The 240,340-nt window shown below is 34.9% G+C and overlaps 13 protein-coding genes across 28 annotated transcripts; 7 read left to right on the forward strand and 6 right to left on the reverse strand.

Annotated features, from left to right (window-relative positions):
- Positions 1-4,977: 4,977 nt before the first annotated feature.
- LOC106133591 (activating signal cointegrator 1 complex subunit 1) lies at positions 4,978-9,266 on the reverse strand. 3 transcript variants are annotated; one of them, XM_013333375.2, is made up of 8 exons: positions 9,214-9,266; positions 8,849-8,957; positions 8,655-8,757; positions 8,252-8,384; positions 7,416-7,544; positions 6,477-6,640; positions 5,718-5,890; positions 4,978-5,355 (listed from the first exon to the last, which is right to left on the reverse strand). In XM_013333375.2, the coding sequence occupies exons 2-8, from the start codon at positions 8,955-8,957 to the stop codon at positions 5,075-5,077; spliced, it is 1,092 nt and encodes a 363-aa protein (XP_013188829.2). In that variant the 5' UTR covers positions 9,214-9,266; the 3' UTR covers positions 4,978-5,074. The 3 variants fall into 3 exon arrangements, with proteins under 3 accessions (XP_013188829.2, XP_013188828.2, XP_013188830.2); XM_013333374.2 differs by having other exon boundaries at positions 9,114-9,220; XM_013333376.2 differs by lacking the exon at positions 9,214-9,266 and adding an exon at positions 9,114-9,129 and having other exon boundaries at positions 8,655-8,773.
- Positions 9,267-12,130: 2,864 nt separating this feature from the next.
- Positions 12,131-21,191, forward strand: LOC106133590 (uncharacterized). Of its 2 annotated transcripts, XM_013333373.2 has the most exons (3): positions 12,138-12,369; positions 16,365-16,529; positions 16,994-21,191. In XM_013333373.2, exon 3 carries the CDS (start codon positions 17,005-17,007, stop codon positions 18,244-18,246), a length of 1,242 nt encoding a protein of 413 aa, XP_013188827.1. In that variant the 5' UTR covers positions 12,138-12,369; positions 16,365-16,529; positions 16,994-17,004; the 3' UTR covers positions 18,247-21,191. The 2 variants fall into 2 exon arrangements, with proteins under 2 accessions (XP_013188826.1, XP_013188827.1); XM_013333372.2 differs by lacking the exon at positions 16,365-16,529 and having other exon boundaries at positions 12,131-12,369.
- LOC106133589 (eukaryotic initiation factor 4A) lies at positions 20,516-24,872 on the reverse strand. 2 transcript variants are annotated; one of them, XR_001228569.2, is made up of 8 exons: positions 24,653-24,872; positions 23,843-24,218; positions 23,541-23,755; positions 22,845-22,992; positions 22,162-22,293; positions 21,546-21,769; positions 21,192-21,396; positions 20,516-20,735 (listed from the first exon to the last, which is right to left on the reverse strand). XR_001228569.2 is itself a non-coding variant. In XM_013333370.2 (7 exons), exons 1-7 carry the CDS (start codon positions 24,673-24,675, stop codon positions 21,252-21,254), a joined length of 1,263 nt encoding a protein of 420 aa, XP_013188824.1. In that variant the 5' UTR covers positions 24,676-24,872; the 3' UTR covers positions 20,845-21,251. The 2 variants fall into 2 exon arrangements, 1 of the variants encoding a protein (XP_013188824.1); XM_013333370.2 differs by lacking the exon at positions 20,516-20,735 and having other exon boundaries at positions 20,845-21,396.
- A 934-nt stretch (positions 24,873-25,806) lies between these two features.
- LOC106133588 (profilin) lies at positions 25,807-31,823 on the forward strand. The gene is made up of 4 exons (XM_013333369.2): positions 25,807-26,036; positions 30,069-30,240; positions 30,577-30,676; positions 30,811-31,823. The coding sequence occupies exons 1-3, from the start codon at positions 25,926-25,928 to the stop codon at positions 30,672-30,674; spliced, it is 381 nt and encodes a 126-aa protein (XP_013188823.1). The 5' UTR covers positions 25,807-25,925; the 3' UTR covers positions 30,675-30,676; positions 30,811-31,823.
- On the reverse strand, positions 30,866-144,248 carry LOC106133546 (uncharacterized). 5 transcript variants are annotated; one of them, XM_060946867.1, is made up of 16 exons: positions 143,934-144,248; positions 115,676-115,693; positions 93,358-93,418; positions 83,271-83,329; positions 81,856-81,916; positions 62,941-63,156; positions 62,279-62,407; positions 61,947-62,064; positions 61,017-61,715; positions 59,367-60,931; positions 58,564-58,706; positions 57,352-57,555; positions 54,692-54,815; positions 53,112-53,296; positions 43,797-43,868; positions 30,866-32,980 (listed from the first exon to the last, which is right to left on the reverse strand). In XM_060946867.1, exons 5-16 carry the CDS (start codon positions 81,900-81,902, stop codon positions 32,892-32,894), a joined length of 3,591 nt encoding a protein of 1,196 aa, XP_060802850.1. In that variant the 5' UTR covers positions 81,903-81,916; positions 83,271-83,329; positions 93,358-93,418; positions 115,676-115,693; positions 143,934-144,248; the 3' UTR covers positions 30,866-32,891. The 5 variants fall into 5 exon arrangements, with proteins under 5 accessions (XP_060802850.1, XP_060802844.1, XP_060802846.1 ...); XM_060946861.1 differs by having other exon boundaries at positions 143,701-144,248; XM_060946863.1 differs by lacking the exon at positions 115,676-115,693 and having other exon boundaries at positions 143,701-144,248.
- Positions 101,363-109,842, forward strand: LOC106143579 (uncharacterized). 3 transcript variants are annotated; one of them, XM_060946880.1, is made up of 15 exons: positions 101,363-102,402; positions 103,257-103,320; positions 103,715-103,798; positions 104,215-104,271; positions 104,727-104,795; positions 105,167-105,199; positions 105,336-105,392; positions 106,238-106,300; positions 106,552-106,623; positions 106,848-107,054; positions 107,309-107,365; positions 107,487-107,525; positions 108,111-108,176; positions 108,285-108,433; positions 109,453-109,842. In XM_060946880.1, exons 1-15 carry the CDS (start codon positions 102,340-102,342, stop codon positions 109,522-109,524), a joined length of 1,152 nt encoding a protein of 383 aa, XP_060802863.1. In that variant the 5' UTR covers positions 101,363-102,339; the 3' UTR covers positions 109,525-109,842. The 3 variants fall into 3 exon arrangements, with proteins under 3 accessions (XP_060802863.1, XP_060802866.1, XP_060802869.1); XM_060946883.1 differs by lacking the exon at positions 106,238-106,300; XM_060946886.1 differs by lacking the exons at positions 105,167-105,199; positions 106,238-106,300.
- A 43,185-nt stretch (positions 144,249-187,433) lies between the features above and the next one.
- On the forward strand, positions 187,434-204,736 carry LOC106129018 (uncharacterized). 2 transcript variants are annotated; one of them, XR_009657116.1, is made up of 15 exons: positions 187,434-187,585; positions 187,971-188,010; positions 188,086-188,285; positions 190,316-190,374; positions 190,584-190,770; positions 191,120-191,292; positions 191,566-191,875; positions 192,332-192,428; positions 192,731-192,848; positions 193,254-196,926; positions 199,092-199,314; positions 199,772-199,909; positions 200,801-200,992; positions 201,784-202,017; positions 202,157-204,736. XR_009657116.1 is itself a non-coding variant. In XM_060947317.1 (14 exons), exons 3-14 carry the CDS (start codon positions 188,091-188,093, stop codon positions 201,936-201,938), a joined length of 5,520 nt encoding a protein of 1,839 aa, XP_060803300.1. In that variant the 5' UTR covers positions 187,434-187,585; positions 187,971-188,010; positions 188,086-188,090; the 3' UTR covers positions 201,939-204,736. The 2 variants fall into 2 exon arrangements, 1 of the variants encoding a protein (XP_060803300.1); XM_060947317.1 differs by having other exon boundaries at positions 201,784-204,736.
- Positions 204,737-206,300: 1,564 nt separating this feature from the next.
- On the reverse strand, positions 206,301-214,726 carry LOC106143632 (protein Mo25). 3 transcript variants are annotated; one of them, XM_013345761.2, is made up of 7 exons: positions 214,625-214,726; positions 214,206-214,390; positions 213,734-213,850; positions 213,148-213,290; positions 212,040-212,208; positions 208,887-209,156; positions 206,301-208,477 (listed from the first exon to the last, which is right to left on the reverse strand). In XM_013345761.2, exons 2-7 carry the CDS (start codon positions 214,332-214,334, stop codon positions 208,298-208,300), a joined length of 1,008 nt encoding a protein of 335 aa, XP_013201215.1. In that variant the 5' UTR covers positions 214,335-214,390; positions 214,625-214,726; the 3' UTR covers positions 206,301-208,297. The 3 variants fall into 3 exon arrangements, with proteins under 3 accessions (XP_013201215.1, XP_060803318.1, XP_060803315.1); XM_060947335.1 differs by having other exon boundaries at positions 214,581-214,679; XM_060947332.1 differs by having other exon boundaries at positions 214,527-214,658.
- Positions 214,727-215,408: 682 nt separating this feature from the next.
- Positions 215,409-219,604, forward strand: LOC106129057 (lysine--tRNA ligase). Of its 2 annotated transcripts, none has more exons than XM_013327497.2 (8): positions 215,409-215,579; positions 215,778-216,153; positions 216,363-216,614; positions 216,720-217,112; positions 217,190-217,372; positions 218,018-218,178; positions 218,679-218,919; positions 219,426-219,604. In XM_013327497.2, exons 1-8 carry the CDS (start codon positions 215,545-215,547, stop codon positions 219,525-219,527), a joined length of 1,743 nt encoding a protein of 580 aa, XP_013182951.1. In that variant the 5' UTR covers positions 215,409-215,544; the 3' UTR covers positions 219,528-219,604. The 2 variants fall into 2 exon arrangements, with proteins under 2 accessions (XP_013182951.1, XP_013182950.1); XM_013327496.2 differs by having other exon boundaries at positions 215,576-215,707.
- On the reverse strand, positions 219,298-222,697 carry LOC106129027 (deubiquitinase OTUD6B). Its single transcript, XM_060950479.1, has one exon. It carries the CDS (start codon positions 222,391-222,393, stop codon positions 221,515-221,517), a length of 879 nt encoding a protein of 292 aa, XP_060806462.1. The 5' UTR covers positions 222,394-222,697; the 3' UTR covers positions 219,298-221,514.
- Positions 222,698-223,750: 1,053 nt separating this feature from the next.
- Positions 223,751-227,252, forward strand: LOC106129028 (platelet-activating factor acetylhydrolase IB subunit beta homolog). Its single transcript, XM_013327461.2, has 4 exons — positions 223,751-224,042; positions 224,177-224,383; positions 224,666-224,788; positions 225,188-227,252. Exons 1-4 carry the CDS (start codon positions 223,977-223,979, stop codon positions 225,467-225,469), a joined length of 678 nt encoding a protein of 225 aa, XP_013182915.1. The 5' UTR covers positions 223,751-223,976; the 3' UTR covers positions 225,470-227,252.
- On the reverse strand, positions 226,818-229,610 carry LOC106129029 (NADH dehydrogenase (ubiquinone) complex I, assembly factor 6). Of its 2 annotated transcripts, none has more exons than XM_013327462.2 (5): positions 229,380-229,610; positions 228,957-229,194; positions 228,190-228,422; positions 227,497-227,659; positions 226,818-226,997 (listed from the first exon to the last, which is right to left on the reverse strand). In XM_013327462.2, the coding sequence occupies exons 1-5, from the start codon at positions 229,499-229,501 to the stop codon at positions 226,818-226,820; spliced, it is 936 nt and encodes a 311-aa protein (XP_013182916.1). In that variant the 5' UTR covers positions 229,502-229,610. The 2 variants fall into 2 exon arrangements, with proteins under 2 accessions (XP_013182916.1, XP_060806395.1); XM_060950412.1 differs by having other exon boundaries at positions 228,957-229,198; positions 229,380-229,518.
- Positions 229,611-236,419: 6,809 nt separating this feature from the next.
- On the forward strand, positions 236,420-239,952 carry LOC106143580 (tyrosine aminotransferase-like). The gene is made up of 5 exons (XM_013345709.2): positions 236,420-236,567; positions 238,017-238,345; positions 238,543-239,016; positions 239,115-239,297; positions 239,794-239,952. Exons 1-5 carry the CDS (start codon positions 236,420-236,422, stop codon positions 239,950-239,952), a joined length of 1,293 nt encoding a protein of 430 aa, XP_013201163.2.
- Positions 239,953-240,340: the final 388 nt, after the last annotated feature.

Genomic DNA, 240,340 nt, shown 5'->3' on the forward strand with positions numbered 1-240,340 from the left:
GCTTACAATGTGAAAGCAACGCCAACGCGCTTTATGTTTGGTTCAATAACTATAACGAACATTTAATTTTACATACTAGTACTTTTATCAACAGTCAATCAAAAAAATAATTCTCTATCCGTTTCAGTCAAAATACTAAATGTACAGACAAAATATTTTTACCGTTTTATTATATGTAGTATTTTGATTTTCAGTTTTTTAAATAAAATACTCAAACAACACAAAAAATAATAATTTAATAAAAAAAATATCTTGTTTTTGTTGGGGCTCGAACTTGGACCGCCAACTTCACAGTCTCACGCGCCAGCCCCTCTATCCATTTCAGTCAAAAATACTAAATGTACAGACAAAATATTTTTACTGTTTTATTATATGTGTAGATTATGTATTTCCGTTGCCGCTACAGTAACAAATACTAAAAATTTACAAATAAAAAATTATATTACGTGGTGTTCTCAAACGTATTTTTTGCTCAATATTAATAAAGATAACAGGTAGACCTTAAAAATTTTCACAAATATTTTTTAATCGTTTATTACCTTTCAATATAAAGAATTAAACAACAATAAAGTAATTATTAAAGGTATATCCCATACAACAAACGTCTTTGTCTATCGCAGCTTTATCTAATAAATTTCTCTGGTCTGGTATTAGGAGTGGACATGCAACGCAGTATGTACTATTGACCGCGTTGTATTTCTGCCGATTTGCGCTATGGCGTTGTTATTAAGAAATTGCATGGCATTTCTTCAAATTTTAAGCAAATTTTTGGTCGATTTCAATAAACAGAAACTAAATATAGAGAATGAATAATTATGTAAGTAACTAACACGATGATAGTAAGTACCTACGGAATTTTTCGAGTGCGATTTCGGCTAGCACTTGGCTGGTTTTTTTTTTAAACTGAGAGGTATTTATTTTATTAGAATTGTGGCTCTGAAGTCTTCATTCTAACGATGACTCTACCTAGCATCAAAAGTTTGCCTCGTCAAAGTATTAGTCATCGTCCATTAATGAGCTGTCTTTTGAAATTTGGAATGTTTCCCTACGTACATAGGCAGCGATCGATAACGGAGCGCGTCGTCCATACATCATCCAACCCCGACAGAAACTCCTTGTAGATATTAATTTGTAACTTTAACCTGAACCCTAGTTTCAGATATGACAATTTATATAGAGGCTACTCTTCGTTTTGAAATTAAACATGAAACCGATCTATATAATAAATTAGTTTTACTACTTTATTACCTAATTAACTATACTTCTCTTTCAATAGAAAATATTTCATCATATATGTATTATTTCACTACGAATTATGGATAAATATAATATTTACGGGACAAATAAAACATATTGAATTACCCTAGAAGTAAAGTAAGTTGGAGACTTGCGTACTATACTATACAGATACTAACCCGGGACCTACCGTGGCACCGAACACGCTCTACCGCTGCGCCACAGAGCCCGTAAATGGATATTTTATAGATATTCTGATTTCCTAAGCTCCACCTGCGTTAAAAGAAAAATATAATTTACTAGATAGCGCGCGGCTTCGCTGCCGTGGGAAATTCCAGAAAAAAAATTATGTTGTGAAAATCAGTCCAGTGGTTTAATACAAATCTTTTCTCTTTATAGAGTGGTTCTCCTCCGTTTATTAAAAGAATATTGATTTTATTGAATTACGCTACGATTTATCATTTTCTTATTAAGTTTTCTAAAACTTAATTATAGCAAATCTGTATTGTTCTATTTTTTTAATCGCCCCGGTACTTTTTTATGTATGGGATGTGAAGCACATTTTTTATTTAATAAAAAAATTTGAAACAAATACTTGACAAACATAATCGAAATGATTATTTTTTGTGATAAGAGATGCAACTCTCTTTAATTTTTCTTTAAGTTTAAGTTACAATCGTTATTGTTAGGTTTTTTGTCTTAACTATTTATTTTTAACTGTAGGCAATTAAGTTTTTATGAACTACCAACACGTACGCATGATCATTTATCATTGTAGATACCTAGAACATAATAATATCTTGAAGAACTTATCATTTAAATAAATATACCAGACAGTAAATGGGAAAGAAAACTGCGTCCCTTCCCCATTTCGTATGGGGAAGTTTACCGATTTATTTCAACATTTCAGTCCCCGCCACCCAGTTTAGTTACCCCTCTCCAATTCAAGTTGCCACCACAATTATAATTTGGAGTTCTAATTGAGTCGCCTTCCATTTGTACACAGGAAACACACGCTTTACTTATTACATTGAAATTGTTTCTTGTATCTAAGAAATGTTCTTGTATCTATATTCTTCATGTTTATGTGAATTTATAATAGTAAAATTCGTTCAGTTGTTGTGAACCTTCATACATTTCAATTTTTCATACATATATACATATATTTACATACATCAAAATTTTCATATAAGTTTGCACTCATAATTCAGAACTCAACCAGATTTACGATCAATTGTAGCTCGTCACTTAAACAAAAGTACAATAATATTTCTCGGCTAAATTAATTACATAGGTTGACATTAAAACATACTGATATTAAATAAAAATGAAGAAAAACTTACAAGACAGGTTCAATCCTCAACACAAACTTCGATACGTTTCCACTTAATTTTCGTAATCTATACGGATGTCGTAGTGCTACGAGACTACGGCAGGCTACGAAAGGCGCAAGGCGGGCACATGGTGTAGGCAATGCGCCTCTACTGCCGCGGCTCCCCTCCCGGGTCCGCTGCCAGCCAACTCGCCCGACAGCGAGCGATAAGCGATAAAGATCTTTCTAGTGATTTTATTTTATGGAGCAAAAAGGACGATTTTGTTGAAGCCAAATGTTTGCGCGAATGCCTTTTCTCTACTTTCCTTTCGCGGATTTGAAATTTAAGATGAAAGAAGTACAATTCTTCTCGATTATTTTTTTGTTTTATTAGTTAGGTTCTCTTACTCCAATTGTTTGTAATTAAGTTAATATACTGCTAATTTTATTTAAATCAAAATATAGTTTAAAATACTTCAGCGCAAAGCTTCCGGGTAAACTACGTTAAGAGTTGACCCGTCCGGTACGTGAACGTAAAGGTTCCTAGAACTGCTAACCCGGGAAAGAGCGACGTATAATTGACCATGCGAGAAACAACTGACACTGAGATCTACTCCAGCACCACGAAAAGTCTGTCCTTAAGCCTTACCGTTACGCAAAAAATATAATCCTTATAGCATGTCATTCAGTATTTGGCGCGATGGCTTGTTAGCGTATTTCATTTCATGTACCTATAAGTTTGGTGTTTCTATACCGATTTCGATGATTCTTTTTTATCGAATACTTAGGTAGTTATTATTATTAGAAAACTCAAGTAACTTCTCCCGTTTTCCCAACATTTCCTTTCACTGCTCTGCTCCTACCTACTGATTGTAGCGTAATGAAAAGTATACCTACTATAACCTGCTCAGGAGTATGAAAAATAACTGTACCAAGTTTCGTTAAAATCCGTCAAGTAGTTTTTGTTTCTATTAAGAACATACAGACAGACAGACAAAAATTTTACTGATTGCATTTTTGGCATCAGTATCGATCACTAATCACCCCCTGATAGTTATTTTGAATATATAGGTATTCCATGTACTACCTATGTACTACCCCGCAAGGGATATAGACGTGACCATATGTATGTATGTGTATGTATTCCATGTACAGAATTGACCTCTCTGCAGATTTATTATAAGTATAGATGATAGTCCTGTGTTGGTTTATACTCGTAGATACCAAATACTACGGCGCGTCTTTAGAAGAGGTATATTTTGTGAGAGACCGCGTGGTAGTATTTAAGTAGTACTACTACTGCGATATTCAAAGTCTAAAGAGACTCCGCGATTTTCTAATTCATTAAGTATCTCCCAGTGGCTTTCAGATAAGAGATAAAAGGCATTCAAAAGCAAATAAGCTTTCATCGGGGTAACGTACTAACTTTTCAAATACCTACATTCTGCTATGTTGGGAGGGGGGGGGGGGGGGGCTGAATAACTGTTATTGTTTATCGACTATCTTTAAATTGTTTTACATTACAAAATTTTAAATAACATCACATCCTAGTATCTTAATGTTTTTCTGTTTGGTCAGCTGGTAGACTGGTAGAGAATGCCATTAAGTTCACCTTCACCTTTTATTCTTTTTTTTGTGCAATAAAATATTATTATTGAAAATAAAAGCTTTTATAAATAAATTTTATCGAAATCAGACCAACGGTTCGAAAGTTATGGCGTTTAAAACGTAAGTAAATATGTACAATATTTTCGCCCGAAGTTGATTGGTAGACTCACTCGCTCGTTCATTTACGTGCCAATCTATACTAATATTATAAAGCTGAAGAGTTTGTTTGTTTATTTGTTTGAACGCGCTAATCTCAGGAACTTCTGGTTCGAATTCAAATCTTTTTTTTGCGTTGAATAGACCATTTATTGAGGAAGGCTTTAGGCTATATAACATCACGCTGCAACTATAAGGAGCAAAGAAATTATGGAAAATATGAAAAAAAATCGGGGAAAATAATTCATCCTTGAGGGCTTCAATGATACCCAAAATAACTTTGCCACGCGGACGAAGTCGCGGGCACAGCTAGTAACAGATAAAACAGCATTATGTACTAAGATCCTTAATTTTTAAGATCGACATCGCGAAACTGAAAAGAATCGAACAAATCCCTAAAACTAATTGGAAACCTTTACATTTATTTATGCTTTTTTACTAATCGAAATTCGTAAACTATTGCATTAAATAACTTAGGCATATTGTTTCTTCCATATTGTAGAGAAGTGACTTTTGGTGTAGTGACAAGTATATTTTTGAGCTTACTGGTTAAAGCACACTAACGAAATCACTGATTATTTAGAATTATATGTATGTACACAAAATAAATACCAAGTTTTCTAGTTACGTAGCTTCGATGTATGATTTAAAAAAAACGCGTTAAAGATCTTAAAACATAGTTTTATTTTAAGATGTTTACCTTTTTGAACAAACTTTATATTCTTCATCAAAAACGCAAAACTTAAATAAACAATCCTTAGCCTATTTAAGAGAAATAACGCATGTAGGTTGATAGTACCCATTGGGCCCCATAGTGTGCCTCTGAGAAAGATGTATGTCTGTCAGTTCTGTAACTCCAAAATCGTAATCCGCAAACTTGTTAAGGATCTCAGAGCCGTCGAAGGTCGTCCTTGTCTTTCTGTAATTCCGAGAGTCTTCTGTTTCATCTGCCACCGCTTCAGAGGAACCTCCTCTATACTTTGAATTTATTAATGTGACATGCAGTTTAACGTTATCACGATCAAATTCTTTCTTCATGAATTCTAAAACAAAGAAAATGTCTTATTTTTTGCTATTGTCTTGGCTCTATCTACCCTCTATCTTTTTCTCAATATACTAATTTATTATATTATTAGAATTCAGAGAAAATATTTATTATCCTCCTACCGATAACACGGTTGCATCCTCATCTCTCTGGAGATGAGCCTGGGATGTGCGTGTAACTACAATCCTGGATAAGGTAAATCAGGTTTTTACAAGAAGCGACTTTGTCAGACATTTGTAGGAAAATCTAAGCCTAAAAAAAATGTGTTATGTGACTTTAGTTCGTGTGGACATATTTGCATGTGAATATTCACGGGAGCGAAACTTCAGATAACAGATAGTTACTAAAAGGAAAGAATACCTGCTTTGTAAAAATATTGTACGAGAGAGTCTGTTAGCCTTTGAAGTAAACCGACAGGTGCTTCCTCTTCTTGTACAGTGCAATATAACACGTCGATTTCTTTTGGATCATCGTTCATGTAAGACAAACCTTTAAGTCTTATTTTCAAAGGCAAATAATCACGTATGATTGGCCTGAAACGAAAAATAATCAATTTCTCATATTTCATATCATTATACAAATTTTTAATTTATGTAGTTTGTTTTCTTATCAGTTAATACAAATGTGAACTGTCATATCCAGACTAGAAACAATTTATGAAAGTAGTATGTATTGACGCTATGCTATCCCCTCCACCACACTTGGCACTATAAACCAAATCATGGAATGCGTGCGCTGCTCTCACATTTTTTTTCTCTACAGCACGCATTCACGGAGTCAACTCCTTAACAAAAACCCCTGATATATCAGTATCCGAAAAACTTATTGAACTAAAAACACACTGCGAGTGACTAACTCTTTTGGTGTGCTGTGGCCAGGAAATTTAGGTTCCCTAATTTATGCTCACGGAATTGCATACCAACTAACTGGAAGGAAAATTCACTTTTGCAATATGTAGAGAGGAAAAATTACTTTAAAATTCTTCAGACAAACAAAGTTGTGTCGAAAATATGAATGTCCTTCTAAACATGGCAATCACAAAGTGACGGACTTTTCGACTGAATTGTACATATACAATCGCGTTCATAATATCTATATAAATTTAAAAAAAACACATGCATCACAATTTTATCCTTTGCTTCGGTGAAGAGTTTTGAGGCATGGACCCTCTCCTCATTGTCCATGAGACACATCACTCCAACGGTGATGTGCAGTTTATGTGCTTTAATAAACAATGATTCTTCAATCCCCCTACACATCGAACAGCTTTTTAGAACTGCTTCCTGAAATGACATAGAATTTAATAATTTTTATAGAGAGTGATTTTAAAAAGAGTAACAAAACCAAAAATTTTGGGAATTTTTGTGTTTGTCTAGTACGTTATAGCTTCGAAACTACTCAACCGATTTGGACGCAGTTTTCACGGGTAAACTGCATATAATAATGGAGCGTTGTTGAAACTTAGTCGAAATCGGTTAAGAAATAAAGAAGTTATGGTCAATTAAAAATTTACTTTAAGAACTATTACAAAGCAAGCAGAGTTGAATATGGTTTAAAGATATTTAATTTTGCTTAAGCTAACTAGTTGATTTTATCATCATAATATTAATAAAGAACCCTCTTATAAAGTCCCACCACTAAAGTTAATTTATTACTTAAACAATTTAGTCCTAACTAATAATAACAGTGTTCCCAAAGGTTTATACTCACAGAACATTATTTAAGGAATACCATAGTCTAGCCCCGATTGCTAATTAATATACAGGATAAGTATGATTACATGAGGATTATATAAATCAAAATGATTGGGCCCAGTCTAAATTAAAAGGATAAATTTTAAAAAAAGACTCTCTTGAATCTTTATTTGATCAGTCACACATACTGATAAACTTTTATGCGATTATCAGATTTCAATTCTATCATTAAGCCAAACAGATGAATGTGGCCTATAAGTCTTTTCAAGACTGTTGGCTCTTTCTACCCTGCAAGGGATATAGACGTGATTATATGTACGAATGTAACTAGAGAAAAGATGAAGTATGTGTGTGTGTAGTCAACCTTGAATTGCTCAAAATTCTTCATAACTGCAGGCCCATTGACTGGAATAGATATGAAATGTGTTGCCCGCTGTTTCATTCTAGATGACATCACAATCATATTTATTCTTCTTCTTGCAGCCTTTACATTCTGAAATATGAAACAATGGCTGGAACTACAAAATAAGAAGTTGGTAATATTATTATTGAATAGAGATAAGTTTATTGGTGTATTTAGCCCGACTCCTCCCAAAGAAAAACCCAGGGTATACCATGTATGTATAGCCTACATGCATGGTATATCCTATACCCTTTGTATGCAAATTCAAAAATTTAATCATTATTATAGGACACTTCATATCAGTTAATAATTGTCATCTTATGGTTTTACAACATTGGTTGATGTCAAATAAATTACTTTAAACTAAGTTTACTGCCACACCACAATCCAGAAGTCTAAAAGTGAGGCACTAACAATGTCCAGCTACAATGTTGAGTGGCCATATTAATTATAACTTTTTATAAAATTTTAATTGATTTCTACATTACATTTTTATATTAAGAGGCTGCATTACTCAATGGTTATGGTATGGTTGGTATATAAAGCAAAAATGCTTTACTTCTTTATTCTACTGGTCAAAGCTTCAACTTTTAGGCTACTTTAGTAACCATATCATCAGTAAAGACAAGATAACATAGTGGAACTAAGAAAATACATATTTTTTTATATCAACACTGACAATAAAGCACAAAATATGATAACATTAAGTTTAACAAATGTGGTAGCTATATAGAAGTGCAATACAAACAAAACAGGAAAGGATAACTAAAAACTTTACAATATGTAAAAGAACTAACTGCAATACTAGATCCAAAGATTGTAATATCTCCATTCTGGCTCTGCCTTGGTATTTTTATATCTGTTTTTGTTTCTTTTTCTATCCTGCTCCTCATAGAGCCTTTTTTTCCAATTATCGAGCCTATGTAATGCCTGAAATCATTAATTTCAAATAAATAATATCATTAACATTTATTTTATGTCTTCATTTTGTAGGTTTATTGATGTGCCGTGTGATTCCTGGCACCAATACAAAAAAGAATAAGACCACTCCATCTCTTTCCCATGGATGTCGTAAAAAGTGACTAAGGGATAAGCTTACAAACTTGGGATTATTTTTTTAGGCGAACTCTGTTGGCTCTGTCTACCCCACAAGGGTTATAGACGTGACCATATGTATGTTTATTGATATGACGAACATACTTCGAAACATGTAACCTTGTAGTATATCTATCATTGTCAATCTTAACAACCTCGAAGCCATCATCTTCTTCATCTTCCTCAGGCAAATAAACAACAGGCATATCTGAAAATAAATCTGCCTTTTAAAAAACCAAAGAGATCAAAATAACAATATAAAGTTGAAAGAACAAAGTTCCATAAGATTTTATCAGTACCATTTTCATACAAATCGTGTTCCTGAAAAGCAGTCACTTCTGTTGTTGGGTCATTCACTCTGTAGCACCTTCCTTCAATCCATATTAGTTCAGGTTTAAGTATATCCATCTGTAGAGACCAGCGTTTAAGAAGTGACTAGCGGATGTTCTATCTATAAATGCACTTACGCAAGATCACAAACAAACCTAATCTCTGTTAAAAACGGTAGCCAAAAAATAATAATTGTTAATGTAAAAAATTTAATCACAATCTAACATTACTTACATTATTTAAAAATTTATTACTATTTTTTAAATAGGCGTTAACTACTTGTCTGTCATTTTTAATTTATTTCTGATTAATAACATTGACATTTATCACTTACATTTTTGTTTCATGGTCTTGGATCCATGGCCATGGAGCCGCTTGCATGTTGAACCACAGCCAAGTTGATCTATGACTGGGTACAGGTAATATGTGTTAAAATACATAATTATACATTTTCAATATGCTGATGTGCTTTTCCGGATCGGTAGATTAGAAATCTTTCCATATATTTGCTTCGATCCCTGTGTATTGTTTTATGTTATCTATTGTTTTATACATACATACAGACATTCATTTTTAGGGATATAGACGTGACCATATGTATGTATGTATACATACATACATATAATCACGTCTATATCCTTTGTGGGGTAGACAGAGCCAACAGTCTTGAAAAGACTGATGGGCCACGTACAGCTGTTTGGCTTTAAAATAGAATTGAGATTCAAATAGTGACAGGTCGCTAGCCCATTTCCTAAAAGAAGAATCTCAAATTTATTAGCCTATCCCTTAGTCGTTTTTTACGACATCCATAGAAAAAAGATGGATTGGTCCTATTCTTTTTTCTATTGGTGCCGGTAACCTCACGGGCACACTGTAGCGCATCAGGAATGTTTGCTAACGCACACATAGATTGTTTTCACGCTAAAATGCGCAAGCGTGCGGCATCCCTGGTGCGCAGGGTGCGGGATAGCCCTTATGCTGTGCTGAAAACGATAGCAGGTAGATGGGACTGTCCATACATTCAGCACTGCTGTGACAGACATGTACCCTGTCCACCGTTTCAAAGGAACTTGTGAGCGTATTTGTTTATTTGTACCTATTTGACATTTGTAAATGTAATTAATGAAATTTGATAATAATTGATGTTTGACGTATTACGAGTATAATGAATTAATTTATTTTGACTAAATGAAATTTTTATGCTAGTGAATTAATTTGATTTAAAATGGAGTACATTACTTGATTGATTTTAATGTGAATATGGATGATTTTGTATTTTCTCTTGTATCAGTAGCCTGAAATAAATGGATTTAATTAATTAACTGGGTAGATAGAGTAGAAATAAGTAGTGCCCTTGTACTGAATTTCTCTTTATTTTAAAGTTTTATTCTTATTTTCCTTGATGTACATAAATATATAAATAAATAAATACAAAATAGAGCCAACAGTCTTGAAAAAACTGAAAGTATTTTTTTTCTATTATGAAAGCTCGAACTCCTCTCATCAATACATATAATAAAACAGTAAAAATATTTTGTCTGTATATTTAGAATTTTTGACTGAAATGGATAGAGGAACACTTATAATGAACAATAGAAAGCAAAAATATTTTTTTTGAATTTCTTGTCTGTCTGTCTGTATGTATGATCACGATTATTTCCGAAAGTACTGAACCGATTTACTTCAAACATTCACCAATTGCTTTGTTTTAACTCAGAAGAACATTTAAATTTGTTTCATCAAAATCGGTTTACAAAAAAAAAGTTATCGACATTTGAATGAACTCAAGGCATGAGTTTGCCTCCAAATAAGTTACGAAATTTAAAATTCAAAGTCATTTATCATTATACGACAGCATAATACCTACAACATATAAATATAAGTGAAAATCAGTTTGATAATATTCTGGTTTTGCCTCACATAACATGCGTAATTCTCACGTAAAAAGATTTTTGGTTCATTAGTCAACTTTAGTACGGTGTGGTTCCCGGCACCAATACAAAAAAGAATAGGACCACTCCATTCTCTTTCCCATGGATGTCGTAAAAGGCGACTAAGGGATAGGTTTACAAACTTGGGATTCTTTTTAGGCGATGGGCGAGCAACCTATCCAAATAGCTGAACGTGGCCATTCAGTCTTTTCAAGCCTGTTGGCTATGTCTTCCCCGCAAGGGATATAGACGTCACCATATGTATGTATGTAGTCCACTTTAATTTCGACAGCACCGCAACGGCCTCGATGGTCCAGTGGTTGGTGCGTGAGACTTTGAAGTTGGCGGTCCAAGTTCGAGCCCGAACATAAACAAGATATTTTTTTTATTAAAAATATATATTTTTTGTGTTGTTTGAGTATTTTATTTATAAAAACTGAAAATCAAAATACCACATATAATAAAACGTTAAAAATATTTTGTCTGTACATTTAATATTTTGACTGAAAGAATTTTTTTTTACATTTTTTGTCTGTCTGTCTGTATCTGACTGTATGATCAAGATTCAACTCGAAATTTACGCGGACGACGTCGCGGGCAACAGCTAGTCTAGACCATTTATCACGCTGCAACTATTAGGAGCGAAGAAATAATGGAAAATGTGAAAATACGGGGTAAATTATTCATCCTTGAGGACTTCAATGATGCCCAAAATAACTATTCCACGCGGACGGAGTCGCGGGCACAGCTAGTTGTGAGGATATTGTCAATAATAATTATATAACCTTTTCAACGATTCTTTTACCGCGTAGGTGTAGGTGTAGGAGCTTCATTGACGTAGGTAGGTATTCATAATAATATTATTGTATTCACGTGGTTAGTATACTTCAGTTGTAGTTGTTTAATTTGGAAAATAAAGTTTTATTCTATTTTATTTTAATATTCTTTCTACTGACTTTTAGTCCCGGTTGCATCCTCATCACTTATGAAAGGAGCCCGTGGTATAACTTTGACCATGGATCCTGGATTGAGCGAGTCAGGATTTTACACGAAGCGACTCTCAGCGGGCACCTTTGCAGATGAACCTAACCCGTATTGGATCGATCATGGTTACACATCCAGTTGCCTTATGGTGCAGGTTTCCTTACAATGTTTTCCCTCGCCGTATAGGTACCTACGTACTATAGTCGTTTAAATTTTTCATTCAATTTTATGACACCAATGTGAGAATTTGACTGTTGTTAACGATGCGTGCGTCGTAGGTAAGTTGATACCAACCCATTTAATTTTAAGTAAATAATACAGGCATATACGTAAGCGATAGCTTATCTCGTGACCATTAAAACCATCAGTCTACCCAAATAAATGTCAGCTCCGCGTGCATTGAAAAGATTTCTGATTACTTGTAATATTTTATTGTCATATACCTAACTAAGAATATTATGGTAAAAAGTGTATCGAATATTTAGTGACAATGAGTAAACCTTCGTTTCAACGGTCCGCCAGCACCTACTATAATACAAATTATCAATATACAGTAGTACAAAACAAGGAAAATGGTGAGTTGTAGAATTTATGATTCATCTAGTAATATCTTGTAGAAGTGGATTTGGCACAGAGGACTTTTTTGCGGGAACCTAAACGTCATGTTGTTTGTGCGGTAGTGGTGCTTTAATATTTTTTTCCAAAATATGTGTTTGATTGACTATTATTCGTTCGTCGCGAACTTACCTACACCTTAAACGTAACACTTCAAAATTGCGTTTAAGTACATGCCTGTCTCAAAAACGACTGAATTGTTTTTTTTTTGCCCTACGAACTTTAAAATTCTATTGACAAGTCCTACATACCTTTTTAGAAGTATCTGGTAGAATATTCTTTAATATTCAGACATGATATAAAAATATATACTTAGTGAAACTATAACTTAAGCAACTTCCTATGCGTGCAGTTTGAAATAACATTATATTTGGACTCAAAAAATCTTTGCTCCATCATTTGATGAAACAGAAATAATTATCAGATTTAGATTATTTCCGGAATCTTACCTATTTTCACATCGATACTAATATTTCAAATACCAGACCTATATGCATACTAATTTACTTTTTTTATTATAATCTATATATATAAAACTCTTCCGTTACTGAGTGACTGACTGACAGACAACGCACAGTCGAAACTACTGGTCGTAGACAGCTGAAATTTGGAATGTAGGTTCCTTGGGATATGTAGGGGAGCACTAAGAAAGGATTTTTGGAAATTCAACCCCCAAGGGGGGGGAAAAGGGGTAAAAACGTTTCTATGAAAAATCTTATTCCTTGGGTTTATAAACTTGAAACTTGGCATGAACACGTACATAGGCAAGTAAATATGTTTGACATTATAAGTTTTTTCAAACTACCCTCCAATCGTGATTTAGGGGGTGCGATTGGGTGACTGATTTATTAACGCACAGCCGAAACCGCTCGGTATAGGAGTCTGAGATTTTGAACAGAGGTTCCTTTAGTAACATAAGTGAGCACTAAGAAGGGATTTTTGAAATGTCAACCCCCAAGGGGGGGAAACGGGATAAACTGAGCCGGGGCTGCGGGAAAGTTCTAACGAGATACCGTGGCCCCGGAACGCAAAGGGCAACTGAAGGAACGAGGTGGGTTTTAGTCAGTAAAAGTCTGACACTCCCTTCCGTTCCACCCAGAGCGGGAGAGGTCATTTGATGATTTCCCATCCTTAAAAAAAAAGACTTTGTATGACAACTTTCAGTCGTCTCTTTAACATACATAATAACATACATAATTATGTACATACATGCATAACATTAAGAACATCACGCTTTTAAATCCCTACTTTGTGTTAACACTACCCATACAAACAGCTACGAAATTTGTCCGCATCCATTTTCACCTAAATTCTTAACGTTAATGAGATTTACTTTTTATTATCAGGTCAACCTAAACGCCTCACATGTACGTATAACTTCGTAAGAATTTTCTTTCAACTCCTAACCGTTGAGGAGTTGTACCTTCCATCATCATTTCATTCACATGGGATGATGACTATCAGACGCAAATACTTAAACAGATCTATGAAATTGTCAAAAACGTAATTGCCTGTAAATTTGAGGTTTGCCCTTGATTTCCCTGGAATACCATCATCAGATCCTGACTAGGTAACAACGGGACCAACTTGAAAGTATACTCTACCGAACAAAAAAAGAATCACGTAAATCGGTCCATAAATCTCGGCGTAATCGGTATGCATAAATAAAACACCCGAATTTTATTTTCTATTAACTATCACGAGTTGTCTCGATGCTCGATAGATGGCGTTGGCATCGAGATAGATCGCGCTATGGTTTTGTTACCGTCATTTAGCTAGGTAGCGTAAAATATTTTAATTTATCGTGTAATTTTAGCAGCGCCCCTAGCGGACATACGCGAAACTTCATATTACACACTACAAATATTTTGATTTGAAATTATTATTCGTTTGATTCATTAACTTTTAACTTGACTTATTTAACTTATTTTACTCTCTATTTGAATAAAATAAATATTTATATAATTTACTTAAAACATAATATTAAGATCATTAAAAAACGCTATATATAACCGAATTACACGTGGGCGAAGCCGCGGGCGGAAAGCTAGTTATTTATAAATAATAAAATACCTAAAGATTTGTTTCTTTTTTTTGCTTATCCTTCGGGACCAAAAAAGTTTACCGGGATAAAATGTACCTATCTAAGATGTTACCCTTGGGGTGACAAGTTTACGCCACAACTCACAACAACCTATCACGCGACGCTATCAGTCAAAAACAGCGAATAGTCTAAATCGGATTGGAGCATAAAAACAACCACCGACACAACATTTTACAACATAAAACTGGTGGAAGATCATCCCTTCGGTGGCAGTTGATCCAGCCCGAATGATCGCTCCCGCTACAAACCCGGTATGGAAGGTACTTACCTTCGACTAAACCAAATTTTATACCTACCTAAATATCTGTTTTTTAATATCGAAGCGTCGGTGTTCGAATCGTAAGGTGCCGGTTAAAGTGTGATGCACAGAAAGGCACAGGTTCAAATCCCACCTCGGCCTTGTACCTACCTACCGATTTTTTTTCAAAGTTATGTAAGTACATTCATTTGAACAGTAACTAACCGATGCTCTTACGGTGAGGGAAATATCGTCAGGAAACGGAGGTCAGGAGGGAGTCGCTTCGTGTAAAAACCTGACTTATCCAATCCAGGATCCATGGTCAAAGGCATCCATCGGGCTCCTCTCCAGAGAGGTGAGGATTTAACCGGGACTAAAGGCAAAAGGAAGAAGATCTTTTTTTGATTATCCTTCGGAAACATGATAGTTTACCGAGAATTGGATTGTCGTTGAGTTAAATATACAGAAAAAAATGATTGATGATTTTAAGGGACAGCTGGAAAATGAAGTGGTTACAAAATAATGAAATGCCCACCTACTTCGTTTAATCCAGTCGGTCCGACCGAGGTCGCAGGTCGTACATCGTAGGTACACCGTGTGACATGGGCGTCACCATAAAAAAACATGGTATTCTTTTTTACAAAAGTACAATGAACCATAAAGCAACACTCTTTGACAATACTTGACATTTCTTTTTAAAATGAAATTGACATTTATTATTACAGTGATATAACAAATATTACAAATAAAAGACCTAGGTGAGCACGTAAAAAGATCAATATGCGATGATTGTAACTCTAAATATCGATGTTGAAAACATCGATTTTTTTTTTTGCAAACGTCATCTAGGTCACCTGTACAAAATCACACCTTTTTTCACTAAAACATTAATAAATTGGAGTTAACTAAAGAACAATGTAAATTCCACAATTTTTTTTGTCAATTGAATGTAAAAATAATAACTGCAAAGTTTTCATACATTTAGCATAAAGGTTGAGATCCGCGCAAATTACACACAATACACATACATTATATGCCTTTACCGAATGGATATGTAAAGTTACTCAAACACTGTACCGTGGGTTTAGTACGGATGTTTACCTGAGTATTCTGATCAAGAAGGTTTGGTAAGTAAGAATGCGTGTTCTTGGTTCGACGTGTAAATGCTGTAGTTATATCTTTATTTTGTCTGCTTAGCCTATTTATATTTTGGCTGAACAATAAAAGAGAAAATGGTTACAGGCAATAAAAATAGGTAAGAACATTAAAGGTTACATTTTTGAAAAGAAGTCCTCTAGAAAATAAGGGTAGGTAAAATATTAAACGTTAATTGCTGAAAAGATGTTCTCTGAGGTGGTCTATGGTAGGGCAAGGTTTTATCTGACCCAGGTATAAAATAAACGTGAGGATTGTTGGCACGGGAAAGCAACAAAAGCCATAGTCCGATGGTAGCCACAACGCCTTACGGGTAAAATAATTTTTCAAATCGGTTCTGTCGTTTATCGTTCATGGATGAGCATCGGAAATCGATTATTATCCAGCATCCCTATCTATTCTTCTCAAATGTCAGCTTGTCACTTGTATTTTTATTTTTTATCTCTTTTATTTCCCAGAGGAAAGAAAACAATCATAGAACCAATGTACATATTTCTTTGTTTATTTTCCGGGGTTTATGTACTGATAACAAAACATGTCTCGTGATAAAGATCAATTTCCAAGTGTATCGTAGTATAAAACATAGATTATACAACCTTGTTATGGAACCTTGAATAAACTATGTAAGTTACGAAATTATGTTTAATATATACCTACTCAATCCCTGTTTAGTACAAATAAAATAAAGCTAAAAAGTTTCGTCAATTTTGTTATTTATTTCAAAAATATATAAATTATTATTTAGATGATACATGGGACACCGTGTGGTTCCTGGCACTTTTGAATACACAAGTACATGGATGTCGTAAAAGGCGACTAAGGAAAAACCCTAATAATAAACTTGGGATTCTTTTTGTAGGCGATGAGCTAGCAACCTGTCCTATTTGAATCTCAATTTCATCATTAAGCTGCACAGCTGAAGGTGACCCTTCAGTCTTCAAGATTGTTGTCTCTTTGCAACCCGCAAGGGATATAGATGTGATTATATGTATGTATGTATGACTAATGGTACAAGAAAACTGAGGGTCATCACACCCTATTTAGATTTTCCTTGGTATTACCTTAAACATTTGTTTTATGTTTACAGATGGAACTAAAATGCATGGGTCTCGTAGAGTCATCACATTCTGTTTATTAACAGCAGTTCTGCCAACAATACTCATAGTACTGCCATTATATCTCAGAAACATGAGGTATGCTGATGTTTTGTACAGAATATCTGATTCTGATGTTATTCAGATTCACAAAGGCCAATCCTCTATATTCTGTGAAAAGCATACATTGAGAATGAACTCTACATTTAATGCATTTCAAATGAAAGGCAGGCCTGACCTTTCAGAAAGCAGAAAGCACATAACATTGAAAAAATCAATGACCCTTCCAGATGATACTTTGGAATATTGGGGTTTTTATCTTTTTAGAGGTGCCACTGTAGAACTTAAAGCATGTTCTCGATATGAAGGTGCAAAGATATTAGTGGTAAAAGGTGACAAAAAACTTAATACTTGTGGAATTTTAGAAGGTGACAAATATAAGAAGTCCCAACCTGTTGTTGGAAGCCAGGGAAATGTTTTGGTGACTTTAGAAGATCCAAAAGGAAATAAAAATAAATTACAGGTGTTTCAGAATATAAATGAAAACATAGAGTGGTTAGAAAATCATGACTACAATGACAATAACACAAACAATGAAAACGAAATATTTTCTTTTGAAAAAAAATCTAGTGATGAGACTAGACGATTACACATGAAGTTAAGAGAAAAAAGAAATGCCAAACTGCATAATCCAAACACAGTATTGGACACAGGGGTACATCATGGAGGTAATGCTTTTAATGGAACAACAAATACTCTGCCAGACAGTGTATCCAGCTTTGAAAATACTTTGCATGAGTGTTATCGAAACAACATACTTATGAGCAATTCAAAAAATGCCTTCCCGTACTCAATACAGTGCAATAGCACTAATTATTTACAAAAAACTACTACCCTCAAAGTAAAACATGATGTTTTGCTTGATGGATATTACTATTATATTTTTTATAGTGACAATGATTTTGTTTTGAATGATATTCATTCAATATTTGATATTTATAAACCTACATTCCAATATGTTAATATGTCTGAATCAAAAGTTTGTATAAACAAAACAGAATGTGAGTTTGATATAGAGTTCTTTAGTGATGAATTAGTTATTGTTGAAGTGCCTACAGAAGATGGCCTAACTTTTGAAGATGATAATTCTTCTATTTTAGTATCTGTGTGTCACCCTAGGGTGTCAGTATATATATTTTTCCCCATTTCAGTTATCTTGATGATTTTACTTTTTGCATTTTTATGATACTTATTGAAAGTAATATTCCAATATTTTATAATCAAAATGAACATTACCAGAAGTGTGATATTAATTTATTAATGTTAATTTAAGTAGGTAACAATAACAATCCATTTAATTAAGTATAAAAATTATTAGGTATAAGTATTGTTGGTAATAAATTACAAATATTAAAAATGTCTATTGAAACATTTAACTACCAATTTTTCTGCCCCATTAGGGATTAAGGCGGTATTATATGTTTGTATGTCAATATAAACCTATTGTACAATTTAGGAGATTGTCAAGACAGATAAGGAAGTTGGAATGGTTGTGTTGCCATTTCAGTACTTAATTATTTACTACTTAATGCCTTTGCTGTGCATCAAACCATTGCTTGCACGGAACAATATTACTAGTGCGGAGATTGCATGTTTCGTGGAAGCACTCTTCTGAGGTCAACCTCAAAAGAGTCTGCTTCGGAAGCCTAGGTAAGATTTGAACCAGTGCCTCACTTACTGTTCGCATATTTAACTGACACTATCCATTCGAACACCGTCGCGGACACTTAGCCGCGGTCAATAGTACCTACCTACCTACTTAAAATAACTCAGAGTGCGCAAATTAACAATACACATTCATAAATGCCTTTACCGAATGGATATGTAAAGTTACTCAAACAATGTACCGTGGGTTTAGTACGGATGTTTACCTGAGTATTCTGATATAGAAGGTTCGGTAAATAAGAATGCGTTTTCTTGGTTCGACGTGTAAATGCTGTAGTTATATCTTTATTTTATCTGCTTAGCCTATTTATATTTTGGCTGAACAATAAAAGAAAAAATGGTTACAGGCAATAAAAATAGGTAAGAACATTTTTGAAAAGATGTCCTCTAGACAATAAGGGTAGGTAAAACATTAAACGTTAATTGCTGAACAGATGTTCTCTGAGGTGGTCTAAGGTAGGGCAAGGTTTTGTCTGACCCAGGTATAAAATAAACTGAGGATTGTTGGCATGGGAAAGCAACAAAAGCCATGGTCCGATGGTAGCCACAACGCCTTACGGTTAAAATAATTTTTCAAATCGGTTCTGTCGTTTTTGAGTTTATTCTTTACAAACATACAATTTTCTTATTATTAATAGTGTGGACTAGCTAGCGAGCTTCTTTCCTGTTGGAATTTTCAGAGAAATAAAGCAGTCATGTATGTAATTGCTAAAGGCATAGTCGGAAGAAGGTAGTAACAAGTTGGAAAAAGATCCGCGTTCCCAGATTTGCGATAAACGCTTTAACTAATAACCAGTTCTGAAGGCTAGTTGGTGGACTTGGGTGTTTTTCGGAATAGTCACATATCCATAGTTGAATAAAAGCAACAACATATGTAATACATCGGTTCGGTAGTATTGAAGCTCAAGCACTATCGATAGTATCGGTACTATTGCTGCTGACTATTGCAATAACTATAAAAAAAATCAAAATTTTTATTCATCATTATAGGAAAGAAAGAAAGAAAAATCTTTATTTTTTTAGGATACTTCATATCGCTTAATAATTGTCAAAACGTATGGTTTAACAACATTGGTTGACGTCAAATCAATAATGAAAGCAATACTATCGAGGGAAGTTCACTATCGATTGGCTAAAACTCCACCCAGGTACTGATGATATTAAATGAGCAAAAATGCAAATGTTCCAAATAGCTGTTTTGGAAGAAATTGACAACCTATGTACCTACAATTATACATATATAGCCATACGCTACTATAATGCGCACGGCGCAATTTAACTACAAAATAAACAATCAGTTTAGGGACAAATCAAAACGATTGTATTGTAACTAGGTAAAGTAGGAAGAACCAACCTATTATTAGATACCTACTAATAAAATAAAAGTTGGTGCTTATTTGTTTTTAGAACTTATGTTTGCTGTCTTTTTGTATGTTTGTACTTGCATCATGCGAAAACTACATATATTACTACTACCTACTATTGTTCAGATTTGAATGCTTTAAGGCTTTGTCCAACTGGGATATAAAAATTTATCTACCTAAGAATTAAATATTGAATTGTAAATGAAATTTTACGGCAAAGAAGGCGTGGGCAACAGGCAAATAAATAAAATTAACAAGCTGAGATCATTTTTAGTTATTTATCAAATGTATGGTTTCGGTACATTATTCTTTCGATACAAGTTTCCTTGGGAATAATAGATTTTATGTATGAGTTACGTAGGTATGTTATGCCTGCCTACTTGTAAAATAGGAACCTTAATTACCAAACTTCGTAAAAGTCACTAATATTTCGAACAAAATTTATTCCAAAAATATAATTAATCCGAAATGAACATAAAAACCATGTAGAAAACAAATTTAAAAAGTAAAATGCAAAAGCAAATTGGGAATTCAGGATACAATAAGGACCTGTCAAAAGAAAGTAATAAATGATTGAGGAAATTTTGATTTATTATTTCCACATAGTTGTGTCCAAAGTGCGTTTCAACAGGCTCAGGTAGAACTTCTGTAAACAAAATTTATAATCAAATTCAATACAAAGATTCAATGAAATTAAGGTTCCGATCGGGAATGGAGTGCTACAATTCCATGTATATCAATAACAATACAATTAATATTATTTCATTATATTTATTTAGTGTATTACAAAAACAGTTACCATATTATGTACAACTGGAGTGTTACAATACATTTGTTTCCTTCTAGAACTTTTGTGATTGAAATAGCCTCTCCAGTACCCGATGAGACCCCTCTGCAGGCGGCAGAGGAGCCTGCGCGGAACGGGGGCCATCCGGCCGAGCCGGTCTTACTAACTATGTATATTAAACTTATATTGATACGTCTATTATATAATGTATTCATTAATTAAACTAAAACGAAATATATCCGTCCAAATAAAATTAGTTCCAATAAAAAAAAATCGGCACAGCGGTAATTAGGAGATCTCTCCTAATACACACACCTTATAAATATCGCAATAGATAGAATGCAGGACACATATAAACCGGGAAGCGTAGGCTCCTCAGATGAGGTTAGCCACATCGCTGGGCATTTCCGTAATAGTTGTATGGTAGAACTCCTCAATATCTTTCAACGCTCGTTTATCAGCTTCAGTAACAAAGTTGATGGCGATTCCCTTACGGCCGAAACGACCGCCTCTTCCGATTCTGTAAACATACACATAATTAAAATCTTCGAAATTATATGACTGATTATATTTGTTATGGTATAATTTTCTAAACAAATTTTGTTTATTGAAGAAATATTCAACAAAAAAAATTAATGAATGTTAATGTGAATGAACAAAAATACTGACCTATGAATGTAATTCTCGCGGTTAGTTGGCAAATCATAGTTGATGACGCACGAGACTTGCTGTACGTCAATACCACGCGCTAGCAAGTCGGTGGTGATGAGGACGCGAGAAGATCCAGTACGGAATTGTCTCATGATCACTTCACGCTCACGTTGATCCATGTCACCGTGCATAGCAGACACAGTGAAATCACGCTCATGCATTGACTCAGTGAGCCAGTCCACCTAGAAAGAACAACATTATTTAGCATCCACAAAAGCTGAATTGTTAATACAACACATTTACTTAGGGCATTTATTCTTAAGTCTGTGTGCTATTATTTTGAAAAACTACCTCAAAACAAAATGGAGGATTAAATAAGCCGTGATGTACATGTAGCCAAAGTAGATTTAACCTATGCTATGATGTTATTATACCATCAGTTACACAGTAATTATCCAGATTTAATCTTAATATTGACCATTAGGACTACATTAGATAATTCAAACAATAACTCATTAATTATCTAATGAGACTAATTATGTAAAGCCTGTTTTGTAATTAGGTTAAATATTTGAGGCATTATTATTATCAGTATAAATTATCTATAAAAAAAATTATAAATGTTAAGACTTACCTTGCGGCGGGTGTTGCAAAAAATGACAGCTTGGGCAATTGACAAGGTATCATATAAATCGCAGAGGGTCTCAAGTTTCCACTCTTCCATTTCAATGGCGATAAAGAACTGCTTAATACCTTCCAGGGTAAGCTGTAATTAAAACAAATAATACAATAAATTACACACAAATAAAAGTTAGCATTTTATTCACAAAATTTTATTGCATAGGAACTTGATATCCCTACTTGTGTAGTAGAGTTGAGTAGCCTACAAATATATATGGAATATAATTATATATTCCATTATCATCAAGTTTGAAGATAATCATTACTAATGTTTTCTAGCATACCAAACATTATATGCCTCAATATTTTTAAATTAAATGTATTAAATAAATATATCAGGACTAATTACACATATTGAGTAATCCTTGAAGTCATTTCAAGATACTATCTAAACAATACCATATTTTAAAATAAATATTTATATAGATAAACATCAGAGACCCAGGCCAATAGAAAAGTTTTTCATTATGCCCTGTCCGGGCTTCGAACCCCAAGACCTCCAGTGTCACAAAATAAAAAATAAAATAAAATGCTTCTCTGCAAAATTTGCATCAAGAATACGTAAAAAGAAAGTATTCGATTAACCATTGAATGCCTCATAAATTATATGAGGATTAATTAAATTATGTCATCTACCTCTTCTTTCTGCACAAGAATGCGGACAGGATCCCTCATGAAGCAACGTGAAACTTCCAGTACATCATCGGGCATAGTAGCAGAGAGCAATATGACTTGAACATCTGCAGACAGCATCTTGAATACATCGTGAATTTGATCTTTGAAACTGTAAAATAATGTAAAAAATTATATTAAAATAATGTTTTACGACAAAAATAATAGTAAAACACCACATGGTAAAAGCTTGAGCATTGATGGTCTAATCTCAAATCAGGAAGTTGTCAAGTAAAAATGCTTGTTGCCCATAAAGGCACCCGTTACAAATACCACCCTGACCATGAACCAATGACCATTCTCAAAGTTATGTACATAAGTTTGATTAGAATGCTCTTATGGTGAGGGAAATCATTGAGGAAACCTGCACCTTCAGGAAATTGGATGAGTAATGTGTAACCATATGATCCAATACAGATTAAGTTTCTCTGCAAAGGGCGTCATACAGGAGTTGCTTCATATAAAAACCTGACTCATCCATTCTAAGATCCATGCTTAAGGGCTTATACCCAAGGCTCCTTTTAAGAGTCGTGAAGATGCAACCAGGGCTATAGCCATGTTGATGAAGACCACATGGTAAAAATAAATATAACCTTGAGACTTATCAATAAACAATACAAAGTAACAGTAAAATAAATAGACTAACAAACAGAAACTCACCCTCTGGACAACATTTCATCAGCTTCATCAAGCACAAAGAGCTTAATTGTATTAGCACGGAGTGCACGACGAGTAATCATGTCGTATACACGACCTGGAGTACCAACCACCACATGCACACCACTTTCCAGTTGACGAATGTCTTCACGGACATTAGTTCCACCAATACAAGCATGGCATTTAGCATTTAAATGGTCACCAAGTGCAATCACCACCTAAAAAAAAAAACAGAATCATTAGCAACAATGACAAACATGTGATAGATGACAATTAAAAAATTCATTGAACAAATAATAACTTACTTTTTGAATCTGTTGGGCCAACTCCCTGGTTGGGGCCAAAATCAATGCTTGGCATTCGCGAATGCTAGTGTCAATTTGTTGCAAAATAGAAATGGAGAAAGTAGCTGTCTTGCCAGTTCCAGACTGGGCTTGAGCTATGACATCACGTCCTTGGATACACGGCATAATAGCACGCTGCTGAATAGCCGATGGCTTTTCGAAACCATAAGCGTAAATTCCTCTCAGCAACTCTTCTTTTAAATTCATGTCATCGAAGCTTTCCACGACTTGATGCCAATTTGTATCGAGTGCTCCTTGGGGATCCATACCTGGAGGGCCATCATAATTTCCTTGATCTTTAGGCCCATTTTTGGAATCCTCCGGCCAATCTTCGGCTCTGTAAATAATAACCTTATTATTACCAAAATTATTTGCAAGTCATACATCAATAGCACATAATTGCAAGAAAAATAAAAATCATTAATTTAGTTTCGCTTCTGTCAAAATGGCAAAGTAAACAATTACAATATTGGGAAAGCAACATATTTTTATAATAAAAACCATGGAAAAAGGACCTCATTATCTAAAAGGCAAATTAATTGAAGTTCTTAAAAAGACTGCATTTAAAAAACACGTGCACTATGCCGAACTTATAAAATTTTGCCAGCGCCATGTTGGCAATCGGCGACTTACGAAAATGAAGTAATTACAACGTTTGTATGACTAATTGAGAGGTTTAACATAAACTGATTGTATTATCTTCTACTCAAGCCAATATTCTACATAAATTTAGTCAACCAAAGGATTAAATAACACAGAAAATAAGCTTACCTTCTTTCTGGTGAATAAGACATGTTCCAATCGCGGTAGCTGAACGGAAAAGAACTAGCAAGGTCAAGTTAAGCTAAAGAGAAGCTTTTTTTATATCAATTCAAAATAAGTATGATATTCAGTGACAAATGCTAAAATTATAAGTGTTTATTCATTTAATTATTTTTAAAATGATTATTTTATGAGTAAAGCTGCTGTGTTCACTGTAAGGCGCGTAACAAAATAATAAGGAATAAGTCACCGGATACGGGTATTATTATTAAGTTGGCTATGATAAGTTGCGTTCAATCAAAACTTTCATTTATGAATGAAGGCTTTTACTCATTTCTGCGACATGTCTCTGCAACTGTTTGTTACAACCAGTGAGCGACTGATCGTCAACGTTGCCAGCTATTACTAATGACAAAGCGCTAAATCGGAATTAAAATAAATAAATGTATGGGACAAATTACATAGATTGAGTAAACTTTGATGTAAGTTCGAAACTTGTGTAACGAGATACTAACTCAATAATACTTGGGTGTTAGATGACAAAAATAAGCGCTAAAGATTTTTAGGAGTAACTTGACATGCAAAGAATGTCGTCATGTTTGAACAAAATTTATAGTTATTTTAGAGTCTTTATAATATTATTAAAAGTTTTACTCCTGGGACAATGCGATCTGGCCCCATATTTGTACAATTTTTTAAAATGACTATGCTTCTTTCATTAGATATTTATAAAGCTTTTATATAAGTGCAAAATGAAATAAGTGTAACTAATAGTTCAGTGAAAATCTCTTTATAAAAAAGTGGACCCCTGTATTACCCTCAAAGAAGGGTGTAGGGAGAAATATTTATATAGTAATTTTTAAGTTGCTTCAAGCCAAATACCCAAAGCGAAACCGGCATTCAAATCAGAGCAGTACCGTAAAAAACGTTATGCGAGTACAAACAGACAGATCCTGGTGTTTTGTCCTCAACGTAAAGAAAGTAAGCAAAACACTGGCGTTTGTTCAGACTGGTCTGTGCTGGTCAAGGTGCTAGTCGTACGATCACTGGTCGCCGGTCGCCTGTCAGGTGGAAAAGACGCTTTAGTTATCTATTGTCTATATTCTCGTTTCCGTACGTTTGGTTGGTAATTCTGCACTTCCTGCGTGTTTTGTCTATGACACAATAGCTGCCATTTTGATTTTGAAACGGCAGTGCTTTTTGTTCGTGTGGAGCGTTAGCTCGTTGTGAAGAGTAAATTGTGATTTAGCAAAGTAGTTTTATTTTTAATCGAACTATCAAAATGAGCTGGCAAGATTATGTAGATAAACAGTTAATGGCCTCCAGATGTGTAACAAAAGCTGCAATTGCCGGTCACGATGGCAATGTCTGGGCAAAGTCGGAAGGCTTCGAAGTAAGTTTCAAGACCCGTAGGGTCTTCGTGATTAGTGCATTGCATAAAAATTTTTTGGTGCGTACTTGTGCTAATAAGTGTATTAAAATGTGCTGAAAGTGCTTATAATGTAAAAGGATGACGAATCTATCCGGCAAGTTTGACAAGATGGCGACATGTGGCAGAAGGCTAGCATCAAAATCATATTAGAATGTGTGTATGAAGTCACCAGCCAGAGGATGGCTATACATTTAGTAAAGGGAACAGTTTATTTACGATTTATATTAGATTATATATAACCATGATTATCACTTCACGTTATGCCTCTATAAAATGAATCTACCGGCCGGTGTTATTCGTTCAGTAGGTAGGCTATGTAATCCTAAAATTTACCACTCACTGCACGTTGTATGAATTTGTTTCTCCTGTGCTATATAACAACATATTATGTACAACATACATATGTTTAACGATTTTAAATATTATGAATACATATCTTTATCCCTAACATGTAAAATTTCTCAGAATTTTAATAACTAATATACCCACTAAGTATAAGAACCAGCAGGCTAAAGAAAAATTCACAAACATTGCGAATGCAAAAACCTATTGCAAAAGAAATAAAATAGGAAAAAAATGTACTAAGTATAACTAAATTGAACAACCTAGTTGAGTCAGTTAAATTATGAGTAATAATTACACCAGTTAAATTTGAAGAATAAAGTAGTAAATTAACTTTTGTAAGTTACAAAATTGAAATTCCAGATTCAATTAATTTGTAAAGGTATATCTTTTGTTTCATGTTTTACAATATTTTTTTATCCTGTTTCCTTGCAAATTGTCTCTGATTTGGATATTTAACAGTAGGTTTATTATATTATAGCAGTTTGTGCACCAATGTTCTTGATTTGGCCACTTCATAAACATTACTAAGAGAATATCAAGTGCTCAAAAGTACAAATGTTTTAAAATTATATCCTATCTTTAGGTACCTACCAATAATCCACACTTATAATAAAAGATTTGTATTTTTATATGTTTAAAATAATTATAAATGCAACTGCTGAAACAATTTTGATGAAATTTGGTACACACAGAACTTACTTTACTACGTTTTTTGGATATTGCTGTGGAAGCAAAATCCCACATGAAAGCTAGTACATATATGAGGAAATTTCAAATAAAATTTTGCTTGTAATGCCAGTTTGTAAAGGGTCAACAGCAGATTTTTTTTATTGATTTTCAATATCAAGTGTCTTCCTTGATATTGAAATGACATGTAGAGACAGCTATATTGGTAGCATAATTATTCATAGTATAGTAGGTCAAATTTTAGGGAGGAGTAAGACTAGAGATAATATTTTTATTTCCTGCCTTTTTTTTTTAGTAATTTGTCTCCTATTAATTTATTAAAGGCGGAGACTTGTGTTAACTTGAATTTGCAAGAGTAGTGATTAAACCATTATAGTGGCCTAATTAAAAAGTGTTATGCACAAAGAGGCTGAAATGCACAGGTTGAAATCCTAGCTCAGCCATTTAACAATGTTTTTATGGTGAAGGAAAACATCATAGGGAAACCTGCACATTCAGGAAGTAGAAGTGTTACATTAACCAGGATTATAGTCAAAATTGGTTTACCTTTATTTTAGTAGGTATCCAAAGAAATGAATGTATGTAGTTCAGAAACCTAAGTTGTTAAGAAACCATACATTGTAGGTTAACTTTATCAAATCTATTCAGTATCCTTAAAGAGTTGATTGTTCTGTTTTTTAATTAAAACAAAAATATTTTCTGGTTACCTTCAGTTATAAGTAGGTATCAATCAATTAAATATTGAAATTAGGTAGGTATATTCTTCCTTCCCATGATTTTTAAATCTTTGTATGCAACAGTAATTCAAAGTGTCTTATTTTTATTATGCTCTTGTGTCATTGGATTGGAAATCTTTCACACAGGCTGCAAATCTTAATTTATGCTGTTACTTTTTTATAAAGTTTATTTTGGTATTCTTTAAAATTTGGCCAAATTTCCTAATTCATCTTTTTCAGTTTATATTTAATATAAGTATTGTTGAATGTCTTAGATGTTGTACATGCTTCTGGTTGTTTTACTTGGGAGTCTCCAGTATAAAGGTATATTTATTACTGTTGCTAGCAGGGTTACACACTACAACTGGTTTAAAAAAATTTTAAGCCATTAGTCTGACATTTAGCATCCAGTTGCTTTCACGTGGCCCAGATTTGCTGCTTCTCTGCTATCTGCTTCACAGATAAATTCATAACATATATAGTAGAACAGGTAGATATGTTTGTCTTTTTTTTTTTTACAAAATTGTAAATATCTCTAAAATTACTTGAGTAATTTTAATGCCCCACAAACTAAAACAAATCTATTGACAGGTCCTACATATGTTTTAAGTTTTCAAAATCAGACCAATGGTTCGAAATTTATTGCGTCACAATCATACATCATACAAAAAAAAAATATTTTCACCCCAAGTTCAAAATCCCCAAGCTATAGCGTAATATATTATTACAGAGCTGTCAAATCATAGCCATACGGCTATGGTTTATACAGTAAGAAAACATGCAATCATCACTAATCAAGGGGTATGTAGTATTGCCTGCAATACTACTAACACTACATATAGGTAAACTCCTATATTACACACATTTGGACAGGAACATTCATATTTATGATCACTCAGTATGTTACGGTAGAGTGGTCTTAGCAAGTCTTATGACCATGGTGCAATCAATCGAACAGATTAGTTAAAACTAGAGTATTGGTAATCTTCATAAATCCCAAACAATATTAAAAAAAGAACTTGTGTCTTTGCGGATTAGTAGATACTCGTTATTTTCGCAACATACATACATAAGCGTCACCTACAAAAAACCTGTCTTCTTTTGTAGGTGGCGCAAAATTTGCTCGGCGAAGCTGTGAGTAAAAGCTAGTCTAAAATAAATCTTCCTAAATTATTAGCTATTTGTAATATTTCTTAAATTGACGCTTTTTATAAGTGCCGAAACATTTTACTTGCAACACAATGCAAATACTGAAATTAGAAGGAAAACTATGACACGTAAAAGTTTCGAGTAAACGAGTTGCCAGAACGTCCCCAATTGGATCAAAGTACGTTCGTCTAGACCTTCCCATTCCAACATTCCCATTCACACTCCTTTTGTCAACTCCATGAAAAATATCCATAACGTATTTTAATCTATACTAATATAATAAAGCTGAAGAGTTTGTTTGTTTGTTTGAACGCGTTAATCTCAGGAACTACTGGTTCGAATTGAATTGAATTGTGTTGAATAGACCATTAATCGAGGAAGGCTTTAGGCTATATAATATCACACTGCAACTATTAGGAGCGAAGAAATAATGGAAAATATGAAAAATAAAAACGGGGAAAATTATTCATCCTTGAATGATGCCCAAATTAACTATTCCACGCGGACGAAGTCGCGGGCACAGCTAGTTTTTAATAAAACATATAAAAATAAAAAATAACACATTTGTTTAATAAAAAAAAAATAGACGTTTATAAAATGTCTATCTATACTGAAGTTTTAAAAACGATCCTGACGTCCTGGCAAAGGGTCAGGTCAAGGGTACCCGAAACGGCCGAGTTTGTATGATGAGAGTTATGAATGTGGATGAAGCGAAGGAAGTATCGTGGCAAGTGGAAAGATGTAGTCTCTGCCTATCCCTCCGGGAAAAAGGCGTGGTTTTATGTATCCAAATAATATTATAAATACGAAACTTTGTAAGGATGTGTGTTTCTCTTTTCCGTAAGTAAGGTTTAAATTAATAGAGTAAGGGAAAGGTAGACCATGCTCCAAACAAGTGCTTACATATTTCTTTAAGAACCTAAAAATCAATACTTACACATAGAGTTAATAAAGTTTAACTCTTGTAGGCGATGCCTTAGTCGTCTTTTACGACATCCATGGTAAAGATATGGAGTGGTTCTATTCTAAAGTGCCGGAAACCACACACAGATTGTGATACTTACTCTAAGCTTTATTTTAATTTCTTTGTTAACAGATATCAAAAGATGAAGTAGCAAAAATAGTAGCTGGTTTCGAGAATGAATCGCTCCTAACGAGCGGTGGCGTGACGATAGCGGGTTCGCGGTACATCTACCTCAGTGGCTCAGATCGCATCGTGCGCGCGAAACTCGGCAAGGTCGGCGTTCACTGCATGAAGACACAGCAAGGTAAGTTTTACACAATTGGAAATAATAGTTAAAATGTTTTTACCGTTCAGACGAATCACGCTTAACACAGATATTAACAAATGTGGTACCTACATCACTTCTACTTAGTACCCATGACTTTAAAACTAATAAGTCACAAAAATCTTGCCCATGCAAAAATGGGAATACTATTTTTATTCCTTCCAATCTTTACGAGATTGTTAGCTCTGTCCCCGTAAGGGATTAAATTGTGATTATATATATGTAAGAAAGATAAGATAATTAATTATTCAGAAGTTATTTTTTTATAATTTCTTACAATGATCTGTGAAGTTAAAGAATAATATTTTGTTTCAGCCGTTGTAATCGCATTGTATCAAGAACCCATCCAACCCCAGCAAGCTGCGTCTGTAGTCGAGAAGTTAGGAGACTATTTAGTTAACTGTGGTTATTAGAGGTGAGCTTTCTTTACAAACTTAAAGAAATAAAATGATAATAATCGCTTAATTGATTGATAAAATTGATCGGCCCTGTTTAGGGACTTATTCATTTTAATCAGTCTGAGACAAAAATTATCTTTCTTGTCCACAGATCGAAGCGCGCCGTGATCTAAGAATACTATAAGATAATATTTTTTCCACAGGGAAATAAGTAACTGCATTTTGTATATTCTATAAATCGATAAGGACCGGTCGTTTGATTTGATATTTGATGAATTATGGCGTCAAGATGCGTTTAGTATCAGTTTGCAAAAGCGATTACTTTGCGGATTCTGGACTATTTTTATACGCTCACCGTTTCCACAGAGTAATTGATACTGTAAACTATGAAAATTGTATTTTTTAAATTGCTTGTCGACCAGTAAAGCATAATTCAGCTTTGCAAGCAGGTCTCAAAGCATGATGTATAGAGATTTTTTAGGTTTTCTTTTCAAGCATCCTAACACTTGCTGAATAACAGATAATTTTAAGAATAAGTTGTCGTCGAATCCTATTCTCGAAAATCGTCTACCACAACGCTAAGACAACATGCCCGTGTATAGATGCCTGACAAGAAAGTATAATAACCGCGTAATGAAATTACTGTAACAATATTATTACAACACTATATATTATATATATATATATATTATCTTATTTACAAATAAGCATTTGTGTAAGGGCTTGTTACGAATGAAAGACACTGTAACCCAAGTATTACATTTAATTGAAAATCTCTAGTCCCCACTGGAACCATCGTGTGAATAATATTCAATACGTCAATGTGGCAAGGGCGCGGTGCAGGGCACTGCGGCCTCGGCGCCTGCCGCGGGCATGGCCACGGCCCTAGTGCACCCGCCGTTGCGTATTCTGCTATGCTTTCTCTTTTATGTTGTGTCGCATTTAAAATATCGTGTAGTAAATAAACATTTGCATTCTGTTATTTATAACTCTTAGCTGCAGTAATTAGAAGCGCTCAATTACCCTGTATCCTCAAACAAGGCTTGCAGTAAACGAAGGGTGCATATTGTTTATATTTTGATATTACTACTATAGCTTTGTACATTGTTTCTGATAAGCGATGGGAACTGTGTCTATCTAATAATAAAATGATTTGTATTATAAGGACTTGTTTTTCTGTTCCGTTCCTTTTATACTTATAGGCTGGGCCGCTAGTTGGCGGTAAATAAAAGATTTCAATTTGTTATTGCTATTGAACATAATTTATTTTCTTTTGACAAAATCTACAATAGTAAGAATTAAGTACACTCGAATATAAGGATTGGTATAAAATGTTAAAACTTGTAGCAATAGCCTATCAAGTTGGTTCTTTAAACTACGACATATGAGGGCGAAATTCCATAATACCTAATTCTATGCCGTATTAAAAAATAATTTTAAAATAGTTACATAATTATTGCAATTTCATGAAAGGTACTATGTTTTTGGTACATACTATATCCCCGAAAACTTGATACAATAATAATTAGGAAGATATACTTATGGATGTGTCCGATTGCTACGTGGTTATCTACATTTTCTACACTCTATTTTCAAAAAGGAAGGGTTACTGTTGTAATACACATATCTTAAATAAATTATGCACTGATATAATTAATCATTGATTAGATAAAATAACAATACTTACTATACAATCGATTTAACTTAAACATACGACTTCCACAAAATTTATAATTATACATGGGTACATAAATTTCCTGGATTATGCAAGCAATACTGGAAGTATGCAGGCGTTTAATTATTCTTGGCAGTTTCGTCATTACCCACCCATATTCAATACTTACTGTCATTTATAAATCGAAAAATTGGTAGTTTGCATACTTCGTACATTCGTGTCGTTAAAGTTGTGGAAGTTTATACACATGTGGATTTCATTTGCCCCAATGTTAATAGAAGTATTACAAATCTTTAACCTCTGAGCTGCCGAACCCCCGCGATCCGATTTACACACGCATCTGCCGTGGGAAATTAATTGGAGCGAGAAAGGAGTATTTCCAAACTTATGCATTTAATACTCAAAATAAAAACGTGGCCGGTCGGGCGAGCACGGATCAGAGCTTAGCAGTGAGGCCAGTGCACTGACCAGTGCTTAAGCAGCTCAAAAGTTAATCTCAACTCGAGATACTTGACTGAATGTCACACCGTCGAGTCAAAAGCATTTTGTTTATTTAATCAAGGATGTTCCAACGAATAGTGACGAGATTTTTTCCACAGGCTTCTGAAGAATCCTTTGCGTTGCTTCTGTCCGGGATGCTCCTCGCCTGTTAACAAAATTGAAAAGAATTAAAATATTGTACACTTTCACGATCCTTGTTTCGGCTACTAGCATGGGAAATATAGATAATTTGGTCTTTTCGTGTAACTACTACTCAGAAAATTAAGGTTTACAAACACGTATTACGGCTATTAAAAATTCTATGGCATTGCAAAAATATATACTTATTCTATAAATAATTATTTCTAATTCTATGTTACCTACTGAAAATCATTTGAGCCGGTAAAACTTTCATATTTTCCAGGGGCTAGGAAGGTGTTATGGCCCCCGTAAAGTACGATCGCGTTCATATCTGCAGTCATAGTTTTAAAATTCTTACGGGTTAAAATAGCGTGCACTGTGGTTCCACTAGATACACACACACATGCATATTTAAAAAGGATAAATATTCCATCAAATGAATACGGTCTTTAATACCAATGATTACTAAGTAAAACAGTTTATTATTCTATGACATATAACATAACAAAACAGAAAGAGACGGTAATCAACGATGGCCGAACTGGGCCCGATAATTGTCGATCGAGATATCGTCGTCTCTCATTATTTGCATAAGATTTGCCTATAGAGGGAAGCCTGCGACTGCCAGACTTATGTCATTTCAATAAAGTTGAAAGTTTGTCTGCACAGGACCCTAACATAGGTAGTGGTTCCTTTGAAAGTTATTGGGGAGCAATTTTATTACTTCGTGTGTGCAAGTGAGATCTAAGATATATTAGATAATCTCGCTTGCTCACACTCGCTTGTTCTAGTTACTAGCGGATTCCGAAGTTATTCAAGGAATTTTTGTCTATTTAAAAAAAAATATTGTTACTGACAATTTTTAATGTTTCAAGGTGCCATTTGAACTAAGTAACTGACTGACTAACTAACTAACTGATATCTAAGAATTACAATACCCGTGTCTTCAAACACGGAAATCAGCAAGAAATATTTATTAAACAAGAGGGAGCAAAATAAAACATTCAATAATTAAAATTAGTAAATTTTATTGAAACAGTTTTCCTATAGTTTTGTTTACATATTGATGATTATAATAAAGGTATACATACAGCATATTACACTAATTTACTTCTCATTTACTTATCTCCTGTTATTAAGGTTACAGCTTAATTATTCGTTTTCATAAAGAAAAGATATTGAAGCTGTCCTTAAAATACTATCTAAGTAGTAGTTTTAATATAAATTGGCAGAACCTTTCACGCACTATATGGACTCGATGCACAGGGTAGTTGTCTTGCACAAATGATATTGTTGGCATATCATCAATCGGATAAATACACCGCACAGTTGGTAACATGGTTTCTTGCAGCACTTGCACATGATGAGCAGCTGTAGCGCGTCCTGCTATCCACACCTGTTCTCCAGGTCCAGCAGCACTCATCCAGCCCCACATATTTACAGATATGCGTCCAGAGTTCATATTAGGCACAATATTTTTTTCTTCATACCGAGTTGCATTTCTTCGCCATAAATGAAGCCTACCATGTTGCGATGACGTAAACGAACTTTTCGTCCGTAAATATCGCTTTGTTCCAGTCAAAATCCAAATACTGCCGAGCAAATTCTAAATGTTTTTGCTTATTTATTTTGGATAAATACGGCTTTCTTGCTGGCTGTCTGTGGAATAGTCCCTCACGGTGCAAACTCGACGAACAGTAACCACTGATGTGTCGAACTGTTCCGCAAATATTCTGGTCGGTATGAAGCCATTATTTTAGTACTGTTCCACCATGGATCTTCGCTGTGTGGCGTGTCGCTGTGTTGATAAGCGGACGACGGCCGCTGCGCGGTCGATTTTTTACACTACCCTCTTCTTGATGGCGCGTTACCCAACGGTTGACCGCTTGTTGTTTATTGTGTTATTTGTGTGAATGTGTGAGTGACAGCGGTGACTGCAAGCTATAAAGTTTTGCGAACTATGACTGCAATTATGAACGCGACCGTACATTACCGAATATCCGTCTTTTAAAATAAAATTGTGTTGACCTCATTTAGACAATAGTATGTGATTGCGATTAGGAAATGTAAAAATTAAACGCGAAATTTTTTTTCATGTGTAGGTATTATATAGTTACAAACGAGTACATATGTATAATGACGAATAGGTAGTAGGTTCTGTCAAATGTATCTAATGTCCGCATGGGGACCGGATATCTTTACATACCTAGTTTGCTCCTCGGGGATTAATAACCCAGATAATGAAAAAGAGACGATGAAAAGGAAGATCTGTATTTTCGGGATATTATGAATATACTTTAATCAACGAAGCAGCCGGGCACGGTATGGGTGATAACCGTTACTTGTTATCTGGTTAGTTAGACGGAAAACGCAATTCTTTTGCACAGTTGTTGCTCAGCGAAACCTAATTAGATCTGCAATTTTTTTTATTTAGCCGTTGTATAGACACGAATTAATTTGAAGCTCATAAGACCGTGAATGATTTCTCAGACTAATCCGCTAGCCATTTGCGAATTTTGATTGTGCTTCTTTTTGTTGATGTAACGTTCGTATTAATGTGTTGAAATTTTCTTTTTCCGATACCTTCTATTTCTATGGTGAAGTAAGACCGCGCAGTCACTAGGGCATCCCAGAATAAACGGTAAATTGGTATTTTCCAGCACGCGTCCCAAATGCCAAACACGCTTCTTAAAATAGTAATGATGCCGTTTCTACGATACCTAATTCCACTGGTCAACTTGTTTAACTACTTACTTAATCATATACTAATACATTATTGGTCAATTTATTATTTATTATATAAAAATAATAAGTTTAGAAGGTTGGAAGAATCTATTTTTATATGCAGTGGTGGTCTATTCGCATTCAAGTTCAATGGCTAGACTCCTAATTTAGGATATCGATGGACTCCCGGATTGATTGTAACGCCCACACGGTATGACGATTTTTTACACATGCATTCTAGTTCTTACTCGCAGATCCACCGCCTCGCCGTGATCTATTTACATAAAAACAATATATACCTCTTGGAGGCTTCGATCTATCTGAGTTATTAAATCAGTTTGTATCTGTTATTAAATAAATGAAGGTATCTAATGGTTTGAGACATGAGCTGGACACAAGAGCATGATGCGCCATGATATCGCATATATGTCGCAGGTAAATGAAGTAACCAGGGATTTCGCGAAATCCCTAGAGATATCACGAAATCACGGCATATGATGAATATTCTTATTTACAACGCCTTCTTACTAAAATAGTCAGTGAAATGTCGTTTCACTAAATTAAATCTAGTGAAATGTCAGAAAAACGGATACCTCCGAGTAAAAATCGTCCAATGTATCTCTCTCCCTCTCTCTACCCAAACGGACACAAGTGGGAGCGGAAGGAAGCCGTCATGGAAGCGGCCGCCGCGTCACGAATATGAGCGAGGTCAGCTCAAGCTCCGGGCAACAAAGCGGTAGGCGATGGCTCCGTGTGGTTTTAGTGGGTTCAAGCCTCACATAACCCGTCCGGCTTCCCGTACCCGGCCGAGTAAACGAAGGTCTTTCCACACGTAAAAAAATAGGTTAGGTTAATAATTATGTAAGTACTTTTAAAAGGACTTAGCACGAACCTTTTTCATTCTTTATTTCACTAGATTTAGATGAGTGAAATGGTATATCACTAGATTGAAATATTATTTTGTCATATCACTAATATTTTTTTAGTAAGAAGATGTATTAAATAGGACTATATACCATCTTCCGTGATTTCGTGGTATACCTAGGAATTTCGTGAAATCTCTGATATCCTCATTTCTCTGCGACAGATACACAATCCCTTTTACACCAAGGGGTCATCAATCGGGCAGATACGCGCCGTCGGAATATTAATGAAATTTGATCCGGTTTTTTAACGACACATAGCGACAGTCACGTTGGTAGATTTTTGTTTAATTCAACCCGCAACAGTACGGTTAATAATCAAAATAAATAAATAAGCACTGCTATATCAAACCTATTGATATAGCATCAAAATAAGTTCACGGGACTTGTTAATTTTTCACATAACTCAAGCTCTGACATTTCAATTTCAAGTTGCGTGCTCCCAGATGCACCCGTCTCGTTGCTCCGAAGTCTGGGTTCCGCTTTCCGATATTTTTCCACCTTGTCTGTTGTTCACCATCTTGTTGATCGGACAATGTTGTTTCGCTGATGACTATCAAATCAAAAAAGTACTTTCCACCAATATGTAGAATGGAACATCAGGATGAACATGGACTATTCAGCAAACTAATAAGGATTATAATGATAATTTATACTTGGAGTTACGATAGTGTTTTTTTTATGTATCACCGGTTACACGCCTATCTATTTTGGAACCAACCATGCCATTGTGAGTTATGAATTTTTGATACTTTTATAAATAATTAAAAAAAGATTTCCGGTTGTTAAATGAACTTTCGGTACAATAGCAATCATTCAAAATTACAAAATTACACTTCCATATACTCGTAGAACTGTGTAATTGTAATTTTGAGTGAATCCTGTTCTATCAAAATATAGGCAGGCATTAGTGTAACTAAAAACTCAAAAGTCATCTTTCTATGAAAGATGATTCACAAAGTAATTGAAAGCCATCGTTCGGGTTGGTTTCTGAATCTGAGAAACGATGGTGACAATGGATATTTAAAATAATCGGGTCACGAAGATCGAGTTGGGGAAGTGTGAAGGACTAATGTAAGATCCTGGGGCGAGAGTATGCGGGGGGTGAACGTCCAGGGGTCGTCGACACTGCGGTGAAGGGCAGCGAGGTCGGTGCGTTCGCTTTCGTCGGCGCGCGGCGGCGTCGGCGGCGGCCCGACGTATTGATCCAGCCTCCCGCTCTCCCGATGCCGCCCGCCCGAGCCGCCCGGTCTTCTCTCAAGCTTCCGAATTTTGCTAGCGTTTGCTCTACGCAATTTTATCGAAGGTAAGGATCATTGATCGAGATAAAAATTAAGCACGTACGTTTGATATTTATAAGTGATAATAAATAAGGGGCAAATTACACAGATTGAGTTAACCTTAAGTACGTGAGTAAGCTTTTCACATTAATTTTTATTAAATTTCAGTCACTAATATATTTAGCGTCGTCATGAGATTAGGTCGGCTAAGGCCCATGGCCGACGCGTGGCCCCCATGCCCAGCATGTTAACGTTATATTTGGAAACGATTTCTCCAACTACAATAATGAAATTTTCAACAACATAAAACTTCAAAGGTGCCATAAAGACATAACACACAGTTTCATTACAAAGTTACTTTTTAATAAAGCTATGTCCACACGAGAAAATTTCACTCGGAATAAATTTACTAAGATTTAAAGGTTTTTACTTATTGCAATTCACACATAATAGTAAGTAACTCTACCCTAGCTGCGCGGGTCGCCGCATTGACCACCGGCGCCGGCTCTCGTGACCGAAACATGATCAGTCCCAATCTTTAAAAATATTTGTCATTCAAAGAAAACATTAAATCCGTCTCTTTTTACCCAGCTATTTATATCATTGAAATTCCTTAAATCTAGCACTCGGCCATTTTATTTGGTCGTTTAGAAATGTAGTTATATTAGAAGTAGGTATACTCAATTTTGTTTCGATGTTTGTTGTTTGAGCATTATAAGTACATCTATATATTTTATTGAAGCTATTTATATTTTTCTCTTTTTATAAGAGGTCAAATAGTAGAACCCAGGTAATGAAATCAAATCACAACTTGTCATTTAAATTAGATATTATAATTCTCTACAGTCTCTTGGTCAACGGCCGTGTCCGATAAGAGGGGTCATGAACTTTTATATATACTGTGTAATAATTTATCATTATTTATTTATACTCCATATTTTCTTTCCAATACGGTAGGCTAGGAACATGGCTATCTATGTATAAGTATAGTTTATAGAGAACTGGCCGACTTGATAAACCACCTTTCTGTCATCTTAGCATTTTTGGCTCTGAAGCACGTGCTCAACCAAAATACAGACTTCGCAGAATCTCTCTAGCCTTAATAAAATTAAATCGTTTATTTAAGTATCCTATATTATGAAAATCAATTTATATTAATTTTATATTAATAATTAAATCATAGCCATTTAATACAGTTTCAAATAGAACTTTAATCTCATATCACATTAATTTGTTAGTCATTATTTTTTTAAGGTACCTCTGGTATAAAGTGTCCCTAGAGTATATAAGGTACATACCTACTTAGTTTAGACTAGCGGCCGCTAATTTATAAACGTATACGAATCATTTTTACTGATGTAGGTACTAAATAGTTTTCTTAGCTAATTTGATAACTAGATTATTAATTAGCTGGTATTTACCGTATAAAGATAATTTGGGTCCAGTTTCAGTGCACTAATTAGCAACAGTAGCGAACGTTGTAGTGCAGCATAATAAACGTTCACTTATTTAAGACCAAATTTCAAAAATATATTTTAAATGCAGTATTATTTTTTAAGACAATTACCAGTAGAAAAACCCACTATACTAATTTCCTGAATCAAATTGATTAATGTTTAACAAGATGACACATTACTCTCGCAGGTCACAACATACGTAGGATGTAGGATGAAGAGCAAATGACTACTTTCTTAACGGAATACTGAATACTGGCGCGGCTAGAGATCCGCTCGCAACAGTCTAGTGGCACACATACAATATATTGAGTTGGGATTAGTAAAGTGTGAATGTAATTGATTGTTAGGTATTTTTTATGCAATCGATTTTAGCAGATAAAAAAAGCAAGTAACTTATAATACAATATAATAAACCTGCTTAATCATTGTAAATACTATTATACATATTCGAAAGAACCTGTAAAGTAACGTACAGCTAAAGTTCATTGGTTGGGAACATTGCCGATGGAAAATTAAAAATAAGGGCTAAAGTTAGACCTAAATAAATTATATCCGTCATTCATGTTTATTTGCATATTGTTTTTTTGGGGAGGATCACACACGAATGTTCGCAACATATGGCAAGTGCAAAAAGTCTTCACACCAAATGTGCGCGGTCAGTCGCCATTACAGTATGAATTATTAATTGTAGACGAACGGTAGGTATAGTTCAACGACCTAACACTTCTAATAGAAATAGCAAGCCAAAATTTAACACTTTAATTTGATTTAATTCCAATCCCATCTAATATTATATGTAAATGCAAAAGTAAGTTTATTTGTTTGTTTTCACTTCACGGGTTATGTACTGAATTAATCTTTTTGAATATATTTATTTTTCATCGCGTAATTATCAAAAAGTAAAATAACAGTCAAATTTGGTTCCCTCCGTCCTAAAAATATGGGCTCGTTTTAGATAATTGTGAAAGTAAATTCAAAGTTGGCATACCCAATTACGAAACCCTACAAAGTCCGACATGCACCTGACGTAGGTTTTTATTGATATTGTCCACTGACATCTGTGATATCTCACTAGATACGTACAGTGATAAACGTGATATGCGTGTGAGTGTATTGTAGGGAAAAGTATGTACCTATCATATTAATAGTTTATGCTGAGAAGTTAACTCTGGACCAGGGCCAAATGGTGCAAACGACGGGAATGTTTACAAGCAGCTGGACGCTCGGAATAAACAGGTCACCGGGAAGGTGGGTGGAAGGCCACTGAAAATGGTCCACGCATTTTTCGTCACCCAACGTTTCGAAATCACTTTATTTTTTGTTTTATTATAGGCGTGATAAACCGGTAATGTGATATCAAAATTTTCAACACTCCATTGAACGCCCGCGTCCTAGCGAAAGGTCAGGTCAATACTACCTACCCAAAAGGAGCCGAGCTTGAGTGAGGAAAGTTATGTGGATAATTTTGAAAGAGATATCCAGGTATAGTGGCAAGTGGAAAAATATAAGCCTACTATTAAAGATTTTTAGAAATTTGCCTGCCTGTATGTTCAAATAAAAAATAAAAACTATTGTAAAACATAGGTAAGTAGTACAGATCTGTTACATGTCTTTATAGTATCACTATGTTTTATCCTGGAGAGGATGTATACTTACAATAGTTAATTATCACTCGCAAAATATCGTTTACATTTGTTTGATCATGCATTAAAAAAAACAAATAGAAAGGAAATTATAAATTGTCACATTAGGTATATTGTAAATTGTCATAAAAAAAATCATTTATCGTATAATAGCATTTTTATAATAAAAATAGTTTTAATGTCTTCTTAAAGTTAAAAAAATTTTGATCCTTAAAGCTCTCTGGTAATTTATTACATACATATAACAGGGGCCATACCATGTTTGCACTTGCATAACGCGGAATCTTGCTTGAATGCGGTTTCCTCTGATGTGTTAGGCTTACTCGTAGTTCACCTTAAAAACCTCGTATATAAAACATTCATCTTATCCCTGTACTGGGGGTCGGCTTTCAGAGAGATATTACGCCGAACGAAGTCTTGGGCTACAGCTAGTAAAAGACTTGAGTAGACCGCGCTAATGCGACATGCAAACGGCATGTCTGATATGATATTCAATAGCGTTTGTATGCTAAGCTTATTCAAACTAGGTAGATTGCCGACATTAAGTATAGAAGTACAGTTAATAATGTTTTAATTAAGATATTATATAACTAAGCAATTATAATATGATGTGGGGTGGAACTTACAAAATTATGTTACACTAGCTTCGACCCTGTGGGAATTTCTAGAAAAAAGTATGTTACTTTTAAGTATCTATTCTATCTCTGTACCAAATTTCATCAAAATCGGTTCAGTAGTTTTTGAGTTTATTCGTTACAAACATACAAAAACCCATATAATACAAATAAGAGTTTATTCGTTACAAACACAAAAAACCCATAAAATCCTATTATATTACAAAAATTATCTTTATTATTAAGTGTGGATTCCATGCAGCGAATCAGATTCCCAATTTTATTATTAGAATATGTTTAGAATACACATCATCACGCCCATATCCATTGAGGGGATTAAACTCATCATCATCATCAATATTTATAATACAATAATCATGTGCATACTTTGCCACATCTCAGGGATGGAAATTATGACGAATCAGTTCTGTTTCAGCATTATTATATTACCTAATGTAACGGAATAATGCTTCCTCCAATGAGATGTCTACAGCACAAAGTTTAATAGTTAAAAAATAATTTGAGATATTAAAACTGCTAACCTCAAATCTGTTTATATTCGCAACGGTATTCGAAAGCGTAAAATTTGCATGTCGAATAGATATTTAATTGCGTAGGCACAATGGAAACTACTAAGATTTCTTTTACTAACCTGGGGCCTATTCAGGAACTCTCTTTGTCTTTAAGGTTCACCGCAAAATAGGAGAGCGAGAAGGAATGTAGAAAAATGTTTTATCAGGGTTTGTCAGCAATCGGCACCCTGGTTAATCTTTATGATATTTTTCTTTCATTACTTTAAAACCGCCGAGTTTTAGAAATATAACGATATCAAGTATTTTAGGCCTTTGTGTTTTCTGTTATCAATATACCTATCTATCGTATGCACTTGGTCTATTCGACATTTTAGCGCATTTACTTAGAAGACAGCTTCCAGCATTTAAAAAAAAATGTTACTGATTACGTAATTTTAGAACGTTTTCGATATGTTTGGAAGTATACAATTTATTTAAATGTTTTTCAAGTGCTATCACTTCACACACATCAACAATAACCAAGTCTCTATAGACTTGGTTATTGTTTGGAGCATATAGATTTTCCAGGCTGTTTGGCCCGGAGACAGTGTGACAAGGTCGAGTTCGATCCCCGGTCAGATCATGATGAGAATGATGAACTTTTTATATTGGCCTATGTGTTGGACGTTAATAAAAGTCTCGTATTTACCTATATTACGATTCTTCGGTGCATTGACGACTACCTACGTTCATCATTTTATAACGTTAAATAAACTACTGGTCAAGAGAAAATATAATGCTAATATAGTTATCAACTAAGTATATGGTCGCCAGTAAGCAACAACGTTGGAACCAAACTTCGTTAGATAATGACTGTAGTGAAATCTCTCCTCTTTTATCTTTTGGCATATATTCGTATCTCTATATTTCCACCTATTCTGGGGTCTAACTGCGCTTTTGTGTTGGAAGATGAAGGAGGAAAACAAGAGATCATTCTTCGTACGTGAACATAATATATAATGTGTCGTCATATTAAAGACTGATCTTTAATGTAATGTTAACCGTCTTGTTATATCAGTTCATTGTTTTGCTTTATATCATCGAATGGTTATTATTATTGTTATTGCAGTGAAATGATTGACATTGACAGAACATCGTTAATCAAACAACCGGATAAATTAATGTTCAAATTGAAAGTCTTGTTCATAAACGAGTATGTAAGTTTAGTATCTACTCGTATCTACTTTTGTTTCTAACAGACGTTTGAGTTCTTTTGTTTTCTACATATGAAATTATATCTACAATGAGCACAAAATATAGAAACGCACGGTTGGATTGAATGGGATTTTAGTCAAATATACACGAAGGGGTCCAATTTCCGCAAAAATGCGGAAGGGTGGGGTGTCCTCCCGAGTTGCTGTCGCCCCTGCAGAGAGGGGCTGGCGGTGCGGGCGGGGGTTAAGGGAGTATAAAGGGTGGCTGCTGCGCTTGCGCGATCGGCTCCGCAGCCCCCAGGGATGTGGCATGTGCGTACCCCACCCCGCGCTGCCAACCCCGAACTCCTTACACCCTCGCAATTCAAAAGCTTCGACTATTAAGCACTCATTCAATACCTAATACGCAATCATCGTCATTGATTCTGGTAACTGTGGATTGAGTGAAGAATAATGAAAAAGCTAGGTACTGACCGTTGGCAGAGCGAGCCGCTGGAGAAGTGGCCTCCTTGCTTCGGGCGTTTTCTTTCTCCTTCCCATTGTTCCCTGTAACAAAAATATGCTCTGTATTCCTTTGTTTAAACGTAAACCAGTGGGCAAATAGCGTTATGGTTACTAGTTTCAATTCCAGAATTTCGAAACTAATAAGAACATTTCTTTGCCTGTCCGCTTCTAAAAGTACCTACTTAGATATCTCAATGTGTTATGCTAATCTAAATTTAATAATAACTACCTATAACCGATTTTGTTTAGGTAGTTACATTTAATATAAATAACATTTTCCTGTTTTGCATTAAGTTATTGGAAGGGAATGTCGTACATATTACAATTGAAATAACATTTTGTTTTAGTGCTATTTGTTAGAAATTGAGAGAAAAATAATTTTATCAATGAATATTTTCGATAGTGTGGTGTGTATTATGTTGTTCACATTGTCCTTAACTCATGATAACAATGCTGATAGTCGTAGTTCCATATCAGTTTTTGCCGGAATTCCCTATTTTAATTTCACATTTAGTTGCAATTCCAACTTGTGCCTAATCCTAAATTGGATCTTTTTCTGATTGGACTGGGTCTTGGATGTTTATCTATATTTATAATAAAATGTGGCATCGTTGAGTTAGTACCTCGTACGTAACATAAATCTCGAACTTAGGTATTTCGAATCTAACTCAAACAGTGTAATTTGTTCAGTTTCTGTTAGTTTATTTAACTGCGTTTATATTAATTATATTTAGGTATACTTTTACATAAAATAAATCATGGAAAGAGAGCTTCCTCTATTGAGGCTGTGATCTGTATCTGTTTATCTTGTAGACTATAAATACATCAGGTTTGTGACAGAGGGTATCAACTATTGAGCCGGAATCACAAGGCACAGATAGTCAGAAGTGGATCGCGTTTCGTCGACACGGAACATTCCCGGTACGATCCTTTTTGCGTCGTCGGCTGCTCGACCGGTTCGCTGCGAGCGTTCACCTGCGCCGCGCCACGTCATCCAATTGTATGTAAAGCTCTCCAATTTCTATTCAACATATCCTTAAATGTAAACCGAGAGTAATACGAACTAAATGGTTCTAAAGATTTTAAATGTAGTCAAGAATGGACGCGCTGTTAGAGTAAACGCGAGAACAGCGCAGTTCACCCATGATTTGGCTCGTATAACCGGAAGGTTGGTAGAGCCATGGTTGGTGGTGGGATATCTATCTTTTAATTTACCGAACCACAATTTCAGTAAATCCGTTTTCATCACTCCAAATATTTAGATCAATTTTAAACAACTTCAAGTGTTCTTGCCAGTATATAGCTGCCATTATCTTCGATGCTAGTCGAACCACGTTCGCCGCATCATTGATAAACCATATTTATCGATATTATCATAAAAATATAATTCTTATCTTGCTGGCAGTGCATTAATTTAGAGAAAAAGATGTGTTTTAAATCGATTGCATTTTAGATAGTACATAATCGATTTCGATAGTGTTCAAAGACTTCGATGTCCCAAATCGCAACAAATTGTCACTATGGTCACGGAAACTTATTAGATTATGGTACTACTGTGCCTAATTTGTGTTTCGATACCACACGAATATACAAAATGTCTTAATAACGAGATGATAATGAAATATTACCTATATAAGACCTGATAATTCACTATTACTACATAGTATACAGCAAAGTCTGACCTAAAGAAGCTATTATTTAGGTAAGTACATTTACCTCATATATGTATACAGATTCAATCTAAATCGGGTTTGTAATCACGAAGAACAAATGTGGAATAGCCGATATGGGTCCAGGAAAGGGCGCACAGGACATTACTGAGATAACAAACTCGTCGGACAGGAAAACCATATCTAACTGGAATGCTAATGGCCAAATGATAGAAATGTAAGTACGTATGAATATTTTTTGAGTTTACATAGTTTAGTTAATTATGTGCACTAAAAGGTACAATGGACGGGTTTCATGCACTGGCTTATGCAGTCATAGTCATAAGATATGAGTATAATAAGATCGTTTTCAGTATATTTGTGTATAATATGAGCACTTTATTTCTCTAGATCGATTAAAGACAGATGGATAGGGCTGGGGCTCAATTTTTGTATCAGATTCTTGTTTAAAAGTCTTGTAAGTAATTAATATATTAAATGCTGCGTGGGGTAAGTAGAAAGTACGGTTTGACTTAGTAGGTAGGATTCAATTATTAAAAAATAATTTTAAAAAGGTATTATGGACTTTGATAATTTATAACAAAAAACACTAAACAACCCGGCAAAAATATAAGATGATGTTTTGTCTCGTATATATTTATTCATAGTGATATTTACAACAACTTTATATAAAACAGGAAAGTTAAATAAGTTAAGTAGCAACTTGGTGTATTGGAGGAAAACATAACTTTATTTCAATTCTTTGCCGTTAATTAAATTACACTGGGTTTTATATTTTTATGTTCTATTCATTACTTGTGAATTTTTAATAATTTTACCGGTCTAGTAACTTTTTAAATATTTTTAACCGTTAAGTTTCTAGACAACTGCAAAAATGCACTTACTGTAACGTAGAAATTTAGTTTAGGCATACTTATACTTAGTATTAACCTATGCGTCTTAGATGAGCAATTAAAATTTTGGTCTTTTTTTAGGAACACTACCTACATGCATATTTGTGACATTGACAGAGTAGCTTATTTTAGTTAGGCATTGGAATAGAAGGTATTAGGCGGTCCTTTTTTTAATTTATTTACTTACCTAGGAAAATAAAGTGTAAACTAAGTATACCTTGAATGATTAACCAAATAGCGATATAAAAATCATATTGGTAAACAACATGCACCTATTCTAAGTTTTATATAGTAGGTTTTATAAAACCAAGTTCATTTATGCGAAATTTGCAATGTGACTCAAAATGGATATCATAGTCGACGTGTGTATGAACAGGTGGCAAGCTATGTAGGTGACGGTCGAATACTTGGCGAAACATTGAATGTGCACGATATGGTTTTTAGTTGCCATATGCGTTTTTACAAATGATTGAGTAAAAAAGAATATTCAAGTAATATTATTATAAGAAACGAACTAAAAACTAGGCAACGACAGAGTTATAGGTATAGTTAGTGATTAGGATAATAGTTACTAACGACTAATGCGTATTACCCTGCATGAAGTTTCATTAGTTAATTTGTTAGCGCCTATCAATTAATTCAATTTAATTGGGTGTTCTGACGATCGATTTTTTTTTGCGCTAGTCGCAACTGTTATAACTAAAATGCAAATGTGTAGAATTGCATGAGAGTCGTGATACCATTCACAATCAGTCATGAAGATACTAATAGATATACGTTTCATTATAAAAGGAGTGTGTCTTGTCACAAAAGAGCAATCCTGCCATAAGTCGAGCGTGGCGCCTCGCCATATTGGATTACCGCGAGGCCACTGAGCTGTGATACTAAAGGATACCTTTAAGGTTAAACGTCGTGGACTTAAGCACGATCGCTGTAAGAAGATTATTAGTAAACGATATTTAAATAAATCGAACAAACAACATTCGAAAATGTTGAAACAAACAGAAACGAGTAATCTACTAATGACGATATCGCCAATGTGCATGACTCATCGTTATACATTAAAATAAGCACGTCCCAACACCCAGTTGTTTGTCTTTATTTTTTATTTAAAACATTACTTTTTTGTTCGGTTGTACTGCACACCATATGCTAGACGGTGGATGGTCGTATACAAAGTCATATCCATAAATGGTTTATGAAGCTTTAGGCTTTACATCATCATATCGGACGACTGCAGAACGCTGTATAAAGTTATTTGTAGTGTGTATTATATAAATATTACCAATGATTATCGTGATATCTAACTATTTGCGTACCTACATAATAGAAGGTGACAATAAATAAACCAACAATCGATTTTTGTACTGTAAGGTTTGTACCTTGTATTGTAAGGTCATTAAGTAATAATAATTTGATAAAGTTATCTAAATTAATTTATTTTAAGATTACAATTTGTTTTCCGGCTAAATTAAGGTTTCAAATGCCGTTTGTGTCAAATCGTATTGTATGATGAAATGTTTAATAACTCCTGTGTATACTGATATTTTACGTTATTTGTAAAAGAATTAGTACAATAGGTACCTACATGTTGATAAATCATTAAAGCTTGCAAGCACGTGGGTCTCGAAGGTTAAGGCAAAATATGGCGAGGGCGTCGGGCAATTGAAATTCAACAGATCTTTTAATGTGGCTTCAAAAGAACATACTTGTTACTTACAGTCAGCGACAGAAGTTGAACGATTCAACAACATATATAATGATAGTAACGCAAAATTAAAAGTATTCACATGTGCGCCAGTAACTTTTTGGTCGACTGTACTGTGAGTATATATAAATGACGTAAGCATTAATTCGTTAGCGATTACTCATCGTCTAATGTTAGATAGTCATGGAATTCTCTAGGTTCTAATTATTAAAATACCTCACGTAATTTAAACAAGTACATAAAAGAACTTTTTCATTTTTATACTGCTCTTATTGCTGGTAATTGATCAAATAATATTTCATGACTTCAGCCTGAGGTAAGATAAGGTCAATGCATTTATATCAAGTTCCATTAGCTGTCTACGGCAAAGTTATAGATACATTAATAATAGGGAAAACACACTTGGATATCGAATCATTACTATAATTAATAGGTTTTTACCAAGTCAAGTAATGGTTTTAAGGCTAGAGAACACGGAATTTTATAAAGAGAAATCGGTAAAATTATTCAAATTTCTGTTCTGGATTTTTGTAATATTATTAGTAAACTAGATTTGATAACATCTGTAAGACAAGGAAGTATTAATAACTAGGTAGATATAATTGGAACGCCATTATAGTATGTCCTTCTAGGAATAAATTTATCATGTGTATGACGTAGACCGGATATAAGATTAGCTAGAAGACGGATATGCCGCCATTTGCATTCACAGCCAGACCTGAACTTGGCGACAACCCGATGGGAGTTGGGAACTACTTGACGCCATCACTTGACTAACGAATCCAAGGATTATGAGAGATCAAGTCTAGTCTAGTCTTAAATAGTCTTAATGTAGACTTGTTTAAACAATATATCTACAAATATTTTTTTTTGTTTTAATACTCTATAAATGCGAATTGTTTTGATTCTCCTTTCTGATGCAAAAATATTTTGTTGCACGTTAGTAAAATTCCTATTTCAGGATACTTTCACAGCTTGATAAGGATAATCAAGATGTAAACTTTGTCGATTATACCAAATTATCGATGCTATATCGTACTGGCTCGCTTCGATAAGTTATCGTGTTATTACTATTTGCCAGATAGATATTACGTACAGTACCTATGTACATACATTGGATAAACTGCAATGCAAGATGATATTGAAATATGTCGACACGAATGACGTTGAGTTGAGACTGTCATATCATTTTTTACATAAGTACAACATCCCAATTTCATAAGTATTTTTAAGAACGAATGAAATCTGGCAAATGTCCAAAATACATTCAGTGCAACGGAAATATATCAGGATTTTTTAAACAACTAATTGTTTACCTGGTGTGAGGGCGGTGGATATTATAAACCATACGATCATCGAAGTAAAATAGTAAGAAAAATAGTTTCATTTGTAAGTAGGGCGACGTCGGCGACTCCGTTCTGGGTAGCGGGCACGGTCTTGGCCTCAAATCCTGACCGGTTGCCATCTTTGGCTGCGACCGGTTTTACCAGGCCATTCTTTGTAGCTAACCGTTTATTTGCCGACACTATCTGCACCAAAGTTTAATATTGTATGGATACTATATGATGACGTGGTCAATCATCATGTACATGTGTCTATCTAGATAGTAATATTATTATTTGAGCAAATTTGTTAATTTTTATTAACACAACACCAAACGTTATAAAAAACTTTGTAAGTATCAATTTATATCACTATTTAAATAAAATCTATTATTTAAGAACTCCTTGATCTATGATTTTTGATTGAAAAAACTAGCATTTGTTTCGAATGGTTTGGAAAGTCAAAAAGTTTCTGTATGTTTTTGTTGCTTGTAATAAGTATTCGTCTTTTGGCCATACCTAGTTAAAAATGTTTGTGATAATTACAATAAATATAGATTTTGATAAAGCTTTTTTGATAAAAAGGAAAGAAAATAAGGAAGTGACTCGGGAATTTATCAGGAGTCAATATCGCCTACGTCTTTAAAATTTCTCTAGGCATGGGTGTACGACTTTGTTGGTTAGGGTTGCCAAATTACGAGTTGTAGGTAATACTTGGTAAAGACGATGACGAAGATGTAAGCAATTTTATTTAATTTCATATTTTTAATTACTTTTTTGATGAATAACAATAGGCTATTTGACAAAGTTCTAAAAACTATCTTAGGGTATTTATTTGTTTATAAGGAGCCCTACAAAAATACTTTTCTGCCTTTATTACAGCTATTTTATTAAAAAATCGAAAAAGAAAATGCAATATTTAAATATGCCGCCAAAACGCGACTTTTAGCAATATGGCGGCCATGGCATGCAGTGACGTAAATTTCGTGTAAATATCATATGGTGTTTCGAAAAGTTTTGATTTTCTCTTGTTTTATTTAACTTGTGCCACGTCATATGTGTGAAAATTATTAAAATGAGTTCCTATAAATGTTGTGCAGTGCCTCAATGCACTAATACAACAAAAAAATCTCCTACGAAACTGTTTTTTTCTATGCCGATGGATTTGAATATTCGCAAGAAGTGGTTTCAGATCATGATCTAAGATCAGTGGTTACCAAGATATACTTACATTGATGTTTTCACATTCCTCAGTTCGGCAGCATAGAAATCTGGATTGTCTGGATTGAAGAAGACAATCCAGATTTCTTCTTCCAACCATTATTGTGTCCACTTTTGGTAGGTTTCGACTGTCAGCTTTCGCGGAATTGGTTTCCATTAATAAATACCTATGTTATCTGAGTAATCCTGAGCGATCAACTTACTAATAAAATCTTGAAAAATAATAGAAAACACTAAGGAACGGTACGATCCACAGTCTGTTTATGGATAATTGATGTCATAATAGAAATAGCTAATCACGTTCGTTTTTAGTCACGTGACAGCTGCATATAAAAACCTAATTTTCTGAGACGGATTTTGTTTAAATAATGCAATATTTTTATCTCGCGTTATTACAAATCGCTCCAAAAAAATAATATTAAGACTGATGACATAAAAGAAATGTATATTTTTAATACAGTCAAATAGCCTATTCACATATGATTGTCGTATGGGATAGAAATCAGAAACTTGTTTTTCTTGCATAACGCTTTTATCTTTCTGTACAGTTTGTTCCTGTGGTTTAAATCTCTCCTAAGTAATAACTTATTAATTTCGCATTTTACCTAAGTATGGCCCGGCATAATCGACAAGTTTTCTACTTTATCCTTATCTTCTTTTCGTTTCGGAGGAGTACGGAGACAAACATTGTGACACGAGAATTTTATATATAAACGGCTTTACCGATTTTAACCAAATTTTACATGCATATTCAGTAGGTCTGAGAATCGGCTAAAATCTATTTTTCATACCCCTAAGTGTTAAGGGTTGTCCACCCTTAACATTTTTTTTATAATTCTATACAATTTTTTTTATTATGTCGCATTAAAAAAACATTCAACCCTAAATTTATACCCTTCTATCACCAACCCCTATTTTTTAATAATGAAAATCAGTCGACTCAAAATTTACGCAGACGAAGTCGCGGGCAACAGCTAGTCTTGCTATAAAATAATCCTGCAATGAGAATTTTCTACTAACGTGCAACAGTATATTCGTTCGAAAAGAGGTGTTAATTCGCCTTTCTAAAGTTATTTGAACATTTTTATTTAGAGAAAGAAACAGAAAATTTATAGATAGGAAAAATTATAAAACAACAGTTAAACAAGTCTCCATTATGCTAATTTCTATAATTTCATTATCTACCACGCAAAAGTCTCGACATAAATCTGCCGACAACCCTAACAGCACGGTGAGTCACACCGATGACAGTGGTCGTACAGGGCGACTGAATCACTCTGTGGAATCACTGCACCCGGCCGACGCCGATACTTACCATATTATGCACATACTGATGTCGCAGGTAACAGAATCGACTATTGTATGCTCTACACTATTGTGCATCCAACTTTTTAGGTCCCCTGAGCGATTGTTAACGCCTTATTGTTACTACTACCTTTGGATTGGCTATTTACATTAGAATTCTTGTCGTTAGTATTACATGCTCCTTATGGTATACTATTCGGTGTAAGTATTGGGTAATATTTGAATAAGTATTCAATTGTAACATGTATTTTCAGTATTTATAAATTTTGTAATAATAATATTACACACTTTTATCCCGATTTATAAAAAAACAAAATTTTCTGAAATTCAACTACATTTGAGACTACTAACGCCATCTGCCGAACGTTATAGAAATTCCACAGCACATCAAGGAAAATGGAAAAAGAATATTACTTAATTTATTTTATGGCATTGCGATTCATTAGGATCCAAAATACCATAAGGATTTTACGTAAAGACTTATATTAAAATAATATGAATGTGGCCTATTCTTTTGTATGGAATTCTTCTTTGAAACAGTGTTAAGCTAACAATCTGTCACTACATGAATCTCAATTTTATCAAGCCATCCAGTAAGACGTGGCCTTCGAGTCTTTTACGAGACTGTTGGCTATACTTACCCTGTAAGGGATATACCTACTTGATATATAAATGTATGTATATATATATATTTTTTTTTTTAATGTAGAATACAGTTACTTGTCTATAATTATTTGATTAAATTCAATGCCATTTTTTTACCTATCACCAGTATGATTAATTATTGATATCTGCATACACGTATTCACTGGGAAAGGTTTCTATTGATATAAGTAGCACCCTAATATTTAAAGACCTTAAGCCTCTCTGTTGTTTGTGGATGGCATTATTCATGTCAGACACTGCCTTATTCCTTTGTATCATCTACTGTTCTTATCAACAGAAATTTAACTAAATTTAACACGTTGCCTTCATAACTGACTGAAAGATAACTTCCAGTCAAAACTACTGTGCAAGAAGCGTTCTTACAGATTAAACATATACAACATATACAGACTTTCTTAGGGAAAGAATAAATTAAATTGTAATTTTACGCGAGCAAAGCTGCGGGCAAAAGATAGTTTCTTCATAAGTAAAATATGTATTTATCTACATGTTGATCTTACCTTTCCGTATTAGTAAGCTTGTGACTCTGCGGAGCGCCTCTCTTGGTGACTTCTGGAAGAACTTAGGCGTTAAGTTTGGTGGCAGTGTGAGAGGTTTGCGGGCTCCAGGGGTCTCCCACGACTGGGGGTGTTCTGCTGCAGTCTTTGAGGCTGTTAGGCGGTCTAGGTGCTCGATTGATGCAGGCCTGCCGTGACCAAAGTGAAGCAAAGTTAGTTTGGTTATACTCAATTATTACAAGGGCATGAGTTATCTTAATAAGTGTAATTCAGATTACTGTGAGGTCTCAGGTAACTGGAATTATAACAGTATCCCCATATTATTTACTTATGCATTGTTAATGATACATCAATTAGATTGACGATATTTTTGGTAATTCAGTGGTGATAACTGGATAAAATATTTTCTCAAATTGTGGCCTCTAAATATTTCAGAACTTTGTTATGGCCTCAATGAACACAAAAAAGAAAAAATGATTTTAAAACAAGAAATTGGTAAATGTGGCTAAAATGTTACGAATAATTTCAAGAATATTTAAATTATTATCTTTCATTGTGTTAAGGAAGACGCATAAAAATTGTTTTAGGTCAGAGTACACTTATACGCTTTAACCTTGAACGTAAATAATAAGATTACATTCAGACAAAGATGATTTTTTATCAGATTGTCGGTGGGCAAGGCAAGCGGTTAAGATACGCGACAAATTGAACTGGTTCAAATCCTACCGCGGCCATTTACCGTTTAGGCTTTCATGTTTGATTCCTAACCCGAACTGGTTAACTTCTACGTATTATCTGAACATGATTCTATTTTGAAGAAAAAAAGTGAATCTCAAAAAAAATAAGAAATGAGCAACTTTCACAAGTAATCTCATAAGTCATAGTAATAAATAAAGAATGACCTACCTATTTACCTGATTATAAGTTATAAGTATTGTTATCTCTGTTATCAGTTTATACTGCAGATATCTATTTCGGGTGATTAATGAGGGAAGCGATACGAGCAGATAATGCAAGGAGGCATTACGAGTATACTTACCTACAGAACTGAAAAATATCCAAACGAGACAGACCATCTGCGATAAAGTAGGTCTCATTCATCAAATTTTACAGAAACTACAGGAATAGAAAAATAATTATCATTGCGTATTACTTTTTTGTGTAGATATAGCTCCACAGCAATTAAAGAACATATTTATATTAGTATTCTACTTTTAAATTAGTCAACCAGTAAAAACTTGGTTATATTTTATTCAACTAAAAAGTATTATTTATACTCATCATCATCCTTTTGGCTTAACTCAAAGGATTATGCTTGAAGGTGCACCCTAGGCTCCTCTCCAGAGAAATGAATATGTAAGAGGCCGACGTCACGGAAGAGAAGAAATAGGTATTCTTTAAACATCACCAGTCAAAATTCCGCAGCATTAAAATCTATCGCTTCCCTTTTGTTTTTTTGACGTTGGCGTCTGGCGTTGCGTGTGCCATGCTACGGGGGCAGAACCCGCCGATTTATCTTTCTAAGGTGACATATATTGGTTAATTCATAAGAAAAAGTACTTCTATATCAAAACCGTTCTTACCGATGCCTCTGCCGTGGATACCAGCCCCTTGGCGGTCCTCCAAGACGCAGCAGATCAGCCCCGGTACACACGCCAGTGCCCATGACAGATCCTCGACCGTAGCCACCCAGAGTCGCACTGCTGCCTGCTTGCAGGAGAGAAATATCGTAGTATTTTAGGTATAGGTAGCTATTATCTGTATATGAAATGTGACTGTACAGGTTTTTAACAATACTTTTAATATTTGTTATATCATTGAAAGTAAATAATATTTATTTTGCAAAGAATATCGCAATGCCACTCTAGGAAAAGGATAATAAACTTCAGATTCTTCAGTGTGATAAGCTAGCAACCAGTATACTTATCTGAATCTCAATTTCATCAATGTATTGAGATGTATAAGGATGTTTCAAAATAAAGGTATAATAATAGTAATAAATATATACGGGACAAATTACACAGATTGAGTTAGCCTCGATGTAAGTTCGAGACTTGTGTTAAATGTTTTTTTTTTCATTTCGCTCTTCATCTTAATATTAGGTCCTTACATGTGAAATTGGCGTTTTCTTATACTGACCACTTTAATCCCAAATTTCTCCCCTTTGTTTGGGAATTCCAATTAAAATGTATACAGCGATTTACACATGTATTTGTGTTTCGTTAACCGTCATTAATTTTTTTCTTTTGATTTTTCTCTTTCTGTCACTCAGTTTACAAAATGGAAAAATTGAAATATCGCGTTATTTACGAGTTCCACCGTAGCACCAGTGCTGCGGAAAGGGCTCGAAGGGTTATTGATTTGTATAACGGTCATGTTGCAAAAAAAGTGTGTTTTGGGTTCCAACGTTTTCGCTGCAGAACAAGCACCTTGGACGGCCGGAGACCCTAGTTGATAATGAAGAATTGAAAGCTATTTTGGAACCGTAACCATCGCAAACCACGTTCGACTTAGCTTCAGGCTTCGGTGTTAGTGATAAAACTATTTTAATCCACTTGAAGCAAATTGGGAAGATTAAGAAACTTGAAAGGCGGGTACCTCACGAATACCTCACGAAAGCAAACCGGCAAACGCGTGCGTGTCGACTGCTGCGTTACATTACTTAGCCGGAACAATAATGAAGAGTTTTTAAATCAAATCATTACCTGTGATGAAAAGTGGATTACTTCGATAATCGGAAGAATAATCGGAAGCGCTCATCGCAATCCTGCTCCAAGCGAAAATTGACCCAAAAAAGGTTACTTGTAAGCTTTTGGTGGACTAGTGCCGGTGTCGTGCATTACAGTTTTCTCGAATCTGGCCAGACGATTACGACAGACGTCTATTGTACCTAAGCAATTGCAAACTATGATTGAAAAGCTAGCTGCTAAACAACCGAGGCTGGTCAATCGCTTCACCTTACTGCTGCTTCACGACAACGCCAGACCACTCACTGCACAACAACAGCTACCAAATTAGAGGAGCTTCAACTGGAATGTCTCAGGCATCCACCGTACTACCGGAGCATGCTCCAACAGATTACCATTTTTTGAAATTTGGATAATTTCTTCCAAGGGAAAAGTTCAACTCCGACAGGGCAGTCCAAACCGCCTTCAAGATTTTATTTTATTCCCGTCCTTCGATCAGGTATAAAGGAACTAGAAACACAATCTACAACAAGAAATTGTCCTCACCAAATGACCGCCCAATCCAGATAAAATATTTGCAAAATAAACAAAGGTAACATCACTCATCCCTTGTTCTACGTAGCAGCGCGTGTCATAATAATTTATTGCTTTATCTTGTGTTTAAAACCAAAGGTAATATGTAACAAAATAAATAGGTTTTATGTTCAAACTACTTACAAATTACAAGTAGATAAGGTTTAAATTTGATTAAACTCTTTGAGTCTTTGAGACTTTTTTCGTAATAGGTACTTGAAGTGATATACAAATGTCTAAGTACGTACTTACTGCAGTTCGGACACTATTTTCTTCCATTTTGTATGGATCTGTGTATCTAGTTTTTTTTTTTATAATTGATCGAAGTTCCCGTCCGAATGTTTTTTTTAGTAAAGGGATTAATGAAATACCTATGTGATGACAAAAGTGCATAAATGATAATGGTTCTTATTTTGATTAAATTAAATATATATAGATACCTATTATATTAAAAAATATTCGACATTTTGTTCCTCCTATACCAAACGCCAACTTCATATGTAAGGACCTAATATTATTACCTACTAGCGACCCGCCCCGGCTTCGCACGGGTGCAAAATTATAAATGTTATTATACATAAAAACCTTCCTCTTGAGTCACTCTACCTGTTACAAAAAACCGCATCAAAATCCGTTGCGTAATTTTAAAGATTTAAGCATACAGACAAATAGACTAAAATAGCGACTTTGTTTTATACTATGTAGTGATATGTAGCTGCCGTGTGTGAAGTATTTCATATATGTTAATTTTCAAACACTTGTCTGTAATGTTTGAAAAATACTATACCAAACGCCAATTTCATATGTAATAATATTATTACGTATATGTAGCTGCCGTGTGTGAAGTATTTTATGTATGTTAATTTTCAAACATTTGTCTGTAATGTTTGAAAATTAACACACCAATCTTGAATAATTAATTAACTGCGAATCTTGCTCTCGAAATAATTTTACAGTTTGATATTTTTTGTAGATAAACTGACCTATTGACTGTATTGAATTCATAGTGTTATTCCGCGGGGGTCCCGTGGAGTTTCTGGGTGGGGTCCTCGGGACGTCACAGCCGCGAGCGAACACTGGGGTCTCGGGCAGGCTGGCAGAAGTCTGTAGAGGCCCACGTCCAGCTGCCACGGCGTCCCTGCTTTGGCGCTGAAGAGTGCGTCGGCGGGCACCACTCGCCCCTATATCTGTAAGACCATTACAACATCACATCTAAAATATTATTTTGTTACATTCTGTGAATGAAAATGATTTTTTTTTAATTTATTTATCATATCACTTATAGTAATCCTACACATGATATAATGCTGAGCGGAGAATCATTTGGTTCATTTTTGATAATTTTATTTAATTTTAATTTGTTATGATTTTTAACTTTCGCGTTGAATTGCTATCAAAATATAAACCTGTATTATTTTATAAATAGTATATGAAAATGAAAATGTGCCGTGTGGTTTCCACATCAATAAAAAAAGAATAAGACAACTCCGTCTCATTCCCATGGATGTCGTAGAAGGCGACTAAGGGATAAACTTGAGATTCTTCTTTTAGGCGATGGGCTAGCAACCTGTCATTTTTTGAATCTCAATTCTATAAATAAGCCAAATAGCTGAACGTGGTAAATATGTATGTACCTATACATCACAAGCTTCCATTATCGCCCTTTGTTTAGAAGGAAAATATGAAAGGAGATAACATATTCGGATGATTAGATTATGTCAAAAGTAATTCAATGACATAATCGGAGAGTTATGGTCAAGATGGAAAAATCATATCTTATGCTCATAGCTATAGATACCGTTATTTCACGTATCTTTGTAAAAAAAAACAACGTGTCAAACCAAAATAAAGCGAACAGTATCAATGATAATCTCTTGTATACCTAGACCAACATTTTCGGTGCCTACATTTTCGATCAGCTAATATCGAATGGGACAGTCTTGAAGAGTTCCATTGGAAATCACTTGAAACGCTAAGTACGTTCACTCTTCGGGTTATAAATAAGATCTATGTCTACTTCCAATTTTTTTTCAATCAAGTACATTCATTTCAATCAGTAACTTTTTATCCTTAGGTTCATGGTAAAATAGGCTATAGATGAATTTTGTTGCTCTCTTTATCGCCTTTTACGACATCCATGGAGAAGTTGTTTTACACGTCCAATTTACAAATTTAAATTCGTATTATTTAAGTACCTGTAGGCAAAGTTCTTCTGTCTGTAGAACCAGTTTTGAAATTGCTGTTCCTTCTGTTCTTATTAAAACTGGTTTCCATGGATCTCGTCTTGAGACTGTTTGTTGTGTCGCGGTGCGGCGGCACTGCGGGGGGTTCCGAAGGCCTGAGAAGAAATCAGCAAATGTAGTGACATCAACGCTTGTATATATATAAACGTATATGTTTTCTGTATGGTAAGTGTATAAGTAAAATAAAGACAACATCTTCCAAGAATTATTGCACAATTTTTTGTATTGATAAACTAACCGTGCCGTGTGGTTCCCGGCACCAATACAAAAAAGAATAGGACCACTCCATCTCTTTCCCATGGATGTCGTAAAAGGCGACTAAGGGATAGGCTTACAAACTTGAGATTCTTTTTTTAGGCGATAGGCTAGCAACTTGTCACTATTCGAATCTCAATTCTATCTTAAAGCCAAATAGCTGAACGTGGCCTATCAGTCCGCTCAGGACTGTTGGCTCTGTCTACCCCGCAGAGGATATAGACGTGATTATATGTATGTATGTATGTATAAACTAACATGCAAGACTTATACATACATAAAATCACGTCTATATCCCAAGCGGGGTAGACAGAGCCATCCATGGAGTCTTGAAAAGACTGATAGGCCACGCTCAGCTGTTTGGCTTAGTGGTAGAATTGAGGCTTATATAAAAAGTTAAATTACATCCATGGTATAAAACGTTGTATTTTGTTTAACAATATTATTATTGCTGAACATTAATTCCGCTAATTAATATAATTGATTGCATTGAACATTACCTTCTTCTTATTTCCATTGTAGGCGTCGGTAATGTGTCAGCTTTTTTCGGATGTCTCTTTTCTGTCGGCTGCATTATTTCTGTATATTCATCTTCAACTTCTTGTACAGGAGAAGGTGGTAGTGGAGGGAATTTAGGTGATTCTGGGGTCTGCGGCAGGGGGCCCATATCGTGCCCTAAATTCGGAGACGGAGGTAACGGGTTATGTCGGTATGAATGCTCCACAATCTGGACATTCAAAGGGAAATCACCACCACTCGATACAGCAGAATCTGAAGAAGATGGCTGTCTCATTAAACTAACTGGCACGTCCTTGGCACTCGTCGACTTATGCATACTGTTTGATCGTCTGCCTGAAGATCGATCCCTACGATCTATCGACCTGTTCTGTATTTCATTGTGACTCGATGACTTCTGTATATCATGTCTTTTTTGTCTCTCTCTAGAACTATAACGGAAATTGTTTTCTAATATATCTTTAGATACATCATCACAGTATTCATCCTTATGAATATTCCAGTCTTTAGGTATGTACGGTGTAAAATGTTTTTGGTCCCGACCTTGACTTAGTATAGCGCTAATATTGTTTTCGATTTTTCGTAATGGCGAAGTTTCACCGCTAGACTCAGGCTCAGCACTTTCCTGGTCTTCCTCCTCCTCGACCGTGGTGATAAGAGCCTGGCGGCTGGTGTTGTTACTCTCAGCATCAACCCCGAGACTCGGTAGTGACACCACTCTTACCATATTCGGTGGCATCGTTGTCAATTCGTTTACGGTTTCATTACATTCCGATTGCGTGGTTTCCTCGATTTTGCCTTCTTTTATCAATGATTGGATATTGTCAAATGTCGACGAATATTTTTTGAAATCAGTAAATCTATTCTGCGGTGATAATTTATTTTGAATCACGTTAGTTTTCGACGAATGAGTACTCTTATCATTAGGTATTTTTCTACTTTTAGGACTATGACCAAAATATTCTTGCGTTATGTATCTATCGGGGCCATTATTGAGATCTAAACTAAGTCTCGATTTAGGTGAGGTCAATTCTTTGCTCAGTCTAGAATTTGGGGTACAGAGATCTATGCTATATCTAGAATTGGGTGTATTGAGCTCTCGACTTAACCTTGAATTTAAATCTACACTGTAACGGGATTGTGGTAAGCTTAAATCTGAACTAGGTCTAGAATTATAGGACCCGACGGAGCCAGAGCCACTGATAGATATGCTCGAACCATCAATTGATTTGTCGGTGTCCAAACTTCTATTCAAACTATGACTATGTATAAGATTGCTTGTGGTTATTGATTTGTGTCCATTTTTGTTGAAGCTCGGGAGCTGTTTTCGACTTTTGCCCTTGCGTATGACGTATGTACCAGAGGCGAGATCTTGGCTTCTACTATCATTATCCCCGTCAGTAATAGGAGATGCAAGAGGTTCACACTGAGTAAGTGGCGGCGGCGGCGGCCAGTATTCATCGCCCCAGTCGTCTTCTACCCGTTGCGGTATTGAACTTGTACTCGAATGTGAGTGGTCACCAGATTTTCTTCTTCTTCTTCCAATCACCTGAAATAGCAACATGTTTATGAGTATCATTAATCAGGTTTTTAACCTTATTAAACTGGATTCATATAATATCACTTCATATTACCTTAGTGCTTCCAGGGGTTAACAGAGGATCATCACCATCGAGTGACACTTCCCAAGCTATGGAATTGCGCTTCGAAGGCGTAGTAACTGCGGGCGGCGGCGGCGGGAACGCTTCTTCTAGCGAATCATCCGAAAAGTGCTCGTCGTCGTTGCTTCTACTCGAACCTCTCATCTTGCCTCCCTCCGTCACATCCTCCGAGGATCCTCTACACACTTCTCTATGCCTTTCCATAGAACCGGCGAGAGTACGGGGAGGTATTTTTGTTTTGGGTGACAGCATTTCACCATCGGACCTATTGTCACGTTTCGCATTTTTCTTGTCTGAGCTCCTTGAATTCGAGGGTGATAATTTCGGTATGTTATATGTAGGTGAATGTAGTTGCTTAGTGTATTGTTTATTTGGACCTGGATAGATTGTAACTGGGTGTTCATTGTATGGCTTGTCGTTGAATTCACTCGAGAATCCCATGAAGGGAAAGACTGGGGCATTTTCGAGACTGGGTGATTTTTTCTGATTAGTTGGGGCTGCATTGTGTCGTGGAGGTAGCCAGGTGGGGAGTCCGTCGGGTGGTGGTGGCCTGGCTCCGTGCTGTAGAGATGCAAAACGGAAAGATTGTGCCGGTGGTTGTTGTAGATGGAAACCATTCGTTGTGTCGTTGTCTTTTTCCCATCCGTATGGACGTTGGTGTTTTGTTTTTGGCTGAAATAGAATAATTTTAACCGGTAGTAAAAAGTACAAAAAAAAAGTTTATGAAAGATTACATCAGAAGCATGGTTAGGGCCAAACAAAACTTCTAACTAACTAAAGATTTTATAATGAGGCTTTGAAAAAAAGTTGCAATAGTCTTGAAAAAACTAATTGTAAAGAAAGTAACTGATCTTTCAATTGAATGAGTAGTTAATAGAAAACTAGGATTTTAAAAATACTTACAAAAGTGGTTTGGGTGGCAGTTGTTATTCCATTGATACTGATTATAGAATCTAATTTTTCTTCCGCCTCACGATGTTCAATTGAAGAGGTTCGTTTTGCTGAATTTGCTGGTGAAACCCTGAAATGATTACAAAAATAAGGGTATTTTAATAAAACGATTTAGTTATACAATGTTCTTATTGCTTAGGTTGGATACAATTAATTCAAGTGTAAATATATTTGAATTATATCTAGGATCGCACGATCGCACCACGGCCTTCTCTCCAGAGAGGTTAGTGTGTAAGCAAAATTAACGCCAAGTGGAAGATGAAAAGTGTAAAAGGCATACTTACTTCGGTAACAATTTCGAGATTATTCTCTGGGCCTCCTCAGGCGGAGGCGGTGAATGCGGTGACGGCGGATCAGGCGGGGAAGGCTCCTCGCGCTCCTCTGTCGGTCGGAAACCCAACGCGAACTTGGTCCTGAAATTGAAATGTGATTAGGTACTTTATCATTATTGAGATCAAATATAAGTAATAAAAAATATAAGTTCATATTCTTTTGTCTAAAAAGTTTCGAACTGCCAGAGCCTTGTGTAGATCCTCATTTAGTTAATCAGTGTTTTCGAACAGAGATAGGCCAAAAATATCGTACATTGGGCCAGCCTTGAATGCTAAGCACCAAACTGTCATAAACGTTCTGCAAACTGAAAATAGCATACAACGTGTTTCTGATTCTTCCGGTGCAAGCAATTCTTCAAGCAGAGCGTGGCAGCCTTGATGGTTCAGACTTGTCTTTTAGGAGATAAATCGTGTCTGGTGGGCGAGTTTGAATTTCTTTTTGAAAATACTAGATATATACCGTCTGACGTCCATGTTCATGTAGCCATCAGCTTCGGAGGTTTGAGGAGTGACTGCGTATCGCCACGCGCCACGTGACCGCGAGTCGCCCTCGTTATACTCGCGCAAGACTTGGTCCAGTAGTTCTATCAACGCTGATATTTTACTCAAATTACCTTCTGCCGTTCATGCTCATGTAGCCATCGTCTTCAGAGGTGTGTCCAGCGAGTGGCGAGTCGTCGTCGGTAGCGGGCGTGGCGGGCGTGGCTGGCGTGGCCGGGGTGGCCGGGGTGATCGGCGCGCGCGCCTCCAGCGACCGCGGCTCGCCCTCGTCGTACTCGCTTAGCACTTGGTCCAGGAGCTCCAGGGAGCGCTGTACGTCGTCGCACCCACTGAAATTGAAGTTTTACATAATGTGAGATATAAAGAGAAAATAACACTTTAGCAGTTTTATTAGAACTTATTCTGATTTAAACCATAAATTAGGACTTTATAAACTGTAATGAGTTTAAAAAACAAAAGTGACGATCTTTTATTTGTTTAAAGTAGGTAAAGAAATTGACTACTTTTATCAACAAATAGTACACGTGAATAATCGTTAGGCAGCATTGGTTGGCGAACCTAATTTTGAATACTACAATTTCCTCGGCAGTTTTCTAGTTGGGTTGTTATACTAAATAAGTGTAACAAGTAGCGCCGAGCGAGACGAGGTCGTAGCAGTCAATTCCCCGAGATAATGGTAAATTGAACTCATTTCCTTCATGAGCACCATTCGCTCGCTCGACAGAACGCTTCCTCTCGCTGCGCCAATAGAACCGAGTTAGACAATATACAAAGTATATATAGTTATACAAATCGTGACACATGAACATGATCAGCCAACTTATCTTCATTATGTGGAAGTGATATGGCATAGGCAGTACCCATTTCAGTTACTTTTATAGTCTACTATTCTTCTAATATTATTAATGCGAAAGTTTGTAAGAAGATTTGGACGTGAAAATGGGTGGATGGTTTGTTCCTTAAACTCTTCTGGACGAATTTTGTTGAATTTTAATGGGTAGAATATAATCTGGAATAACATAATAAGTACTTTTCATCCCAAAATTCCCACGGCGGCGAAGGTTGGGGGTGCAGCTAGTTGCACAGAAAAGCTTCCACAGAATTGGCAATCTTATTTTGGACTGAAAAGACTTTAATGCAAAAGGTGAGGTGATATTTCTTGCATTGCATATATCAGGAGTTCGGAAAATACTTATAAGCTACGCTGACGGGGCGTACTCTAAGAGAATATTCATTATGTTTAAAGGCACCGTGTTCCTAGTGCAGCAAAGTGGTTCTAGTGGCAAGCACAAAGCAACCCTTTTCAAAGAAGAGGTGCTCCGCTCTTGCGCCATCTCGATAAGCTTTCCCTGAGTGCCGCCGCCGCCTCTATATTTGCTCAATATACTGTAACACTTTCAATATAATTCATGAAATGCTTAAAAATACTTTAATGCTTTGCGGAATATTTTTCCATTTGTATTTGTGAGAACGCAAATGAATAAATGTTTAACTGTGTTTTTAAATAATTATTTTGTTTCTTCATCCAGTGGATTAAGTCATACTGGAACACTCATGAGTTACCTATATACATATATATATACACGGTACCAACGGATTACCATTACTGCAAAAGAATTATAAGATATTTATTGGGCAATCAGGTTATTCAAGGTAGAAATGATGTAGAGGATGCATAATGCCATGAGCTATAATAATGCATGAACAAAATAGGGTGCTACGACATTGACATATGTATGTGGATTCATTATAAATGATTGATAAAATTTAAAAAAAATCTCAATAATTAAAAGTGGTAGCTGCAAGCCGTTATCTTGAACGGGCTTGTCTTTTCGGGAGATCTCTGACCTCGATCGAGAGGTTCATTAATGTTCACCTCCGTAATAATCTCGAGTACGATCCTATAGGTACGTACGTACCTTCCGACAGCCCCTCTACTTTTACCGATTTAATCTGATTCACTCGGAATTTCTTGAGAATTCAGATATTGAAAATTGATGAATTTCAATCGTGTGATCAAAATGCTCGATAAAAATTGTAACTAAATTATTTGCTCAAAATTTCATGGAAGTGTAAGTTTGTAAGTGTTAAATGTTCCACCTGCAATGACGAACAATTACTTCCGCTCAGTATAAAGGAGCTCACCAATGGTAGATGGTGGGGTAGGCAGGCTTAGGGCTGCGTAGACATATATATATGGCGTATCGCATTGTATCGCCGCCGCCACAAAGCAGAGCACTCAGCACGAGTACCGCCATGCCAGCGCGTGCCATCCTTTGTTTTATTTCACCCATAGTCTTTCCATTCGGAACTTTTAAGGGAGATTACAAATTGCATTTCTCCATTTAACTGGCAGTGACTTTCGATCATTAGTTACATGTACCGAATTAGTTTAGCCGTTCATTAAAGTAGCGTTCTTGTAGGAATTGATTGATTAAAAGATCATGGTGTTTGAGTGTGGGAAATTTTCGGTTATTTTTATTAGACCGTTGACTTCTTTTTAAATAAGAGTGGTTAGAAATAAAATGTGTAAATAATTTAATTTGAAAATAATGATACATACTATCATTACTCCTATAACTAATTAATATAATTAAGATAATTATATCTTGATAATGATAATATTATTCTTACTTACGATGATTCTTTTTTTCGAGGCATGATTAAATAAAGTAGTAGCAACAAAAGTTACAGACGAAAATACTTTTATTGACTCCCATACAAAATAAAAACAGTACCCAGTCAATGAATGTCTAGCACGTCACTACAGCCTCTTAGGCCTACATCTTGATACGGCGGGGCAGGTACTATTTATGCGGAAATGAGTGCAGCGAGGTGGAAGTGTAAAGCGCCCCCGGCACACCCCCGGCCGTCGACCCCGGAGAATGCCTTCGTCTGCCGCACCAAACAGAAAGGCGTCCCCTTAACAGCAATACGTCAATACGGAAAAATCGTAGATCAATCACGCGCCCGTACAAGTGTAGATTTGTTGTTACGCTTGTACATATTGCAAGTCATGGTTTAAACGAAATACACAGATATATACATAATATATTTTTCTAAACTAAACATAGGTATGTTTGGTTTGGAAAAACATAATGCGATGTGCTATTTTGAAAAAATCCTTTACTTTACAAATTCATTCATCTGTAGGTCACATCGTTTTTAGCACTGACGGGGTAGACAGAATTGAGTTAAGTATATAAGTACTTAACGTTTTGTAAACTTTTTTTGGTAAGTACATAGATTACATAAAAAATGTGATAGGTTGTGTAACCCATTTCCAAAGTAGAAATTCAAATTAATAAGTTGTCAATAATAATTATACTTTTAGTCTGTTTAAACTATGCCTAAAGAAGGTCTAGTAAGGATGGTGTTCATTCAAAAAAGGCAGTTTATCTCAATGTTGAAAAAAAGTTTCATTGATACTAATAAAATCTATAAAGTAACGAAATAATAACCTGTGAAGCTATATTAATTTCCGTTCAATTTCCAGCTATGATCGAGTGTAAACATTCGGGAAGAAAATTATGTAAGATTTAATCAGAATTTAAGTCGGGCGATAAGTTGCGAAGTACCGAATAATTCGTAGTTTGTGGTAGTTTCCAGTTTGAGCTCGTAATTCAACTAGTTTTAAAAGTGCACCGAACTTGGCCAATTAGTTGTTGTTGAGAGTTCCTATGTTGTTAATGTTCAGTCCTGCCTCTCATGGGATTTGTTCGAAATTAGAATTGAATTCTAGCTGAGGTGACGCACACATGTTTAATTGGACAACAAAATTTAATGGAATGAAGTCTTTTATTATTTGATTTAAAAAAGGTTCGGATATGCTACCCAGCAGAAAGGTTATATTATCTGTGTGTAGACAGGAAATAAGTAATTAGTGAGTAAATCATTTATCTGTTCCATTCGCCTTGATCCCTGCATGTACTTCTTTCGCTTCATCACATTCATAACCCTCTTTACGCAAGCTCGTCGCTTCTCTTTATGCAAGGGTACTCTTGACTAGACCTTCGCCAGGACGTCCCCGTTTTAATCATGGTATGTTCGGTTCAAATAAATGAAAATTAATTTTATGGTCGTCTCGAAAAGACCTGGAGAGTGTGGGAGACACCTAGTGTAGAATGCAGAGGTGGGAAGAGTTTCAGTTCAGGTATTTAGCTGGCTGGCGAATGAGAATTGTGATCACGAAATGGAGATTAGAATTTGTATTAAGATAGCTTGGGGAGAGACTTGAGCCTTGACTAACTTGATAACTCAGCCATCCCGATTACTTCCTTAAATATGCCATAAAAAGTTTAGGTATCCGTAATTATTTTAAGAACAGCCTAGTACTTACCTATTGCTATATTAATTTCCTTCTTTAATAGGCGAAAACTGTAAAATAATGAAAATATGTAAACCGAACTACATTGTTTACGTGTATTTTGGTGAGTATCAAGCGGGGTGTTTTTTTTCTTTATTCTATCTTTTAAAATAATACAGCTAAACCTGGCCTTTCAGTCTTTCCAATTTTGTTAGATTTGTCTTCCTTTTGGATGGAGATGTGATTATATGTACGTATACAGGTAGAAGAATTTCCAGTTTTATTAATCAGGAAAGGCGTTTACTGTCATCGCATCAAAGCTGTTTCAAATATTTTATATTCCACGTCCGTTCCCGTAACTACGGTACACGTCACACTAGAATTTACAGGATCATCCCTTAAACGGTTAACAAAGTCGACAACTTCGCTAACGACTTCGTCAAGAGAATGATGATAATGTCATAGTTAGAACATTAGGATGATTTAAAGTTGATAAAAGTTTGTGGTGACATCAAATTGAATACATTTAATGACTTGCTGATGCTTGTTAGTTGTTCAGTAAAATATACCTAATAAATAGACTGATAGCTTATGTTTAAAAAAACGCCAACATTTTATAAGATTTGATAGATAATAAACTTATACTTATATAATAAGTTGAGATAGTTTATCTACCAAGTCAACGTCGGTTCTAAAGCGTACTTAGACCTAGACTTAGTTGGCGCTTTACTCCACCTGAACTTCAACTCTACTTAGTCTTTGTGATTCCCAAATATTTTGAATCTACACGTGGGTCAAACCCAGAATACGGCAACATTACTTGAGTACTTGCAATTGTAGCTTATTAAATCATCTCCGAGTTATCATTCGATATTTATGAAAGTAACTCGTCTCGCCGGTTTTTATTTGAGTGCGCCACTTTCAATGTCTATGAAAAGACAAAAACGGGCGATAAATCTGGAAATTTGAACAAGTGAGAGTAGTCAGAACCGCACATTTTATCAAATGCTTTCTAAACGCTATGAAGGGGTCGTCGCGGAGTAAAATCCGACATGTCCTATGTGGCGCGCCGTCTCGGAAGGAAACGGCGAGGACATGCCAATAAGCGCCCCGCTGTAACAACACCTCGCAAACAACCCCCGGAAGCAATACCACTCCTCACCACACGCTTTAAGGTTGACATTCCAAATAAGCTTTTACTATTATCGGCTGCACCAACTTAAAGCAATTTTGTGAGTCAATATTGAACTTACAGTTCTTGCGGGACGATGTGTTCCGCTAAAATAAAATCAACTGTAGACCACACTCTGACACTCTCGTGTAAGTCGGTGCGACTTTTTGCATAAAAAGGAAACGTAGCGCGGTGTTTCCTGTCGTGATTAAAAAATATATAGTAAGTTTTTTGTGTATTAGGTTTTTTCTGTTGAACAGTTTTTTTTAAATTACTCTAAGCAATTTACTTGATACAAGCAAAATAATGGATATCTTGTTAACGTTATTTATATTTAAAAAGGTTATAGGTCAATTTTTCATACAAATCACAGTATGAAAATGTCAAGTTAATTTAATTCATCTATATTAAGTAATACATACCAAAGATTTGCTGTTGCCTGTAGGAGTTTGTGATTGGAGGTGTTAATTGGAAAATTAACTTAGGTCCCGCTTGATCGTAGCGAGCAGTGACGGAGATTTTCATTAAGACATTAGGGCGGCCAGGCATCCTCTCAAATTGGTGCTTCAAGGCATTAGTTGTACGATACATACGTATAGTACGTACCAGCATTTAATCAAGGCAAAATTTTGAAATAATCTTACACGTAAATTTTATATACCTACTGATCTAAGAATCTTATTATTTATATACGGATTTAAAAACGTTCGAAAAAATTAAGCATTGTTATACAAAATTAAAATTAGTCTCGAATAAATTTTGTGAAAAAATTTTGGGTGTTGTAAATGCTCTTGCCATTTTACAGACGTGGTTATATTTCAACATTTTCCGTTAATAGCATTCAGCGGAGTCAGGGGAGAGTTTAATTTTCGCTCTAAATCATTTGTGGGCAGTCATCGGCAGTGTGTGTGCGCTTTGCGTGCCTCAATCAGTTGGGGTGGCTTTGTTTTTGTAGCGAAATATATCTACATATTTCAATAACCAACAGACCGCTTTTTATTGTCGCTCTGATTTTTATATTAATTTTTTTTCTACAGTAGTCTTTGCAGATTTAGCAAGCTTGAAAAAGCTTGCTGAATATTATTCAAATTGCAAATCTTTCTATAAACTTTACCTTGTAGTTCGTCTATTGTTCTGATTCATTGATTGAACATTACTGCCTCAATGATGTAACATTTAATTTTTAGATTTTTCTTTAACATTTAATTTTTAGATTTGATTGCCTTCATAAGGCCGTCTAGGCGGTTACAGTCTCCTCCAGTCTCATATCGATTGAACTGTAGCCAGGCGACGGCGCGCCAATGAAAACTATGCTTTTTGTCACACACAACTTTTGCCACAACTTGTTCCCTTGTATCAAAATTCAGCTCTTCTTGGTTATATAACTATGTCGAACCGTTTACAAATGCCGTATTGCGACACATGAAAACTTGTGTAAAGTGCATGCTGCAAATGAGCCAATATAAAAGACGTACTCATTTTTAAAAATTGAAATCTAATCTCGATATAATTCAAACGAAACAATTTTGTGCTTAAACAATAAATAACGAGCAAATACTTACAAAACGATTTACAAACATGGGGTGAGTCTGGTAAGAGAATAATCGTTAATAACATTGAGGGTTACCAAACCAGCATCCTTTAATACCCGAACCCTTCGCCGTCACCAAGCATGCGCGATCTTGTAATATCATGAAATCGTAGCAGCAACATATCTATAAAACCTTAACCAGGTAGGGTAAATGAAAATTCAATAATCAAGGTCAGGTTTTTTACGAGAATTCGAGAGTTGTGGGCCATGCGATTATTAATTAAAAAAGTCTGGGAATTTATATATTTGTTCAGCCGGTAATACCTTTCGGCTAAGGCAGTTAAACATTTAAAATTCATTTAGGTGTGCATTTTTCCTTTGTAAATATTTTGGTAGTATACAGAAGGTAGATAAAATAATTCCCGCGATTTAATAAATAACAAGGCGGCGCCCTCTTTCCGGCTGTCGCGAGGAGGGCACAGGCCGCGCAGCTTCTGTTTGGATATGAGGAGGGATTCTTCTGCCTCTCGATTCGGCATAAACAATGTCGCAGCTTGCAATGTACCGACAGTAATCGGAGACACACCGGATGCACCAGCATTACCCCCGTGATTTATATGTCTGGCGGACACTGTATTGCGTTAATTCCACAAACAATACTGGGGGGATCCTGAGCGGAAAATACACTTTTTTCATAGCTTCTCTCACATTAAGCATAAACAAAAGATATCCCTTAATATCATAAATATTCAAATTAGATATCATGGGGTAACATATCAAAAGAGATTATTTTGATGAGATAATTTGAATATGAATAGGTGGCTATGGGTATGGAAGCATTATAAAAATTGGACCAGAAAGCTTAAGTAGCGACAGCGGGACTGGCAGAAACTCTGTGGGTCTGTAAGCTTATAATAGATTTTGGAAGATCTGTTTTAACATTTAGAAATTCGTGTCCTTAAAAACTATATTTCAGAATTAATATCAGTATAAAAGAAAAAGGATCGCTGACAAAGATATAATTTTAAAAATCAATATAAACACGGTCCTTTACCTAGCCGCCCCAACAAATTGTCCCAACCCTATCGCTGTGCACTCGAACCGGCCGGCTCGCCGCTATTTGAAAAGCTGGGAATAAAATTTGATCCCACACCCCAACCCCATGGTTGTACTTATCTGCAGTTAATTATCTGTGTGTAAAGGGGAGAATCCGAAGACGTGCGACGCAAATTGCAATTCCACCCCGGGCCAACTTGAGATTTACAGGGAATAAATAAAACGGTGAGGGTTCGTGTAATTAGTTTCTGTAGTTTATTGGTAATAATTTGACCGATCTTTTTATTAGATTCATATCGAAAACACAATGAAAATGTTTCAATTATATTCAGAAAAACGGGCAATTAAACCATTCTTAAGGAGCAGTAAACGTTAATGTTTTGTGGATCGTTAAGGTGAGTGATGACGGCGGCGAAGACGAATTAAGAAGTTTACAGAAATGACACTTTACAAAGTTTGTCCAACATACGAGTATCTGATAAGGTCGTAAATGTGGTAATTCAGATTTCAATGAGTTAGAACTCATTTAAACAACATTGTTACAAAACATTTAAACTTTTAATGCGTAAACTAATGTCCCTATCCATTCTCATTGCCATTGATTAATTTAACGCTACCTAACTAGACAAATAATTTCACTAGTACGAACACAGTCTCCGTTTTTCTTTTACTTTATGTTAACGGTAGCCAAAAAAATACCACCCTCCGCCTACATTTGTCCCAAGGGCGTAATTACCGGCATCAAACGGATAAATTAGATTAATCACACTTGCTTTGACGGCCAGGTGCTAATGGAAACTCGCGTTACGACCTGTAAAACGTTAAGTGTTGACGTGCTTCGCTCTTATCGTTAAAATTGAATACGACGAAGTCACCGCCACTCTGTTTGGAGTTTAAAGTTACCTAAATTTCACATATTATTTTCCCTGAACTGCCCAGATTTAGGACAATTCATCGAAAAAGAAATCGCGGTTCAATAACTTGTTTGCAAACCATTTAATAAAAATTTCGATGAAGATCAGCCGTTGTAATTGGCTATGAGCTTTTTCCAAAAAGATAAATTCGAAAACTGATATGTTAAAATAAAGCATAACTGGTTAATAACTGTATCACCTGACGAGTATAACAATTATACAAAACAGCGTTTGAGTGGCACGCCAGTAAATTGTCGTCGTCACCGCCCCTGTAATTAGCCATGAGTCTGAGTGTGTCGCGCCGCCGTCGCTGTTTGCTTACATCCTGTGCTGCCTTCGAGGACTGTAGGTAGCTCTTTATCAACATTTGAATAAATAATTAGCCCTTTGGGTAACTTCATATAGTTTAAATTAAATATTCGTATTGAGACCCGCAAAATGCGGCCGTGAGGTGATTCATAAAAAACAGTTCTCCGCGCTTAGTATTCTACGTTCCAGAATACATTTTACACATTAATTTGTTTTAATACCATGTTAACATTATACATAAAATAAGTTATTAACAAATTAATCATTTACTTGCATATCAAACAACACGTATAAACTTGGTTGCGTGTGAAAATATTTTGATTTTGCTGTAAAAAGTTATGAGAAGATAAATGTGTTGATAGCTTCTCTTGTGTCATGCATGCGACTATATTTTATGAGCAACTCCGCAATATATTCGTATGGCGAACGTTTCAAGAAAAAACTCAATGAGAGTATTATGCAGGATATAGAGGAAAACTTAGCGAGCGGGTTGCGTACGGCTTATGTAGCCTGCAGCGTCGGTAGCTTGTTCTACACGCATAGCATACAATGTGCTTACAAATATCACAATATCATACTTAGTCTGGGAACGGCTACGCAGGAGAGCTTACTTGAGTGCCTGCTCGTTAGTGAGAGAGCTTTAAATTACGCCACAACAGTGCGAGATATAGAGGGCACAGAATTAAAAAATCCTTTTTTTAAGGGATTCCACTCCAACTAATATATCAAGTATTTTTACGGCATGCGGAGAGCTTGGAGGCTGTGAGTGTTATCGGGAACGAACTGTGATGGACTCACGGGAACTTTATGATACATTACCTGAAAATATAGGAGTTATACATTCCCTACGCTTTTTAATTTGCGGTTACAGCACTATCAAGTAGCATAGCAGCAACAATAATGTTTCAATTACGTGAGCGAGACTTATGAGCTGCTGGAAAATTGCGTGTTTTCGTAAGAACGTATGAGTAGCAACCGTAAACACTATTTATGTCACTGTTAATTTTGGTTTAAACAAGTAGTTCTTAAACAATAGGTACAAGATAAATCTTTTTTATAAAAAATATATTTTAAAATAGATTCTTAACTTAATTACTATCTGAAGTGACATGCTAAATTTAGACTCTACACATGAAAATAAACTAAGCGATAAGGCCTTCTATGTTCTATGTTTACTATTTAAATATTGTTCTTTTTTGAACTACGAAGTATTTACATGGAAACATTTAATAGCGAGTTATTTGATTTTTTAAGTATGTAAACTGGGTCACCTAATACTGCTGCTGGCTGATAAAATATTTATAAAACAGTCAGTGTATTCCGCACTTCCCGTCATAATAACATCAATATTATGTTAGAACTCTCGAGTACTTTCCCTCGTCTGCGGTTCCTGGGGGTCCGAAGTCAAAGTGTGGGGGCGCGGGGGGCAGGGACCTTCACTTTCATCCAGCCCGGTGCGGGCACAGACAACGACCGTCCGACCTTTCCGTGCAGCATAACTTTCCCGATCGATTCCACAAAAAAGAAAACAAAAGGTGAAGGGACGCATCCGTCTGACGTTATTTTGAGTGTTCCCGAGTTTATAATTATTTGCGGGGAATAAACCTTTTAGGACCGTAACTTAGTTGTTTTTTTGTTTACTTTGTTAGTTTGATGTGTAATTATTATTGTGCACCTCTTGAGATGCGTTAAAATGCCTTTGTTCTTGGTTTTTCTGCTACGATCCTATAAATCATGGGTTTAATTTTATATTTAAAAGAGGGAAGTCCAGTTATAATTTTAAACTTTACATATAATATGTATATGTTTATAGATATTGGTGTATAATTTAAGTTTAAAAATACAGTTTTGATACCGAATATCTACATTGTTAATTTATGCAAATACAGGATTTGGTAATCTCATTCAAATTAGGCTTGTATGGATATACACGAGTAAAACAATAGGCCGGACTAGTATCGTTCGCGTATCATGTGTTACGAGCCGGGTTTTCAAAGGTTCATGCTGGTATAATAACATCTGGTCAGCGAAAAGCCGACATCAGTCCATTATGGAAATTGACAGGTGTGGAGGTGGGGGCTAGACTATGCGCATATTTACCGCAATTTTATAGATTTCCCCGCCGTCATGGGTGATGTATCTTGTTAAAGTAGTGTTTTGCAAAATTATTTATTAAACAAATCGAATTTTATTCACACCAATTATTCTTTATAACTTCGCAAGTATTGAAGTATTTCAGCAGGTAACAGATTTTTCAATATTTAAGATTAGATACGCCTTTTGTGCGAAAGTAAATATCATAAATAAAAATCGACCTATGATCACTGCTTACATCATTGAAGAAACATGTACGCTACTTAATATTCGCATAATATTTTATTCATTGTGTAGTGTGATGATCGTGGTTTTATGTATGGGTTGTTTGGTTTCTTGCTCAGCATGCTGAAAAATATGCGCTGCCGTCGTATATAAAAAAGGAAAATTTTACACTTCCGATAAGACTGAATGAATTCCGATGAAAATGCAAAAGCATCCGAGCCAAGTGAGGAGACGTCCTAAACAAATTGACCAGTCCTTTGCCTTTGTCGAATATTGAGGTTATTTTATTGCTCTTTTCTTCAAAAAGTTAATAATTATATTGTCAGTTTTCTCGGTACGTAATTTCGTAGATGTCTTTTTAAAGTTTTTACCACCATCACCTCTTTATAAGCAAGATACCGCTAGGGATTTTCACTGATAGACAAATGATAATAAAAACTAAAATGCTTCGTTTATAAGAAGCATACGTAAAAAGAATAGTCTGCACTAAAATATTCAAACAATATAAAGTGAAAACGCAATGAAAAAGCTGGCAATTGATGACGGATATTACCATTGCATTGGATGCCCGTGTATAATCTGTGAGATTGAAATTGAAATGTCCGAACACCGATGATCCACAGTGATTACATCTTTACATGGTTGGATTCCAAATATAATGCAGTATTACCAATTATAACGAAAGCTTTCAGGCAATTACTATATTCAGAAAAAAAAAAACTATTTACTATTTATAGAAATTACTTTAGAGTAATATTATTAATACCTAAAATTCTAAGCTACAACTAAACCTAATTGTCATAGTTGCTTTTTAATTGATTTACTTGAATTGGTTAAAACATCTAAATGGTTACTCGACTACTAAACAAGTAAAACTCCTATCAAACGGTTAGCCGACAACTGGAATGAGCTGTGGTCACGTTTTGGTTACCCATTGTTCATACGTAATGATATATCTTTAGCGTAAGTTATCCAATAAGATGGGAGGATCTTGACCACGTCTCACTGGTCTATAAGTGAGAAATGGATACTGAGATAGAATTATAAAGAGTGAAAATACGAGTACGTGTTCGGCTATTCTAAAGCGCACGCTAAGATTTTCCAAAATTACCAGCAGGTGAAACTGTGTAAATAATTTATTTATTAACTATAAAAAAACACACACAGTTCAAATTCATAACCTGTAATTATAAAATTTCAAGCAACATCGTTTCGCTAGATATGTATTTCGAAACGGCCTTTATACTTTTACATGCTATTATTTTTTTTAAGCATCCCGGCACCAATAAAAAAGAATAGGACCACTCCTTCTCTTTCCCATGGATGTTGTAAAAGGCGACTAAAGGATAGGCTATAAACTTGGGATTTTTCTTTTAGGTGATGGGCTAGCAGCTTCACTATTGGAATCTCAATTCAATCATCAAGCCAAAAAGCTGAACGTGGCCTTACACCCTTTTCAAGACTGTTGACTCTGTCTACCTCGCAAGGGTTATAGACGTGACTGTATGTATGTATTCCTATGTATATTATTTATAGCTAGTTGTTGTAGATTGATACGAGTAGATCACGATTTTAAGCAAAATAAAATTTTGTATATGAAAATTACCAGAACAATGTTTTACCCTACATTCCAGTTTCAAATGGGAAATACTTATTCAAAGAAATATTTCAAATTAAGCTGTAACCAATAACCTAATTTCTGCGATGTTCTTGTACTTGTTTACTCTGTACTGAAACCCTGGATTTCCTATTGTCAATTTTTGGAAGAGTGATTCAAGGAATGAAATTATTTGAGCCAATAGCGCACCAAAATAAACCGCTGTGATAATAAAAATCAACATAATAATTCCTGAAAGGGATTGCATTTTCCCCCAGTGATAGCTAATTTTCTGTTTTTCTCCTCGGACGATATGAAAACCTAAGCAAATGCCTGTCCTATTTACTTTTATTGTGCCATTGTGGATGTGGACGTGTGTTAGTATTCCGGCCATTTAATACGTATTACGGTCACGACGACATGCTGAGCGACCCTGTTCTTCTTACATAAAGTATCCATTTATAAAATGAATTTTTATATAGTGTCATACAAAAGGAAGTGGTGAGAGAAAGCAAAATTATGAACCCTATAGTCTATTGAATGTGTTAGGTACACATGGTACATAAAACATGACTTTCCTGAAATTAAGACAAAAATATAGTTTCCTTTGAGTAGATAACTTAGCCTGCCTTTCTATTGATTTATGAAGGTAGAGAATACCAAGGGCTGCGGTAGCGGCTTGCTGCTCTCATAATTGCTGAGTCAGAGCAGCATTTCCTGTCGTGCTTGTAACACGTAGGTAAATGAGATTTCGGCCGCCATGGAAACTCAGTTTCGCAACCTATTGTGAAAAAGGATTTTTACTTTTATTATCTTTTGGTATTACGGTGACGGATACATTTCTTAGGTAAAATAAATAAGAGCACCACTACGTAGCTTTATTCTAACGTTTGATTCTAGATAGTAAAGGACGTCCTTAATTTTGCAGTTAAAACTATATTAAGCGTTATACCTTTTATTACACTTTCAGAAAATGCGTAGAAAATCACAATTTACCTATGCGCAATGTAATAAACAATCGTCATCTTCGTTATTAATTTCTGTTACCTATATATTATTCATTTTACAATCGAATACACATTCGTTCGTAACAAAGGTGTAATTCAAATGTTAATTACCCTAATTTCATTTAAGTGGAAAGTGAAGTAAACGTTAGTAATTAAGCGTTAAATTATGTACTGTATTACTGGCCACGTTTTGTGGTAGAACGGAAAAGCAGCAGATTTCACCCGTAGCTCCGTGTTAATGGGAGTAAACACTGAAAATAATTATGCAGCAGACGGCTTAGTGCATGAATGCAAAGCAAATAAAATTATACTACAGGTTGTCGTCGGTTTTGTTGAATCATTCAGTAACGTCTGCCGCAGAGACCGGATCAACGTGCTGATATTGAAGGCATTATTTACGAGTATTTCCAGTAGTCACATCAGATCCGTTATGTTAACTGAAATGTGGAAGCATTTATAGAAAATTATGTTTCTTTAAAATATAATCGAGTGTCGATTAGTAGAACATAGCTGTGGAACTACTTATTTTTATAACAATACCAATATCCTAACAATAAACAAATTGAAGCTATAAGTCTAACCACCTACTAAATGATTCTACCCAAATAATATACTTTAGGTACGCCTACAAGCTGCTTTATCGACTTATTTATAGTTTATCGAGTGGGTTGCAGTACAAATCCACCCGATACATCCAGCTATCAAAACCCCATCGCCTCACCTCTGAACTTTCAATTTCAAGAGCTCCACCACAACAATAACCAGCCCACATTGAATAGAACATTACAGAAGGTGTTGGATAAAAGCGCTTTTTCACTGGTGTTCAAAGTACCGCGTTTGCTTTGGCATATAGATATTGTACTGTACAGTAATCGGATACATGATATGATAAAAACAACGCATGATTTTCCGAGAGCCCTCGTATAGTGTAGGGTGCTCGTGGCTAGAGCGGTGGCTTTGATCGGCTGCGGTAATGGCCTGGCGGACCACATTCGCGGAAACTTTTACGGGACACTGACCCACTTCTAAACGACCGGCAATGGTTAATGTGGCTTTTCTTTAAGAATCGTCACATCAGTAGAATCGCAAGGGTTCGAAATAACGATCATTAGGTAAAAATAGATTTTATGGACAAGAGACGAAGTATGTTATCGTAACGGTCTTTTTGGGGTTAGTTACGGATCTCATTTATTTAACCAACCGAAATTAAAGTTTGTTTTTGATAAAATTATGTGTTTTATATTACATATAAAGCAAAACGTAGGTATATATTTTATACATCACAAAAATGATAAAAATGTAATACTGCAAAGCTTTTTTGCAAAAATGTATGTTATGTTGTATTTTAACATGGTTGCTAACAGTAAAACATTCATTGGAATGTTTATTGTTGAATTTAATAGCATGTGCATGTATTCATATATTGCAAAAATATTCCGCATTGACCTATAATCGGGGTCACGCGAACCTTGCGAGTCGGAGAGGCCAATCAAAGTTATGAGCAATTTCTTTACCGTGTAAAAGCAAGATACTGATTTACGACGAAAACACTCGACTGTGATAATACGACGTTGGTTTTATTCTAAGTAGAATGTACAAAACGGTAAAAATAAATAAATATGTACATAACTAATAATAATTGGTGCCGTGTGGCTGCCAGGCCATTAAAAAAAATATAGGAAGTGGTCCTATATTACGTTACCTACCTACACTACCTACATCTCGTTCTCATGGATGTTGTAAAAAGCAACCAAGGGATAGGCTTATAAACTTGGGATTATTCTTTTAGACGATGGGCTAAAAATCTGTCACTATTTGAATCTCAATTCTATCATTAAGTTAAACAGCTGTATGTGGTCTATCAGTCTTTTCAAGACTGTTGGCTCTGCCTACGCCGCAAAGGATATTGACGTGATTATATGTATGTACATACATAACTTATTTGAGGTTATGTTATCTTGATTTTTCTGGGAAAAATATATCTAATTATCTGATGAAAAATATTTGGCTATATTAAGTTTTATAAAACATAATTCTTGCTACAACGTAGTGAAGTTCCTTATATATTTCAAGAGTTAATATTATCATAAGTTACGTAAAGGAAAAGGCCTTTGGCGTGACGGATCACCGGCGGATATGAAATCAAATAACGTGTTCCCGCTGGACGGCTCTACATACACCCGTGGGTCGCAATACGTTACAAGGCGTTCCCACAAAAAACAACTCCGAAACATTTCCATTTTCTCGTGGGAGATCAAGTGTAAAGATCAATTATTTATATAACACAAAGAGAACATACTCAAATCATGTTTTTTTTTTTAAATATGTTAAATGGAACACTGTGTTTGTGCGTTCTTTATGCGGCGATTGGCTACCAACTTGCCACTATTTAAATTTCAATTTCATTCCATCGTACTACTAAACGTGGCCTTTTGGTCTTCAAGAATGCTGGCTCTGTCTCTCCCGTAATGGGTAAAGACGATATGTATGTATGTGTGTGTTTTTCATTTGTTTTCTTTTCGCGCTTGACTAATCGCCATGAAATTTCACACACATATAGTGCTTAAGTGGGATTTGCGAGTGTAACAATATGCGCGAGCAAGACCATAGTAAATATATAAGTTATTTTAATGAAAGTTCAAATCCGAGCGAAATGTATTTAGCATTTGTTTACTTACTTTTTGAATTACTCATGCAATAATTACCAATGAATTTTCAGGCGTACTGAGATGGTATGCAATGAACAAATAAAGTTTAGTGGGGTATATGAGAAGTTGCCGCTAACAATTTAAAGTTTGCCTGGGCGGTTAAGTGCAAGGCGAGGTGAGAAAATGCAGAGGACTAACAATAAGGCCAGTCGGGCGCTAAAGTATGGAGGGAACAGAAAGCTAGCTCTAGATGTAGGTAATCTAAATAAAACCACATAAACTACTCTAAACACTTAAGACTTTTAAAATGAATAATAGATCTTATTTAAATTTCAATGCAATTGCGACAGATTGAAAACAAAACTGTGGAGTAAAATCTGCCACAATGCTAAGCGTTTGTAAAAAAAGTTCTCCAGTGTCTACACTGGACACTTCTTCACGTGCCGGAAAGCGCAGCGTAGCACGGCATCCTAACTGCTAATATGATGATAACGATGATGTTGAAATTTGAATTTTTATGTACAAAATAATATATATAATAAGATATACGTAAGTATATCAGTATAATTAGGGCAAGATCCGTGTGCGTATTTGTTGTAAGTGCCCCGTAATATATATAATTTGTCTTGCCTTGGTCATGTTACTGCTGTCCAGGCTATATGCTCGAAGGCACAAGCACTCCGTCAATGATAAAGTTTCCTGAAACTAAAGGTAACTTTCTCGCCGTCGGTCCACACTTCGCTCATGAAAACATAATGCAAGATATAGTCACACTCATTCCATACCAAGGCTCCAAGTTTGTTTACATAACACAATTATGGAATTCGAATATGTTACGCGTCAGATCTTAACGAGGGAAAGGACCCAGCCGCCGACGGCTGAATAATATTTCAGTTATTAAATAAAACATGTGATATGGATAAAGGGAATTGGCAGGTTGACAATACTAAAATCCCTAATGAATGCGAACCACACCAAAGGAAGGCGGCATTCCAATTCCGCCGGGACTTGTCTGTGAAGTTCGACGTGGAACGACAAGACGTATAGAGCTACACCGCGCCGCTCAGACAGGATGCATTGCTAACAAACTTGCTCTATTTAATACTGCTCACTCGAAATGCTTTTAAACCCCAAGATACCCATTACGCTCCCTTGTTAAAAGTTTGCCAAAATTAAAAACTTTTTTAAGAGAGTTGCTTAATGTTTACAAAACCATTTCATGACCCATTGTGTTGCATAAATAATAAGCAAGAATTCGTCAGTAGGCGAGAAAAAGCCATGACGGCAGGACTGGTATTAAAATTATGAAAATAAGTAATTGTGGTATCAGAGCTGCACCTGACGCCCGCTCGCTCCGCCGCCCTTTCCGCCGCGCCCTCGCGAGTACCGCGCGATAAGGGCAATCGTGCGCGGCGCTACTAAGCGGCAATCTATATTTATGTGGCTCTATTTATGGCGAATACAAAATAAACTACAATAGAGACACGTGTCGCTTCAAGTTTTAAATTAACATGGGTTCACCTAGCAGTACTTTTATTGCGTGAATTTTTTGTATAATATATGACATTCTTAAGCAATTATTAAGGACATAAGGAGTAAAGACTTTTTCTTGAAATATGTCAACCAAAGAGGCTTGAATTTACTTTACATGTTAGTAATGCGTCAATTAAGTTAAGTGCTGAATCATGTATCTGTGAGTAAGTGGGACGTAGGCTGACATTTCGCAAAATACACTCTATTATTATAACGTGTGTCTTTCTACGAGATATATGTTATTTTCGTGTTAGCGACGACGGAACAATGTTGTTTTCTAAAGAACAATGTGTAACGAGTAACAAATCATATAATATGGTAGATATGATAATATATAAGATACATTTTTATGGATGGTCCTCTGAGATCTTTGTGATTCAAGATTCAAGATCTTGTGCTCTAGAAATAGTTATAATTCTCCAACAATAAAAATAGTACAAAGTTTGGGAGATTTTCAATACATTAAAGAATATTTCATAAATATAGGAATACTTAGTCAATTGAAAACTATGAACTTTCAACCAACTTCAAGAAAGGAAATTGCCTCAATTTATAGCGAGAACAACACTTAACTATAGTAGTAAAATAAATTTGTAGTAGCGGACGATGATAATAACGAGTTGATGCTAGTACTCACTCTGCTCCATTTTTTCCTCCCCTATGCAGCATGCCCGCGCGTGCCATCTCACGCCCTAGACCTGAAAAAGAGCAGACCATCCATTAATGTCTGGACATTCACGAGCTTTCCACATCTTTGCGTCGGCTAAATACGGTTGAGGACGGTCCTTATTTATTTATAAGATGGATGATACACGAAATTATGTTGTCAGACTCATTTGCTGTTTTGATTCACGAAAACTAATATTACCTACTAAGCCACTTTACCAATTTTTCAAACGTTGGTAGCTATAATAACAAAGTAAAAAATCTCAATTGTTTTCGCGGTAACTAAGAAAAACCTCTGTACGCTTTATCTGTTTAACCAATCTTCTTGAAAGTTTGGAGAAGGAGATTCCGCGGGATTTGCAAGAAACCTGCATTCTTTTGTAGATGGTGCTAAATCCGCGTGGGCGAAGCTGCGGTTAAAAGCTAGTATACTATATTGGTCATAATTAAACTTTTTGGTAGAAAAAATCTCTCCAAAAACAGTATTCGAAAGATTTAATACAAGATAATAAATTTATTCTAAAATAAAACAATCTTTAGAAGCACTCAACATTTCTATCCAAAATAAAGGAGGTGATTCAACAATTTAATCAGCAATCTATTCGCAAAGAGCTTGATAGATGGCCAGTTGAGAACATTTCAGCGTGGAAGCGTTGTAGCGTTTAAATTGCGACATCTCCTGCGATAGATAGACAATGAGCCACGATGGAAATTTAAGAGCACCTACTTTGAAGCTATTTGTCTCTCTAAAGAGGATAATATGAAATTCTTCTTAAGCATGTTAGTAGGTACTATTATCTTCTCGCAATCATGATATGCCGCAATACCCAGCCCCAGAAGCATAAGTTATGGTGGAAATTGTATTGACGAGCATAAAGCTTGCATGTTAATCACTAATGACTAACATTAACAAGATAGAATGGAGTTTTAAGTGGATTACAAGCAATATTAGTGACGGGCTTTCATTTGCTATGTAGTATCGTGTGAAGAGCTGGTGATAATTTGGCCACACACGCGATCTTGCCATTAACCTTTTATTATTAAAGGCACTTGCAGAAGTGTCGAAGACAAATCAAATGTATATTCGGACAATACCGTTTATATTTTGACCTATTTGGATTCCTTAAAATTTAAATTTTGTCTTTAAGTTACTCCTAATAATTGTATGTTCTTTTAATACAAGAATTCTAATATTGGATTGTCAGCGATTCAGAGAAACATTCATTCATGCAAAAAATACTAAAATAAAATATTTTTATTTTTTGTTTACGATGATCCGTAGCAGACGTTGAATGTTTTTTTTTTTTACAAAAATAAATGGTTTATTATTAAGATAGCTAAATGTAGTCTAATATAATATGTAAGTACATAATTTAAGTAACTCACCTATTCATTCGGTCGGGTGGTCGGTATTGTTGTTTGTTAGATTGGATCATTCCAGAAACCTGAAACAAAAAAAACACCAGCATGAAAATATCCGAAATTTTCAGTTTCATTATTTGGTAATGAACTTCGCCCGCGAGAGGAAAAGTCAATGCTGAAAATATTATTTTTGGAAATTAATGTTACATTTTAATTATGCTCTGCTATTCATGCAACAACAAGAACTGATATTTAAAATTAAATTACAATAATGAGCTCTTGTCGTATTGAGGCGATTTAACTATCTTGGTTTAAAAAATAATGTGATAGAAAAGGGGTAAATAAATATACTTCTATTTTATGGAATCGGAAAAACATAAAATTATTTACTGTGGGTAAAAATAACCTTTATAGGTACACATCCATTTGTCCTTTTTATTACACATATTTTGTTCAGTTGCCATAAATATACAAAAAGCGTTCTTATTGGAAGACGAGTGATCTAGTTTCGCATTAATTTGTGTCCCAGTAGCACGGATACGGATGACCCACATGGAAAACGATCTGTTTGCAAATCATTTGAATGAGTAATTCTGCAACTCTGTATAATCGAATTGGTTTATCGGCACTGGATCGGTCGGACAATGGGACAGTCGCTTTAAAGTCCTGGTTTGAGTTCCCTTGAGTTGCCAGAATATACATAAAAGCTCGTTTACGATCGGTCAGAATTGCGGCTTTTCACGCCACACCTGTGGCTGTAATAAAGCTCTTTATGACCGGCAAAATGTGAGACAGGCAGGGGGCTCTGAACGGTTAAACCGTTCAGAATATAAATCATTTACAGGAGAGTTTATCACAATCTTGCTAAACAGGATAATCCCATTTATTTTATACTAAATTTTGTATGTAAATAATAATTAACTGTAAGTGTACAGTGACAATTACATGAGACACAAATATTTTTACTACTACTTATTTTTGAATAGGCTTGACATCTTTACGTCAACGCAGACATACACGTTTTGGAAGACACTAGGTTGCTATTTGCACCTGTTGTGTGGTTCTTGTAACCGAGTTAAATATATTTGGGTGGGCGGAATATTCCGAGATACTATATGACTGTGGAAACAAACAATGAAGAATTGCTGAATAGGTAATGTTTGACTAAAAACGTGAAAATTATTTTTTAGGAGAGTATTATTCGTTTTCAATTTCGGATACACAGTAGGCTTCGATACAGAGAGAGTTATGAAGGAGAGCAAGAATGTGGATAATTTACGGTAGTAGTCGGAACAAAGCATCTCCGGCACGCGACCTACATCTTGTATCCCATTCGGGATAAATTCAATATAAACTTAGTATGAAGAACCATCTCGGTCAATATATTGGTAGCGGCTATAAAGTTAAGAAACTGCAAGATTATTTTTTAAGACGTAATTTTTTGAGTAAGTGTCAAAAAAATCTCACATTTTTTACCAGTGCAGATACACATGTTTTAAAATAAATTGGAAAAATAACGTGACTTATAAAAAAAACTGAGATTTGTGCTAATCGTGTGTAATTTTTTTTTACGGCTTATAACTGGCACAAGAATAATTACCATCAATGATACCTTGTTGGCGCTATTCATCTCATTAAACAATAGCGACGTCCGTGCGCCTGCACCGCTCTACACACAGTCCACAACAATAGGCGATAAAATAAAAGACAATGGATTCAATATTCAGGAAAATCCAAGGATTCTGTCATTACATTTACTTTCATCTTAGAGAGGTCAGCAGTCCAGAACAATACGTAAAATAAACAATTCTGGAATACAATGCAGGTTTGCAGGTACTACCCGCGGCAGTTCGTGCTATTGCCAATGTGTAGTGTCCCAGTTAGCACCCGACAATGGATAGAGAGCTATTAGAGTCGTCCATGTGTGTTAACCCGTTTAACTCCTGTTGCTCCTTTTTAAACGAGCTTTGTATGAACTAAAAACAAGACAAAAGTGCATTTGGGTCAGCAGTAGGTTTTAAAGGTATAGAATTAATTGAGATGTAGCATTGTTGGAGAGGCGGCGTAATGAGGCAATACTTCATTTATTTTACTCTGCAATTTGCAACTTATTATAATTTGTTAAAAGATATTGAATTAAATAATATAACAGAAGAAGGAGATTCATGAATTTATTAAAATACAGCATAAAAGCAAGCAGCGGCGAGAAACAAAAAGCGCGCAAGTAACGCCGCAGACAAAAGCTAATAGTTTATAATATGAGAATAATAGTAAAAAGCAATAATTATAATATTAACATTTTTTAAGACGAATTCAAATATTTTCGGAACCCTATATTTGCTAGTTTCGAATGAAATTGCGATCTAGTAAACAAATAAGGGATCTTCGATCGCATTGGTTTAAGGATTTGGCTTTCAAGTATGTGATTGCGCTATAAACACTGGTTTAGCAAAGTAGGTCAAGGATTCTATTTTCTTTATCATTTAACGTTACCGATGTTATATTTTTTCTGTTCGATACAAAATTCGAACAAAGGTGATAAAACATACAAATTCATGACAGCTGAATAATAAAAAGAGAGGCCGTTTGTTGAAAGTAATAATTTTAACAGGTGCGTTGTTTATTTCATTGTGCCGATAAAACGTACTGAAAAACAAAAGTAGCGGTATTGGAAATCATTCATCTTTATAATATAATTTCAATGTATTCTACCCAACTAGAAATTTGTGTTGCTGCTTACATTGGTGCTGTGTTGGTTCCCGGCACCAAAACAAAAATGGTTAGGACCACTCCATCTCTTTCCCACGGATGTCGTAAAAGACGACTAAGAAGTATACTTATAAACTTGGGATTCTTTTTTAAGCGATGGGCTAGCAACCTGTCGTTATTTGAATCTCAATTCTATCAATAAGCCCAACAACTGAACATAGCCTATCAGTATTTTCAAGACTCTTGGCTCTGTCTATATAGACGTGACTGTATGTATACATATAAGTAGACATTTTGAAAGTATTCCAGTTTACACAGTGATCTTCTAAGAGTTACTTTTTAATTAAGAGCTTCTTTTGAACCCTAAAATATACTGAACTCGTAACAAAAACAAAACGAGGAATTTCTTCGAACAATAATAAGCTGAAAAAGGCTAATATCCGCATCGTCATTGTGGAAGGCTTACGAACGCTCGGTGTAGAGTCAATTAAATACAATAATGAACCGGGATTCATTTATTATGACATTCACTTGGTTTCTTTCGAACTTAGCCTGTGATTCGAGTAACGTTGTAACTTAATTGACACTCTGAGGGTTAAATTGGAACCAAAAATAAAGGTTTGTTTATATATATATATATATTTTATACACTTAAATCTAGGTACGTAAAATTGTTATAACGTCTACCTTAATAATCTAATCATATTTTACGAAGCAAAGATAAATTAACGTTTCTTTTTAAATATGTTGAGTCTGAAAACTACAATGTTAACTAAATATTGATCAGCATCGGCAAATTTATTCTTTAGGTATAGAAGATTCTCAACTGTCAGAATCTAAAAGCCTGTTTACTCAAAAAAATTCTTTAGTATAAAATCTGTAAAAGGTTTTCCAATTTTTATATTCGAGAGACTGCTTGAGACTAAAAACACATTTTGGGAATACATTCATATAGTCAAGTCTATATTCCTTTCGGGGTAGACAGAGCCAACAGTCTTAAAAAGATTGAAAGGCAACGTTCAACTGTATGCATTTTAATGATGGAATTTAAATTTAAATAGTGACGGTTTGCTAGCCTCCCGCCTACAATTAGAATTCCAGTTTATTGGGCTTTCCCTTAGTTGCCTTTTACGTTTGGGTAAGAGGTGGAGTGGCTCTATCTAGAACCTTGCTAGATACCGCTCTTTATTGAAGTGGCTAGTACTACCTGCAAAATTTTCGCTCGGTAAATACTAAGTTAACAATTTTAAGCGTACCAACTAGTCTTATGGCATAATTTTATTAGCATCTAGTTTGCATTTCGAGGCTTAATCGAATCGTTTAATTTTCTCTGAACGGGATAGAAATATGAACGTGCAAGTAGTTGATAGAGATGGAAGTTAGCTAAATGTTGTTTGAGTTAATCCTACATAGAGTTTACATCGATCGGCGAACCGTGAACCGAACGAAGTTAAAATGGCATCTTCCGAAACTATAACAATCAGCATTTCAAAGTTTGGAATCGAATTGATTGAGAATTTCCAAAATATCGTTGTATGAATCGATATGTAAAAGGTAATGTTTGAAAATGGTTAATACATTCGGGCTTAAAGTGGCCCACAGATTTATAATTCGGAGGATAGGTCCAACATTAATAGTTTGTAATATTTCCAAATCTTTGAAATCTATGAATTATTAAATTTTAGGAGAAGCTTACTAAGTACAATTCATAGGTTCAGTGTTCAAAGTAAAACATATTAATAAAGAATAAGCTTATTTGTATTTTGTCACCCCAACCGTTGGAAACAAAAAAAAAAATAACAAAGAACTGAAATCAGAAAAACAAGCAATTAATAGATAATAGTTTCACAAACATATGAGAACACATAACACTCTAGTTCAAATGAGTCCTGCAGTAATTTTAGATTTGTATGTTGATTCGCGAATCACGATAAACATTTTGAGAGCGAGCTTTCGGCTATAAAAGTGACGGAGGCATCATGGAATGGGACAGTAAAAGTTTTTATGGCGCCGTCAGTGAGGCGCTGCGCTGGGAGTTGGCTCTTTGACACGAAATGCAAGGCGTCTACTGTCTGACGACAATTGCTCAGCTATCTCATTATATTGCATTTGTAATTAACAATGTAATTGCTTCATATTTTCTCTTCCCCAGGTGTTATGTGTAAACAATATATTTAGTATATATTGTTACAAACGTAGTTAAATAAAAATAATTGTATTATTTAGTTAGAAGCTTATGTTATGGGTAACTAGCTCAATAATAATTATTTTCAAATAGACCCGAAAGCCAATCCGAAGAGTTCGTTTCCCATCAAAGCCTGAGCGAAGATTGAACGCGGGACCTCTCGACTCAAATCCAAGTACTTACTTACGCTAAATCAATAACTATGTTAAAGGATAACAAATGATAATAAGAAACCATAAATTGACGAGGGTTTACTGTTCCTAACCCTCTGTCGTGGTTCAATGTTTCCAAATTGATGAATGCGTCAATAACTACAAAATTTGCGAACAAATAACATCTCCGAGTTTATCTAGGTACAAAAACTATTTTAAAAATTTCTTTAGGATTTTATAATAAAACCACTTGAATGCTACACGAAATCAACTGTCATTTATTTTTGTTCTTTTTTTTTTAACAAACGAAGTATGTGCACAGAGTATACACTATTTAAACTAATGAATTAGTATAGATGGCAGCACAAGCAATTACACAATAGGTATATTGTTTCTGATATTAATTTTATCAACACCGCCACTATATCTAAACAATATAAACAATAATAATAGTTAAACAATCTGAATGCCTAATTTATTTAAAAACTTATAATGTTTTATCGAGCACAAAGCTTTTGTAAGCAGATCAGCAGGCATCTCAGCTGTTGACAAGTATTTTAAATTTACAATCTTCTTAGATACACATTCTCTACAAAAATGATACCTTATGTCTATGTGCTTTGTCCGTTTATGAAATACAGGATTAAACGCTAACTTTTGAGCACTTTGATTATCATTATAGAGATCAATACTATATATTATTTTTGTTATCTCAAATTGTAAATTCTTTAAATAAATGGCTTCTTTGCAAGCTTCAGTCATAGCCATGTATTCGGCCTCACTACTAGATAATGCTATAGTTTTAACGGTCTGGCAAACCCGCCAACAGTAATGATCCTGTCCACAGATCATTTATCTCGAATCCAGTCCCACTTAGTTTCTGCGCTGTATCAATAATTTGAGTAACGTAGGATGTCATCGAACTGCAGTTTTCTAGGCGTATAGAAATTAAATTCCGTAGTAGACTAATTCGTCGCGTAAAACCACTATCATCAAATAATTGTTTGAGTTTTTCCCAAAGTTCTTTCGATGATTTTACTGTCTTTATATGGACGTATAAGGTCGGGTCAATAGTCATAATTAACTTTGCTTTTGTCTTTTCGTCGTCTGCCACTTCTATTTTTTTATCTGTCACTGGAATAACACAATGTTTCATGCCTTCCAAGACTAAAAAATTTTCGGCTGCGAAACACCATTCACTATAATTTTCTCGTCCACGCAATTTCGGCACATTGACAATATAATTTGCCGCTGCCATTGTCCACACAGTACACCACACACCGGTCAGTCACTATGCAAAAATGTTCACAAATTACTGTTCGAATTGTTACGTAGCAGATTATTACGCTTAGTAAACTGTTTATAACATTTGTAAATGTCCAAAATTCTTGTTATAAACTACTAAATACTGCGAAATATTAGCGAAAACGATTGCCCATAACCTATAATAAAACCACTTGAATGCTACACGAAATCAACTGTCATTTATTTTTGTTCTTTTTTTTTTAACAAACGAAGTATGTGCACAGAGTATACACTATTTAAACTAATGAATTAGTATAGATGGCAGCACAAGCAATTACACAATAGGTATATTGTTTCTGATATTAATTTTATCAACAGATTTTGACAAATATAAGTGAAATAAATATTTTTTTCTATAATTACGGATGAAATTACTAGCGTTCCACTTCCACTTGCAGCTTCCTTGGGTTCGCCTGTGACCACGATTTAGAAGTGGGAAGGTTAAGAAATTACTGCAACTGGTATCTTACATCAGGGATCATTCATATTCGACTTATTCACTAATGCGTATACGTAAACAAATATTCACTTATATCACTAATGCGTATACGTAAACAAACTAAGATTGGTTATGCCACCATTGTTGTTATTGATTTTTTTTAATATTATCATTTTTATGTGCTATATTAATCTTCTTGTGATGGAAGAGCAAAATTATTTCAGGTGCTTAAGTAAACATTGGCATTGTGGAACGAGAGCAGACATCAAAAGGCGTATATCAAAGACGAGTGTTGCCATGTACGGTGAACTAGACTCCCCTCTAGTGCGAGGGCGCCGGCTAGCTCAAATTTTACATGTGATTCCACTTACATGCAGGAGCCAAAAGTGCACCTTGTTTTGAAATTGTATGAAAATGTTGATGTTGAAAAAAAAACAACGCGAAAGATGATTTGTTTATGTGCATTTCATAAAATAAAATTGTTTGTATGCGTATTTTTGTAAAAATAATATCGTTAAAAAAATATTAAAAAATTAAACGTAATTATTACACGTAACAACGTATAATTTATAGGTAGTGCTTAATTAAGAAAGAGAAAATTTATTGATTCCATTTAATAAAGCTATAAAATGTAACTGCCTACTCCCAGGCTATATTTATTATTAACGGGCAAAAATTATTGGACGTCTTAAATAAGGAGTCGTGTTGAATAAATAAGAGGACATGAGAGCTCCTCAGGGGTGAAAAATGTAGAACTTGAGTAATTCAATGTGAATAATAAATGTAGAATTTTCACGTCAGAGATGACGAAGCGCGGGTTCCAGTATTGATTAAATAATAATTTACTTCTTAAGAACATAAGCAATGAGTAAATTCAGTTTAATTCGACAAATCCTAGTGTATATTTTGATAGTACGATTACTATATAGTAGATGTTAAAATTTTTGGATGATTATTTTCAGTTCAGAAGTAAAAAAAAAAATACATATATCACAGGAACTTTCATTATGAGAACTTGTAAGAAGATAGGTATGTACTTTAATTCCAAACTCACTTCTAAGGTTTTCTATGCTAGCATTCAAAATTTCATTGGACTTCATAGCACGTTCTGTAGGTAATTGTGGACATCTTCGCTTTAAGCGTAGTTGGATCTCAATTGATCCAAAATATTGAAATGTAATTTATTAAACAAGTTCGATTCCTGAACTTGTTTAATAAATTACATTTCAATAAGGCAAATCGATTAATCAAAGAAATAAAATCGATCCTGGAGACAACTGGTGCTTTTCCTATAAATTATTAGTTATAAAATTTGAATGTACAAATATTTAAAATTGCTATTGTAAAAAAAAGTAATACCTACTTTCCGTAAAAAGCCATTGGTGATAGTATCAGCCGGTCAGAAGCTAACGAAAGCTCCAAGTGCCGATCTCGTATTTCCAATTCGTAAGCAAAGACTTTCGTTTTGTGGTGAAAGCTTTAAATAAATCGCGTTGGGAAACAATGCGTGCATTGTTCACTAAATTGCCGGCGCTTACGAAAATCAGTTGCCGTTGGAAGATAAAAAAGATTGTATCGTACAGTTTCAGACACATGCGAGATACCACAGTCCACCTACGATCGCGACCTACGAAAAACATGTACGAGTACATGAGTATGAATGTGAATTCTAACGAAATGTATACAAATTATTTCAAAATTCCTACCGAATTCTGAAGACTTTAAAACAGGTTACACCTATTTAGAAAATAATGTTATATTATTAGAATAATTAGGTATTATGCCTCCTATCGAAACAATCATTATTTGTGTAACACTAATTCTACTCAATACAATTTAATTAAGGTGAAACATACAATCAATTAATTAACCAACTCGATATTACACAAACCGTGTCAACATCGATTCGGCATCAAACAGGCAATTCATAAAATATGGCTAGGCGTGCAAATTTAGTAGGCATTGTTAACATATTGATTGAACAATAGGTCGCTATACAAACTGCTGCATGACCTAGATATTGGTACTAGTGACCTGTCATGAAAGGGGGTAATGTAATCTGGCAGCTTAGCAGGAGCTGGCTGATAAACGCGCCGAGGCAGAATTCGCTCTAAGCTTGTCTCGACGTTTGTTAACATTATTATATAACAAAGGATAGAAACGTCAAATTAAATTATTTTATATTTAATCAATTTTAATCTCTGAAAAAATTGGAAAGTAATTGAAGTAGGGTTCGCCGTTTGTTACGAGTGTTTGTTATTTGACTGTCATCTAGTATCCAGGATCACAGAATACCTACAGAAGTTGGTGTCAACTGTTCTTTTTTTAGTATTTTATTTTGTGAAAGTAACACATGAGTACGTGGTATAATTTTTCATAGGTTATGCAAACCGCAAGAATATTAAAAATGTAATCTTAACATTTTCCACACAATTTTAAAAAGACCGTATTATCTCACTAGAACAAACATATAACTGAATAAGAAAGCTTGTGACAAAAAATACCACTAGTACACGGCTGCGTGAAAAGAATCATAAATTTGTTTTTATTTTCCACCACTCTGTAATGTGAATTATTTCATGTCTTATTGGAAAAAGTATTCGAGACTGTGTATTTTCACTCTCTGTTCAAAACTTTGCTAATCAGACTTTATTATCCAGCACATTGCGCGAATTACATCTAATATTGTTTGACTTGACCAGGCTGTTCACAAACATTATGTCAGTGAACCAAATTAAATTGTATTTATTAATTTAGACAAGTAATTGTATAAGATCCAATATTATGTACTCGTATGTACCTACCTACATATGTGCTTTTAATGTAATGAAATGTTACCTACCTATACGATTGAGATATTTTATGTAAGTATCAGTGTTTATCAACAAACAACAATAAGGGTTAAGTTCCCCTGACCAGGTTGCGGAGGTCAGATGGGGGTCGTTTCGTGTGGAAACCATTCACAAATTAGGATCTTGCTAATCAATGACGCACCTTAGGCTCCTTTTCTAAGAGGTGAGTATTGAAGTGTTATAGTCCCGCTTAAACACACACCTCTCAGGAGAGGAGCCTAGGGTGCGTCACGTAATCACAGTTTTTCACATAATCAAATATAATATATATTGAGTCTGCACTGACGTTTTGGAAGCGGCAGTAAACTTAGTCTTAACCAAAGTTTCGAAATCAAGAGATATGACAATTATTAAGTGATATCAAGTGTCCCATAATAATAAATAAAATTTTTGAATTTGAGTTCATTAAACTAATGTCAAGATTGGTCAAGGAAAAAATGAAAGTTACTGTAAGTAGTATGTAAGTTACCTGGATAAGATCTGTAGATTATGTTTTAAGTTCTGCGCTCTATTGAGCCAATACCCATAATCTGGAACAAGTGAAAATAAATTAACTTCAGTCTCATCTTTGATTCGCAACACACTATAAGTATATTTATTAAGAGATAAATTAACAGAGACCGTATTTACTTAGATGTCGAAATCGTTTAATCTTAATAGCTTTTCAATAGTCCCAGTCCAGTTTATTTCTCAAAGTAGTGATAACATTTTGATACTGCAATTTATTGTCTACATAAAAGCAAACTAAAAGTAATAAAGTGAAACGCTGGCAAGTGTTTAGGGTTAATCTCCCTTTATAATTTGACGAGGGTTCCTCTGCCCAGTTTTAATTTTATACGGTGCTGAACTTTCACAGTTTACAGTCGCCAGAGCTGACGGTCTACTAATAATCATCGATACTATCTGATGAACATATTGTATTTCCCTTAGGCATTTCATGCGGCGTCAAATGTTCACATACTGCAAATAAAGCTTCCGGTAAATTATTTATACTTATTTGAGGATGTCACTATAAATAATAAAAGGAAAGTATTAAAATAAAATATTTAAACAAAGTTAATTTTATATATAAAAGTACTGTAAATTATTTTGTAACGTGAAAATATACGAACGAAAATTATCATCGAATTGCAAAATGTCCGATCTATCCGAGCGCGAATAAGGTGCTCAATATGTCAGTCAGCCTCGTATCTCCCTCAAGCAGCTTTTTCAGCAGCCAATAAAGCATAAAATTCTTCATAGTAAACACTGACCCAATTTGCAACGTTCCAAGGCTTTCCATAGTAACGGACTTCGGAAAAGGCCAATTTTGAGGGATCAGCGATCAACATAAACAAACGACAATGTTTACGATTCTGACGCCGGAAAAAGCAAAGCGAAGGTGCAATGACAGGCCTATATTGAGTGTACAGGAATAAAATTAGCATTTCACAGACGTGTGACAAAATGCCAACATTTCTACTTAATGAACGCGGAACATCGTCATTAAACGCCTTACGTGGATGTAAACGGAGCTCTGGAAGGGGGTCGTTGCCTAAATTTAGCAATTAAGGAGTGCACTCCAGGTGTATCGATTGGGTTGGATGGTGAGACGTAAGCGAATTTACTTTGCGTCTAGTCCTTAATTGATGTCTATTGAAAAAGAACAGAACAGAACTTATTGTGTGATTATGTTAGGCATAAATGACTAGAATAGTATAATCAGAATAGAACAAGTTTTGGCATAAAAGTTATTTTACAAGTCCACTGCATTATCCTAACTGAGCGTGCCTAACGGGACGAGGCATTTCGAGTCCATAAAAAGTAATAGCGGTTTGTTTTGTCGTCCGTAGTGGCAGGATTAGAGCGTTCTCTTCGAGTGTTGTTAGGTATTTTAATTTAATTATAATATTCTACATGTATTTTTAATCTTTTTCAGCACGGTGTAATCTCGAATTTATTTTCTTATGTTAATTTTAAAGCTCGTTAAAATTAGGATAGAGAATAAGTTTTCTATTATATTATTGTTATACAATATGAAAATCACTGGAAAATTCGGATTTAGGTAATGAATGAGAAGCAAGTAAGCTTAATATTTGAAGTCTATGTATACCGAAATTGTAACTCTCTATTAGCAAATTTAACCAACCGTAAAGAAGTTTCAGCTTGTTGGCTGAGGTATTGACTATTTCTACTAATATCATTTTAAGACATTTAAATTATTTAACGGTAAAATTTAGATATGCCGTGTGGCAGATGGCAAAACCACTTCATCACTTCTATCGTTTTCACTGTGCGCTATACTTTTAGCTATAGTAGCGATAACAAGTAACGTAAACACTATATTTAGACTAGAAATTTATTCCTTCCTGTGACAGTTGAAGTCGCTCTGCTTGCGCTTCGGGCATTCGGCACTCAGGAAAGCCCCATGTGACACCTGCTTTTATCAAATATGCGCGCTACACTGCCTTTCCCTTTATTCGTTTTCATTGTAACATATTTTCGCAGCTTGTGTAAAAAAATTATGTATTTTATTTGTGTTTGCTATACTTACTTCATTTCGCAGCTTTGCATCCATGGCTATATTACCACACCAATAAATTCTTTATTCATTACTAGCGACCCTTCCCGACTTTGCACGGATAACATATACAGATACAAACCTTCCTCAAAAACCCCTCAAACTTTTCAAACAGCAACTAAATCCATCAACAATTTTCGTGATTAAATTCATAAGAATACAGACAAAGAAATACTTTATAATATGTAATGATGAGGAAGAATTAAGGGAGAACGAACAGTTTCAGAACTCTGTAAGCAGTAAGCAACTGTAGATACACGATCTATTTCCCAGAACGTAGAGAATGTAATTTATGATTTTTCTGATACTTTCTTGCTATTTAGACAAATAAATATAAAATGCATCGCACATTCGGCCAGCAGTGCATATAGGCCAATATACAATAGGCTGATAAAGCGGGGCCGTAGGTATCAAATATGTACTGACTCTGAGCCAGGATTACCCGTCTTTTGGCTCTCAGCCAAGGGCTTCTTCAATGAGGATTCTCGAATACTGCGGGGTAAAAATTCCCATGAAAATTTATTACTACTATCGTAATGTCACGAAAACAGATAACTTATGGAGTTTATTAGTGTATCGATATACATTAAGCATACATACGATCCCCATTTAGGATTTTAGCAACGTTGGAATAATCTTAGTTTTTTCATTGATGTAGCATGTTTTTATTAATATAGATATAGATAAATGGTAATTTGCTTGCGGTAACGCCCATGTTTTTTGAAATATAAATGCAACGTTTGATAAGGGTATTTAAGATTCATCAAAAATCGTTTGCTTCCTTACATGAATATGGTTAATAGACAGGTTTGAACTTTCTTTTCCTTTACATACGTGTGTATAAGTGTATTTAATGTGTGTGCCACATAATAATATCAGGGTGTAGGCAAAGATAATAGTCAAAGAACTTATCGAACACGTTAGTGTTCTATTTCTAACACAGCTTATAAGAAGAATCTCAAGTTTCGAAGCATTTCTTTGTCTTTAAAACTGACAGATACATTGATATGTACATGAGAACCTATACTCCTTATGGTGGTTTCAAACGAAGCCCCTAACATTGCCTTGAGTGCTAAGCTAAAAGGGGGCCGGGCATTGCTTTTGCAATATATATCGATATCTGCAGGGCCCTTGAGGGTGTTGCGATCTCAGCTTCAGTTGGGGTCTCAAGCCTCCTTCATGGCACTGGTACTGATTGTAATCCGCTTTGTCAGAATCCAGTTAAGGAGGAAGCGTTTAAGAGCTGTTCAACTTTGGAACAAGTGTCAGAAACAATGCTTTTCCAGTGTCATTAATGTATAAAAAATCTGAATTACTGGTTGTGAAATGTGTTTTTATTCGTCATCGAAAGTTTCGATCGTTGTATCGATTGCAGAAAGTAGATTATGTATTTACAGCACAGAATGATGCGGATTATGCAACTCATTCAATTTGCACTCAATTCGATGAGTTGAAATTAACATGACACCAGAAAAATATTATGATATCACGTTGTAATTAAATAAACGTTCCATAGTGTGACTTTAAAGTATTTGTATTTGTGGCGAGAATATAAGTGTCTTGTTAATTAAATTTACATACTAATGCAAAATGTGTAATTTGTAAATGTATATGCTGTCATGCCCACGCATTTTTGAAGGACATATTTAATGTTACTATCTACATTAAGGATAGTTTATAGGTACTTTTTTCATAAATGGTCATTGATTTCATCGAATCTGAATGACTCGAAATATAGAAACTTATTTTTGAATTTATAAATCATTTATTTCATTGCCCAATTTAAGTTAATATGTTAAGTGTATTTAATTTTAAAAAATATCTTCTTTCGGTAGCAGTATAATTAAATTATTCGAAATTCACATATGTGAAAAAGTGTGGAACGAGAACTGAGTTTTAATGTTGAAAAGAGAATGTAATGTGAATACGAGGATTATAAGTATTATGGTTATAAAGGGTTTTGTTGACACATTTAATTCAATACTGTCAACTGTAATCGAATTTCACTTCACACCATGATACTTAATCGGAATCTTTCACAGAAAGGAACCACCTATAAAAGATTATTTTTAGTTTAGATTCCTTAAAGATAATTTTACTAACGTAACGAATGCCTTATTACGGTAATGAGGTAAATGAAAAGTATTCTTAGCCAGAGGGACAAAGGATTATGACAGATTTCTAGTTTATTTTTTAAAAACTCGCTATTAAATCGCAAAATAACAATAAGCTTAGCATTAAAAGTTGATTAATTTACGTGATATAATAGAGGGAATACTTGTGTGGTGCATACAGCGTATGTTGTGACGTCAAAACATCCGGACGCAGCTGTCGCTACCAGCGTGCCGCCTGGGAACCAAGGGTCATGGAAAGACTGTTGCCAAGCAAAAACGTGTAGCTATGAGAATATGATCCAACCTTCTGTACTTACTAGACGTTGACACATATTGTATTTGAGGAATCAATATTCCTCAATTATTTCCAGATCTTGCACTTACATTTACTATCACGTACAAGTCTAAGTAATTTAGGATGATATTCTACATATACGCAGTACGTGAATGAATGAATAAATAAATGAATTATTATTATTAAATTGACTTATGTATTTTGGTTTTCACATTTCAAATTTCAAGAATTTCTTATCTTAAAAATAGGAAATGTGTATTGTTTATTTATTACAAAAAAAATATTTTCTATGTTAGTAAAAATATGAGTCGCGCTTGTCAGCAAGGTTTATAGCAAACTACCAAATGGATTTGGATGATACTTTTTTTACAGTATTCAAGGGAGTTTGTAATACATATGCCAAAGTAACCTTCCTATATGTAACACTTCTTATGTAAGGTTTTTATTTACACACTAGCAAAGCCTAGGTCAGGAGCTTAACATAATATGGAAATTCTCAACAATGCCGTCTAGGTTACGCGGTGACACTCGTTAAGCCACTGTTAGCCACTTGGCAGACAAGACGCTTGTGGATTTCAATTCCCTTTGTGAAAGCAGGCCGAGATGTCCTGATATCGTTTAGAGATAAGAGCTCTCGCGACAACCGATATCTCAACTACGCTTCAAGAAAACTAGGATTTACCCTTTTACATAAAATATTACTTTTTAAAATACGATTTGATGAAAGTATTAATATATAAATTTTATCTAAATTGATTTCGTTGCCACCGTATAGCTATTTTTAGGTATCATTATTATTTTTGGTTAAATGGGTAATATTGCAAATAAAAAAATAAGTGTATATAGTATTTTACGCAGTATTCAAAAACAGTGATTAGATTTTATAACATTGGAAAATAAATGCAATCGCCTATGTGTGTACATTATTGTGCTACACTATTATAACTGGTTTGTTTGTCACTGCGTAATGATACATTTCTGTGGTGTTTGATGGTTCATTGTTTTTGGGGTAAGTGCTCTGCGATTACACAAATCGATGTTCATGTATTTTGGAGTGAAAGGTAGTTAACTTTTACTTTAAGAATCTCTCACTCAAAATGAAAATTTGGTGACTCAGCATCTTAGTCGATCGATATCCAGACAGACCTTGTTTTGGATGTAATTTTTACCTACATCTACATAAACTTTATATTGGAATTAGATATTGGAAATATTTCTTTGATAATGAACGTTTAATAAGAGAAGAATATTCACAGCAATCATAAAGCTAAATACTTAGGCGTAACAACATGACATCATTTACTTCAAGGTTGATACTTGTCGAAGTATACCTATCTATTTTAAATAATACGTATAAACATTACATAAGCCTTTCATTATTGAACTAGACAAATGCGAAAATCTATCAATAAAAGTAAACGAGGGATATTTCATGCGCTGCCTGCTGCAGATCGTATTTCTACCCGGCTGATAGCACGCCAATCTACTTTGGATATACTTAAGGTGCTCTTCCAACGTTGTTGTATCATCACAGATCCCTTTCCGCTGGATGCGGCTGCGGGTACCCTAAAAACGCGCCGCAGCATTATTATCTAGATGGATTCGTCGGTCGATCAGTCTGTTTAAAACTACTAAAATGTTAGGTATTCGGTAGAGTAGTCGGAGTACAAGTCTAGCGTATTCGTCGAGTCTAGACGGTGTGCAGTGGATCCTATCGCCTGCCGTAAAATTATGTGACGGTGGGGCAACCACCGCTCTAGGATATCCGTTCTTCCGGATAGATTCGATCTTCATTCACTTGTTTAATTTATTACAAACTTGTCGATGTATCCGACATGCGCGAAGTAACACTCCGTATAGCAAACGGTTACATGGGGCTCGTATTGTTGTATGCCACTCTCGTGTTCTGTTCTTCATTCTATTGTATTTGGAAGCAATAATGCACGCAAATACAAAACTCCTCATCGCTCGAGCGACTTCATAACTTAGTTTTGTAAATTCTTCCATATTAATTCTTGTTAAATAATAACAAACGCAACTCTTACATCGGCTTTATTATTACTTAACGAAGAATAAGATAAAGTTTTATTAATTTCTCTTATTTGAATAGAACACAGAAGTGGTCGTTTCATGGGTGATAAATATTTTTTATCATGGTAGGGGGAAAAATGAAAATCTCAGTAAAACATTAGCGCACCTACAACCTGAGCCCCGGTGTACTCTACTTCTGAATTATGTAATTCATATCATCAAAAAATAAATAAACGTCTGTATAATCTTTAAAGTTACTAATATAGGCTTGAAATCATCCATCCATCTTTGATGAGATGAACATAAAAAAGATAACACGGTAAAGTCGTTGAATGTCCTTTTCAGAGAAAAGTTCTTTAATATTGCATACATATTTCCTTGTTATTATGATTTAGTCGCACATTATTGCGTATTACCCGCAAACGACGCGAGGAAGACGATGTTACTTTTAGTGGATCACACAACAACACATAAAATATCTCATTATGTTTGCTGGAGAAAAATCTGATGAATCGATTTTTTATTCAACGATTTCAGTATAAACACATATTAGTTTAATGTCGTAGCCGGGGGGTTACAGCTAGCCAGGACAAACGAGAGCATAAAGATGACGTTAAAGGGTATAGAGACGTACAAGCAGCTTGGCTTGTCGCAAAGCATGTAGACTTGTGTAGCTTGCGCAAGCAATTTGATGCGCTCGTCAAGCAGCTTGATCCAGCACAGCAAGGTGGAACAGCAAGGTGTTGCAAAAATATAAAATCACATCAACCGCGGAGCAAGCACGTAAATGCCTGACTAACAGGCTTGGGGTTGGCATCAATTTTAAACGGTCAATATGCTTGGCGAAAGCAAAAATCAACGTACTTGCCACCAAGCTGCTTGTCCGTCTCCTTTTAAGTTTTATCCTAGATACCAGGGAATGTGTCAGAAATTGATACTCCCATACAAGTTTCACTCGTGTTTACCTTAACTGATAGCCGTATTGTGTGGGCACAATGAAGATGACAGATAATCTCCGGTTGAAAAATTCATAGCGATGCAATAAAGGAATCTAGATCAACCGACAAGGCGCTCTTTACGAAACTCGTTAGTAATTTGTGAGGTGTTAGCATCTTTCTCGTGGTGAGAGTCGTGCTAAATGGCGAAACCGAGCTCAACAATGGAACAAACGTCGCTACCGTGGCAGCGCCGGCGCATATCTATCGCAGGTCATCACGCTGCAACCTTTCACCAGTATCGTAAAATAATAAGATCATGAATATTTCTGGTACCGTTTGAATTTGATTTAAATTGATTGAAGGTGCTTTTTCAAATCGCCGCACTTTTGATGAAGATTTTGACAATATCTTTCAGGTTAAAGTTACAATTTCGTGGTCTTAGGGACAATGCGATAAAAGTAATACCAACTAGTAAAATATAATTTCAAATTAGTACGTATCCTCTATCTAGTTGCTGCACACTAATTCCTTATTGTATCTTGATCGTGCTCATATCGTGAGATAGTCCTCCTTCTGTCTCTACTCCTGCTGAACGAACTAGGAATATTCATCTATGCTCTTTATTCTACACTTGAGTTAAAAATCTATCCTATTCGAGCGATTTATTTTTGGCGTTACGGTTAATTTTTACATTTGATACCCTATAAATAATAAACATACCTACATACATATAATTGTGTCTATATCCCTTGCGGGGTAAACAGGGCCAACAGTCTTAAAAAGACTGGTAGGCCACGTTTAGCTGTTTGACAAGTTGCTAGTCTGTCGCCTAAAAGAAGAATCCCAAGATTGTTAGCCTATCCTTTAGTCGCCTTTATATGTACGATATCCATGGGGATGAGATGGAATGGTCCTATTCTTTTTTTTATTGAAAAACGGCCTAATTTTTTATATTCCCATTTTATATTTATTTGAATGTAGGCAATGAAATGCAACCACATGCATGCGGTGCAAACCCTTGAGTCACGTTCTCTCCATTCAAGAGTATGGACAACACAGAAAACCAACTTCTTACTACAGTGCGTGTTTCTTTTTGTTGCATTAAAATACTTATACCAATATAGGCGAACCCGGCTATCCTCCGGAGGGGTGTGGTACTTACACTAGGAGAAAGTAAAAAAAGTAAACCTATATTATATACTTCATCTTGTCTCAGTTCGTCCATCGCATATTTGGCCGTGCATTGAATGTGTATTGTGCCTTCGGAAAGAAAGACGTGAAATTACAGAATATGAAATAAATGACACTACTTACCTACGATATGAAGATATCACGGATATTTATACATACTATTAATATAAATATTTTTATTTTTGTATGTAACGAATAAACAAAACCTTCCAGAGTAATAAAATCTACTTTTTTCACGGGATCAAAAATTTATATTTTTGTATGGATCTGCAAGTATTTTGGAGAGCGACAAATCAACCCCAAGACCAATAGACGGGCGGTTATGTTTGTCCAATCATTTTACAGAATATATAAGAATTTATCTTTTCGCTCACATGATGTCTGGGTATGTATATGAACGCCGGAATTGAAGGATAATAGAAAGAACCACGCCAAGATATCAGATAGTCAATTTGGTTGTAGATTTGTTTCCTCATTACTTTGTGTGTGACAAACCTGAATCGCAATCGTTCGGCCTTATTGAGCTCGAAGTTGATAAATTACACGCTCGCTGCATTTTGATTAACGTAAGTAATTATTTTCCCGTGATTGTAGCCCATGGCAAGTCAAAGATATGTATAGGATGCAGAATGTTATTGTTTTCTTTTTAACGGTGATTACATTGGAATTAGTAAGTATTGTTTTGATTATAATTTAGATGCGCACTAACATAACTCGAAAAATATTTTGGCTGACAGTGCACTAAACGTAACTAGCGCATATTATTCATTCCTTTAATTTGTAACGTCAATAACCTGCACAGGAGTAACAGAGCCAATCAATTCTATCGAAAAGAATATTTCCAGATTTATAGGACCCAAACAAATCGTCAAATACATAAAAGATACATTTTAAATTATAATAGGGCCAACTGATGAAAAGAGCGTTCTTGAATGCGGACACACATGAAATATCACTAGGGTTTTTAAATTAAGGATCAGAATACCGGAGACTATCATAGAGTCTAAAAAACCGGCCAAGTGCGAATCGGACACGCGCTCGTACCATCATCACGCTTTTTACTTGGATTTTGTTTTAAAGCGGCAATGGAAATACATAATTTGTGAACATTTCATCTTACTAGCTATCACAGTTGAGTAGTATGAGATACAGCCTGGTGATAGACAAACGGACAGGTCCGGTTTTAACGTTCTAGGTACGAAACCCTAAAAATAATGTACGTGTTTATTCCATACACAGATCTTTGCTAGTCCACGGGTGAAACATGTAAGCAAGTCTCAAGCAATAACAAGAAATAATACCAGTAAGTTTGAAAACCGTTTTCAGTACACACATTTGACTTATCATTATTAGATTCAATGACCAATTATATTTTTGTATAAAACTTTTATTTATTCAATATTGGATTATATTCGGATCAGCATAGCGTTACCAGTAGTATATTTAGTCAAATGGTTACAAAAGTTTTCAGCAACATATTACGTCAAAAATCAAAACAATAAATTACCAATAACAAGCTTTAACAAGAAATAACGAAACTTTCATAAGGGCGCACGAAACGCAGGTCAGAAGTAGTCCAGAAGAAAAGTGGGCCCATCCCAAGTTGTAATACAAGAAATTCTATTGTTAAAGCTCTAAGTGTACTGACTTAATGAACCATGAGTGAGAAATGTTACTAATATGATATTATTTTTTAGAAAATGCAAAAACTGGTCATAAAAAGATTGTAAGAAATGACTATAATTTTGAAGACGATGGAAGCGTGAATAAAAATACTGATGGTGAGATGTCATAATTTTTTTAAGTGAATACGAAATAAACAAATAGTACTTTTAATTTAATCTTAATTTTAAAAATTCCAACGTTTCTTTGGTTAGCTGGAAATTAGATCGATGAAATATTTTCTACAATTATTACATACGAAATTCGTCACCCCTACCTTAATTAATAAACAACCCAAACTAATAAAAGCGTAGTAAAAAGGTAATTTAACTTTTTTCAGAGAAGTATCTCGAGAGGCCTTTAGCTGTTGGTAATGCATAAAATATTTTTATTTATAGTACGCTCGTTTTCCTTTAGTTTTTATTTTATTTTTATGTATTAAATATTGATATTTCGGTAACTATTATAAATATAAAAGTACCTTGAAAAGGCAGTTACGCATTCTAATCACTCATTTTCAATTTGTACCAAATAGGTGATACCTTTACTGCTAGAGAGCTGCTCCCCGTTGCCCAGAAACTATTTGAGAAAGGTTAGTATTTATTGAGACTGAATCCTAATAATTCTTTTAACGGTATATTAGCTTATTAGTTGTGAGGACTTGAGTCAAATAAATAGAAATTTTCTTCTATTAATCTCTACACAAAAGCTTGCATAATAAGAAACTTACATGGTCATAGAAATTAGAATACCGTGTAGTATTCCGATAACTATGTTTATGGCAAATTTTACATTGCTGGTAATTATATAACTAGTTTTTGATGTATTCTAATTCAGTGTAAAATAAAGAATTATTCGTTCAATAATATATTGTACTCTTGGCTTCTAGTGGAAAATCCAGGAGGTGAGAATATTTCGCACTGGCTATTTTTTTTTAAAAATGATAATATAATATTTATAATCAAAATCTTATTTATCTTATTGTTAATGTTATAATAATTGACTCGAATAACCGACTCTCGACTAATGACAGACTCGAATTTTCAGAAGGAAAAGGAATCGTTTCTTCATCGAAGCGTCCTCAAGATCTAGCGGATAAATTATTTCAAGGCTTTTGTGAGTTCCGTTTATTTATTTTTTGAGTGATAAGGATTTTGACGCTAAAAGTAATGTTTATGTATTAGCCACTGCGCCTGTGGCAACTACTAATAATTATCTTTTCCAGACCTTTTTAGATTGCCATTCCTACATTGCTACATTTAAATTCTTTAGAGACTATAGTGTGTTTTAGTATTTATTGATATAAAAAACAAAGTAGAAATTTTCACATTATCTAAATTAAAATCGTATATGTAAACGGCATTGAACTAAAAAAAATTTATTGCTGTTAGGTACTCTTCTATAATCGCCCCCTAGAAGATTTTTGGAAGAAAATTTAATGGACAGACAATAAATATTTACTGTGTTATTATATGTATTGATTACAGTTATGACTTCAAGCCGAATAGTAAGATTAAAAGGTAAAAGATGAAAAGGTTCAAGGGTGTTTTACGTGAAATGTAGATGATATAATAAATTAATTTCCAAGTGTTTAATTTTTTTAAGTAGATATTACTTCACAGTTAATAGAAACGATTGAAAATCTTTCGATTTCAGACGAAGATATAAAAGGACTTGATGCGCTGCAGCGCTTAGCCCTTGTTGGAGATCCAGGTAAATGCAAAATCCTTAAGTACCTATAGAATAAGACCCCTGTACTGATCGATGTACCAATAAATGAAGTAGTGGTTAGAAGTCCAGGGTCCAGTAATTACAAAGAAATCTAAATAAGCAGTGATAAAAAATATAAATAAGAAAGTTTGAATACCAAGGCACTTATGATAGCAATCCCTTGATAAACAGACGAGCTCCTTTCATGAGTGGTCGGCGTGGTGTAAAATGTAGGAAATTTGTCGAGTTCTTAGATTGTTGGTTAAGGTCAGAGTAATTTGGCTGACTACAAACCTTATTTTAAAACAAAAAAACAAAACACACATTTAGACTAAAGTAAAATAAACTGCTCCACGCAGATTTAAAGAAATTTTTTATCAGTGCAACTCTCACGGTCTGTATTTAAAATTGAGAGTAAACATTTTTTGAGCCTAAATTTTATGCACAATTTAACCTGTTACATACAATTGTTTATAATTAATCAGAAATGTACTAATAAAAAATATACCTAATTAAATAATTTAAACTAATATTAATTATTTTATAATAATAAAAAAAAACTATTCTAAATTACAAGCTAAAAACATTATTGTTTAAATTTTGACCCCTAGGAAGGGTTCCCATCACGCAGGCAGCTTTCTTGCGCAGCGTATTGCTATTGCAATACAGCGCGGGAATGCTGCCTGCGTGATGGGTACCCTTCCTAGGGGTCAAAATTTAAACAATAATGTTTTTAACCTGTTACATGTCTTTGTTTGACTTCTATTGTTGGACATTATATAATTTAATAACTACATGCCTTTATGTTTACATTAATGCATTTCTTTTATTTTTATTTAAATAAATAGCAATACGAACTAATTTCGCCAAGCAGACATCACATAAACATAAAAAAGTTATAAATCTTAATGGTAAGAGTGCTAAATTGTTATAATTAATTGGTTGTTTAAACATAACATATAATTTTATATTGTTTTATTTTAATTATAAAGATTGCATAAAATAATAATGTATCTTCTATTAGGACAAAGAGTAAAAATCGATTCTAAAGAAGGGAATAAATCTCGTTTTAAAGGTAAATTAGTTTTATACAAATACATAACATAATGTCCATTTAATCATATAGTTTGACCATGCTAATTTAATTCCACATTTTTTTTAGTATTAATCAAAAGGATACGAAACAAAGCTATTAAAAAGAAGGAACCAAAGAAAGCTAAAGCAAAACGTCGAGGTATGACAGTAACTAATGGACATTTGAGTACAATCAATACGAAAATACATATATTTAATGATCGGCTTAATTTGTAAAATAGTACGATTTTATTAATGTAATTTTTTTAGATTATAAAGAATACAGGACTTTTTTTATATTTGAGAAACTATTTTTTACTTTCAAAAATACAATATGTTAAAATAATTTGCCGTTCATGTTATGAAAAATTAACAATATTACAGGAAATGTTAAGTTAATAAACAAATTGGGAAGAAATCGACATTTGATTGTACAACGTAAAAACATGAACGATACTCGTAAAACTAGTCAAAATATGGCTCCTTGTCATTGGAGCTACGAATGCAAAGACCCGGCAGATTTAGATTCATGTCAACTGCAAGCCAAGTGTATTGAGCGGAAACCAAACCAAAGGATCGACCATTCGCAATGTAAGTGCTTTTGAATAACAAATTAATTGTATTTAACTTACAATATTAGCCTTATTTGTAGTGATCACTTTAAGTGATAGTCATCGCAGTACTCGCCACACTAATGCAAATGAGTTTATTATATTTCAAAATTTATATGATTTATAAAATTGAAATTCTCGTATGTTATGTTTCTTATATTTCGTATTCTTGCTTGTTATAAGTTAAATTTTATATAAGTTATTTAGCTATAACAGAACTTGTCTTTATTACAGACATTAAAAACAATTTGGAAATAGACCCCAATATTGTCGCTCAATTTCGAAGAGCTTGTGAGTATAAATATTTAAAGATATTAACAGACATATGACTTTTATCTATAAAAATCTTTTGGTTTAATTTTCCCGCAATTTTTCTTCTTTGAAGCAATACAAAACATTTATTTAATTACAGTATCAATAACTGCTTTGGACGAAGAAGTTGAGAAAATTCGTAAGTATTAAAAATATTGACTATGAAAAATGCAGACTTATGTACAAAAAAAAACTTGTTTTGAGTTATTAAATTTTTAAATAACACACTGCAAATTTACATTATATAATTAAGAAATTTTTAATCTTTAAAATAAATGATTTAAAAGTATTATTATAATTGGCAGTTGAAAATAGAATACTTCAACTGAAGCCAAGAAATTTAGGTAAGACACTTTATTTAATACTAGCTTTGTCAGGTCGCCTTGTATACACTGTTTAACAACATACCTAAAGTCACGTCTGTATCCCTTGCGGGGTAGGCAGAGCCAACAGTCTCGAAGAAAAGGTCAACGTTCAACTGTATGGCTTCATGAAGCCCACCACCCAGAGGAATGCCGAAGTTTATAAGCCTATCCTATTGCCTTTTGCGATATTCATGGGAAAGATTTGGAGTTCTTTTCTAAAGTGCCGGCCACCAAATAGCACTAATTATGTAATTTTAAGAGTTTATTTTAGTTTTTAAGTTCGTTTTTTCTATAAGTAACACTATTTACTTAAAATGTTTACTCTATATGACTAGAAACAAACTTATCTTTTATTGCAGCAAGTTCCGAAAAAATTGAAAGCTTGTCAGAATATTTTCGTAAAATTGTTGATGCAGAATTAAATGGTGAGTAAAATAATTATTGAAGCCGTTTGCGAAAAATTTTTAGACCGATTAGCAGAGTATGTACAATACGTTTTTATACAAATGTTACCTACCAAATATTGTTTCCAGGTGAAGCCATAACAAAATCAGTTACAGAAGATTCTAACGACTATGGCGATGTTTATGCTGATGACCAGATCACTGTGAAACCAGGAAACAAGAATATTGCTGAAAAGCCACAAGTTGTGAAACTGGACGCCGCCTCGGATAATGACCAGGTAATGAATCTCAAAAAAATATATATAATTATCAAGTTTTTAGGACTATTGGCTCTGTCTATCCGACAAGGTTATTTGATATACCTTGCGGGGTAGACAGATATGTATGTATGTATAAGATATACAATACGTACAATCAACATAAAAATGTCTTAAATAAATATATTATTATTGTATAAAATAAAACCAGCAACTAAAATTACCTAAAGATGACAAAAAGTTAAAATTTATCTTGGCATAAATATAAGCATCAAATTATACCTCTAAGTGTTAAGAATTCATCACAAAATATTTTAATAGAATTAAATATCGGTACAAATTTTCATTTTAGAGATTAAGTCCTTCGGTGTGTTTCAAGTCTCAGTTAACAGTTTCAAAGAATTATCCCTGCCGATAATGAACTTCATTAAATCCAATGCGATGTTAACTTTATACTTTTTTCAATTTAGATACATTGAAGAAACAGTGTGTGCCAGTAATTTTTACATGCAAGCAAAGTTTTTTTAATTTACCATAATCTGCCTGCCTCAAATATATAATACTCGTATTAATTAATAAATTATGTATATAAACAGTAAAAAAGAATTGAATATATTTACATACAACTAAAACTAGGCGATCAATAAACAGTTATAGATTAAGAATAAAAAAAATCCGGACGGATTGGAATGATTTTTTTGTTATATATAGCTACGAATCCTGGCAACATAGTGGCAGTGTTCCAGCATTCAAAATCATGTATTCAACTATAAATGATTTTGAATGCTGGAACACTTTAAAAAGAATTATTCCATGATGGTCTAGCTTAATTATCTTAATATAATTTTGACGTGGAATAACTACTATAAATTAAAAAGCTTTACAAATTATCAATTCCGGTGTGATTAATAATGTAAGCAAACATGACTTTTCTAAGTAGCTCATGACCATAAAATAAATTTGATTATTTTTCGTACAATTTCTTCAAAAATATTTTTTAGCTACTACATACATCTGAATGCAATCTCTACATTTTTCAGGTAGTGAAAGGACGTCAGAATATTACTGCCCTCGACCTCGGTCACAGAGCAGTTGCAACTATACTAGGGTGACTGAATGAAGACGTTCTTAAAGCTAGCCAAGAGTCGATTTATCGTAACATTACCCAAGGATCATCCATAAATCACTCGTGATGGTTTTTAACTATTTAAATACGTCCATACGGGAGATACACGAGATATCTCCATCCCTGTTATGATATTTTGTGATATTTTCACAAAAATCCTTCCTTTATAATCCTTCCTCACTTAATAAATAGATAGTCTCCTACATAGGTTGTTGTTGTACATCTATAAAAGTTATCGTTCTTACTAAACGTAAGTCAGCCATATGTTTCTTCTTAATTGAAGAATTAATCCAATAAAACACAATATAGCGCAATGACATATTTTTTTTTAATTTTCTCTTCAGCTTGACTATAGCCACTTAATTTAAAATAACAATATTTGGCAAAATACGAGTGTAAAAAAAGTGGGCATAGGTCAAAATTTGCTCACTATTAGACTACTCCAACTCTTTCCCATGAATGTAGTTAAAGGCGCACTTAGTCTCCTTACAGCCTTTACAGGCTTATAAACTTGGGATTCTTATTTTAGGCTATTTTTCACTATTTGAATTAATTCTATCATCAAGCCAAACAGCTGAACGAGGCCTTTCAGTCTTTTCAAGACTGTTGGCCCTGTCTACCCTTATGCTATGTTTTACATTACATACCAAACTGTGTCTGTTTGTTTGTACACGCATATCTTCTTAACAACTGGACAAATTCGAGTGAAACTTTTCTGTTAGATTTACATATATCTGTTCACCGTAGTTAACATGCTATAAACACAGGCTGTAAATGATTTTTTAGGAAATATATAAAATTCAGCCATGCGAAGAAAGTCGTGGGCAACAGCTAGTTCATTAATAACTACAAATAATAATTACAAATTACAGCCAAAAAATCGATAACAAATACTCAAAAATAAAGATACATACTACTAACTAGTAACTTTATTTTTGGTAAACTTAAACAGTTATGAACCATTATTTATCCGTACGTGTCCTGTCATCTGCCTGAAATCAAAATTTTCAGGTGAAGATAAAGAAAACCTTGCAAAATTAAGTACATAATGTTCTCTGCTAATAAATTTGACCTACTTTCCTGAAATTGCACATTTTTATGCAGATGTATGTACATCTGCATAAAAATGTAAACAGGTCAGGGAATAGGTCAGATCAGATTACAATATTATCTTGATATGTTCTTGACAACATTTTTTACTAAAAATGCGCGAATCCAAAATAAAATTTTACATACTTTCCTCATATTGAGCTCATTTATACATTATAGGTCAGATGACAATAATGTCTTGATATTATCTTGACTTTCAAAATATGCGCAAATTCAAACTAAAAAATTGATCCACTTTACTCACATTGAGCACGATTTTTTCCAGATATTTCTATACTTAATATTATAAAGCTGAAGAGTTTCTTTGTTAGAACGCGCTAATCTTAGGAACTACTGGTTCGAATTGAAAAATTCTTGCGTTGAATAGACCATTATTCGAGGAATGCTTTATAACATCACGCTGCAACTATAAGGAGCAAAGAAATAATGGAAAATGCGAAAAAAAAAACGGGTAAAATTATGCATCCTTGAGGGCTTCAATGATGCCCAAAATAACAATTCCATGCGGACGAAGTCGCGGGTACAGCTATCAAATATATCAGTCAAAGGACAATATAAAGTCTTCACATGTACGAGACAATATTTTTCAAAAAATGCGCCATTCCAAAATAGTATAAGTAGGAGTGACTTTTCTACGTCGATAAAGCACTAAATTATGATACATAGAATTTCTTTATCTTGCACTGACATGCATGAGAATACTGCTTAGTTAAAGGTAAAAGGTTACACGTGCCCCGTAGAGGAAACTCTTGGCATAAGTTGGACAAGGCCAGAGAAGAGAATGCAGACGTACCGGAATCGAATGACATCTCTCGGCCACCGTTCTGTTTGTTCGTATCAAACAAAGCTGTAAATTTCTAACTTCTTTTGTTTGTAAGCTACTCTTGTCGTTCCTTTAATTGACAATAAACAGATCGTATTAATTGAAATAGGAAAGGTTTTTTCTGAGATTGTTATTAGATATTTTTTAGTTACATACTTACAAAAACATAAATTCCATATTTTGTATTCCTAGTAGAGTGAACATACCTGCTTTCAGGTTAAGTTAAGGCGTAAAATAAAACTTATGATAAAACTAGCTGTTGCCAGCGACTTCGTTCGCCATAAAAGTTCACTGATAATCTCAATCACTGACGCTCTGCATTGCCCCTTAGAGGAGTGGGGTTAGAATGTTTTTCATACCAGGTTTTAAGATGTACCAAGACTAAATTTGAAAAAAAGGCATTCAAATCAGAGCAACAGTTTTCGGGTGGTGCGTACAAACATACATCCAGGCAGACATAAATTCTTTAGTAAACCCTAGTATTGATTTTTTTTAAATTTTATTAAAATACATGCATGTATATGTTTAAGAGTACAGTCTTATGCAATATCTTATGCATACAATCAAAAATAACTATGAACTTATGAAGTACTTACATGAAAACATTAATATTTCTCATAAGAAAATGTATTCATCATTACGAATGGGAAAGCAATGGTTATCTCTTCTGAATTTCAAATGACTAGACATAATCCATATTCCAGAAGCAGCCAGCCGCCGTCACAAGGCGCACTGAACTGAGGATTAAGAGTTGGGTTTGAAAATCCAACACTTTTATAAAAACGGGGCAGAGTAAAATTTCGTTAGCATCAAGTCTTAAGTTATTTCGTCCCTTTCTTGCTTAAGTTGCATTTAATTACAGTGCAGCGCTTTCCTCACGTCTAGATATAATAAGATTTTTGTCAACGCCGTAACATATTAGAGGGTGACGGCAAATTTTGGTACAATTGTGTTTGAGTACTAAGTAACCAAAATTTAATATTAAGAAAAGAGGATTAAGAATAAGTTCTTTAAATAGATTTTATTCAATATTTTTATATTTATATTAATAATATTTATTCATGTGTATATTGGTGCATTATTATAAGTAAAAACTACTTAAAATTATATTACTTTTATAAAATGACCAATAATTATAAAGGAATTACTAATACTTTTTTACTGATCACCAAATTGTAGCAACAGTCTGCAGTGGTTTTATTGAACATAAACCTTTTATTTTGTTACGCGACGTTGCCCTCCCAATTTTCTACTTCGCAGCAAATTGCCATCCGGAGAGGCTATCAAACGTAATCCACAATTTATTTATATTATTTTAGACGGACTCTATTATATGAACCGTCATTTGTTTTGGCTGTCATATAATAAGACCGTCAAGACAGATTTTTTTAAATGTGAAACCTGAAAATCTTATCTAGCAGCGTGGTTAAATGGAATATATCCAGTAGGTCACCTGTTATTTGCGCATTAGATTACATAATAATATTTTTGTGGTTATAAAAATATTATGAAAAATCAGATGGATTTACGCATTTATTCAGTCCCGCTCTAATTGGGTGTTTCTAGTAAAGCGACAAATATGTAACCTCAGCTTGTTGAAAACTGTTTATTTTAATAGGTTTGTGGTGCGGCAGGTGAGCATACCCAATTACGTTTCGATCAGACGAGTGCCGGCGGCGCGTGCGGTCGCCCTAACCGGATTACTGTACCAGTAAATAAAGACAGTCTAGAATTGACACTTCACTACACAGTTCTTGGAAAGTTTACACACACACAGGTATTGTCCTTACAAGGTAAACAGATCCACAGTACAGTAGCAAATAATGTGTTTTTGTAGTTACAAGACTCTCTTATACCAAGTTACGCTGGAGGACATATTAATGGGATTAAGAATCAGATAGGGAGCTTGCTAAAAACACAACCGGGCCTTAAAGATTAAAGAAGAGCAATGCCTTTGTGCTCTCCTTATTTTGTGAGCATGGTGCGGGCGCGGTGCGACGACCTACCATCACCTACCACATAATTCGATACAGCCTCATCAGCTTCTCAATATTAAGCCACCGCAGACAACGCGACCAGGACCTTTGCCCTCACCGCATAATAAAATTAAATCGGATAAGTAAAACTTTTTTATATTGTTCATTTTAGTTACGTGGTGTCTAGAATTCTAGACACCCTTTAGTCAATATCAAAGTCGAGTATACTAAATTATAAAATTCTAAATATACATCCATTAAATTATATTTCTTTATCAGAATTGCAATTTTGTTTCAATTTTGTATAGCTGGTTGTGGCGACATCTCTACGCCACTCGTCACAACATCAAATCACACAATAACTGTCAATCATCGCGAAGAAATTGACGCGCTCAACCAATAGCAGCGAAGAATCTAAATCGCGATTTCAAAGATTTCACGGATTGGAGCTATATATACCATCTCCGCCACAACATCGTTGGAGCCGCGGTTCCCCAGGCATAACACCTAGCCTGGCGGAAGATCTTCCCTTTGGTGGCGGTCGAGCCGAATCATCGCTCCCGCTACAGGTTATTACAACTTACCTATTAATTGCTAGAATAAATGGCTTTCTAGATATATTTGAAAATACCTAATATGAATAGTATCAAAAATTATACTATGCACGTTTTCACAGGAGAATCCATACAATGTCCCATATCGACGTTAAAGTGGCATCAGTAAATATACACATACTTAAGTAGACATAGGACAACCTACGTAACGCAATATCCCTTGCAGTTGATAGGTTTGATTAATTACAGTCAATGAGCCAAAACTCAATACCGACATGGATATCAAAAACTGAAAATTATTTTATATTGGTCTTCATATCACAAAGATATATTAATTTGCATTCTTGATAACATCACCGTGTTGTTGGAAAAACAGATGTTCCACGAAATTATCGAAATAAATAACTGCGCTGCATAACAAAAACGGTACAATACGACGTTAATTAAAATCTGAATCTGATATGTGAGTGCAAACTCTATTCAGCAAACATGGAAATTCCATTCGTCCATTATGAACATCGATCGGGTTATTTACTTAACCTGTTTCAGAGACAAACCTGCACTCGTTCGCCGCCGCCCGCCGTTGCACTGACAAAGCGAATAGATTGTCACAGCGGGACCCGTGGCTCGGCTGACCGACTCCATTTCAATTTTTCTTTGATATTTGCAAAAGATAGCACGACATGGACATTTTGCCTCCAGTTAATGAATTGTTGCTCTCCTTCTACATTTAATCAACTTTTTTTCTTGTTTTTTTTAGGCTGTAATCTGAACTATGTATCTTAATACCGGCGCCAAATTTTATAGAAAATTAACAATTTAAAATTATTTTACTTTGACTCTTCTGCGGGATTCAAATACAGTAGAGAACATAAATAGTCCCACCTTAAAGGAGTTGTGATACTTATAAAATATTAAAATCTCTAGGGCGACTTTCCCGTGCTCCAGAAAATGCAAAACAAGGAAAGTTTTCCCCCAAATCAGCGAAGCTAGCGCGCGGTGTCCCGGCGAGCCGTGGCTCGGCAAACACACCCGGACAACAAACAAACTTTAATTTAGCTCGGTGACGACGGTACTTTCCTTCTTTCGAATTTCTTCAGCGGGAACAGCTCAAACAGCAGTTACTTTAGAATATTTTCATTATTCATTGGCTTCCTTAACTAAGCCTAAACAATAAATTGAAGTTTAAATTAAAATTTTAATTTCCTTTTCCTCAATGTTATTGACAGAAACTATATAGCTTTAAACATATTTAATTTATTTTTCTTGAAGTATAAAGAATAAACAGTTAATAAAAAATACAATGAGTACCTACCTAAAAAGACAGCCCTGAATCTATTCCTATTCACACGGCATTACTTCCAACAGGATCAAACGTTATTCACCTATTGAACTAGGAGGTTTTTAACATTCACGGAAACGGCGTCGAGTTTTTCATAAAGCCACAGAGCATCCGGCTTCCATTATCGCTATAACCTAGTTCAACAACTGTGGAGACGCAAAATAGCAATATTGCCTGTGAGTTGTGTTTGTAAATGAACCAACCTGGGAAAAAATATACTGCTCCAGTCACGTGGAAATGGTGATAGTGTACTGACGAACGACCTAGCAGTGCACGCTACCTTTTCTCTTTTCAATACAGACATTTTCAAACTACTCGTAATTGCTACATACCTCTGAATTGGACACTTTCTGAAACAAAAATAAACAAGGGTGAATGATTGAGAGATTTACATATGCTGAGCGGATATCTAAATTAATGCGCTTCCTGAATTCCTTTTAGAGGAAATTAAAACAACTATTTTTGTTGCACTGTCTGTAAAACGTTCTTTACGTTTTTACTTTTTAGTATTTAAGCAGTTTTTGTTAATATTTTTCTAATGTCACATGTATATTAACATATTAGAAATTGTGTGGCTACCCAAACTGGGGAAGTAAGTGGTTAATACACAAATGTTACGTTTCTACTTACATGTTATCTGTTTAAAGCAAACAATAGACTGTAATTTGCATATAATGAAAAGATGTATTATTCAAGCGCTGTGCAATAAACGTCTATGAAACCTCCTTTGAGACTCCTAATTAGGTGATGGCAGTATTCCATGGCTCAGCAGAACCGTATCGAGTGATCCGGTGGGATCTTTACGTGTACTCTCCACCACAATAGCTCTCCTGCTAACTTCACTTTTTATTTAGTGTCAAGTAAGATTTTATACGTTTCTTTCGTTAGCCACTCCACAATGCCATTCTGTTTTCGTGTTCAACAGCTTCGGATAGCTCATTGTTTAATTTTCACCGTCTAATTGTTTTGTGGCGACTTCGGAAGTTTAAATTTTCGTTGACACCCAAACCTTCACAAAAACATTGTTACGGAATCCACGAAGTTAGTGAAGGTTTAATAAGTAAATTGCGTGACTTTTCTGTAACAACAAAGAACAAAGTTTTTCTAGTCGTGCAATCAATTGATTTGCTACTTCGATGATCCTCGGAAGCTTACGCAAAGAAATAACAAACTTAATTTAGTCTGTTAGAGGGAAACAAAGTTATAGAATACTGCCATTACTATCGATCATATTATCTTTGCTTCCTCTTTATGAAGCTGTCATATAAATAAAACTCCCATGCCATTAACTTCGGCCATCCCTGACAAATATAACAAGGGAGCCAGCAAGAGTAACATTGGGTCCCATCAATATCTGTCATCAGTCACGGAGTAGCCAAATAAAATTATTATGAATGACCCCCGATAGGCGGATGACGAGAATGTTCCTGTTTCGCTCTCATATTACATGAGATGACCTAATTCGTTAAATATTTCTCGTGTCATTCGGGAGATGAGGATATAAATCGATAGGCGACAATAATTATATTTTTGCAATAGGTACTGGTTTATTCTATATCATCATAAATGTTACAAGTAAGTTTATATGAGATACTTAGAGGTAGGTTGAGTTCAGTTTAGAATTCACCTAACATAAATACTTTGTAGTCTGTGTAGGGTTCCAAACAGCAAAAACGGAACACTAAAGTTTCATCATGTTCGTCTGCCAGTCCGAAGATACGAGTATATTACAGTCATTTTATTCGGAAATTATTTTTACTCTACGGTTAAAAGGAAGGTTATACTTGATATATAAGGTGCCTTATAACTGATAGGCCACGTTCAGCTTTTTGGGTTAATAATATATTCAAATTCCAATAGCGACAGGTTGCTAGCCCATCGCCTAGAAGAAGAATCCCAAGTTTTTAAAGTGTTTTGTTGTACTTTTTCTCTCCAGACTTTTAATCGAGGCTTGTCGCGCTCTCATAACTGTGTCAAGGATGATAAGCGGGAAATTTCCCATGAAAACGCAAAATACGCAGCAATCGCAAAGACATCGCAAAAGACATCGTGGATCGCGCGGCAGCGTGCGGACGTGTGCAGTGAATTATTTTGCCTATTTAAATAAGGAAACGGGACAAAGTGCTACGTCAAAAAGAGACAGAAAGTGTGTGTGCGTTGCATAGGCGCGTTCGTGTTGCTAGGTGGACCGCAGTGGAGACATTGTTTACCTACTACTGCGATAAGAAGACAAAAACAAAAACATAACTACGTTTTATACGATTTAAGATGATGCGTACGCCGACAAAAGAAGATACCTATTACGGCTCGGATACGAATATATCGCAAATGAAAAAACAAATTAACTTAGAAGATTGGGTTAATCTTAGACAAGCTAAAAAGAAGCGAAATATAGAAGAGTCGGATAGTGAATCAAACATGTCGCAAACAAGCAGCAAAAACACGGTTCGTAAAAATTATGCGGCAGTTCTTGAAACCATGGCGGGATTTCGGGAAGATTTTAAAATTGTTCACAAGCTTCTTGCTGAAATGAAAGAAGACCAAGATAATAGGTCAAAAAAGATGCAAAAAGATATAACAGAAATAAAAAGCGAAGTCTGTGAATTAAGAAAAGTAAATAAAGAAATTGAAAATACAGTAGATTATCTCGGCAAAAAGTTTGGGCAGTTTGAATCTTTTAAGGAAGAAGCTACAGAAAATATTAAAAAAATTGAAAATAGAATTAAGGATTTAAAGCAAAAAGATGTATATCATGAAAAATATGAGAAGGCATTAGAAGAGCGCATAGGGATGTTGGAGCAGAAAGAGTTAGAGAGAAACATCGAAATTATTAACGTAAAGAAGGTAGATGGAGAAGAAGTACATAAGGTAGTCGAAAGGATAGCGACATTGTTGAATCTTAATGCTGACGATATAGAAAGAGCCTGGAGAGTAAGAGTGATTTCTGAAAAGGGGCCGGCACCCATTATAGTAAAACTTCGCTCAGTTGATGCCAAAAAAGCATGGCTGCAAAGACGGATGAAACCCCTATATAATAGTAACATATTTACCAACTCAGATACAACAAGAATATATATCAATGAAAATGTCACGAGACATACAAGAAAACTTTTTTGGGCAACAAAAGATAGATTAAAGGAAAGTTTTAAATACATATGGATACAAAATGGACGAGTGTTAATTAAAAAAGATGAAAATGCAAAGAAAATTTTCCATATTCGCTCTGAAAACGATATTGACTCGTACGTTTCGAAAAATACAGAAAATTGAAATAAATAATTGTTATCTATTGTAAAGGATATATATACACTTTTTTTTATTATTGAAAAACTATTATTATGTTACAAGAACTAAAAGATATAGACTACACTAAATTCACAGATATAAAAAAGTGGACGACTTACATAAACGAAAATAATCTGGCCATACAGATAGTACACATGAATGTGGCGTCAATGCGGAAACACTTCGGAGAAATACAATTGTTACTGAGAGACTGCATGAAAAAACTGGATGTTATCTGTCTGACCGAAATTAATATAAAAGAGGAAGAAGTCTGTATGTATGAGATTGAAGGGTATAATTCATTTTTAGATACAAGAACTAGGCAGAAAGGAGGTGGAATATTGATGTTTGTCAGAAATAATATTCATTTTGAGAAACAAAGGACTGTGACACATTATTGCGAGTTATTGCACGGGATAATGACAATTAATGGATGCAAAATAAATATTATCACAGTATACAGACCCCCTCATTTAAAGAAACAGCTATTTACTACTGAATTAAGAGATATTATAAATGGCATATCAGTCAAGGAGGAAGTAATATGTATCGGCGACTGCAACATAGATATTTTAAAATCGGACAAGGACTCAGACGGGTACATGGACACGATGACAGAGCTCGGATTGCAGTGCGGAATACAAGACATTACGCGAGATGTGATAGTGGACGGCCGCCGTGTAACGTCATGCCTGGACCACATCTACGTGCGAAGTAACTGCCCGGCTGATTTGAGTGCGTATGTACTTACTCGGCGCGTAGCCGACCACTATCTGACCGGTTTGACGATGACAATGAATAGAGAGGTAAAAGAATATTCAAATAAAATAATTTTTGATAGTAAATTAATAAAGCAAAAACTTTGTGAAGTGCAATGGACAGAACTTTTAGTAATAGATAAACCAATAGAACTGTATTCTAAAATATACGGTATTTTTAGACATATTTATGACACCTCGAGTAAATTTGGTGATCTTAAAAATAAAAGGACAACTCAACCCTGGATGGATAATAAACTTAAAAGAATGATTGAATATAAAGATGAGTTATTTAGAAGATGGAAAAGACAACCTAAAAATAATACTTTTAGACTAGAATATACAAAATATAGAAATAAAACGCAGAGGCTCATAAATATGGCTAAAAATAAGCATAAATCTGATACAATAATTAATTGTAAAGGTGACATGAGAAAAATTTGGCAAAATCTTAATATGTGGATGGGAAGGAGGGCACAGTCCATTGATAGTGTAATTGAAAAAAATATGTTAGTAAAAGAAAGTATTGAGAATGTATGTAATAACTTCTGCACAACATTTACACATGAAATTGATAATATAAAACATAAATGTAGCAAATTATTCCTAGACAGAAAAAGTTACGTTAATGAGACAAATGTCAGCTTTCGATTCTCAAAGGTAACGCCGTCGGATGTAAAAAGGATAATAGACAAACTAGACTGCAACAGGTCGCCGGGGTCGGACGGAGTCAGGCCGCGAGACTTAAAGGAGATTAGCGGTCCGGTATGCGCAGTTATTGCTCACTTCATAAACCTAACTGTAAGTCAAGGAAAATATCCGGATGAACTTAAAATTTCCGTAATAAGGCCAATATATAAACAGGGCTCATACTTAGAATATACAAATTTTAGGCCGATAGCAATTTTAAACTTAATAAATAAGATAACCGAAAAATTAATAATGGAGCAAATTACACTATTTTTAGATGAAAATAAAATATTGAATGAAGTACAGCACGGGTTTAGACCAAGAAAAAGCACTGCTACAGCATTAGCACAATTTACCGACGATGTGAACAAAGCATTAAATGATCGAAAAGTAACGGTAGTCATTTATATTGACTTTAAAAAGGCATTTGACACCCTTGATCACGACGGCCTGTTGCGGTCTATGGAAGAATGTGGTATACGAGGCCCTATAAATAATTGGTTCAGGCAATATCTTGAGAATCGAAAGCTAAAGGTAAAAATCGCAAATACTGAAAGTAATTTGGGAGACATAAAATACGGTGTACCAACTGGGTCTATTTATGGCCCAGTTGGTTACATAATACATGTAAATAGTTTAAGTAATGTGATACAAAAATCAAATTGTTATATGTATGCCGATGACACGTGCCTATCGTATAGCGGGACAAATGTAGATATTGTTACTAAAGTGATACAAGAAGATTTTGAAAACATTATACGATGGGCACATGACAACGGGTTAATAATAAATCACTCTAAAACGAAATGCATGATCATACACTCCCCTCACAGTAATAAATATAAAGACGCACGTATTATAATAACAGGCCACAGCTATGAATGCTTACATAACAATAAAAATAACTGCAATTGTAAACCATTGGAATGTGTTAGAACTTTTAAATATTTGGGACTAAATATAGATAGCTCGTTCACATGGAAACACCATGCCAGTGATGTATGTAAAAAACTTCGAAGTATATTGGGTAAATTAAATAACTTAAGCTATTTTGTAAGTAAAAAAATTATGTATATGTTGTATTACTCGTTAGTAGACGCAAATATTGGCTACGGGCTGGGTGCGTACGGACTTGCTGCAGAAACACACTTAAATAAAATTAAAAGTCTACAAATTAGAACGGTAAAATTATTAATTAATAAAACAGTAAAGAATTCTTTGAACGGTGACTATGAGAAATTATTTAAATTGTGCAATATCCTGCCGGTACAAGCAATGGTTAAAACGGCAATTCTTACAGAGCAATACGGCAATGAATTACATAAAATTAAGAAAGTCCACACATACCCAACCCGTGCAGCTAAAAGAGGAGGTAAGCTGCTCGTCCCCAAGGTCACAAACAAGTATGGCCGACGCACCAGGCGCTGGCTGGTACCTACATGGACTAACGAGCTGCCTACGGAATTAGTAGCAAAAGCGGCTTCCAAAAAACACATTAAAAACATACTCCGTAAGCACTATCTGTCTTTGTGTCCCTAATCTATACTAATATTATAAAAGCGAAAGTTGTGAGTATGTGTGTATGTTTGTTTCTCGATCGCGTCAGAACGACTGAAGGGATCGTATAAAGTTTGGAACGTAGATGGCTTATGGACTGGAATAATTTGATTAATCAATGATGTTATATCGTTAGCTGTATTTTTTATCTTGACCTTGTCTGACTTATTTTGATTTTTCTTGACTTTGTCCACATATGTATATTGGGGATAGCCCATGTTCATTCTCAAGGCTTGGTCCATGTCTGAATTATATATCTGTAAAATAGTGTTAGTGGTTTCAGCGTGATAACGTCACAGACGGACAGTCGGAGGTGCTTCTGTATTTATAATATGACGATATTTATTGAGTTAGCAGTTTAGTGAAGGATAGATTTAGGTAAAATAAAAAGTAAGAAAAATTGAAGATGTATTTAGCTGGTAAATATTAAGAGCGATATTAACTTACAATTTATTTAAGATACAGGTTAATTAGTGGTGAAGGGTAGAAATAGGCAAAATAAATAAAAAATGTTATAATTAAAATTTGCCGTTAAACTGTTCAGCAGTTTGGCAATGGAAAAATACTGTAATTAGATATAAGTTTTTCTGAATAAATAAATAAAATAAAAATAAAATAAACCCCGATTCGCATAACTGGACACTTCAGACAAGATAATACAAGCAAATTATAGTAGAGGCTGCCAGATGGGTTAGTATGAGTTGTTTGAAGTTATCCCAATAGATACCTGCATGATTACCAATGAATGTACACTCCACTTGACAATTTACCGAACTGAAAGTACTTATGTACTGCACTTTAATAAAATTCAATAGTTCTTTTTTAATTAACGATGAAAAATGAAATACCTGCATAAAATAATTATTATTTCCGACTGCTGTGTAAAAGAAGAGAATTTGTACAAACAACTTTTTGTGACAAAATCTAGGATTTTCCTTTGTTTCAGTTCAATATCTCCGAAATGGAAGTTTTGTTGTGGTTTTGTGTTGAAATTCTAAATATTTCTGTTTGTCCCCAAACATTGCGGGAAAGTTGTTCTTTCCAGAGAAAATATTATTTCTTTGGAAAAAACAACTTTCCCACAGTTTGGTTCTAAAATTTGTTATTTAGTATGTGATATGTACATTTGAAGTATTCTGAATTAGTAAACGCTAAAAAACAAAAGCTATTTATTGTGCTAATTATGTATATTGCGGAAATAATTATTAAATGTAAGTAGTTATTTTTAAGAATACGGGAATTGGCTATTAAATAAATAAAATAAAAACAGATTGGAAAACCAATTACTTCTATACTTTACGTAAAAATATGTCAACATTAATTGATGTGACATTGACCGTGGCTACTACCATTCAAGTTTATTATATTTGTATGTCTTAATTCATCAGTGGTTTTGGGCACGCAGCCAGTAGTTATCGCTCAATGGTTCTGCTGAGGCGAAACACATGGCCGGCCTGATCTTATCATATAAACTTTTATGTTATTACATACGGCAATCTTATCCATAAATCCCTTGAAATAGAACTCATTCCACTCGTACCTAAGCGCAGATCAGGTACAATCAGGTAAAATATTAAAATCAAAATTCAAAATAGGTTAGGTACCTAGCTAACAACGCTTAGAAATCAAAACTATAATATTTTTCCCCGCTCTGGTTATTTGTATATTTATGTGATTTCTCATAATATGTTTCTTGTTTTAATTATTTGATGAAAGATAAGGTTATTATGAAACTATAATGAAACACTTTTGTGTTGAAAATGTTACTAATATTAACAAGAATGCGTACTCGTTGTAGTCTTTCGTATTGCATCATATTGAACTACTATGCTATAAAATTTTAGTACTAAACTAGTTTTTGCCCGCAACTCCGTTTGCGTGTTATTGGGAATTCGAAGGTTAAGGTTATTTAATTTGCTCAAATGTTGATATATAGGTATTACTTAGAGAGTCAGGTCCCTTTGGCTTCCACATCAAATGATCCAGATCTGCCATTTTTTTTCGCCGAACAGATATGCTCATCAGATTGAACAACTTTTGTCAAGACATTTTTTTTGGTTGATTTAGCTGGTTATAATGATACTGCATCAGGTGTTCCCGATCTTTGATTTTTATACGCCAACAGAAAATGCTCATCAGGTTGAACAACTTTTGATAAGACGTCATTTCGATATTTCCTATAGTGTAGCTGAGTTGTAATGGTTCGATATCAGCTGTTCCAGGTTCCAAAATAAATTATTCCTTTTATGTTGGCCAGGCATAAGAGCTATACAAGTTTCATTCAAATCCGTTCAGTAGTTCGAGAGATCAACGTGTACTAATAAACATAAAAACAGACAGCCTTTTTTTTCAAATTCATGCTCAAAAATTATTTTTTTGAAAATATACTCAATGTACAGACAATTTTTTTTTTACTTTTTTATTAAATGTATTAATGTATAAAAAATAAAGAACATCCCCTTTATAAAAAAATAAATATTTTGTTTATTTATTTCCATTTATATTCGTTAAACATAATTATGATTCTTTCGGATAGCAGAACCTATACCTTCCCATTTGTCAAGTTCCTATATATATCTCATAGGTATATATTATATTATAGGAGAAACTTCTCGAGACTAGAAATTAGGAAGACTCAGTATAATAATATATACTCAGTACCGTCAAATGCCAACAGTAATATTTGCAAAGTTTCCAAGATAAACCAAGACGAACATCACAGGAGGGGCTCAAAATACATAAATACTTATTACTTAGACAGTTTAGTATAAACGCCCCATTCGTTAAAAGTTTTTGCATTATTTAACGAGTGGGAGGAAATTGTTTCCTATAACGAGACAGCGCCATCCGCGTAAGCCGTGGAAATCATACTAATAAAACTTTGTATAATGCGGAAGGGATATCGACCGACTTGAGATAGTATTTATTTGCTTGCTATTTTAAAAACTCGAACCGCACTTTCCGCTGTAAAGAACTACTTTTCGTACATTAGATACCTACATATACGTTATAAATCTGAAAATTTTATATCTTTGTCTTGTATTTTTATGCACTGAAAGATCACGCTTCTCACGCGTCATGCAAAAGTAAAATGAAATCTATTATTTCTCCATTCCGTGGCAATTTTCAGGAAACAAAAAATATTACCTTCGTTGCATGACATCAAAATGGAAAAAACTACTTGAGTTTATTTATTACATCACATACACAAATAAAAAAAAATATGGAAATTCATAAAGAGATAATTTCTATTTTGTTTAAATTAACTATTTTTCATGTTCCAATTCATTTAGTGGCTACAAGTATTAACATATTATTTAATTTTTACTCAACGTTTGTACTCAAAAGTGCTATTACTTAATATAGAATTACTGATATTACGACTGCTACACGTGGAGGTAAGGGCCGGTCGTTGACCTCAAATTTCACGGGACCGTTAATCACTTTCGCACGAGTCGAGTGCAGTAGACGAGTACACGCGACGAGTACATTGAGCTCATACAATCGATGCGATTTTCGCAGATCATTCAATACAGTATTGGTTTTGTTAATTAAAATTTCGTTCGAAATCGAATTACCTGCAAACATTTTCTTTAACTCATCAATGCAATTCAATATTTTCATTTGGCATTACCTTCGATAAAAATAAATCAGGTTGGTATCAAACTTTATAATTACCAAACTAACTGTAAATTCGCCTCAATTCGTTTACTGAAAAATTTAAATCCACCAAAAATAGTATGTTGCTATAATGTTTGTAATTCTCGAGTTCAGAAGTTGATCATGATTAAACTCGTTAAAGGAAATAATGCATAAAACTTTTTAACTTGACTTTATACGTGAACCCAACCAAACATCCGCGATCTTGATTGTCTTCATAATATAAACGCATCACGTCCGTTTTTATTTCCCTCGCCCCACCTGAGAAAAGCTTCTTGAAACCGAATTTCCCCGAATCTCTGGGTAAAACTCCATATCTGGACATAATATGTAGCTATATTCAAGTTATCACGAATATTACGTGCGGGCCTAGAGCCGCTGACAACCGTTTCAAATGTGCGCACAAAAAAGGTCGACGTCTTGGGTAATGCAAAGTAATTTGATCGTATTTGCTACGGTGGTATAGCGCACATCTAAGCATGAAAATATACTATGAAAATATTATATTATACTTGCCATTTTCAACGCTTGTCAACGGCGGACATTGCATAAAACAGAGGCAGAGAATCTGGAAAAATAACTCCGTTTGAAACAGATAAATTAGGTTCCGAAGATCGTTCAAACTTACCTACACAACAAAAATCATGCCATAAAAAGTCCGCACAAATTATGGACTCGCATGTCTCTTCGGGTTACGATAAGGTAAATCAAGTGTCTGGAAGAGATAAAACAGAAACGGCAGTTGGATGCGACATCGGTGTCGTCCTGCTCTGTAGCATTGCGTCCCAAATGTATGACGCCCAGCGACGGGATATATGGCCGGCAACTTTGTGAAACAGCCGGGACCAGGACAGACACGCAATTTATCGTTTCGTTTTCCAAGAAAATTACTTTTTTGTTGCCGTTATATAAATGTTATCAAATTATACTAGAAAGGTAGGTTAAAGGATATAACATTTCATTTCATTTTCTTATTTTTTATTTTATTTTTGTCTCAAGTATGATGTTTCAGTAGGTACTTACGGCTTGATTCCACCTTAGTCAAAAGTCAAAAATCGTTAATGATTTTGTACTCCATTTCCACATTATACATTCGAGCTAAAATGGATTCAAAATTCATTAAATACTCAAACACGTCTTTATCCCATATGGGGCGGATAGAGTCAATTATCACAATACTAAACGTGAAGGCCGTTTTTAGCTGGATAACTTAATAAGAAATAGTATTTAAATATCGTAAACTCAAATATACTTTTACGTAAATATGTATATTCTTAATAAGCCAGGGAGACAGAACTTGTATAGTATAACGTTTCCAGCGACTAAATTACATACGAGCAATGACTTCAAACAAAGTTGCAGCGAACAATAAATAAAATGTATTAACTTTCGGACTTGTGCAGACGTTTTCTCTTCGTTAACTTCACCTTCACGAAGTTTAGAATTATACCCTTGCGATGACATTAGATAAAATATCAGTGACAAAAGTCGAGAGAGGTCGTCGCCGTCACACTTAGCATAATCGTCGCAAAAAATACTCGTCTTGGTTCCACCGTATAAAATAAACGTGTCACGAATTTCTCATTTTTATCTTTTCCTATTATTGCGCAATAACTAAGTTCGAAGTGGACTTTTCAAATTTAGGCTCCTGAGCCAACATTAATGACCTGAGCAGCCATTTTGAAGGGCTGTTCCGAGGAAAACCCCCTGCTCGCCCCTGGGAAGTAATGCATTTTCTTTATCACCCTGCGGACAGTTTGCGCACTTCTTGACAAGGGGACGGCTTTTACGATTATTGTGCTCACGTTTTGTTGTGTGCTTACATGTGATCTGCAATGAAAAAACGTTGGACTCAATTTTATTTCCAGAAACCGTAATTGAAATTCATTAATTTATAAGGATACACGTGTATACTAGTAAAGCGGAGAGTCATTATGTATCCGAGGTTTTAATTATTGGATAGTTCTGTTCGCATGTAAACTTCTTTCAACGAAACATGAAAGTGATTTACAAATGTAAGACAGGATAAATTAACTTGCTCTTATTTTAATATACATCCCAAAAACAAAGTGCTTTATTTTAACAAAATCAAGTTTTAAATTTTAGTTAGTAGGTATTAAGTTAAGTTTTTTCTTAAAATCTGCCAATTTGTACTTTTCTTTCGTCATCTCCATTTTACTACACGAAATATCAGAGCTCAATCGTGTACAACACCATTATAACAGCTTGACTTCTAAACCAACAGACCTCGAATATCAAGCACTGAATCCAGGACTTTTGGTACAGAGGCAGGAACGTTGCCACTACGTCAAAGATAATTACACCATGTATTCAACATCCTAACGTAACTTAATATACTACGGCGTTTTTATAGTAGATTTTGGATTTTCATCCCATTACCATAGCCTACAACACTTAACTATAAAAGGGTTAGATAAAATTACAATACAAATAATATTGCGCCACGCGTCTTGCGGCATTTCAAAGTGATGCAACGCAACTCTAGCGTAGACGGGCTAAAAATGTCAAATTCGTGTTATACTAATATCGCGGCTTGGAAGTATGCAGCCCATGCGGACGCAAGCTGCACCGGAAAACTGTCGGCCATGCGGACCGTGAAATAATGCACCACGTGTGTATAACATCGGCAATTAATTGCTGCGGGCGAAAGCGCAAGTGTTCCCATGCGAACGCACATTAAACATGACTTATTAGATCATAATTACGCGTACCCATTAATTGTCCGAGAAATTAATACGTAAGCAATATATGTATAATGTTATATCGGTGGTGAGCCAGGTAGGATTTATTATAAACCCCTATCACCCACTTGGAGCTGCATGACTGCACGCGGCTGCATGAGGCGGCGTATGTGCGCGGTGCTTTTGAGTACACTTCACAGGAGATATGACCTGGCAATAAATCTGAACGATACCGCCTAAACTGTATAAAGAAACGTTCATTTTCTCACCATAAAATTAATCAACTTGCATTATTTGGATGCTTATCTGTAGAAGCAAATAAATACCCGTTCTATGGTTATAAAAAGTGAGATTTTTCATGAGTAGCTTCTGCCGTTTTCAAAGTGTCCAAAGCCACAATATTAATCGAGCTATAACAAGACAAGAAATATAAAATGTTATGGAAAGTGTTTTTGTGCCTATACAATTACTTCGCTTTCTCACACTCCATGAAAAAAGTTTGATTTGTTTGTGAACTGAATAGGTCAGTCGTGAGGAAAGCGCTATCTCGGTCGTGACGCCGTAGGACGTTCTAATGTTACAAATCCGTGAACACAAAAGCGCGTTAAACAGATTAATCAATAGCCTTATACTTAAGTGTAAGCATGACGACTCAATAGGGGAACGGTAACTTTAGCTATTGAAAGTATGAGATCCTATAATATGGCTCGTCTTATGTTGCAGCATCGATAAATTTTAATGCATCGTCACGCCTGGAAGCGCGTCCGGGACCAATCCGAGAGGATTTAATTAGAAAGCCCCAGATGACACGAGATACCACAACTGTCTCTAGCCCGACTAGAGTTCTAAATCTTTAAGTGAAAAGCAAACGCTTTCGAACGCCGCTTTACGAGAAAACGATAATGGTTTCTTTGTGTTGGAGTTAGACTGAATGATTCATACTGCAATGTTAAGAATGGTTAGTAGAAACCATCTCAGTTATTTAGAAAATAACTTAGTAATCAAAAATCTGTACCACCTGTACAGATTTTCTTTCAGAAAACTGGAAGATCCAAGCAAATATTAACACAACAATAATATTACCTATCAAGAAAAATAAGACTAGAAAAGGCAGTAGACTCATAGAAGAATGAGTAAACAATGATAAATGATTTCTATAACATACCATGACGTTCGCTAGTCACTACAACAATTCGTTATGAAGCTAGCAAACGAGCAAAAACACAAACAAGTACAAATAGAATAGAAACATCCGGCGGTGGGCAACAGACAATCGAACTCGAGCCCTTCGCTGCAACGAGATAATTACTGAGCTAAGTTTTTTGTTTTGTTCCGGACGAAGATGGAGTACCGACTTACAAAAACCTCTTGAGAATAACAGTAATTGAAGTAATTCATTCACAAAGACGGTACATACGAGTTTGTACCGTCCATATAACAGAACAGAAACAGTAAATTCCAAATTATAGGATATAATTTAAATTAAAAAAGTCTATTTGTGAACAAAGAAGTTTCTTCTAGTGAATATTTTACCACCGTTATCGTACGCGCTTGCATCGGCGAGTGCTTTACAATATTCATAGCAACTTCATGATAAATAAGCAAAACACCGTCAACCGAGTTAATTATTTTCACAGCCCGATAAAATACGGCATCGAGCTGCAATTGGCACACTGTCGAGTATATATCAATTAGAAAGCTGAGTAAGCGCACTCAGTGGCTAGGCCAATCTATCGGATTGATGATGCCGGCCGATCTAGCGGGTTGCCGGTTAACCAGTCAACGTTTGACTAGGCAATGACTGCGTCGAACGTCGAAAATGTCATTTGCAATCACCGCACGGTATCGCAGCTCCCGAACGGATTGACTGATCTGAATTATGTGGTTTTTAGTAGCTAACATGTTGCTCTTCTGAAGTTTCAATTATTTATAGAACACTCTTTTGTAACACTGGCAAGTAACTCTTTTGTAACAATAGCAAGTTTTTGTTCAAGAGATAAATACTTATGTATATATCTTGGATAACTCTCACTATTTCTTCCCCTAATTACTCTGAAACCGCTTTTCATTACCATTAAAATTAACTGACCGTCTCGTCTTAAAACGCTTTTATTTAAAAACCCATACAAAATCTATCTTTATCTTTCACATAGCTTTACAGAAATATATAAAACTCACCCGTTATTGAGTGACTGATAGACAAAGCACAGCCCAAACCACTAGGTTCTTAAAATTTTGCATGTAGCGTCCTTATGTGGTCTAAGGGTGCACTAAGAGATATTTTCTAAAATTCCCGCGAGAACGGGAGTTTTATCTTTTGATACGCGGGCGCAACTGTGGGTAGGATACTGGTCAAACATATAATAAAAGTATTTATAGTATGAGTTGAAAACATTTATCACGTCATCCGTACCAGACAGATCAATCTCCCACTTATTGATTTTTGAAATTATTTTTAATTATGATCAACTTTATACGTTTTTTAAAAATATATAAATAAACCTACAATGAGTTTTACTTTGCATACTATCTTTTGAATTAACCGCTATGCATTTGCTCTTGATTGCGCGCTGAAAGAACGAGCATTTCCGAACCTAACACAGTAAATTAGACATAATTTATTAGATTGCCCGAACAAAACAGAAAGAGAAAAAAGAATTAAGAGAGGTGAGCCAATCGGGAAGCGGATAAATAGAACTATGCACGTTCCGAATTAACTGGCTTAGTTCTGTTAACAAAATAAAATGTTTATTTATCACGTGTTGACATTGTTAAAACTTTCTCCTTCAATATTCATGACATGGCATTGTTTGTGTCGATAATTGATGATAATTCTTAGTTAAAGAGTTGTGACTCGCATTTGAAAGGCATGTTTTAGGTAGGTTCTTTTGAATTATGCACTGGTTAGTTTTTATCAGCCGCAGTTGCAACACGGGCATCGAACTGGGGGGCAAGCCGCTTGGACGTGACCTCGGTAAAACGGGGCTTTTATTATTCAACCAACGAACGCTTTCTTACAAATTAAAGAGACTATAGAGGAATCGCATAAATTGACGCTTAAATACTATAATACTCAAAGCAAAGGCGAAATTAACACAGAAGGACATTGGCTGAGAATTGAATTGATTGAAATTATGTGAAAGTATATGGATGTGCAGTGATTATAGGTACCCTATATTTTCATAAGCTCTTAGGTTTTGAAAAGATTCTGGTGATATACTGTGGCATATGGTAAATAACCTAATTAATATTTAGTTTTATTACGGTTGTCCTTTTGTAATCTATTTTTTTTTGTTCCGTATACGCAGTATCATTCCGGTTCAAATCTTACAACTTGGTGCATATTGTATTCCTAACCATTTTATTCATATGTGTGGCTTTTTTGGGGCAGTGAGTGGTTGGTCATGCTTCTACTGATCTTAGTGGGCTTAGTGATGAAATTTAAATTCAGATAGTGAGACGTTACCCGACCTGCCCATCGCCTTGCATCGAGTTAATAATATAAGTCTCAAATAAATAAAAACCAGAACTCGTGTTGATCTCATTTTAGGGATGAGAATCTTTCTCTGTCGACTTTTGTATAATTGCAAATGCTTTAAATCATAGATTGCTAATGTATTCACGTAATAAATCCATCATAAACTTACACACGTTGATTATGTATAAATAGTCGTAAATCGTAAAAAATTACTAGCGAACTTGGAAGGGAAACTAAAGAAGTCTTTTATGGGGCTTTATATAACTTTATAATGTTTATATAAATTTTTCGAAAATCATGTCACGTAATGATTCTTTGTGTTCCTTTGATTCCTTTCACTTGCCATCGTACAAAACCTAATTTAGAAAACGAAAAGTGTCATAACGAATGATGTCGAAGGTTTGGACGGGCCGGGTCTCCGGGTTAATCATTGTTGCCAGCGTGACGTGCTCCATCACCCAGGGATCAGGGGCAATTTGTCAATCATCACGTGAATGCCCTTTACAACCGTTTTCAATAAGCACTCCCACAATCAATAATCGATAAAATGTGGTGCGCGGATTTTATTAGTCATTTCCAGCTGTTTAATGGCAGGAAACAGTCTGTATGTATTAACAAAACACAAAAAAGGACTCGACTCGTACGGGACAATCGGGCCGCTTTAATAGTTGTATCATTAGTGTAAAATATATAACAAATGGTTATCACACATAATAAGAGTGAGGCAAACGGCAAAATACAACCTTCAACCGAAATGTTTTGAATCATATTAACCTGCATTTTGAGTCTCTTTGCTGGGCAGGTATCTCCGTCTCAGCCATTTGCTTTATTTTTGACATATGCCTTATGTTATGTATTTACAAGATGTTCGTCTAACGAGATTACATACCTGCAGTTTTCTATGTTAAAGGTTCATTAGATAAATTGAAACATAGTGTCGCGTCATCGCTTCCTATTTACACGTATCTCTGCCGTCTACGCTTGATTGGGTTACGAGCGTCGCTGCCGGTATGATATCATTGATGGCGACAAAGACCTTGCCACACCTTGTTCCAACTCAACTGTCAATAAAAGCATGAATATGTATAAAAACTTTTATGCAATGTAAACAATTACTTGAAGAATACAATGTTTGTATCAGCAAAAAATATTTTTATATGTGTATATGTGCCGTGTGTTTTCCGGCACCAATAAAAAAAGAATAATGTCACTCCATCTCGTTCCCATGGATGTCGTAAAAGGCGATTAAGGGATAGGCTTACAAACTTGGGATTCTTTTTTTAGGCGATGGGCTAACAACCTGTCACTTTTTGAATCTAAATTTTATCATTAAGCCACATAGCTGAATGTGGAAAGTGAAGGGATATACACGTGATTATATGTATGTATGTAAGTATCGTTTATTTGAACTTTAAGTTCTCTGCTTACTATGAATGTCGTGTTGAAAGAGAATCAAGCAATTGGAAAAATAAAGGGAAAAAATTGTCTTGTTTCTATGGATGTAAGTAAATAACCAAAAATACTACAATCAGAGACTTTAAAATCATCAGGAACATTTACAGCTAAAGTACTCGTAGCTCAGACAATTATTTGCGTAAGTCTGATTGATATGTAACATTTATTTCTGTTTTCAATTTATCAGTGTAGTATATTTCCGGAATAAGTTCATATAACGCATGTATGGTGTGAGACTCTTGGTTATGGCATTCTCATTTACTTTGTCAACCCGACACTGCAAGACAATGTTCACACCGCAAAGCGGATATGTTTCATTATTACATGTTATGTGTGATTACGCACGGCTGTGAACGAGGGTTACATTCCCATGCGACAAGTAGTATCAGCATAATCAGATAAAGATAACGTATCAGGCTTTAAGCATTACATGCTGTTGTATTTTTTTAGATTTAACATAATTCAAGTACAGTGGAACGCATAAAATTATTTCAGTAAATCTGCGAGGCGACATAAGAGGTATACACAAATCAATCAAATAAAGAGTAGATACATTTTGCAATGGATCGACAAACTATGGGCAACATGTATGACATTCCGTAACCACAATTAGGTCAGGTCTAATCCATCCGCAGACGATATCGTATGTCGGTAACAATCGATTTTAATTAAAAGCTTCCAAACAATGATGCCATTATTCGGTCCAGTAAAGCCAGAGCCCGATTGTAGCCGACGCCCTCCGCGCTCCGCGGTACGCCGTATCTTATTTGCCATGACCTTATCAATGTTCATTCCATTTTATTCCTTACAACGAGAAATGCAAGGCTCAACGGCTGAGACCCTCTCCCCTCTTATCTTTCCACCATATAGTTACATAAAAGTATAATACGGCAGAAATCTTCTCATCAAGACAATTCCAATAGGATATTAGATGTCTGACAATGCCCGTCATTGAATGTCTTCTTCTAATCATAAAAATGAATTATAGATAGACTTTACATCTTCACTTGGGTTTGTCTATAGAAGCTATTAAATGCTTGTTGTTGGCATACATCAACAAACTATAGAAGGGATAAATTTATAGAAGCACACGTCGATATTATCGCACTCGATATTGCGTGCTAATGCGTGTGTCGTAACACGCGGGTCACAACAATAGACACGACAGTCACGTTACTACATTCACTTATTAATCCCGTTAGTTCAATGACCTACATAATCGACATCATTACGTACAAGTATACGTGAAACTTTTCATTTAACGTTGGTACATCATTAAGTGCAACACGTAATGCAAGAAAGGCCGCTAACATTGCAGTGTATTCTTTCTTGCGTGACAATAATGGCGGAAAGATAATTTGTATGAAATGTTTCTCACGATGTTCATGGGCAAAAAGTTAACTGCAGACCATAATATCACGGCGATAGCCACAATAGACTGTTAGTTTGTTAGCAACGTATGATTATACAGTAAATCACTACTCTACGGTGTAGAAAACTGTTGTACCTACAATAGCCTGTGTATTAAGCCGAGTATAACAACGTCTATGTCGATCTTTATATTTAAAAGTATGCATATAAATAATGTACTATTTTAAAAATTCGATAAATAAAAGATTCTAAATTATAAATGAATGTGTACTTATGGTACCATGGAAACGACAAAGGCATGATATACCTAAGAAAATTAAATCTCCCCCATGAGACAAGGAATGGTTGAACATAACATAACATACAAACACGTCTATATCCCTTGTGGGGTAGACAGAGCCAACAGTCATCTAAAGACTGAAATGCCATGTTAAGCTGTTTGGCTTAGGTAATAATAGAATTTAGAATCAAATAGTGACAGGTTGCTAGCCCATCGCCTAGAAGAGGAATTTCAATTATAGGTATAAGCCTATCCCTTAGGCGCCTTTTACAACATCTACATGAAAGAGATGTAGTGGTCCTATTCTTTTTTCTATTGGTGTCGGGAACCACACGGCAAATGGTTTAATATAGAATGAATGTAATACTGCTGGCAGGATAATCCTATACCAGAAATTCACAGTGCATACATTTTAGTCTAATTAATTTTCATTTCATTAGATGATAATACACGAGGTTACAAGTTTGTTGACTCTGATAAAAAAACAAAATGAAACATTTCACGGATTGAGAAACCTCTATTTTTCTAAAAGTTATTATTAGTTACTATATCTAAGTCTATGACTCACCAGAGCTATGATTAAACTTCTACTTCATCATCACTACATAGTATAAAACAAAGTCGCCCATTTTGTCTGTAGTCCCTTCGTATGCATAAAACTTTAAAACTACGCAACGGATTTTGATGCGGTTTTCACTAATAGAAAGAGTATTTTCTCCGACAGGTTTTTATATATAATTGAAATACATTGAAACTATATTAGCTGAGTTAAAGCGATTTATGTCCAAGAAGTCAGAAAAAAAATCTAATTGAAGATTGCATTTGTGCGTGCGCCGCTTATACCGTTGGATACAAGTAAGAACAATGTATAGCAAAAACATTGGTCTTTATTAGTTCTACAAAAAAGTCCGCGATGACATATATCCAGCTTTTTTATTTAAGTCACAAAAACTACTTTTCTGTATTAAAAAAACATTTAATTCGTTGGGTGATGTTTAACTGGTGATATAACCAATAATACATATATCCTTATCAAAATAAGTAAGTTCATCATCACGAGCATTTAATTTAGATTATTTTTGCAGTTTACAGTGTGTTATTTAGACATATCCCTAACATTTTAATATTTTAAACGCGGTTAAGGGAAAGAGAAGTTATTGTGAATTGAAAATTAGTATCCAATATGTGTTGGTGCGTTGACTGTATTTGTCGAAGTAGCGGGATACACGCAAACGAAGTTGCGCGGGTCAGCTAGTCTTATATAAACGATGACTTCAGTGTATCGTACAATAAAATTAATTAATTACAACTGACAGTTCTAAGTTTAAGATTAACTTAGCTCTACAAGTTTATAGAATAAATCTTTTCTGCCTCTGTGGGTGAGTGGATGATTAAACATACTTATTTGAATCAAAGATCCCGGATTCGATTCTGATTAACGTAATTTAAAAATTTCATTTCAGATAGTCGTATGTATCTTATTCGTTTTCTCTATGTAAGTATTTATTACAATTCAACGCACCTGAACGTGGCCTTTCAGAATTGTCAAGGCTGTTGGCTGTATCTACCACGCAAGGGATATAAACGTGATTATATGGATCGATGGATGGTTTTCGCTTTCCCATTGATCGGCGTGATTTTATAAAAAAGTACCGTGTAGTTTGTATCACGTAATACAAATCTGACTAATTCAAGTAGGTATGTATATCATGGTACAGGTAAACACACCTACGGCGCTCGGCTGACTGTAGTGAGTCAACGTTGAATTCGCATCTGGTATTGTGCAAGCAGCAAGCCGCTAGTGAATTTACTAATACACTCACGAACGAGAATAAAGACACCGATAGAAGTCTATAAACTATGACAAGTTATATTATTGGAATAATGTTGTATTTGTTTCATATATAATCTAAGCTATAATTTTTGTAACATTTGTGTAATTATCTCGTAGGCATTATGAAAATGTTGATGACATTAGGTAAGTATTGTAAAAAGCAAATTAAATATTTCTTCTTTAACGAACATACAAAACATGCAAATATATATTCACATGTCGAAGCAATAATTTTAACATACTATTGAATGTAAATTAACTATTGAATTGGGTATGCACTAAGTTAATTTAGCATTGTGATTGTGATTATCACACTTACCCCTAATATTTTTAAATGTATTGTTTGTTCTATGGTTTATTTCCGTCGTGCAATTTTATCTACATATTTTCCACTAAAAACCAATAGCTGTTGATCGCGAAAACTGTAATTAAAATGAACATGGTAAATCAAACTTCAGCAATGCCAGGCAAACTTTTTATATTCAGTGTTAAATTTTATTTTAAATCTTTACAATTATGGAATACCAAAAAGGAGTTTATAAATTAAAAAATATTCCCTTTTTGAATTTCTAAGCTATTTCTTGGTGAAGGAAAAGTAAGACCCGAGTGACTCGATAGCATACAACGTCTTTGGCGTGAAATGTGGGGCGACGCAGCTGAGCCGTCCTGCAGATCGATACCTGATACGCACACCGCGCTCTGAATCTCGTGAACGGATTCAATTATTTCTCCATAAGAAATCATACCACTTCTTTAAATAAACAATGGCTCTCCATTCTTTTGCTGAGCTAACGAGTTAAAACAAAGTTATAAATAGATATGGCGCGTTACGTTTTTTCTTAAAGATGATTCAATGAAAAGAAGTTGATGTTTGTATGTCGTTCGTCAGTGTTAAAATGGCATCATCGTTATTTAATTATCACTTAATGGAATTCCATTTCGTTTGATTTCATTCCAATATGCGAGTTGAACGCATCTGAAAAAATATATTTAAATCTTAAGAAGATTTATTAAATTCGCATGTAAGTAGCTAAGAAAAAAATTAAAATGAAAAATTTTGGCAATAGCGTTATACCCGTGATTTGAAACAATCACTTTTTTGCTAAAAGTTGTGCGGAGAAATCTCGCCGCAATGCTAACCGTCACGCGACTCTGTACAACGTTTTCAGTTAATTTATCGATTTCATCAAAAAATACCTGAATGTTGAGATAATCTGATGTTTTATGCTTATTTCATTAAGTTGAAATGAATTTGCTTTTTTTTTGCTATTTTAAGAAATTTACAATCTTTTAAATATTAGACTTATCTCTTACTACTTTTGTACTTACACCAATTGTAATTAATGATTTAACAAATTACTAAATAAAATACATTAGGGGTAGAAAAACAAACAAGGCAATGTCAAACATGATGTTGGTCTGTTGAATTTAAATTCATTGAATACCTAACAAAAATCTAGTAGGTACTTGCCAAGAACTTCGTTCCGTGAGAATTTCTTAAGTACCTCCCTACACCCTTATGGAGCGGATATGGTTGATCGATATGTTAGTAACTTTTTCCTTTAAAACTTACCTACGAGTGGTAACACAAAATCTTAAATAAAAATCTAGGACAAAGCCGATATCAGCTATGCTATGCTGATAAATTCAAGTGACCTAAATGACCCGTAAAATTCGTTTGTTACGACGAATCTGTTTCGAAATTCAATAGATTTTATTTCTCCGATAAAATGTGTCGTGTAACTGCACAGGTTGCACCATTATATGAAATACTCGATAACGCTTTAAACATCTTAGTCTGGCAGATTTCTTTTTTGTTGAGTTGGGTACTTCGTCTCAAATAAAAACGTGTGTTATGGAGTCGGGAAAGTTTAAATCCAGAGTACACAGAGCTAACTCTATTTAGATAGCGAGCTCGATAAAAGTAAGGGCGTAATATAAGAATTGAATCATAAACCCTAGGTGATAGGTGAATATTCTTATGAATATTTTGACATTTGGTACCTTTATCACTCAAAAACAAACAACTAGTCTGTCCTGACTGCTTGAAATGGTGCAAGAAATAACTAACCATGAGCTAATCGTTTTTTAGTCATGTTATTTGCTAAAGTTACACGTAAAATTGTTACTTCAAAGAATAATGGAGCCTATGCTTGTTTTTCGATGAAAAATATTTCTATACAAATATACAAAGCTGTATAGAATAGAACATACTACAGTTAAATCGCAAAATTTATCCATCTACTCTTTCCTTTTTCCGTGGTAGAAGTGCCGCGTACCTATATGACCATCCGCTATTCGCTCTCCGCAATACACAGCTGCTATTAATTGGAATCGACTCTCCAGCGGTGCTAGTGGTTAGAGCAATGTTTGTTATTCCGTTACTGGCTTCAAATCGACAAAACTGAAAACGTTGTTTTTTATTCCTGACCTTTCAATTCTATGATCATGATCATCTTAATCATTGGTTTGTAACTTTAAATAAACCAATGCCTAACAAAAGTAGGCTCCCGTCATATGCATTACAAAAGACTTCTTGCGTGTAATTTACTTGAATAACTAATGCACGACCTTGAGACAAGCGCGGTCGGCTGCACTTACAAGTTCCGAGACAAATAAAATGAAGAAGAATGTATTGTGCACCTATATAATTTCATAAAAGTATGTATTTGTTTCTAAAGATTTATCTGCTACGATATAAGCCCTAGAAAAATAAGGAAAAAATCTAGTATCTCTTATGAATATTTTAATTTAATAAAAAACAAATCTATATAAGCCTACATTGTAAGGTTATGCGCCAAAAGTGCTACGAATATTTAATCAGGTAAGTACTTATTTAAGTCGATCTCCTCCAAGTTTTACCATGTGAATTTCCGACATTACCATGGAACCTAACCCATGTTGGATCGATCATGGTTACACATCTAGTCGCCTGAATGTGATTTTATCATAACCGTCAGAGCATAGGTTAGTATACAAACTAATAAAAGTTTTTTCGAAAATAGTAATTGGGAGGTGAGATTTAAACCGGTGCCTTTTATGCTTTTTATGTTTTACCGATTCTACCGCCGACACTCATAAAAGACTGTTCAGATAATTTATATTATGTACTTCTGTAATAAAATAAATGTGATATAATTACGAAACTTAGGTATGTGCGAGGAAAGCGGTACTCTACTGTACTTTTAAGGCTCTGAAGTTTTTCATAATTATATATTTTGTCCTTTGACACCATTATTTTATTATTTGTGAAAAATTGATATTGAGTCCCACTTAAGAGTCGCAGCTTCTTCAAAGCTGATATTTTATCGTTGCTTATTAATATTAAACATCCAGCAACAAGAGTGTGGAACGAGTGAAATTCTCTTAGTTTGGCAGCCAACGTGAGAGACAACGGCTTATTGCTCCATTCTCGACCGGTTTACCCACTCGAGTCGTTGTAACAGCGGCTATTCGTCTCCACCCCATAGCAACCCTCGATGTCGTCTGTTCTGCTTCATATCCCACTGAGAGCTGTGAATAGCGATTCAACCCTACTTCATACAATTGACTATACTTGTCGACTTTGTACGCACCTCGTTCTTTCGTTTATATGAGCACAATCGGTCTTCGAGTTGATATTCAAAAATTTTAATACTTACAACATACCTCTAGCTATGCACATATAACCAATGTATTATTATTCTGTACGTCACATATAAAATTAAGTAACATACTTGTTAATATATCCGTAAAATAATTTGCGATTATGAATTGATGATAAAAAGTAGTTTTAACGACTTTGTAGTAGTCTAACGTACTGTAAAAATGAATAACGCATAAAGAAGAAAAAAGGTTAAGAAAATCTATCACTAAAACTAAAAATGTCACTCTATTTCAACGTAATAAGAGTAGCCAATGTGGCCTCCACTTCCATTGTATCATGATATTAGCAGACCTAAATTGCGTCAAAATCAATTAAACTTTGACCTGCCACTTTATGGCTCTATAATTTAAAAAATTATTTAATAATTTAAACGTTATAGGTAAGCACGTAGTTTTCAATAGGAATTTCTTTCAAATACTGACGTAAACCTTGAGGTGAAGGGGAAAGTAGCTGCGATGAAGAAGATAAAGCAAAAAGGGCGCTTTGAACCATAAATAATGAGATTTAGACGGCGTGGGGTCAACCTTTTTATCTCGCAACTTATGGTGATGGATGCAGGACCTATTCGCTGTAAAACCTGTTCTATTAAGACAGATACTCGTACTTGCAGGTTAGCGCCCTATTTATAATTTATATTTTTGAATTAAACAAACAAAGGTTATATTATACAAATTAACTCAACGATACTTTATTTAATCCAAGGCCCAAAGCACCCAATACAATAAAAAAATCGCTTTTATCATGTCCTAACCGGAATTAAAACTTCTGTAAACGGAAGTCTTGTGTATCTCTCTTTCTCATATTTGCGCCTTCCCAGTTACAACCTACACCATAGTGGCCTAGGGTCTAGGGACCACTCCAGTGACTTGTGTATCACAGGTAAAAATCAGACATATAAATAAATAATGTTACAACTGCAAAACTCTATATTGTAATACAGTAATCATTTCCGAAACTTTTAACTGCTATTATTCACTTTAATTAGTGAGGCAGCGCAGCATTAAGAGTCTAAATAAAATCTAGCAATTAAATTAATGGAACTAATGGAGCAAGCAAGACCCTACCCTTTGTGAGAACACCAGAGCTATTAATAGGGGTGGTGATCTTTCCCAGAAAAGAGAATTAATGAAAAAAGAAAATTACATGGTTTTAAGAAATTTTTGTATCTGGGCTTATTAAATGATTAATAATCCTCAGCCCAGGTGAAATTGACAAAAGGCTGTGCAAAATGGTCGACCCACGAACTTGTTTAATTATTTTGATCTAAATAAATATCAACGTAGAATACTTTTATATTTTAATTCTTAGACTAAATCTTAAGTTTTTTACAACCACCCTTTATAGTTTGTGCCCCTTACTGTGATAACGTTTTTAACCGATGTAACCACCGGTAAGTATTGCCTGTAATATTTTGCATCCAAACATTATCCTCGTGTGCCATCAATGCAGCTCACGGCTATTCACGCTCAGAATACATAGCAAACGGAGGTGGAGGGCTGGAGGGAACTACAGGGAGCGGGTACTCTCAACCCCTCGGGAACGGTAATGTGGGACGTTAGTAGTCTTTGCATTCAGCGTACATTAGCCGACATGGTCGCCAACGTGACGGGCCGGTGTTACAAATTAATGTAGTCATTAAACTGGCTAATACGTTTCCCCTTGATTGGGAAGAGGTCAAATCTTTAATAAGGTAATGTTGAAATATTGCGCAGTACGGACTATAATTAGATGAACGCCGATGTCACAGCCTCAGCTCGGGAATGATGCCATCGATGTTATGAGTCATATTGTGATTTGCCTATATATTTCTCAGCAAACTTAATTAATGGCACGTGTCCTACGCTGGTTTGTTTACAAATAAAATTATATTACATTTCCTTTTCGATTGATTTGTTTCAAACGAATTTTATGATGAAATCAACCTAAAAGCTACTTCAATTATTTTACTGAACAAACTTTAAATTTATAACGCTTCAAGTTCACATTTAAGGCTTTATTGAATTGGAATTTAAAAAAAATATTTTTAACCGTTTCAAATAATTATTTAAATTATTTTAAACAGTTCTTATTCATAAGTTATCATGTATTAATTTGAACCGTATGTAAGAAGTCACCTTTAGTGCCCTACATTCGTACTTTATTCTAATTTCCCATGGGTCTAATGATATCCTTGAGTGCTATTTCGGTTCCATCTTAAGGCAGTTTCACTTTTAAAATTAATTAAACGTAGTCGGATATCACCCTATGCCTTTTTCAAAGGTCGAATTTTGGTTCAATGGGTTAGTCGTAAACGGATTATTAAAAATAATGTATATTTCTATACGAGTACTAACATTAAAAGAAAGCAAAGTTTATCTGCGAGTGTAGGCTATGGTAGGTAGATATCCTATGATACCTACCACGGGCGATAATTTGGAATCTTGGACCATACAATAGTTTTCTTTAACAACTAAATATCGTACTTATCAACACCAGTGGTTTACTAGAGAGAGAGAGAGAGTGATTTCGATAATATGTCACCTAGGCTTCACTGAAAAGAAAAAAAATGTTGTTACGGTTGCTACCCTTTATTGTGTTAATGATATCGTACGAAACTGGTGTAGTGATGATGTATCATGTAGTAATAATGCATAATGTATCTACAGAACCGCTAAGTAAAGCTGGCCGTAGACGAGCTCATCGCGACGCCATTGTGGAGTCGCCTGCCGCTCATGAAATATGAACGAGGGCCTGAAAGAACCAGTCTACCTTTGCGTTCTCACCACTAGCGGTTATAATACGCCCCAGACCGGTGATCAACCGTCGAACTTAACCATTAACCGGTTTAAAATTAACGGTCACTTTAATTTTGTGTCCTCAGTGCTTTCTTCTTGGATAATTTAACTAATGTTTTTATAATAATTTAACTATATATAATAAATATGTTTCAGAAAACATTTTTTCAATTAAGAAGTTTAAAATACCCAAATTAATAAATCAATAGTTGATTAGCCTCCGTTAGCAGCTTTCCTGTTTCCATTCCAATACTCGTAGTGATTTATTACGCCGTTATTAATTATGATATCTACGGTCCTACGTAAAGATCATAAACATAATTATTTATTATTCAACTTATTTCTCTCTTTACATTTTAAATATAAATTCAATATAAAAAAACACATTTTAAAATATTTTCTATTATTATTCTTATTTTCAACTTATTTCTCTTTTTACATTTTAAAATACAATTATTATTATTATAAGACCTGGGTGATGTTACCAATGGATTTATTTAGATCTATGCTGCATCCTACGCTAATGGAAGAAAGTAGGTAGGTACTTTTCATATGTGTGGGAAGCAGTAGATGTCTTCTTTGCCCGAATTAAACTGCTAGTCTATTTCTACTATTTCTTGTAACTGCATAAAACTGTGCAATAAAGATATTTTAGCTTTTAACTTGTGCCGTGTTAAATCAAATATCATAGTTGCATACAGAAGATTCATGAAAAAAAATTAAAATATCAATCTATATAATAAGATTCTAACAAGGCGCACTTAAAAATACAGGAGGAAAATAAATAAACACCTAATGAAATTTTGACAGAAGCAAAAACTATATTTTATAATTTAATTTAATAGATAATCAATAACAGAAACTTACCCGCAAGTTCCTGGTCAGTTAATGGATTTTTTCAAATTTCTAGAATCACACGAAGTAATTACCACTGTGCATATTCCCAAGGTAAACAAAGATTACGTAAACGCAATCCCACGCACGCACGTCACCCGATCGATTTTCAAACTTTCGAATACGCCCACTTAAATATATTACAAGCAAGACCAACTAGGATACTCTTTCGAAAAGTCCTGCAGTAATGGATTCAAAACAGTAACCGTCAATGGATCACTGTGTGCCCTTGAAGTCGTACAGGTTATGTTATCGATAAAGCACAACACGCGCACTGACAGTTCGGACAAACAATCACAGGTCAAGTTCGAAGCCGGTTTTCTCAAAATATAATAGTAATGCAATTTTTTTTAATGTCTGCTGAATAAATTCAATTTCGAAAAGCTTTATTTGCGTATCACGAAAGCCGCGATGTGTTTTCAATACAAAACATTACAATCGTCGTGGCAGAGAACAACACTCGTATCGTGTGTTGCGAGCAGACGCTGACTGGTGAGGCGCGACACGCGAGGGCGCCGCCGGCCGAGTGGCTCTGATGGAAGCCCCGCTCCTCCGCCCGCCGGCTCTGCGATCTGGCTGCCCTGCCATGAATGCGCGCGCCTCTTCCCCAAAATATTTGCTTTCTTATAGAATTATTACTGGCAGACACTTAGTCCTTACAATCTTGAGATCTGAAATTAAAATAATACAACCTTAACTCGTATAAGTAATCTAAATATTCAACTCTAAACATCAGAATCGGACTGAAGAAAGTTACGAGTAGATAACTCATTGCTTATTGTCGAAGTATGTTTCCCGCTTTTATTAAAGATCTCTTGATCCAAAATAAAAATGATTTTTCTATACGACCTTTTACAAGCTCAATAAGTTTTCCAATTATTGAGCTTATCATGTTGTCGCACACCTTGCATTATTATGGATGGAAAATATTATTTCTTAGGCAAATTCGATACATTAGCGAGCACGCGGAGCCACTCGTGGCTGTCAGGAGCAGGTGATTGAGTCTTTATAGCAGCGGCGCCGAGGCGCCTAAACCCGAGGGTGCAACCTGCGTCTGTGTCACTGCCACATCCCTATTCATTTATCATAGACCGAACTCTTGAGAGGAAGGCAAAGAACACCCACTCAATGTCTCGTATTGAATGGAGGAAAAGTTAAGTGTCGACGGGAACCGTAGTCGACTAAAATTTTAACGAAACAGACCAAATTTACTCTTTCAAGAGGAATATTATAAAGCATATAACTTTAATATCGTTACATTTTGGTTTATGGCTGTGGAGAATGAATGATAATGGCAGGTAAGCAACAGGAAGGCAGGTAGCGGTATCGAAGCGAAGAGACTGTAGCCCACTAACCCGAGCTCGAGTGTTCCAAGAAAGCCGTCTCGGCCAATCACCGCGAACGTTTAACTTAATAATCGTGGAAATAATATCCGACAGACTGCTTGTTGGACACGCAACCATTGTGTATAAGCTCACACAATTTGAGTATTTTGGCTTGCACAAAACTTCACTCGCTTTCAAATCGGGAATTTTTTAATTTTGCATAATTAGCATAAAAAAAATTCTTACTTTATTATTGTCCTTATCACTTTTTCAACTCTGCAACTAGGTTGAGAGGGGTTAATGCGAGTTTTACTCGATCAAATATCACATACAAATTCGCGTTAACTTGCTCTACGCGTTTGATCGTAACCCCTCATTCCAGTGTTATGTTTGGTTAGTAGTTAGCAAAACACATTTGAAGTTACCCTTGCCATTTATCTACAATTTGAACCACAGTTCCTACGCAAAGTTTCATGGTCATCTACCTCTCTTGAGACGTGATTGTCGGACGAACTTTCGCAATCGCACTATACACTCTAAAACATAAAGACATATTACTTGTATTGTTGCACGATACTCTCCATTTAGGTGCTTGGGGCGATTATGAAATATGTAGGTATCATAGAGCCACAGAATTAATAGTAGGTACATAAAACATTTACTTGTATAGTATTTTTTGAAGATATCAACAGAACACATACATACATATTCACATAATTGTCAATTCTATTTATAATATTTCCAATGGATTTCACTTGAAATAATACTTTTAATAACGTAACATTTGTGAACAGTGCTATTCAAAATGAGTCATTCCTTTTTATGTTGTTATTTTTTTTACAAAAATAAAGAGTAAAGAACAAAAAGCTTAATTTAATCCAGATGCGATAATGTGGACTGTTATTAAAAGTCTAATGATGCTTGCATATCAAAATATCTATAACATATAAAGAGAAAGCGCTTTACTAACCATAAAATCGGAGCAAAACGGTAGGTGCGGTAAATGTACGTAAATAGCAAACCCGGCAAAGCTAACGTCACAACTCATCTGCAGGCCATTTCCTGTTCAGACGCGGTTCAGACGGTGTCCCCGCGCCGCTACTTGGATACTACAGTTATAGACGACTGTTTCAGGTAAAGATCAAAGATTTATTGATTCAATGTATTGGTAGAATGTATTGGACTTCACTTAATTATTGATCAGCGTTATAATTCTAGACTAAAATTGCATCATTGACCTGCATATTTTTATTCATGGTCATCAATTGTATACAACTGTTTTCACTACATAGTATAAAACAAAGTCGCTATTTTAGTCTGTTTGTCTGTATGCTTAAATCTGTAAAATTACGCAACGAATTTTGATGTGGTTTTTTGTAACAGGTAGAGTGATTCAAGAGGAAGGTTTTTATGTATAATAACATTTATAATTTTGCACCCGTGCGAAGCCGGGGCGGGTCGCTAGTAGTATTATAAAAACAAGTATAGATATCTCTTTTCGTACATACTACTCTGTCAAGAAAGTAGCGGGAAAAGATCAATAATACACAAACTGTTTGTTATTCATCCAAATTTATTTTATCACCTTCAAAATATGCTCCTTTAGAAACGATACACTTACGCCAACGAATAATCCAATCATCAAAACATTTTTTAAACGCTGTTTCCGGAATTGAGGTCAGTTCTCGCCGCGAATTCTCTTTTATGTCTTCTACCGATTGAAAACGGGTGCCACGAAGTGGTAATTTGAGTTTAGGAAAAAGAAAAAAGTCGGCTGGAGCCATATCTGGTGAATATGGTGGTTGCTCGATGGTATTTGTTGAGTGTTTGGTTAAAAATTCGTTCACAATGATGGCCTTGTGCGAAGGTGCATTATCATGGTGCAAAATCCAAGAATTTTCTTTCCATAAATCTGGCCTTTTTCGTCGGATTTGCTCTCTTAAACGCCGCATAACACTCAAATAATATTCCTTATTTACCGTTTGACCTTCCGGCAAGAATTCCGAGTGCACAACACCGCGATAGTCAAAGAAAACAGTCAACATGACTTTGACTTTTGAACGACTTTGGCGTGGTTTTTTCGGTTTCGGTTCAGTTGGAAGGCGCCACTCCGAAGCTTGTTGACTAGTTTGCATGTCAAACTCGTAAACCCACGTCTCGTCACCAGTAACAATGCGTTTCATGAATGTTGGGTCGGAATTGACTCGTTCTAGCATGTCCTCAGCGACTCTCATGCGATTGAGTTTTTGAAAAAAATTCAGGTCTTTTGGGACTAGCCGAGCGGCAACATGTTTCATACCCAAATTATTAGTTAAAATGGTACGGATCGACTCGTGAGATACAGAAAGTTCGGTGGCTATCTCTCTCAAAGTTGAATGAGGATTTTCAGTCACTATTTCCTTCACTTTTGCGATGTTAACTTCAGTTGCAGACGTTGATGGCCTACCAGAGCGAGGCAAATCTTCCATCACATCTCGACCGCTTTTGAAAGCTTTGTACCACTCATAAGCACGAGTTTTTGATAAAGTCGATTCACCGTAAGCCTTCTGTAACATTTTCAGTGACTCCGAACACGATATTCCATTGGCAATGCAAAATTTAAGACAAACTCTTTGTTCGATGTTTTTATCCATTATGAAATTAGCAATACACACTAGATATGATATAACTAAAAATAGCACTGTATTTAATGTAAACAACAGATGCAACTCAAACTCCGCGCCAAAATGGAAAACAGTTGTGCCAATCTAACAACAACAAAAAAAACAAAAATTTGAATTTGGAACCATAAATAAATAATCCATTCCCGATACTTTTCTGACAGAATGTACATACATAAAATCACGCCTTTTTCCCGGAGGGGTAGGCAGAGACTACATCTTTCCACTTGCCAAGTTTTCTGCATACTCTATTCGTGACATTTCATATTTCTCTAAATACTTTTACGTGTATGCTACGTCGGACTGTTAATACGAGATCGCTCTCATTTGTATATTATTTTAGAATGCGCAAGTTTGGTATGTTTTCCATTTCAACGAAAATCTACTTATCATAATAACCGTCTGGCGTCCGTTTGTTTGTGAACTGTGATAGTGCAGATAAAGCGCAGACTGTTTACATGTGCTTCAGAGGAATAAGTTGTTTCTAAACTCTTGTTGCATTGTGAGCGCACGTGGGCCCCATTCATCTTAAATCTTTTCAAATGCACGGTTTAATTCTCACCCAGACCATAAATATTTACAGAATAGAAAGATCCTCGTGAAAACTTCGTCTTTAATTGATTGAGCGCTCGCATGTAAAAGTGAGATATTTGAACTTTCAGAATTTCGTTATTGCATTAGCATTATCATGTATTCACGTCTTTATCCCTTACGGGGTAGACAGAGCCAACAGTTGTTAGCCAATGATGGAATTGAGCCTCAAATAGTGACAGGTTGCTGGAATCCCAAGTTTATTAGCCCTTCGCCCTTATCCCTTAGTCGCCTAGTACGATATCTATGGGAAAGAGATGGACTGGTCCTATTTTAAAGTGGTGGAAACCACACCGCTAATTCGTTATTATTTATAAATTTTTGATGATAGACTAGCCTAAATTAGTTATTTACTTTAAAGAGTATCTACTTAAGTATCTGATTATTGTTAAAGGATTAAAAATGACAAGTTTGAAATGAAGAAAGAATTGAATTTTCAAATGCTCTCGAAAATGAAGTTTTCAATACAATTACTATTAGAGTTGACTTAATTTTGTTTAAATTATTCGCAATTATCTGCAATTTAATTGATAAGTCATCCGTAGAATGTAGAGTCACGCTTTTTGTTCGAGAGATATTTTCTCCAGATTACATCAACATTTCGTGTGAGTAAACAATGACAAATTATGCACTTACGGGAATATTATGTAAGGAGTAGTATTTGTTCTTGTTTCAATTTGTGCCCAGACGAATACAGGCGCGCCGCGGTGGGAGATATAAAAACGTTCATTTGCATTGGAGCTCCCAGCACAGACTCGGTATTTATCCAGTGTTACTGTACCTGCTGCATAATAAGGGAACACTGTGAACCTTTGACGGCCCATGTAAACCCTTTTAAACCATAATCTTTGAAAGAAAAATATGCGAATGCTCGGGGACGCTAATTAGCCAGTTATATTCAGCAATTCAGAGGAATGAGTTTATACGGAAAATACGTAAACATTAGGTCGGATGAATTAAAGCCAAGTATTTCATGGTATACGTTGGCCGGAGCAATTAAACGGCCCGTTTACTGCTCAGTAAACTGGGACACGGTAACATGCGTACCAGCTAGTGATTTCTTCGATACTATCCCGCCCAAAAATTCAGTACAGGTTTTAACTTCCGGGTAATCGTTTAGTAAAAATGAATACTAGGTAATATACAGCATTAAAAAAAATTGTAATCATAAAGTGTCTTATTAGTAAATAATATTTTCATTCAATCGCATACGTGAAAAATATAATAAAAAAATGCAATTATCGCCCCTACATCATACAGAAAGGTTTACCGTCTTTAGATTACATATAAATTATCACTTAAATACGAGTGCCATCATGTTTAAGTGGACCCTGACCTTAAAATAAAAAAGGTATTTTATCTTGAACTTTAACCAAGAACATGTACGCTATGATGAGAGAAAGAAAGGTGAAAATAGCCGAGTCCGGAATTTGCTAACTACTATTTATAAAATCTACAATTGAAATGGTATTATGAACATTCTACTTCAATATTAATAAGGGAAGACTGGACTGAAACAACCTACGTGTCAGATGACCTACTTTTAGCATTTAGTTAAGCATTATTTAAATGTACTTACACTAAACTACTTAACTAATGGAATAAGTTTTGCTACTGACCTTGCCTTGGCATTAGGTTAAAACGTAATTTGAGACCTAAATCGCTATAATACCCTGCTGCGGGTGAGACCGCGAACTACAGAGATATTAAACTGTATATTATACAGGACCAAGAAAGAAAAGAGCTAGCCGAAAATATTCTAACATGAGACGTGCCAAACAATTTTTTTATGTTTTTCATTATTTTTAATTTAATAAATCTAAGGTTTTCTACGGACTTCTTGAAACAGCTTTTTCTCTTGTCCCTAAATAGTAGATATAAAAATGATAGGACAGAAGTGAAAGAGAGACGAATTATAAAATCTGTACGTACTTGACTTTTTGAACGCCTTTCGAAAAATATCCAAGATACCAGCGCTACATAAATTAATTACTATTTTAGATTCGTGTATATTCTTAGACAAACGGTCTTCTATCTCGCCGCTGTGGGCCTCGTCCCCCATGAGTAAGCCAAGGTAACATAAACAGTAATAACAACTTATCTTCATCGGCCGTTTCATTTCCGTGTCCAAGTTATCGCCTCCTTTCAGACCCCAGCCGTATCGTAAACTTGGGAATTGAATATACATGGCACACTGAATGTTAATGACTAAAATTCTTACTTTGTTAAATTTACAGATCCAACAAGAAACATTTTTTTGAAGATAAATTTAACTAGGAAAGATGACTTTGTCTACTCCTCTGGGATATATGAGTAATTTTTATGTATGTTATACTATCAAATCTCCAGGGTATCCTTGACTCGAGTATCTTACTTTATCCTAGAGTTCACTCTATAAAAAATCGATTTTAATTTTAAGTTTTATGAAACGATTACAAAATAAAAATACAAATTTTTCATATACATTTGTTTTATTTTACCTGTCAACTTCCATTTTATTTTATACTTATTTAAATTTATAAAATAAGAAATACTTGCGAAAAAGCAAGAGTAGCGAGAGACAAATATAAATCTCAGAAAGAGAGAGCTGCAATAGACTATAAAAGCCAATTGGAGTACGTGCTGTAGTTGCACGAACAATCTGTTTATCTGCAGTTGAACGAAATCGCCTTCCTGCCTGCGACTCTGATTTAGTGGCAATTTTTCATGTCATATAACATATGGGCCAAACAGGGCGCGGTCAGCCCTACGCCGCAATCATTCGAATTCTTTTTATTACATTCACCACACAAATACCTCTTTCCTTCGCAAATATTAAATCGACCGCGGTACAACCGGCCGCAGATAAAGGTTAAATTTAGACAGGTTTTATATTATTGGGACATAAAAATGTTTTACGAACAATTTTTGCGGAATGAGGTTTTACTATGTTTATGGATTAAGCTGCAATATCTTACGCAACTTAATCCGAAACTATTTTGATGGGTAATTTGTCCGATGAAAATTTTTAACATTAAGGTTTTTCTGAAAACACTTAGTAGGTATTTACTTTAATGATTAATGTTGTAAGGTATTAACGAATTACAAAAGAAATTACAGGGGAAAAAATTAAAGCGGCGGTAATTACTTTAAGGTAAGGGAAACTGAAAATATATTACATTTATATTTTCACTCATTGCCCAAAAACCTAAAAAGGGATCCGACCTGAATAATGAACAAGTCGGAAAAGGATCTCTGGAAAAATGCACAAGTAAAATTCGTTTGTTAGGGAGATGGAAAAATGGCGACTGTTTCTGGAGCGGGTCGAGGAGCCCTGCTAATGGCGGGCCCAAACGCCAATTATATCAATTAAATACTTTACGAGCGGCTCTACACACCCCTTTTTTGTCGACCGCGCCACGCGAAGAACATATTGGGCTTGAGTTTCTATAAAATTTTGTGGACACGCAATATCTTATTATAAGGCCAAAGCAAAAAATATTTGCCGTTGCGTTGAGTAAGCTTTAATTGGTGAAATTGCCATTGGAGGGTGGCCTATAATTAAAGTAACGATAAGGTAAGGTTAGTAAACATCACTTATATAATAGACTTTTCTCATTTGTTAGAATAGGTGTATTAAATTTAGATAAGAATTGGTATATATATGTATACCAATACAAAATCCAATCATTTATTATATCATTGATCCTAGCAACCAAAAATTTTAATAGATTTTTATTTGGTGTCGTAATGATAAGTAAACAATTTTGTTTTAATTGAAAGTTCTCACAAAAATATAATTGAGTTGTAAACGCGTTTAGAGCGTAACATTTTATTTGTTTCAGTTTCCAAGGCACGGACGGCTGCCTTCACCCGCCGTAAATGCTTCAGCCAAGCCGGGGACCGACTTACTAAATTGTGTTTCGTTATGAATTCAAACGAAACATACGTATATTACTCGTAGGTATTGCTGTATTCAACTGCAGCGAAACTTCATTAAATGTAAATTGCAAAATATTGTCAGCAGAATATTCAGAGCGACTTTTCATTTTCTTTTAGGGTTATTGAAAGATTTGCATTTCTAAAACTTTGCTAAAATTCTTCTAAAACTTTAGTGGAACTGTCATTTTGATTTTCATTTTTATAATCATGTCTGGAGTAATGAAAAAGCTTGGTGTGGCAAATAAAAAGTTATTAACTCACAGAAAAGTCTCAATGGTGTAAAATAATAGAAATTAAAGGCATGTAATAACTTCAAAGGGCACACTCGGATGCAATAAATAACAGATTCGCAGTGTATGGGATGCTGAGTAGTCGTTAACTTTGAGACGAATGGCGGCTTCACACCCTCGATTCAAAATAAATATAATATAGAACAAACAGTCCTAGTCCGATTTAATTTTATGTAACAGACAGTGCTGTAACAATTAAATTAGTCAGAAGTCACCTACACACTACTACATACCGACCTATAAATTGTAAACATATTTAAAAAGTTACTTTTATTACGTAAAGGTAAGCAAAAAAACATTAATAAGTAGGAATGAATGTATTTTTAAAAAGCTAATTTTTTTACGTAATATATTAAAAGGATATCTTATATTGGTGGTTATTATGAGTAAGTATTGTTAAAAGTAAAAACATTGACTGTTATGAAGGCGAACAAAGGGTCAAACTTCTTTACTTTTTATATTTTACACTCGCTCGTTACTAGCTGAATGCCACGTAATTGAGGTTCCTTCGCTTCTTCATAAAATTACACTCTCGGTGACCAGTGACGCCGCAAATGAGAAGTCCTGTGAATCCCTGACGACCACATTTTGTTGAAGAACTACATCATTGAAATAAATACCGTAGGTAAGCAAAGGCTTTGTAATTTTCTTTTCGAATGAAAATTATTATCTGCTTTTATTTCTTCTCGTATTTTGAAAGTCGCCTTTCATTAATATTGATTTTGATTACTGAATGGCCTATATAGCGAAATACATAATATTTGCTGGTCTAGCTTTCATGCTGATCAGCTGGTTTTCTTTCTTTGCAGAATAATAAATCTAACAAGGGAAAGTCTAACAAACTTAAAATTCTTAATGCCCGTGGAAATGAACGTGGCCTTTCAATCGTCAATTATTAGATATTCCAAACAAAGAAGATCAATCACAATGCGCAATTGATCGGATTAGTTTGGATGTGGGACTTGGACTACCCCGCAAGGGATATAGACGTGATTATATGTATGTATGTATGTATCTAACTCCATGCATGGAGTTTCCGTATGAATTGCTAACTCGATAAAACGTTCCTGTTTTACTTTCCAGCTAGCGTTGATGACCTAAATATCGTATACTGCAATTTATGATCTAATAAAACAATTTAACTGCAACAAAATTATGCCATCATGCTCTGTTCATTGGTATTTAGGAAACATGTTGCATTGTATACTGCACGCAACAGTGTAGATAGGTACTATATATAACAAACATACATATAATCACATCTATATCCCTTGCGGGGTAGACAGAGCCAATTTATACTTAATATAAGAATGGGAGATTGAGGTGCAAGGTTATACATATATGCTTGAGCTTGCTGATATCAATAATACTGCAAAGTTAAGATATACCTACTCTTCTGTCTGTTACAAATAATTTTACCGCGGGAATAATTTTTATAAAATTTTGCTAATGTTTTGAAACGCAACACATCGTAACGCAAGCCTAGAATAATTTTACAAATCGTTATTAAATTTATAAACAAAAATTTTCATAAACGAAATAGTAACAATAAAGTACTATGAAATAAAACTATTTTCAGGCACAGTCGTCGCAATCTTTTTTGTTGGAACGCAACATGCAGGACGCGGACGAGATTACACATGAGATTGCAAAAGCAGAACAATGCTCGCATATTCAGCAAGACGGCGACGCAGCACTTTTCACGGGGCGTATTCCTACCAGACTAGAGTCCGACAAGAAAAATGTGGAGCGAGGGACGAAATACTGGCTACACTGAGGTCGACGACCCCGTAGGCGCCGCTTGCATTTCAGCGCCTTCAGCAACCTATTATTTAATGCGATCTATGATAACTAATGCTCCATTTGCACATGTGTATGAAAAGGGGAACAACCGAAACAACAACAAACTGGCGTATTTCTTTAAGGGATCTTCGAACTGGGCAAAATAGAGCTTTATTTTTAAAGACGCCGGAAATAAAGGGGTTGTTACGATCCCACTGAACCATAAATCTGTCCCGGGAGACTTCTTGTAGCAACGGCCATCTATTATTCAGATGGACAGCCACGCAGCAAGGTGTATGACAAATGATAAATAACAGCACAATGAAAGATAAAATAAGTTAGAAGCAAACGACTAAAATAAGCAAATAAATATTCAACATTCAGCCTGTCTGCCGAATATAGATAGATCACTTTAGACCCAAAACCACGGATTGTTATCAAGCACTCCCAAATGTTCTGTTAACCATTCAATTCAAAAATAGGTGTAACCCACATTTCAATTTACATTAATGGAACAACAGTTTGAGTGAACAATATAAATACATTATATTAAATAAATCAAATAAAATACTGGTTATATCTGTAAATTTTTTGCCTCTTGTTGCATAAAAACTTTTCCTCATACCTACCACACCTAGCCAATGATGCTTGGCCCAGGCTATCTGGATCAAGTGCCATGAATAGAGAAAGTGACACGCTCAGGAATGGGAGAGGAAACCGACCACCAACGAGCGACTATGCAAAATATAGGTACACTTACTTGTCTGTCTAGGACTCGATGTCTATTGCAAATTTTATTTCTATCATTTTGTATTTAATGGTGCTATCTATTTGTGGACTTTGCTCCCATTGAGGAAATATATACACAGCTCATCGATTACAAGCGTTACAAACCATACACACTAATGAATTACTAAGATTTCCTACTAAGTAATTTATATTTTCACACCCCACATACCTATCTACAAACTAGACGTGTCGAGTCGAAACGTATGCGTATCACACACGATTTTTTCATATTCTTATTTAAGTCAAAATTTTTCATCATAAGACATCTTGTTTGTCTCCCACTTTTATACGAAAATGTGTAAAATATATATTTATGAACATACATATGGCATATAGACGTATCTCATGAATATTTCAATAACTTTACCTTTCAGTTTTCTTCAGGCATATATCAGGCCATTCTTTTTTTTGGCATCCTGTGAAAATACTTTATACTAAAGTGGACTACGGGAATACGGTATATTGGGAGATTAGACATTGTTTGTTTCCTACCTCTCATGGTTACTTATGAAAAATTATTTTCAATCGAAATATGTACTGATATGTTTTAAACATACATATTTTAAGCACATTCAAATGGGAATGGGTTCATATCTGGATATCGTAAATTACATATTATCATTGTTGAAGATGGTAAAACGTTAAAAAAATAAACCAATAATTCCGTTTGTGAAAACTTTGCACAATATTTAATAAATAATTCCAAAAAAATGTTATCAATCAAAATCACAAAAATGCTTTCGACTACCTATTTAATTTGTTAAACCCAACTGTCACAAATTTCTTCAAAATTGAATACAAATTGGCGGTTATGATATAATAAAAGTAGCTAATTTAAATTCCGCAACATTCCAGATACCGCCATTTTGGAGACGGCAGTAATCTCCGCGGCGCACATCCTTTCGGAAATCTATTGATGCCGCAAATCCCTCCTGGCCTCGTTAAAGGTAAAGAGTACGCGTTGTGCTTGTTTTGCAGTATGCCACATATTTGCATATTATAAAGGCTATACAGCGTGAATAAAGGATCTGTACATTATAAAGGCAATACAGCGTAAACAAAAGGTAACTTGTAAGAGGCCTCAACTTATCAGGAGTGGACATAATCATGATATATTTTCCCAAATAAAACGCTGTTTTGTACACTATCCTGCCAAAGTATAAGCATCAATCTTTTTTACTTTATACACTCGTACGGTTCTGAAAAATAACCATAAAAGCTTTTGAGAAACTTCTATCAAAGGATAGAAGTTGGCTTTCATTCACACAGTTGGCTCACAATTTGATACGAGCTATTTTGACCCAGTTTCGAATCGAATATCTGCGTAAATGCTCTTATAGCATGAAATTTTTTCAATTTTAAAATATGTTAATTTATTTAAAATTATCATCTGAATCTTGTAGATTCTCATTATTCTTTCTAAACAATGCATCTTTAATTCTTTACCAACGGAAAACTCACACTTTGCGGTCTAAGCAGGTAAATGTGAAGAGGAACTTATTGCATTGCAAATCATTTTTAAATAAATACTCAAGTGCAAGCAAGCGCATTTAGTGTTATATAAAGTATATAAAAGTTCATCTTTAACAAAATGACATCACTGCTAATACTGCTGAATGTTACGGCATTAACCAATCAAACTTCAAAGTTTTCTTAATTACACTGTTGGTAGTCAATCGACAACTGACCTAAATCTGCATTTGAATGAGGTCCCGGCTCAAGTCTTCCGACAAGTTTAGCACAATCGCTGCTCCATCTTAATAATTCCAATCTCGCAGTCTGAATGTAAACAGAGCTGCATTCGGAGGATTAGAGTGATTTGTCAAAGTTTGCTACTTGGTAGGCGGCTGTTGACGCCAGATACCATCGAGAACTCTGACAACCTATGTAACTGCACACTAAGTTGAAATCAGTTATACATTTAAGAAAGTTTCTGTTAAAGGAATAAAAATAGTGAAGATTAAAATACTTATGACGAATACAGATTAAACCTGTTTCAAGGTAAATTAAAATGACGAGGGTATGTATTGGGTATGAAGAGGCTGCATCGAAAGATATATTGCAATATCTGATTCTACCACATCTACCACAATACTAAGAGAAGATCATGACTTGAACACCAATGAGCAAATATTGACAAGGATCAAAATTATAATACCATAAAGTAAAGACTATTTTAATTTATTCAACAAACTTGAAAGCATTTTCATCTCCATTGTGGTAGTTCGACTTTGAAGCGGATAGTTTGCTTTCAAGATTGTCATGCCAAAATAAATCAAGATCTCTGACTCAATCTTGAATAGCCAATAATGCAATCTGATCTCAAATCTATCTCATCCGACACATAAAAGTTTCACGATAGCCAAGGATCGAGTACGACCAAGTTTTTCTTAAGAAATGATATCGACACGAGGCGCGCCAGTTTTATCTCTGTTTGATCCGTTTATGAAGCCAGTAGACTAGATTTCTATTAAATTGATGATGGTTCGCCTTACACAGATTGAAAGTTTTGGTGAAAATGCCATATTCCATAATATATTAATTACCATTCACATTATAAAATTAGTAAGTTTTGGGGATCGATCTGGTACAAAGCCACTGTACTTCTTTCTATTTCATTAGTACGAAACTCACTTTTTACATTTCCTTTTAAATTAAATGAAAAAGGCGGAATCCTGTCCTCATTAAAGCCTTCAGCCACATCGTTAACCTTATTACCAAGTGAGCAGAATACAGGCCGAGGCTTTCTGAGTGAGAATCCTTTCACGGTTGAAGAGAACTAAGGAGGTTTATAAAACGTAGGTGACCCATTAATAAGTAACAAATTTTTTAAAGTATGTAATCCCCCTCATCCCTCAACATATTTAAAAATAATGTATTTAAGTTCCTCTCCACTTGAGCACCTAGATCGAACATCAGGTAAATTATCTTAGTTTATGTATGTTCATTTATTAATAAGTTTATACATATATATTAAGTGGATGCTATATGTCTATTATTTTAAATTTCTATTACTAAATTATTATATTGTTCTTAAAAACACAGTGACTTGCCGCTTTTTACTTAATTATCTAATTCCTTAATTTTTGCCGGATGACTGGTAGAGATCCCTTCATGGGATAAGTCCACCATTGCAAGTGATTTGTTTCTTTTATAACTATGTACTATTTCTTGTTACTGTGTAAATTTCTATGCAATAAAGATATTACAATAAACAAATAAACAATAATAAAAACACTAATGCTTGTTATACATAATTTATAGTATTTAATAGATACAGTGTTCCCATATCTGTCAATTTTCCATATGAAGAGAATCAATAGTTTTATCCTTATTTTTTATCCTTACTTCATAACGGGTACTAGCTTATATAATTTAAAAAATATATACCACTAAAAACAATCTGTAAAAAAACTAGCCAATCCGACACAAATTTTTATCGTAGTCGTGGGTCAAATACCAAATAGGTAGTAGGCATGTGATACTTACAAAAAATATCGTAGGTCATAAAAAATTAAGAGCGGTCCCCCAACGCGACATATTTCCTGAAATATAAATTCTTAATAATTAGTTCCTTAAGTACAATAACATTAGCCATTAGTACAACGGTTGTAGTATACCAGTATTATTAAAGTATATGATGGGGCTGCATTTTCGTCGGATATTGAGCTATTCAAGTTCACATGATACGTCATTCAGTAAGTTTATGTAGCATTCCAATAAAACTGAGTTCTTTATAAATGAGATAACTTTTCTTAAATTTCACGTACCTGCCTAATAAGTATAAATTCAAATAAGTCAATACGAAATTCTTCGGTAATTTCCTTCCCTCTTTTTTGTTCCACTGAAAATGAAGACTTATTAGGGTGGTAAAATACAGAGTTGCGTAAAAAATAATTTAATGGGGAATATTTTCAAAGCTATTCCGTTGATTTTTTGACTTTGTGCTGGTAAACACTTATTACTGATTTCCTTTTAAAGGAAGACTTTTGTGCATTTAACTGTCATATATAGGCTTCTTAGCAAAATGGTTCCCTACAAGACTTGCTACCCATACAAATGAAATAATCTAAAGAAGTTAAATAATTAGATATACATAAAAGTCATCCCTTTCATATAAATATTTTGAGTAATAATATATAATGTAATATATGTAAGCAACTTTCATTTTACTTTAACATTTATAACTATTATATATTTGTCGTGGCTTAATAACATCCGGTAACGTAGTAATATGTAGTAACGTATAATGTAGCAATAACCTTGGTGATAATTTACCAAGGACCCCGCGGGACCGACCGAGTAAATTTGCCGATAAATCTCTCGCACTTTTATTGTTTACTTTATCATAAAATAACATAGCTTTTGTGATGTATTAAATAAAGAAAGATTTCTGCTATAGCGAAGAAAAAGAGAATGAGATGGAAGGCGAAATTGAAATGTTCGAAATTGTGGAAGCACTTAAGAGTATGAAAGCGGGAAAGGCTGCTGGGTGTGATAGAGTGTCGGTCGAGATGCTTAAAGCAGGAAAAGGCGTAGTAGCTAGTCAGTTGTACTGCCTTTTCAATTTGTGTTGGAGAAGCGGCCGAGTACCAAAAGATTGGTGTAAGGCTGTTATCGTGCCACTTTACAAAGGAAAAGGGTCACAGCTGGACTGCAAAAATTATCGTGGTATAAGCCTGCTTAGCGTCGTCGGCAAATTGTATGCTAAGGTATTGATTAATAGAGTCAGGAATGAAACTGATGACAAAATATGGGATGCTCAAGCGGGATTTCGAAAGGGAATGGGATGTACTGATCAGGTCTTTTCCTTGCGGTGCATAGCCGAAAAGTTTTTGGCCAAGAGTCAAAAAGTCTATTGCACATTCGTGGATTTGGAAAAGGCCTATGACAGAGTTGAGAGGAATGAATTGTGGTCAGCACTTTCTATGCATGGGGTGAGCAGTCTCTTAATACGAGCACTGAAATCCTTATATGAGGATTCGAGTGCTTGTGTCAGGATAAACGGAGCGCACACTGAGTGGTTTAAGATTGAGAAAGGCGTTAGGCAAGGATGTGTTGCGTCACCGTGGCTGTTCAACCTATTTATGGATAGCTGCTTGACAGATTTGAAAGAGTCTAAAAGTGGATTAAGGATGAATGAGTTACTCGTCAAATGTCTGCTCTATGCCGACGATCAGGTTATACTGGCGTCATCAGCGGAGGAGCTACAGGAGATGGTAAACTGTATGCATGAAGCTTTAAAAGAGAAAGGAATGAAAGTGAACGTAAGTAAAACTAAAACACTGGTTTTTGAAATGGAGAAAGAAATGACAGCATGTAATATTTTGATTGGAGGAGAAAAAGTGGAGCAAGTGAAAGAGTTTGTATATCTAGGATCAAAGTTTACATCAGATGGCAAGTATGATAGTGATATTGAAAGGAGAGTGAACGCGGGGAACATGGTGAATGGAGCTTTGCATGCCTTTATGAGCAGTCAGAAACTATCCAAAAAGGCTCGACTGGCTGTGCACAGGGGCGTGTTGGTCCCGACATTAATGTATGGGAGTGAAAGTTGGGTATGGCAAAAGAAGCATGAAAGCAGAATAAATGCAGTGGAAATGAGAGCGTTAAGGAGTATGATGGGTGTGAAATTGAGTGACAGGATAAGGAACAGCGTGATAAGGGAATGTTGTGATGTGAAAGAAGATGTAGTTACAGGAATAGAAAAGGGTATGTTAAGATGGTTCGGTCATGTGGAGAGGATGAATGAAAGCAGGTTGACTAAGCAGATATACAAGGAGAGTGTGGAGGGAAAGGTCGGAGTGGGAAGACCTAGACGAACGTATCTTGATCAAATTAAGGACGTCCTGGTAAAGGGTCAGGTCAAAAGTACCCGAAACCGCCGAGCTTGTATGAAGAGAGTTATGAATGTGGACGAAGCGAAAGAAGTATGCAGAGATCGTGGCAAGTGGAAAGAGGTAGTCTCTGCCTACCCCTCCGGGAAAGAGGCGTGATTTTATGTATGTATGTATGTATGTATGTATTAAATAGTTATGCCGGCTTCTCTAATTTGTAAAGTAATTTTTTTCGATAATATATATGTATATAATTGTAATTTGACGAATACAAATATATATAACTCGTTGTTGTTAGTTTAATGTGCGTTGTAGGTACACTTTGCGATTAGAACAAAGATTACTGCAAACCATCTAGTTCAACAATCTCCCAGAAATGGGTTGAAACAAAATACATTTCCAGATTAAGGCATGAAACGACAATGAGCGAACTTCTTATAAGTAGACAATTTCATACAAATAATAAAATCAAGGCGATCCCCACCATCTGTGCACTTTAGGTAATAACGATAATTTAGAATTGTTGTTCCAACAATAATAAAAGTGAGCGTGTTTTACGGCTGCAAATTTGCGAAAGCAAGCTTTTATTTGAAGAACCCTTGCACCGGCTGAGATAACAAGTCGTCGGCATCGAGGCGAAAATATTTCCATCTCCTATGTAATTGGAATGCTCGCTACAATAAAAGGGCGGGGTGACAGGGCTTCGGAGGCATACAAAGGTACCTACACAACTATGGGTGAGGCTATAGTCAATATGAATCGCGATTTCAGTTGAGATTGAACAAAATTCTTTTTATTACTTGAGAAATATTAATACATACATATTGTCTTACATACATACATATCGTCACGTCTATATTCCTTGCGGAGTAGTCAGAGCCAACAGTCTTGCAAAGACTTAAAGGGCACGTTTAGCTGTATTTATTTATGATGGAATTGAGATTCAAGTAGTATAGATTGTTAACCCATCGCCTAAAAGAGAAATCCCAAGTTTATAATCCTATCTCTTAGTCGCCTTTTACGATATCTATGCGAAATTTATGGAATGGTACTATTCGTCGTATGGGTTTCCACCCCGTTGCCTATCTCAAATTTAAACTAAATAAAAATCTCTAAGTCCCTAATGATGTACGAAATATGCTTAATTTATAAAAAATGGAACGGCTAATTATCAAGTCATTCAAATGATCTACGTTTATAATACAAATACTTTAATAAATGTTAGTATTTATTACTTTTGTATTTCCTTGCAAATAAGAAAAAAAAATAATGACAATACTTAAAAATAATAATTTATTTTTAGGTATTGTCATCTGCATAAAATATCTAATGCTGACTTAATTTTATGAAATGTAATAAAAATTTTACGACAAACTAACGTACTAATAACATTATAAATAATATATTTTTTATTACTTTATCTGTATTTAATATCATACAGAGGTAAAGATACTTTGTTTGCTTGTAAAGGCTAACCTTAGAAGTTGCTGAACCGATCATGTCACTTTTTTCATCGTTAAACCCGTGGACGAAGTCATGGCGTGGTCCGCTAGAATTTAATAAAATCAAACACTATTGACCAATTTGGCAAAAAAATTACAGAGAGATAAATTAGACCTTCAGAAGTATTTTTTCTTTTTCGTGAAAAGTAATCGATAAAAGCACTGTCATTTTATTTGAATTTTTCTAACATACTCGTAGTATTTGTAATACTGCGCACAACCGCGTACCGTGGAAAAATGTAGAAAAAGATTTTCGAAATCTCGTCTCCATGCAGTCAGCATTTAACAGATTAGCGAACTGCGTCAGTATAGTGCTGGCGGTGAAAAAATTAATGGAAATATATAATAAAATCCATATCTTTATCCTGCCGAATAAATCGAAAGGCTCACAAGGCGGAAAGAATCGTTTTTATTTGCCATGGAAATGAAGGCGTATTCGGTTGAATAATAGATTGAATGATATTTATTTTTTGAGTAAGTAGTATAGATATCTATTTGCAAGTATATTCCAGAATTTAAAGCTGAATAAAATACTGCATGAATTACATACATACATATGGTCACGTCATATCCCTTGCGGGGTAGACAGAGCCAACAGTCTTCCAAAGACTGAATGGCCACGTTCAGCTTTTTGGCTTAATGATAGAATTGGGATTCAAATAGTGACAGGTTGCTAGCCCATCGCCTAAAAAAGAATCCCAAGTTTGTAAGCCTCCCTTAGTCGCCTTTAACGACATCTATGGGAAAGAGATGGAGTGGTCCAATTCTTGAGAGAGAGGCACAATATAAATTGCAAAATACCGATAACTGCAAATATATTTATAGCTTAAATACGCAGTAAAATTAAGTGATACACACGTAATCTTTAAACGTTTTAAGTAGTTTTAATGTTATGAATTTTGACCGATCTAACTGAGGGTTTGTTCCCATTCAGTCACACCCCGATCTATAACACTGTTACTCAATGGGAAAAACTACTTTCACGGTATCATAATCAGTCTTATCATCTCCTATTTTAAGGTCCAAAAATAAACCTTCAAAACAATCAACAAAAAATAGACAACAATAAAAAAATAATAACTTCACAATCAATCAAAGAAATTAGTTTAAAAAAATATAAGAGACAAAAGAAAACTAAAACTTTAAATAAAAAAACTACTTTAAATTATGTAATAATAAAAACTACTTTAACCATATCACAATCAGTTTTAATTATCATCTCCTATTAGATGTTTTTTTTTTTATTGTCTACTTATATTCTATCTACATATTATATTACACTCTTATTCTGTTACACATATATATCATTAATAAATTTTAAATCCTTCCACTTGTTTTATTTAACCTTCGCAAATGTTATTGATCGGGAATACAAAGTGCCATTGTGTAACAGTGTTACTCATTGGGAAAACGATAGTTGCAATGTGTACCACTGCTACACAACGGGAATTTTTTTCCCATTGAGTAACAGTGTTACAGATCGGGGTGTGACTGAATGGGAACAAACCCAACTCTAAACGTTTTCGAACGTCTTTTACTATTTTTTTTGTCAATCAAAGATGTCAGGTTCTTAGAACGATAACGTTGTAAAAACTAGGGAAGTATGTAGTTGTGAATTATGGCAAAACCGCGTAAAACTAGACAATGGAGTTGCAAACAAACTTATCTAACAGCGGCAGCCGACCTGGATGAGCTTGCTCCTCGATAAACCTACTCGGAGCACAATTTTGCTTCTTATTTATTAAATTTATTAATTTAATAAATAAGAAGCAAAATTGTGCTGCTTATTATTAATAGTTGATACTCAACCACTTTTTAACGACATGAAAAAGAAGGTTCAGTATTCTACCCGTATCATCTTTGTACGATCACAAATTTAGCTAATGACTAAATGGTCAGTTAAGTCAACCTTTGTTTTTATGGAGTTTAACTGATAAACTAGTGTTCAGAAACACAATTTGACATTTATCGAACCAATAGCGTTTTCGATAAGATAAACTACCGATAAAAAGACCTCAGAAACCGGGCATCAATGAAGAAATTAATAATCAAATAGTGAGAGATTACTAACCCATCTACTAAAAGAATAAAATTTATGAAAATATCAATGCTCTTGTTTGCTTATCGTTCTTAAATCATTAAGATGCGTGTATGATTCCGATTCACATCAGATCTGGATCAAATCAGTCGGCACGGCCGTAAACGTCATCTCCATATTGATAAATCGCGGATCTGACCTGCTTACTAATACTATCCCGGAAAATGTATTCATGACGAAACAGCTGAAAAGCTTATTCGTGATGTAAAACTAATATTTATGGATATGGCTGTACTACTTACATCCAAATCTCCCAGCTTAGCATCACAATATGTTTGCATAGCTACTAGCTACGAGAACATTTGGGAGGAAACAGCTGGAGCGCTTACTGTATTTGTTTATTTCACGGCTTACTTTTACATCTCATCTTGTATAGGGGAATTTGTGTGTGGTCGTGGTCATAATTGTCAGCGCTTGTTGTAGGTATAAGGAGGAAATGTAGGTTATTATACGTATCGGTCTATGCAGAGTCGCTCAAATTATAAAAATAAAAAACTAAACTATTTCACTTAACTATGTACTTAACTATGACGAATGTCTAGATTCTTCACCCATTGGACTGCATTCGCATGAGATCACTAAATTTATCATCTTAATAGTAGTTAAAAGACAAGCCGCATTGTTTTGGTGTTTTGTATAATCGGTGCTATTACTAAAAAAAACTTGTTCAGTTCTATTCAATAAAAATTACAAAGTGTTAGGTTTTAACTAAGTGCCAAAATTGAAAATGTGACTAACTGGTAGGTATTTGAAAAACAAACATTTTCAGAGGGGCTGTAAATTGAGCAACAATTTTTTCTCCAGTTCGGCTGACCCACATCCGGCACTCTCGCTCCAGTATGGATGTCAGAATTTAATTTGCTTGAAGGAATTTCCGACAACGTTCCGTACTAGTTGCTGGTCGCTCCATATTTTTTAACTCCATTCAGTACAATACAAAACATTTAATGCTTAATTAAAAACAAATATGCGACGAATCAATTAATTTTTGTACTAATATGTGTATCAAGTATGAATATTATTCGTACTTATTCATCCTCTTTGGTACACAGGTCATAGAACAAAAAAACTTTAAAACTAAGAAAAATCGTATCTATGCCGTACTACAGACCAAACCTCTAAATTGAATAAAAATACATTTCTGGGTCTCCTTTTTGGTGTCGGGTGTTTCATTACTTAGCCTCCGCTGTTGTTTTTCACCAGACTGTATCTCATAAACCGTAGCTAGAAAGTTGAAAATATCTCATGCCTTATGCCTGTATTTCCGTTGCCGCTATAACAACCAATACGCTTCGTGAGCGAGTCCGACTCGCACTTGGCCGATTTTTGATATAACCATAATACTAAACACACTTTATACTTAGTAGTTACTGGCTTAAGTTACAAGAGAGATTATCGTATGGTAATTTTTTGTCACGAATATGCTTACTAACATATTGGTTATTCTCTTAGAATAGAAAACTATGTTAAGTTAACATTGACTTTCTTTCGCAACGTTTATTTTCAATTACTAAAGCAAAAAAGTAGCGTAACGTTGCAAGTCAGAATTTTGCTGATTTCGCAGGAATTCCTATCGCCAGTGCAATCTGTTCAACAAACTGGACGGTAACACAAAATATAGAGGTAATAGAAAAGTAAATGATTCAGATGTGATTTTTTATTGCAGTTTTAAAATTGTCTTTCCCAAATTCATTTCCTTAAAGTCTCTGGCAGAGTATAAAAATCAAACAAAGCAAAATATAAAGATTAATAGTTTTTTCAAATATTTTCACAGCATGTAAGTTAGTTAATGCTCAGTCGTAATCATATTTGAAGCCAATAGCTGGGAATGCAATGAAGAATTTGCGTTCTCATTAGTTCGTATAATACACTTTGAAACAGTGACGGGGTATTATCAAAACCTCACAGAAATATGTGTTAACTTTTACCTCTCTGTTAACATTTGCTTCTTCGTTCGTCCAAAATTCGGCATGACTGATGATGATGACTCTATTATTTCCAACCTGACTCTAGGAAAAAAGAATATTGTCCGTCATTGATATGTCAGACCTCTGAACGCCATGGTTAGTCCGTTTTAGGGAGTGGTTCTGTAGTTGCATTACTGTAATCTGACAGCAGCAATCGTGTAATTTAATGAACACTTCCCTAATCGAGTGACGAGCTGAAAGCCGCCCGCTCGGACGAAAAATAACATTAAAATAGGATTTTCAATTTAAGTTGTTCCCTTCAGTTTTTGAACTTTAAAATTGAATCGTCACAATGGAAACCGTAAACTTTTATCTAAACTGAAGGCGAATATATTTATTTTTCCACTATTTTTATAAAAGTAAATATTACGACGAGATCTATTAGTGTGAATTTCTTAGTTGTGCCATTAGGAACACTCATCTGGGATACCACAACTATTTACAACAGTAGTTGTGATTAGTTGTGCTATTCGTATTAAAAACACATAACTGGAATGGCACATCTAGTTGTGCATATTAGTTCGTCCACGAGGAAAACGTGGTGAAATTAAGTACTTTTCGGAAACTCTTTTAGAAATTTATACATAAGCAAATTGTCATAGTAAATTAAGCTTTACCTATACTTATATTTCTAGTTAAGCTTGGTATTTGTATATACCTAATATTTTGCCTAAGATGTAGTTGGTCTAGCCGTTGTTACTTCACCAGCCTTCTGGCAACTTTCCAGGTGCATTAAACATACAACAATTGCACTTGTAATTTGCAACGTGGATATGGAATAGTATTAAGTAAAATAACTAACAATGAAATCAATTTAACTAAACCACATAACTTGAATGAGCGAAAATTCAGTAAATAAGCTTGTAAAAATGCATAGGTATATAGTCCACCCTGAATAATTAATATCACACGTGTTCATTTATATATAACTAACTTTTGCCCGCAAATGATAATTAAAAACAAACATCATGGATTTCTTCAGTGGCTTAACCATGAAGAGGTAATAAACAAACTTACTTTCGCATTTATAATATTGGATTATAATATATTTTATGCGGTAACGAAATTACTGGTAACGTAGCAATTTTAATTGCTATAGATATCGCATCGTTCATATAGCGGAATTAGTCGCACTTCACAGCCTCGCGCTATAATTTGAGTATAATCTGTGCTTGCGTAGGCCATATTTAGGTCATGCAAATAAACACAACGTGAAATGCATTCTTTATGTTCTTTTAGGATTTGATGACAGGCGCCGATGGCGGCTGATGACGGAGGGACCGATTGCCGAGTGAGGGAGCTATTTGCGTCTTCAGCTGACGTCCACACATTATCCCACCGATCCTACCTAAAATATACGACATTTGGTACGGGACCATTTTACACGTTGATCACCAATTTATCAAAAATGTTTCCGTCCTTTTGCTATTTTTCCGTCAAAATGTTCATATTGGCTATTAAATTCAATGTCCATACTTGCACAAAGTTGTAACTGATATTTTTATCATAGCGTATTTTGTCACCCCGCTCTCAAACAAGTAATTTATTGTTGCTATAGTTGCAGTAAAAAGATATGGTCAAAGTACAGATTGCCCTCAACCAATCTGTGGGTAAAGGTCTACAGTCACATGCCCACCTAACACCAGGCCTTGCAGATTGCACTAGGAATTTTTGGTGCTTATTACTGGAATTAATTTTTTATTCATTCATTCAATCATGCATACCTATTACCTGATTGACTATTCTATCTATGTTCATATAGAGTATGACTTTATATTCCTATAAAACGAAATTAAATAAAATATAAATCCAATAGCATCGACATTCACCCGTTTTCTGCTTGCTCAAGATGGATGAGGAAAAGGTTAATAACGAAACGCGCCGTCCAAATTGATCGTCTGTTGAATTCCCGCTAAAACAACCTTATGTACGGTCAATTAACTTAGTATCTATATACGAAATTAAAAAAAAATATGGCTTATAGTTCTGGTTGCGTTCTCACCTATCTGAAGAGGAGCCCGGGGTCCTGATTTGATAAGTCAGGTTTTTACACAACCGTTGCCAGGGAGTTAACGTAACGTGAGAGAATAATGTGTCGTGTTTCCCGGCGCTTTAGAATAGAATCACTCCAAATCTTCCCATGGATAAAAGGCGGCTAAGTGAAAGGCTAATAACTTGTGATTCTTCTTATAGGCGATGGGCTAGAAACCTGTCACTATTTCAATCTCAATTCCATTATTTAGCCATAGAGCTAAAAGTGAGCTTTCAGTGTATTCAAGGCTGTTGGCTATGTGTAGCCAGCAAGGGATACCTTAGATAACAGATAAGGGACGTGACTATGTTTATATATATTTATTTAAAACTTTATTTCACATAAAAAGTACAAAAGGCGGACATAAATGCCGTTTGACATTCTCTACCAAACTACCAACTAACCAAACAGTAAAACTTAGAAAGTTAGTGGTGCGAAGCGCACATGCGTTCTGCAAAATACGTTCATTATAAACAAAATACATATAAAATTTATACATATATGTATATTAAATTATTTACAAACAGAGACTTTCCAGAAATGACAACCGAATGTTTCAAAGTAATTTGCGTATATGATTTAAATTGTAGGCAAAGTCATCTGAAAAACCAGCTGAGAAGCGTCAAGTAAATGAACAAAGGCAGAGGTTTTAAGCCCCAATTAATATTTGCATGGTACTTGGCAAGGCCGCTAACGAGCCTGGCCGACGGCGTTATTGCTTACCTATGTGTGCCACTCTAAAAAGGTCAAATAAACCTAAATCAGCGTTTTTATCCCAGTCCTTTTGTAATGACTGGCATTTTAAAATTTATTCTTGGAAAGGAATTTCGGTTCATTGATGCTGCATTGCAACATTTAGTAGTCCTCAAAATTTCGCTAAGGTTAATTTTAATTTCAAGTTAATATTTTTTAAGAGAGATTTAAATGAAATTATCAGAAATTATTTTAGTAAGTATATCAGTTGCAGTCTTTTATACCGCGGGGAATTTCGTAGAGAATCTACGATTACACAGCGTTACATATACATGCTACAGTGCTACAAAGGGATGGGAGGGGAGCGACAGCAACTGTAACTGCAACGAATACCTACTATGTTGCGAAACGCAGGTCTAAATAATAATAAACTTAAACATCACTGATGATTGAGCTTATCAACATTATTAATATGTGTATATATATAATTTGTGTTCTGTTTTCTGATTTTCTTTTTCTTATATAAAGAGTTCCTTTATTTTTCACAATGATCCGTGGTCAACGAGCGAGTGTAAACCAGCGGGCTACTGCTCCATCTGCACTGTTCTTCTACCGCCAACACATTATCATTGTTAACACGCCAACTACCATCACAATACACACTGACAGATTTTGTATTCTAGTAGGAGAGCATATTATGGTGGATATTAACCGCGTTGCGAGGTTGCGTTTTTATCGTACCTGTTGAAATGTTTGGTTGTTTTTTAATTCAATTGCCTCACGAATTAACCTCGGGTAAAAATGTCCTTCGTTATACAGTACCTGCGTGCGAAGAAATTTTATCCAGTGATTTGCGCCTGATTCCAGTAGATGTTTCGCTACGGCCGACTTATTAGTTTGTCGGTTTTTTACAGCTGCAATATAAGTATAATACCCTTTCCGCAACGGACCGCTTCTCTAGGCTTAAGTTGGAATTACCGCAACTGCAATCCACCTGGGGTTTGCAACAGTAAGATATTTTTTGGCGGTTGGTATGGACAACCTCTTCAGTCTAGTGCCCACTTTGTTCGTCACACCTTTAACATGGGTATGTAAGTACACCGGCTGTCTGCTGACCTCCTTGTGTTAACGACCACTTCTCCATATCTTGCATCTCAAATTCATCTGGTATCGTTATTAGTAAGTACCTCCTGAACATAATCTAACTCACGCTCAAACTGACCAGGGTCACAAATATCTATTATGCTCTGTTCTTGAGTGACGTCAGAACGGCCTACAAGGGTTGGTGACTGGTGATGGGACGTAGCAAGCAGTATTTATCCATCTCAGTGTGTGTGTAGGTTTATGGTAAAGACGGTGAGACAACGATCCATCTGGTCTTACGGTGATCTTTCGGTCTATTCAGTAAAGGCAACGATCTGTTCTTTTCCAACTCAAAAGTAAATTTGAGTTTTGGATAAATAGATTTAAGGTATTGCACACATAGATCTACTTCGGCTTTATCTCCTTTTGCAAAGATTATAGTTCACATATCTTTATGATCTTAGGGCCCAGATCAAGAGCTTACTTCGAAATATTCCATCCAGATATTATTAGCAAGTTCTGTATAATAGGTAATATTGGCCATAAAAAAGAAAATAATTATCATCCAAGCATTTACATAAATTATATTATAATTAAAATACAATGTACTCGTAACTACAAATGTATATTTAGAGTAATGTTTTATTACGGATGGTGGATGTTGTGTTGTTACTTACAGAGTTTAGTGAGTTGTATACCTCCTAAGGGTGTTGTGAATCCTTATATGTTTAACTACAAACCGTTACAAATGCTGCGAATATGTCCCGTGCGAAATAATCCTAACTAATTTTTGAATTAATATTATTTGCTATAAAAATAAATAGCAAATATAAAATTTATTCAAACTGCACCAAGAAGAGAAAAAATATAAGTAAATAAACAATATAAGAGATTTATTTTAAAACAGCTTCGTTTATTTTAAAATGATGATCCTTAAATGATAGATCACTTTAATAAAACTGCGCTGAAAACATCATATCGAAACATTTTAATTTTGAGTTAGTCCATTTTGTGGTCCAACTTTGATAACACATTCAGACAAATTTTTCGGCATAATATAAACGCTATAAATTATTAAAATACACGAAAATGTTAAGAAGTTTTAAAGCAAATCCACTCATACTTATATATCTATACTTTTATACCAAAGCGCCGACGTAACGAGATTTTTCAGAAAATTTGATTCCCGGCAATTTTCCTTGCGGAATGGATTATTTTTCCGGAGACGCGACGCGTTAGCGTGATTTAATATCAACCCTACAACAATTTAAATATTTCTCGCAAGATTTATTATTTCAGATCAAATGTAGGTTTTGGATTTAATTGGATTGTATATATATATGTATAATAATAATATAAAAGTGATTTACAATCATCACAGGAAATAATAGTAGGTAGGTAGGTATACTCTCTGTGATATATATTACCTGTGATGATTGCAAAACACTTTTATATTTATTTTAAGTTTTTCGGGTTACGAAGTCATAAAATTGGGGTTTCAAGGGGGCGACTTATACAAAAAATTCCAGTTCAGAAGTTTTGTTCCTATTTATTGTCCTGAATAAAAATAAGTAAGGCAGATCTTTGCATAGTACTAACACTTACTTTTTAGGTCGCCTTGTCATACAATGCGTCATTAATCTGTATATTTATTATATGCTGGAAACCACATGACTATGAAATTTATAAACGAATACCTTTACTGATTTATGTATATTGATTAAATTTTAAACACCAAAAGATTTTGCGTATTTATTAATCATAAAAACACGTTTCGCTTGATAGGTAATATTTTTTGAGTAAAATTCTGTTGCTACAAAATGATTGAGCGCGATCGCGCGTGAAATAGCATCTCAATCTTGAATTCAGTCTAACATTTCTGTCTAACAAGAACATGATAGGCCGATGCGAGATATAAATGTAGGTATTACATTTTCTTTAGAACATTTTTTTAAAAGTTATATTTTGTGAAGATTCAATATTTTTTTTATTTAATAGTTTTCATAGGTTATCCTAAAACTAAACAACTACAAATAGTATCACTAAAATTACTATCACTAGACAAGCAAACATTGTTGCTGTCCAATTAGAAGAAATGGAGTTCCTGGTTGCTGAATTTAGTCCATGTTTTCTTACCTCCGAGTTCAGACTCATACTCACTAAAATATTCATTCGATCCTGAAATAAACGTTGCAAATGTTGACGGCCGAGTATCCTTCACTATGAAACTGGTTCAGTGTAAATTTCTATTTAGATACTTATATTTAGTTTGACGTAACGATAGCTTCCCCTTTATCAAAAAGGGTGACGTCAAATACACTTTGGTGGAAAATAAATGAATGAAAGAGTAAAATTATTTCTTTATTTGCCCAAGCCCGGCCCAATTTATTGTTGGGTCCCAGGACGCTGATTAAAATGCATAGATAACAATAGACATTGCAGATCAAACATTTTTGTTCTTTGTGTTTATAACAAAGGACAATGGTGACGCAGAGCTACTGAATTGAGAGTTACTCCTTGTTCTATACCTATGTATATTTAATAATGAACTGAACAAAAAAATGTCTTGACTCTTTGCAAATGTAGGTAAATGTAGTATTTTTTGGGTGGCACAAAACTGTAAAGAAGGCTCACAGGAGTGATTCCGTGACATTTAGTGTCGTGACTCTTAGTAGTGTCGGCGCCCGCTAGAGAGCTCGTCAGAGGGCTCACAGAGCACTAATTGTCAGTAGCTCTGTTTTCTAATACAAAAATTTGATAACACAGATCATGACGCCTTAAATATATTAAAGCACTAAAAAAACTTTCGAACCCAATTTTCACAAATTTATTTTAATTAATAGAATAACTTTTTCTGGCTATATTGTATTCATTAATGTTTCTATCCTTGTGCTCGACTCTTAACACAAGTTTAGAAATCACATAGATATTGAGCTAGTCTCAAAATAGATTAGAGTCAGTTAAATGATAATAATGCCTCTCATAGATCAAATACATGGGTTTGTTCTATACTAATCTAATAATAATACGTGTATTATTATTAGATAACACGTGAAGAAAATTTTTTGAATCTCAATTCTATAATTAAGCCAAATAGCTGAACGTGGCCATTCAGTCTTTTCAAGACTGTTGGCCTTGTCTACCCCGCAAGGGATATAGACGTGTGTATGTGTATGTATGTATGTACGTGAAGAAACCCATGCATTTGACTGACCATTGTTAAAATGGTCGTGATATATGTGATACCTACTGTGCCTACTTAAAAATATGTAGAGCACACCATCTGATCACTATTTATTTCGCGCTCATCAGTTGTGTTGTTGCCAGTTATCCACATTGCACTTAAAGCAACTAGTAGGTAAAAAAAAACTAACTCTCAAGCTTTTGTCGCAGTGAAGCGTTGACAGCGCTTCAGAAGAATTTTGTACACCTGTAAAATCTTTCTTTCTTGTCACAGTGTGGTTCCAATTGTATTCCTTTGACTAAGCCTTAAGCCATTGAAGTGTTTCTTCTTTACTTAAGGGGTTTTTAACGGTAATAATATCATATTTAATCTGTGTCAAAAGGGGGCCGAACCGACTTAGAACGTACTCAGGGGGCTGAGTACCGCGTGTCATTGTCACTCTTGCTAGAGCAGAGACGATGTCTCTTTGATGGAAATTAAATACGCGAAAGTATGCTTCTTAGAATCTGTCATATTTTAAAATAAATTGAAGAATCTAACTTAAATTTTCGAAGCTAATAAAATGAAGAGTTATTTCAGTATGGCTATATTGTCACTTCGTCTGCAGTTTGGTTATGAAATGGTTTTTAGTAATTTTTAAAATGCTCGTTCTCTCTCTCTCAAAAAATATGTAAGTTTCAGAAAACGATCTTAGAAGATAAACCATGGAACTCTCCTTACATTATTACAATCAAATTTATCTTTTATTCAACAATTTTTATTGGAGTGGTTTGAATCAGTCAGTTTATTTGTTTTAATATAAGTATTAACCTAGTACTACGGTACCTATTAGTAAGTAATAGGTAGGTAGTTATCTTGTTTATAGGTAGTTTAGTAATGAACATTTTGTCGAGCAGAATTGGCATTTTTACAATGCATATATCACGAAAATATTTAATACATACATAATCACGCCTCTTTCCCGGAGGGGTAGGCGATCTCTGTATACTTCCTTCGCTTCATCCACATTCATAACTCTTTTCATGCAAGCTCTGCGGTTTCGGGTACTCTTGACCTGACCCTTTGCCTGAACGTCCTTAATTTGATCAAGATACGTTCGTCTAGGCCTACCCACTTCGACCTTTCCCTCCACACTCTCCATGTATACCTATCTGATTAGTCAATCTGCTTTCATTCATCCTCTCCACATGACCAAACCATCTTAACATACCTTTTTTCTATTCCTGTAACTAACGCGGGTATCAAGGCCTAGCTAAGGAAAATTTGTAATAAAATGAAAAATATCCAACATAATGAACAACTTTTATTATGAATCAGTCATGTACTTAAATTACTACAAAGTTTAAACAAAAAATAGCTTCTCTAGCTTAAAACCAAAACAATATATAACTTTTTTAAAAACGCAATCTGTGGGCCTTATTATACTAGAGTAGAATAAAAAGGACTATACTTTAAACTATTCAAAAATCAACTTAAACTACGTTAATTGGTATTCTTGAGATCAATAATCATTAACATAAAGCAACAGGAAGCTTAGTAGTCTTAGAAAATTAAATAAATTGTCCTTATTCACATCCATCAGGACATTGAAAGTCATCAGCATCTTCTGCAGTCAAACCGACACACTCTTCGTGGTACCACTTGGAGCAACGCGAGCATTGCATCGTCCATTCTATCTTCTTTGCAGGCACGACAGTACCAACTCACTTGTTTTTGTGATTTATCTTTAATGGAAGTAGACTTTCTTGCAGATACGGTTTTAGCTTTCTTAGGATTTAAAGTCTTTTTAAACTTCTTTTTTTCTTTTCTACCTTTAAAGTTTTCGTCTTGTTTATTTTCTTACTTTTGTTACCTTTAACTGCTTTACTATTTATTTTCTCTTGATTATATTTGTCCCAAACTTTTCTTTAAACTTCCCGACTGCAGATGATTTCTGATTGTTCTTCTAGGAACCTTATATTTCTCTGCAGCCTTAGACGCACTCAAAGTTCCTCTTTGTACCACTCTAACAGCTGCGATCAGATCGTCTTCTGACCACAATGCCCGTTTGGGTGGCATCGTGCAATACGTACATACTACCCACCTACAAACATCATAAAAACACGCTTCTACTTATATAGCAGTTTAAAAAAATAATAAGGCCTATAGTAAAATTGTATAGGCCTTAATATCCGCCAATCACGGGTTTACAGAAAAGAATTATAATAAATGTTTCACAACTACAAGTCCTTTAATACGGTAACCTACGAACAAGCATACATTAATTAATAAACGGACATTCAATAAAGGTTTGTAAATATGATATTTTCAAAATAACTTACGTTTTATTGGAATACATTTTTTATAATTCTTGACGCGTGACCGCACCGCTGAATGATTTCGACGACGATTGCGAAATAGCGTTCGTCCGCTATTTCGCAGCGACTTGTATACGCTCTGAGCTTTTGTGAGTGTAACTTTGATCGTCGATTACTGTATTTCGTGCGTTTTTTGTTCCTTAGGCCTTATTGTCATCCTTAATACCCGCGGGTACCTTACATCTTCTTTCACATCACAACATTCCCTTATCACGCTGTTCCTTATCCGGTCACTCAATTTCATACCGAACATACTCCTTAACGCTGTCATTTCCACTGCATTTATTCTGCTTTCGTGCTTCTTTTGCCATACCCAACTTTCACCCCCATACATTATTGTCGGGACCAAAACGCCTCTGACGGCCTCTGTGGCGCAGCGGTAGTACGCTTGTCTGTGACACCGGAGGTCCCGGGTTCGAATCCTGGCCAGGGCATGATGAGAAAAGAACTTTTTCTGATTGGCCTGGGTCTTGGATGTTTATCTATATGAGTATTTATTATATAATAATAGTATCGTTGAGTTAGTATCTCGTAACACAAGTCTCGAACTTACTTCGAGGCTAACTCAATCAGTGTAATCTGTCCCGTAAAAAAAAAAAAAAAAAAATACGCACAGCCAGCCGAGCCTTTTTGGGAATTGTGACTGCTCATAAAGGCATGCAAACCATGTTCCCCGCGTTCACTCTCCTTTGAATATCACTATCACACTTGCCATCTGATGTAAACTTTGATCCTAGATATACAAACTCTTTCACTTGCTCAACTTTTTGTCCTCCAATTAAAATATTACATGTTGTCATTTCTTTCTCCATTTCAAAAACCAGTGTTTTATTTTTACTTACGTTCACTTTCATTCCTTTCTCATTCAAAGCTTCATGCGTACAGTTTACCATCTCCTGTAAATCTTCCGCTGATGACCTGATGCCAGTATAACCTGATCGTCGGCATAGAGCCGACATTTGACGAGTAACTCATTCATCCTTTATCCACTTTCCGACTCTTTCATATCTGTCAAACAACTATCAATAAGTAAATAATATTTACACAAATAAAGTTGGACTCGAAAAAAGTTCGACACTTGTGTTACGACATAGTAACTCAAAGATACTATATTTTATAATAAATACTTATCTACATCCAAGACCCAGGACAATCAGAGAAAGTTTGTTTGAAAGCCTCGTTCTAGCTAAGCTAACCCACGCCTACACTAGATGGATACGCTTATTCTTTTTGTGGTTTATTTCGACTTTCGTATCACAGAGATGTATTCTAAAGTGCTGAGCACCACACGAAATTTTATTTATATTATATATATATATATCTACAACAAGAAAAACCAGCAAGAACTTAAGGAAACTTTGTACAAGGGCAGTAAGTACTTATTTTTAAAGAAATTTCCTCCAGTTTGTCGCAAAAGCAATGAAGTATAGCTTATTTTCAGTTTTCACTGCGACATATAAATATATGAAATCATATTGACTTGATGAGCCAGAATGACCTATTTCATCTCACGGGACAACCAGGCTAGCGATCTGTTAATAAAATTTCTGAAAATTTCATATCACCAGTTGAATATGAGAATTATAAAAAAATAATTATAAAAGTAGCTATTGTAGAGCTTCGATAGGTTTGTTATCATTATATTAGTATTTTAAATATAAACACATATAAGTACATTAGAACTAAGATCGAATTGAAAAAAAAGAAGAAAAATCTTCCCGCCTTTTTTTTGAACGTTTTTCCGAATACACATCTTTTTATCGAGTCCAGAGTTTTATTTTCGTCAAAAATTATAAATCAGGACTAGTTGTCCTCATCATGGTCCTTCGAGCCGGATGATAAATTTATGTGGATCTGCGTTAATATGAATAATTTCAGTAAAGACGATTATTAATATCACCGGACTCGAGGCGGCATTACTACCTAAAGGAAAATTCTGCAGATGACGAAGTACATTTATATGGTGTTAAGTAGTAATATTATATTTAAATAACTAACCCAACACTCGAACAGGTAATGTTAAGTGTGTTAATTAAGGATTTTATAAGGTTAGTACTATTTATAACACTTTATGTTTGTTAATACCTAGCATCTTTCTCCATTGTTTTTTACGTAATATTTGCTATAATTATATCCAAATTATACTTAATTAAATAGGTATAGGAAGCATTGTTGTTTCATTATTTGGATATATTATTTGTTATTTTAGCAAATTCTTTTATTATTCACGTAAAATAAAGGTGCATAGGTCAATTTATTGTTACTAAGTTATCATCGCAGGTGTATCATAGGAACCTAGGTAGGTCAATTTTTGTTGCCGTCGTGTATGATTGTAATTTGTTATTTCGGTTTAATGAGCCTATTTTATTCATGGTGATGTACTTATTTTCAATGCAAAGTAATTAATTAACCCGATAGTTTATTTTTGCAGCAAAAATCACTTAGGCCCTTGTTATCATTTAATAGACAGTAAAGTTTGTTTATTTTAATTTATCGACACATTCATTTTCAATTAATGCTTTTTGTTATTTTAATTGTCGACAAATTATTGTTAGATAATGAACGCATTAAATTGGTAGGCATAACTGTATCTTTACTTTAAACATCGGTTGTTTATATTTACATTGTAAACATTTCAGGTTGACCACATCCGTTTCCCAATATGTCTGAAGAAAAGGAACTTGTTAAGAAACGTGGTAGTTTTAAGGGACGTTTGACGCTATTCATCAATTACGGATGGGGAAGATCGAAAGTATGTATGAACTTTACAATGAGGTACAGTTACGTTTAGAATGTTTAGCTGACGATATCAATTTTCGATTAACCGAACGAGCTGAGTTCGAGTCTTTGTATTACAACTCACTGTCTAGGGCACAGGACTTACTATATAAGTACAATAATGATAAAGAATCGGTAAGTAGTGATAAAATTACCCGTATTAGTCAACGTAAGCCTGTTAGGTTGCCCACCATTCAGCTCCCAAAGTTCAACGGGACTTATAGCAATTGGTTGGAGTTCCGTGACACTTTTATCAGCCTTATTCATTATAATGACGAAATTGACCAAATTAATAAATTCCATTACTTGCGAGCGTCTTTGGAGGGATCTGCTGCTGTTGTAATTCATGCCGTTGAGTTTTCAGCCGGAAATTACGACATAGCTTGGAAATTGATATGTGATCGTTTTGACAATAAAAGATTATTGGTGCAGAATCATTTATCCTCCTTATTTAATTTAAACACTATAGTAAAAGAGTCATCTTTTGTGTTAAAAGATTTAATTGATCAACTTAATAAAAATCTACGTGCATTGGAGTCACTAGGTGAGCCTGTGAAACACTGGGACACTTTATTAATATATATAGTGACTTGTAAATTACCTCAGCAAACATTGCGTGAGTGGGAGGATCATAAGGGTCGCATAGATAAGGATATAGTAATTACATTTAGTACATTCCTACAATTCATTCGCACGCGCTCTGACTTATTGGAAACCTTAGAGTTAGCGCGAGCTCGCAATAATGCTTCTCCCTCTAAGCATAGTACAGGTAGGATACAATCTATGCTTGTTGCTCAGAATCCCAATAATAATAATTTAAATAATAAGTTGTGTCCGCACTGTAAGTCGGATCACTTATTAAGTAGTTGTTCACAATTCCTTGCGCTTAGTGTAGACGCCCGTTTCAAGTTAATGCCTAACTATAAAGTTTGTTATAATTGTTTTCGTGTTGGTCATTTCGCCAATCGTTGTAAAAGGCCGGGTTGCAAATTGTGTAAACGCCGTCACAATATATTGTTGCATTTGACGGATAATAAGCATGTTTCAAATTCTTGCAATAATAATGATAATAAAAATACATCACGAGATAGCTCATTTGTTTTCATGCCTTCGTTACCGCCCGCTGACGCTGGGACAAGCACTGATGCGAGTGCAAATAATTTAACTTTGTCTGCGCATCTCAGTTCGTCTTGTGGTGATAACGGTGAACACCGCGGTGGTGTTTTGTTGTCTACCGCTCTTATCAAGTTATGTGATCAGAACGATCGTGAGCACATAGTGCGGGCCCTGCTTGATAGTGGTAGCACTTCATCATTTATGACAGAACGCTTATGTACTCGGCTCAATTTGAATACTAGTCATGTTAACGGTTCAGTCTATGGCATAAATAACGTGAGTTCTCATGTAGGCAAAATATGTCACGTAAAGATGACCTCTTTATACAACTCTTATACTGCAAAGTTAAGTTGTTTTATTTTGCCATCATTAATGAGTGTTATGCCTTGTCGCGAAATCGACATTTTAGACTTGAATATTCCAGATAACATATTTTTAGCGGACCCCACATTTAATAAGCCGTCAGAAGTAGATATATTAATAGGTGCTGATCTCTTCTGGGACTTGGTCGGGTCACAGAGAATTAGACTAGGTGTAGGTAAGCCGGTACTGTGTGACACGTTACTAGGCTGGATAGTTTCCGGTCCTGTTACTTATAATCAAGGCAAGCGTAGGTCAAATGATATTTCTTGTAATTTTACTCAGACAGATTCCTCTTTTAATAATGATTTTAATAAAATTCACAATGATTTGGTGAAGTTTTGGAATCTGGAAGAGATAAACCCTCCATTCTCTCATTATTCACCTGAAGAAAGGTTATGTGAGGAACATTTTTTGAAAAATACGACACGTTTAGATGATGGTCATTTTTGTGTTCGTATTCCAATGAAGCAAAGTCCTTCCATGTTAGGAGACTCATTCCAAAGGGCATCTAAATGTTTTTATTCTCTAGAACGTAGACTGAAATCAAAGCCTGACTATGGCACTATGTATCGAGATTTCATGTCTGAATATATAGAGTTAGGTCACATGACTGAAAAAACTAATATTGATATTAGTAAAGGATATTTTATTCCACATCACGGAGTGCTGCGTGAAAGTAGCACTACTACAAAGTTGCGTGTAGTCTTTAATGCAAGTAGCCCTACTTCTACAGGACTTTCATTTAATGATGTGCAGATGGTGGGACCTACAGTGCAGGATGACCTCATATCTATACTTCTTCGGTTCCGGCAACACAAATACGTGTTGTCAGCTGATGTTGCAAAGATGTATAGATGTATTTATGTTCATTCTGCTGATAGGCACCTGCAGCAGGTACTGTGGCGCGATAATGATGGCGATCCTGTCAAAGTTTTTGAGTTAAACACAGTTACTTATGGCACGTCTAGTGCACCATATCTTGCTACGCGTTGCCTTCAGCAAATAGGTATTGATTATAAAAATAACGATTCCCAAATGGGTGAGTCATACCCATGTAGCAAAGATAAGATTGCTGAAATTATCATGCACGATTTTTATGTAGATGACCTGCTGACAGGAAGTGATGATTTAAATGAGGTTAAGTTTATTTGCACAGAGGTTACCAACGCACTGGCTTCGGCTTGTATGCCGCTTAGAAAATGGAGATCTAATGTTACGGAATTAGTTTCTGAAGCTTCTCAGTCATCGTTAGAGTTAGACATAGGACCTAACGAATCTAATAAGTTGTTAGGATTAGACTGGTTTGCTAGTTCTGATGAATTGGGATTTTCTTGCTCCACGTTGCCTCCTAAGGATTGTGTGACTAAGCGTGACATACTCTCTGCCATAGCACGGATTTTCGACCCCTTAGGTCTTTTATCACCTTGTGTAATAACTATGAAAATGCTATTGCAACGCATGTGGTTGGATAAAATCTCATGGGATGAGCCATTATCTCCGGTACTTAATGATATTTGGAACACTATTGTGAAGGCATTGCCAATTATTAATGATTTTCGTGTTCCGCGCCTTGTTGTGTGTGACGTTTACACTACGTTGGAACTTCATATATTTACAGACGCGTCTGAGCGTGCCTATGGCGCGTGCGTCTATGTACGTAGTGTTAATCATAAGGGTGAATATTTGATACGGCTTCTAACGGCTAAAAGTCGAGTGGCACCGATTAAGCCGACCACCATTCCAAGGTTGGAATTGTGTGGGGCTGTGGTCGGAGCCCGTTTATGTGAGAAGGTTCTTAGTTCTTGGCGAGTAAAACCAAGTCAAGTTTATTTCTGGACTGACTCCACCATAGTATTGGGTTGGTTGCAGATGTTGCCTGCTAAGCTTCAGCCATTTGTACGCAATCGCGTTGCTGAAGTTTTAGACAAGGCGGGCCACTGCACATGGAGACACGTTCCAACCGATCATAATCCTGCAGACCTAATATCTCGTGGTGTGGATATTAGTGTTCTAAAATCTTTAGACTTATGGTGGAGCGGTCCCAGCTTTCTAAAGCAACATAGTTCACATTGGCCTTCTCCATGTAAATCATTAGAGTTAAACGATCTGCCTGAAACTCGACCTTCTGTTTCTTTGAGCGCTACTATTCGTAATGATAGTCTAAGTTACACTCTTATAGATTTTAGTAGATTTTCAAATTATTTAAGGCTTATCCGCACTGTAGGTACTGTTTTAAAATTTATTAAATTGTGTAGAAAAAAGCCTACAGCTAGTAAATTTCTGTCACAAGACGATTTGCAGGATGCACTAAATGTTGTCATTATCCAAAGTCAAAAGGAATCATTTCCTGAGTATGAAATGCTTTCTGGTAATCGTAAATTGCCAAATAAAAGCGCCCTTATTAAATTTAATGTATTTCTTGATGATAATAAAATAATGCGTGTTGGAGGACGCTTAGTTAATTCCTTGTTTTGTTTTGAGAAAAAGCACCCTATTATTTTACAGTCCACTCATAAATTTACAAAATTACTTTTTGAATTTGAACATATAAGGTTAATGCATGCAGGCCCACAATTGATGTTGGCTTCTATTAGAGATTCGTACTGGCCTATAGGCGGACGAAATTTAGCGAGGAGTTGTTATCGTAAGTGTGTACGTTGCTGTCGCATATCAGGCAGAACAGTTAGTCCTATAATGGGCAATTTACCACAGCAGCGTCTCCTTCCAGGCGGTTATCCCTTTCAGTGCACTGGTGTGGACTATGCTGGTCCCATCATGGCTGCTAGTCGGCAAGGTCGCGGATATAAGCTGATAAAAGTGTACATTGCAATTTTTGTGTGTTTCACCACCAAGGCTATCCATTTGGAGCTGGTGAGTGACTTAACGAGTAATAAGTATTTACTAGCATTATTTCGATTTATTTCGCGACGGGGAAAGCCCGATAATATTTATTCCGATAACGGTACCTCATTCGTAGGGGCCTGCAATGAACTTTCGAAGTTTCTTAAAACTAATTGTGATTCCTTGAGCGAACAATTAGCTAATGATGGTATCAAATTCCATTTTATCCCTGCGTATAGCCCTCATTACGGCGGTCTTTGGGAAGCGGGTGTCAAGTCAACAAAATTCCACCTTAGGCGAGTGTTGGGAAATTGTAACCTTACGTTTGAAGAACTTAACACCACGTTAGTTCAGATTGAGGCGATATTAAATTCACGTCCACTGACGCCTCTGTCTTCCGATCCAGCAGATTGCACCCCATTGACTCCAGGACATTTTTTGATAGGCCGGCCCCTTACTTCACTTCCACGGCATGATATCAAGGACCATTCCACTGCTTCATTATCACGTTTCCAACGAATAGAGCAGTTACGCCAGCATTTTTGGGCTCGTTGGAGTAAGGAGTTCGTATCTGAGTTGCAGCACAGAACCAAGTGGCAAAAGGGCAACGATACACTGAAGCTGGGAGCATTGGTCGTCGTTAAGGAAGATCATCTACCTCCTCTCAAATGGCGATTGGGAAGAGTCATTGCCGTCCATCCTGGATCAGATGGAATTGTTCGGGTGGCAGACATCACCACATCTGTTGAAGTCATACGAAGAGCTTTCAATAGGATTTGCCCTCTACCCGTCGACGCAGAGTTTGGTTGAAAGAGAGGCTTTCAACGCCCGGGGGCATGTTTGCGCCAATTAATTATCTGTGCGCAATTTTCATTGTAAAAAAAAAGAAGAAAAATCGCCTATGACAGAGTTGAGAGGAATGAATTGTGGTCAGCACTTTCTATGCATGGGGTGAGCAGTCTCTTAATACGAGCACTGAAATCCTTATATGAGGATTCGAGTGCTTGTGTCAGGATAAACGGAGCGCACACTGAGTGGTTTAAGATTGAGAAAGGCGTTAGGCAAGGATGTGTTGCGTCACCGTGGCTGTTCAACCTATTTATGGATAGCTGTTTGACAGATTTGAAAGAGTCTAAAAGTGGATTAAGGATGAATGAGTTACTCGTCAAATGTCTGCTCTATGCCGACGATCAGGTTATACTGGCGTCATCAGCGGAGGAGTTACAGGAGATGGTAAACTGTATGCATGAAGCTTTAAAAGAGAAAGGAATGAAAGTGAACGTAAGTAAAACTAAAACACTGGTTTTTGAAATGGAGAAAGAAATGACAGCATGTAATATTTTGATTGGAGGAGAAAAAGTGGAGCAAGTGAAAGAGTTTGTATATCTAGGATCAAAGTTTACATCAGATGGCAAGTATGATAGTGATATTGAAAGGAGAGTGAACGCGGGGAACATGGTGAATGGAGCTTTGCATGCCTTTATGAGCAGTCAGAAACTATCCAAAAAGGCTCGACTGGCTGTGCACAGGGGCGTGTTGGTCCCGACATTAATGTATGGGAGTGAAAGTTGGGTATGGCAAAAGAAGCATGAAAGCAGAATAAATGCAGTGGAAATGAGAGCGTTAAGGAGTATGATGGGTGTGAAATTGAGTGACAGGATAAGGAACAGCGTGATAAGGGAATGTTGTGATGTGAAAGAAGATGTAGTTACAGGAATAGAAAAGGGTATGTTAAGATGGTTCGGTCATGTGGAGAGGATGAATGAAAGCAGGTTGACTAAGCAGATATACAAGGAGAGTGTGGAGGGAAAGGTCGGAGTGGGAAGACCTAGACGAACGTATCTTGATCAAATTAAGGACGTCCTGGTAAAGGGTCAGGTCAAAAGTACCCGAAACCGCCGAGCTTGTATGAAGAGAGTTATGAATGTGGACGAAGCGAAAGAAGTATGCAGAGATCGTGGCAAGTGGAAAGAGGTAGTCTCTGCCTACCCCTCCGGGAAAGAGGCGTGATTTTATGTATGTATGTATGTATATTAGTATTTTAAATATAAACACATATAAGTACATTAGAACTAAGATCGAATTGAATTCATGAATGTAGTATATAATGACTGTTTGTTTATCTAAATAATTAAGATATTAAAATTAACACTTTTGAGCAATCTGTCACTATTAAATGACCGTAGCCTCTCAATGTTTTAAGTCTTTTGGCTCTGTCTACCCTGTAGGGATAAAGACGTGATTATAAAGTAGATACTTATATAGGTACTTAAAGCTCGTAACATTAGAACTGAAAATTTTATCGATAACTCCCCAATTTATTTTCATGTTAAATTTTTTTTTTACATCTCTACTCGCGTTAAATTAAAATCTACCGCTTCCATACTGAAATGCCCTACCACTAGTTTAACTGTGAAATTTTTATGTACAAATAAAATAACATTGAATTGAATTACTAATGAATTTTACGTTCCTTTGTGCTCTGCTCATTCTACGTTAAAAAGATACTTACTACATAGGTAACTGTACCTTTCGCACCCCTTTCTGATAGACGGAAGCTCAATATAAGCAATAAGTAGGATTTAGAGCGCAATTGGCGCCAGGTGAGGCAAACTGACATTGAAGCACAAGCCTTGTGAACACGTAATTGCTTTAGTTAATTAATGATCGTGATAAATGGACCCACCTATCTACTGTTTGTTGTTATGGAAACTAAAACTTTCATTCTGCAGCTAGATTGACTTCCATATATACTTATTAAGATGCCTTGTAATAAACAGAAATAGTTTACATCTCAACAACTCAGAAAAAACAAAGTGCTTGCCAGTTGCTTCTCTTACCGTGTACTCGTACATTGTAAAAGTTAGTCAAGAAAAAGGCTAATAAACTTAAGGTTCTTAAAAAATTTGAATCTTAATTCCATCACTTAATTTTTCTTACAGCTGAACGTGGCCCTTGAGTCTTTTCGAGAGAGTTGGCTGTCTGCCGCGTCAGGGCTAGTAACGTGATAACATGTATGTAATGTAAGTAAGTAATGTGAATGAAACAGAAAGCTTAATAAATTATATAAATATATATAAATAAATACAATTACATATTTAATAAAAAGGCAAAAACAAATATAGAAATACTATCGTTGCCGCTTGCCTGCATTTGCACCGACGTTTCCAGCTATTCGCCTCGAAGAAAAATAAAACGAAAACTTTTTATCGCGAAATGTTTGTGTCTGCAAAAAATGCCTCGTGTATTTTGAGATTGGGGCGGGAACAGCCGACGATGGAACAGGACCTTATATTCGAGATTTATTTTATGGCGCAGTCGTAAATCTAAATGGCGCAAATCTTCATTCTCAAACAACGAGGGAGTCGTGGCTTGAGATGACAACAGTACATTTAATTTATTTTTGTACTAATAAAAAATTGTATAGTAACTAAATGCAATAGATAAATACAATATATTCACTGCTATAACTACCTATAACTGAAGAAATGTAAATAAGTAGCTACTACTACCTTATTAAGAACTTTTCAAGTAATGTACAAACGTTTACGTTTCAAACATTTGTGCAGATAAACATGACCCCCTGTATATACAATCCAAAACCAATAAGGTGTCAGATTTATATATTCAGTTTGTCCAGTCTGTCCAGCCAGAATTTTCAATTTGCTTTACCTACTTTAATTTAGGTAGTATCGTCTAGTCAATAGTAAAACGATTTGGGTGGGGTGCCTACCGCTCATGTATAGGTTGATAGGTCTTCCTTCTTCTTCCTTCTGGAGTTTATCCCGGTTACATACTCACCTCTCTGGAGAGGCATCGTGGGTGCACTCTTTGACCATAATCCTGGAGTGGACAACACGAAGCAATTCCCGTTTAACCACGGCATTCCTTTTATGGGAACCTTACTCTGGATCTGCCTTGTGATTTCCGGCAATTATGAATAGAACCAATTCATAAATTTCCCATGAATGCCGTAGAAGGTGACTAAGGGATAAACTTGGTACTCTCTTTCTCTTCTCATCATAAAGCCATACAGCTGACTTGGACTTTTAGTCATTTCAAGACTGTTAGCTCTGTCTATTCCGCAAGGGATATAGACGTGATAAAATGTATGTAAATCTGGAACATGAAAAACTGCACTAAATACATGTGTCTATTCCTTTGTTCGCTATGATATCCATGGGAAAATGATAAGAGTGGTAATATTTTTGAAGTACCGGGAGCCGCAGGGCACATGTTTTTAATTGGGACTTATAACACTGATGCTGAATAATAAGTTGATCATTTGGTATTCGCCAAACAGCATGAATGTTAGAAAGCATAAAAATAGATAGGTACTTTTAATTTTATGGTCTAAACTCTAAATATTTGTAGTAATGGACACCCGCGTCTCCGCCAGGTGTTAAAATGCCTTTTTTAAATTAATAGAACTTTTATCCATGGCCAGAAAAACTAAAGAAAAATAACTGTCATAAAATTTTTGACAGATCGCAGCTGTGCGCTGTTGGATGTTTCTGTTGTTTAGTTAAAAAGTCGTAGATGTGTATTTTGTGGTTAAAATCATAGTTAAAACACATTATTTTAAGTTTAATTTACTGTAAGCACGACTGAGCTTTGCAAAAAATACAATTGTCTGGAATATGACGGCGGTAAATAACTTTGTTTTTATTCACATCTCAATGGTTTTCCGTTTGCGGTTTATACAAACATAGTAAAAGTACACAATATTTAAACAAATTACAAGCTTTTTATCCGATAAAAGATAAATCCATCATAGTAAAAACTTATTCTGGATGTCTTTATAACCTATTAATTTTCAATATGGCTCACCCTAGACAAAAATAAAGAGTATTATTACATGTAGCTTGTCTTCCTGACCTGTCAACTTATTATAATTAAAAAACAGGTATATTCATCAAAATGGATTGTGTTATTAGATGAAGATAACAAACATACAACAAAGTGGTTACATAAGTTACCCTTGTTGTTGTTTTAATAAAATATTTATACTTAGTGAAGGTTTTTTATTTTCAGATTCATTATAATAAAAGAACACCTGTCATGTAATGTTAATGTAAGTTTATTATTGTTAATGTCAATTTTACAGAAATAAGTGAATGTTTTTAAACTTGGGCCCATATCTTTTTAGGAATCATGGATCCAGTGTTGGACAATGATTGGATTGGAATTAAGCAGGAACCTGTAGAAGAGACAAAAAATGTCGGAAATATTGTCCGCAGTTGGCAAGCAAGGGAACTTGGAATAGTCCCATCCAATAGCCCTTCTAACAAAAAAGTCCTTGAAAATGCTGCTGAAGATATTCTTGTACGAAAACAACTTAATATTAGGGTCAGTATTACCAGTAATTTATAAGTTGATTACCAGCCACAAACTATATTTTTGATTTTATTGAGTACATTAGTGCCGTGTGGTTCCCGGCACCAGTACAAAAAATAATAGGACAACTCCATCTCTTTCCTATGGATGTCGTAAAAGGCGACTAAAGGATAGGCTTACAAACTTGGGATTCTTTTTTTTTTTGCCTATCAGTCTTTTCAAGACTTGGCTCTGTCTACCCCACAAGGGATATAGACGTGACTATATGTATGTATGTATGTACATAAGTACTGCATTCTGAAACCATATCTTCTACCTCTTTGGAGGTGTGGTATAGAGGATGGTCATAGTGGTACTCCAAATTTGATTTCTGTTCTACAGTAAAATCTCTTTATTCGCGGGGTATATGTTCCATAAATATGCCTCGAATACAGAAACCGTGAATACAGAATGGGGAAATTTATATGGGTTTATACGTTCCTAGATGCCAAAATAAAAAACGCAAATATATAAGAAAATCCATTTTATTGATGATTTTGAACATTTTGATTAATCATTATCCTCAGGCTTAGGCAATGGTTTGAAGAATTTTGTTATTTTCTCTTGCTTGGCAGTTTTTAATAGCTTCGACAATTCAGACTGATACTCAGTAGTCGCATTAGCAATTTTCCTCTTAAAATTAAGACTTCGTTCCATAGATGGATCAAGGTTCACAAAGCAATTGCAAAGCTCATTTGCCATTATTAAACCTTCACTTAGATTTTTCAGAGTAAATGTCACATTTTCAGTGCTTGTGGAAGCGTCTTCTTCAATGGGCTGTGAATTTAACATTTCCTCCAAGTCGGTTTCAGTCAAATCTTGTCACTTGATTCTATCTGTTTGAACCCTTCTCGTCCTATTCCATTTGCAATTTCGGCTATGTTTGCTGTCAATGTTTGAACTTGCACGGATTCTTCATCATTTTCCGCAATCAGAGCAGACCATAGTTTTTTCCAGCATGACTTCAATGTGTGTGGTTTCAGTTCTTCCAATGATTCTTTTATGTTTACGATGCATTTTGCTATGTTAAATTTCTTCCAGCATTCCATAACATTCATATCAGGATTACACTCCATATTATCCATATGAAATTTTAGACCCGCGAATAAAGAAATTTTTTGCCGCGAATAAAAAAATTAGGATGCATTTTTTTAAACCGCGAATAGTGAAAACGCGAATGACGGAAGCGCGAATAGGGAGCTTTTACTGTACTTCTAAAATTTAAGAGCTAACTCTTGTTTGTGGAATTAACTGGAGCTTCTTCCATTCATGTCTTTCCTCTATTCGTTTTTTTATTTGTTTGTATAAAATTTACTTTTTGCTTTATTTGATCAAAATATTTTATTTTATGCCACCCTTTTCGTTAATTTTTTCTTCTTATTCAGTTTTTAAAAAAATCGTCATTTTCGAATAAATGGTCTACCTACCCTCTCCTATTTTATCGTTTTTAAACTGGTTCTTTCTTCTTGTTATAATTTCTAAATCCTATTTCTATCACTAAATATAAAAACAAATATATAAACACTTTGCTGTGGAACTGAAAGGTTTTAAGATGTAGTTCAGGTTGGGAGTAGCAAAGCAATTAGGTTATACAAAAACATATGAAAACCTACTGAGCATGCCACAGTAGCGGCTACTAAAGCACCATTTAAGTGAAAACTGTTTATAATAAGTGTTTTATTTTACATACATACAATCATGTCTATATCCTTTGCAGGGTAGACGGAGCCAACTGTCATGAAATTGTCTGAGAGGGCTGAAATGAAATGTTTGGCTTAATATGGAGATTCAAATAGTGACAGCTTGCTAGCCCATCGCCTATGAGAAGAATCCCAAGATTATTAGCATTATCCTTAGTGGTGTAAATTATGCACTACCATATTCACTTTGAATTGTTTAAGAAAATTATAATACACAAGATTTTAAGATAAAACTAAAGGTTTAATGCAAAATATTTTAAGCCATACCCAATCCTAATCTCATATATTGAATTTATGTTTCAGTCATGTGATTTACCTGGATATCCAAGATCAACATTTTTGATGGTTTTCAGCCCAGATGGGTGAGTTCTCTGGTTTGGTATACATAATTTTATTCTCTTATATTCAATTATAAAACTAACTTAAGTATAGACAATAAATTTTATATTTTTATTTAAACTAGATTTTTTAAAATCAATTAAAATTAAACAACATAATACCTATATTAAATATGTATTTTATATTCATATTCCTTATTTGATTTTGTTGATTTTTTTTGTCAATTTTTCAGCACCAAAGTGGCATCTACTCACGGGAACCACAATGTTTATGTTTCTGAATTAGCTAGTGGGAAGCATGTTCGTATACTTAAAGGTCATCCCCGCACACCCTGGTGCATCGCCTTCCACCCATCACACCCCCAGCTGATCGGTTCCGGTTGCCTTGGTGGCCAAGTACGTGTGTGGGATATTGAAAGTGTAAGAAAATTTTCATTATTTTATCATTTGCTTTAATATATTTACTTTGTTTAATAAATCTGTTAATATAAAGATAAAAAAAAAATAATAATACATGAAATGAAATCACCCGAACTAATGTACCTAATAAATGCAAAATCAATTTTGTTTGTTATAACTTCACACTTAAACTGCTGCACCATTCTCTGTGAATTATTGCAAAAAACAGAGTACACTAAAGCTTGTAAAATGTATTTTGCACTCATGGCAATATATAGGTATTATAATTGCAAGTTGGTCTCGGGCTCCTCACAGAGGAGATTGCAACAAAAACAAATGCCAAGATGTTGATGATGATTTATTGTTACAGGGTGGAAGTGAAGTGTGGAATGTTCGCAGTGAGACAGTGATAGCATCTATTGCATTCCATCCTCGTGAGCAGCTGTTAGTTATTGCAACACATAATGAACTTTATTTCTGGGATTGGAGCCACCCAGCACCTTTCACTAAAGTGTGTACTAACAATGTCAACGAGAAAGTTAGGTAAGAGCTTTTATTAACATAATATTCTAACTTTTTCTTAACATTCAGTCATTCATTCCTTCATAAAATCACATCTATATCTCTTGCGGGGTAGACAGAGCCAGCAGTCTTGAAAGACTGACAGGCCACTTATACCTGTTTTAAGATATGTTTTTTACACTTATAAAATGAAAAGATTAAATTAATACGAAATTTGGATCAGCAAAGCTGATGTTAGTGTTTCTTATTGTCCCCTAAACTTTGTAATAACATGTTAACTAAATTTGTTTACAGGTATGTCGCTTTCGACGCGCTGGGACACAAACTGATAACTGGGATATCATACATACCTGGTGGTCCTCAAACACTACTGCAGGAACAACAGCCATTGCGACCCACAGCTAACACAAGCAATAGCAGAAGAGATGACTCTGACGATAATAGCGACAGGCCAGCGGAAACCTCGGGAAGCTCTGAAGATCTTATGGCGAATTCATATCAAAACTTAGTACAAAGATATGATAGCCTCGTAAGGAATTATCAGCGGTTGTTTAGAGTTCGACATAGGCTGGTGAATATCAACAACCCTTCACCACCAAGTACCGTAAGTACTTATTTCTCATTATTAAATATACCTACCTAGTTTTTCAAATAATTTTTTTACACAGATTTATGAACTCATTTTCAATTGTACTGTCATTACTTTCATTTCACATTTCAATTGTATCATATTGATTTGCTGATGGTAACTAACTACGACAGCTTTTTTCTGTCTAAAAGCCCACGTAAAGCGTGATGCCGCCTCTGTGATTAGTTTAAGAAGCAGCAAACTGTAACACGTTTTTTTATCATCAGCTTAACCGGAAAACGTCCACTCCTCTAAAGAGATCCGCCTTGAACGATAGGAACTTGACCTGATTTTAGAACCTTGACTTTCCGCAACCTTGATTCGGTCGTCCTATGGTTGCTTTTCAAAATCTACCCTATCGGGATTGCCACATTTGCCACCACTTGGCGATCTATTTCAATCTGAAGTATTTGGGCATCATCACGGTTTTAGATTGACCGAGGCACGGACCCGATGGAGACGGACGCGTCGCCGAGCCGCGGCACGCCGCTGTGGTCGCCGGCCCGCGCCGCCGCTCCGCAGGACAATGGTAGGGACCCAAGACCCACAAGATTTTACTTTCGCGTTCTAAATACCTAACGTGACATTATTTTTGGATTCTGAGGTAAGTTTTTAATGATATTAAACAATTAAAGAGATACAAATGAGATCAAAAATCCACATATCATGTAATTTTCATTTTGTAAGCCCAACGGATATTTTTTGTTTTTACTGTTCATACTTTCATTTCCCGTTTTACAATTTGGCAATCGAATATAAAATTGTAATTGCTTTATTCGTTACGCACGTAAACACTGTTTACATTACTTTTTTTTCAATTTTGTTTCATAGCTAACGCAAGCAGTTCCAGGAGACAAGACAGCGGAGACAGCGAAGGTGAAGGCAGCAGCAGTCGCTTGTTGAATCTCGACGTTCTGTCCATCAACGGGAACTCATCATCGAGTTCCAGGTATAGGATGAGACAAAAATATTGTATTATGTTGTTCAATATTTCTGAAGATGCGGTACCTATAAGTACCTCTTACAAACAAATAATCAAAATTACTAACTTTCTTTTTCTTCAGCATATATTCAGCCACTGCTGGGCATATGCCTCTCCAATATCTAACAACTAACTTTACCTCTCTCTTATATTACAATAACTAGAGTACACTAGCAGCTACGCACGCGCGTAAAAAAAATTGCTTCGCGGTAATTTTAGCCGTCTCTTAGGGCATCTCTAGACTGCTTAAAGAACCTATGCCAAATTTTTAAGTCTCTAAAACCAACGGTCTGTTGGTCAGTCAATCAGTACTTAATATATATATATAGATTTTCTAATACGATATTTCTATTTTTAAATTTTTATTTCCAGAAATCTTGAAACAACATCAAATCCAAGACAATCAATATTTGGATCAAGATCTTCAGCGTTTATGCCGCTAAGCGAAGCCTACAGACGCACAGCTCGGGCGGGAGAGGCTTCTGAACGTTCCAGTAGACTTTTACCAAACCCTTTTTCATCTACCAACACTGCGCCAAGAGGCCCCACTAGGCTATTCCCCGACTACCGGCTACAACAATTTATTAGAGAGCTGAACAACTCGTCCCGTACCAGCATTTTTACATCCTCAAGACAGGATTCCGACCGACAAAACTTTGCACATGATTTCGCACGACGAAGACGAAATTCATCACCATCTACATCTCGAACTAATCCATTACACCCAAATGATTCTCCGTCAACATCTTCAACACCACCATTGTCTAATTCTGCAGCTGCAACCCGAGCTACTCCAGGGCCGTCTAGACCGACAATGACAAACTCATCAACACAAATGAGCCCCTCAAGTGCACCCGTTGATGCCCAAAGTATTAACGAAAGCCTTGATTTGATTCGCGATATTTTAAGAGATTCTGGTACAAGATTATTAAATTTGATCACAAATATGTCTTTATCAACACTAGCTAGCGTAGAACGAAATAGGCGGTTAAATAACTCGCGACCGCATTCTGACGACAGCGAAGGCAGCAGCCGACAAAGGCCGCCTATTAGAACTCGCGTACGATTATTTAGTTCTATTATAAGGCGAGATCTCCTAGCGTCAAGTTCCGATTCTGATAGCGATCAGTCTTTGGAAGTCAACATTTTTCGGACGAGAAACACAACTTTTCGAGAAGACGATGCGAGAGTCGACGATTTAAGCAATACAAATGACCCTGTTCCAGACAACGTGCCGCCTGCAACCAATCGGATGGTTTTCGAGCTTAACAACGATGCTCGAGATCGGGAATCGTTCAAAATTTCTTTGCCTAAATCTTTATTTAGGGTTCGATCACAAAGTAATGCAACTGGAGAAGATGTCTCTTCTAATACACAAATTAATTTAGAGTCCAATCAAAACAGCCCCTCAACATGTGGCGACAGAGCATCAACAAGTAAGGAAGGTGAATCAACGGAAAGGGATTCAACTTCGACAAGTAGGATTGGCACATCGACTAGTATTGATGGTGCATCGACAAGTAAGGATAGCCCATCGTCGACTATAATTACAATTCCTAAGTATTTATTTAGAGGTCGATCAGAAAGTAATACAACTGGAGAAGATACCTCCTCGAGTACACAAATTAATTCTGAGTTCAATCATAACCGCCCATCAACAAGTCGCCAAAGAGCATCAACAAGTAGGGAAGACGAATCTACAAAAAGGGATTCAGCTTCGACCAGTAAGGATAGCCCATTGTCGACTATAATCAAAATTCCTAAATATTTATTAAGATGTCGATCACAAAGTAATGCAACTGGAGAAGATGCATCCTCTAATACACAAATCAATCCAGGGTTCAATCATAACCAACCATCAACAAGTCACGAACAGGTATCAACAAGTAGGGAGGGTGAATCCACAGAAAAGGATTCAGCTTCCACAAACAGGATTGACACATCGATTAGTATTGATGTTGCATCGACGAATAAGGAAGTTCCATTGACGAGTAGGGATGTTCCACCGACAAGTAGGGATAGTCCATTGACTAGTAGGGATGTTCCATCGACGAGCAGGGATGTCCCATCGACGAGCAGGGATGTCCCATCGACGAGTAGGGGAGTCCCATCGACGAGAAGGGATGGCCCATCAATGAGTAGAAATGTCCCATCGACAAGTAGGAATAGTCCATTGAGGAGTAAGGATGGCCCATCGACGAATAACGATGGTCCATCGACGAGTACAGATAGCGCATCGACAAGTAGAGATGGTGCACCGACAAGAAGCAATGTGGTTTCTTCAGAGGAAGCTTTTAGAAAAGTGAAAGGAGGCGTAAAAGCACTACACAAACATACAGCGCAATTAGCAGATATATGGGTACACGGGAATCGGATCACAATCCGCGAATTGCGCATTATGTGGGAAAATCTAAGGCGACGCGTGCTAGCATTACACAGAGAAACAGGAAGACAAGACGTACCAAGTTATTACACTCGATCTTTACTAGAAAGATGTATGATGCTGACTGAAATGTCGGATAATCTTAATCTTGTGTCTAATAGGAACGCAAGAAGTAATCAGAGAAACGATGTTGGTAGTAGACCAGGAGAAGAGGCTCGTGACGAATCTAATCCAGATAATTTGGGCACTTCAAACCGCAGTGAAAGTAACACCTCGACTGGCAACACAAATGACAATAGGCAAACACAACCACCTCGTAGGTCGGCAGCGGCTAGATCACCAAGCTTCCGTTCCTTACCATCCATGAGAAGAAGGTTACTTTCTAGTTATAGATGGAGGCCAGAAGATGAACTAAGAAGAAGGTACCGCATTCCAACTTCTAATCGTCTCACCGCTCGTCGTAGAGAACTAGCACGAGCTTTTGAAATTAGTGCTAGTCGCCATGAGATACGTATGCGAGCCATGCAAGTACTTTCAATCATGTTTAATATGATGATGATGTGCCTGGAAGAGCGCGGTCTCAGTCAGATCATTATTGATATGTTGCGAACTTTGAAGAAAGCACTGGCATTGACATGTTTAATCTTCATGATGAATAGAAACCGTGCAGGAAGCAGTAATACACCACCTACCCAAAATGTGGATTCGCTCAATGTCATACGCATTCAGAATGTCGATCATACCGGTCCCGTCAACGTTGATGGCCCTGACGACCCTGCCTCCCCACAAGTGCCTAATGAAACAGAAGATTATCAAAAAAAGAGCGAAGAAAATAATGAGACACAAGAGCCAACACCTTCAACTTCACAAGCTCCACCTTGTCCAACGGCATCTGCTTCTAATAGAGCTTCACAAAGATGGAGTAATAGACTAGCCGTACAAATTGCTGCGGCGAATAGAAACAACTCCGCGACAGCTAGAAGTAGACGAGATCTTTACCAAGAATGCAAAAGACTGAAAGCCCTACATAGAACAAATCCAACTGCTCATCCATTAATTAAAAAGAGAGTTTTACCACCTGCATCAACTTACAGAATACCAACGCTGCGTCTTTTGCCAAGTACATTAAAATGTTCCGGTTTGGTAACACCGAGGCCAAGACCCGTAAACAATGACGAACCAGTCGCCGGTCCGTCGAATGAATCCCCTCCGGCTGAAAATCAGAACCGCGAATCGCTAATGAATGAATTTGAGCACAGAGTCAATTTGATTCGTATAGCACACGCTCAAGCAGCTGGCTTGCGACATGCTGCACGAAACAGATTTAGGCGTCTTCAAACAATTCGCTTATACACTCCATCTTCGGTACGGGAAATGTTTGCTCTTCAGACTAATAATTCTGATACCCAACCGGGAAATCGCTCACCCCAAAATGGTTCCGAACTTGGCGGTAGACGTACTTTTGCTGCCTATGCACCTGTAGCTCCCCGAGCAGAATCAAATGGCAGGTCACTAGATGATTTCCGTGCGGCATTTAATAATTTGACAATGCCGCTGATGCAAGTTAACGATCAATCCCCACCTAACGCGGAGGCTCAAGGACCGCAACCGCAAAGATTTCCTCGAATACATGAATATTTGCAGCCAATCATATTAGCTCAGGTAAGATAAATTATTTTCTTTTAGGTTAATTATTCATTATTATTTTGAAAAATCCACACTAATATTATAACGAGGGAAAACCATTCGAAAGCTACATTATCAACGAGTAACATATATAGGCTATATTTTATTTTGGAAAAATAATAGGGTTCCGTAAGATTTTGGGTTTTTCGGATACAAGTTGTAAAAAATCAACCAGAAAAGTAACTTATTTAGCATACGCTGCCTAAACTATAAAAGATAAAATCATATAATGATTTAATTAACTGTAGATCTTATAAATATCCATAAAAAGTCCGCAACACACTATATCTGTCTATGTCGAGTGGGGCAGAACAACCATTTTTTATTTAAAAATCTTTTTTATTATATGCTGTTAATCCTTATCAGAATAATATAAAAAATATCTAATTATAGTTTATGTAGATAATATTTGATCTTTGAATAATTTAAATTGGATGTTTGATTTTGAAGTTATGGCGAAATTAAAATACGAGTAATTACGATTTCTGCCGTACGGCCCGTTGGGAAATGGGCGTCACTAAGGCGGGTGTCTTTCTAGTTATGTAATGTAACTGATAAAATATTTTATTGGTAGTAATCCAGACCTAAAAAAAAGATTAATTTTATTGTATGTTTGTAACGGATAAAATCAAAAACTACTGAACCGGTTCCAAAAATTCACCATGTTAACCGCTAAATTATCTTAAAGTGCCATAGGCATTTATTTGTTTGAAATATGCAATTGAGATTTTAGACAAACCAATCAATATTTATAAAGAAATCTGGGAAGAAGAAAAAGAAGAATAAGTAACTATAAGGTATTTATATGTTAAAAGATATATGAATTAATAGGTGCATTTTGAGCAATATTACTACACCAAGATATTAATCCTAATGATAAAAGTTATTAAATCATCAAGATAATTTAACGGAGAAATTTTTTTCCCTATACGGCACATTAATGGGATTGATAGATTCTGAAATAACGTGATATTAAAATGCGCGCTCCGAATTATTTTAAGTACATACGTAGGTACTGTTAACCTTGGCTAGAGCGTCTGCGTCGGTGTTCGAATTCGAATAGATACAGTGACCGAGTTAAATAAGAAAACAATGCGTGTGGATGTCCAGGTTTAAATCCTTCCTCGACTATGTACCAATGATTCATTTCTTCAAATCATTAGTTTTAGTTTTTAGAGTTTCGTTCATTAGTTTTAATATTAACAGATGTACGGTGATTTTTAATTTTTGATAGTAAAAAATATATTACTTATAAAAAATTTTGTGATAAAATATCTCCGCGATTTCTTGAGCGAAAATTTCCCTCGGGAATAGTAAATTAATACTTTGTACTCCGAAGGATGCGCCATATATGTATTGAATTTGTGTCGTTTTAGACAACCCCTAAAAAGTTACGCGTTAAGTAATAATTCCTAAGTAGGTATATGCAAAGATTCAAAATTGGTTGTGTGGAAAAAGCATTAAGAGGTAACAAATACGAGGGTCAAACTGAAAGTTTTTAGAAAATCAAAAACTGAGCATTCTACTATAATATTATTTTTATTATATCTTTTCAAAATAGTGTCTCTTTACGTCAATACGATGGAACCATTGGGAGAAGCACCTTGCCCACTCTTCCTTAAGTGTCTCTTTGACGGCCCTTTCAAACGCAGCGACTGCGACCACTCTGCATTAACTGTTTTTTTGATCTAGAGGATTTGAAATCCGAATTCATTTTTTAACATAACAAATGGCCAGTTCTAAAAACTTTTAGTGTCGCCCTCGTAAAACTTAGAAGGACAAATGTATCTGTCATCCCACGGGAATGTCTATGAAAACTATTTAATTAAATAACGTTAATTTGGCACGTTTTCTTAGATTTCCCGAAATTACCGCAGGAGAGAAAAACGGTTCATTGTGCTAACAAATTCGTAGGCTAGAGCACGCCTAAGCCTTTAGGAGTTTTCATCCAGGAAAAAGACTGAAGGATGTCCTAAGAAAGAAGATGACGTTTGCAGTTCATTGCGTGACTTTGAATTTGTTAGCGTAGATTACATTGATGCTAGTCGTTTCTTTGATCTAAATATATTATTAAACATTTCTGTTTTGTAGATTATTCCATATTTTACAAATTGTTTATAAACTTATTCATTGTAATATAGAACGCGATGGTGTTGGACGTGGAGGGTGGGGGAGGCGGCGAAGGCGGCGGCGGCGGGGGCGGGGGCGGGCCGAATGCAGTAGGCGCGGGGGGCGCGGCGCGGCGCATGAGCGGGCTCGCGGGACTGCTGGACGCGGGCATCATCTCCGAGCCGCAGTCCCCGCCCTCACACCGCGTGCAGGCCTGGGACTTTACCACCGGAGACACGCCCGACATCGCTGACAGTGAGAGCTATTCTAAACTCGTCCGTAACATACAACGTGATGGGAGTAGACGTGGAGGGGGGTAGCAAATGAAGCGGGCTATTTGTCCATACATACATATAATCACGTCTTTATCTCTTGCGCGGTAGACAGATACAACAGTCTTGAAAAGACTAATAGGCCACGTTCAGCTGTTTGGCTTATTGATAGAATCGAGATTCAAATAGAGACAGGTTGCTAGCCCATCGCCTAAAAAAGAATCCTAAGTTTATAAGCCTATCCTAAAGTGTCACCTTCTACTATTACCTAGTCCTTTTCTTTTTCCCGTTGGTGCCGGAAACCACACGACAATGTTGAACAATCGTAAAACAAAATATACACTCATCTGTGAAAAACAAGAAACAACATTTAATGCCCTGATTTTGGGGTTTATAATGATTCTTAATATACATATATTTAGTAAACATAAATAAATCAGGCACGAAGAATGTGGTGGTGCAGCGATGCAAAATTCACAACGACGCCAGCATCGATATCTCCAAAGACGGACGAATATTGGTCGCGTTACTTCCCGTGCCGCGATTCAGGAACCGTGATTTAGCAAACCATTGGCTTGGTGAGTAAAATTGTATAGCACATTATAATAGAAATGTTGTTCGTTGCCTCTTAGCGCTTGTCCTGGTTTCATCCTTTTTGGGGACCCATGTATGCCTTTCGACCATGATTTAGAAATGGGTCTCTCTTTCTCTAGCCACTCCCTAATTACTGAGGATCGTGGCCAATGACTTTCATGGAAAAAATTGTGCAGTGGTTTCCCGTTGCCTTCTGCACCAGTTTTTCTAGGCTTATTTCGACCTCAAGGCCGCTGAAGCTTCTTCCAGAAAGTAGCCTTACTGGATGTTAAGGGTGTCTGATTGGGGTGACGCTAATGTCATCAACATGTAATTGTCAAGTTTAACACGTCAAAAATACAGACGTGTCTTTTCTCCGCGAAAGAGTGCTCTTCAACTGGCCCCCTCTTTCTAAGGTGTTTTCTTATCATCTTGGATTATTAGTCACTAACGTCACGTACAAACTAGATTTCGGCATGAAGCTAGACCGCTTCCAAAAAGCAGGGCATCATTTCAATGGTCTGGCGGTAGGTACTTTGGACCCGAATGGCTACTAAAGTTATATACTGTCCAAGTTCGCTCGTGCATGGAGTACTGAAATCACCTCTGGGATGGCTCAGCTAAATACCAACTTGAAGCATTAGACCCTGTTGACCGAAGCGCCCGCAGGCTTATATAACAACGTGATAAAGTAAACCCACTATAGTGTGGCATAGCCAATTAAAATGTTTAATATTCTAACAGGCGAGTACTCGCTGGGTCACCGGGTGCAGTGTCTCCCAGCAGCTATTGGCCTACGAGTATGTGACCCGTATGTGCCCCTATCACCCACCGAGCGCCAACTATCGGTGGGCTTTGAATTAGCGTTGAAAATATTTGGTTTTCCTTCCCTACAGGCGTATACTCGCTGGAGTGGGGTCGCCTGGGGCAGTGCCTCCACACAGCTGTGCTGGAACAGAGCGCGGTGTCAGTGGCGTTGTCGCCCACCGGCCGCCATCTAGCAGTGGGGCTTGGCTTACGGCGAATCACCAACTCTCCTCGGGCTAGGAACAACGTCATTGCGCTACTGTACAAACTAGAACCAATTGGTAAAGTACTATATTATATACTAGCTGTGCCAGCGACTTCGTCGAATAGTTATTTTGGGCATCCCTCAAGGATGAATAATTTTCCCCGTTTTTTTTTTCACATTTTTCATTATTTATTTGCTCCTTATAGTTGCAGCGTGATGTTATATAGCCTTAAGCCTTCCTCAATAAATGATCTAATCAACGTAAAAAAAATTTGAACCAGAAGTTCCTGAGATTAGCGCGTTCAAACAAACAAACTCTTCAGCTTTATAATATTAGTATAGTACAGGTACAAATAGATTTAGGTATATATATATACTAGCTGTCCCAGCAAACGTTGTTTTGCCATATAAATATTTATTAAAATCTATTCTAGTTAAAAATGTTAAGGGTGGACAACCCTTATCACTAAGGGGTATGAAAATGTTCGCCGATTCTCAAACCTTGTCAATATGCTCACAAAATTTCGGAGGAATACGGAAACGAACATTGTGACACGAGAATTTTATATATAAGATATAATAAATTATTTTACTCATACTCTGCTTTTTGCTGAAACTGCCTGTAAGTTATTTCTAAATAAAGGGTATTAGAATGACATCTTTATGTAGGTCTGTCTTCTCGGTAACTGTATTATTTGATTTATTAAATCATATTGCTGTTCCAATAATTTCGTTTTCATAATTACGCATCCTATGCACAAAAAAAGGTTCTAATGCTACGTATTATAGACTTACTACAGATATTAGTAAAGTAATGATTCTTTAATATTTCCACGTGAGCATAGCCCCTTAATTTACATTTTACAGAAAGCTCAAGTCGCACCGGCTTGACACCGGTCAAGGAATTGGAGCAGAACTGGGCGCACAGTCTTACTAGTCTCAACTGCATCCGCTGGGCGCCGCAGCCGGGACAAGGCCTGGTCTACGCCAACAACACTGGACAACTCATAATCATGAGCTAAACACATGATGTACAATAATATTGCATTAAAAAAAACAATGTAATATTTTTAACAGTCACTGCCATTGGACTGAGCATGTGTAAGTCGCCGCGAGCTCTTGCCAATTTTTCGTTTAAACCTTTAACTTTTTTTTGGGACAAATTCAGACATAATATCCCTCCGTATGACAGATTTGGAATCACTCCGGCCTTGGCTTATAATGTCTTTTTATTTAACAGGCAAGTTTTATTACGGACGTAGTCACTTTTATCCATCAACGACTGCCCTACAGGAAGATCACGAACGTCATCGTCGTAATACAATTTTGGCTTGCCTTGACCACAGTGTAATTTTTATTAATGGCTTACAATTTGTAACATGAGTAAAAGATATCTTGCGATTCGCAGTTTTTTAACATTTGAGTGTAAAACCTATGATATGGTCCTGAAATATTGCAATGTTTTATTAGGAAATTACAAATACCTATTGTCTTATGATCTCGGTGTCATTATACTCATAAACCTATGATTTCGAATTTATACTTACGATTGTTTTGGGTTTTGTAGTTTTACGAGAGATTTAAGAGTTCCTGACAATTGCGTAAAATTGAAGAAATAAAATTAACAACAGTGATCTCAAATATGTGTCGAAGGCGATGAAGTAATGAAACTGAACTAAAATTATATTTATAAAAAGATATTTTTAATTCATTTATTGTACTTTGCAAGAAGTGGACTGAACAGAGGTAGAAAGACTAAAATAATGTAATAGGCTATCACATGACCTCTATTACATTTTTGAAAGCTAATAAAACCCTGATTGCTATAGGTAAATGATTTGTAAATTTAAGCGATTAATTGGTGATAAAATCTATCGACTCTTTAATATATAAATCTTTATACCGGTCGTAAATAATAATACAAAAATTTAACGTTTTGGTTACAGTGCAGATCTCAGTCATACATATGGCAATCGATATTAAAACAAAAATTATTTTACTTTGCTTGATATAATATATAATATTTCAATAAAAATATTCACCGACAGCTCAGTGTGATAAAATAAATAACTATTTCCGTACCCTTGTCACATCCACTGTAACCAAATTCTAAATTAGCCGCCTTTCTAAACAAGCTATCTATAGTGTAAGTATATTAACGGAAAAGGTATCCAAGTGGAACTTGAAAGATTTATCTTATATTAGTACTGGCGTTAACTTCCAGAAATTTTAACCATTGCTTGTACATTTATAATTCTAAACTTTATGTATTTATTTTCCATAGTTTAATTAGTGTTTATTGTCTTAAGACTACTTACTTTAAAAATAAATAACATACAATATTGCTTTGTTATAATTATGTTATGAAATACATCAGAATCTCAGTGCAAGCTATATCATGATGTGTTTCATCACAATGTATTTTATTTTTAGATTAAGTACATAAACTTGGACCTTATGTAGGTAATAAGATTTTATTAAAGTATGTTACCCCAATGTAGGTTAAGGAAAGAAACTGTAGGATACACTGTATTTAGTAACATTTAAAAAAAATTACAAAATAATGATAACGTCAGTTCTTTTGTGAAACGATATTTTTTTCACTTAGTTTGTTTTCCTTAAATTTCGTGCATCATTGCCAATGTTGCAAAGGTTTATTTGCGGTACACATGCCACAATCAAAAAAGGTCAATGACCGTAAAAATGCTCTGCTAGAGGCCTGTCCCGAATTTCAATGTGCTAAAAAATTCGATGAAGGTATTTATCAAGTTCAATTACAATTATAATTTTTGTATTATACTACTTTACTACCCAAAAACTACATTCCGGACACTATGGCCGGCTTTTTTTTGTGTATAATTTTTAAAAGACTATTTATTTATTTATTTAACTTTATTTACCTACTTTGAGCAGGGTTGTTTATTTCAATCGTCCTCTTATACTGCTACATTCTTTTATGATTTTTTCCTGGCAAGGGGTCTGCAGTTTCCATGGTAGTATATTGCATGCCAAACCCGCCGGTTTACTATTGTTTAACAAAAAACGTATGACAAAAGATCATTTTACAAACAACGTTAGAAAAACTTATCATTTGACAAACTTTCATATCCCAAACGTATTACTTTAAAAACAATCGTTTGATATAATACAGGTTTCGCAAATGTTTTACTTGGAAAATTATTAATCTGTTAAAATATTATTTTAAAAGTAATCACATTAGGAAATAATTCGTTTGCCAAATTGGTGACTGTACAAAAAGTTAGAAGATAAATATTTTCTAACCAATACTTGTTTCATATAGGAATTTATGAAATAAAACACATTCGAGCTTCGGTCGCATGATGACGCCATCACAAACTGATTTATTATATAGAAATAAGTAGAATTCGGTTGTGGTCGAAGTTCTAGCCTAACCAAACCAGCCATTTCAGTTTACCCTACACATAATTATTATATGATTTCGTGCTTAAAGTTAAATATTCGTATGTGTAATTTTTATATTTTGTCAAATGTTGTTTATGCTTTACGTTGTTTTGCCAACTAACATGTTTAAACAAATAATCAATTTGTGAAATATAGTTTTAGCATATTATTATTTTACAATTAATATATTGTCTAATGAGTAGTTTATTAAACAATCGTTTGTAAAATAATAAATTTAACAAGTATAATTTTGTCAAACGTTATTTTTCAAATGAAAATTTGTTATTTGTTTTTTGTCAAATGTTCGGACACCCAAACCCGCCATCTATCCATATGGCTTTCTACAATCGTTTTTTCCTTTTCACATCCAATAATTTGTTTTCTTTTTTACGTTAGGTTTATACATACATACATACATAAAAATCACGCCTCTTTCCCGGAGGGGTAGGCAGAGACTACCTCTTTCCACTTGCCACGATCTCTGCATACTTCTTTCGCTTCGTCCACATTCATAACTCTCTTCATACAAGCTCGGCGGTTTCGGGTACTTTTGACCTGACCCTTTACCAGGACGTCCTTAATTTGATCAAGATACGTTCGTCTAGGTCTTCCCACTCCGACCTTTCCCTCCACACTCTCCTTGTATATCTGCTTAGTCAACCTGCTTTCATTCATCCTCTCCACATGACCGAACCATCTTAACATACCCTTTTCTATTCCTGTAACTACATCTTCTTTCACATCACAACATTCCCTTATCACGCTGTTCCTTATCCTGTCACTCAATTTCACACCCATCATACTCCTTAACGCTCTCATTTCCACTGCATTTATTCTGCTTTCATGCTTCTTTTGCCATACCCAACTTTCACTCCCATACATTAATGTCGGGACCAACACGCCCCTGTGCACAGCCAGTCGAGCCTTTTTGGATAGTTTCTGACTGCTCATAAAGGCATGCAAAGCTCCATTCACCATGTTCCCCGCGTTCACTCTCCTTTCAATATCACTATCATACTTGCCATCTGATGTAAACTTTGATCCTAGATATACAAACTCTTTCACTTGCTCCACTTTTTCTCCTCCAATCAAAATATTACATGCTGTCATTTCTTTCTCCATTTCAAAAACCAGTGTTTTAGTTTTACTTACGTTCACTTTCATTCCTTTCTCTTTTAAAGCTTCATGCATACAGTTTACCATCTCCTGTAACTCCTCCGCTGATGACGCCAGTATAACCTGATCGTCGGCATAGAGCAGACATTTGACGAGTAACTCATTCATCCTTAATCCACTTTTAGACTCTTTCAAATCTGTCAAACAGCTATCCATAAATAGGTTGAACAGCCACGGTGACGCAACACATCCTTGCCTAACGCCTTTCTCAATCTTAAACCACTCAGTGTGCGCTCCGTTTATCCTGACACAAGCACTCGAATCCTCATATAAGGATTTCAGTGCTCGTATTAAGAGACTGCTCACCCCATGCATAGAAAGTGCTGACCACAATTCATTCCTCTCAACTCTGTCATAGGCCTTTTCCAGATCTACGAATGTGCAATAGACTTTTTGACTCTTGGCCAAAAACTTTTCGGCTATGCACCGCAAGGAAAAGACCTGATCAGTACATCCCATTCCCTTTCGAAATCCCGCTTGAGCATCCCATATTTTGTCATCAGTTTCATTCCTGACTCTATTAATCAATACCTTAGCATACAATTTGCCGACGACGCTAAGCAGGCTTATACCACGATAATTTTTGCAGTCCAGCTGTGACCCTTTTCCTTTGTAAAGTGGCACGATAACAGCCTTACACCAATCTTTTGGTACTCGGCCGCTTCTCCAACACAAATTGAAAAGGCAGTACAACTGACTAGCTACTACGCCTTTTCCTGCTTTAAGCATCTCGACCGACACTCTATCACACCCAGCAGCCTTTCCCGCTTTCATACTCTATTAGGTTATAATGTTATGAAGTTCTTGTGCACACTGTATTTTCCCGATTTCTTTTTACTAGATCATGAATATGCTTAAGTGGACAGTGAGATTAGGTTTAAATTATTTTCATTTTTGATTTTTCCATTATTATATTAACACTAATTTTAATATTTTGTTTATATAAAAGAGTTTTTCTTTTATTCATGTGATTAGAAATGGCAATATGTGAGAAACTGTAAAAGGATTTTCAATCCTTTATGATATGTATAGATTTATTCGTGTAGGTAATTTAGTATAACAAGTTCCGTTATAATTTTAGGAGACTGATTGATCTTATCAGGGTAAGATTTGATTTCATTACGTTTCCTAAACCAGGAAAATGAACACAATGGTAATAATACATTTTGCAGTTTGAACTGAGATCTTACTCTCAATTGTAATTTCTTAAAACTACTGCCTAGTAAAAATATAAGCCGACGACATGGTCCTTTCTCAATTAAATTTCCATAAAACTATTACAGCTCAATTCAACTAGGTACAATACAGTTTTAATAAGTCACCTTCATTCGTTCGTTCACCATAATATTCTATGAGACTATGGAGAACCATTAAATATCAAGTGGTACTCATTGTACTACATACCAACATACTCGTATATAACGAATCACTGAAGTGGAACATCATTGTTGTATGTTGTTGCTTCTATCTGGTATAATTTCATAATGAGCAACATTCACGTTACTTGGCTTTTTAAAATTTCAGTCTTTTACAGAAGCCATTTACATTACCTACTTATTGTGTTCTTCTTCAGATATAATTACCTACTGCATTAATGTAGATACAATTAAGAAAAGGTGTACAGTTTGTAACATTACGGTTCATCTAATAAATATATAATGATACTATCGATCGTTTATTTATTATAACGTAGTACGTTATTTTAAGCAATATTTGGTTAATTTTAACAAATACTTAGAAACGTGAATGATGATAAAATATGAATATTAAAGTAACAAACGTGCTGATGGTACGGAAATATCCGCGCGCGAGTCCGACTCGCACTTGTTCGGTTTTTGTTAGAATCGCTAAGACCTGGAAATCCCTCTCCGAATTTCTTTTCCCCGACACCTACAACTTGAGGATTTTCAATATTTAGGAAGATTAAAGTCAACAGAGAGATAATCAAGAAGACTAAATGATATAAATATTTTATTCGGTTTCCACATAATATAATAATTGTAATAATGATCGTGACAAAATAAAAATTATAACATACAAAAATTTTGACAACTTAAATGTCTATAACACATTAAAAATACAGTAATTAGGAGAAATTTTGGATTAATTTACAGATTGTCTACGAAGCGCTTATGCAACAAATATGAAAAATATATTGTTACAGAAACTAAGACGCTGAAAATGGTACAAATATATATTTTAAGAACGACATTCAATACAATGTTACATAAAGATAACAAATACTGACAATATATAATATTACAAAATACTTTGCTTCACGTAACAATCTATAATTCTGTAGGTGAATGAGAATATAAAAGAAAACAGAACAAAAAGTTTTGATAAAAATGTTGTACATTATATACAAATCTTCATTATAGATCTAGGACTCTCGATATTTTCTCTTCAAAAAGCTCTGAACTTAGGGATAGTAGGCAATGTGACAAAATATATTTCGATTGTGACTCCGGCGATGTCACTAAACACGTCATAAAACTAAAATGGTTTTAACAACTTACAAAGGATATAAGTCAAACCATAAGTAACACTAAGTTCTACAAATCTTCATTAAAAATGTTAATTTGCTCGTAGCACAAATATACTTTCATCCCTGACTCATCACAGACCATATTTAAAATCCATTTAGAATTCCAATGATTTTATTGAATTCTGTCTTTGCCGCAAACACCCTCTGGTGACTTAGAAGCATTTAAATATAATAGCATCTATAACTAACTTCTTGTTGAGGAGGAAGTTGCGATATAATGAAATGCAATAAATGTTAGTGTTCCACCGGTTTGAGCTCTTTGATTTGCTTTATAAGGTAAGCTTTCTCGTCGTTGAACTGCTCATCCTCGGAGCGGTCCGTGTGGAACTTGGTGAGGAAGTCTACCAGCTTGTCCTGATTCCTTAGCAGTATATCCAAAATTGGTTTTGGTTTATTTGGATTAGCTACAAATACCTGAAATCAAGATAAAACTGTGAAATAAAAAAAATAAGGCGCATAAACTTGGGATTCTTATTTTAGGCGATGGACTAGCAATTTGTCACTATTTGAATCTCAATTCCATCATAAAGCCAAACAGCTGAACGTGGCCTATCAGTCTTCAAGACTGTTCGCTCTGTCTACCCCGCAAGGGATATAGACGTGATTATATGTATGTATGTAGCAAATAAAAAAATAGGGACTGTAAAAAAAATGATCAATTCCCGAAGTTCGTCTACAAACAAACTATGTTTTGAAAACAGTAGGACTATTATCCGAAATAGTTTTTCGTATATGAACTTTATGGAAGTAAATTTCACAGACTATGTCGAATAAAATTTATTTTACGATCTTAAAATTTCTTTTAAACCCGAGATTATTTTACCTTAAAAACATGGAAAGCCTCGAACTGTATATTGCGAGATTTCTCTTTCAACATGTTCATCATGAGTTTTAGGTTGTCAGGATTGGTGATGTATCTCGTCATGATGGAGAAGTTGTGTCGGTCGAGGAGCAGCTCCCCAAGCAGCTTGAGACTCTGCCGTCGAGTGACGTAGTTCTCAGAGTTTAACAACCTCTGATAATGGCTGAACACTTTATCGTAGTTTGCTTCTAGAAACTCCGCACACAACATTTTATGTCGCGTTAGCAATTCCTGCAATTAAGGCGCTACATTCAGATTACATGTACCTCGATGCGGGCGAGAGGCTCACCCCGCGCGGGGCTCACCCCCGACCACGCTTGCCCCGCTAGATCGCCGCCGCACCATAGCCGCTGGCGCGTGACCTCACGTAACCCGAATAAAGTTTGCGAATGCAATGGAGTCCGCATCAGAATATTTATTGTTTTTGATACAATAAAATTATTTTACAAAAAACATACATATATTAAATTACATTATAAGCAATGATATAGTTGCGGATGTATGCAAACATTTTGTATGAAATGAATAAGTTTGTAATGGTTTTAAAAAAACTACTCGTAATTACTTATTCGTTTTCGTAATGTATATCATAATAATATATTTTATGGCTTCGGAACCCTAAAAATATATGGTTTTCTATCTTGGGTTGTCGTTGATGTCGGCGTCGGAATAATCCCATGACTATCTAAGTCCATAATATCAACTGTCGACTCCACACCATCCGCACTTCTCTGTTCGGACATTGTCAACGACGATATCGGAGACAATTTATTTTTCCTAAAAATTAATAACAATCAAATAATGGGATAATGACTGTGATCGTGCCAAATGAAGAAAGCGAAGAAAAGTAAACCCTGCGACGTCTTGCAGCTGAGGTAGTACCCTGAATAATACAGTTACCTAGGAGTAAGTACCTATAGAAAAAGACATAGAACGATTGTTCTATCCAGTAAAAAGTACTGTTTCCGTAGGCAAAGACCAGGGCAACAACTAGTGACAGTATAACCGACGGCGGCGGAGCTGTTGTTTGTTGTTGTTTTATCTATCTATCTACCTACTGCCGCCCCGCCACAAGCCGGTATCAAATGAAATATTTTTCACCTTCAGTGTTTGCGGAGAAAATCTCAGTAGGCATCTATATGTCTATCTATTAGTAAGTGTAATTAGTACCCACCATCTAAATTGTCCCATATGGGAAGCTCTTCCAAGTTTTTTTTTTTAACATGCTAACATGACGTAAAATTATACACCTATTTACACTAAACGAAACAAATAAACTGTATTAAAAACTAACCTAAACTATCTATAATATATTTCAGAAAGTACCAAAAAAAAAAAGTATCAAAATCCACGATCCTAAATAGGTACCTACGTAATATCACCCCGGCCGACAGAAAAGCGACGCGTAAGATTCAGAGATCAACGACACAATTCATAAAGCTGAGCTGACAATTATGTACAGAAATAAATTCAAACAAAATGAATGTGGGAAATTAAATACTTCGCAGAATATTTTTCAACGACGCTCGGAGCGACTGGCACAGGTCCTGCGTCCGAGAATGTGATCCGCGGAGTGAAGGCACGCTTACAAAGGATAGCGCTTTATACCACCCGGTCGTGTAGGAATGAGACAGAGATAAAGTGTCAACACTCTACTGTCCAGTATTATTGTCGCAACAATTTTAATTCCTGTTTTCATCTATTTAGTTTAATGACGTCTAAACAAAACATCCAATCGAAATTTCATCTTCCAGAAGTTATTATTTTTTAATGATCTTCAATTTGGTACAAAATTCAAATTTTAAATCCTTATAGTGTGAGATAAATAATCGAAATCTAGACTTGTGTTCCTGAATTTTTTTGATCGAGGATTTTTGTTCCAATCGTGTTTTCATCTTCCACAAATATAATTGAATATATTTACTTTCATATCCTAAAATATTGAAACAATACAAGTTATATTTTATGAAAAAAAACCAAGTGAAAATGACCCAAAATCTATGATGTATCGCCTTAAGAGAGTGCTATAATCATTATTGAAAACAATATATATTTTTTTTTTATTTTATTTTTTTTCTTTTTTTTTTTTTTAATAATTGAATAATTTGTGATATAAAATTAAAGGTTACTTCATATTTTTATCCAATAGATAGGTTATTCACGTTCAAGTTAGTTACTCAAATTAAATAAACTAATTCTATCATCAAATCCTTTTCTTTAACAAAATAAAGATTTTGTACAGACATGATGACAAAATGAATCCCAGGTCTTCATCATACTTTCTGAATTTATTTATATATTTGCCTACATTATTAGAATATTGGCAAAATCGATATACTAGCATACGATGTATTTTCCTTCCTTTTGTAATGCCCACAGCATCTTTAAGTGGCATTTTGCTGGATCAAGTGTTTCAAAACATAAAGAACAGACATATCCATTACAGCTATTAATTACCGTGAACCAGAAGGTATTGATTCCATTTACAAGCCTACCATATCAGTATCCTACGCAAATGAGTCATTAACGTGATATAACGTCTTATAATGAATCACGACACTAGTATAATCGATTTGTAAATAAAATATATTATGTACTTTCACCAGTACAAAATACGTTCATTTCTAACAATTTGATTTTTTTTTTTCATTTACCTACAGTCATACAGGTGATTTTGAGGTTGATTTTTAACATTTTACTGCAGTGTGAATAAATCTGACAAAAAATGCACTAAATCTTGTTTATCAATAGAATCATATCAATGTGTAAAGATGTCAATTACTAGATAAGAAAAATACATGCATACAGATTAAAACACACTACCTAACCTAAACACTTCCTATAGGTGTAAAATTGTTATTTCTTAATATATGAAGATGTTTATCCAAAAAAACTTGGTTTCACTTTCCTGAGGATTTTTCAATCTTAATTGTACCTAGTTGATAAAATCTTTTCAAATAAGGCACATTTACATATTTGCACAATGTGCCTATTGTGCATTCCTAACAATTTTTTTTTAACTAATACCTGATTGTATTTGTAGTAATGTATTTTTTTTAATTACAATACAAATTGTAATTGATAAAATCTGAGCGGAAACATCAAATATCATACCTTAAAAGTAGAAAAGGCATCTGATGCAATATCAAAAGTGGAAACTTCTACATAACGGAAGAAATTATAAAAATCATCTGAGTACAACATGATCTTCGCCAGCGCCTCATATCTGGCGCATTCCCGAAGCATAGTACCGCAGTTAGATGCTATTTCCTGATGTTCATACCTGAAAAAATATATACACTCTTTAGAAATAATTTCAACTTAAAAAAAAAAAATTAAAAATAAAGCAAGTTATTATTGTTAGATTCTTTTATTACATGATTAAATTTATTGTGTTCATAATTGTATATTATGTATGTATAATCTGAAACATATCTGGTACAAACATCCCCAACCCACTGGCGAAATTGTAACCTGAATTGCAATGGGCCATCCTTTTCACCAGATATGACCTGGAGAGGGGTTCACCATTTCTTTTATTTCTTTTATATATTATATTTGCTTTGAGCCATAACATTTATTGGATGTTTCATATCTTCTCCCCAGCAGCCCAAGGTCTCCGAAAATGTGATTATATATGTTAGTATTCCCTTAGCATATGTCACTTGAATGTATCTACATTATATGCAATCGAGGAAAATAAATTAATTTTAAATTTGTTGAATTGCAGTTGCTACTTAACCTTTAGATGATAGAATAATTATAATCCATACACATAATTACTGCTTTAGAATACAGAATAATACCATAGAAGTGTTAAGTTCTAGTAGATGTATTATTGGAACCCAATTCTGAGTTTAATTTCACAGCTTTACAAATAAATTCTACAGTTATATAGACAAATACAGTATCGCTTACACTCATGATCACTCACTTATCACGAATTTCTCTTCTCTTAAATTATTTCGTTGGTTATGGTTGGTTTGGTATGGGTACTTGAAATAGATTTTCAATCATTTTTAAGGTAATTAACCACAATCGCTGTAGTTAATGATGAGATATTTTTATATTTTCACTATTTACAACTATTAAGATACATGTCATCATCAATTTTAAATTAGCAATAATTTAAAACTGGTATTCTAGTAATTCAGTCCTAATATGAAAACCTATTCCAAACAGTGATAAATAAACTATTACCAAGAATATTTTGAAAATTTACCCTGACATCAAAGTGAAGAGAATCTCTGGTTTAGTGCATATGTACTCAACTGTGGGCGACCTAGTGCCAATCTGACGTCGCAACACATTGTTGAACACTTGTGCCACATCCTTCTTACCCTCAAAGTCGATCCGATTTAAATTCTGTGGAAGATTAACTCAAATCAGTTTTACATATTGTCTTGTTCCTCCTTGCTTTAGGCCTGGTTGCTTCCTCACCTCTCTGCAGAGGAGCCCAGTGTATGCTGTTGACCATGGATCCTTGATTGGTTGAGTCAGTTATTACACAAAGCCACTCCTACCTGACCCCTGCAACTTTTGCAAGTAGCAAGTAACCTTACCCATATTGGATTCATGATTACACATCCAGTTGCCTGAATGTGCATGCAGTTTCCTCATGATGTTTTCCCTCACCATAAGAGCATTGTAACATAACTTGGAAAATAAACAATGATACATGGCTGAGGTGAGATTTGAACCTATGCCTTTCTGTGTATCACACTTTTTAAATGGATATACCTTACCGATTCAACCATCAAAGTTCTACATATTGTCTTATTCCTGCCATAAAATGACAAAAAACTCACTTGTATAAGAAGCAACAGCAGATTTGTGTTATAAAGCTCTTGTGCCAATTGTGCTACAATGATGTCTGTTTGAGGCTCTGCATCAGATGTGCCATACAGCATGTTTTTAATCAAAACCTGAAGAATAACCAAAATAATTAAATAAAGAATTCTTACAAAAGCATGAAATATAAATACCTATATATTTTTTAATTAAAAGTGCCTTATTTTGATAATTAAGATATAATGATTTCCTATTCTGTGCTCTCTCGCTTAATATTTTCAAACTAAGGTTCAAAGCATAATATATATTTAAACATAAAGTAAAACTTTATATTAATAAGTAAAGAAATTAATTTGAATTTGATGTTTCATGTTAACTATATCAAATCATTATAACGCCCATAACAAAGGTCCCTACAAAAAAATTACAACCAAAATTCAACAATTAATTGAAACCAACTTTATAGTGGTGTTGTACCTTCAAACTTACCAAATTTTTGCTTACATCTTCTTGAGCCTTCTCAGCTTTCTTGTCGCCTCTTTCTAATGCAGTAACTGCATCTTTTAAAGATCTCACTAGCTCCGCTGGGCTCTTCTGAGACTTACCAAAAAGAGGCATAGTATTTCAGTATAATGGAAAAGCGACAAAGTAATACCTTCTACATAAGACTGTACCTGAAATCAGTTTATACCGAAAATAGGTGAGATGTACTAAAACATAACAGTGAAAATCTAGCACTTGCACTTCATATTCACGAGAATGTAAGAAAATGAAAATGAGAATTGACAAATTCAAGACTCCAATGCCAACCTAGCTTTATATTACTAAACGTGTGTTATTTTATATTTGTAACTATAATATTACTTTTGCTGTAATCAAATCCACAAATATTACGGATTATAACTCACTTTCAGTTAAAATAATAGAATTTTTCGATCACAGACAGGCAAAACGAACAGCTGTGATGTCAAGCAAGTCAATACGTTTATTGCCAGTCGGAAAAATATAATAAAAAAACTTAAAATTTACTCAGGAGTTCATAACTCAAAAGTTATGAACTCCTGACCATGAATGCCAAAGTTAAGACTCACGAGTCCCGCCCTTATTCACAAACGTCATCATGGAGGTTAATACAAAAGGTTAATAGCTGCCTTTTAAGTATTATCTATAAACAACTGATGGCCTCTGTGGCGCAGCGGTAGTGTGCTTATGTGTCACTGGAGGTTCCGGGTTCGAATCCCGTCAGGGCATGATGAGAAACGAACTTTCTCTGATTGGCCTGGGTCTTGAATGTTTATCTATATAAGTATTTAATATAAAATATAGTATCGTTGAATAAGTATCTCGTAACACAAGTCCCGAACTTACTTCGAGGTTAACTCAATCTGTGTAATTTGTTTCGTATATATTTATATTTATTTATTTATCAATGTTATGTAAACACTACTTCGCTCTAGTACTTTCAAGTCAGCACCGATTGTGATATTATTGATTGACAGTGTAATAGCCCAGTATGAGCCCGCTTCAATACGTTTGCGATATCGTTATGTACTAGGATCGTGATAATATTGACCCATGTAATGTGCGCCACACTGACACTCATTCAATCTTGCACAAGCCCTGAAGCTAAGCTTACACCCGAGACAACAATTAAAAAATAGTCCCTCTTGTCATTGTCACTCACGAATAGAACTGACATTAACAGGTTCAGTGTGTCATGCACGTTGACCAACGTTGCTATTATTTTTAGGTTAAGTTTATGATAGAATTGTGAGCTAGTTGCTAGAGGGCTAAATTCATTGAATTAATCAAATAGATCAAGCAAGCAATGGCTGAAGCTCCCAGTGAAAAATTGTCCAAGAAGTGAGTATAGTGTATTGGGAAACTACAATGTTCGCTCTAAAGAAGTTTACCTCTACCTCGGTTGGTTTCGTTAGAAACAAAATTTTTATGCAACGATGTACAAATTTATCGACGGCAGTAAGCAAGCGGTTGGTTTATTTTTTTATAAAAATAATGATCTACGCTTTATTCACTTTGTACTATAAATTAATTTTTTAGTGAATTGAAACGTCGGTTAAAAGCAGAACAAAAGTTAAAAGAAAAAGCTGAAAAAGCTGCCCAGCAACCCGCACCTGCAGCTGCAGAAAAAAAAAGTACTAAGCTCGAAGAAGAAATTAGCCCTAATGAGTATTATAAGTTGCGATCATCTGCCATTGAGGCCCTCAAAAAAGGACCCAAAGATGAACACCCATACCCCCACAAGTTTAATGTCACAATATCCCTAGAGGAGTTTATTGAAAAGTACAACAATCTCAATAATGGAGAAGTTATGGAGAATGTTACTTTGTCACTGGCTGGCAGAGTGCATTCAATAAGAGAATCTGGTGCAAAACTCATATTCTATGACTTGAGAGGGGAAGGTGTCAAACTTCAGGTAATACAAGTTTATTAGAAATAAAAAAAAAATGATTTATTTGGGAAACTCATAACCTTGTAAATTTTTTTAAGTAATTATATAGTCATTATGTTGTCTTCAATCTAATACTAAATATAAAATATGTATGTTTCTGTGAATGGCTGATGATATTAACCTGATGTAGGTATAAAACTGTTAATAGGTACTTATAATAAAACCACTTGCAGGTAATGGCTAATGCTAAAATGTATGAGTCAGAAGAGAAATTTGAAAAAGACACTGATAAATTGAGAAGAGGAGATATTATTGGCTGTATTGGTCATCCTGGTAAGACCAAGAAGGGAGAGTTGTCTATCATACCAAAAAGTATTAAACTGTTGTCACCCTGCCTACACATGCTGCCTCACTTACACTTTGGCTTAAAGGACAAGGAAACTAGGTTTAGAAAACGATATTTAGATCTCATTTTAAATGATAAGGTAAGCCTTAAATTAAACTTTTGCATATATATCTAAGTAGTCATTTTAATATAATAATTATGTAACAAACTAAATGACTTGAAAAAAATGATTACATTTTCTCAGGTACGACAAACGTTTTATACCAGAGCAAAAATAATTGCTTACATTAGACGTTTTTTGGATAACATGGGCTTCCTTGAAATTGAAACACCAATGATGAACATGATCCCAGGTGGTGCTACTGCCAAGCCGTTCATCACACATCACAATGAACTCAAATTGGATCTGTACATGAGGATTGCCCCAGAATTGTATCACAAAATGCTGGTGGTGGGTGGGCTTGACCGTGTCTATGAAATTGGAAGACAATTCAGGAATGAGGGAATCGATTTGACTCATAACCCTGAATTTACTACTTGTGAGTTTTATATGGCTTATGCAGATTATCATGACCTCATAACCATGACAGAGTCCATGATATCTGGTATGGTGAAGAGTATTCATGGTACCTACAAGGTAGGTGATGATCAATATGAATATTTGTTATTCTATTAAGGGAATTACATTGGTTAACTTTTTATTTTTATTTCCAGATAAAATACCATCCAGATGGTCCTGATGGTGAGGAGGTTGAGATTGATTTCACCCCTCCATTTGCAAGAGTGCCCATGATTGCAACCCTGGAAAAAGTTCTGAGTGTCAAGCTACCATCTGCTGACAAGTTTGACAGTCCTGAAGTGAATACTCTCCTAAGTCAATTGTGTGAAAAGCATGAGGTAATAAGAAAATAAATTGAGTTTAGAATATGAACCTGTTGGATATCCATCAATGTTAAGCAAGTAATTTCTCAGTTATAGGATATTACAATTTCAAACAAATTTGTTATAAATGTTTTTATCTTACATAAGATCATTATCACCTTATAAAATCAGCCAGCAAATATATTTTTGAGTTTTAATGGACCAGTACCACTATATATTATTAACAAAATTAACTGACAAAAATAATAAATGCAATTGCCATATTTATATGTAAATTGTGTTCTGCTTTAAGTGGTTAATATATTGTAACTATGTATTTATTTTCTACTGCATTAACTCTGTCTGTATGTCAATCATTGACATAGTCCCAACCATACATATATGTCAGTTGCTTCTCACATCCATATGACACCAGCTAATAGCTTTAACATCATCCACCCATTGTCTAAATGATTTACTGTGTTTTCTCCTTCTGTTTCCTATATACCAATTCATCACTGGCTTTGACCATTTTTCACAACCTCTAATTGTATGCCTGTCCTTTTGTTTTTCACTTTTCTAATGGTTTTATGTACTCTTTTGTTTTTATGCATCTCTAATGTTTTCAATTAAAGAGTAATTATGTACTGAAAAAGGAGTTATTTTATTGTATATTTACAGATTGAGTGCCCGCCCCCTAGAACAACAGCTAGGTTGCTGGATAAGCTAGTTGGGGAGTTCCTTGAGGAGAAATGTATTAATCCAACATTCATCCTTGATCATCCTCAAATCATGAGTCCATTATCCAAATATCACAGAGATGCACCCGGCCTCACCGAAAGGTAGATAAACAATTGTAATCATTATACTAGATTAAAAAAATAAATAAGATAAATCTCAAGAAAATTTTATCTGTGTGTTATTAAAGTATGACAATATGGCATGCATCATTCATGTTTTTATTATTATGAGTATGATGCAACATGCAGTTAAATTGAGAACCTCCTCTTATTATTATATTGATGAGATTTAAACAAATCAATGTAATAATATAACTTTGAACAGAGTTTAAAAACAAGTAAACAGAGTGCAAATTCTAAAAATTGTTTTCATTGATTGTATACCTCTTTTTCTATCTCTCCGACTCATTTAATTTTATTACTTTAATGTTATAAGTATTATTTACTGTTTATTCAATATTGTGAGAGAATTATTTATAAAAAGAGATAAACTAAACATAAGATATCTCTTTACATTTTGTCATATCTTATACATTCATTAGTCATTCATGGATTATGTGGTATGGATAGAACTGAAAATAATTGAAGTTATTTTTGTACAGATTCGAGCTGTTTGTTATGAAAAAAGAAATATGCAATGCGTACACAGAGTTGAATGACCCGGCCACACAGAGAGAGAGATTTGAACAGCAATCGAAAGACAGAGCTGCGGGTGACGACGAAGCTCCTCCCACAGACGAGGCATACTGCACGGCTTTGGAGTATGGCCTGCCACCTACTGGCGGTTGGGGCTTAGGAGTTGACCGCCTAACTATGTTCCTTACCGATTCTAATAATATCAAGGTCACTTGAAACTATTTCATTTTATTTAGACTCGGCTGTACACTCTAGTTTTTAGAAAACATACCTTCGCTTTCTATTCTAAAGGGAATTTCGCTTATGCAGATTAATCATATATCCTTGTAGTCTTTTTATTTGTAACTACAATAAAAACTTATCTTTTATTGTGGATATCAACTTTCTTGTCGAAGTTTTGTACTAGGGAGCAGTGGAACTAGAGATAAGAGGCATGATTGCACATCAAGTGGGTGCTATTGAGATTATTAATAATAATTATCAAGTGGATACTGGAGAGATTCTTATCTTTCATTGACCATCAAACAAAATATGTATGGAATAACTTTAAATTGAAAAATAAAACCAACAGTTTTAATTAAAATCTAAATTTATATTTTATTTAGTCAGTTTACAATAAGGTACTGATTGCAATATTTTTACTCAAGTTAATTCAGAGAAGGGGTTTATCGTAATAACAACCAATGAAGTATCATAATTCCATCTCATTTCAGGAGGTGTTGTTATTCCCTGCGATGAAACCTGATGACCCAAATAAGAACGTCGGGGAGGATGACAAGGCTTCTGGTACGACGGCAGTTCGAAATGGAGAATAATTTTATATAATATTTAATTAATGGTGTGCTCTGGCTCTTTTATAGTTTCGCTTAATTTAAATTATTGTCGACTAACATTGATTCGTTTTATTTAATCTCGAGATCCTCAGTTTTAATAGGTAGGTAGGTGCTACTTAGAATATACGAAAATTGTTATGGAAATGGTAAAAGAAGTCATATAATTGACGTTTGTTTCCAGGCACCAATAGAAAAAAGGTCCTCATCTCCTTCCCTTAGATGTCGTAAAGAGCGACCAAGAGATATGCTTATAAACTTCGGATTTTTCTTTTAAGCAATGGGCTAGCAACCTTAGACTATTTGAATCTCAATTCTATCATTAAGCCAAACCGCTGAACGTGGCTTATTGGTATTTTCGAGACTGTTGGCTCTGTTTACCCCGCAAAGGATATAGACGTGTTTATACGTATATATGTGATTACTAGCTGTGCCCGCGACTTCGTCCATGTGGAATAGTTATTTTGGGCATCATTGAAGCTCTCAAAGATGAATAATTTTCCCCGTTTTTTCACATATTCCATTATTTATTTGCTCCTTATAGTTGCAGCGTGATGTTATATAGCCTAAAGCCCTACTCGATAAATGGTCTATTTAACGCAAAAGGAAATTTTCAATTCGAACCAGTAGTTCCTGAGATTAGCGCGTTCAAACAAACAAACTCTTCAGCTTTATCATATTAGTATAGATATGTATGTATGTACGTGATTATATGTTTGTATGTTCATGATTATATTTGTATTAAATTGACCCTCTTAATGGCGTAAAGTATCTGTGGTCCAAATAACATATGAGGCTGACTTATTTCACGTCCATATTGGTGCAAAGCAGATATCAAAGCCCTGGGAGCAACCTAGGTCCTTACAAGCTAAGACCTGCGTGTGATTGATTACACAGATGTTCCACAAAAACGGCATATGCGTCGTTGCACCACCTTGAAGCCTTTACTTAATTCCACAATTCTAATTGTCAAGTTGCGCGGTAGACCGAGCCCGATAGTCTCAGACAGAATCGAAAACTTAAGTACAGCTGAATGGCGTTATGATATAATTATTGGCAGATTGATTAGATAGCCCATTGCCTTACATCAATTAAATTTGAAATAAAGCCTGGTAAGTAAGCCCATCACTGAGATAGTTATTGCATAATAATGTTATATGTGGCCCGGCAGCTAACAGCCTACTCAAGAAACCTAGGCTCACTCCATAAAAAAACAATAAGTTTATTATAACGCATCCTCAATGCTTTTTAATGTACGCTGCCTTTTTAATTGTGGATTTTCGTTTATATTTTGGTTGACTGGAAGGAAACCCAGATGGGATAAGTCCGCCATTGTACATATTCTCCTAAATCCAGAATTGTTTTGTAATTTGTTATATTTATTTTTATTTACAATGGCCCGGGGTCCACCTAGTTTTATTCATACTATTAAAAATAATACAGGTATTAAACACGCACACGGACCTTTATTTTATTTTGGAAGTTTTGATTATTAAAAAATAGTATAATGCAACACAATGGTTATATTTATATATAACCATTGTGTTACCTATCTTACTATTAAAATATCCTACTACTATTATAAAGGCGAAAGTTTGTATGGATGTTTGTTACTCTTTCACGCAAAAACTACTGAACCGATTACCATGAAATTTGGTATGTAGGTAGCTGAAGACCCAGAATAACACATAGGCTACTTTTTATCCCAGAGTTCCCGCGGGATTGATAGGGTTTCCATGCGGACGAAGTCGCGGGCGGCCTCTAGTATATATATATATATATACATACATATATGAAAGAGATGCAAACTAATAATTAGAAAACAGCCCTTCAAAATCACCCTTCACAATAAAATTACCTTTATGTATCAAAGTCATTTTATATTTAGTACATTAAAAATGTTTGATATAAATTTTGCTTGATAGCTGTTAGATACCTATCTTGAATTGCCGTAAAAACGTCATGTTTTCATTTAATCATCTTCCACATCCTCATTTTCATTCAAACAAGTTGAGTTGTAATGCTCTCCTAATTTGTACATATGTCTGTGATATGCCAATATAAGTGGATCTCCAACAAACTCTTTGCCCTGTTCAATTGTTTCTGGCCCTGAAGCTTGTATTATATTTATAGGACATTTTAATGAACTTGATAAAGCTCTTATTTCTATTTGTCCACCCCAAACTTTCGTACTCCGAATTTTTTCACAATATTCTTCAAATTCTTGATCTGTAAGCATTTCATAAGTCTCAGAATTACTCATAAAGGGTATAAAATCATGTTTGTTCTCTTTTATATAATCGGCAACTTTATTTCGTAATTCTTCAATTGAAAAGTTTTGTTGCCTCTTTAATGACAACTGATGTGCAACAGCTTTGTAAAGACAATCACCATCAGAAGGTATTGAGAATATCTTCAAATTTCTTTGTTTCAATTTAGCATTAATAGCTTGAATTTCTTTATTTCTCGGTCCATGTATATTTTCCTTTTCTTGTTGCTTTATTTGTTCTTCTCTTTCTTTTTCTTGTTGCATTTTTTTATCTCTACGCTTTTGGGCCTTTGAAACTCTAGTTTTAGCCACTTCATCTGTTGTACTTGTATCTCCTTGTTCAACATGTTCAATTATATTGTTATCCACAATGCCGTCTAGTTGTTTCTGGACAGCCTCCAATTCTTCTTTGTGACGACTGTCTTGCTCAGCTTCGAGTCGAGCTATTTCTGCTGTCAATTCTTTTTTTTTCGACTTATCATTTTTTGCGGTTTTCTTAAGCGCTTGAATATGCGCTTGTAATTCTTTCTTCTCTTTTCGGTGTCTACTTTCTACTGAGGATACTATATCATTATCTTCCATGTTAATCTTAGCAATAAAATAAATAAAACGTGGCTATATAAAAATTCAACAGAAATAAACAGAAAATAATCAATAGTTGTAGGAGAGGCGGTTAAAGAAAAACAGACACGTCGAAAAATTCTATGACAGTATACATCTTTTTACATATCAAAAGAAAGAAAGAAATGCAAGCATGTTAAGTTTACAACAAGTACCTTTTTATAACATCGCCTTTGTGTTGTAATATTTAGAGAAAATTAAATTTTATGTTTAGGTATAAATGTTGATGTATCTGCAAGTTCAAATAAAAAATGTGATGACGTGTGACATTGACAATGACAGCAATAAGTTGCTTACACACTAGACAAACGTACGGCAAAGAAATTTTACTAAAGCATAGGTGCTTGAGAAAAAAGTGTACACTTCCACAAACTAAAAAGTTGTATAGTTGTAAAAACTAGTGTTGTCCAATCGCTTTGATCGATGCTCATTAATACTTATCCATTTAGGAGTTATAGATAAATTTTATCTATAACTCCTAAATATTCAAATAAATAAATAAAGAAATAAATTATATATGAATGATTGCAAGTTATTTGGGCAAATGACTATAAATTACTATAATATATTATTATATTTGTTGGTGTCGAATCCGTACTAATATTATAAATGCGAAAGTGAGTTTGTTTGTAACCTCTTCACAGTTAAACAATAGAACCGATCTGCATGACATTTTGTGTCACGATTAGTGTGGAGTACGGAAAAGACAGGATACTTTTTATGCCGCTAAAAACTTAAGTTTCCATAGGTGGAGTTAAATTCGCGAAAAAAGCGAAGATGCGGGTAAAAGCTTTTAATGTTATAAACTCAAAAAGTGAGTTAATTTGTTTGTTTGTTACGTCCTTAGTTAAACCACTCAACCAATCTGCATAAAATTTTGCATACATGTAGTCTAAAGTACAGAGAACAATAGCCAAAATTACTTAAAATTTAAAGACCTTCAAAACTTCAGAGCCAAGAAGGGAATCTAACTGTAGTTTTCGAGATGAGTCTTATAATTAAGACGAAAATAGTGCGCCCACGCAGGTACAAACTTTGTAAATAATAGTGATTCTATTATACAACCACCACATGAAATTTATAATAAAATAAGATTAAATGTAATAAAAAAGCTAAATACAAAACAAAATACAACATTTTAAAAGATATAATCACCTGGGCATATTAAGTAAGAGTTAGTACATAACAACATACATGCAATCATGTCTTTAAGAATAAAACTTCGCATCAACTAATGACAATAACAACTATGAATGTGGGTATAGCCAGGCGCTGATATTAAGACTACGTATTTAAGTGTCGTGTGTGACGTGATCATGCAACATGTTCCACCAAAAAAATCGCATGTAGAGAAAGTTGCTTCATATTAAAAAATATTGTGACTAAGTTTGTGACATTGACAATTTACACTCATGTTTGACACATCAAAGAAAAACCAAAAAAGTAAGTAGCAGGTACAGGAAAGAAGAAAATCAACCGCTAAGCAATTTTACTATTAATTTTTACTATTTCAAGAATTTATCATCAATTATCTATTAATAAAAATGAATCCTTGTTCAGTCCCTACTCCCCAAATAGATTCTGAAGGGGATGGACGATGGAATAGTATTGTAAGTACATACCTATGAATTTTATGAATAAATAATTGATTATCGTAATCACGCTGCGAATAAAAGGTTTCAGCATTATCAAATTTTCTTGTATTTTTCCTTTGAATAAATTATTTTATGTATTTGTTTTTTAGCACAATAGATTTCTCTCCGATGCAAAAGGGAAAGATGCAGATGTAATTTTTATTGGCGATTCTATTTTACAAGCGTTAGAACATACAGAAGTTTGGAATCAATGGTTTGCTCCTCTACACTGTCTTAATTTTAGCATTCACAGAGACCAGACACAGAATGTCCTTTGGCGAATTAAGAATGGAGAACTTGATCATGTTGACCCCAAAGTAAGACCATATTTCTATTTCATTTTTGATCAGTTGATTTACTTACGTACTTACTACAGTTTTAGTTTTACTGATTCATGAATCTTTATTTGTGAACACAATTAGAGCATGGGTGGCGGTGGTGTTATTTTCAAAGTCATGTACATTAGTTTGAATACTAACTGATTCTCTTACAGAGAGGAAAAAAACAAAGGACATTTAGAAGATGTTAAACACAATACACTTCTATGTATATTCAATAAAGATATCCTTTATTAAATTTATCCCACTAAATCTTTACAGGTGATAGTGGTGCATGTTGGCACAAATAATGTTGAATATACCCCTGAGCAAGTGTGTGATGGCATATTAGAAATAATAAGAACAATCAAGGAGAAGCAACCAAGTGCTTACATAGTACTGCCAGTAAGTACATTAAGTTAACACTTGACTAACGTCAATTGTAAGCTTATTATTGAAGATTTCAGTAACCTAGAGTAACAAGTCTGGTCTATAACAGAGACATTTAAGTAAGTGTTAATCTGAAAGAGATCACAATTGCACTTTGACCACTTTTTGTAAAGTCAACCATGTGACAAGTAACTCTGTATGGAACTCTATGAAGAGGCGAATTACAGTGAATTTAGGTAGGTTGATGTGTCCTGTGCAATAAAGTGCTTCTATTTATTTATACCTGTGGTACTTTATGAGACAATATTTTAAAAATTACATTATAATCTATTCTATTATTTCTCTTACTTTCTGTTAATGTTTTAATAGTTTTTAAGACCAAACTAAGTAAATAATTTCAAAAAATTGTTTCAGAGCCTACTCCCACGAGGCCAACATCCTAACAACTTAAGAGAGAAAAATTCAAAGATTAACCAGCTGCTACGGGAAAAGGTTGCAAACATGAACAATGTTGAATTAGTTTCTATAGACAAGGGTTTTATACAAAATGATGGCACTATAAGCCATCATGACATGCACGACTACCTCATTCCAAGTAATGCTGCATGCCGCAAAGCCTTCGAACCCATTTATGATCTCCTTCAGCAGATTCTATCTGAAGGTGAACCTGAAAAGGATTTGACCCCCTCAGAATAATTTATATGTATTAACTATGGTAGCTTTTTTATAATGCAGCAAGCTCATTGTGATTATATAGTACTTACAGGTTAGCTTTTTTTATTAATAGTGGTAAGATTCAGTGCTTAAGATTAAGTTTATAAACTTTTACATTCCAAATTAGACTATTTTTAGTTTTGTGATTGGCTGTGTTTTTTATAAAACAAATTCATATAAGATAGAAAAATCTGGACTTGCACAGGGTACTTAAACCTAAGGTACAATTTTTATTACAACATTTGAGACCATTCTTGCAAATATCAATAATGTATTCCTAAATCCTACTTCTAATTTAAGTGGTTAATTAAATTGAATTGTATTATTTTGTTTTAATAATAATTTCGTTGGAAAGTGTATTTACAATACTATCTATTTCCAAGAACGTTTATGAAGTTCATTTATTTTAACTTTGCAAAAATTGTGTGGGAATGTATTTTTTCAAATATTTTTTTTATAGGCTGAAAAATAGTAAAAGTATTAAAACTTCAGTTGCAAAATTAATTCTGCCAAAGATTATAAATCTTTAACCAAAGGTGAACAATGCAAAGTGATAATTACTTCTTATATTTAAATGAGTGCAATTTAAGTATCTCATGAATCAAATTGTGTAATATAAAAATAATGAAATGATGTACCTATTACAATAATTTACTCATGATTATAAGATTTTAATCATTGTATGGATTCATGTTAGGTAGTGTATAATGAAGAGCAGAACCAGTTTTGGTCTTGAGATATACTGAATTTGTATTTTTTTTTTACACCATTCTTTATACTGGACATTTCTTCCCTTAAACAAATGTATGTTGAGTTTTGTGAAATATCATTGTAGAGTAGTAGCTAGTAGCTATTTAAGGTACTGTTAGGTACTCATGTTGCCAAACAATGTTGCTTGAATCTCGAATCGTTATAAGTATTTATTTGCATGATAAAGCTTAAAAATAAACAGTGCAATTATTTCCATAAAATACTTTCATTCCTTATTTCTCCCTATAAGTCATTCACTCTAGATTAGATTGATTTCCATTTTAAAACTAGTTTTTCAACATAATTTTAAAACTTTATCTGTAAAAGATATTCTTTACATTTTGGTAAAGATTTACTTTTGGTTTAGGTTATACATATATTGAATATCTTATGTATAACTGCCTACTGAAATCTAACAGAATATAATAATACAAAAAATAACTAGAGTGTCAAACACAAATTTGGTGTTTAAAAAAAAATGCAAAGAACTTTTAACTATATTGCATTTACTATTAAAATAAATAATACATACACATAATGAAGTCCATAACTGAAAATAGTAGCTTCCTTTACTGAACATTTAATATTTATTCAGTAACCTTTTGTAGTATAGCTGAAATGGTAAAGTGGGAGTTCTGAGCTGTAATATTTTACTAAAAACGTTGAAATGTTGTATTTGTAGCTTTTGCAGATATGCATCCACAAATACTGCGGGCAGTAATATTTGATTAACTATTTTAGGTACTGTGATACTTCTAGCCTGGAAACAAAAAAAAATACACCTATTTAATCTGTAGAAGTGTTAAATTTAGTACAACAGTACATATTATAATGATCGCTATTTTCTCTGTCTGTATGTATGCACTAATTTGAGAAAGTGATGGATGGATTTTGTTCTTGTTTGAAATGTTGGAAAGTGGGATTTCTGTGGAAGATTTATATCTTAATGCTACCAATGTGAAGCATGTCACTAGTTGAAAACATGAAATAAAATGAGAATGGGCATAATATTCTTCTTAGAATGTTATGAAAAACCCATTTCTATGAAAATCTGTTTGTTACCCAAAAACAACTGGATTCTTTAACAATGTGTACTTTTTTAATCAAATGGAATTTAAGTTTACAATAATGTACCTTTATACATATTTATAAATTCATGTTCTTGAGGGATAATGACTTTGCACACATTTTGCATAGGAAGTGGAAGTATTTTGGACTTCCAGAAATATCCTTATTAAAAAATATTTAGCAAATAATACCTTGGTCAAATGATGATTAGCTCTGCTGGCTATTTCAAAGGTCACATTCCTCATTTTGTCACTGTCTATACATCTCAGTACAGTCTCTTGGCTAATATCATTTTTCATAAGAATATCCATAGGTAGAGATACCATTTTGTGATGGCTGGATACTTGTAAAGATCTGTAGCAATAGTTATCTGCTGGTTAACACCATAATTATGGATGAATGTAAAGAGTGCCGTGTGTGCTGTTCCCGGCACCAATAAAAAAAAAAGAATAGAACCACTCCATCTATTTCCAATAGGTGTTGTAAAAACTATTCCTCTTTTAGGTGATAGGCTAGGAATTCGTCACTATTTGCATCTCTATTCTATCATATTTAGCCAAATAGCCGAGCATGGCCTTTAAATCTTTCCAGTTCTGTCTACACTGGATATAGGGATTTAGACGTGATTATGTGTGTAAGTATGTAATGTACTAAGAATGGCAAGCATGAGGTAGATATTAAGAGTGGCTGCTGGAAATAAAGTGAATGGAGTATTAAGTACATTATTTTATGGGCTGCTGCTGAAGGGTATTGATTAATGCTCAACTGGTTGTTCATCAGGGAATGAAAAAATATGCGTTGCAATGCATACCTAAAACATAACAGGTGTGCACAATTTTACAAGTATTCTTGTCCAATATTTTTTGCAAATTAAAAATTATAACCTTAGAATGTTGACTATGCCTTGAGCTTTTCCGAGATGAGATGCGGCATGGTCAGCGTACACACTCTTAACATTGGCAATACTTAAAATAAGGTAGAATACTGATGATACAGTATCCTCAGCATATCTTTCCACATCTTCCATGCTTCGGAAATATTTAGTTTTCAATAATGTGCTTCTAGATGAAATTAGTTTTTCTAGATGTCTTCTTGGAAGTTTATAAGTGCTACAAACCTGCAATACAATCAAAACAAAATTTACAGTTACTTTCAAAAATAGGAAGGATTAGCTAAACTCTTGTTAATATGTAAATGCTAATTGATCACCATAGGTATAAACATAAAAACATTTAACCTTAGTGGGACTGAAATATTTACTAAAATTATAAAGCTGAAGAGTTTGTTTGAACATGCTAATCTCAGGAACTGGTTCGAATTCAAAAATTATTTTTGCATTTAATAAAACATTTATCGAAGAAGGCTATATGCTATTTATTATCAATTATTCCTCCTTGAGGGCTTCAATGATGCCCAAAATATCTATTCCACACGGACAATGTAGTGGGCACAGCTATAGAAGAAAAAGGAATTTATTTTTCAGGAAATGCCAAATTGTCTTTAATATGTTTTAGGTCAATTAAGGGAAAAAAGTGAAGGTGGCTTAGAAGTCTTTTCAAGACTGTTTGTTTGCTCTGCCTACCCCACAAGGGATATAGACGTGAGTATATATATGTATGTAAGTAATGAAAAAAATACAGATTAATCATACCTTATATAATTCTTGTGCCACGGGATTTGCAGGTATATTTTTTAATGATTGGCCTGGGTTATAAATTTCATTTAGGGTATCTAACCAAAACTGAAGACGGAAGTCTGCAACCTTAGGATCTGAAGTTACATCTTGGACTCTGGCTACTTCTACATTAAATGCTCTAACCACTAATGCTGGTGAGCGTATGGCCTTTGTCATCAAAAGCGTAGCTAGAAAATTCTCATAGTCATGCTGTCTATCTGTAACAGAAAAATCAAGTACCAGAAAGTGCAGGGGGTTTACTTATATTTCTATATGTTATAAAATGCATAGCTCTTCTAAGTCAGATCCTTCTTTGGAAGCTCGATAAAGCAACTTATTTTTTTAGTTTTTTAAGATAATATCTAGTTTAGTTTACAAAAGTGCACAGAAATTACCTACCTTACAACATTAGCGCAATAATTCACACCATTTTTATCAGAGTTATTCGTTGAGTATAATCTAATAAATGTAGTGGGGTTTCTGGCAACAATTCTTAAATGCTTAGAAATATTCACATTCATGTTTAATGAAATACTTTGCACCTATATAATTTACTTTTCTTTTCTATTTTTGCTAGGCCTATTTTTGAAAAATATTCTCGTGAGTTTATATCATAGGTTGACAACAGCGACAGTGAGTGACAGAAAAGTACCTATTACCACGCTTCTACCCATTGATCATCATCACTGATCATAGTATTAACACTTTCAATGGACATCTGAGTTCATATGAAACGTTCATCGCTAAACCTACATAATAGCTATCATATTACTTATTCGATCAACTATCTATAGACAAGAAATTACATTAAATTAAATGAAAAGTTTGTCAAAATAGGCAGACAAAATATATTCGCGACATTTCCATTACTTCAAAGATATGTAGGATTCACTACTTTTGGCTTAGGTTATCTATTGTAATAAAATAACACAAAGAAGAAGTAAAAGAACTATCCCTTATCAGACACAAATTTGGTGTTTAAAAAAAATAGAATTATATATATAGTAAATGTGCCGTGTGGTTCCCGGCAGTGCCGTGTGGTTCCCGGCACCAATACAAAAAAGAATAGGACCACTCCATCTCTTTCCCATGGATGTCGTAAAAGGCGACTAAGGGATAAGCTTACAAACTTGGGATTCTTTTTTAGGCGATGGGCTAGCAACCTGTCACTATTTGAATCTCAATTCTGATATAGATCTAATTCGGATATAGACGTGACCATATGTATGTACGTATGTATACATATAGTAAATTCGTACTATTGAAATAAGCAATACATACACATAATGAAGTCCTTAACTAAAAGTAGTACTTTTTCTGATTAGCCTGGGTCTTGAATGTTTATCTATATAAGTAAGTATTTATAATAAAATATATAAATATATTTTTAGGCGATGGGCTAGCAACCTGTCACTATTTAAATCTCAATTCTATCATTAAGCCAAATAGCTGAACGTGGCCATTCAGTCTTTCCAAGACTGTTGGCTCTGTCTACCCCGCAAGGGATACAGACGTGACTATATGTATGTATGTAATAAAATATAGTATCGTTGAGTTAGTACGAGATATATACCCATATATAAAAATATGTAGAAGTGTAAAATCAGTAGGTACGGTCGCGTTCATAATTGCAGTCATAGTTCGCAAAACTTTATAGCTTGCACCGCTGCTATCACTCACACATTCACACAAATAACACAATAAACAACAAGTTGGGTAACCCGCCATCAAGAAGAGGGTAGTGAAAAAAAAAAAGTCGTCCGCTAATCAACACAGCGACACGCCACACAGCGGAGATCCATGGTGGAACAGTACGAAAATAATGGCTTCATACCGACCAGAATATTTGCGGAACAGTTCGACACATCAGTGGTTACTGTTTTGTGTTTGCACCGTGAGGGACTACACCACAGACAGCCAGCAAGAAAGCCGTATTTATCAGAAATAAATAAGCAAAAACGTTTAGAATTAGCTCGGCTGTATTTGGATATTGACTGGAAAAAAGCGATATTTACAGACGAAAAGTTCGTTTATTTTATGTCATCACAACACGGTAGACTTCATTTATTTATGGCGAAGAAATGCAACTCGGTATGAAGAAAAAAATATTGTGCCAAATATGGAGTCTGGACACATCTTTGTAAATATGTGGGGCTGGATGAGTGCTGCTGGACCTGGGGAACAGGTGTGGATAGCAGGACGCGCTACAGCTGCTCATTATGTGCAAGTGCTGCAAGAAACCATGTTACCAACTGTGCGGTGTATTTATCCGATTGATGATATGCCAACAATATCATTTGTGCAAGACAACTGCCCTGTGCATCGAGTCCATATAGTGCGTGAAAGGTTCTGCCAATTTATATTAAAAGTACTAATTACTTAGATAGTATTTTAAGGACAGCTTCAATATCTTTTCTTTATGAAAACGAATAATTAAGCTGTAACCTTAATAACAGGAGATAAGTGGATGATACAATTAGTGTAATTAGTGTAATATACTATATATGTATAGCTTTATATAATCATCAATATGTAAATAAAACTATAGGTAAACAGTTTCAATAAAATTTACTAATTTTAATTATTGAATGTTTTATTTTGCTCCCTCTTGTTTAATATTTCTTGCTGATTTCCGTGTTTGAAAACACGGGTATTGTAATTCTTAGATATCAGTTAGTTGGTTAGTCAGTCAGTTACTTAGTTCAAATGGCACCTTGAAACATTAAAAATTGTCAATAACACTAAAATAGACAAAAAAATCCTTGAATAACTTCGGAATCCAAGTTACGCTAGTAACTAGAACAAGCGAGTGTGAGCAAGCGAGTTTATCTAATATATCTTAGATCTCACTTGCTCACACGAAGTAATAAAATTGCTACCCAATAACTTTCAAAGGAACCACAACCTATGTTAGGGTCGTGTGCAGACAAACTTTCAACCTTATTAAAATGACATAAGTCTGGCAGGCTTTCCTCTATAGGCAAATCTTATGCAAATAATGAGAGACGACGATATTTCGATCGACAATTATCGGGCCCAGTTCGGCCATCGTTGATTACCGTCTCTTTCTGTTTTGTTATGTTATATGTCATAGAATAATAAACTCTTTTACTTAGTAATCATTGGTATTAAAGACCGTATTCATTTGAAGGAATATTAATTCTTTTAAATATGCATGTGTGTGTGTATCTAGTGGAACCACAGTGCACGCTATTTTAACCCGTAAGAATTTTAAAACTATGACTGCAGATATGAACGCGATCGTACATAACTACTTCTACATAATATGAAGTTTCCATATTTTCCTTGTCTGTATGTAGTGCTAATCTCTGAAAGTTGCGGACGGATTTTGTTCCTGATTAGCTCGGCTAACTATTTCAAAGGTCATACTTATTCCTCGTTTTGTCACATGAAAAATAGTTCTGATGAGTAGGCTCATCTCAATCACAGATATATATTTTTTAATCTTTACACAATTTGTGTGTATCGGAAACTTTTTCAGTGGGCTTCTAGAAACTCGTTCGCCGGCCAACGTTCGCTTCAACTAATTTGTCACAAGTAAACGTTTCGCAAAATAGTGTAGAGTACACTACACATTGGTCTAATCTAATGCAGTGGCCTAATGTGTCAGCCCAAAATGTAGGTACTTACAGGCCCCTTTAAACATTTGTATTTTGGAGGTGGACCAGGCACATAGTCCATGTCTATCTCGTACCACAAAACACCTTAACAAACCTAGAAATCATTGAATCTTTCAGTCTTTATTATTTTTCTCTCATAATAATTTCCGTCCCACATGGATTACTACGCCAAAAACACTTTTTCGACTTCCAAAATCGACACATTCCAACTCCCTCAGATTGGACTTTTTTGATACTTTCGAGTTGCATGATAATTACTGTATGCATCAGCATCATACTCATCATAGTCTTCTTGTGACCACGGTCTGTGCAACCCGGTCGGAACGTCAGGAAAAAACGGTACCTACCTATTATATTCGTGGATTTTTTTTAATAAGTACCTATATGATGACGGCCTCTGTGGCGCAGCGGTAGTGCGCTTGTCTGTGTCACCGGAGGTCCCGGGTTCGAATCCCGGCCAGGGCATGATGAGAAACGAACTTTCTCTGATTGGCCTGGATCTTGGATGTTTATCTATATACGTATTTATTATAAAATATGGTATCGTTGAGTTAGTATCTCGTAACACAAGTTTCGAACTTACATCGAGGCTTACTCAATCTGTGTAATTTGTCCCGTATATATTTATTTATTTATATTTATTTATATAATATGGAAAATTACAAGCTTTCTTAAAAATTGAGGTTTATCATGGTTTGTTATCAACTGTACCTACTTATATTCATTTCGGCCCCCTCATTCACGCACGAACGTTGACAGGAATATAGCTTATCACCTCACTCTATGTATAATATTAGGTCCTTACATGAGAAATTGGCGTTTTCTTGTACTGGCCACTTTAATCACAAATTGCTCCATTTTGTTTAGGAATTCCAAAGATTATATAAGGGTAACCATCGCATACAATGTCCAAGTTAGCTTCGGGCTTCGGTGTTAGAGATTAAACTAGGTAGGTAATTTAATCTACTTGAAGCAATTTGGGAAGATTAAGAAACTTTTTAAATCAAATCATTACCTGTGATGGAAAATAGATTCCCTACGATAATAGGAAACGTTCATAGCAATGGCTAGACCCTGGCCAGGCAGCCAAATTGATATAAAAAGCACTAGTGCCGGTGTCGTCCATTACAGTTTTCACAAATCTGGCCTGAGGATTACGGCAGATGTCTTTTGTCAGCAAGTGCAAACTATGATGGAAAAGCTAGCTGCTAAACGACCGAGGCTGGTCAATCGCTCCACGTCACTACTGCTTCACGACAACGCTAGAACACACTGCATATCAGACGGCTACCAAATTAGAGGAGATTCATTTGGCATGTCTAAGACATACACCGTACTCCCCGGACCTTGCTCCAACAGATTACCATTTTTTCTTACAAGGGAAATATTCAACTCCGATGGTCCCAACCGCCTTTAAAGATTTCTTTGATTCCCGTCCGAATGTTTTTTTTAGTAACAGGATCAATAAACTACCTAAGAGTAAAAATGCATAGATAATGATGGTTCTTACTTTGATTAAATAAATATATTACCTAAATTAAAAAATATTCGACTTTTTGTTACTCCTTTTGGAATTTATCACTTTTTGTCCTTACGTTTGGTATCGCCAATTTCATACGTAGGGACCTAATATTTATCATTTCAAACAAGAGATAGAAAGAGAGAACGGATAAGACATTACCATATCAAAGTCATATTCTCACTGTGGAGCGAACGAACACTCTGGTGCACTTAATGTAGGTATTTTTGCTGACCGTGACACGGAGCTATAAAAATCTCCCGTCCCATGGTAAACTGAAAAAAATAGTTTTATCTGTATTATGGGCGATTTGAATTTTCAGGAAAAATTCTTGGCGATTGAATTCGTCACGAAATAAAGGTACTTACCGACATTTATTTGCACGCGATAATTGGAGAAGGTAGGTTGGAGCCGGCAAATCTCTTGCATTATTTTAGCATGCAATGTTGAATGTTTAATCCATGATATAAATAATAGGTACGGTTGCACATGAAAATTGAGAAAATTTAAAACTAACATTGAACATCATACTTAAAAATAAAGACCGTTATTATATTTACCTATAGACTAATATCCTAAGGTTGACTGGGAGAGATTGTCCACATTCTATTCTAAGTTTGGATAATTGTGAAGTTGACGTTGTTAAAGAAAATGCTGCAGTGCAGTTTGTTATCGCTTCTTCTGCACTGACGCCTTGGAAGCGGCAGTAAACTTAGATTTAAGTAATTTATTTGACGTCAACTAATGTTGTGAAACCAAACGTTTTTGACAATTATTAAGCGATATGAAGAATATAAATGAATAAAAATTTTTGAATATTGAATTTTTGAATTTGAATTGCTTTAGCGACAAGTCCGCCTTTGTGCCTCATTACCTGTGTTTTTTTTCTGTTTTTCTTTTTCTTATGGTGCAATAAAGAGTCTATCTATCTATCTAACGAATAGCACCCCATATAATTATTACAAGGTAATCCTTGTAAGTCTAGACGGTGGTATAGATATGTAGGTATTTTGCTTGCTTTACTGAGTTTCATTTCGGACACAGCTACTTTTGGTAATTGCTACGGGAGCTAAATAGCGGAGCTTGCGCCCAAGCTACTAATACGAAAATTTGTAATGTCAGAATATGTGGATGTAAGTACATATAAAAATCTACTAAAAAGATTTTGATGAAATTTGAGGTTGCCGGCACAAAAAAAAAGTGGTACTACCACTTCATCTCTTTCCCATTCTTGTGGTAAATGGCGACTAAGGGATAGGTTTATAATCTATGACTATTATAATCTAATCTATAACCTTTATTTCATTAATACTTATACTTACAATTCAAAGTAAGGCTTCAGATGAAAAGGTTTAAACTGCAGATTAAGAAATCGTTATCAAAACAAAAGTATTCTTATTTTATTACGAGCTTTTGCGCGGTTGTTCCCGTGGGTAATAAATATAGATCTTTTCTTTTTGTGTAACAAATTTCATCAAAACTGGTTTAATAGATTTTGAGTTTAATCGTTACAAACATATAAAAATATTTTTTTTCTTTTCATTATAAGTGTGAATATATACCTACAACACAAAAAAAATAATTACTCTTAAAGGAAAACTTAGCGCAATCTATTGCAAATGGGTTTGCTCACTTGGTTACTCAAAAATAATAATTATTGGATTTTCTTAAAAATGTAAATTTACTACACTTGGAAATAATGTACGTGAAAAATTTTGTATTTTTTTATGTACCTACAAACTTTGTTTCTCATTTTCACCCTTAAAGGGGTTGAATTTTGAAAAATCTTTTATTGTGTGAATAGTACCTATGTGGCAAAATTACGCTTATGCCCAAATATAAAGTTCTTAGGTATTTTGGTTTCAATTCATGCTAACGCACCCATACAATCTATTAACTACTTAGGTAGGTAGTTGTAAGTATTCCGCAAACGTAAGTAAGACTTCAAAAACAATTATAGATATAGATACTTTCTTTTGATAAAATTATATTTTCCTTTTAATAATATTTTAAAATCTCTTTCGTTTGAATGTTTACAACTATATTATCTATTAGATAAAAATCTAGCCAATTGAAGTAAGGCAATTCATTATACTTAAATAAATAAATTAAGCTACTTTTTTTTGATGGACAGTCTTTTTAGGTGCTATTATTTAAAGACAAGCACGATAAAAAAATAAACAATGACAAAACCATTAATACTGATTTAATAATTAAAAAGTGTTAAGTAAATCAGTCGTGATGATTGGAGTTATTGTAAATCGTTGGGCGTTGTCAGAATGTCGTCTAGAACTGTGGACACAGATAAAGTATGGAATATACAGGCGTCTTTTATGGCACAAAATACGCAAAACACTATCAGAAATGTTGTTGAGAAAATTAAAGTGAAACCAAATCCTGATAAGGCGCCAATTTCTCTTTCCATTGGTGAGTTTTTTTTTAACGGTAGTATAGCATCTTTTTTCTATTTTATTTTTCTATTCTTTTTATTAAGCATTTACTTGAGTCTTTGTCTTTGAAAATGCAGAAGTACCTAGTTAATACGTTATGCGAAATATAATCATAGCGATTCTAAATTAGATGAGATTTAATGTTAATTAAAATTAATATATTTCGCGATAATTTTTAGTTGCTGTAAATATTTCTTATATTTTTTTTGTGAATAAATAACTAAGCTGTTGCGGCTTCGCTCACGGACATAGTTGTTTAACTATGGCAAATCCTACCTAAATAGTCTTTTTTTCTGGACGAAAGATATAAGGTAACCTACTTATGTTCTTCTCAGTAATCTAAAAGCTTAAGGCATGCCTAAAATAAATTTTGCCCGTGAATTCTTGCGAACAATCATCTGTTTTTCCGCGCCCGTAGGAATTTAGGGAATCTAAGAAATTTCCTGCGGTTTTGCTCGGCTTATTGTCTTTCATAGACAAACCCGCGGGAACATAAGTAGGTAGGTACATAAGGGTGTTTTTTGGGTTGAAATGAATATCTGCGGTCCTGAAGTAAATATCTGCGGTAGTTATTCGTATTACTATGTCACTATTTGAATCTTAATTCTATCATTAAACCAAATAGCAGAGCGTGGCCATTCAGTCTTTTCAAGACTGTTGGCTCTGTCTACCCCGCAAGGGATATAGACGTGATCATATGTATGTATCTATGTGTAAGTATGTTATTCGTAACATACATACACAAAATCACGCCTCTTTCGCGGAGGGGTAGGCAAAGACTATCTTTCCACTTGCCACGTTATCTGCATAGGGTACTTCCTTCGCTTCATCCACATTCATAACTCTCTTCATGCAAGCTCGGAGGTTTCGGGTACTCTTGACCTGACCCTTTGCCAGGACGTCCTTAATTTGATCAAGATACGTTCGCCTAGGCCTTCCCACTCCGACCTTTCCCTCCACTATGATCCTAGATATACAAACTCTTTCACTTGCTCAACATTTTTTATGTATGTATTATTCGTCTTGGTAACTTCATCCATAACAATTATTTTTATTATTATTTCAAGGCTGTTGGCTCTGTCTACCCGGCAAGGAATATAGACGTGACTATATGTATGAACGTATTTATGTACCTATATATACAAATTATAACAACAATCATAAAATTATCTAATTCCATTAAAAAGACTTAACTTTTTTCTGTACAAATTCGAAAAACTTCACGTCAAACTTAGAAATGCAATAAATTATAATAATACTCTTATGTAGTCGCATCTTCACCTAACGAGTAAGTTAACTCTTGGATTGCAAGGCAAGACCACAACACACCTTAGATCCCACCAAGCAGATCAGCTCAAACGCACCAATTCCCAATAAAAAGAAGTTTAGTTTATAGTAACCTATTTTCTTCTTTTATGTAACACAGGGGATCCTACCATATTTGGAAATATCCGTCCACCACAAGAGCTTTTAAAAGCAGTTCGTGACTGTGTCGACTTGGACGAAAGCAGGAGTTATGGACCAACAGTGGGTCTGCAATCAGCAAGGCAGGCTGTCGCTAAGCATTGTTCACACCAGGGTAAAATATTTGCTGAAGACGTGGTGCTCTGTAGCGGCTCTGCTCATGCCCTAGAAATGGCAATCACAGTACTAGCAAACCCAGGAATGAACATTTTGGTGCCGAGACCAGGATATATGATTTACAAAACCATAGCTGAAGGGCTCGGCATTACTATAAAATTTTATGATTTATTGGTAAGTAAATACGAGTAAATAGTTCACTGCGTAAATAATATATATGTAAAGTAAAGTGTTTCTTTGTTGTTGTAGTTTGTTATGAGGTGGTATGTATGTGAGTAGTTATAAATCTGATCTACAAAACACAACACAACACACATGAATGTAACCTAAATTACATGATCGCTTCAATTAACATTTTTTATGCGTTTTAGCCAAACGATCAATGGAAAATCAATTTGAAAGATTTAGAAAACAAGTTAGATAACAATACCGCTGCGATAATTATAATCAACCCATCTAATCCGTGCGGGTCTGTTTACACAGAGGAGCACCTTTCTGAAGTCGTAGACATTGCTTCAAGGAATCGTGTCCCTATTATAGCTGACGAGATTTACGAATTTTTCGCATTCTCTGGACACAAATTCACTTCCATCGCATGTTTATCCAAAGATGTCCCTATACTTGTGTGTAGCGGACTCTCTAAGAGGTATCTCGTTCCGGGTTGGCGAATGGGTTGGTTGGTAATTCATGATAGAAATGAAATATTTGGAAAAGACATACGCAATGGTCTTTTTAATTTGAGTGCTAGAATTTTGGGCCCTAACAAATTGATTCAGCAGGCTTTGCCGGAGATTTTGGCGTCAATACCAAGGGACTATTTTAACAGTATGATGTTGTTTATTGAGGTGAGTAATCATTCATGTTTTGGTGTTAAATGGCACTGTTATCTGAATTTCTATAGATATTATATTTACTTATCGAATATTTTTTTCAATATTTATAGAGCCAAGCGAAACTAGCTTTCAATAAACTAAAAGACGCTCGCGGTCTACGCCCAATAATGCCCCAAGGAGCAATGTATATGATGATTGAGGTCGAAATGTCCATATTTCCACAATTTGAGACTGAAACAGACTTTGTAGAGGCTTTATTTGAACAGCAATCTGTTATGTGTATTCCAGGACAAGTATGCACCATTATTATTATGTTATTTGTCTCCTGAAATAATTATGTCTTTATTATAACTGATTGGAATTAGGTATCAAAACAAGGTTCCGCTGCTTGCAAAAGCGTATATAGGTACCTATAGGTTTATATTGGTATAGGTACGATTAAAGTATTATTTAGGCAATGTTTAGTAAAATTATTTAGGACGTGATTTTTACAATGAGCTTTCAATGAACCTTCTTAGCAAGGGTTAAAAGGGTTATTGTGAGAAAAAATAAAAATACGGTTTCCTAGTATATAAACAGCAGCTCTAAACAATTTGTATTGAAATTTGATTTTTATAAAATTTATTGACGCATGCATATCCCATACGCAAAATTTGTTCTGTGTTAGGTATAAGTTATATGAATACCTACTTAAATCTTAATACATTCTTTATACTTTTTCATGAAATGATCCTTTTATGCAAAATAATATACTTAAGTAAGTATACTTAGAGATATTTTTTTTTTCAGTGTTTCTACTATCCCAGTTTCATTCGCATAGTACTGACGGTACCAGAAACTGTTCTTTGGGAGGCTTGTAGTAGAATACAGATGTTTTGCCGAGACCGCGCAGCAGAGTATGCCCTCATTAAAGAAACTGATATATTGGAATTATTATACCTGGGTTAAAGGAAGTTTGTATAATTAACTTCAAAAGTGATTTGGTTATTTAATATAGGCATCGACATAAGTATTTTATCTTTAACATCTGTAGCTCTCCTATTTTAAGTCCACCTTCTAAGCTGTCTGTAGGCTGTTTTAGGGTAGATAAAGTGTAAAAATGGTACCTAGAGGTATTAAGATCAAGGCGAAGGTAATGTCTGGGATTTACCTAAAATTCATAGCATACAACATACACGAATACAAACGTAAATATCTATTTTAGAATGTACATATAAATAAAATGGGATTGCATTTCTACATATATTTTTTAATATTTTTGAAGGCAATATAACTTTCAGGTGTGTTTTAGTCTTTTGAAGACTGTTGGTTAGGTTAGGGAGGGATATAGACATAC

This window comes from Amyelois transitella, chromosome 2 (genome assembly GCF_032362555.1).
Source record: "Amyelois transitella isolate CPQ chromosome 2, ilAmyTran1.1, whole genome shotgun sequence".
Taxonomy (NCBI): domain Eukaryota; kingdom Metazoa; phylum Arthropoda; class Insecta; order Lepidoptera; family Pyralidae; genus Amyelois; species Amyelois transitella.

Bases quoted from the DNA above. Each gene is read 5' to 3' on its own strand.
- LOC106133591 (XM_013333375.2), bottom strand. From the start codon at position 8,957: ATGGATATACTTAAACCTGAACTAATATGGATTGAAGGAAGGTGCTAC. The intron at 7,545-8,251 runs GTTAGTTCTTTT...TTCATATTTCAG, and splicing joins TCTTTGGATCTAGTATTGCA to AATGTAAAGGCTGCAAGAAG. The intron at 6,641-7,415 runs GTTGACTACACA...ATGTCATTTCAG, and splicing joins AGAATTTTGAGCAATTCAAG to GAAGCAGTTCTAAAAAGCTG.
- LOC106133590 (XM_013333372.2), top strand. From the start codon at position 12,285: ATGAGTAAACCTTCGTTTCAACGGTCCGCCAGCACCTACTATAATACA. The intron at 12,370-16,993 runs GTGAGTTGTAGA...TTATGTTTACAG, and splicing joins AGTACAAAACAAGGAAAATG to ATGGAACTAAAATGCATGGG.
- LOC106133589 (XM_013333370.2), bottom strand. From the start codon at position 24,675: ATGTCTTATTCACCAGAAAGAAG. The intron at 22,993-23,540 runs GTGAGTTTCTGT...ATTATTTTACAG, and splicing joins GATGAAATGTTGTCCAGAGG to TTTCAAAGATCAAATTCACG. The intron at 21,770-22,161 runs GTAAGTCTTAAC...TGTTCTTTCTAG, and splicing joins TTTGCAACACCCGCCGCAAG to GTGGACTGGCTCACTGAGTC.
- LOC106133588 (XM_013333369.2), top strand. From the start codon at position 25,926: ATGAGCTGGCAAGATTATGTAGATAAACAGTTAATGGCCTCCAGATGT. The intron at 26,037-30,068 runs GTAAGTTTCAAG...CTTTGTTAACAG, and splicing joins CAAAGTCGGAAGGCTTCGAA to ATATCAAAAGATGAAGTAGC. The intron at 30,241-30,576 runs GTAAGTTTTACA...ATTTTGTTTCAG, and splicing joins CTGCATGAAGACACAGCAAG to CCGTTGTAATCGCATTGTAT.
- LOC106133546 (XM_060946867.1), bottom strand. From the start codon at position 81,902: ATGGCACGCGCGGGCATGCTGCATAGGGGAGGAAAAAATGGAGCAGA. The intron at 60,932-61,016 runs GTAATATGAAGT...TTGCTATTTCAG, and splicing joins TAACCCCTGGAAGCACTAAG to GTGATTGGAAGAAGAAGAAG. The intron at 43,869-53,111 runs GTAAGATCAACA...TTTTTGTTACAG, and splicing joins AAGCTTACTAATACGGAAAG to GGAACAATGGGAAGGAGAAA.
- LOC106143579 (XM_060946880.1), top strand. From the start codon at position 102,340: ATGTTTGTCCAATCATTTTACAGAATATATAAGAATTTATCTTTTCGC. The intron at 103,321-103,714 runs GTAAGTTTGAAA...ATTATTTTTTAG, and splicing joins AATAACAAGAAATAATACCA to AAAATGCAAAAACTGGTCAT. The intron at 107,526-108,110 runs GTAAGTATTAAA...CTTTTATTGCAG, and splicing joins CGAAGAAGTTGAGAAAATTC to CAAGTTCCGAAAAAATTGAA.
- LOC106129018 (XM_060947317.1), top strand. From the start codon at position 188,091: ATGGATCCAGTGTTGGACAATGATTGGATTGGAATTAAGCAGGAACCT. The intron at 190,375-190,583 runs GTGAGTTCTCTG...TCAATTTTTCAG, and splicing joins ATGGTTTTCAGCCCAGATGG to CACCAAAGTGGCATCTACTC. The intron at 191,293-191,565 runs GTAAGAGCTTTT...ATTTGTTTACAG, and splicing joins AATGTCAACGAGAAAGTTAG to GTATGTCGCTTTCGACGCGC.
- LOC106143632 (XM_013345761.2), bottom strand. From the start codon at position 214,334: ATGCCTCTTTTTGGTAAGTCTCAGAAGAGCCCAGCGGAGCTAGTGAGA. The intron at 213,291-213,733 runs GTGAGTTTTTTG...AATCTTCCACAG, and splicing joins TGCTGTTGCTTCTTATACAA to AATTTAAATCGGATCGACTT. The intron at 212,209-213,147 runs GTAAATTTTCAA...ATATTTTTTCAG, and splicing joins CTCTTCACTTTGATGTCAGG to GTATGAACATCAGGAAATAG.
- LOC106129057 (XM_013327496.2), top strand. From the start codon at position 215,607: ATGTTCGCTCTAAAGAAGTTTACCTCTACCTCGGTTGGTTTCGTTAGA. The intron at 215,708-215,777 runs GTTGGTTTATTT...TTAATTTTTTAG, and splicing joins TCGACGGCAGTAAGCAAGCG to TGAATTGAAACGTCGGTTAA. The intron at 218,179-218,678 runs GTAGATAAACAA...ATTTTTGTACAG, and splicing joins GCACCCGGCCTCACCGAAAG to ATTCGAGCTGTTTGTTATGA.
- LOC106129027 (XM_060950479.1), bottom strand. From the start codon at position 222,393: ATGGAAGATAATGATATAGTATCCTCAGTAGAAAGTAGACACCGAAAA.
- LOC106129028 (XM_013327461.2), top strand. From the start codon at position 223,977: ATGAATCCTTGTTCAGTCCCTACTCCCCAAATAGATTCTGAAGGGGAT. The intron at 224,043-224,176 runs GTAAGTACATAC...TTTGTTTTTTAG, and splicing joins ATGGACGATGGAATAGTATT to CACAATAGATTTCTCTCCGA. The intron at 224,384-224,665 runs GTAAGACCATAT...AAATCTTTACAG, and splicing joins TTGATCATGTTGACCCCAAA to GTGATAGTGGTGCATGTTGG.
- LOC106129029 (XM_013327462.2), bottom strand. From the start codon at position 229,501: ATGAATGTGAATATTTCTAAGCATTTAAGAATTGTTGCCAGAAACCCC. The intron at 229,195-229,379 runs GTAGGTAATTTC...TGTTACAGATAG, and splicing joins TATTGCGCTAATGTTGTAAG to ACAGCATGACTATGAGAATT. The intron at 226,998-227,496 runs GTATTATTTGCT...TTTTGTTTCCAG, and splicing joins CTAATCATCATTTGACCAAG to GCTAGAAGTATCACAGTACC.
- LOC106143580 (XM_013345709.2), top strand. From the start codon at position 236,420: ATGTCGTCTAGAACTGTGGACACAGATAAAGTATGGAATATACAGGCG. The intron at 238,346-238,542 runs GTAAGTAAATAC...TATGCGTTTTAG, and splicing joins TAAAATTTTATGATTTATTG to CCAAACGATCAATGGAAAAT. The intron at 239,298-239,793 runs GTATGCACCATT...TTTTTTTTTCAG, and splicing joins TTATGTGTATTCCAGGACAA to TGTTTCTACTATCCCAGTTT.